This window comes from Taudactylus pleione, unplaced genomic scaffold (assembly GCF_031769625.1).
Source record: "Taudactylus pleione unplaced genomic scaffold, aTauple2 ptg001412l, whole genome shotgun sequence".
In the NCBI taxonomy this organism is placed as follows: domain Eukaryota; kingdom Metazoa; phylum Chordata; class Amphibia; order Anura; family Myobatrachidae; genus Taudactylus; species Taudactylus pleione.
The window spans coordinates 121,787-410,144 of record NW_028285812.1 but is presented as its reverse complement, the minus strand read 5'-3'; the positions used below and the strand labels follow the sequence as shown (position 1 = coordinate 410,144).

The following is a 288,358-nucleotide window of genomic DNA, read 5'->3' as shown; positions in this document are numbered from 1 at the left end:
CAGCTCACGTCATAAATAAAGTCCAGTTCTCGCTATTCAGCTCACGTCATAAATAAAGTCCAGTTCCCACTATTCAGCTCACATCATAAATAAAGTCCAGTTCCCGCTATTCAGCTCACGTCATAACTAAAGTCCAGTTCCCGCTATTCAGCTCACATCATAAATAAAGTCCAGTTCTCACTATTCAGCTCTGACCATAAATAAAGTCCAGTTCCCACTATTCAGCTCACGTCATAAATAAAGTCCAGTTCTCACTATTCAGCTCTGACCATAAATAAAGTCCTGTTCCCGCTATTCAGCTCAGATCCTAAATAAAGTCCAGTTCTCACTATTCAGCTCACGTCATATATAAAGTCCAGTTCTCACTATTCAGCTCACGTCATAAAGTCCAGTTCCCGCTATTCAGCTCACGTCATAAATAAAGTCCAGTTCTCACTATTCAGCTCACACCATAAATAAAGTCCAGTTCCCGCTATTTAGCTCACGTCATAAATAAAGTCCTGTTCCCGCTATTCAGCTCACGTCATAAATAAAGTCCAGTTCCCACTATTCAGCTCACGTCATAAATAAAGTCCAGTTCCCACTATTCAGCTCATGTCATAAATAAAGTCCAGTTCCCGCTATTCAGCTCACATCATAAATAAAGTCCAGTTCCCACTATTCAGCTCACGTCATAAATAAAGTCCAGTTCCCGCTATTCAGCTCACGTCATAAATAAAGTCCAGTTCTCACTATTCAGCTCACGTCATAAATAAAGTCCAGTTCCCGCTATTCAGCTCACACAGAAATAAAGTCCAGTTCCCGCTATGCAGCTCACGTCATAAATAAAGTCCAGTTCCCACTATTCAGCTCACATCATAAATAAAGTCCAGTTCCCACTATTCAGCTCACATCATAAATAATGTCCAGTTCCCGCTATTCAGCTCACGTCATAAATAAAGTCCTGTTCCCGCTATTCAGCTCACACAGAAATAAAGTCCAGTTCCCGCTATTCAGCTCACGTCATAAATAAAGTCCAGGTCCCACTATTCAGCTCACATCATAAATAAAGTCTAGTTCCCACTATTCAGCTCACATCATGAATAAAGTCCAGTTCCCACTAATCAGCTCACTTCATAAATAATGTCCAGTTCCCACTATTCAGCTCACGTCATAAATAAAGTCCAGTTCCCACTAATCAGCTCACTTCATAAATAATGTCCAGTTCCCACTATTCAGCTCACATCATAAATAAAGTCCAGTTCCCACTATTCTGCTCACATCATAAATAAAGTCCAGTTCCCGCTATTCAGCTCTGACCATAAATAAAGTCCAGTTCCCGCTATTCAGCTCACGTCATAAATAAAGTCCAGTTCTCACTATTCAGCTCTGACCATAAATAAAGTCCAGTTCCCACTATTCAGCTCACGCCATAAAGTCCAGTTCTCACTATTCAGCTCATGTCATAAATAAAGTCCAGTTCCCGCTATTCAGCTCACATCATGAATAAAGTCCAGTTCCCGCTATTCAGCTCACATCATAAATAAAGTCCAGTTCCCGCTATTCAGCTCACGTCATAAATAAAGTCCAGTTCCCGCTATTGAGCTCACGTCATCAATAAAATCCAGTTCCCACTATTCAGCTCACGTCATAAATAAAGTCCAGTTCCCACTATTCAGCTCACGTCATAAATAAAGTCCAGTTCCCGTTATTCAGCTCACGTCATAAAGTCCAGTTCCCACTATTCAGCTCACATCATAAATAAAGTCCAGTTCCCACTATTCAGCTCACACCTTAAATAAAGTCCAGTTCTCACTATTCAGCTCACGCAGAAATAAAGTCCAGTTCCCACTATTCAGCTCACGTCATAAATAAAGTCCAGTTCTCACTATTCAGCTCACGTCATAAATAAAGACCATTTCCCGCTATTCAGCTCACATCATAAATAAAGTCCAGTTCTCACTATTCAGCTCACGTCATAAATAAAGTCCAGTTCCCGCTATTCAGCTCAGATCCTAAAAAAAGTCCAGTTCTCACTATTCAGCTCACGTCATAAATAAAGTCCTGTTCCCGCTATTCAGCTCACGTCATATATAAAGTCCAGTTCTCACTATTCAGCTCACGTCATAAATAAAGTCCAGTTCCCGCTATTCAGCTCACGTCATAAATAAAGTCCAGTTCTCACTATTCAGCTCACGTCATAAATAAAGTCCAGTTCCCGCTATTCAGCTCACGTCATAAATAAAGTCCAGTTCCCGCTATTCAGCTCACATCCTAAATAAAGTCCAGTTCCCACTATTCAGCTCATGTCATAACTAAAGTCCAGTTCCCGCTATTCAGCTCACATCATAAATAAAGTCCAGTTCTCACTATTCAGCTCACACCATAAATAAAGTCCAGTTCCCGCTATTTAGCTCACGTCATAAATAAAGTCCAGTTCCCACTATTCAGCTCTGACCATAAATAATGTCCAGTTCACACTATTCAGCTCACGCCATAAATAAAGTCCAGTTCTCACTATTCAGCTCTGACCATAAATAAAGTCCAGTTCCCGCTATTCAGCTCACGTCATAAATAAAGTCCAGTTCTCACTATTCAGCTCACGTCATAAATAAAGTCCAATTCCCGCTATTCAGCTCACATCATAAATAAAGTCCAGTTCTCACTATTCAGCTCACGTCATAAATAAAGTCCAGTTCCCGCTATTCAGCTCAGATCCTAAATAAAGTCCAGTTCTCACTATTCAGCTCACGTCTAAATAAAGTCCTGTTCCCGCTATTCAGCTCACGTCATATATAAAGTCCAGTTCTCACTATTCAGCTCACGTCATAAATAAAGTCCAGTTCCCGCTATTCAGCTCACGTCATAAATAAAGTCCAGTTCTCACTATTCAGCTCACGTCATAAATAAAGTCCAGTTCCCGCTATTCAGCTCACGTCATAAATAAAGTCCAGTTCCCGCTATTCAGCTCACATCCTAAATAAAGTCCAGTTCCCACTATTCAGCTCACGTCAAACTAAAGTCCAGTTCCCGCTATTCAGCTCACATCATAAATAAAGTCCAGTTCTCACTATTCAGCTCACGTCATAAATAAAGTCCAGTTCCCACTATTCAGCTCACGTCAAACTAAAGTCCAGTTCCCGCTATTCAGCTCACATCATAAATAAAGTCCAGTTCTCACTATTCAGCTCACGTCATAAATAAAGTCCAGTTCCCGCTATTTAGCTCACGTCATAAATAAAGTCCAGTTCCCACTATTCAGCTCTGACCATAAATAAAGTCCAGTTCCCGCTATTCAGCTCACATCCTAAATAAAGTCCAGATCCCACTATTCAGCTCACGTCATAAATAAAGTCCAGGTCCCACTATTCAGCTCACATCATAAATAAAGTCCAGGTCCCACTATTCAGCTCACATCATAAATAAAGTCCAGTTCCCACTATTCAGCTCACGTCAGAAATAAAGTCCAGTTCCCACTATTCAGCTCACATCCTAAATAAAGTCTTGTTCCCGCTATTCAGCTCACGTCATAAATAAAGTCCAGTTCCCACTATTCAGCTCACATCATAAATAAAGTCCAGGTCCCACTATTCAGCTCACATCATAAATAAAGTCCAGTTCCCACTATTCAGCTCACGTCAGAAATAAAGTCCAGTTCCCACTATTCAGCTCACATCCTAAATAAAGTCTTGTTCCCGCTATTCAGCTCACGTCATAAATAAAGTCCAGTTCCCACTATTCAGCTCACGTCATAAATAAAGTCCAGTTCTCGCTATTCAGCTCACGTCATAAATAAAGTCCAGTTCCCACTATTCAGCTCACATCATAAATAAAGTCCAGTTCCCACTATTCAGCTCACGTCATAACTAAAGTCCAGTTCTCACTATTCAGCTCTGACCATAAATAAAGTCCAGTTCCCGCTATTCAGCTCACGTCATAAATAAAGTCCAGTTCTCACTATTCAGCTCACGTCATAAATAAAGTCCAGTTCTCGCTATTCAGCTCACATCATAAATAAAGTCCAGTTCCCACTATTCAGCTCACATCATAAATAAAGTCCAGTTCCCGCTATTCAGCTCACGTCATAACTAAAGTCCAGTTCCCGCTATTCAGCTCACATCATAAATAAAGTCCAGTTCCCACTATTCAGCTCACATCATAAATAAAGTCCAGTTCTCACTATTCAGCTCTGACCATAAATAAAGTCCAGTTCCCACTATTCAGCTCACGTCATAAATAAAGTCCAGTTCTCACTATTCAGCTCTGACCATAAATAAAGTCCAGTTCCCGCTATTCAGCTCAGATCCTAAATAAAGTCCAGTTCTCACTATTCAGCTCACGTCATATATAAAGTCCAGTTCTCACTATTCAGCTCACGTCATAAAGTCCAGTTCCCGCTATTCAGCTCACGTCATAAATATAGTCCAGTTCTCACTATTCAGCTCACGTCATAAATAAAGTCCCGTTCCCGCTATTCAGCTCACGTCATAAATAAAGTCGAGTTCCCGCTATTCAGCTCACATCCTAAATAAAGTCCAGTTCCCACTATTCAGCTCACGTCATAACTAAAGTCCAGTTCCCGCTATTCAGCTTACGTCATAAATAAAGTCCAGTTCCCGCTATTCAGCTCACATCCTAAATAAAGTCCAGGTCCCACTATTCAGCTCACGTCATAAATAAAGTCCAGTTCCCGCTATTCAGCTCACTTCCTAAATAAAGTCCAGGTCCCACTATTCAGCTCACATCATAAATAAAGTCCAGTTCCCACTATTCAGCTCTGACCATAAATAAAGTCCAGCTCCCACTATTCAGCTCTGACCATAAATAAAGTCCTGATCCTGCTATTCAGCTCACGCCATAAATAAAGTCCAGGTCCCACTATTCAGCTCACATCATAAATAAAGTCCAGTTCCCACTATTCAGCTCACGTCATAAATAAAGTCCAGTTCCCACTATTCAGCTCATGTCATAAATAAAGTCCAGTTCTCACTATTCAGCTCACGTCATGAATAAAGTCCAGTTCCCGCTAATCAGCTCACGTCATAAATAAAGTCCAGTTCCCACTATTCAGCTCACATCTTAAATAAAGTCCAGTTCCCGCTATTCAGCTCACGTCATAAATAAAGTCCAGTTCCCACTATTCAGCTCACGTCATAAATAAAGTCCAGTTCCCACTATTCAGCTCACATCTTAAATAAAGTCCAGTTCCCGCTATTCAGCTCACGCCATAAATAAAGTCCAGGTCCCACTATTCAGCTCACATCATAAATAAAGTCCAGTTCCCACTATTCAGCTCACGTCATAAATAAAGTCCAGTTCCCACTATTCAGCTCATGTCATAAATAAAGTCCAGTTCTCACTATTCAGCTCACGTCATGAATAAAGTCCAGTTCCCGCTAATCAGCTCACGTCATAAATAAAGTCCAGTTCCCACTTTTCAGCTCACATCTTAAATAAAGTCCAGTTCCCGCTATTCAGCTCACGTCATAAATAAAGTCCAGTTCCCACTATTCAGCTCACGTCATAAATAAAGTCCAGTTCTCACTATTCAGCTCACGTCATAAATAAAGTCCAGTTCCCACTATTCAGCTCATGTCATAAATAAAGTCCAGTTCCCGCTATTCAGCTCACATCATAAATAAAGTCCAGTTCCCACTATTCAGCTCACGTCATAAATAAAGTCCAGTTCCCGCTATTCAGCTCACGTCATAAATAAAGTCCAGTTCTCACTATTCAGCTCACGTCATAAATAAAGTCCAGTTCCCGCTATTCAGCTCACACAGAAATAAAGTCCAGTTCCCGCTATTCAGCTCACGTCATAAATAAAGTCCAGTTCCCACTATTCAGCTCACATCATAAATAAAGTCCAGTTCCCACTATTCAGCTCACATCATAAATAAAGTCCAGTTCCCACTATTCAGCTCACATCATAAATAAAGTCCAGTTCCCACTATTCAGCTCACATCATAAATAATGTCCAGTTCCCGCTATTCAGCTCACATCATAAATAAAGTCCAGTTCCCACTATTCAGCTCACGTCATAAATAAAGTCCAGTTCCCACTATTCAGCTCACGTCATAAATAAAGTCCAGTTCCCGCTATTCAGCTCACGTCATAAATAAAGTCCAGTTCTCACTATTCAGCTCACGTCATAAATAAAGTCCAGTTCCCGCTATTCAGCTCACACAGAAATAAAGTCCAGTTCCCGCTATTCAGCTCACGTCATAAATAAAGTCCAGTTCCCACTATTCAGCTCACATCATAAATAAAGTCTAGTTCCCACTATTCAGCTCACATCATGAATAAAGTCCAGTTCCCACTAATCAGCTCACTTCATAAATAATGTCCAGTTCCCACTATTCAGCTCACGTCATAAATAAAGTCCAGTTCCCACTAATCAGCTCACTTCATAAATAATGTCCAGTTCCCACTATTCAGCTCACATCATAAATAAAGTCCAGTTCCCACTATTCTGCTCACATCATAAATAAAGTCCAGTTCCCGCTATTCAGCTCTGACCATAAATAAAGTCCAGTTCCCGCTATTCAGCTCACGTCATAAATAAAGTCCAGTTCTCACTATTCAGCTCTGACCATAAATAAAGTCCAGTTCCCGCTATTCAGCTCACATCATGAATAAAGTCCAGTTCCCGCTATTCAGCTCACATCATGAATAAAGTCCAGTTCTCACTATTCAGCTCACACCATAAATAAAGTCCAGTTCCCGCTATTGAGCTCACGTCATAAATAAAATCCAGTTCTCACTATTCAGCTCACGCCATGAATAAAGTCCAGTTCCCTCTATTCAGCTCACATCATAAATAAAGTCCAGTTCCCGCTATTCAGCTCACGTCATAAATAAAGTCCAGTTCCCGCTATTGAGCTCACGTCATAAATAAAATCCAGTTCTCACTATTCAGCTCACGCCATGAATAAAGTCCAGTTCCCGCTATTCAGCTCACATCATAAATAAAGTCCAGTTCCCGCTATTCAGCTCACATCATAAATAAAGTCCAGTTCTCACTATTCAGCTCACGCCATGAATAAAGTCCAGTTCCCGCTATTCAGCTCACATCATAAATAAAGTCCAGTTCCCACTATTCAGCTCACATCTTAAATAAAGTCCAGTTCTCACTATTCAGCTCACGCAGAAATAAAGTCCAGTTCCCACTATTCAGCTCACGTCATAAATAAAGTCCAGTTCTCACTATTCAGCTCACGTCATAAATAAAGTCCAATTCCCGCTATTCAGCTCACATCATAAATAAAGTCCAGTTCTCACTATTCAGCTCACGTCATAAATAAAGTCCAGTTCCCGCTATTCAGCTCAGATACTAAATAAAGTCCAGTTCTCACTATTCAGCTCACGTCATAAATAAAGTCCTGTTCCCGCTATTCAGCTCACCTCATATATAAAGTCCAGTTCTCACTATTCAGCTCACGTCATAAATAAAGCCCGCTATTCAGCTCACGTCATAAATAAAGTCCAGTTCTCACTATTCAGCTCACGTCATAAATAAAGTCCAGTTCCCGCTATTCAGCTCACGTCATAAATAAAGTCCAGTTCCCGCTATTCAGCTCACATCCTAAATAAAGTCCAGTTCCCACTATTCAGCTCACGTCATAACTAATGTCCAGTTCCCGCTATTCAGCTCACATCATAAATAAAGTCCAGTTCTCACTATTCAGCTCACACCATAAATAAAGTCCAGTTCCCGCTATTTAGCTCACGTCATAAATAAAGTCCAGTTCCCACTATTCAGCTCTGACCATAAATAATGTCCAGTTCCCACAATTCAGCTCACGCCATAAATAAAGTCCAGTTCTCACTATTCAGCTCTGACCATCAATAAAGTCCAGTTCCCGCTATTCAGCTCACATCCTAAATAAAGTCCAGGTCCCACTATTCAGCTCACGTCATAAATAAAGTCCAGTTCCCGCTATTCAGCTCACATCCTAAATAAAGTCCAGGTCCCACTATTCAGCTCACATCATAAATAAAGTCCAGTTCCCACTATTCAGCTCACGTCATAAATAAAGTCCAGTTCCCACTATTCAGCTCTGACCATAAATAAAGTCCAGTTCCCACTATTCAGCTCACGCCATAAATAAAGTCCTGTTCCCACTATTCAGCTCACATCATAATTAAAGTCCAGTTCCCACTATTCAGCTCACGTCATAAATAAAGTCCAGTTCCCACTATTCTGCTCACGTCATAAATAAAGTCCAGTTCCCACTATTCAGCTCATGTCATAAATAAAGTCCAGTTCTCACTATTCAGCTCACGTCATGAATAAAGTCCAGTTCCCGCTAATCAGCTCACGTCATGAATAAAGTCCAGTTCCCACTATTCAGCTCACATCATAAATAAAGTCCAGTTCCCGCTATTCAGCTCACGTCATAAATAAAGTCCAGTTCCCACTATTCAGCTCACGTCATAAATAAAGTCCAGTTCCCACTATTCAGCTCATGTCATAAATAAAGTCCAGTTCCCGCTATTCAGCTCACGTCATAAATAAAGTCCAGTTCCCACTATTCAGCTCACGTCATAAATAAAGTCCAGTTCCCGCTATTCAGCTCACGTCATAAATAAAGTCCAGTTCTCACTATTCAGCTCACGTCATAAATAAAGTCCAGTTCCCGCTATTCAGCTCACACAGAAATAAAGTCCAGTTCCCGCTATTCAGCTCACGTCATAAATAAAGTCCAGTTCCCACTATTCAGCTCACATCATAAATAAAGTCCAGTTCCCACTATTCAGCTCACATCATAAATAAAGTCCAGTTCCCGCTATTCAGCTCACGTCATCAATAAAGTCCAGTTCTCACTATTCAGCTCTGACCATAAATAAAGTCCAGTTCCCGCTATTCAGCTCACATCATGAATAAAGTCCAGTTCCCGCTATTCAGCTCACATCATTAATAAAGTCCAGTTCCCGCTATTCAGCTCACGTCATAAAGTCCAGTTCCCGCTATTGAGCTCACGTCATAAATAAAATCCAGTTCCCACTATTCAGCTCACGCCATGAATAAAGTCCAGTTCCCGCTATTCAGCTCACATCATCAATAAAGTCCAGTTCTCAATATTCAGCTCACATCATCAATAAAGTCCAGTTCCCACTATTCAGCTCACATCATAAATAGAGTCCAGTTCCCACTATTCAGCTCACATCATAAATAAAGTCCAGTTCCCACTATTCAGCTCACATCATAAATAAAGTCCAGTTCCCGCTATTCAGCTCACGTCTTAAATAAAGTCCAGTTCTCACTATTCAGCTCACGCAGAAATAAAGTCCAGTTCCCACTATTCAGCTCACATCATAAATAAAGTCCAGTTCCCACTATTCAGTTAACGTCATAAATAAAGTCCAGTTCCCGCTATTCAGCTCACGTCATAAATAAAGTCCAGTTCCCACTATTCAGCTCACGTCATAAATAAAGTCCAGTTCCCACTATTCAGCTCACGTCATAAATAAAGTCCAGTTCCCACTATTCAGCTCACATCATAAATAAAGTCCAGTTCCCGCTATTCAGCTCACACCATAAATAAAGTCCAGTTCCCGCTATTCAGCTCACATCATAAATAAAGTCCAGTTCCCGCTATTCAGCTCACACCATAAATAAAGTCCAGTTCCCACTATTCAGCTCACATCATAAATAGCTTCCAGTTCCCACTATTCAGCTCACATCATAAATAAAGTCCAGTTCCCACTATTCAGCTCTGACCATAAATAATGTCCAGTTCCCGCTATTCAGCTCTGACCATAAATAATGTCCAGTTCCCGCTATTCAGCTCACGTCATAAATAAAGTCCAGTTCCCACTATTCAGCTCTGACCATAAATAAAGTCCAGTTCTCACTATTCAGCTCACATCATAAATAAAGTCCAGTTCCCGCTATTCAGCTCACACCATAAATAAAGTCCAGTTCCCGCTATTCAGCTCACATCATAAATAAAGTCCAGTTCCCGCTATTCAGCTCACACCATAAATAAAGTCCAGTTCCCACTATTCAGCTCACATCATAAATAGCTTCCAGTTCCCACTATTCAGCTCACATCATAAATAAAGTCCAGTTCCCACTATTCAGCTCTGACCATAAATAATATCCAGTTCCCGCTATTCAGCTCTGACCATAAATAATGTCCAGTTCCCGCTATTCAGCTCATGTCATAAATATAGTCCAGTTCCCATTATTCAGCTCTGACCATAAATAAATTCCAGGTCCCACTGTTCAGCTCACATCATAAATAAAGTCCAGTTCTCACTATTCAGCTCATGCCATTAATAAAGTCCAGTTCCCGCTATTCAGCTCATGTCATAAATAAAGTCCAGTTCCCGCTATTCAGCTCACATCATAAATAAAGTCCAGTTCCCACTATTCAGCTCACGTCATAAATATAGTCCAGTTCCCATTATTCAGCTCTGACCATAAATAAATTCCAGGTCCCACTATTCAGCTCACATCATAAATAAAGTCCAGTTCTCACTATTCAGCTCACATCATAAATAAAGTCCAGTTCCCACTATTCAGCTCACGTCATAAATAAAGTCCAGTTCCCATTACTCAGCTCTGACCATAAATAAATTCCAGGTCCCACTATTCAGCTCACATCACAAATAATGTCCAGTTCCCGCTATTCAGCTCACGTCATAAATAAAGTCCAGTTCCCACTATTCAGCTCACACAGAAATAAAGTCCAGTTCTCACTATTCAGCTCACGTCATAAATAAAGTCCAGTTCCCACTATTCAGCTCACGTCATAAATAAAGTCCAGTTCCCGCTATTCAGCTCACGTCATAAATAAAGTCCAGTTCTCGCTATTCAGCTCATGTCACAAATAAAGTCCAGTTCCCACTATTCAGCTCACATCATAAATAAAGTCCAGTTCCCGCTATTCAGCTCACGTCATAAATAAAGTCCAGTTCCCGCTATTCAGCTCACGTCATAAATAAAGTCCAGTTCCCGCTATTCAGCTCACGTCATGAATAAAGTCCAGTTCTCACTATTCAGCTCATGTCATAAATAAAGTCCAGTTCCCACTATTCAGCTCACGTCATAAATAAAGTCCAGTTCTCACTATTCAGCTCACATCATAAATAAAGTCCAGTTCACGCTATTCAGCTCACGTCATAAATAAAGTCCAGTTCCCACTATTCAGCTCACGTCATAAATAATGTCCAGTTCCCACTATTCAGCTCACGTCATCAATAAAGTCCAGTTTCCACTATTCAGCTCACATCATAAATAAATTCCAGTTCCCGCTATTCAGCTCACATCATAAATAAAGTCCAGTTCCCACTATTCAGCTCACATCATAAATAAAGTCCAGTTCTCACTATTCAGCTCACATCATAAATAAAGTCCAGTTCCCGCTATTCAGCTCACATCATAAATAAAGTCCAGTTCCCACTATTCAGCTCACTCCATAAATAATGTCCAGTTCCCACTATTCAGCTCACGTCATCAATAAAGTCCAGTTTCCACTATTCAGCTCACATCATAAATAAAGTCCAGTTCCCACTATTCAGCTCACATCATAAATAAAGTCCAGTTCTCGCTATTCAGCTCACGTCATAAATAAAGTCCAGTTCCCCCTATTCAGCTCACGTCATAAATAAAGTCCAGTTCCCACTATTCAGCTGACATCATCAATAAATTCCAGTTCCCGCTATTCAGCTCACATCATAAATAAATTCCAGTTCTCACTATTCAGCTCACGTCATAAATAAAGTCCAGTTCCCACTATTCAGCTCACATCATAAATAAATTCCAGTTCACGCTATTCAGCTCACATCATAAATAAATTCCAGTTCACGCTATTCAGCTCACATCATCAATAAATTCCAGTTCCCGCTATTCAGCTCACATCATAAATAAAGTCCAGTTCCCGCTATTCAGATCACATCATAAATAAAGTCCAGTTCTCGCTATTCAGCTCACTCCATAAATAAAGTCCAGTTCCCACTATTCAGCACACGTCATAAATAAAGTCCAGTTCCCGCTATTCAGCTCACGTCTTAAATAAAGTCCAGTTCCCGCTATTCAGCACACGTCATAAAGTCCAGTTCCCACTATTCAGCTCACGTCATAAATAAAGTCCAGTTCTCACTATTCAGCTCACATCATAAATAAAGTCCAGTTCCCGCTATTCAGCTCACGTCTTAAATAAAGTCCAGTTCCCGCTATTCAGCTCACGTCTTAAATAAAGTCCAGTTCTCACTATTCAGCTCACATCATAAATAAAGTCCAGTTCTCACTATTCAGCTCACATCATAAATAAAGTCCAGTTCCCGCTATTCAGCTCACATCATAAATAAATTCCAGTTCCCGCTATTCATCTCACATCATAAATAAAGTCCAGTTCTCACTATTCAGTTCACGTAATAAAAAAAGTCCAGTTCCCGCTATTCAGCTCACGTCATAAATAAAGTCCAGTTCTCACTATTCAGCTCACATCATAAAAAAATTCCAGTTCCCACTATTCAGCTCACGTCATAAATAAATTCCAGTTCCCACTATTCAGCTCACGTCATAAAGTCCAGTTCCCACTATTCAGCTCACACCTTAAATAAATTCCAGTTCCCACTATTCAGCTCACGTCATAAAGTCCAGTTCTCACTATTCAGCTCACGTCATAAATAAATTCCAGTTCCCACTATTCAGCTCACGTCATAAAGTCTAGTTCCCGCTATTCAGCTCACGTCATAATGTCCAGTTCCCACTATTCTGCTTATGTCATAAATAAAGTGCAGTTCCCACTATTCAGCTCACGTCATAAAGTCCAGTTCTCACTATTCAGCTCACGTTATAAATAAAGTGCAGTTCCCACTATTCAGCTCACGTCATAAAGTCCAGTTGTCACTATTCAGCTCACGTTATAAATAAAGTGCAGTTCCCACTATTCAGCTCACATCATAAAAAAAGTCCAGTTCCCACTATTCAGCTCACATCATAAATAAAGTCCAGTTCCCGCTATTCAGCTCACGACATAAATAAAGCCCAGTTCCCGCTATTCAGCTCACATCATAAATAAAGTCCAGTTCCCACTATTCAGCTCACGTCATAAATAAAGTCCAGTTCCCGCTATTCAGCTCACGTCATAAATAACGTCTAGTTCCCGCTATTCAGCTCACGTCATAATGTCCAGTTCCCTCTATTCCGCTTACGTCATAAATAAAGTCCAGTTCCCGCTATTCTGCTCACGTCATAAATAAAGTCCAGTTCTCACTATTCAGCTCACGTCATAAATAAAGTCCAGTTCCCGCTATTCAGCTCACGTCATAAATAGAGTCCATTTCCCACTATTCAGCTCACGTCATAAATAAAGTCCAGTTCCCACTATTCAGCTCACGTCATAAATAAAGTCCAGTTCCCACTATTCAGCTCACGTCATAAATAAAGTCCAGTTCCCACTATTCAGCTCACGTCATATATAAAGTCCAGTTCCCACTATTCAGCTCACGGCATAAATACAGTCCAGTTCCCACTATTCAGCTCACGTCATAAATAAATTCCAGTTCCCACTATTCAGCTCACGTCATAAAGTCCAGTTCCCACTATTCAGCTCACGTCATAAATAACGTCTAGTTCCCGCTATTCAGCTCACGTCATAAAGTCCAGTTCTCACTATTCAGCTCACGTTATAAATAAAGTCCAGTTCCCTCTATTCAGCTCACATCATAAATAAAGTCCAGTTCCCGCTATTCAGCTCACGTCATAAATAAGTCCAGTTCCCGCTATTCAGCTCATGCCATAAATAAAGTCCAGTACTCGCTATTCAGCTCACGCCATAAATAAAGTCCAGTTCCCGCTATTCAGCTCACGCCATAAATAAAGTCCAGTTCCCGCTATTCAGCTCATGTCATAAATAAAGTCCAGTTCTCACTATTCAGCTCACGTCATAAATAATGTTCAGTTCTCACTATTCAGCTCACACCATAAATAAAGTCCAGTTCCCACTATTCCGCTCACGTCATAAATAAAGTCCAGTTCTCACTATTCAGCTCACGTCATAAATAAAGTCCAGTTCCCGCTATTCAGCTCACGTCATAAATAAAGTCCAGTTCCCACTATTCAGCTCACATCATAAATAAAGTCCAGTTCCCACTATTCAGCTCACGTCATAAATAAAGTCCAGTTCCCACTATTCAGCTCACATCATAAATAAATTCCAGTTCCCGCTATTCAGCTCACATCATAAATAAAGTCCAGTTCTCGTTATTCAGCTGACGTCATAAGTAAAGTCCAGTTCTCACTATTCAGCTCACGTCATAAATAAAGTCCAGTTCTCACTATTCAGCTCACGTCATAAATAATGTTCAGTTCTCACTATTCAGCTCACACCATAAATAAAGTCCAGTTCTCACTATTCAGCTCACGTCATAAATAAAGTCCAGTTCTCACTATTCAGCTCACGTCATAAATAATGTTCAGTTCTCACTATTCCGCTCACGTCATAAATAAAATCCAGTTCTCACTATTCAGCTCACACCATAAATAAAGTCCAGTTCTCACTATTCAGCTCACGTCATAAATAAAGTCCAGTTCTCACTATTCAGCTCACGTCATAAATAAAGTCCAGTTCCCGCTATTCAGCTCACGTCATAAATAAAGTCCAGTTCCCACTATTCAGCTCACGTCATAAATAAAGTCCAGTTCCCACTATTCAGCTCACATCATAAATAAAGTCCAGTTCCCACTATTCAGCTCACATCATAAATAAATTCCAGTTCCCGCTATTCAGCTCACATCATAAATAAAGTCCAGTTCTCGCTATTCAGCTCACTCGATAAATAAAGTCCAGTTCCCACTATTCAGCACACGTCATAAATAAAGTCCAGTTCCCGCTATTCAGCTCACGTCATAAATAAAGTCCAGTTCCCACTTTTCAGCTCACATCATAAATAAAGTCCAGTTCTCACTATTCAGCTCACATCATAAATAAAGTACAGTTCTCACTATTCAGCTCACATCATAAAAAAAGTCCAGTTCCCGCTATTCAGTTCACATCATAAATAAAGTCCAGTTCTCACTATTCAGCTCACGTCATAAATAAAGTCCAGTTCCCGCTATTCAGCTCACGTCATAAATAAAGTCCAGTTCCCACTATTCAGCTCACGTCATAAATAAAGTCCAGTTCTCACTATTCAGCTCACGTCATAAATAAAGTCCAGTTCCCGTTATTCAGCTCACATCATAAATAAAGTCCAGTTCCCACTATTCAGCTCACGTCATAAATATAGTCCAGTTCCCGCTATTCAGCTCACATCATAAATAAATTCCAGTTCCCGCTATTCAGCTCACATCATAAATAAAGTCCAGTTCTCGCTATTCAGCTCACTCGATAAATAAAGTCCAGTTCCCACTATTCAGCACACGTCATAAATAAAGTCCAGTTCCCGCTATTCAGCTCACGTCATAAATAAAGTCCAGTTCCCACTTTTCAGCTCACGTCATAAATAAAGTCCAGTTCCCACTTTTCAGCTCACATCATAAATAAAGTCCAGTTCTCACTATTCAGCTCACATCATAAATAAAGTCCAGTTCCCACTATTCAGCTCACGTCATAAATAAAGTCCAGTTCTCACTATTCAGCTCACGTCATAAATAAAGTCCAGTTCCCACTATTCAGCTCACATCATAAATAAAGTCCAGTTCCCACTATTCAGCTCACATCATAAATAAAGTCCAGTTCTCACTATTCAGCTCACATCATAAATAAAGTCCAGTTCCCACTATTCAGCTCACGTCATAAATAAAGTCCAGTTCTCACTATTCAGCTCACGTCATAAATAAAGTCCAGTTCCCACTATTCAGCTCACATCATAAATAAGTCCAGTTCCCACTATTCAGCTCACGCCATAAATAAAGTCCAGTTCCCACTATTCAGCTCACATCATAAAAAAAGTCCAGTTCTCACTATTCAGCTCACGTCATAAATAAAGTCCAGTTCCCACTTTTCAGCTCACGTCATAAATAAAGTCCAGTTCCCACTTTTCAGCTCACATCATAAATAAAGTCCAGTTCTCACTATTCAGCTCACATCATAAATAAAGTCCAGTTCCCACTATTCAGCTCACGTCATAAATAAAGTCCAGTTCCCACTATTCAGCTCACGTCATAAATAACGTCCAGTTCCCACTATTCAGCTCACGCCATCAATAAAGTCCAGTTCCCACTATTCAGCTCACACCATAAATACAGTCCAGTTCCCACTATTCAGCTCACGTCATAAATATATTCCAGTTCCCACTATTCAGCTCACGTCATAAAGTCCAGTTCCCACTATTCAGCTCACGTCATAAATAAAGTCCAGTTCCCACTATTCAGCTCACGCCATCAATAAAGTCCAGTTCCCGCTATTCAGCTCACATCATAAATAAATTCCAGTTCCCACTATTCAGCTCACGTCATAAATAAAGTCCAGTTCCCACTATTCATCTCACGTCATAATTAAAGTCCTGATCCTGCTATTCAGCTCACGTCATAAATAAAGTCCAGTTCCCACTATTCAGCTCACGTCATAAATAAAGTCCAGTTCCCACTATTCAGCTCACGTCATAAATAAAGTCCAGTTCTCACTATCCAGCTCACGCCAAAAATAAAGTCCAGTTCCCGCTATTCAGCTCACATCATAAATAAATTCCAGTTCCCACTATTCAGCTCACGTCATAAATAAAGTCCAGTTCCCGCTATTCAGCTCACGTCATAAATAAATTCCAGTTCCCACTATTCAGCTCACGTCATAAATAATGTCCAGTTCTCACTATTCAGTTCACGTCATAAATAAAGTCCAGTTCCCACTATTCAGCTCACGTCATAAAAAAAGTCCAGTTCTCACTATTCAGCTCACGCCATAAATAAAGTCCAGTTCTCACTATTCAGTTCACGTCATAACTAAAGTCGAGTTCCCACTATTCAGCTCACGTCATAAAGTCCAGTTCCCACTATTCAGCTCGCATCATAAATAAAGTCCAGTTCCCGCTATTCTGCTCACGTCATAAATAAAGTCCAGTTCCCGCTATTCAGCTCACGTCATAAATAATGTCCAGTTCTCACTATTCAGCTCACATCATAAATAAATTCCAGTTCCCACTATTCAGCTCACGTCATAAATAAAGTCCAGTTCCCACTATTCAGCTCACATCATAAATAAATTCCAGTTCCCATTATTCAGCTCACGTCATAAATAAAGTCCAGTTCCCGCTATTCAGCTCACGTCATAAATAATGTCCAGTTCTCACTATTCAGTTCACGTCATAAATAAAGTCCAGTTCCCACTATTCAGCTCACGTCATAAAAAAAGTCCAGTTCTCACTATTCAGCTCACGCCATAAATAATGTCCAGTTCTCACTATTCAGTTCACGTCATAACTAAAGTCCAGTTCCTACTATTCAGCTCACGTCATAAAGTCCAGTTCCCACTATTCAGCTCACATCATAAATAAAAGTCCAGTTCCCACTATTCAGCTCACGTCATAAGTAAATTCCAGTTCCCGCTATTCAGCTCACGTCATAAATAATGTCCAGTTCTCACTATTCAGTTCACGTCATAACTAAAGTCCAGTTCACGCTATTCTGCTCACGTCAAAAAGTCCAGTTCCCGCTATTCAGCTCACATCATAAATAAAGTCCAGTTCCCACTATTCAGCTCACATCATAAATAAAGTCCAGTTTTCACTATTCAGCTCACGTCATCAATAAAGTCCAGTTCCCACTATTCAGCTCACGTCATAAATAAAGTCCAGTTCCCACTATTCAGCTCACGTCATAAATAAAGTCCAGTTCCCGCTATTCAGCTCACGTCATAAATAAAGTCCAGTTCCCACTATTCAGCTCACGTCATAAATAAAGTCCAGTTCCCGCTATTCAGCTCACGTCATAAATAAAGTCCAGTTCCCACTATTCAGCTCACGCCATGAATAGAGTCCAGTTCCCACTATTCAGCTCACGCCATAAATAAAGTCCAGTTCCCGCTATTCAGCTCACATCATGAACAAATTCCAGTTCCCACTATTCAGCTCACGTCATAAATAAAGTCCAGTTCCCGCTATTCAGCTCACGTCATAAATAAAGTCCAGTTCCCACTATTCAGCTCACGTCATAAAGTCCAGTTCCCACTATTCAGCTCACGTCATAAATAAAGTCCAGTTCCCACTATTCAGCTCACATCATAAATAAAGTCCAGTTCCCACTATTCAGCTCACATCATAAATAAAGTCCAGTTCTCACTATTCAGCTCACGTCATAAATAAAGTCCAGTTCTCACTATTCAGCTCACATCATAAATAAAGTCCAGTTCCCACTATTCAGTTCACGTCATAAATAAAGTCTAGTTCCCGCTATTCAGCTCACGTCATAAATAAAGTCCAGTTCCCACTATTCAGCTCACATCATAAATAAAGTCCAGTTCCCACTATTCAGCTCACGTCATAAATAAAGTCCAGTTCCCACTATTCAGCTCACATCATAAATAAATTCCAGTTCCCGCTATTCAGCTCACATCATAAATAAAGTCCAGTTCTCGCTATTCAGCTGACGTCATAAGTAAAGTCCAGTTCTCACTATTCAGCTCACGTCATAAATAAAGTCCAGTTCTCACTATTCAGCTCACGTCATAAATAATGTTCAGTTCTCACTATTCAGCTCACACCATAAATAAAGTCCAGTTCTCACTATTCAGCTCACGTCATAAATAAAGTCCAGTTCTCACTATTCAGCTCACGTCATAAATAATGTTCAGTTCTCACTATTCCGCTCACGTCATAAATAAAATCCAGTTCTCACTATTCAGCTCACACCATAAATAAAGTCCAGTTCTCACTATTCAGCTCACGTCATAAATAAAGTCCAGTTCTCACTATTCAGCTCACGTCATAAATAAAGTCCAGTTCCCGCTATTCAGCTCACGTCATAAATAAAGTCCAGTTCCCACTATTCAGCTCACGTCATAAATAAAGTCCAGTTCCCACTATTCAGCTCACATCATAAATAAAGTCCAGTTCCCACTATTCAGCTCACATCATAAATAAATTCCAGTTCCCGCTATTCAGCTCACATCATAAATAAAGTCCAGTTCTCGCTATTCAGCTCACTCGATAAATAAAGTCCAGTTCCCACTATTCAGCACACGTCATAAATAAAGTCCAGTTCCCGCTATTCAGCTCACGTCATAAATAAAGTCCAGTTCCCACTTTTCAGCTCACATCATAAATAAAGTCCAGTTCTCACTATTCAGCTCACATCATAAATAAAGTACAGTTCTCACTATTCAGCTCACATCATAAAAAAAGTCCAGTTCCCGCTATTCAGTTCACATCATAAATAAAGTCCAGTTCTCACTATTCAGCTCACGTCATAAATAAAGTCCAGTTCCCGCTATTCAGCTCACGTCATAAATAAAGTCCAGTTCCCACTATTCAGCTCACGTCATAAATAAAGTCCAGTTCTCACTATTCAGCTCACGTCATAAATAAAGTCCAGTTCCCGTTATTCAGCTCACATCATAAATAAAGTCCAGTTCCCACTATTCAGCTCACGTCATAAATATAGTCCAGTTCCCGCTATTCAGCTCACATCATAAATAAATTCCAGTTCCCGCTATTCAGCTCACATCATAAATAAAGTCCAGTTCTCGCTATTCAGCTCACTCGATAAATAAAGTCCAGTTCCCACTATTCAGCACACGTCATAAATAAAGTCCAGTTCCCGCTATTCAGCTCACGTCATAAATAAAGTCCAGTTCCCACTTTTCAGCTCACGTCATAAATAAAGTCCAGTTCCCACTTTTCAGCTCACATCATAAATAAAGTCCAGTTCTCACTATTCAGCTCACATCATAAATAAAGTCCAGTTCCCACTATTCAGCTCACGTCATAAATAAAGTCCAGTTCTCACTATTCAGCTCACGTCATAAATAAAGTCCAGTTCCCACTATTCAGCTCACATCATAAATAAAGTCCAGTTCCCACTATTCAGCTCACATCATAAATAAAGTCCAGTTCTCACTATTCAGCTCACATCATAAATAAAGTCCAGTTCCCACTATTCAGCTCACGTCATAAATAAAGTCCAGTTCTCACTATTCAGCTCACGTCATAAATAAAGTCCAGTTCCCACTATTCAGCTCACATCATAAATAAGTCCAGTTCCCACTATTCAGCTCACGCCATAAATAAAGTCCAGTTCCCACTATTCAGCTCACATCATAAAAAAAGTCCAGTTCTCACTATTCAGCTCACGTCATAAATAAAGTCCAGTTCCCACTTTTCAGCTCACGTCATAAATAAAGTCCAGTTCCCACTTTTCAGCTCACATCATAAATAAAGTCCAGTTCTCACTATTCAGCTCACATCATAAATAAAGTCCAGTTCCCACTATTCAGCTCACGTCATAAATAAAGTCCAGTTCCCACTATTCAGCTCACGTCATAAATAACGTCCAGTTCCCACTATTCAGCTCACGCCATCAATAAAGTCCAGTTCCCACTATTCAGCTCACACCATAAATACAGTCCAGTTCCCACTATTCAGCTCACGTCATAAATATATTCCAGTTCCCACTATTCAGCTCACGTCATAAAGTCCAGTTCCCACTATTCAGCTCACGTCATAAATAAAGTCCAGTTCCCACTATTCAGCTCACGCCATCAATAAAGTCCAGTTCCCGCTATTCAGCTCACATCATAAATAAATTCCAGTTCCCACTATTCAGCTCACGTCATAAATAAAGTCCAGTTCCCACTATTCATCTCACGTCATAATTAAAGTCCTGATCCTGCTATTCAGCTCACGTCATAAATAAAGTCCAGTTCCCACTATTCAGCTCACGTCATAAATAAAGTCCAGTTCCCACTATTCAGCTCACGTCATAAATAAAGTCCAGTTCTCACTATCCAGCTCACGCCAAAAATAAAGTCCAGTTCCCGCTATTCAGCTCACATCATAAATAAATTCCAGTTCCCACTATTCAGCTCACGTCATAAATAAAGTCCAGTTCCCGCTATTCAGCTCACGTCATAAATAAATTCCAGTTCCCACTATTCAGCTCACGTCATAAATAATGTCCAGTTCTCACTATTCAGTTCACGTCATAAATAAAGTCCAGTTCCCACTATTCAGCTCACGTCATAAAAAAAGTCCAGTTCTCACTATTCAGCTCACGCCATAAATAAAGTCCAGTTCTCACTATTCAGTTCACGTCATAACTAAAGTCGAGTTCCCACTATTCAGCTCACGTCATAAAGTCCAGTTCCCACTATTCAGCTCGCATCATAAATAAAGTCCAGTTCCCGCTATTCTGCTCACGTCATAAATAAAGTCCAGTTCCCGCTATTCAGCTCACGTCATAAATAATGTCCAGTTCTCACTATTCAGCTCACATCATAAATAAATTCCAGTTCCCACTATTCAGCTCACGTCATAAATAAAGTCCAGTTCCCACTATTCAGCTCACATCATAAATAAATTCCAGTTCCCATTATTCAGCTCACGTCATAAATAAAGTCCAGTTCCCGCTATTCAGCTCACGTCATAAATAATGTCCAGTTCTCACTATTCAGTTCACGTCATAAATAAAGTCCAGTTCCCACTATTCAGCTCACGTCATAAAAAAAGTCCAGTTCTCACTATTCAGCTCACGCCATAAATAATGTCCAGTTCTCACTATTCAGTTCACGTCATAACTAAAGTCCAGTTCCTACTATTCAGCTCACGTCATAAAGTCCAGTTCCCACTATTCAGCTCACATCATAAATAAAGTCCAGTTCCCACTATTCAGCTCACGTCATAAGTAAATTCCAGTTCCCGCTATTCAGCTCACGTCATAAATAATGTCCAGTTCTCACTATTCAGTTCACGTCATAACTAAAGTCCAGTTCACGCTATTCTGCTCACGTCAAAAAGTCCAGTTCCCGCTATTCAGCTCACATCATAAATAAAGTCCAGTTCCCACTATTCAGCTCACATCATAAATAAAGTCCAGTTTTCACTATTCAGCTCACGTCATCAATAAAGTCCAGTTCCCACTATTCAGCTCACGTCATAAATAAAGTCCAGTTCCCACTATTCAGCTCACGTCATAAATAAAGTCCAGTTCCCGCTATTCAGCTCACGTCATAAATAAAGTCCAGTTCCCACTATTCAGCTCACGTCATAAATAAAGTCCAGTTCCCGCTATTCAGCTCACGTCATAAATAAAGTCCAGTTCCCACTATTCAGCTCACGCCATGAATAGAGTCCAGTTCCCACTATTCAGCTCACGCCATAAATAAAGTCCAGTTCCCGCTATTCAGCTCACATCATGAACAAATTCCAGTTCCCACTATTCAGCTCACGTCATAAATAAAGTCCAGTTCCCGCTATTCAGCTCACGTCATAAATAAAGTCCAGTTCCCACTATTCAGCTCACGTCATAAAGTCCAGTTCCCACTATTCAGCTCACGTCATAAATAAAGTCCAGTTCCCACTATTCAGCTCACATCATAAATAAAGTCCAGTTCCCACTATTCAGCTCACATCATAAATAAAGTCCAGTTCTCACTATTCAGCTCACGTCATAAATAAAGTCCAGTTCTCACTATTCAGCTCACATCATAAATAAAGTCCAGTTCCCACTATTCAGTTCACGTCATAAATAAAGTCTAGTTCCCGCTATTCAGCTCACGTCATAAAGTCCAGTTCCCACTATTCAGCTCACGTCATAAATAAAGTCCAGTTCTCACTATTCAGCTCACATCATAAATAAAGTCCAGTTCACGCTATTCAGCTCACGTCATAAATAAAGTCCAGTTCCCACTATTCAGCTCACGTCATAAATAATGTCCAGTTCCCACTATTCAGCTCACGTCATCAATAAAGTCCAGTTTCCACTATTCAGCTCACATCATAAATAAATTCCAGTTCCCGCTATTCAGCTCACATCATAAATAAAGTCCAGTTCCCACTATTCAGCTCACATCATAAATAAAGTCCAGTTCTCACTATTCAGCTCACATCATAAATAAAGTCCAGTTCCCGCTATTCAGCTCACATCATAAATAAAGTCCAGTTCCCACTATTCAGCTCACTCCATAAATAATGTCCAGTTCCCACTATTCAGCTCACGTCATCAATAAAGTCCAGTTTCCACTATTCAGCTCACATCATAAATAAAGTCCAGTTCCCACTATTCAGCTCACATCATAAATAAAGTCCAGTTCTCGCTATTCAGCTCACGTCATAAATAAAGTCCAGTTCCCCCTATTCAGCTCACGTCATAAATAAAGTCCAGTTCCCACTATTCAGCTGACATCATCAATAAATTCCAGTTCCCGCTATTCAGCTCACATCATAAATAAATTCCAGTTCTCACTATTCAGCTCACGTCATAAATAAAGTCCAGTTCCCACTATTCAGCTCACATCATAAATAAATTCCAGTTCACGCTATTCAGCTCACATCATAAATAAATTCCAGTTCACGCTATTCAGCTCACATCATCAATAAATTCCAGTTCCCGCTATTCAGCTCACATCATAAATAAAGTCCAGTTCCCGCTATTCAGATCACATCATAAATAAAGTCCAGTTCTCGCTATTCAGCTCACTCCATAAATAAAGTCCAGTTCCCACTATTCAGCACACGTCATAAATAAAGTCCAGTTCCCGCTATTCAGCTCACGTCTTAAATAAAGTCCAGTTCCCGCTATTCAGCACACGTCATAAAGTCCAGTTCCCACTATTCAGCTCACGTCATAAATAAAGTCCAGTTCTCACTATTCAGCTCACATCATAAATAAAGTCCAGTTCCCGCTATTCAGCTCACGTCTTAAATAAAGTCCAGTTCCCGCTATTCAGCTCACGTCTTAAATAAAGTCCAGTTCTCACTATTCAGCTCACATCATAAATAAAGTCCAGTTCTCACTATTCAGCTCACATCATAAATAAAGTCCAGTTCCCGCTATTCAGCTCACATCATAAATAAATTCCAGTTCCCGCTATTCATCTCACATCATAAATAAAGTCCAGTTCTCACTATTCAGTTCACGTAATAAAAAAAGTCCAGTTCCCGCTATTCAGCTCACGTCATAAATAAAGTCCAGTTCTCACTATTCAGCTCACATCATAAAAAAATTCCAGTTCCCACTATTCAGCTCACGTCATAAATAAATTCCAGTTCCCACTATTCAGCTCACGTCATAAAGTCCAGTTCCCACTATTCAGCTCACACCTTAAATAAATTCCAGTTCCCACTATTCAGCTCACGTCATAAAGTCCAGTTCTCACTATTCAGCTCACGTCATAAATAAATTCCAGTTCCCACTATTCAGCTCACGTCATAAAGTCTAGTTCCCGCTATTCAGCTCACGTCATAATGTCCAGTTCCCACTATTCTGCTTATGTCATAAATAAAGTGCAGTTCCCACTATTCAGCTCACGTCATAAAGTCCAGTTCTCACTATTCAGCTCACGTTATAAATAAAGTGCAGTTCCCACTATTCAGCTCACGTCATAAAGTCCAGTTGTCACTATTCAGCTCACGTTATAAATAAAGTGCAGTTCCCACTATTCAGCTCACATCATAAAAAAAGTCCAGTTCCCACTATTCAGCTCACATCATAAATAAAGTCCAGTTCCCGCTATTCAGCTCACGACATAAATAAAGCCCAGTTCCCGCTATTCAGCTCACATCATAAATAAAGTCCAGTTCCCACTATTCAGCTCACGTCATAAATAAAGTCCAGTTCCCGCTATTCAGCTCACGTCATAAATAACGTCTAGTTCCCGCTATTCAGCTCACGTCATAATGTCCAGTTCCCTCTATTCCGCTTACGTCATAAATAAAGTCCAGTTCCCGCTATTCTGCTCACGTCATAAATAAAGTCCAGTTCTCACTATTCAGCTCACGTCATAAATAAAGTCCAGTTCCCGCTATTCAGCTCACGTCATAAATAGAGTCCATTTCCCACTATTCAGCTCACGTCATAAATAAAGTCCAGTTCCCACTATTCAGCTCACGTCATAAATAAAGTCCAGTTCCCACTATTCAGCTCACGTCATAAATAAAGTCCAGTTCCCACTATTCAGCTCACGTCATATATAAAGTCCAGTTCCCACTATTCAGCTCACGGCATAAATACAGTCCAGTTCCCACTATTCAGCTCACGTCATAAATAAATTCCAGTTCCCACTATTCAGCTCACGTCATAAAGTCCAGTTCCCACTATTCAGCTCACGTCATAAATAACGTCTAGTTCCCGCTATTCAGCTCACGTCATAAAGTCCAGTTCTCACTATTCAGCTCACGTTATAAATAAAGTCCAGTTCCCTCTATTCAGCTCACATCATAAATAAAGTCCAGTTCCCGCTATTCAGCTCACGTCATAAATAAGTCCAGTTCCCGCTATTCAGCTCATGCCATAAATAAAGTCCAGTACTCGCTATTCAGCTCACGCCATAAATAAAGTCCAGTTCCCGCTATTCAGCTCACGCCATAAATAAAGTCCAGTTCCCGCTATTCAGCTCATGTCATAAATAAAGTCCAGTTCTCACTATTCAGCTCACGTCATAAATAATGTTCAGTTCTCACTATTCAGCTCACACCATAAATAAAGTCCAGTTCCCACTATTCCGCTCACGTCATAAATAAAGTCCAGTTCTCACTATTCAGCTCACGTCATAAATAAAGTCCAGTTCCCGCTATTCAGCTCACGTCATAAATAAAGTCCAGTTCCCACTATTCAGCTCACATCATAAATAAAGTCCAGTTCCCACTATTCAGCTCACGTCATAAATAAAGTCCAGTTCCCACTATTCAGCTCACATCATAAATAAATTCCAGTTCCCGCTATTCAGCTCACATCATAAATAAAGTCCAGTTCTCGCTATTCAGCTGACGTCATAAGTAAAGTCCAGTTCTCACTATTCAGCTCACGTCATAAATAAAGTCCAGTTCTCACTATTCAGCTCACGTCATAAATAATGTTCAGTTCTCACTATTCAGCTCACACCATAAATAAAGTCCAGTTCTCACTATTCAGCTCACGTCATAAATAAAGTCCAGTTCTCACTATTCAGCTCACGTCATAAATAATGTTCAGTTCTCACTATTCCGCTCACGTCATAAATAAAATCCAGTTCTCACTATTCAGCTCACACCATAAATAAAGTCCAGTTCTCACTATTCAGCTCACGTCATAAATAAAGTCCAGTTCTCACTATTCAGCTCACGTCATAAATAAAGTCCAGTTCCCGCTATTCAGCTCACGTCATAAATAAAGTCCAGTTCCCACTATTCAGCTCACGTCATAAATAAAGTCCAGTTCCCACTATTCAGCTCACATCATAAATAAAGTCCAGTTCCCACTATTCAGCTCACATCATAAATAAATTCCAGTTCCCGCTATTCAGCTCACATCATAAATAAAGTCCAGTTCTCGCTATTCAGCTCACTCGATAAATAAAGTCCAGTTCCCACTATTCAGCACACGTCATAAATAAAGTCCAGTTCCCGCTATTCAGCTCACGTCATAAATAAAGTCCAGTTCCCACTTTTCAGCTCACATCATAAATAAAGTCCAGTTCTCACTATTCAGCTCACATCATAAATAAAGTACAGTTCTCACTATTCAGCTCACATCATAAAAAAAGTCCAGTTCCCGCTATTCAGTTCACATCATAAATAAAGTCCAGTTCTCACTATTCAGCTCACGTCATAAATAAAGTCCAGTTCCCGCTATTCAGCTCACGTCATAAATAAAGTCCAGTTCCCACTATTCAGCTCACGTCATAAATAAAGTCCAGTTCTCACTATTCAGCTCACGTCATAAATAAAGTCCAGTTCCCGTTATTCAGCTCACATCATAAATAAAGTCCAGTTCCCACTATTCAGCTCACGTCATAAATATAGTCCAGTTCCCGCTATTCAGCTCACATCATAAATAAATTCCAGTTCCCGCTATTCAGCTCACATCATAAATAAAGTCCAGTTCTCGCTATTCAGCTCACTCGATAAATAAAGTCCAGTTCCCACTATTCAGCACACGTCATAAATAAAGTCCAGTTCCCGCTATTCAGCTCACGTCATAAATAAAGTCCAGTTCCCACTTTTCAGCTCACGTCATAAATAAAGTCCAGTTCCCACTTTTCAGCTCACATCATAAATAAAGTCCAGTTCTCACTATTCAGCTCACATCATAAATAAAGTCCAGTTCCCACTATTCAGCTCACGTCATAAATAAAGTCCAGTTCTCACTATTCAGCTCACGTCATAAATAAAGTCCAGTTCCCACTATTCAGCTCACATCATAAATAAAGTCCAGTTCCCACTATTCAGCTCACATCATAAATAAAGTCCAGTTCTCACTATTCAGCTCACATCATAAATAAAGTCCAGTTCCCACTATTCAGCTCACGTCATAAATAAAGTCCAGTTCTCACTATTCAGCTCACGTCAAAAAGTCCAGTTCCCGCTATTCAGCTCACATCATAAATAAAGTCCAGTTCCCACTATTCAGCTCACATCATAAATAAAGTCCAGTTTTCACTATTCAGCTCACGTCATCAATAAAGTCCAGTTCCCACTATTCAGCTCACGTCATAAATAAAGTCCAGTTCCCACTATTCAGCTCACGTCATAAATAAAGTCCAGTTCCCGCTATTCAGCTCACGTCATAAATAAAGTCCAGTTCCCACTATTCAGCTCACGTCATAAATAAAGTCCAGTTCCCGCTATTCAGCTCACGTCATAAATAAAGTCCAGTTCCCACTATTCAGCTCACGCCATGAATAGAGTCCAGTTCCCACTATTCAGCTCACGCCATAAATAAAGTCCAGTTCCCGCTATTCAGCTCACATCATGAACAAATTCCAGTTCCCACTATTCAGCTCACGTCATAAATAAAGTCCAGTTCCCGCTATTCAGCTCACGTCATAAATAAAGTCCAGTTCCCACTATTCAGCTCACGTCATAAAGTCCAGTTCCCACTATTCAGCTCACGTCATAAATAAAGTCCAGTTCCCACTATTCAGCTCACATCATAAATAAAGTCCAGTTCCCACTATTCAGCTCACATCATAAATAAAGTCCAGTTCTCACTATTCAGCTCACGTCATAAATAAAGTCCAGTTCTCACTATTCAGCTCACATCATAAATAAAGTCCAGTTCCCACTATTCAGTTCACGTCATAAATAAAGTCTAGTTCCCGCTATTCAGCTCACGTCATAAAGTCCAGTTCCCACTATTCAGCTCACACATAAATTAGTCCAGTTCCCGCTATTCAGCTCACATCATAAATAAAGTCCAGTTCTCACTATTCAGCTCACGTCATAAATAAAGTCCAGTTCCCATTATTCAGCTCACATCATAAATAAAGTCCAGTTCTCACTATTCAGCTCACGTCATAAATAATGTTCAGTTCTCACTATTCAGCTCACGTCATAAATAAAATCCAGTTCTCACTATTCAGCTCACGTCATAAATAAAGTCCAGTTCCCGCTATTCAGCTCACGTCATAAATAAAGTCCAGTTCCCACTATTCAGCTCACATCATAAATAAATTCCAGTTCCCGCTATTCAGCTCACATCATAAATAAAGTCCAGTTCTCGCTATTCAGCTCACTCCATAAATAAAGTCCAGTTCCCACTATTCAGCACACGTCATCAATAAAGTCCAGTTCCCGCTATTCAGCTCACGTCATAAATAAAGTCCAGTTCCCACTTTTCAGCTCACATCATAAATAAAGTCCAGTTCTCACTATTCAGCTCACGTCATAAATAAAGTACAGTTCTCACTATTCAGCTCACATCATAAAAAAGTCCAGTTCCCGCTATTCAGCTCACATCATAAATAAAGTCCAGTTCTCACTATTCAGTTCACATCATAAATAAAGTCCAGTTCTCACTATTCAGCTCACGTCATAAATAAAGTCCAGTTCCCACTATTCAGCTCACGTCATAAATTAAGTCCAATTCCCGCTATTCAGCTCACATCATAAATAAAGTCCAGTTCCCACTATTCAGCTCACGTCATAAATTAAGTCCAATTCCCGCTATTCAGCTCACATCATAAATAAAGTCCAGTTCCCATTATTCAGCTCACATCATAAATAAAGTCCAGTTCTCACTATTCAGCTCACGTCATAAATAAAGTCCAGTTCCCACTATTCAGCTCACGTCATAAATAAAGTCCAGTTCCCACTATTCAGCTCACATCATAAATAAAGTCCAGTTCCCACTATTCAGCTCACGCCATAAATAAATTCCAGTTCCCGCTATTCAGCTCACATCATAAATAAATTCCACTTCCCACTATTCAGCTCACGTCATAAATAAAGTCCAGTTCCCGCTATTCAGCTCACGTCATAAATACAGTCCAGTTCCCACTATTCAGCTCACATCATAAATAAAGTCCAGTTCTCACTATTCAGCTCACATCATAAAAAAAGTCCAGTTCTCACTATTCAGCTCACACCATAAATACAGTCCAGTTCCCACTATTCAGCTCACGTCATAAATATATTCCAGTTCCCACTATTCAGCTCACGTCATAAAGTCCAGTTCCCACTATTCAGCTCACGTCATAAATAAAGTCCAGTTCCCACTATTCAGCTCACGCCATCAATAAAGTCCAGTTCCCGCTATTCAGCTCACATCATGAATAAATTCCAGTTCCCACTATTCAGCTCACGTCATAAATAAAGTCCAGTTCCCACTATTCATCTCACGTCATAATTAAAGTCCTGATCCTGCTATTCAGCTCACGTCATAAATTAAGTCCAGTTCCCACTATTCAGCTCACGTCATAAATAAAGTCCAGTTCCCACTATTCACCTCACGTCATAAATAAAGTCCAGTTCTCACTATTCAGCTCACGTCATAAAAAAAGTCCAGTTCTCACTATTCAGCTCACGCCATAAATAAAGTTCAGTTCCCGCTATTCAGCTCACATCATAAATAAATTCCAGTTCCCACTATTCAGCTCACGTCATAAATAAAGTCCAGTTCCCGCTATTCAGCTCACGTCATAAATAAATTCCAGTTCCCACTATTCAGCTCACGTCATAAATAATGTCCAGTTCTCACTATTCAGCTCACATCATAAATAAATTCCAATTCCCACTATTCAGCTCACGTCATAAATAAAGTCCAGTTCCCACTATTCAGCTCACATCATAAATAAATTCCAGTTCCCATTATTCAGCTCACGTCATAAATAAAGTCCAGTTCCCGCTATTCAGCTCACGTCATAAATAATGTCCAGTTCTCACTATTCAGTTCACGTCATAAATAAAGTCCAGTTCCCACTATTCAGCTCACGTCATAAAAAAAGTCCAGTTCTCACTATTCAGCTCACGCCATAAATAATGTCCAGTTCTCACTATTCAGTTCACGTCATAACTAAAGTCCAGTTCCTACTATTCAGCTCACATCATAAATAAAGTCCAGTTCCCACTATTCAGCTCACGTCATAAGTAAATTCCAGTTCCCGCTATTCAGCTCACGTCATAAATAATGTCCAGTTCTCACTATTCAGTTCACGTCATAACTAAAGTCCAGTTCACGCTATTCTGCTCACGTCAAAAAGTCCAGTTCCCGCTATTCAGCTCACATCATAAATAAAGTCCAGTTCCCACTATTCAGCTCACATCATAAATAAAGTCCAGTTCTCACTATTCAGCTCACGTCATCAATAAAGTCCAGTTCCCACTATTCAGCTCACGTCATAAATAAAGTCCAGTTCCCACTATTCACCTCACGTCATAAATAAAGTCCAGTTCCCGCTATTCAGCTCACGTCATAAATAAAGTCCAGTTCCCACTATTCAGCTCACGTCATAAATAAAGTCCAGTTCCCGCTATTCAGCTCACGTCATAAATAAAGTCCAGTTCCCACTATTCAGCTCACGCCATGAATAGAGTCCAGTTCCCACTATTCAGCTCACGCCATAAATAAAGTCCAGTTCCCGCTATTCAGCTCACATCATGAACAAATTCCAGTTCCCACTATTCAGCTCACGTCATAAATAAAGTCCAGTTCCCGCTATTCAGCTCACGTCATAAATAAAGTCCAGTTCCCACTATTCAGCTCACGTCATAAAGTCCAGTTCCCACTATTCAGCTCACGTCATAAATAAAGTCCAGTTCCCACTATTCAGCTCACATCATAAATAAAGTCCAGTTCCCACTATTCAGCTCACATCATAAATAAAGTCCAGTTCCCACTATTCAGCTCACATCATAAATAAAGTCCAGTTCCCACTATTCAGTTCACGTCATAAAGTCCAGTTCCCACTATTCAGCTCACGTCATAAAGTCCAGTTCCCACTATTCAGCTCACACATAAATTAGTCCAGTTCCCGCTATTCAGCACACGTCATAAATAAAGTCCAGTTCCCTCTATTCAGCTCACGTCATAAAGTCCTGTTCTCACTATTCAGCTCACGTTATAAATAAAGTCCAGTTCCCACTATTCAGCTCACGTCATAAATAAAGTCCAGTTCCCACTATTCAGCTCACGTCATAAAGTCCAGTTCCCACTATTCAGCTCACATCATAAATAAAGTCCAGTTCCCACTATTCAGCTCACACATAAATTAGTCCAGTTCCGGCTATTCAGCTCACGTCATAAATAAAGTCCAGTTCCCACTATTCAGCTCACGTCATAAATTAAGTCCAATTCCCGCTATTCAGCTCATATCATAAATAAAGTCCAGTTCCCACTATTCAGCTCACATCATAAATAAAGTCCAGTTCTCACTATTCAGCTCACATCATAAATAAAGTCAAGTTCCCACTATTCAGCTCACGTCATAAATAAAGTCCAGTTCCCACTATTCAGCTCACGTCATCAATAAAGTCCAGTTCCCGCTATTCAGCTCACGTCATAAATAAAGTCCAGTTCCCGCTATTCAGCTCACGTCATAAATAAAGTCAAGTTCCCACTATTCAGCTCACGCCATAAATAAAGTCCAGTTCCCGCTATTCAGCTCACATCATAAATAAATTCCACTTCCCACTATTCAGCTCACGTCATAAATAAAGTCCAGTTCCCGCTATTCAGCTCACATCATAAATAAAGTCCAGTTCCCACTATTCAGCTCACATCATAAATAAAGTCCAGTTCTCACTATTCAGCTCACATCATAAAAAAGTCCAGTTCCCGCTATTCAGCTCACGTCATAAATACAGTCCAGTTCCCACTATTCAGCTCACGTCATAAATAAATTCCAGTTCCCACTATTCAGCTCACGTCATAAAGTCCAGTTCCCACTATTCAGCTCACATCATAAATAAAGTCCAGTTCCCACTATTCAGCTCACGCCATCAATAAAGTCTAGTTCCCACTATTCAGCTCACACCATAAATACAGTCCAGTTCCCACTATTCAGCTCACGTCATAAATATATTCCAGTTCCCACTATTCAGCTCACGTCATAAAGTCCAGTTCCCACTATTCAGCTCACGTCATAAATAAAGTCCAGTTCCCACTATTCAGCTCACGCCATCAATAAAGTCCAGTTCCCGCTATTCAGCTCACATCATAAATAAATTCCAGTTCCCACTATTCAGCTCACGTCATAAATAAAGTCCAGTTCCCACTATTCATCTCACGTCATAATTAAAGTCCTGATCCTGCTATTCAGCTCACGTCATAAATAAAGTCCAGTTCCCACTATTCAGCTCACGTCATAAATAAAGTCCAGTTCCCACTATTCAGCTCACGTCATCAATAAAGTCCAGTTCTCACTATTCAGCTCACGCCAAAAATAAAGTCCAGTTCCCGCTAATCAGCTCACATCATAAATAAATTCCAGTTCCCACTATTCAGCTCACGTCATAAAAAAGTCCAGTTCTCACTATTCAGCTCACGCCATAAATAAAGTCCAGTTCCCGCTATTCAGCTCACATCATAAATAAATTCCAGTTCCCACTATTCAGCTCACGTCATAAATAAAGTCCAGTTCCCGCTATTCAGCTCACGTCATAAATAAATTCCAGTTCCCACTATTCAGCTCACGTCATCAATAATGTCCAGTTCTCACTATTCAGTTCACGTCATAAATAAAGTCCAGTTCCCACTATTAAGCTCACGTCATAAAAAAAGTCCAGTTCTCACTATTCAGCTCACGCCATAAATAAAGTCCAGTTCTCACTATTCAATTCACGTCATAACTAAAGTCCAGTTCCCACTATTCAGCTCACGTCATAAATAAAGTCCAGTTCCCACTATTCTGCTCACGTCATAAATAAAGTCCAGTTCCCGCTATTCAGCTCACGTCATAAATAATGTCCAGTTCTCACTATTCAGCTCACATCATAAATAAATTCCAGTTCCCACTATTCAGCTCACGTCATAAATAAAGTCCAGTTCCCACTATTCACCTCACATCATAAATAAATTCCAGTTCCCACTATTCAGCTCACGTCATAAATAAAGTCCAGTTCCCGCTATTCAGCTCACGTCATAAATAATGTCCAGTTCTCACTATTCAGTTCACGTCATAAATAAAGTCCAGTTCCCACTATTCAGCTCACGTCATAAAAAAAGTCCAGTTCTCACTATTCAGCTCACGCCATAAATAATGTCCAGTTCTCACTATTCAGTTCACGTCATAACTAAAGTCCAGTTCCCACTATTCAGCTCACGTCATAAAGTCCAGTTCCCACTATTCAGCTCACATCATAAATAAAGTCCAGTTCCCACTATTCAGCTCACGTCATAAGTAAATTCCAGTTCCCGCTATTCAGCTCACGTCATAAATAATGTCCAGTTCTCACTATTCAGCTCACATCATAACTAATGTCCAGTTCTCACTATTCAGTTCACGTCATAAATAAAGTCCAGTTCTCACTATTCAGTTCACGTCATAACTAATGTCCAGTTCTCACTATTCAGTTCACGTCATAAATAAAGTCCAGTTCTCACTATTCTGCTCACGTCAAAAAGTCCAGTTCCCGCTATTCAGCTCACATCATAATTAAAGTCCAGTTCCCACTATTCAGCTCACATCATAAATAAAGTCCAGTTCTCACTATTCAGCTCACGTCATCAATAAAGTCCAGTTCCCACTATTCAGCTCACATCATAAATAAATTCCAGTTCCCATTATTCAGCTCACGTCATAAATAAAGTCCAGTTCCCGCTATTCAGCTCACGTCATAAATAATGTCCAGTTCTCACTATTCAGTTCACGTCATAAATAAAGTCCAGTTCCCACTATTCAGCTCACGTCATAAAAAAAGTCCAGTTCTCACTATTCAGCTCACGCCATAAATAATGTCCAGTTCTCACTATTCAGTTCACGTCATAACTAAAGTCCAGTTCCTACTATTCAGCTCACGTCATAAAGTCCAGTTCCCACTATTCAGCTCACATCATAAATAAAGTCCAGTTCCCACTATTCAGCTCACGTCATAGGTAAATTCCAGTTCCCGCTATTCAGCTCACGTCATAAATAATGTCCAGTTCTCACTATTCAGTTCACGTCATAACTAAAGTCCAGTTCACGCTATTCTGCTCACGTCAAAAAGTCCAGTTCCCGCTATTCAGCTCACATCATAAATAAAGTCCAGTTCCCACTATTCAGCTCACATCATAAATAAAGTCCAGTTCTCACTATTCAGCTCACGTCATAAATAAAGTCCAGTTCCCACTATTCAGCTCACGTCATAAATAAAGTCCAGTTCCCGCTATTCAGCTCACGTCATAAATAAAGTCCAGTTCCCACTATTCAGCTCACGTCATAAATAAAGTCCAGTTCCCGCTATTCAGCTCACGTCATAAATAAAGTCCAGTTCCCACTATTCAGCTCACGCCATGAATAGAGTCCAGTTCCCACTATTCAGCTCACGCCATAAATAAAGTCCAGTTCCCGCTGTTCAGCTCACATCATGAACAAATTCCAGTTCCCACTATTCAGCTCACGTCATAAATAAAGTCCAGTTCCCGCTATTCAGCTCACGTCATAAATAAAGTCCAGTTCCCACTATTCAGCTCACGTCATAAAGTCCAGTTCCCACTATTCAGCTCACGTCATAAATAAAGTCCAGTTCCCACTATTCAGCTCACATCATAAATAAAGTCCAGTTCTCACTATTCAGCTCACATCATAAATAAAGTCCAGTTCTTACTATTCAGCTCACATCATAAATAAAGTCCAGTTCCCACTATTCAGTTCACGTCATAAATAAAGTCTAGTTCCCGCTATTCAGCTCACGTCATAAAGTCCAGTTCCCACTATTCAGCTCACACATAAATTAGTCCAGTTCCCGCTATTCAGCACACGTCATAAATAAAGTCCAGTTCCCTTTATTCAGCTCACGTCATAAAGTCCTGTTCTCACTATTCAGCTCACGTTATAAATAAAGTCCAGTTCCCACTATTCAGCTCACGTCATAAATAAAGTCCAGTTCCCACTATTCAGCTCACGTCATAAAGTCCAGTTCCCACTATTCAGCTCACATCATAAATAAAGTCCAGTTCCCACTATTCAGCTCACACATAAATTAGTCCAGTTCCCGCTATTCAGCTCACGTCATAAATACAGTCCAGTTCCCACTATTCAGCTCACGTCATAAATTAAGTCCAATTCCCGCTATTCAGCTCACATCATAAATAAAGTCCAGTTCCCATTATTCAGCTCACATCATAAATAAAGTCCAGTTCTCACTATTCAGCTCACGTCATAAATAAAGTCAAGTTCCCACTATTCAGCTCACGTCATAAATAAAGTCCAGTTCCCACTATTCAGCTCACGTCATAAATAAAGTCCAGTTCCCGCTATTCAGCTCACATCATAAATAAAGTCAAGTTCCCACTATTGAGCTCACGCCATAAATAAAGTCCAGTTCCCGCTATTCAGCTCACATCATAAATAAAGTCCAGTTCCCACTATTCAGCTCACATCATAAATAAAGTCCAGTTCTCACTATTCAGCTCACATCATAAAAAAAGTCCAGTTCCCGCTATTCAGCTCACGTCATAAATACAGTCCAGTTCCCACTATTCAGCTCACGTCATATATAACGTCCAGTTCCCACTATTCAGCTCACGCCATCAATAAAGTCCAGTTCCCACTATTCAGCTCACACCATAAATACAGTCCAGTTCCCACTATTCAGCTCACGTCATAAATATATTCCAGTTCCCACTATTCAGCTCACGTCATAAAGTCCAGTTCCCACTATTCAGCTCACATCATAAATAAAGTCCAGTTCCCACTATTCAGCTCACGCCATCAATAAAGTCCAGTTCCCGCTATTCAGCTCACATCATAAATAAATTCCAGTTCCCACTATTCAGCTCACGTCATAAATAAAGTCCAGTTCCCACTATTCATCTCACGTCATAATTAAAGTCCTGATCCTGCTATTCAGCTCACGTCATAAATTAAGTCCAGTTCCCACTATTCAGCTCACGTCATAAATAAAGTCCAATTCCCACTATTCAGCTCACGTCATAAATAAAGTCCAGTTCTCACTATCCAGCTCACGCCAAAAATAAAGTCCAGTTCCCGCTATTCAGCTCACATCATAAATAAATTCCAGTTCCCACTATTCAGCTCACGTCATAAAAAAAGTCCAGTTCTCACTATTCAGCTCACGCCATAAATAAAGTCCAGTTCCCGCTATTCAGCTCACATCATAAATAAATTCCAGTTCCCACTATTCAGCTCACGTCATAAATAAAGTCCAGTTCCCGCTATTCAGCTCACGTCATAAATAAATTCCAGTTCCCACTATTCAGCTCACGTCATAAATAATGTCCAGTTCTCACTATTCAGCTCACATCATAAATAAATTCCAGTTCCCACTATTCAGCTCACGTCATAAATAAAGTCCAGTTCCCACTATTCAGCTCACATCATAAATAAACTCCAGTTCCCATTATTTAGCTCACGTCATAAATAAAGTCCAGTTCCCGCTATTCAGCTCACGTCATAAATAATGTCCAGTTCTCACTATTCAGTTCACGTCATAAATAAAGTCCAGTTCCCACTATTCAGCTCACGTCATAAAAAAAGTCCAGTTCTCACTATTCAGCTCACGCCATAAATAATGTCCAGTTCTCACTATTCAGTTCACGTCATAACTAAAGTCCAGTTCCCGCTATTCAGCTCACATCATAAAGTCCAGTTCCCACTATTCAGCTCACATCATAAATAAAGTCCAGTTCCCACTATTCAGCTCACGTCATAAGTAAATTCCAGTTCCCGCTATTCAGCTCACGTCATAAATAATGTCCAGTTCTCACTATTCAGTTCACGTCATAACTAAAGTCCAGTTCACGCTATTCTGCTCACGTCAAAAAGTCCAGTTCCCGCTATTCAGCTCACATCATAAATAAAGTCCAGTTCCCACTATTCAGCTCACATCATAAATAAAGTCCAGTTCTCACTATTCAGCTCACGTCATCAATAAAGTCCAGTTCCCACTATTCAGCTCACGTCATAAATAAAGTCCAGTTCCCACTATTCAGCTCACGTCATAAATAAAGTCCAGTTCCCGCTATTCAGCTCACGTCATAAATAAAGTCCAGTTCCCACTATTCAGCTCACGTCATAAATAAAGTCCAGTTCCCGCTATTCAGATCACGTCATAAATAAAGTCCAGTTCCCACTATTCAGCTCACGCCATGAATAGAGTCCAGTTCCCACTATTCAGCTCACGCCATAAATAAAGTCCAGTTCCCGCTATTCAGCTCACATCATGAACAAATTCCAGTTCCCACTATTCAGCTCACGTCATAAATAAAGTCCAGTTCCCGCTATTCAGCTCACGTCATAAATAAAGTCCAGTTCCCACTATTCAGCTCACGTCATAAAGTCCAGTTCCCACTATTCAGCTCACGTCATAAATAAAGTCCAGTTCCCACTATTCAGCTCACATCATAAATAAAGTCCAGTTCTCACTATTCAGCTCACATCATAAATAAAGTCCAGTTCCCACTATTCAGCTCACATCATAAATAAAGTCCAGTTCCCACTATTCAGCTCACGTCATAAATAAAGTCTAGTTCCCGCTATTCAGCTCACGTCATAAAGTCCAGTTCCCACTATTCAGCTCACACATAAATTAGTCCAGTTCCCGCTATTCAGCTCACATCATAAATAAAGTCCAGTTCCCTCTATTCAGCTCACGTCATAAAGTCCTGTTCTCACTATTCAGCTCACGTTATAAATAAAGTCCAGTTCCCACTATTCAGCTCACGTCATAAATAAAGTCCAGTTCCCACTATTCAGCTCACGTCATAAAGTCCAGTTCCCACTATTCAGCTCACATCATAAATAAAGTCCAGTTCCCACTATTCAGCTCACGTCATAAATAAAGTCCAGTTCCCACTATTCAGCTCATATCATAAATAAAGTCCAGTTCTCACTATTCAGCTCACGTCATAAATAAAGTCCAGTTCCCACTATTCAGCTCATATCATAAATAAAGTCCAGTTCCCACTATTCAGCTCACGTCATAAATAAAGTCCAGTTCCCACTATTCAGCTCACATCATAAATAAAGTCAAGTTCCCACTATTCAGCTCACGTCATAAATAAAGTCCAGTTCCCACTATTCAGCTCACGTCATCAATAAAGTCCAGTTCCCACTATTCAGCTCACGTCATAAATAAAGTCAAGTTCCCACTTTTCAGCTCACATCATAAATAAATTCCACTTCCCACTATTCAGCTCACGTCATAAATAAAGTCCAGTTCCCGCTATTCAGCTCACATCATAAATAAAGTCCAGTTCCCACTATTCAGCTCACATCATAAAAAAAGTCCAGTTCCCGCTATTCAGCTCACGTCATAAATACAGTCCAGTTCCCACTATTCAGCTCACGTCATAAATAAATTCCAGTTCCCACTATTCAGCTCACGTCATAAAGTCCAGTTCCCACTATTCAGCTCACGTCATAAATAAAGTCCAGTTCTCACTATTCAGCTCACGTCATAGGTAAATTCCAGTTCCCACTATTCAGCTCACACCATAAATACAGTCCAGTTCCCACTATTCAGCTCACGTCATAAATATATTCCAGTTCCCACTATTCAGCTCACGTCATAAAGTCCAGTTCCCACTATTCAGCTCACGTCATAAATAAAGTCCAGTTCCCACTATTCAGCTCACGCCATCAATAAAGTCCAGTTCCCGCTATTCAGCTCACATCATAAATAAATTCCAGTTCCCACTATTCAGCTCACGTCATAAATAAAGTCCAGTTCCCACTATTCATCTCACGTCATAATTAAAGTCCTGATCCTGCTATTCAGCTCACGTCATAAATAAAGTCCAGTTCCCACTATTCAGCTCACGTCATAAATAAAGTCCAGTTCCCACTATTCAGCTCACGTCATAAATAAAGTCCAGTTCTCACTATTCAGCTCACGCCAAAAATAAAGTCCAGTTCCCGCTAATCAGCTCACATCATAAATAAATTCCAGTTCCCACTATTCAGCTCACGTCATAAAAAAAGTCCAGTTCTCACTATTCAGCTCACGCCATAAATAAAGTCCAGTTCCCGCTATTCAGCTCACATCATAAATAAATTCCAGTTCCCACTATTCAGCTCACGTCATAAATAAAGTCCAGTTCCCGCTATTCAGCTCACGTCATAAATAAATTCCAGTTCCCACTATTCAGCTCACGTCATAAATAATGTCCAGTTCTCACTATTCAGTTCACGTCATAAATAAAGTCCAGTTCCCACTATTAAGCTCACGTCATAAAAAAAGTCCAGTTCTCACTATTCAGCTCACGCCATAAATAAAGTCCAGTTCTCACTATTCAGTTCACGTCATAACTAAAGTCCAGTTCCCACTATTCAGCTCACGTCATAAATAAAGTCCAGTTCCCGCTATTCTGCTCACGTCATAAATAAAGTCCAGTTCCCGCTATTCAGCTCACGTCATAAATAATGTCCAGTTCTCACTATTCAGCTCACATCATAAATAAATTCCAGTTCCCACTATTCAGCTCACGTCATAAATAAAGTCCAGTTCCCGCTATTCACCTCACATCATAAATAAATTCCAGTTCCCACTATTCAGCTCACGTCATAAATAAAGTCCAGTTCCCGCTATTCAGCTCACGTCATAAATAATGTCCAGTTCTCACTATTCAGTTCACGTCATAAATAAAGTCCAGTTCCCACTATTCAGCTCACGTCATAAAAAAAGTCCAGTTCTCACTATTCAGTTCACGTCATAAATAAAGTCCAGTTCCCGCTATTCAGCTCACGTCATAAAAAAAGTCCAGTTCTCACTATTCAGCTCACGTCATAAAAAAAGTCCAGTTCTCACTATTCAGCTCACATCATAAATAAAGTCCAGTTCCCACTATTCAGCTCACGTCATAAGTAAATTCCAGTTCCCGCTATTCAGCTCACGTCATAAATAATGTCCAGTTCTCACTATTCAGTTCACGTCATAACTAATGTCCAGTTCTCACTATTCAGTTCACGTCATAAATAAAGTCCAGTTCTCACTATTCTGCTCACGTCAAAAAGTCCAGTTCCCGCTATTCAGCTCACATCATAATTAAAGTCCAGTTCCCACTATTCAGCTCACATCATAAATAAAGTCCAGTTCTCACTATTCAGCTCACGTCATCAATAAAGTCCAGTTCCCACTATTCAGCTCACATCATAAATAAATTCCAGTTCCCATTATTCAGCTCACGTCATAAATAAAGTCCAGTTCCCGCTATTCAGCTCACGTCATAAATAATGTCCAGTTCTCACTATTCAGTTCACGTCATAAATAAAGTCCAGTTCCCACTATTCAGCTCACGTCATAAAAAAGTCCAGTTCTCACTATTCAGCTCACGCCATAAATAATGTCCAGTTCTCACTATTCAGTTCACGTCATAACTAAAGTCCAGTTCCTACTATTCAGCTCACGTCATAAAGTCCAGTTCCCACTATTCAGCTCACGTCATAGGTAAATTCCAGTTCCCGCTATTCAGATCACGTCATAAATAATGTCCAGTTCTCACTATTCAGTTCACGTCATAACTAAAGTCCAGTTCACGCTATTCTGCTCACGTCAAAAAGTCCAGTTCCCGCTATTCAGCTCACATCATAAATAAAGTCCAGTTCCCACTATTCAGCTCACATCATAAATAAAGTCCAGTTCTCACTATTCAGCTCACGTCATAAATAAAGTCCAGTACCCACTATTCAGCTCACGTCATAAATAAAGTCCAGTTCCCGCTATTCAGCTCACGTCATAAATAAAGTCCAGTTCCCACTATTCAGCTCACGTCATAAATAAAGTCCAGTTCCCGCTATTCAGCTCACGTCATAAATAAAGTCCAGTTCCCACTATTCAGCTCACGCCATGAATAGAGTCCAGTTCCCACTATTCAGCTCACGCCATAAATAAAGTCCAGTTCCCGCTATTCAGCTCACATCATGAACAAATTCCAGTTCCCACTATTCAGCTCACGTCATAAATAAAGTCCAGTTCCCGCTATTCAGCTCACGTCATAAATAAAGTCCAGTTCCCACTATTCAGCTCACGTCATAAAGTCCAGTTCCCACTATTCAGCTCACGTCATAAATAAAGTCCAGTTCTCACTATTCAGCTCACATCATAAATAAAGTCCAGTTCTCACTATTCAGCTCACATCATAAATAAAGTCCAGTTCTCACTATTCAGCTCACATCATAAATAAAGTCCAGTTCCCACTATTCAGTTCACGTCATAAATAAAGTCTAGTTCCCGCTATTCAGCTCACGTCATAAAGTCCAGTTCCCACTATTCAGCTCACACATAAATTAGTCCAGTTCCCGCTATTCAGCTCACGTCATAAATAAAGTCCAGTTCCCACTATTCAGCTCACGTCATAAATTAAGTCCAATTCCCGCTATTCAGCTCATGTCATAAATAGAGTCCAGTTCCCACTATTCAGCTCACGTCATAAATAAAGTCCAGTTCCCACTATTCAGCTCACATCATCAATAAAGTCCAGTTCTCACTATTCAGCTCACATCATAAATAAAGTCAAGTTCCCACTATTCAGCTCACGTCATAAATAAAGTCAAGTTCCCACTATTCAGCTCACGTCATAAATAAAGTCCAGTTCCCGCTATTCAGCTCACGTCATAAATAAAGTCCAGTTCCCGCTATTCAGCTCACGTCATAAATAAAGTCAAGTTCCCACTATTCAGCTCACGTCATAAATAAAGTCAAGTTCCCACTATTCAGCTCACGTCATAAATAAAGTCCAGTTCCCGCTATTCAGCTCACGTCATAAATAAAGTCCAGTTCCCGCTATTCAGCTCACGCCATAAATAAAGTCCAGTTCCCGCTATTCAGCTCACATCATAAATAAATTCCACTTCCCACTATTCAGCTCACGTCATAAATAAAGTCCAGTTCCCGCTATTCAGCTCACATCATAAATAAAGTCCAGTTCCCACTATTCAGCTCACATCATAAATAAAGTCCAGTTCTCACTATTCAGCTCACATCATAAAAAAAGTCCAGTTCCCGCTATTCAGCTCACATCATAAATAAAGTCCAGTTCTCACTATTCAGCTCACGTCATAAATAAATTCCAGTTCCCGCTATTCAGCTCACATCATAAATAAAGTCCAGTTCCCGCTATTCAGCTCACGTCATAAAGTCCAGTTCCCACTATTCAGCTCACGCCATCAATAAAGTCCAGTTCCCACTATTCAGCTCACACCATAAATACAGTCCAGTTCCCACTATTCAGCTCACGTCATAAATATATTCCAGTTCCCACTATTCAGCTCACGTCATAAAGTCCAGTTCCCACTATTCAGCTCACGTCATAAATAAAGTCCAGTTCCCACTATTCAGCTCACGCCATCAATAAAGTCCAGTTCCCGCTATTCAGCTCACATCATAAATAAATTCCAGTTCCCACTATTCAGCTCACGTCATAAATAAAGTCCAGTTCCCACTATTCATCTCACGTCATAATTAAAGTCCTGATCCTGCTATTCAGCTCATGTCATAAATAAAGTCCAGTTCCAACTATTCAGCTCACGTCATAAATAAAGTCCAGTTCCCACTATTCAGCTCACGTCATAAATAAAGTCCAGTTCTCACTATTCAGCTCACACCAAAAATAAAGTCCAGTTCCCGCTAATCAGCTCACATCATAAATAAATTCCAGTTCCCACTATTCAGCTCACGTCATAAAAAAAGTCCAGTTCTCACTATTCAGCTCACGCCATAAATAAAGTCCAGTTCCCGCTATTCAGCTCACATCATAAATAAATTCCAGTTCCCACTATTCAGCTCACGTCCTAAATAAAGTCCAGTTCCCGCTATTCAGCTCACGTCATAAATAAATTCCAGTTCCCACTATTCAGCTCACGTCATAAATAATGTCCAGTTCTCACTATTCAGTTCACGTCATAAATAAAGTCCAGTTCCCACTATTAAGCTCACGTCATAAAAAAAGTCCAGTTCTCACTATTCAGCTCACGCCATAAATAAAGTCCAGTTCTCACTATTCAGTTCACGTCATAACTAAAGTCCAGTTCCCACTATTCAGCTCACGTCATAAATAAAGTCCAGTTCCCACTATTCTGCTCACGTCATAAATAAAGTCCAGTTCCCGCTATTCAGCTCACGTCATAAATAATGTCCAGTTCTCACTATTCAGCTCACATCATAAATAAATTCCAGTTCCCACTATTCAGCTCACGTCATAAATAAAGTCCAGTTCCCACTATTCACCTCACATCATAAATAAATTCCAGTTCCCACTATTCAGCTCACGTCATAAATAAAGTCCAGTTCCCGCTATTCAGCTCACGTCATAAATAATGTCCAGTTCTCACTATTCAGTTCACGTCATAAATAAAGTCCAGTTCCCACTATTCAGCTCACGTCATAAAAAAAGTCCAGTTCTCACTATTCAGCTCACGCCATAAATAATGTCCAGTTCTCACTATTCAGTTCACGTCATAACTAAAGTCCAGTTCCCACTATTCAGCTCACGTCATAAAGTCCAGTTCCCACTATTCAGCTCACATCATAAATAAAGTCCAGTTCCCACTATTCAGCTCACGTCATAAGTAAATTCCAGTTCCCGCTATTCAGCTCACGTCATAAATAATGTCCAGTTCTCACTATTCAGTTCACGTCATAACTAATGTCCAGTTCTCACTATTCAGTTCACGTCATAAATAAAGTCCAGTTCTCACTATTCTGCTCACGTCAAAAAGTCCAGTTCCCGCTATTCAGCTCACATCATAATTAAAGTCCAGTTCCCACTATTCAGCTCACATCATAAATAAAGTCCAGTTCTCACTATTCAGCTCATGTCATCAATAAAGTCCAGTTCCCACTATTCAGCTCACGTCATAAATAAAGTCCAGTTCCCACTATTCAGCTCACGTCATTAATAATGTCCAGTTCCCGCTATTCAGCTCACGTCATAAATAAAGTCCAGTTCCCACTATTCAGCTCACGTCATAAATAAAGTCCAGTTCCCGCTATTCAGCTCACGTCATAAATAAAGTCCAGTTCCCACTATTCAGCTCACGCCATAAATAGAGTCCAGTTCCCACTATTCAGCTCACGTCATAAATAAAGTCCAGTTCCCGCTATTCTGCTCACGTCATAAATAAAGTCCAGTTCCCGCTATTCAGCTCACATCATAAATAATGTCCAGTTCTCACTATTCAGCTCACATCATAAATAAATTCCAGTTCCCACTATTCAGCTCACGTCATAAATAATGTCCAGTTCCCACTATTCACCTCACATCATAAATAATTTCCAGTTCCCACTATTCAGCTCACGTCATAAATAAAGTCCAGTTCCCGCTATTCAGCTCACGTCATAAATAATGTCCAGTTCTCACTATTCAGTTCACGTCATAAATAAAGTCCAGTTCCCACTATTCAGCTCACGTCATAAAAAAAGTCCAGTTCTCACTATTCAGCTCACGCCATAAATAATGTCCAGTTCTCACTATTCAGTTCACGTCATAACTAAAGTCCAGTTCCCACTATTCAGCTCACGTCATAAAGTCCAGTTCCCACTATTCAGCTCACATCATAAATAAAGTCCAGTTCCCACTATTCAGCTCACGTCATAAGTAAATTCCAGATCCCGCTATTCAGCTCACGTCATAAATAATGTCCAGTTCTCACTATTCAGTTCACGTCATAACTAATGTCCAGTTCTCACTATTCAGTTCACGTCATAAATAAAGTCCAGTTCTCACTATTCTGCTCACGTCAAAAAGTCCAGTTCCCGCTATTCAGCTCACATCATAATTAAAGTCCAGTTCCCACTATTCAGCTCACATCATAAATAAAGTCCAGTTCTCACTATTCAGCTCACGTCATCAATAAAGTCCAGTTCCCACTATTCAGCTCACATCATAAATAAATTCCAGTTCCCATTATTCAGCTCACGTCATAAATAAAGTCCAGTTCCCGCTATTCAGCTCACGTCATAAATAATGTCCAGTTCTCACTATTCAGTTCACGTCATCAATAAAGTCCAGTTCCCACTATTCAGCTCACGTCATAAAAAAAGTCCAGTTCTCACTATTCAGCTCACGCCATAAATAATGTCCAGTTCTCACTATTCAGTTCACGTCATAACTAAAGTCCAGTTCCTACTATTCAGCTCACGTCATAAAGTCCAGTTCCCACTATTCAGCTCACATCATAAATAAAGTCCAGTTCCCACTATTCAGCTCACGTCATAGGTAAATTCCAGTTCCCGCTATTCAGCTCACGTCATAAATAATGTCCAGTTCTCACTATTCAGTTCAAGTCATAACTAAAGTCCAGTTCACGCTATTCTGCTCACGTCAAAAAGTCCAGTTCCCGCTATTCAGCTCACATCATAAATAAAGTCCAGTTCCCACTATTCAGCTCACATCATAAATAAAGTCCAGTTCTCACTATTCAGCTCACGTCATAAATAAAGTCCAGTTCCCACTATTCAGCTCACGTCATAAATAAAGTCCAGTTCCCGCTATTCAGCTCACGTCATAAATAAAGTCCAGTTCCCACTATTCAGCTCACGTCATAAATAAAGTCCAGTTCCCGCTATTCAGCTCACGTCATAAATAAAGTCCAGTTCCCACTATTCAGCTCACGCCATGAATAGAGTCCAGTTCCCACTATTCAGCTCACGCCATAAATAAAGTCCAGTTCCCGCTATTCAGCTCACATCATGAACAAATTCCAGTTCCCACTATTCAGCTCACGTCATAAATAAAGTCCAGTTCCCGCTATTCAGCTCACGTCATAAATAAAGTCCAGTTCCCACTATTCAGCTCACGTCATAAAGTCCAGTTCCCACTATTCAGCTCACGTCATAAATAAAGTCCAGTTCCCACTATTCAGCTCACATCATAAATAAAGTCCAGTTCCCACTATTCAGCTCACATCATAAATAAAGTCCAGTTCCCACTATTCAGCTCACGTCATAAATAAAGTCTAGTTCCCGCTATTCAGCTCACGTCATAAAGTCCAGTTCCCACTATTCAGCTCACACATAAATTAGTCCAGTTCCCGCTATTCAGCACACGTCATAAATAAAGTCCAGTTCCCTCTATTCAGCTCACGTCATAAAGTCCTGTTCTCACTATTCAGCTCACGTTATAAATAAAGTCCAGTTCCCACTATTCAGCTCACGTCATAAATAAAGTCCAGTTCCCACTATTCAGCTCACGTCATAAAGTCCAGTTCCCACTATTCAGCTCACATCATAAATAAAGTCCAGTTCCCACTATTCAGCTCACACATAAATTAGTCCAGTTCCGCTATTCAGCTCACGTCATAAAGTCCAGTTCCCACTATTCAGCTCATATCATAAATAAAGTCCAGTTCCCACTATTCAGCTCACGTCATAAATAAAGTCCAGTTCTCACTATTCAGCTCACATCATAAATAAAGTCCAGTTCCCACTATTCAGCTCACATCATAAATAAAGTCCAGTTCCCACTATTCAGCTCACATTATAAATAAAGTCCAGTTCCCGCTATTCAGCTAACGCCATAAATAAAGTCCAGTTCCCACTATTCAGCTCACGTCATAAATAAAGTCCAGTTCCCACTATTCAGCTCACGTCATAAATAAAGTCCAGTTCCCGCTATTCAGCTCACGTCACAAATAAAGTCAAGTTCCCACTATTCAGCTCACGCCATAAATAAAGTCCAGTTCCCGCTATTCAGCTCACATCATAAATAAATTCCACTTCCCACTATTCAGCTCACGTCATAAATAAAGTCCAGTTCCCGCTATTCAGCTCACATCATAAATAAAGTCCAGTTCCCACTATTCAGCTCACATCATAAAAAAAGTCCAGTTCCCGCTATTCAGCTCACGTCATAAATACAGTCCAGTTCCCACTATTCAGCTCACGTCATAAATAAATTCCAGTTCCCACTATTCAGCTCACGTCATAAAGTCCAGTTCCCACTATTCAGCTCACGTCATAAATAAAGTCCAGTTCCCACTATTCAGCTCACACCATCAATAAAGTCCAGTTCCCACTATTCAGCTCACGTCATAAATATATTCCAGTTCCCACTATTCAGCTCACGTCATAAAGTCCAGTTCCCACTATTCAGCTCACGTCATAAATAAAGTCCAGTTCCCACTATTCAGCTCACGCCATCAATAAAGTCCAGTTCCCGCTATTCAGCTCACATCATAAATAAATTCCAGTTCCCACTATTCAGCTCACGTCATAAATAAAGTCCAGTTCCCACTATTCATCTCACGTCATAATTAAAGTCCTGATCCTGCTATTCAGCTCATGTCATAAATAAAGTCCAGTTCCAACTATTCAGCTCACGTCATAAATAAAGTCCAGTTCCCACTATTCAGCTCACGTCATAAATAAAGTCCAGTTCTCACTATTCAGCTCACACCAAAAATAAAGTCCAGTTCCCGCTAATCAGCTCACATCATAAATAAATTCCAGTTCCCACTATTCAGCTCACGCCATAAATAAAGTCCAGTTCCCGCTATTCAGCTCACATCATAAATAAATTCCAGTTCCCACTATTCAGCTCACGTCATAAATAAATTCCAGTTCCCACTATTCAGCTCACGTCATAAATAAAGTCCAGTTCCCACTATTCAGTTCACGTCATAAATAAAGTCCAGTTCCCACTATTAAGCTCACGTCATAAAAAAAGTCCAGTTCTCACTATTCAGCTCACGCCATAAATAAAGTCCAGTTCTCACTATTCAGTTCACGTCATAACTAAAGTCCAGTTCCCACTATTCAGCTCACGTCATAAATAAAGTCCAGTTCCCGCTATTCTGCTCACGTCATAAATAAAGTCCAGTTCCCGCTATTCAGCTCACGTCATAAATAATGTCCAGTTCTCACTATTCAGCTCACATCATAAATAAATTCCAGTTCCCACTATTCAGCTCACGTCATAAATAAAGTCCAGTTCCCACTATTCACCTCACATCATAAATAAATTCCAGTTCCCACTATTCAGCTCACGTCATAAATAAAGTCCAGTTCCCGCTATTCAGCTCACGTCATAAATAATGTCCAGTTCTCACTATTCAGTTCACGTCATAAATAAAGTCCAGTTCCCACTATTCAGCTCACGTCATAAAAAAAGTCCAGTTCTCACTATTCAGCTCACGCCATAAATAATGTCCAGTTCTCACTATTCAGTTCACGTCATAACTAAAGTCCAGTTCCCACTATTCAGCTCATGTCATAAATAAAGTCCAGTTCCCACTATTCAGCTCACGTCATAAAGTCCAGTTCCCACTATTCAGCTCACATCATAAATAAAGTCCAGTTCCCACTATTCAGCTCACGTCATAAGTAAATTCCAGTTCCCGCTATTCAGCTCACGTCATAAATAATGTCCAGTTCTCACTATTCAGTTCACGTCATAACTAATGTCCAGTTCTCACTATTCAGTTCACGTCATAAATAAAGTCCAGTTCTCACTATTCTGCTCACGTCAAAAAGTCCAGTTCCCGCTATTCAGCTCACATCATAATTAAAGTCCAGTTCCCACTATTCAGCTCACATCATAAATAAAGTCCAGTTCTCACTATTCAGCTCACGTCATCAATAAAGTCCAGTTCCCACTATTCAGCTCACGTCATAAATAAAGTCCAGTTCCCACTATTCAGCTCACGTCATTAATAATGTCCAGTTCCCGCTATTCAGCTCACGTCATAAATAAAGTCCAGTTCCCGCTATTCAGCTCACGTCATAAATAAAGTCCAGTTCCCACTATTCAGCTCACGCCATGAATAGAGTCCAGTTCCCACTATTCAGCTCACGCCATAAATAGAGTCCAGTTCCCACTATTCAGCTCACGCCATAAATAAAGTCCAGTTCCCACTATTCAGCTCACATCATAAACAAATTCCAGTTCCCACTATTCAGCTCACGTCATAAATAAAGTCCAGTTCCCGCTATTCAGCTCACGTCATAAATAAAGTCCAGTTCCCACTATTCAGCTCACGTCATAAAGTCCAGTTCCCACTATTCAGCTCATGTCATAAATAAAGTCCAGTTCCCACTATTCAGCTCACGTCATAAAGTCCAGTTCCCACTATTCAGCTCATGTCATAAATAAAGTACAGTTCTCACTATTCAGCTCACATCATAAATAAAGTCCAGTTCCCACTATTCAGCTCACATCATAAATAAAGTCCAGTTCTCACTATTCAGCTCACATCATAAATAAAGTCCAGTTCCCACTATTCAGTTCACGTCATAAATAAAGTCTAGTTCCCGCTATTCAGCTCACGTCATAAAGTCCAGTTCCCTCTATTCAGCTCACGTCATAAAGTCCTGTTCTCACTATTCAGCTCACGTTATAAATAAAGTCCAGTTCCCACTATTCTGCTCACACATAAATTAGTCCAGTTCCCGCTATTCAGCTCACGTCATAAATAAAGTCCAGTTCCCACTATTTAGCTCACGCCATAAATAAAGTCCAGTTCCCGCTATTCAGCTCACGCCATAAACAAAGTCCAGTTCCCGCTATTCAGCTCACGTCATAAATAATTTCCAGTTCCCTCTATTCAGCTCATGTCATAAATAAAGTCCAGTTCCCATTATTCAGCTCACGTCATAAATAAAGTCCAGTTCTCACTATTCAGCTCACGTCATAAATAATGTTCAGTTCTCACTATTCAGCTCACACCATAAATAAAGTCCAGTTCTCACTATTCAGCTCACGTCATCAATAATGTTCAGTTCTCACTATTCAGCTCACACCATAAATAAAGTCCAGTTCCCACTATTCAGCTCACGTCATAAATAAAGTCCAGTTCTCACTATTCAGCTCACGTCATAAATAAAGTCCAGTTCCCGATATTCAGCCCACGTCATAAATAAAGTCCAGTTCGCACTATTCAGCTCACGTCATAAATAATGTCCAGTTCCCCCTATTCAGCTCACATCATAAATAAAGTCCAGTTCTCGCTATTCAGCTCACGTCATAAATAAAGTCCAGTTCTCACTATTCAGCTCACGTCATAAATAAAGTCAAGTTCCCACTATTCAGCTCACGTCATAAATAAAGTCCAGTTCCCACTATTCAGCTCACGTCATAAATAAAGTCCAGTTCCCGCTATTCAGCTCACATCATAAATAAAGTCAAGTTCCCACTATTCAGCTCACGCCATAAATAAAGTCCAGTTCCCGCTATTCAGCTCACTTCATAAATAAAGTCCAGTTCCCACTATTCAGCTCACATCATAAATAAAGTCCAGTTCTCACTATTCAGCTCACATCATAAAAAAAGTCCAGTTCCCGCTATTCAGCTCACGTCATAAATACAGTCCAGTTCCCACTATTCAGCTCACGTCATAAATAAATTCCAGTTCCCTCTATTCAGCTCACGTCATAAAGTCCAGTTCCCACTATTCAGCTCACGTCATAAATACAGTCCAGTTCCCACTATTCAGCTCACGCCATCAATAAAGTCCAGTTCCCACTATTCAGCTCACACCATAAATACAGTCCAGTTCCCACTATTCAGCTCACGTCATAAATATATTCCAGTTCCCACTATTCAGCTCACGTCATAAAGTCCAGTTCCCACTATTCAGCTCACGTCATAAATAAAGTCCAGTTCCCACTATTCAGCTCACGTCATAAGTAAATTCCAGTTCCCACTATTCAGCTCACGTCATAAATAAAGTCCAGTTCCCACTATTCAGCTCACGCCATCAATAAAGTCCAGTTCCCGCTATTCAGCTCACATCATAAATAAATTCCAGTTCCCACTATTCAGCTCACGTCATAAATAAAGTCCAGTTCCCGCTATTCAGCTCACGTCATAAATAAATTCCAGTTCCCACTATTCAGCTCACGTCATAAATAATGTCCAGTTCTCACTATTCAGTTCACGTCATAAATAAAGTCCAGTTCCCACTATTCAGCTCACGTCATAAAAAAAGTCCAGTTCTCACTATTCAGCTCACGTCATAACTAAAGTCCAGTTCCCACTATTCAGCTCACGTCATAAATAAAGTCCAGTTCCCGCTATTCTGCTCACGTCATAAATAAAGTCCAGTTCCCACTATTCAGCTCACGTCATAAATAAAGTCCAGTTCTCACTATTCAGCTCACGTCATAAATAAAGTCCAGTTCCCGCTATTCAGCTCACGTCATAAATAATGTCCAGTTCTCACTATTCAGCTCACATCATAAATAAATTCCAGTTCCCACTATTCAGCTCACGTCATAAATAAAGTCCAGTTCCCACTATTCAGCTCACATCATAAATAAATTCCAGTTCCCACTATTCAGCTCACGTCATAAATAAAGTCCAGTTCCCGCTATTCAGCTCACGCCATAAATAATGTCCAGTTCTCACTATTCAGTTCACGTCATAACTAAAGTCCAGTTCCCACTATTCAGCTCACGTCATAAAGTCCAGTTCCCACTATTCAGCTCACATCATAAATAAAGTCCAGTTCCCACTATTCAGCTCACGTCATAAGTAAATTCCAGTTCCCGCTATTCAGCTCACGTCATAAATAATGTCCAGTTCTCACTATTCAGTTCACGTCATAACTAAAGTCCAGTTCCCGCTATTCTGCTCACGTCATAAATAAAGTCCAGTTCTCACTATTCTGCTCACGTCAAAAAGTCCAGTTCCCGCTATTCAGCTCACATCATAAATAAAGTCCAGTTCCCACTATTCAGCTCACGTCATCAATAAAGTTCAGTTCCCACTATTCAGCTCACGTCATAAATAAAGTCCAGTTCCCACTATTCAGCTCACGTCATAAATAAAGTCCAGTTCCCGCTATTCAGCTCACGTCATAAATAAAGTCCAGTTCCCACTATTCAGCTCACGTCATAAATAAAGTCCAGTTCCCGCTATTCAGCTCACGTCATAAATAAAGTCCAGTTCCCACTATTCAGCTCACGCCATAAATAGAGTCCAGTTCCCACTCTTCAGCTCACGCCATAAATAGAGTCCAGTTCCCACTATTCAGCTCACGCCATAAATAAAGTCCAGTTCCCACTATTCAGCTCACATCATAAACAAATTCCAGTTCCCACTATTCAGCTCACGTCATAAATAAAGTCCAGTTCCCGCTATTCAGCTCACGTCATAAATAAAGTCCAGTTCCCACTATTCTGCTCACGTCATAAAGTCCAGTTCCCACTATTCAGCTCACATCATAAATAAAGTCCAGTTCCCACTATTCAGTTCACATCATAAATAAAGTCCAGTTCCCACTATTCAGCTCACATCATAAATAAAGTCCAGTTCTCACTATTCAGCTCACATCATAAATAAAGTCCAGTTCCCACTATTCAGTTCACGTCATAAATAAAGTCCAGTTCTCACTATTCAGCTCATGTCATAAATAAAGTCCAGTTCTCACTATTCAGCTCACATCATAAATAAAGTCCAGTTCTCACTATTCAGCTCACGTCATAAATAAAGTCCAGTTCTCACTATTCAGCTCACATCATAAATAAAGTCCAGTTCCCACTATTCAGTTCACGTCATAAATAATGTCCAGTTCCCACTATTCAGTTCACATCATAAATAAAGTCCAGTTCTCACTATTCAGCTCACGTCATAAATAAAGTCCAGTTCCCACTATTCAGCTCTCACATAAATTAGTCCAGTTCCCACTATTTAGCTCACGCCATAAATAAAGTCCAGTTCCCGCTATTCAGCTCACGCCATAAATAAAGTCCAGTTCCCGCTATTCAGCTCACGCCATAAACAAAGTCCAGTTCCCGCTATTCAGCTCACATCATAAATAAAGTCCAGTTCCCGCTATTCAGCTCATGTCATAAATAAAGTCCAGTTCCCATTATTCAGCTCACGTCATAAATAAAGTCCAGTTCTCACTATTCAGCTCACACCATAAATAAAGTCCAGTTCTCACTATTCAGCTCACACCATAAATAAAGTCCAGTTCCCACTATTCAGCTCACGTCATAAATAAAGTCCAGTTCTCACTATTCAGCTCACGTCATAAATAAAGTCCAGTTCCCCCTATTCAGCTCAAGTCATAAATAAAGTCCAGTTCCCACTATTCAGCTCACGTCATAAATAAAGTTTTTTAGGCAGAGGACACTCACGGGTCCCCAGAGATCCTCCCCTATCAAACAGATTTCAACCTCTCATGACTCCAAAAAGACGAAGAATATCTCGTTCCGTGGAAAGAGAGAAGGGCGAAATAGAAATAAGAGAAAACAGAGAATTTTACAAATGAATATTCCAAAGAATTCACAGATTAGAGCCACGGGATACGATAGAGGCATCTATAACCTGTCAGATAAAGAATTAACTATAAACCAATTAACATTACTCAAAAAGGGTTTAAAATTCTCCCCCTCATCCAAACCCAATATGTTTGAACTATATGTGGATCTAAATAGGTTTATCCGCAATTTATGCAGACAACGCTATTTTGCAACCAAAAAGAAAACTACTAGTGGGACAAATAATTTACCGATTGTTCTAGACAATGGGGACACTTATGCCCTACCGATCCTTAAGGAATTACTAGATGATAATTGTGATACCTCTAATGCAATTAAATTATTTGACATAAATGAAAATAAAAATGAGCACATCTTTAAAATTTTAAGTCTGAATTCTTTCCTATAAGAAATAAAAGTGCAAATATCGAATGCTTTTATAAATCCACTTTACAAAGTTTTAAATCTATTTGTTCACAAACTAAAAATAATAATTCTAATTTAACAAAATGGGAAAAGATAGCCCTTCATGAACTAACTAAAGATCAGACATTGGTTATAAATGAAGCGGATAAGGGTGGAGGAACTGTAGTGATGAACAGACAAGACTACATTCAGGAGGCTCTCCGTCAATTACACGATACCACTTTTTATCGTGTACTAGACAGAGACCCATCGACTAAATACACTATGGAATATTCTACCCTCATAAATACAGCATTTTCCACCAGTGTTATCTCGAAAGATGTACACAGGTTTCTGTCAGTCTCTTTTCCGGTCACCCCCATATTTTACCATCTACCCAAAATCCACAAAAGCCTCACTTCACCCCCAGGGAGACCTATCATTTCTGGTCTCAATTCTCTTACCTCCAATCTTTCTTATTATGTTGATCATTTTCTTCAACCCCATGTTGCTCGATTAAGGTCTCATCTTAAGGATACAACCCACTTTCTCAATCAAATACGAGAAGTGGAGTGGAAAGAAACGTATGCATTTCTCACGCTTGATGTGAAAGCGTTATACACACATATCCCCCACGAGTTGGGGATAAATGCGGTTGAAAAATATCTCCTTAGAGATGAGTCCCTAACAGACAAACATCGAGATTTTCTACTTCACAGCATCCGATTTATTCTCACTCACAATTATTTTCTTTTTACTGACACATTTTACTTACAGGTTGTTGGAACGGCCATGGGGACCAGATTCGCTCCGAGCTTCGCCAACCTATACATGGGGGACTTCGAATCCTCCCGTATGTTGAACGGGGGGCTCGGGGAGTCTCTGGTACTCTATGGCCATTACATTGACGATCTTTTTATTATTTGGGATGGGGATCTTGATAGTGCACAGTCATTTGTCATGTCTTTAAATTCTAATTCTCACAACCTTTCCTTTACATACACTTATGACAGAAACCAGATACACTTTCTAGATCTCACTCTATCAATTCAAAATAATAAAATAACTACTAAAAACTATTACAAAGATACTGCTAGCAATAATTATTTACACTTCAAAAGTTCACATTATTTACCGTGGAAAACAAACATTCCGAAAGGTCAGTTGATGCGTATCAGACGCAACTGCTCGGATCTGGAATCTTTCCAGATACAGGCAAGATCTCTATGTGACAACTTTCTAGAAAAGGGCTATCCAGAGAAGTTATTGAAAAAAGCTTTCGTTGAAGTAGAACAGATGGATAGAGAAAACCTTCTAGTATCAAAACAAGCGTCAGTACCAACTAGTGAGAGAGATACATTGATGTGTAGTAAATATAAAAATAACTGTGCCTTTATTTCCACTTATAATAAATCATCTTTTCAAATAAAAAGTGCTATAGAGAGAAATTATTCTATTTTGAAACATGATACAATTCTAAAGGATATTTTACCTGAAAAACCAATCTTTATTTACAGAAAAAATAAATCCCTTAAGAATATTATTGCTCCCAGTTGTCTTAAATCTATTAAAGACTCTGATGAGATGGAACATAGAACTCGGCTACCAGAAAAACCAAAAGGCTGCTTTAAATGCGGAAGAACTAGATGTACAACATGTAAATATATTCTACATAACACGAAAGAAATAACAACAGCTTATAACGGTAAAAACATAACAATAAAACACTTTATAAACTGTGACACTAGTTTTGTCATATATATGTTGTCATGTAGTTGTGAAAACATGAAATACGTAGGCCGTACCACCAGAAAACTAAAAGAACGCTTCTTGGAGCATAGAAGAAACATCTTAAAAGGAAATATGCTCCATAGTGTTTCAAGACACTATGTTAATGTACATAATACAAATGATCATTCACTTAAGATTGTAGGGTTAGAATATATCCCCCCAACCATCAGAAAAGGTGATAGATTCAGATCTTTATGCCGTCAGGAGCTATTTTGGATTTTCCAAATGAATAGCTTATATCCTGACGGGTTAAATGAACAAATAGAATTAAACTCTATGTTCTGAGTCCTTTGTCCTTCTTTCATGTTTTATACAATTAATTTTCAGTTTATCTGCATGTTATATACAACTTAATTTATTTCAGTTTACTTTAGTAGTATTTATATACATACTACTAGGGTTTATTATACATATAATTATAGATCTATTAATTAAGGTACTATAATGTATATATGTATATTCTGTGTGGTTTTACTATGTGCAATATATTTCAGTGCCTTATCTATCTCTCACTTTCATCCAATTCCTATCCCCCCCTTTTTCTCTACGCTAAAACTAATGTTATCTGTATGCAACATGTGTCTAAATAGATTAAAAATAAAAAGAAGAATGTTTTTAACATATCGATTATCAATTGTACAAACCTCTATGTTTAGCTTGTTAAGATTAACCCCTACTACTGCTATCCATTATTGGGTAATCAATTTATATCTCAGTAATGATTGACCACCTCCTAGTTCAAGTGATATATTTAAAGTTTGCTATATATAAATGAGTCTGTATGTTTTATTTCCATTTTTAGTAATCTAAATGTTCAGCTGTATAATATGCTTCTCACAATCTGATTATATTAATTGACTGACAAGGTTAATTTTTATCATATGTTTTGAATCAACCAATCAATTATTCTAAGTGAGCTTGCAGTGCTATAAATTCGAACCAAAGGCAGCTCACTTACACCTTGACAAAGACGCCTGAGGAGCGTCGAAACGCGTAGGTGCTATTACTTGAACTACCCCTGGATCCTCACTGTGCTATCCTGATACCTGTCCTGCTTGGCTATTACCATCAACGCTGCCAGATTCTTCCACGCATGCCCCGAACCACCTGGCTACCACAGAGCATGGAGACTCTCATTGACTGAGACTACACAGGTTTTCAAGTTCCCCGCACTCAGGTTGAGCTGAGCCGCTGCAAGTCATCTTAGCACCTGTACAGCCCGGTCCCTCTGCCGGGGAAGGTCAGCAAACATCAGCTGTGCCTCCGGCGCTTCACCCTGTAAGCTGTTCGCGGGGACTGAATCCCTTCACTACGGGAGTTACTGCCGCTACAAACAGAGCCGTCATACGGAGATCCAAGCTCCCTAGACAACAGGTGAGAGCTTTCCATCGTGACACCGTATCATAGACCACTCACCTATTCACAGGCAATATTGGGCTACTTAAATATTTCTCCTGCCACTTAAAGGATACTTTACAATACGGTGGTGATAAGTGTATCAATTTGCATCCTCATTTTTTTGGATATTATCCTACACAGCCAGCGGGCCCGCAGCCATTCAATTTGGACATTGGTATTTCTACAGAAAGATCACTAATGTGATATTATGCACAGTCTTTTTTAAACAGATCATCCAGGGTTATATGTTTATTCATCTATTATATCATTTTAATTGTTAATAAATTTGTTTATTTTAACATACGAACCTTGTCCTATATTACCTATACCCCCTGACACACCGGCTGCTTTTTCTATATAACACGTCATAAATAAGTCCAGTTCTCACTATTCAGCTCACGTCATAAATAAAGTCCAGTTCCCACTATTCAGCTCACGTCATAAATAAGTCCAGTTCTCACTATTCAGCTCACGTCATAAATAAAGTCCAGTTCCCACTATTCAGCTCACGTCATAAATAATGTCCAGTTCCCACTATTCAGCTCACGTCATAAATAAAGTCCATTTCCCGCTATTCAGCTCTGACCATAAATAAAGTCCTGTTCCCGCTATTCAGCTCTGACCATAAATAATGTCCAGTTCCCGCTATTCAGCTCACACCATAAATAAAGTCCATTTCCCGCTATTTAGCTTGTGCACACACGGGGCCTGATTTAGACTGCTCGCAAGCGCTATGCGATTTCAAGCAGGTCAATTGTTAGGCAGTGCACACACGCGTCCCCGGAACGAGCGTCCTCGCATCCAAAAGGGGCGGCTGTCGATGTTGATCGACAGCTTGCCCCGTTTGGAAGGCGGGGCGGAGGGGTGGCTGGGCAAATGGAGGCGTTATTGTAGGAATGCCTGCCGTTTGTGGGCAGCCCTACTGACATCACCAGTTATGTCAGTAGGTGGACTTCCTGCTCTATTAGAGCAGGACGTCCGCTGGGGTTTGCCGCCACGAGACCCTACCACAAGGGTCTCGTCACAAGCCCGATGGTCGCTATGGTCTTGACCATTGCGACCATCACCTGGCTGCTCGCATAAGCTGTGGATGGTAACCCACAGCTATGCGAGCGGCCAAGAGGCCGCGACTAAAAAAAACAACGCCCGCCCTGATTCAGAGCGAGCGCTCGCTTTTTGCGAGCGCCTCTGAATCAGGGCCACAGCCCGAAGCAGCAAGTAGCAGAAATGGCGATATTTCTTTGTCATTCTCTTCCTAATACAATGATACAATGATGTATAGAAAACTGAATAAATGTCAGACATAGAAACACACAGAAATGACAGAGCGGTAAGTAAGAGAGCAATGATATTTATTGGGGTTCTGTGTGCCTGGCACTCATACACACAGTGCATTATTATTATACACAGTATTTGTTACATAGCTGAACAACCCTCTCCAAGCACTTAAATACCATTATCTACAACACGTTCAAACTGAAATCTGATTATGTCATAGTTTGTATTATCACACAACTGCAATTTCTATGTTTCATGAGAGCAGCAGACCCCTCCCCTCCCCCCCAGACTTAGCCCCCGGTTATATATCTGGCCGCCTGTAATCCGCCCCCCTCAGGGCTGAGCCTGGGAGTGACGTTAGACTGGCCCTGCTGCTTTTATGAACAGACAAGACACAAAGAAAAGCTATATAACCAAATTCACAAAGCAGTCCAATAATGACACTATAAATAGGAGTTTGGCTGAGGTGTGAGGCGTCACGTCGGCCTTGTGTGTAATGGCTGCATAGTGTACAGTATAGCGTCTATAACACCGACCGTTACATTGTCCTCGCTGTGTATTTAAGCAAGAGAATTACAATTGTAAGTACTAATGGATGTGAGTGTGTGCTCAGAGGATGTGAGTGTATGTTCAGAAGATGTGAGTGTGTGTGCTCAGAGGATGTGAGTGTATGTTCAGAAGATGTGAGTGTGTGCTCAGTGGATGTGAGTGTATGTTCAGAAGATGTGAGTGTGTGTGCTCAGTGGATGTGAGTGTGTGCTCAGAGGATGTGAGTGTATGTTCAGAAAATGTGAGTGTGTGTGCTCAGTGGATGTGAGTGTGTGCTCAGAGGATGTGAGTGTATGTTCAGAAGATGTGAGTGTGTGTGCTCAGTGGATGTGAGTGTGTGCTCAGTGGATGTGAGTGTGTGCTCAGAGGATGTGAGTGTATGTTCAGAAGATGTGTGTGTGCTCAGTGGATGTGAGTGTATGTTCAGAAGATGTGAGTGTGTGCTCAGTGGATGTGAGTGTATGTTCAGAAGATGTGAGTGTGTGCTCAGTGGATGTGAGTGTATGTTCAGAAGATGTGAGTGTGTGTGCTCAGTGGATGTGAGTGTGTGCTCAGAGGATGTGAGTGTATGTTCAGAAGATGTGAGTGTGTGTGCTCAGTGGATGTGAGTGTGTGCTCAGAGGATGTGAGTGTATGTTCAGAAGATGTGAGTGTGTGTGCTCAGTGGATGTGAGTGTGTGCTCAGAGGATGTGAGTGTATGTTCAGAAGATGTGAGTGTGTGTGCTCAGTGGATGTGAGTGTGTGCTCAGAGGATGTGAGTGTATGTTCAGAAGATGTGAGTGTGTGTGCTCAGTGGATGTGAGTGTGTGCTCGGTGGATGTGAGTGTGTGCTCAGTGGATGTGAGTGTATGTTCAGAAGATGTGAGTGTGTTCTCAGTGAATGTGAATGTGTGCGCTCAGAAGAAGTGAGTGTGTGCACAGAGGAAGTGAGTGTGTGCTCAGTGGATGTGAGTGTGTGCGCTCAGAAGAAGTGAGTGTGTGCACAGAGGAAGTGAGTGTGTGCGCTCAGAAGTGAGTGTATGCTCAGAGGAAGTGAGTGTGTGCTCAGTGGATGTGAGTGTGTGCTCAGAAGAAGTGAGTGAGTGCACAGAGGAAGTGAGTGTGTGCTCAGTGGATGTGAGTGTGCACTCAGAAGATGTGAGTGAGTGCACAGAGGAAGTGAGTGTGAGGAGCACCCTTTTCATGAAAACTATAGCTTAAAAAAAAGTTAACCCTATGCAAAGTTTATATTTTTCCATTGATAAATACATATGTCTGAGTCTCGATACATAAAGTAATTGGCATTACATGTGATCTTCCTAACGAACTGAGTCCAAGTAAATTTCCTTTGTACTGTAATGGGGAGCTTTAGGTCGGACATCAGGAAGCATGGTGAGCGATTGTACCCATTACAGAACACGCTGTATAATATCTAGTTCTGGCAAATTCTTTTTACATGTGTGTACAGTATATTACAAATTACACTTTAACCGATATCTCAGCTACAAATGTCCTTTAAAAATATATATATATTTTGCTGATACAAAACTGATCTATGACCTCACAGATTCAGGAGCCGGGTGTTGCGGTGAAATGCGTGAACCACACATACACTTACCTGAACCCTTCAACCAAAGCCAACATTAATCTATCACAGCAGCTGGTTCACTCCTTCATGTTATTATTACACAGCACTGATTGTAATAACTAACCAATCTATAGACGGGGGCTCGGTATTATCTGATGAAAGTCATATTACACATTACCTCAGACATTTCATCTATGTGCAACATTATTAACAGTATTCTGAAAGTAATTAAAGATAAATAGATTCACAGGGGTCAATATAAATTAGGATCGAGGGGGGCGAATTGTCATTGGAACGATATAGAAATGGCGGCATCAGCACAGTGATTTGCCCCCCACCTGCCTGATCTCATCCCGGACTCGCACATTTATGCTCACAGCCCTGTGGGGCCGCGAACAGAAATGTGCGGGTCTGGAGGTACCGTAAGTACGGCATACAGCCCCACGCACTTGGGGGTGCGAGAAACTCGCACCTAATTCGGATTGACCCCATAGAGGAGTTGGCTTTTAATTTTTTGATGAGTAGACCCCCCCTCCCTTTCCCCTTTTCAGTCAATGCGCCCACAAAGGGATATTTTTATAATATTTAGGATAGGATTAATCGGATTTTGCCGTGTCCCCCCAGATGGTGACAGTGAGGTCTGTGCACTATGAAGTGTAACAATAGGTAGGATAGGATTAATCGGATTTTGCCGTGTCTCTCCAGATGGTGAAGGTGAGGTCTCTGCACTATGAAGTCTAATAATAGGTAGGATAGGATTAATCAGATTTTGCCGTGTACCCCCAGATGGTGAAGGTGAGGTCTCTGCACTATGAAGTCTAACAATAGGTAGGATAGGATTAATCGGATTTTGCCATGTCCCCCCAGATGGTGAAGGTGAGGTCTCTGCACTATGAAGTATAATAGTAGGTAGGATAGGATTAATTGGATTTTGCCGTGTCTCCCCAGAAGGTGACAATGAGGTCTCTGCACTATGAAGTGCAATAATAGGTAGGATAGGATTGATCAGATTTTGCCGTGTCCCCGCAGATGGGTGACAGTGAGGTCTGTGCACTATGAAGTGTAATAATAGGTAGGATAGGATTAATCAGATTTTGCTGTGTCTCCCCAGATGGTGAAGGTGAGGTCTCTGCACTATGAAGTCTTATAATAGGTAGGATAGGATTAATCAGATTTTGCCGTGTCCCCCTAGATGGTGAAGGTGAGGTCTCTGCACTATGAAGTGTAATAATAGGTAGGATAGGATTAATCAGATTTTGCCGTGTCTCCCCAGATGGTGAAGGTGAGGTCTCTGCACTATGAAGTGTAATAGTAGGTAGGATAGGATTAATCGGATTTTGCCGTGTCCCCCCAAATGGTGAGTCTCTGCACTATGAAGTGTAATAATAGGTAGGATAGGATTAATCAGATTTTGCCGTGTCCCCCCAGATGGTGAAGGTGAGGTCTCTGCACTATGAAGTATAATAATAGGATAGGATCAATTGGATTTTGCCGTGTCCCCCCAGATGGTGAAGGTGAGGTCTCTGCACTATGAAGTATAATAATAGGTAGGATAGGATTAATCAGATTTTGCCGTGTCCCTCCAGATGGTGAAGGTGAGGTGTCTGCATTATGAAGTGTAATAATAGGTAGGATAGGATTAATCAGATTTTGCCGTGTCCCCCCAGATGGTGAAGGTGAGGTCTCTGCACTATGAAGTCTTATAATAGGTAGGATAGGATTAATCGGATTTTGCCGTGTCCCCCAAGATGGTGACGGTGAGGTCTCTGCGCTATGATGTGTAATAATAGGTAGGATAGGATTAATCAGATTTTGCCGTGTCCCCCCAGATGGTGAAGGTGAGGTCTCTGCACTATGAAGTCTTATAATAGGTAGGATAGGATTAATCGGATTTTGCCGTGTCTCCCCAGATGGTGAAGGTGAGGTCTCTGCACTATGAAGTCTTATAATAGGTAGGATAGGATTAATCGGATTTTGCCGTGTCTCCCCAGATGGTGACGATGAGGTCTGTCCACTATGAAGTGTAATAATAGATAGGATTGGATTAATCAGATTTTGCCGTGTCCCCCCAGATGGTGAAAGTGAGGTCTCTGCACTATGAAGTGTAATAATAGGTAGGATAGGATTAATCAGATTTTGCCGTGTCTCCCCAGATGGTGAAGGTGAGGTCTGTGCACTATGAAGTGTAATAATAGGTAGGATAGGATTAATCAGATTTTGCCGTGTCTCCCCAGATGGTGAAAGTGAGGTCTCTGCACTATGAAGTGTAATAATAGGTAGGATAGGATTAATCAGATTTTGCCGTGTCCCCCCAGATGGTGAAGGTGAGGTCTCTGCACTATGAAGTGTAATAATAGGTAGGATAGGATTGATCGGATTTTGCCGTGTCCCCCTAGATGGTGAAGGTGAGGTCTCTGCACTATGAAGTGTAATAATAGGTAGGATAGGGAACTGTTGGCTTGTTTCAGATGTGGACGCAAATTCCATCACAGCTGCGATATCTCACGGATTCGCAATTGTGGAAATATGCTAATGACTCGCCATCCAGTACTGAGAGACACCCAGTGACATCATCTGATGTCCGCCACTCGCACCAAAACCGTAAATACCGGAAACATTGAACACCGTTCAGGCGGCCATCAGCCTTTAGAGTAAATCTAAGCTGCCACAGACACAGTGGTCTCCAGGCGCGCAGAGGGCTCTCCTGCTGCCAGCCAGGACACGGTGGTTAGTTAATGACGCTAAGAAAACAGTAATTGGAATTAATTTGCTGTGCATGTGCAGTGCGGCTTACACGCATCCGCAACGGCTAACGCTCAATCTGCATAAATATCGGCATTGCGCTCACTTCTGAATAAGGCCCAGGCGCAGCCTTATTTCAGATATTTTCAGAACTGTGCTGCAGAATATTTGGCTGAGGAATTTCGCCCTTTTCCAAATGGAATTTGGCCGTAACAATTCTGCAAGAACTTCTCCCTATTATTTTTGTACACCGCAGAGCAGAATGAATGGACCGCCATTTTCCCACCCTCATTTGCAGACTACAAAAATGTAAATGTAAATTTACAAATACAGGGCGGTGAAATGGGCACTTCGTGGGTTAGCAAAGAACTGAAAGATTGTACCACCGGCCGGCACCACCATAAAATGTATTTCACGTGAAATTACCCTGTAACATGTTCACCTATTCTTGTACAAATGGAAACTCTTCTATCATAAGACCAGTCATATAAAGCATTATCACACAAACATAGTGCATACTCAGTCCTGACTTATACCACAGACCTGGCTACAATGTTTGACTAGAAGGGAGCTGGGATTGGATCTGGAGGCCAGTTTGCTTTAGGAAATGTTTTTCGTTCAGTTTTTTTTTTTTCCATTTAATTTTTCGGGATTAAAACCAAAGGTCGGGCCTTGTACCCCATCTGCCAAGTTGCTTTCAACAGAACTTCCCCTAAAAATACTATTTTCTGTTAAAGGCAAACTGAACCATGATGGAAGACAAGCTGAAGGCACTCAAACATGGCAAAGAGTCTGAGATGGTTTTCCTCGATCCTCCTGTGTTGCTTTGTATTTCCTCCTCTGAGCAGCGCGTGTAAACTTTGATACAACTCCAAGTTACACAGGGATGGCTGGTGTCACCCCGCTGTAGAGAGAATGGTCATGGAGGTTACATATATATGGCTTGTAGATCTGTATATAGGAGGATCTCTGTGACAGGCAGCGACGGTTGTATTGTTTCCACCAATGGGACGATGAGAAGTAACGGGCTCGCTCAGTATTGCTCCAAAGGGTACAAAGACATTCCAGCTTCACATCCAACTCACAACTTTTTTTTTTGTCAATTTAACGACTTCTTAAAGAGAATTTGAAAAACAAGTTAAACAGGGATTTTATCCTCATACTCTAGTGATCATTTCTTGACAGAACTCCTTATTGGCGTGTGCGTGCGTAATGTTAGCTATTCTCTCAACCTGGTGGTGACATTTCCTTCTAGAGCAGAAGCATCGGGTAACCCGAGTCTAGCTCTGGCCAAACCTTTCCTACACACTTTACACTTCACTTCCCATGAACAGTTCAAAGGAGTATCCGCGGAGTTCCCAGCAGCCACCCTGCCACGTGGAGTCACAAATATAACACCACCTTTTGGGAACAAGGCTCATATATACTGTAGACACAGCCAACGGAAGTCTTGTACAACGTTTCTCAACACTGTCCACAACGTGCGAGCTCAGATACCACAGCAATCACCACCTGGTCATACCAGCAACATTGAGGGTCCCGTTCACGGCCGCTCCAAAGGACAGCATTTAGCAAAGCCTTATACTCACAGCTCCTAGATTTTCTGGTTCAAAAGACTTTGATAAATGATCCCACTGGGCTGCAAACCCCTCCAAGCTGTGACTTCGGGTTACATATACAGGATTTCATCAAGTCAAGCAAGGAGGGTTCTATGAGTGGCAATTTATGCTGAAAAAATACATCCATGTTATTTGCATTGTATATCTGCTACATGATTGTCCCAGGAGATGACAGCGAGGGTCAGGTCTCCACGTACTTGTGGCTAATTTAAGGCACTGAGGTTTCTACTGTCCAAGCAATGAAGACCCAAAACGCTCTTTAAACCATGTGCAAAGACATTTGTGATGATGACCCGGGGACAGCGCCATACTGTCTGCTGTCACAGGCATTTGCTGCCTGCTGATTGGCTGATGGGCTACCAATCATGTGCATTGCTTCCATGCCAGAGGACAGGTACTGCCTGTCGCTAAAAGCAACATTGGATGGAGAGGAGCAGAGTAAAGTGCCTTGGGGTGCAGTCAGTTTCTCGGGGCTTGCTGCCAGGCGGGTAGAGCCGGGGAAGTTGTATCCATAGAGGTTGTAGGGGTTGTGAATGGAGAAGGCATTGTAAGAACCTTGTTGCATGTGACTGCTTCCAAACATGTGTGAGGAGGAGGAGCTGGAGGACGGGTTTCCCGCCTGCATCATATACTGAAACTGGGAGGTTGGGTAGGAGCCCAGCTGCCCGCTGTAGGCATCCATCTTGCTGTTGCTTGGCAAAGATGAAGGGGTTGGCATCCCAGAAATTAAGGATGAAGTCCTCTGGGGCATAAAGGTATCGGATGGCTGGGTACCACCGGAGTTTGCACCTTGAAGCCTGTTGTATCCGTTATCGCTCAGACCTGGATAGTTCTGGAGTGCGGACATGTTGCTCCTGGCGCAGGCGGGGTACTCCGACAAATTGAGGTTGCACAGCTGATTTTCCCGGCAGCCAACGTTAAAAGAGTTGGGTGCCAGGTGGAAGGTAGGGGGAGAGCAAGATGGCGAGAGCAGGTGGGACGAAGCCGAGGGCGATGGGGTCCCGGTGCTGGAGGTCGTAGGCGATGTCCCCGTGCTGCCACCTGGAAAAATAAGACAGAGAAGAAGTTTAGGACTCTATCATCGGAAAACAGGACGGGATTCTACGGGTCCCAGGAGCAACATTGAACATACAGGTATAAGAAAGCACAATAATCAGCGCTAACATATTATTGTAAAACAGGCATCTACAAAGGGGCAAATAGTTCTCCCCGCCTCCTCCCAACAGCTCAGGGTACACCCTCCTCCCCTGTAGTCCTGCCTACTGGCTGACAGGGACTGTCCTGGGAGGAACCGCAGGTCATGAAGTGCACAGGAGGACTGGGAGAAGCACAGAACTTCTTATCCCCTATTCAGCATGCAGACGGCAGGGTCTCTGCTGCTCTCAGTGACCCAGTTATACTGTGTAGGTTATACAGTACCCTCCGATATATTACGTGTTAGTGCAGCTGAGGTTTTCTGTTCAGGATAGTAAATAGCTTTAGCTGTAACGTAATTAATAAATGTTATTAATGTGATATATTGTACAGTAGCCCATGTTACTGCAGTCTGGAGTTGCGATAACACAGGCACAATTCCCTGATTCTGGCACTCGTGTCTGTAGATTTCTAGAGCAATGCGCACCCTGCCCGTATCCTGGTGTAACTCTCCACACACGGTATAATATAAAGGTGTCCCGAAGTGTATGGGATCTATGACAGAAAGAAGCAGCAGAGTTTACTGTTATTCATACAAGTTTATTAGATTGTAAGCTCCTAGGAGAAGGGTCTTTTGTACTATTTGTGCCAACATATACTGTATATGTGACTTTTATATTAGTTTATTTCACTCTTTCTGATTTCCTTACTTAGGTAACAGTTTATTAATGAGTAATGCTGTAGTTACATAAATATATATATACATATACATACATTTATTTCATACTAGCCTAATTTTGAAAAAAGCATTTCAGAGAGATTGTGAAAGAAACACCTATGAGCGTGGCGGTAAAGTGGGCGTGTCCTGCTACATCTGAGAGGCGTGTCATACATGTGATCGGTGTGTACTCTTACATATGAGGGGTGTCATACATGTTATAGGCGTGTCCTGCTACATCTGAGAGGCATGTCATACATGTGATAGGCGTGTCCTGCTACATCTGAGGGGTGTGTCATACATGTGATGGGTGTGAACTGCTACATCTGACAGGTGTGTCATACATGTGATAGGTGTGTACTGCTACATCTGAGAGGTGTGTCATACATCTGAGGGGCGTGTACTGCTACATCAGAGAGGCGTGTCATACATCTGAGGGGCGTGTACTGCTACATCTGAGAGGCGGGTCATACATCTGAGGGGCGTGTACTGCTACATCTGAGAGGCGTGTCATACATCTGAGGGGCGTGTACTGCTACATCTGAGAGGCGTGTCATACATCTGAGGGGCGTGTACTGCTACATCTGAGAGGCGTGTCATACATCTGAGGGGCGTGTACTGCTACATCTGAGAGGCGTGTCATACATCTGAGGGGCGTGTACTGCTACATCTGAGAGGCGTGTCATACATCTGAGGGGCGTGTCATACTTCTGAGGGGCGTGTACTGCTACATCTGAGAGGCGTGTCATACATCTGAGGGGCGTGTACTGCTACATCTGAGAGGCGTGTCATACATCTGAGGGGCGTGTCATACATCTGAGGGGCGTGTACTGCTACATTCTAGCCAGGCTGATCCTGGATACAGTCAGGGAAAAGTATCTATTTCCCGAAAAGCTGTCATTGCAAAAATGTCAGCTTTTCAGAATAGATAGTTATAGGGAGGAGGAATGATGGCTTCCTCTGGTAATTAGGTAGAACTCCATGCCAGTTCTAAGCCTAATTACCTCCATCAAAGTTTTAGTTATGATGAATAGGCCCCTGATACATTTCAGAAAATACATGTAGCCATAGGGATCACTGTGCCTTATACCCAATGCAGGGAAATATACTAATGATCCCATTTGAATGTATATAATTCTCTATTTCTTTTAATATAACCGCTACATAATGGGGGTAAGGTGCAATCAGGGAGATTTCTGCTATTTCAGGGAGAGTTGGCAAGTATGATTTATTTCTACATGCAAGTCACCAGCTGTGCCCGATGCTGTGTCGGCTCCTGGCCAGAGACTGATGCCAGGTCGGCAGGTGTGTGCCCATGTGATACTCAGTCGCTTCCTTTCTCAGATATTACATCTATTTAACATCTTCTGAGCACTGAATTCATGTCCTGACGCCCATCTGACCAGACAGGTCAGCAGCTCCTCTATTCCGCACGGCGGGTACATGGAGGGGGCCTGATGAGCAGCTTCTTAATCTTATCCCCTCCAGGACGAAGCATAAAATGCACTTTCCTTATATAAAATAGCTAATAACATTATTGCATAGACACACACACACACACTCACGCTCAAACTCACACACGCACACACTCACGCTCAAACTCACACATGCACACACACACTCACGCACACACACACTCACACATACACACACTAACTCACGCACACTCACACATGCACACACTCACGCACACACACTCACACATACACACACTAACTCATGCACACACTCACGCACACACTCACACTCCAACTCACACATGCACACACTCACGCACACACAAACTCACACATACACACACTAACTCACGCACACACTCACACACACACTCACACTCCAACTCACACATGCACACACTCACGCACACACACACTCACACATACACACACTAACTCATGCACACACTCACGCTCAAACTCACACATGCACACACTCACGCACACACACTCACACATACACACACTAACTCACGCACACACTCACACACACACTCACGCTCAAACTCACACATGCACACACTTACGCACACACACACTCACTCACGCACACACTCACACATACACACACTAACTCACGCACACACTCACACATACACTCACTCATGCACACACTCACACATACACTCACTCACGCACACACTCACTCAAGCACACACACACACTCACCCACACACACATACACACACTAACTCACACACACACTCACTCACGCACACACTCACTCAAGCACACACACGCACACACTCACTCACAAACTCACGCATACACATTCACTGAATCACACACTCACGCACACTCACAGACACACACACTCACTCATGCAAACACACTCACTCAAGCACACACACACGCACCCTCACGCACACACACACTCACTGAAGCACACACTCACTCACAGACAGTCAGACACACACACTCACTCAAGCACACAAATACGCACACAGTCACTCAAGCACACATTCACAAACACACACACTATCTCAAGCACACATTCACAAACACACTCACACATACACACTCACTCAAACGCACATTCACACTCATTTACACACACATACTGGATAAAAGTTCTTATACTTTGATAGGGTTACAGACTTGTGACACTGTGGGGCTCATGTATAGTATGACACATGGCTATTTTCTTACTGCACCTGTGTGCACAACAACACACAGATACTGCCGGATGCAGATAGGCAGAGGAATTTTACACAATTAACACTCACAAATTGTTACGACTGGAGAACAGGAGTGGGAAGGGACGAGCGCGTGCAGGCCGGGTGTACAATAGGGTGATATGCCAGTTTTAACCTATGGCTTGCCGAGCAGGAAGCAGGAAGCGCGCACCCATGGTCACACTGGTGAGAGAGAGGAATTCTACTATTATTAATTGTTTTTATTTATGTTGTGTGAGCATCTGGCTCTGGCAGCTTTGGGTATGCTGGCACTTGCAGTACTACTAAGCTTGGCAGTCATGATGCTAGCCGGACCCCGCAGTGCAAGTTTCCCTACTATACTGCCACCGGCCTGGCATGTCATAGACTAGTACTGGCAGCGGCGTTTACAGGTGAACCCGCGCTTTCCGACCCCCTCCCAACGTTGCTGTTACCTTCCTGGACTATGGGGTGCGTTTACTAAAGTGAGAGTTTTAGAAGTGGAGACGTTGCCCATAGCAACCAATCAGATTCTACTTAACATTTATCTAGCACCTTCTAGAAGATAATAGCTAGAAGCAGATTGGTTGCTATGGGAAACATCTCCACTTCTAAAACTGAAACTTTAGTAAAGTTATCCTTCTGAGCGCTAATGGTAGTACTTGTGGATGAGGTAACGTGCTTTTTAACGCCATTTCTGCCTGCGTCTTTTTACGTAAATTGCGTCCAACAATACATCAGCCCCTTAACGTGCCGCGCGTATAACGGCACAGAGGAGTTTTTGTGCTCCCCTGAGCTGTGACGGATTTCTGCCCATTCTGTTCCCTGTTTCTGATGATGATCTCCAGCCGGGAACTATCACAGGCAGAAAAGCCCTTTTCATCGCCTGCGCGGCTCGTTCCTCCGCCTGGTTTATTTCTTCTGTAAGTGAAACCAATGGTCAGAGACCTCAGCTGCTCAACAGATGGGAACTCTCCCAATAAGTGTAATTATTAGTATCTGGATAGGGCTGAACTCACCTTGTTGCTTCTGCATGGTTGTAAAATCTTCAAAGGTAAGAGTGCGGACCGGTGGTCTCCAGAACGCGTACGTCTCCATGATGGCCTCCAGGCCCGTGCTGTGAACGAAAGGAAGATTAGGTAAATGGAAGACAGGATCCATTTATATAACACTCAATAAAAGCGCACAGCAGGTCTCCCCCTGACAGACTGTGAATGAGACCCGCGGTATTCCCAGGAGCGCAGACTTATACGCTGCGTCTGCCCATCTCTGACCAGAACATGCCCTATGTAAGCAGAGTTGGTCTATGTGACAGGCTAAAGTGTTTATATACACTTACTAAATATAAAAGTTGTATTTAGGCATTACCGTAGCTTGCTATTATAACTAGAGATGTACACGGACCCCCCTGTGTTTTAGGGGTCTAGTTACTAAGCAGTGTTAGGAGACAGAGTGAAAAGTGATAAGGTACCAGCCAATCAGCTCCCAAATGTCATCTCACAGGCTGTGTTTTAAAAGTGGCAGTTGGGAGCTGATTGGCTGGCACCTTATCACTTTCTTATCACTTTTCACTCTGTCTCCTAACACTGGTTAGTAACTAGACCCCTTAGTTTGGATGTTGACAAAACCACCCTCAAATGTTTTGGTTCTGTTTTAGTTTTCGATTTAAAATGATTAAAACAGCTAAAATCATGTAACTTGGACCCGTTTTGTTCCTATATTACTAGTTTATTACCATGAATAACATTCATTTCCAGTCATCTCCAGTCAATTTTGATCACCTGGCAGCACCCGAAATCACGAGGGAGCGATTTAAATCCGTCTTTTAGATCCGACTTCTGTTTAACTCAGAACCCAAAAGTTCGGGTGTGTCCGGTTTTCAGCAAAACTGAGCTGCTCATCTGTAATTCAGACTTGCCTACCTTTAGGCTGTCCCTTCCGGGAGAGGACAGCCTGGACGACACTCCTCTCACAGCAGGTGGGCGGAGCGATGGGGCGTGACGGCTCAACACGTCATCGTGGCCCCGCCCCCCACTGTTCAGAGCCCGTAATACAGGCACTGTACTGCGGGGGGCGGGGCTTCGATGACGCGATTTAACGCGAATCGCGTCATCTGATCTCCCGGGCTGCATATTAAGTGGCTGGCAATGGGGGGTGTGGGATGGCTGCAGCTGGTTCCGGGAGACTTGCCTTGCCTTCCGTGTGGTCGGGAGCGGCACCCGATTTTCGGGAGGCTCCCGACCAAATCGGGAGGGTAGGCAAGTATGTTGTAATTATAACTAGTGGTGGAACCACCATCACTGTACAGGGTGCAGCCGCTACTGGCCGGGAGGTGAGGGGTGTCTGGCAGTTTTAGGTTATTTTCAGACACCCGTTCTGCTCTGAAATTGCTGTGAAGACTATAAAGTGCATTCACAGAACTCACGAATGGGGGCCTGGGAGGCTATAGCACTATTGCAGGGCCCTACATTTTGCTATGGGCCAAACAGTGCAATGATCTGCCCCAGGCTATCAAACTAGTGATTAGTTTATATATAAAATCCTGTAATACGTATCTGCACAAACAGTGTGATGTGATGTCGTCATTTAAAATTAGCGATCATCAATTCAGTGCAATTAAATCTTGAGAATGATAATGAATACTCTATTTGCAGAGGGACTCTTTCACCTTTATTAGAGCTCATCAGATAAGCCCAGATATTAGAGCAATGTACAGTTTGTAGCCAAACACTCCTATACTATATACTTAGCATTATCTGATACATATCATGGCTTTGTGTAGTAACAATGGTTACCACAACACAAGCGCTAGTCCTGTAGCAGGTCCGGTAGTAAGGATATACCAGCTTGAGCCATGTGGTACATTGCTCACTGTCATTGCTGTGATTAATCTGCGTAACTGATTCCATACCTTACTGAGCAATGTACAGAGTAACACCACCAATGGTATTTTTAATTTTAATTTAATTATTATTTTGTGTGGGGCAAGTATTTTTGAAATAGCCTGAACTTGCCGCCCCCCTCTGTTCTTGCCCCCTGCAACGTACGATTTCTCTTTGACATGGTGAGCGCTGTGAACAGTGCGTCTGGATGTGCTGCCGCCGATTTACATTTCCATTGGGTGTACTGCGTCGGCGATCTGGCATAGGGGACACTGCCGACTCACCGTGGTAGAGATTGCAGGAGGCAGTGGTGGGGAGGGCAAGTACAATATGTACAATATGGGGGTATATACTATTGAAAGGATCAGTCATTTATTCGTATTTCTTGCGCAATGTGAGTTCTCAGCCAAATAATGATTTCCAGAACAATTAGGAATATACTGACTTCAGGGCCTGATTCAGACCCAGTCGGTCTGAATCAGGGCCGAGCTTTTTTTTTTTTTGGAGCGGCCTCTTGGCCGCTCGCATAGCTGTGGGTGACCACCCACAGCTATAGCGAGCGGCCATGCTGATGGTCGCGATGGTCAAGACCATCGCGACCATCCAGCTTGCGACGAGACCCTTGTGGTAGGGTCTCGTTCATCACAAGCCCCAGAGAGCCGGAAACTCTCCACTGACATCACTTGTGATGTCAGTGGGGCCGCCCCCAAACGGCAGGCGTTCTCATGGGAACGCCTCCGTTTGGCAGCCACCCCCGCGGCCCGCCCACCAAAGTGGGCAAGCTGTCACTCAACATCGACAGCACGCCCCCTTTGGTGCGAGACCCGGAGCGCTGGATTGCCCGTTGCTAGCCGGGTCTCACGCATGCGCACGACGGAGCCGGCTCTGTCGTGCGCATGCGCTGTGGGCCACCATCGACCCGGTTGCGAGCGCTCAGCGCTTGCGACCGGGTCTGAATCAGGCACTCAGTACGTATCTGATACTTGACATATAAGGGGCCTCCAGCAAAAGCCAGTCATCTGTCATCCGATTCACTGGACCATCCCCTAGTACAGCATGATATTCTATAGAAAAACATACCGGCTACCAGTGACGTGCGGTGAGGTGAATGGCCAGGGAGGCACACATGGAGATGGGTCTGAGTGCTGGGAGCCTGTATCACCCTCTACTCACTGTAACTCTCCCCTCACTACACTAAGCTTCCGTTCCATTGATTCTCCTACCTACATAACTGTGTCTTCTCTTGCTGCTGCTGACAGCTCCGATCTCTAAACACTGCAGTACACTTCCTGGTCACACGACACATCCAAGGTGTCCATCGGTGCTTAAGGCACACACCCCCATACTCAGAGGCATGCCTCTATTGGCTCTCTTTCTGTTCAGCTTACTGCCCATGGTATGGCCCCGCCCCGAGCTCTGTGTCTGACTATACAGAAGCGAGGCTGACCTGTTGCTGCCTCATCGCTCGTCTCCCTGCAGTCCCAGGGAGCTCCACAAAGCTGGTGAGTGTTATCTATAAAAATTATTACAATGAACAAAGAAGATGTTTATATGTTATAAATATCTTCTTTGTATTATTCTAATAATTTTTCTCTCAAATGTCAGGTGTATGACGGGAGGCTTTGCCGATCCTGCCTCCCCTGACAGCAGGTCCCTGCCGGCTACAATAAAAGACCCAAAATAACCTAAACATCCGCTTTCATGGATGCAGCACGGGGCTGACAGATGAGATATTCAGGATTAATTTGAGGGATGTGAGTGGAGGCGTGTTACAGCAGATGCAGACTGTGCCGTCCTGGGCGTGTTACAGCAGATGCAGACTGCGCCATCCTGGGCGTGTTACAGCAGATGCAGACTGCGCCATCCTGGGCGTGTTACAGCAGATGCAGACTGCGCCATCCTGGGCGTGTTACAGCAGATGCAGACTGTGCCGTCCTGGGCGTGTTACAGCAGATGCAGACTGTGCCATCCTGGGCGTCTTACAGCAGACGCAGACTGCGCCGTCCTGAGCGTGTTACAGCAGATGCAGACTGTGCTGTCCTGGGCGTGTTATAGCAGATGCAGACTGTGCCGCACTGGGCGTGTTACAGCAGACGCAGACTGTGCCGTCCTGGGCGTGTTACAGCAGAAGCAGACTGTGCCGTCCTGGGCGAGTTACAGCAGACGCAGACTGTGCTGTCCTGGGCGTGTTACAGCAGATGCAGACTGCGCCGTCCTGGGCGTGTTACAGCAGATGCAGACTGCGCGGTCCTGGGCGTGTTACAGCAGACGCAGACTGTGCCGTCCTGGGCGTGTTACTGCAGACGCAGACTGTGCCGTCCCGTCCTGGGCGTGGTACAGCAGATGCAGACTGTGTCGTCCTGGGCGTGTTACAGCAGACGCAGACTGTGCCGTCCTGGGCGTGTTACAGCAGATGCAGACTGTGCCGTCCTGGGCGTGTTACTGCAGACGCAGACTGTGCCGTCCTGGGCGTGTTACAGCAGACGCAGACTGTGCCATCCTGGGCGTGTTACAGCAGATGCAGACTGTGCCGTCCTGGGCGTGTTACTGCAGACGCAGACTGTGCCGTCCCGTCCTGGGCGTGTTACAGCAGAAGCAGACTGTGCCATCCTGGGCGTGTTACAGCAGATGCAGACTGTACCGTCCTGGGCGTGTTACTGCAGATGCAGACTGTGCCATCCTAGGCGTCTTACAGCAGATGCAGACTGTGCCGTCCTGGGCGTGTTACTGCAGACGCAGACTGTGCCATCCTAGGCGTCTTACAGCAGACGCATACTGTGCCGTCCTGGGCGTGTTACTGCAGACGCAGACTGTGCCATCCTAGGCGTCTTACAGCAGATGCAGACTGTGCCGTCCTGGGCGTGTTAAGCAGACGCAGACTGCGCCATCCTGGGCGTGTTACAGCAGATGCAGACTGCGCCATCCTGGGCGTGTTACAGCAGATGCAGACTGTGCCGTCCTGGGCGTCTTACAGCAGATGCAGACTGTGCCGTCCTGGGCGTCTTACAGCAGATGCAGACTGTGCCTTCCTGGGCGTGTTACAGCAGATGCAGACTGTGCCGTCCTGGGCGTGTTACAGCAGACGCAGACTGCGCCATCCTGGGCGTGTTACAGCAGATGCAGACTGCGCCATCCTGGGCGTGTTACAGCAGATGCAGACTGTGCCGTCCTGGGCGTCTTACAGCAGATGCAGACTGTGCCATCCTGGGCGTGTTACAGCAGATGCAGACTGTGCCATCCTGGGCGTGTTACAGCAGACGCAGACTGTGCCGTCCTGGGCGTGTTACTGCAGACGCAGACTGTGCCATCCTAGGCGTCTTACAGCAGATGCAGACTGTGCCGTCCTGGGCGTGTTACTGCAGACGCAGACTGTGCCATCCTAGGCGTCTTACAGCAGATGCAGACTGTGCCGTCCTGGGCGTGTTACAGCAGACGCAGACTGTGCCATCCTGGGCGTGTTACAGCAGATGCAGACTGCACCATCCTGGGCGTGTTACAGCAGATGCAGACTGTGCCGTCCTGGGCGTCTTACAGCAGATGCAGACTGTGCCGTCCTGGGCGTCTTACAGCAGATGCAGACTGTGCCTTCCTGGGCGTGTTACAGCAGATGCAGACTGTGCCGTCCTGGGCGTGTTACAGCAGACGCAGACTGCGCCATCCTGGGCGTGTTACAGCAGATGCAGACTGCGCCATCCTGGGCGTGTTACAGCAGATGCAGACTGTGCCGTCCTGGGCGTCTTACAGCAGATGCAGACTGTGCCATCCTGGGCGTGTTACAGCAGATGCAGACTGTGCCATCCTGGGCGTGTTACAGCAGATGCAGACTGTGCCATCCTGGGCGTGTTACAGCAGATGCAGACTGTGCCATCCTGGGCGTGTTACTGCAGACGCAGACTGTGCCATCCTGGGCGTGTTACAGCAGACGCAGACTGTGCCGTCCTGGGCGTGTTACAGCAGACGCAGACAGTGCCGTCCTGGGCGTGTTACAGCAGATGCAGACTGTGCCATCCTGGGCGTGTTACAGCAGATGCAGACTGTGCCGTCCTGGGCGTGTTACAGCAGATGCAGACTGTGCCGTCCTGGGCGTGTTACAGCAGACGCAGACTGTGCCGTCCTGGGCGGGTTACAGAAGATGCAGACTGCGCCGTCCTGGGCGTGTTACAGCAGAAAGCAGACTGCGCCGTCCTGGGCGTGTTACAGCAGACGCAGACAGTGCCGTCCTGGGCGTGTTACAGCAGACGCAGACTGTGCCGTCCTGGGCGTGTTACAGCAGACGCAGACTGTGCCATCCTGGGCGTGTAACAGCAGACGCAGACTGTGCCGTCCTGGGCGTGTTACAGCAGACGCAGACAGTGCCGTCCTGGGCGTCTTACAGCAGATGCAGACTGTGCCGTCCTGGGCGTGTTACCGCAGACGCAGACTGTGCCATCCTGGGCGTGTTACAGCAGACGCAGACTGTGCCGTCCTGGGCGTGTTACAGCAGACGCAGACTGTGCCGTCCTGGGCGTGTTACAGCAGACGCAGACTGTGCCGTCCTGAGCGTGTTACTGCAGACGCAGACTGTGCCGTCCTGGGCGTCTTACAGCAGATGCAGACTGTGCCGTCCTGGGCGTGTTACTGCAGATGCAGACTGTGCCGTCCTAGGCGTCTTACAGCAGATGCAGACTGTGCCGTCCTGGGTGTGTTACAGCAGATGCAGACTGTGCCGTCCTGGGCGTGTTACAGCAGATGCAGACTGTGCCGTCCTGGGCGTGTTACAGCAGATGCAGACTGTGCCGTCCTGGGCGTGTTACAGCAGATGCAGACTGTGCCGTCCTGGGCTTGTTACAGCAGATGCAGACTGTGCCGTCCTGGGCGTGTTACAGCAGACGCAGACTGTGCCGTCCTGGGCGTGTTACAGCAGATGCAGACTGTGCCGTCCTGGGCGTGTTACAGCAGACGCAGACTGTGCCGTCCTGGGCGTGTTACAGCAGACGCAGACTGCGCCATCCTGGGCGTGTTACAGCAGAAGCAGACTGCGCCATCCTGGGCGTGTTACAGCAGATGCAGACTGCGCCATCCTGGGCGTGTTACAGCAGATGCAGACTGTGCCGTCCTGGGCGTCTTACAGCAGATGCAGACTGTGCCATCCTGGGCGTGTTACAGCAGATGCAGACTGTGCCATCCTGGGCGTGTTACAGCAGATGCAGACTGTGCCGTCCTGGGCGTGTTACTGCAGACGCAGACTGTGCCGTCCTGGGCGTGTTACAGCAGATGCAGACTGTGCCGTCATGGGCGTGTTACTGCAGACGCAGACTGTGCCATCCTAGGCGTCTTACAGCAGATGCAGACTGTGCCGTCCTGGGCGTGTTACTGCAGACGCAGACTGTGCCATCCTAGGCGTGTTACAGCAGATGCAGACTGTGCCATCCTGGGCGTGTTACAGCAGATGCAGACTGTGCCATCCTGGACGTGTTACTGCAGATGCAGACTATGCCATCCTGGGAGTGTTACAGCAGATGCAGACTGTGCCGTCCTGGGCGTGTTACAGCAGACGCAGACAGTGCCGTCCTGGGCGTGTTACAGCAGATGCAGACTGTGCCATCCTGGGCGTGTTACAGCAGATGCAGACTGTGCCATCCTGGGCGTGTTACAGCAGACGCAGACTGTGCCGTCCTGGGCGTGTTACAGCAGATGCAGACTGTGCCGTCATGGGCGTGTTACTGCAGACGCAGACTGTGCCATCCTAGGCGTCTTACAGCAGATGCAGACTGTGCCGTCCTGGGCGTGTTACTGCAGACGCAGACTGTGCCATCCTAGGCGTGTTACAGCAGATGCAGACTGTGCCATCCTGGGCGTGTTACAGCAGATGCAGACTGTGCCATCCTGGACGTGTTACTGCAGATGCAGACTGTGCCATCCTGGGCGTGTTACAGCAGATGCAGACTGTGCCGTCCTGGGCGTGTTACAGCAGACGCAGACAGTGCCATCCTGGGCGTGTTACAGCAGATGCAGACTGTGCCATCCTGGGCGTGTTACAGCAGATGCAGACTGTGCCATCCTGGGCGTGTTACAGCAGACGCAGACTGTGCCATCCTGGGCGTAAGTGAAGATCTGCACTTTAGAAGGCTTATTTTTGGATCTAGTGTGATTACTCACTGATGAGGACGGCGTGTAGCTAGCCAGGCGCATATGCTACAGACGCAGATGGCGAATACACGCGCTTGTTCTGTGTACGTTACTTTTGAGCAATGAATGTCCAGTTTATTTCCAGCTCAGCATCGTCCCCATAATTTGGATCCGTAATTTTTATACTTCATTCTAAAAGGAGTGTAAAGTGGATGAATGAAGCGCAGCACGAGCCATAGGTCAGCTGTTGGACCCCCAGCACCTGCGATGGCCAGAGACCCCTCTCAGCAGAGCAAGGACCTGACATCGCTGCATGTGTGCTGAACACAAGTAAGAACCATATCACAGGCCGCGGAGCGCTCTACATTTGGATCTGTTTAAACAAAGTTTTGTACTTTTAATAGGTATGAAAAATCTGATGTATCTTTTCATCTTTCTCTCCCCTGTCTTAGGGCTCCACATTTTTAATATCGGGCAATAAATCAAACTGCTGCATTATATGGAAAATGGAACAAGATGTTCTGCATATCTGTATAATGGGATCCACATGGTCTCAGCACTGTCAGATATGTCACCATCGCAGGGCGCAGCGAGAGGTAGGAGGCATCTCAGGGGAGATGAGTGACATCTGGGCAAAGAGCTGGCTCAGATCTGTTCCATAGGTGAGGGACAGTTGGGACACAAGGCATCGGGGCAATTAGGAGTAGATAGGAGGCAAATATGAGCAGGACATAGAGAAGAATGTTTAACAGTAGAAGGGAAGGGAGGAAGGAGATCTTCAGGACAATTACATCTCAGAATAGACACCAGGGGTAAGTGATGGACAGATGTAGGGGTAAGTGATGGATATAAGAGTAGGTGATGGACAGATGTAGGGGTAAGTGATGGACAGATGTAGGGGTAAGTGATGTATATAAGAGTAGGTGATAGACAGATGTAGGGTAAGTGATAGATATAAGAGAAGGTGATAGACAGATGTAGGGGTAAGTGATAGATATAAGAGTAGCTGATAGATGTAGGGGTAAGTGATAGATATAAGAGTAGGTGATAGACAGATGTAGGGGTAAGTGATGGATATAAGAGTAGGTGATAGACAGATGTAGGGGTAAGTGATAGATATGAGAGTAGGTGATAGACAGATGTAGGGTAAGAGATAGATATGAAAGTAGGTGATAGACAGATGTAGGGGTAAGTGATAGATATAAGAGTAGGTGATAGACAGATGTAGGGGTAAGAGATAGATATAAGAGTAGGTGATAGACAGATGTAGGGGCAAGTGATAGATATAAGAGTAGGTGATAGACAGATGTAGGGTAAGTGAGAGATATAAGAGTAGGTGATAGACAGATGTAGGGTAAGTGATAGATATGAGAGTAGGTGATAGACAGATGTAGGGTAAGTGAGAGATATAAGAGTAGGTGATAGATGTAGGGGTAAGTGATGGATATAAGAGTAGGTGATAGACAGATGTAGGGGTAAGTGATAGATATAAGAGTAGGTGATAGACAGATGTAGGGGTAAGTGATAGATATAAGAGTAGGTGATAGACAGATGTAGGGGTAAGTGATAGATATAAGAGTAGGTGATAGACAGATGTAGGGGTAAGTGATAGATATAAGAGTAGGTGATAGACAGATGTAGGGGTAAGTGATAGATATAAGAGTAGGTGATAGAGAGATGTAGGGGTAAGTGAGAGATATAAGAGTAGGTGATAGATGTAGGGGTAAGTGATGGATATAAGAGTAGGTGATAGACAGATGTAGGGGTAAGTGATAGATATAAAAGTAGGTGATAGACAGATGTAGGGGTAAGTGATAGATATAAGAGTAGGTGATAGACAGATGTAGGGGTAAGTGATAGATATAAGAGTAGGTGATAGACAGATGTAGGGGTAAGTGATAGATATAAGAGTAGGTGATAGACAGATGTAGGGGTAAGTGATAGATATAAGAGTAGGTGATAGACAGATGTAGGGGCAAGTGATAGATATAAGAGTAGGTGATAGAGAGATGTAGGGGTAAGTGAGAGATATAAGAGTAGGTGATAGATGTAGGGGTAAGTGATAGATATAAGAGTAGGTGATAGACAGATGTAGGGGTAAGTGATAGATATAAGAGTAGGTGATAGACAGATGTAGGGGTAAGTGATAGATATAAGAGTAGGTGATAGAGAGATGTAGGGGTAAGTGAGAGATATAAGAGTAGGTGATAGATGTAGGGGTAAGTGATGGATATAAGAGTAGGTGATAGACAGATGTAGGGGTAAGTGATAGATATAAGAGTAGGTGATAGACAGATGTAGAGGTAAGTGATAGATATAAGAGTAGGTGATAGATGTAGGGGTAAGTGATAGATATAAGAGTAGGTGATAGACAGATGTAGGGTAAGTGAGAGATATAAGAGTAGGTGATAGATGTAGGGGTAAGTGATGGATATAAGAGTAGGTGATAGACAGATGTAGGGGTAAGTGATAGATATAAGAGTAGGTGATAGACAGATGTAGGGGTAAGTGATAGATATAAGAGTAGGTGATAGACAGATGTAGGGGTAAGTGATAGATATAATAGTAGGTGATAGACAGATGTAGGGGTAAGTGATAGATATAAGAGTAGGTGATAGACAGATGTAGGGGTAAGTGATAGATATAAGAGTAGGTGATAGACAGATGTAGGGTAAGTGAGAGATATAAGAGTAGGTGATAGACAGATGTAGGGTAAGTGATAGATATAAGAGTAGGTGATAGACAGATGTAGGGGTAAGTGATAGATATAAGAGTAGGCGATAGATGTAGGGGTAAGTGATAGATATAAGAGTAAGTGATAGACAGATATAGGGGTAAGTGATAGATATAAGAGTAAGTGATAGACAGATATAGGGGTAAGTGATGGATATAAGAGTAGGTGATAGACAGATGTAGGGGTAAGTAATAGATATAAGAGTAGGTGATAGACAGATGTAGGGTAAGTGATAGATATAAGAGTAGGTGATAGACAGATGTAGGGGTAAGTGATAGATATAAGAGTAGGCGATAGATGTAGGGGTAGTGATAGATATAAGAGTAGGTGATAGACAGATGTAGGGGTAAGTGATAGATATAAGAGTAGGTGATAGTCAGATGTAGGGGTAAGTGATGGATATAAGAGTAGGTGATAGACAGATGTAGGGGTAAGTGATAGATATAAGAGTAGGTGATAGACAGATGTAGCGGTAAGTGATAGATATAAGAGTAGGTGATAGACAGAAGTAGGGTAAGTGATAGATATAAGAGTAGGTGATAGACAGATGTAGGGGTAAGTGACAGATATAAGAGTAGGTGATAGACAGATGTAGGGGTAAGTGATGGATATATGAGTAGGTGATAGACAGATGTAGGGGTAAGTGATAGATATGAGAGTAGGTGATAGACAGATGTAGGGTAAGTGATAGATATAAGAGTAGGTGATAGATGTAGGGGTAAGTGATGGATATAAGAGTAGGTGATAGACAGATGTAGGGGTAAGTGATAGATATAAGAGTAGGTGATAGACATATGTAGGGGTAAGTGATAGATATAAGAGTAGGTGATAGACAGATGTAGGGGTAAGTGATAGATATAATAGTAGGTGATAGACAGATGTAGGGGTAAGTGATGGGTATAAGAGTAGGTGATAGACAGATGTAGGGGTAAGTGATAGATAGATATAAGAGTAGGTGATAGACAGATGTAGGGGTAAGTGATAGATATGAGAGTAGGTGACAGACAGATGTAGGGGTAAGTGATAGATATAAGAGTAGGTGACAGATGTAGGGGTAAGTGATAGATATAAGAGTAGGTGATAGACAGATGTAGGGGTAAGTGATAGATATAAGAGTAGGTGATAGACAGATGTAGGGTAAGTAATAGATATACGAGTAGGTGATAGACATATGTAGGGTAAGTGATAGATATAAGAGTAGGTGATAGACAGATGTAGGGTAAGTGATAGATATAAGAGTAGGTGATAGACATATGTAGGGTAACTGATAGATATAAGAGTAGGTGATAGACAGATGTAGGGGTAAGTGATAAATATAAGAGTAGGTGATAGAAAGATGTAAAAGATGTAGGGGTAAGTGATGGATATAAGAGTAGGTGACAGATGTAGGGGTAAGTGATAGATATAAGAGTAGGTGATAGATAGATGTAGGGGTAAGTGATAGATATAAGAGTAGGTGGTAGACAGATGTAGGGTAAGTGATAGATATAAGAGTAGGTGGTAGACAGATGTAGGGTAAGTGAGAGATATAAGAGTAGGTGATAGACAGATGTAGGGTAAGTGATAGATATAAGAGTAGGTGATAGACAGATGTAGGGGTAAGTGATAGATATAAGAGTAGGCGATAGATGTAGGGGTAAGTGATAGATATAAGAGTAAGTGATAGACAGATATAGGGGTAAGTGATAGATATAAGAGTAAGTGATAGACAGATATAGGGGTAAGTGATGGATATAAGAGTAGGTGATAGACAGATGTAGGGGTAAGTAATAGATATAAGAGTAGGTGATAGACAGATGTAGGGTAAGTGATAGATATAAGAGTAGGTGATAGACAGATGTAGGGGTAAGTGATAGATATAAGAGTAGGTGATAGACAGATGTAGGGGTAAGTGATAGATATAAGAGTAGGTGATAGACAGATGTAGGGGTAAGTGATAGATATAAGAGTAGGTGATAGACAGATGTAGGGGTAAGTGATAGATATAAGAGTAGGTGATAGAGAGATGTAGGGGTAAGTGAGAGATATAAGAGTAGGTGATAGATGTAGGGGTAAGTGATGGATATAAGAGTAGGTGATAGACAGATGTAGGGGTAAGTGATAGATATAAAAGTAGGTGATAGACAGATGTAGGGGTAAGTGATAGATATAAGAGTAGGTGATAGACAGATGTAGGGGTAAGTGATAGATATAAGAGTAGGTGATAGACAGATGTAGGGGTAAGTGATAGATATAAGAGTAGGTGATAGACAGATGTAGGGGTAAGTGATAGATATAAGAGTAGGTGATAGACAGATGTAGGGGCAAGTGATAGATATAAGAGTAGGTGATAGAGAGATGTAGGGGTAAGTGAGAGATATAAGAGTAGGTGATAGATGTAGGGGTAAGTGATAGATATAAGAGTAGGTGATAGACAGATGTAGGGGTAAGTGATAGATATAAGAGTAGGTGATAGACAGATGTAGGGGTAAGTGATAGATATAAGAGTAGGTGATAGAGAGATGTAGGGGTAAGTGAGAGATATAAGAGTAGGTGATAGATGTAGGGGTAAGTGATGGATATAAGAGTAGGTGATAGACAGATGTAGGGGTAAGTGATAGATATAAGAGTAGGTGATAGACAGATGTAGAGGTAAGTGATAGATATAAGAGTAGGTGATAGATGTAGGGGTAAGTGATAGATATAAGAGTAGGTGATAGACAGATGTAGGGTAAGTGAGAGATATAAGAGTAGGTGATAGATGTAGGGGTAAGTGATGGATATAAGAGTAGGTGATAGACAGATGTAGGGGTAAGTGATAGATATAAGAGTAGGTGATAGACAGATGTAGGGGTAAGTGATAGATATAAGAGTAGGTGATAGACAGATGTAGGGGTAAGTGATAGATATAAGAGTAGGTGATAGACAGATGTAGGGGTAAGTGATAGATATAAGAGTAGGTGATAGACAGATGTAGGGGTAAGTTATAGATATAAGAGTAGGTGATAGACAGATGTAGGGTAAGTGAGAGATATAAGAGTAGGTGATAGACAGATGTAGGGTAAGTGATAGATATAAGAGTAGGTGATAGACAGATGTAGGGGTAAGTGATAGATATAAGAGTAGGCGATAGATGTAGGGGTAAGTGATAGATATAAGAGTAAGTGATAGACAGATATAGGGGTAAGTGATAGATATAAGAGTAAGTGATAGACAGATATAGGGGTAAGTGATGGATATAAGAGTAGGTGATAGACAGATGTAGGGGTAAGTAATAGATATAAGAGTAGGTGATAGACAGATGTAGGGTAAGTGATAGATATAAGAGTAGATGATAGACAGATGTAGGGGTAAGTGATAGATATAAGAGTAGGCGATAGATGTAGGGGTAGTGATAGATATAAGAGTAGGTGATAGACAGATGTAGGGGTAAGTGATAGATATAAGAGTAGGTGATAGTCAGATGTAGGGGTAAGTGATGGATATAAGAGTAGGTGATAGACAGATGTAGGGGTAAGTGATAGATATAAGAGTAGGTGATAGACAGATGTAGCGGTAAGTGATAGATATAAGAGTAGGTGATAGACAGAAGTAGGGTAAGTGATAGATATAAGAGTAGGTGATAGACAGATGTAGGGGTAAGTGATAGATATAAGAGTAGGTGATAGACAGATGTAGGGGTAAGTGATGGATATAAGAGTAGGTGATAGACAGATGTAGGGGTAAGTGATAGATATGAGAGTAGGTGATAGACAGATGTAGGGTAAGTGATAGATATAAGAGTAGGTGATAGATGTAGGGGTAAGTGATGGATATAAGAGTAGGTGATAGACAGATGTAGGGGTAAGTGATAGATATAAGAGTAGGTGATAGACAGATGTAGGGGTAAGTGATAGATATAAGAGTAGGTGATAGAGAGATGTAGGGGTAAGTGAGAGATATAAGAGTAGGTGATAGATGTAGGGGTAAGTGATGGATATAAGAGTAGGTGATAGACAGATGTAGGGGTAAGTGATAGATATAAAAGTAGGTGATAGACAGATGTAGGGGTAAGTGATAGATATAAGAGTAGGTGATAGACAGATGTAGGGGTAAGTGATAGATATAAGAGTAGGTGATAGACAGATGTAGGGGTAAGTGATAGATATAAGAGTAGGTGATAGACAGATGTAGGGGTAAGTGATAGATATAAGAGTAGGTGATAGACAGATGTAGGGGCAAGTGATAGATATAAGAGTAGGTGATAGAGAGATGTAGGGGTAAGTGAGAGATATAAGAGTAGGTGATAGATGTAGGGGTAAGTGATAGATATAAGAGTAGGTGATAGACAGATGTAGGGGTAAGTGATAGATATAAGAGTAGGTGATAGACAGATGTAGGGGTAAGTGATAGATATAAGAGTAGGTGATAGAGAGATGTAGGGGTAAGTGAGAGATATAAGAGTAGGTGATAGATGTAGGGGTAAGTGATGGATATAAGAGTAGGTGATAGACAGATGTAGGGGTAAGTGATAGATATAAGAGTAGGTGATAGACAGATGTAGAGGTAAGTGATAGATATAAGAGTAGGTGATAGATGTAGGGGTAAGTGATAGATATAAGAGTAGGTGATAGACAGATGTAGGGTAAGTGAGAGATATAAGAGTAGGTGATAGATGTAGGGGTAAGTGATGGATATAAGAGTAGGTGATAGACAGATGTAGGGGTAAGTGATAGATATAAGAGTAGGTGATAGACAGATGTAGGGGTAAGTGATAGATATAAGAGTAGGTGATAGACAGATGTAGGGGTAAGTGATAGATATAAGAGTAGGTGATAGACAGATGTAGGGGTAAGTGATAGATATAAGAGTAGGTGATAGACAGATGTAGGGGTAAGTGATAGATATAAGAGTAGGTGATAGACAGATGTAGGGTAAGTGAGAGATATAAGAGTAGGTGATAGACAGATGTAGGGTAAGTGATAGATATAAGAGTAGGTGATAGACAGATGTAGGGGTAAGTGATAGATATAAGAGTAGGCGATAGATGTAGGGGTAAGTGATAGATATAAGAGTAAGTGATAGACAGATATAGGGGTAAGTGATAGATATAAGAGTAAGTGATAGACAGATATAGGGGTAAGTGATGGATATAAGAGTAGGTGATAGACAGATGTAGGGGTAAGTAATAGATATAAGAGTAGGTGATAGACAGATGTAGGGTAAGTGATAGATATAAGAGTAGGTGATAGACAGATGTAGGGGTAAGTGATAGATATAAGAGTAGGCGATAGATGTAGGGGTAGTGATAGATATAAGAGTAGGTGATAGACAGATGTAGGGGTAAGTGATAGATATAAGAGTAGGTGATAGTCAGATGTAGGGGTAAGTGATGGATATAAGAGTAGGTGATAGACAGATGTAGGGGTAAGTGATAGATATAAGAGTAGGTGATAGACAGATGTAGCGGTAAGTGATAGATATAAGAGTAGGTGATAGACAGAAGTAGGGTAAGTGATAGATATAAGAGTAGGTGATAGACAGATGTAGGGGTAAGTGATAGATATAAGAGTAGGTGATAGACAGATGTAGGGGTAAGTGATGGATATAAGAGTAGGTGATAGACAGATGTAGGGGTAAGTGATAGATATGAGAGTAGGTGATAGACAGATGTAGGGTAAGTGATAGATATAAGAGTAGGTGATAGATGTAGGGGTAAGTGATGGATATAAGAGTAGGTGATAGACAGATGTAGGGGTAAGTGATAGATATAAGAGTAGGTGATAGACATATGTAGGGGTAAGTGATAGATATAAGAGTAGGTGATAGACAGATGTAGGGGTAAGTGATAGATATAAGAGTAGGTGATAGACAGATGTAGGGGTAAGTGATGGATATAAGAGTAGGTGATAGACAGATGTAGGGGTAAGTGATAGATAGATATAAGAGTAGGTGATAGACAGATGTAGGGGTAAGTGATAGATATGAGAGTAGGTGACAGACAGATGTAGGGGTAAGTGATAGATATAAGAGTAGGTGACAGATGTAGGGGTAAGTGATAGATATAAGAGTAGGTGATAGACAGATGTAGGGTAAATAATAGATATACGAGTAGGTGATAGACATATGTAGGGTAAGTGATAGATATAAGAGTAGGTGATAGACAGATGTAGGGTAAGTGATAGATATAAGAGTAGGTGAAAGACATATGTAGGGTAACTGATAGATATAAGAGTAGGTGATAGACAGATGTAGGGGTAAGTGATAGATATAAGAGTAGGTGATAGAAAGATGTAAAAGATGTAGGGGTAAGTGATGGATATAAGAGTAGGTGACAGATGTAGGGGTAAGTGATAGATATAAGAGTAGGTGATAGATAGATGTAGGGGTAAGTGATAGATATAAGAGTAGGTGGTAGACAGATGTAGGGTAAGTGATAGATATAAGAGTAGGTGGTAGACAGATGTAGGGTAAGTGAGAGATATAAGAGTAGGTGATAGACAGATGTAGGGTAAGTGATAGATATAAGAGTAGGTGATAGACAGATGTAGGGGTAAGTGATAGATATAAGAGTAGGCGATAGATGTAGGGGTAAGTGATAGATATAAGAGTAAGTGATAGACAGATATAGGGGTAAGTGATAGATATAAGAGTAAGTGATAGACAGATATAGGGGTAAGTGATGGATATAAGAGTAGGTGATAGACAGATGTAGGGGTAAGTAATAGATATAAGAGTAGGTGATAGACAGATGTAGGGTAAGTGATAGATATAAGAGTAGGTGATAGACAGATGTAGGGGTAAGTGATAGATATAAGAGTAGGTGATAGACAGATGTAGGGTAAGTGATAGATATAAGAGTAGGTGATAGACAGATGTAGGGGTAAGTGATAGATATAAGAGTAAGTGATAGACAGATATAGGGGTAAGTGATGGATATAAGAGTAGGTGATAGACAGATGTAGGGGTAAGTGATAGATATAAGAGTAGGTGATAGACAGATGTAGGGTAAGTAATAGATATAAGAGTAGGTGATAGACAGATGTAGGGGTAAGTGATAGATATAAGAGTAGGTGATAGACAGATGTAGGGGTAAGTGATGGATATAAGAGTAGGTGATAGACAGATGTAGGGGTAAGTGATAGATATAAGAGTAGGTGATAGACAGATGTAGGGGTAAGTGATAGCTATAAGAGTAGGTGACACATATAGGGGTAAGTGATAGATATAAGAGTAGGTGATAGACAGATGTAGGGGTAAGTGATAGATATAAGAGTAGGTGACAGATGTAGGGGTAAGTGATAGATATAAGAGTAGGTGATAGACATATGTAGGGGTAAGTGATAGATATAAGAGTAGGTGATAGACAGATGTAGGGGTAAGTGATAGATATAAGAGTAGGTGATAGACAGATGTAGGAGTAAGTGACAGACAGACATAAGAGTAGGTGATAGACAGATGTAGGGGTAAGTGACAGACAGACGTAAGAGTAGGTGATAGACAGGAATGATGGACAGACATTGGGCCTGATTCAGACCCACTCGCAAGCGGCTGTCCGCTCGCAAGTGGGTCGATGTTGTGCACTGCGCATGCGCACGACCGCGGGAGCTCCGTCGTGCGCATGCGCCAGACGCGACGAGCGAAGGACTTTCCTTCGCTCGTTGTGTCTGATCAAAGGGGGCGTGCTGTCGATGTTGATTGACAGCACGCCCCCTTTGGTGGGCGTGCCGGGGGCGTGCCTCCCAGACGGGGGCGTTCCCAAGGGAACGCCTACCGTCAGAAGCCGGCCCACTGACATCACTAGTGATGTCAGTGGGAGTGATTTTGACTCTGATAGAGCCAAAATCACTCCGGGCCTTGCAGTTGAAAACCTCAACCGCAGGCTCCGGCTCGCAGTGGCGATGGTCGCGATGGTCAAGACCATCGCGGCCATCAAACTGTACGCTCGTATAGGCTGTGGGTGGTGACCCACAGCTATACGAGCGTCCAGGAGGACGCTCCATAATTATGGAGGGCGGCCCTCATTCAGAGCGTGCGCTCTGCTCAGAGCGTACGGCTCTGAATGAGGGCCATAAGGTGTAAGGTAATATAAGATTTAGGAGTAGATGACAGACAGATATATGAGTAGGTGATAAAAGATTTAGGTGTAATCACAAACAAATATACATACCTCCCAACTGTCCTGCTTCTAGTGGGACAGTCCCATTTTTCTGGGACTGTGCCGCTGTCCTGCCCATGGGCCGCAGGGTCCCGCGGTGGGGGGGAAGTTGGGGAAAGCACAAACCGCTGCCCTGCATAGCAGAGCAGAGGGTGTGCAGGAGGAGAACAGATGCCATGCGCTTACGCACGGCATCTGTTCTCTTGTGTACAGAGAGCCTGGGGGCTGCCCAGCGTCTCGGAGAGTGCTGGGCACGCCCCAGTGACGTAAACGGGGGAAGCCGTGAGGCTCCGCCCAGTTTTCCATAAGTTCAGCCCCTTTTTCCTTAAGCCGCGCCCCCTTTTTGGCCGCGCGCGTCTTCGGCGCGCGACCTGTCACTACTTTACAACTTCAAATGTTGGGAGATATGAATATAAGAGTAGGTGATGGACAGATATAAGAGAAGGTGATATAAGATTTAGATTTAGATGACACAGATATAAGAGTAGGTGATATAAGAATTATGTATAATGACAGACAGATATAAGAGTAGGTGACGGACAGATATGAGAGTAGGTGATATAAGATTTATCAGTTAATGATGGACAGATTTAGGAGCAGGTGAATAAGATTAGATTTACGTTTAGATGATAGACAAAAGAGATAATAGCCAGAAAAAAAAAACAGATTTAGGATTTAGATTCAGAAGTAGATGATAGACAGATTTACAATCAGACGATGTATAGATCGAGGAGCAGATGATAGACAGATTTACAATCAGACGATGTATAGATTGAGGAGCAGATGATAGACAGATTTACAATCAGACGATGTATAGATTGAGGAGCAGATGATAGACAGATTTACAATCAGACGATGTATAGATTGAGGAGCAGATGATAGACAGATTTACAATCAGACGATGGATAGATTGAGGAGCAGATGATAGACAGATTTACAATCAGACGATGTATAGACTCAGGAGCAGGTGATAGACAGATTTACAATCAGACGATGGATAGATTGAGGAGCAGATGATAGACAGATTTATGATCAGATGATGTATAGATTGAGGAGCAGATGACAGACAGATTTACAATCAGACGATGTATAGATTGAGGAGCAGATGATAGACAGATTTACGATCAGACGATGTATAGATTGAGGAGCAGATGATAGACAGATTTACGATCAGACGATGGATAGATTTAGGAGCAGATGATAGACAGATTTACGATCAGACGATGTATAGATTGAGGAGCAGATGATAGACAGATTTATGATCAGATGATGTATAGATTGAGGAGCAGATGATAGACAGATTTACGATGAGACGATGTATAGATTGAGGAGCAGATGATAGACAGATTTACGATCAGACGATATATAGATTGAGGAGCAGATGATAGACAGATTTACAATCAGACGATGTATAGATTGAGGAGCAGATGATAGACAGATTTACGATCAGACTATGGATAGATTGAGGAGCAGATGATAGACAGATTTATGATCAGATGTTGTATAGATTGAGGAGCAGATGATAGACAGATTTACGATCAGACGATGTATAGATTGAGGAGCAGATGATAGACAGATTTATGATCAGGCAATGGATAGATTGAGGAGCAGATGATAGACAGATTTACGATCAGACGATGTATAGATTGAGGAGCAGATGATAGACAGATTTACGATCAGATGATGTATAGATTGAGGAACAGATGATAGACATATTTACGATCAGACGATGTATAGACAGAGGAGCAGATGATAGACATATTTACGATCAGGCCATGGATAGATTGAGGAACAGATGATAGACAGATTTATGATGAGACGATGTATAGATTGAGGAGCAGATGATAGACAGATTTACAATCAGACGATGTATAGATTGAGGAGCAGATGATAGACAGATTTACGATCAGACAATGTATAGATTGAGGAGCAGATGATAGACAGATTTACGATCAGACGATGTATAGATTGAGGAGCAGATGATAGACAGATTTACGATCAGACGATGTATAGATTGAGGAGCAGATGATAGACAGATTTACGATTAGATGATGTATAGATTGAGGAGCAGATGATAGACAGATATACGATCAGACGATGTATAGATTGAGGGGTAGATGATAGACAGATTTACGATCAGACGATGTATAGATTGAGGAGCAGATGATAGACAGATTTACAATCAGATGATGTATAGATTGAGTGGTAGATGATAGACAGATTTACAATCAGATGATGTATAGATTGAGTGGTAGATGATAGACAGATTTACGATCAGACGATGGATAGATTGAGGAGCAGATGATGGACAGATTTACAATCAGACGATGTATAGATTGAGGAGCAGATGATAGACAGATTTACGATGAGACGATGTATAGATTGAGGAGCAGATGATAGACAGATTTACGATGAGACGATGTATAGATTGAGGAGCAGATGATAGACAGATTTACGATGAGACGATGTATACATTGAGGAGCAGATGATAGACAGATTTACAGTCAGATGATGTATAGATTGAGGAGCAGATGATAGACAGATTTACAATCAGACGATGTATAGATTGAGTAGCAGATGATAGACAGATTTACAATCAGACGATGTATAGATTGAGGAGCAGATGATAGACAGATTTACGATCAGACAATGTATAGACTGAGGAGCAGATGATAGACAGATATACGATCAGACGATGTATAGATTGAGGAGCAGATGATAGACAGATTTACGATCAGACGATGGATAGATTGAGGAGCAGATGATAGACAGATTTACCATCAGACGATGTATAGATCGAAGAGTAGATGATAGATAGATTTACGATCAGGCCATGGATAGATTGAGGAGCAGATGATAGACAGATTTACGATCAGACGATGTATAGATTGAGGAGTAGATGATAGACAGATTTACGATCAGACGATGTATAGATTGAGGAGCAGATGATAAACAGATTTACGATCAGACGATGTATATATTGAGGAGCAGATGATAGACAGATTTAAGATCAGAAGATGTATAGATTGAGGAGCAGATGATAAACAGATTTACGATCAGACGATGTATATATTGAGGAGCAGATGATAGACAGATTTACGATCAGAAGATGTATAGATTGAGGAGCAGATGATAAACAGATTTACGATCAGACGATGGATAGATTGAGGAGCAGATGATAGACAGATTTACGATCAGACGATGTATAGATTGAGAAGCAGATGATAAACAGATTTACGATCAGACGATGTATAGATTGAGGAGCAGATGATAGACAGATTTACAATCAGACAATGTATATATTGAGGGGTAGTTGATAGACAGATTTATGATCAGGCCATGGATATATTGAGGAGCAGATGATAGACAGATTTACAATCAGACAATGTATATATTGAGGGGTAGTTGATAGATTTACGATCAGGCCATGGATAGGTTTAGGGGTAGATGATAGACAGATTTACGATCAGGCCATGGATAGCCTGAGGAGCAGATGAAAGACAGATTTAGAGGCAGATAATAAACACATTTAGGGTTATCTGATACTAGAGGCATACAGTACACGTAGCTGTCAGTCGTTATTAGTGCCGAATATGGAAGAAAGTTGTCCGCAATGTTGGGCTTCTAGAATATCTCCACAATAAACCAGTGAGTTGGGGCTACAGTAAGTGAAGGTGATGGTGCAGAATTGTTTGCCAGATAAAGGGGCGCAGAGGGCACATTCTACAGGACATTCATTGTGCCCCAGCTCAGAGCTGGTGGAGATCAGTTATTGTCTTCTCCCATGATACACTTACCAGATACAGTCCGATCAATGTGATAAAACACTTCACACACACAAAATTGCCACATATAATAAAGACATTCTCAGTATAATGATAACTGAGGCAAAACAAGCTATATTTTAGTGCAAAACCAAGATGTTTTGTCATTCATATGCTGCCAGCTATAGGTATTTAATCCCCCTTCATCTAACTATGCATCCACAAATTCTGGATTAATAGCATAACTTCAGTCACATATGTAGAGTTCCACCTCCAACAACTGAGAGGGGCACATAGGGAAGAGAAGGGACTCCAGTGGATATAAGTGAGGCACAGCTAGAAGCAGACCATTGGGGAACCAGTGTCATTAGCAGACAGGACTGGCTAGCAATGGGTAGATGATGGCCTATTAAGAGAAAAGCATATGGACAGATATTTGGATTAGGGACAGTTAGAATAAAAGCAGACTAGGGGCATTTATGATAAATGCAATGAGAGGGAGTCTGTAGTAGATTAGAAGCCAAGCAAAGAAAAATAAGTCACGTCTAGCAAGTGAGAAGAGCCAAAAGCTGAATAGACATAGCTACAGCCAGCAGAGACCAGTAAATAAATTCATTAAATGAAGAAACACTGGAAGTACTGCAGACTCATCAAAACTTTACATTCTGATTCAAAGGACTAGAGCCAAGGGACGAACTACAGCCAAGGGAAGGACTACAGCCAAGGGAAGGACTACAGCCAGAAGAAAGTAATTTGGGTCTAGATCCAAATGACACTCAGGTAGGAAAGGAGCCGGATGACAGTCATTTAGAAAGGGAGCCGGATGATGATCATCTAGGAATGGAGCTATATGACGGTCAGTTAGGAATGGAGCCGGATGACAGTCACTTAGAATATCAGGATAGTGGTCACTTAGGAGTAGATCAGGATGGTGGTCTCTTAGAAGATCAGGATGGTGGTCAGTTAGGAGCTTAAGTTGGTGGTCAGTTAGGAGATCAGGATGGTGGTCAGTTAGGAGATCAGGATGGTGGTCAGTTTTGAGATCAGGATGGTGGTCAGTTTTGAGATCAGGATGGTGGTCAGTTTTGAGATCAGGATGGTGGTCAGTTTGGAGATCAGGATGTGGTCAGTTAGGAGATCAGGATGGTGGTCAGGAGATCAGGATGGTGGTCAGATAGGAGTAGATCATGGTGGTGGTCAGTTAGGTGAGCAGGATGGTTGTCATTTAGGAGTAGATCAGGATGGTGGTCACTTAGGAGATCAGGATGGTGGTCAGTTAAGAAATCAGGAAGGTGGTCAGTTAGGAGTAGATAAAGATGGTGGTCACTTAGTAGATCAGGATGGTGGTCACAGGAGTAGATCAGGATGGTGGTCAGTTAGGAGTAGATCAGGATGGTGGTCAGTTAGGAGTAAATCAGGATGGTGGTCAGGAATAGATCAGGATGGTGGTCAGGAGTAGATCAGGATGGTGGTCAATTAGGAGTAGATCAGTATGGTGGTCAGTTAGGAGAAGATCAGGATGGTGGTCAGTTAGGAGTAGATCAGGATGGTGGTCAGTTAGGAGTAGATCAGGATGGTGGTCTGATACTGTGAAAGCTTTTCCTGAACCCAACCTGGTTCTTTGTGAAGCTGTCACCACGGCATGGAACGAGATCACCATCAAATTTGTGTTCGTAGAAAAAAACATCCTGATCATGAGTTTAAAAGTCAGCATTGAATGGTTGTTAGAATGACAAAGCTACGTTTTTTGGCTAATCTTTTTAAAAAAAAACTGTTTTCAGAAAGTTGACTTTAAAAAAAAATAATTCTAAGTGATTTATTTTATTAGTGAATATAAAAGTCAATTGGTTATTTAGAAGATAATTTTAAACCATAAAATTAAATTTTTGTGACTTGTACCCTATATGTCCACAAATAAGACGTTACCGGAGTACATGGCCAGACCGTTTGTTCATCTTGTCTAAGCCTCAATATGTTTCACACCAATTCTATTGGCCATCTTGCATTTACCAAATACATTGTCTTGTATATCAGGTCTCCGTATCGCAGCCTCAGACCAGTTACTAGGCTATATGGCCAGCACATGTGATCTCACACCCTCAGCACATTTACTGTACATTATGGCAGGTCCATGTTTTCCTAATCTCCATCATTAAGACATACAGTATATGGTAGAACTGGCCAATCTATCAAAATAAAAAAAACATGTGAATGTTTCCGATTTATTAGCATCCGTCTCACCCAGCAATCTTGTGCATTGTGCCGTGCATTTATATACCAGGCGACGCTTCCAGTACAGATACTTTGAGTTATTTTGAGAGCGCTGCATGCAATTAAAGAGGTATTTTTATAGAGTGTCCGTCCTGGGCCGTGTACTCTGGATCCCATCTACTACGAGAAGGAGAAATTTAACATGACAAGTTCTCTTTAACCTTTTGTTATCCCCATGTATTTATGAAACCAGATGAGTGGGGGGTCGGGCTGCTACATTAAACAGAAACGGGTCCGAAAAAGAACATAAGAATGAATAATTATGTGGTTTAGTGTCAGAAAGTAATTTTACAGAGCAGGCAACTCTCTCTGTAGACTATAGTAGGGTGTGAAGTACAAGGAGACATTCTCAGTAGACTATAGTAGGGTGTGAAGTACAGGGAGACGTTCTCAGTAGACTATAAGTAGGGTGTGAAGTACAGGGAGACGTTCTCTGTGGACTATAGTAGGGTGTGAAGTACAGAGAGACGTTCTCTGTAGACTATGGTAGGGTGTGAAGTACAGGGAGACATTCTCTGTAGACTATAGTAGGGTGTGAAGTACAGGGAGACGTTCTCTGTGGACTATAGTAGGGTGTGAAGTAAAGGGAGACGTTCTCTGTGGACTATAGTAGGGTGTGAGGTACAGGGAGACGTTCTCTGTGGACTATAGTAGGGTGTGAAGTACAGGGAGATGTTCTCTGTAGACTATAGTAGAGTGTGAAGTACAGGGAGACGTTCTCTGTGGACTATAGTAGGGTGTGAAGTACAGGGAGACATTCTCTGTAGACTATAGTTGGGTGTGAAGTACAGGGAGACATTGTCTGTAGACTATAGTAGGGCGTGAAGTACAGGGAGACGTTCTCTGTAGACTATAGTAGGGTGTGAAGTACAGGGAGACGTTCTCTGTAGACTATAGTAGGGTGTGAAGTACAGGGAGACGTTCTCTGTGGACTATAGTAGGGTGTGAAGTACGGGGAGACGTTCTCTGTGGACTATAGTAGGGTGTGAAGTACGGGGAGACGTTCTCTGTGGACTATAGTAGGGTGTGAAGTACGGGGAGACGTTCTCTGTGGACTATAGTAGGGTGTGAAGTACGGGGAGATGTTCTCTGTGGACTATAGTAGGGTGTGAAGTACAGGGAGACGTTCTCTGTGGACTATAGTAGGGTGTGAAATACAGGGAGACATTCTCTGTGGACTATAGTAGGGTGTGAAGTACTGGGAGACGTTCTCTGTGGACTATAGTACGGTGTGAAGTACAGGGAGAAGTTCTCTGTGGACTATAGTAGGGTGTGAAGTACAGGGAGACGTTCTCTGTGGACTATAGTAGGGTGTGAAGTACAGGGAGACGTTCTCTGTGGACTATAGTAGGGTGTGAAGTACAGGGAGACGTTCTCTGTGGACTATAGTAGGGTGTGAAGTACTGGGAGACGTTCTCTGTGGACTATAGTAGGGTGTGAAGTACTGGGAGACGTTCTCTGTGGACTATAGTAGGGTGTGAAGTACAGGGAGACGTTCTCTGTGGACTATAGTAGGGTGTGAAGTACTGGGAGACGTTCTCTGTGGACTATAGTAGGGTGTGAAGTACTGGGAGACGTTCTCTGTGGACTATAGTAGGGTGTGAAGTACAGGGAGACGTTCTCTGTGGACTATAGTAGGGTGTGAAGTACAGGGAGACGTTCTCTGTGGACTATAGTAGGGTGTGAAGTACTGGGAGACGTTCTCTGTGGACTATAGTAGGGTGTGAAGTACAGGGAGACGTTCTCTGTGGACTATAGTAGGGTGTGAAGTACTGGGAGACGTTCTCTGTGGACTATAGTAGGGTGTGAAGTACTGGGAGACGTTCTCTGTGGACTATAGTAGGGTGTGAAGTACAGGGAGACGTTCTCTGTGGACTATAGTAGGGTGTGAAGTACAGGGAGACGTTCTCTGTGGACTATAGTAGGGTGTGAAGTACGGGGAGACGTTCTCTGTGGACTATAGTAGGGTGTGAAGTACGGGGAGACGTTCTCTGTGGACTATAGTAGGGTGTGAAGTACGGGGAGACGTTCTCTGTGGACTATAGTAGGGTGTGAAGTACGGGGAGATGTTCTCTGTGGACTATAGTAGGGTGTGAAGTACAGGGAGACGTTCTCTGTGGACTATAGTAGGGTGTGAAATACAGGGAGACATTCTCTGTGGACTATAGTAGGGTGTGAAGTACTGGGAGACGTTCTCTGTGGACTATAGTAGGGTGTGAAGTACAGGGAGAAGTTCTCTGTGGACTATAGTAGGGTGTGAAGTACAGGGAGACGTTCTCTGTGGACTATAGTAGGGTGTGAAGTACAGGGAGACGTTCTCTGTGGACTATAGTAGGGTGTGAAGTACAGGGAGACGTTCTCTGTGGACTATAGTAGGGTGTGAAGTACTGGGAGACGTTCTCTGTGGACTATAGTAGGATGTGAAGTACTGGGAGACGTTCTCTGTGGACTATAGTAGGGTGTGAAGTACAGGGAGACGTTCTCTGTGGACTATAGTAGGGTGTGAAGTACTGGGAGACGTTCTCTGTGGACTATAGTAGGGTGTGAAGTACTGGGAGACGTTCTCTGTGGACTATAGTAGGGTGTGAAGTACTGGGAGACGTTCTCTGTGGACTATAGTAGGGTGTGAAATACTGGGAGACGTTCTCTGTGGACTATAGTAGGGTGTGAAGTACTGGGAGACGTTCTCTGTGGACTATAGTAGGGTGTGAAGTACAGGGAGACGTTCTCTGTGGACTATAGTAGGGTGTGAAGTACAGGGAGACGTTCTCTGTGGAGTATAGTAGGGTGTGAAGTACAGGGAGACGTTCTCTGTGGACTATAGTAGGGTGTGAAGTACAGGGAGACGTTCTCTGTGGACTATAGTATGGTGTGAAGTACAGGGAGACGTTCTCTGTAGACTACAGTAGGGTGTGAAGTACAGGGAGACATTCTCTGTTGACTATAGTAGGGTGTGAAGTACAGGGAGACGTTCTCTGTGCACTTGAACTATTATGTTTTGGATGCAGAATTTTTAATCTAATAACAAAATCATTAGTGTAATAGAGGCCAGAGGAATCTGTTTATAATTCACCACTTCTGATGCTTTCATATTGGTGTTTATTGGGAAAACTTGTGTATTATAATGATTAATGCACCCCCTGCTGCAGATCATTACGTATATATTAGAAGTGACCAGGAATTGGAGGGTAAAAGCCCTCAGCCTATAGCCCTGTGACATTATATGGGGGCCCATTTATAAAAAAAAAAACGAATACAATATGATCTGGGTGCTATATTAGTGCCAGAATGTACTGAATTTTACATGCATAAAATGCACTCAGAGAAGAAATTTGTCCCCTCGCGGGTTCGCTTTGCTCGCCACGCGTTGGGCTCGGTGGATCGCTACGCAAGCCACAAGATTATATTCCCCCCTCCATGTCTACGTGGATGGTAGAGACTGACGTTGGACAGTAGCTGATGATGTCAGGGTCAACTCCGCAAAGGGAATCTAGACACTACCGAGGCGCGATCACATCCCGGCCGCAGCTGTAAGTAGTGCTTCGCATGCGCTGGCTTTACGAATGTAACAGCGCATTTGCAGAACGGATTCATGCTGCGGTAAGTTAGTGTAGATAGAGATAACTATCTATTTCCCGAAAAGCTGTCATCGCAAAAATGACAACTATTCTAAATAGATAGTTATGGGGAGGAGGAATGATGAGTTCCTCCGGTAATTAGGTAGAACTCCATGAGTTCTAAACCTAATTACCTCCAGAGAGTTTTAAGGTATGACGAATAGGCCCCATGGTGACTAAGATAAATAAATAATGCATGCTAATACATGGGAAGCACCTAATTCACTTATACAATCTGCCCATGTGTATAGGTAATAATGACCTTATATTGCACACTGATGGCCGCACTGTGCTTAGAAGACACATGGGTCTCTGGTCTCTTATTAATAGGAGATGCGCCCATGTTATTATTACACCGCTGAAGTGTCCTGAATAATTATCCCGCGATGTGTAAATACTGTATGTGAGCCACCTAATACAGATATACAGGTAGCCCATATCAGCGGCTAATTCATTTCTACTCTATGGTGAGCGCACATTATCAGTAACGCAGCATGTAGGGGAGATACGGGATATGGAGGGCTGGAATTAGAGCTCCTAACAGGAAGTCCTCATCCAATGACTGATGTATTATTATCCCCACGCTTTATAACTAGATATGGGCGGTCCAGATGCTGAGAAAATGGAACACACCCGAACTTTGGGGGTCCCGAGTCACACCGAGTCCTGACAATTCGGAACTTGGATTTCAAGAACGGCATCTGGCGTGTTTCTGAATTGCATCTGATTTCAGGTGCTGTGAGGTGGTCTGTGCTCACCCTTAGTTCCGGGCCTGATGGTAGGACGTGATGTATAAGCTGCGATTTCATTAGAAAACCCACCACAGCCAATATATTCCTGTCACAAACAACATTATTATTATTACATATTATTACATACGTGTATTTCTAAGATAATTATATACAGAAAATACAGACAGGTCCACACAAGATTAGGATTTTGCCTTTGCACAGTCTGTATTTTCAGAATTTCCTCCTTTACTTGTTTTATTTTGCTGCTTTTTAATGTATTTTTCCACCAGTGAAGAGCGATTATTAACAAGGAAGAAATAAAAGTTACGTTTTATGTGTTCAGATAACTAGATAAATGGGCACCCCAATAAAAGGCTACTTTGTTACTTGTTTCCTCTTCGTGTCTGCAGAATGCACCGCTGGGGAGGTAGACGGTATGATAGGACAACATCCATGGAACCTCATATTAGAGATATTTTGTGATCCATCAGTACAATGAAAACCTGGTGAGATCCCCAACTTTGTAGATACTGGTATATGCCAAGTATGTCATCGTGACCATTGGTGACAAATTACACAGACGCCATATATCAGCGATACTTGTGTATTGTATGACTTCCTAGCACAGACTACACGGCGAACGGCCCAATAATACATAGCTGTACTGTTACAGCTCTAGTGTAAACCTGCGGAGTTACTGGCTCCCCGACTGCCACCGAATCGGTATGAATTACCGCTGGCAGCATGGTTCAAATCCCGACAGCGGCTGCCCGGCAGGGGTGAAAATCCAACTGTCCAAGGTAAATATTTGCTAACCCTATTCTACCCCCTAACCCTCCCTTAGGGGTGCCTAACCCTAACCTCTCCCCCAAGTGCCTAACCCTAATCCCCCCTCTAAGTGCCTAAACCTAACACCCTCTTCCCCGCCGCCTAAACCTAAGTCCCCCAGGGGGGGTGCCTAACCCTAACCTCCCCCCAGGGGTGCCTAACCCTAACCCCCCTTCCCCTAGCCTAACCCTTACCTCCCGGGGGGGTGCCTAAGCCTAAGTCCCCCTTGGGAGCCCCTATCCTAACCCTCCCCCCCGCGGCTGTCCGCGCCCGGCTTACCTTTGATCGGTAAGCCAGGTATCGGTCTCCTGGCGTAGGTCTAATGATAGGCGTCGGGATTTCTACGCCTGTCATTAGACACTTGCCGGGATTAGACAGTCGGGAAGCCAGCGGTCGGGATTCCGCCTGTCGGCTTCCCGACTGCCACCCCTGCAGTGGACAAAGAACGCCGCTGGTCATTAAAGACGCAATAACATAACATTTAGCACATAACAGTCAGAGATGCTGATGAAAGCCATTAATATGTATTTTGCCTATTTAGTAGGCGGATATTTGTGTGAGAATAATGACTATTGTAATATTCCAGAAATCAAGCATAGCGCATTCTAATGTCTCGGCTGACTGATCAATATCCTCAGTATATTTCTCCAACACAGACCTGACACCCTAAATGTCACCCTCGCTATTACCTGTGTAATACCTCATACTTCATACTGCGAACTTCACTAGCGAAACTATTTCTTTTATACAGGTGGGATTATGTCATTTTACATTTCTAAAATATGTTCATTATCCCCGGTTATTTAGAGCAATGATCGGCAGTTAGCCCCTCATTTTCTGAGACCCCCCATTTTCTCATATGAGTGACGGGCGACCACAGCTTGGCAGACTGATATTTATTTGCACCCGACCAATTTTCAGACCATGGAAATCGTTGCGTTGTTCAGAACATGAACGTAGATCATTCATTGTCCTTATCTGCTATACAATGTATGGGCCAAATTGTTGCAGGAAGACTTTTAGGGGTCTATGTACTAAGCCTTGGATGGAGATAATGTGCCATTCAACCAGCTCCTAACTGTCATTTTTCAAACACAGCCTGTGACATTGCAGTCAGGAGCTGATTGGCTGGTACTTTATATCCGTTCACTTTATTCTCCATCCAAGGCTTAGTAAATAAACCTCTTTATCTCTCTCCAGAGCTTAATACATAGAACCCGCAGAGCCAAAACAAATAGCAAACGTGGACTGCGATCTCATTGTCACACGTACCGGTTTCTCCCCGAGTCTCGGAATCCTTTGGCAAAGGGGTTTCGGTCAATCTTTAGCCTTGTAATCTGTAAGGAAACATGCGCTCAGTCATACAGGAGTCCCCATGGAGTAACACAACGATACGTCTCATCGGAGATCTACCGAGAGGGCCTGGTCCTCACCTGCTGGTTCTGATAGGCCGTCACGGTTGTGAAAACCGTTTCTGGGAAGTTGAAGGTCTTCACGCCATCTCCTGCTGGGACCGGCTTGGTGGGGGATAGCTCGCTGCTGAAGTCCTTCCGTATGACGTGGACACGGGGCTGGTACTTGTGCATGGAGTGTAGGATTATCTGTAACCACATAGACGGGTCATAGTATTATTCCCCGCATCCAAACACAGAGCAGTGGGGGAATAGGAGTCATGCAGAGTGGTGTATAGTACAATATGCTAACCGCATAGTAAGTACTGTATGTGCCTGTTGTGTCCATCATTCTATGTATGTTATCAGTATAAATCCCATGTTAGGGTGGACGGAGCTGTCACAGATCTATAAAGTAGATAATATGGTATAAATATATACTGCGGGCCTGAGCCCATGAGCGGACGTATCTTGCAGATCTCTCCAACCGTGAAATGTGAGTTTCTGGGCGGTAACTACTGTAGAGATGACCATTATCCATCGATGTTTCCAAAACATCAATGGCAGTCAACCAATGTCAACTAGTTTTGAAATAGATGACAGAGAACCGATGTTTTTTTTCCCCCTTGTAAGGACAAAGCTTAAGCCCGCCTCCCGATGTCCACTAAGCCCCACCCCCATTTTTGATTGGTCGGTAGCCCACCATTATCACTTAAGGACTTGGGACCTTATTCAGAGTTGGTCACAAGCGCCGATGCGCTCGTAACCGACTCAATGGTTAGTCCTGCACACGTGCAGCAGCCGCACTGCGCGTGCGCAAGCCCCAGAGCGACAGAGAAACTCTGTCGCTCCGGAGCCCATTACCAAAGGGGCGGCTGTCGATGTTGATTGAAAGCTTGCCCCGTTTGGTAGGTGGGCCTTAACGAACGCCTACCGTTTTGTGGGCGGCAGCACTGACATCATCAGTGATGTCAGTGGGGAGCTGCCTGCTCCATCAGAGCAGAAAGCTCCCTGGGGCTTACGAGTGCCCAGACCAAACCTTAGGGTCTGGTCGTAAGCCCCGATGGTCGCGATGGTGATCACCATCGAGACCATCAACCTGGTCGGTCGTTAAGCTGTGGGTGATAACCCACAGCTTAGTGATCGACAAGGAGGCGGCCGTTTATGATGCAAGCGGCCGCTCTGATTCAGTGCGACCGCTTGCAACTAATGACCGCCTCTGAATGAGGTCCTTAATGCTAGCGTCTGCATGTTTTTAAGTAATGCACCCATTCATTATTAGGGGCTATTATTGGGCCACATAGTAATCAGCAGACTATGAACATTGAAAGTTTGCAGAGTTTGCGAGAACCAGCTCCATCTCCAGATAACGCTGGTTCCCAGAGTCCGGATCCTTCCTATAGAGATCTGGGATTACAAAGATGGATCCGAGCCGATCCTTCCCCTTCCTCAGAGAACGACCTTTGGCTGTGCGCATGCAGGACCTCAGGTCATGCTTGCGCAGTCGGCCAGACGGGGACCGGTGTTACTGATTGCGGGGACCACTGCTTTCCGAAGCAGCTGTCACAGCACCAAAGCAATATTGAATTAGTTCGGTACTTAAGTATCCGCTGCCGCAAATAGTGACAAGTTGGATGCTTAATTATTGAGGTCCACATAGCCCCGAAAATTAATAGGCCCTGTAGACTTATCACAATAAGAAATTAAAACAATAAAATAGAACAAAAATGAAGAAAAAAATCAATAATAATTTCCCTATGTGGTGGCCAAAATCAGCGCGTTTCATAGGTCTCAGGCCACTTCCTCAGGCCACTTCCCCAGGCCACTTCCTCAGGCCACTTCCCCAGGCCACTTCCCCAGGCCACTTCCTCAGGCCACTTCCCCAGGCCACTTCCTCAGGCAACTTCCCCAGGCCACTTCCCCAGGCCACTTCCTCAGGCCACTTCCTCAGGCCACTTCCCCAGGCCACTTCCTCAGGCCACTTCCTCAGGCCACTTCCTCAGGCCACTTCCCCAGGCCACTTCCTCAGGCCACTTCCTCAGGCCACTTCCTCAGGCAACAGTATATAGCTTATGATATTAGGCCTATTTATCACAATTCACATCTCAGAAGCAGATGGGCCCAGGGCAAATGTACTAAGGCCCTGATTCAGAGCCGGACATTCTTTGTGAGCGCTCGCTCTGAGTCTGGGCGACCTGTTTTTTTTTTTAAAACCAGCCTCCTGGCCGCTCGCTAAGCTGTGGGCGACCACCCACAGCTTTTGCGAGCGGCCAGGTGATGGTCACGATGGTCTTGACCATCGCAACCATCGGGCTTGCGACAAGACCCTTGTGGTAGGGTCTCGTTCCCGCAAGCCCCAGTGAGCTTCCTGCTCTAATAGAGCAGGAAACTCACTACTGACATCACTCGTGATGTCAGTAGGGCCGCCCCCAAATGACAGGCGTTCCTTTGGGAACACCTCCGTTTGGCCAGCCACCCCCCCTCCCCGCCTACAAAACGGGGCGAGCTGTCGATCAACATCGACAGCCGCCCCGTCTTGTAGTGAGTCCTGCAGCGAGTGATTTCTCACTCGCGCACAGCCCGGCCATCGACCCGCTTGCGAGCGTATGGCGCTTGCGAGCGGGTCTGAATCAGGCCCTAAGCTCTGGAAAGTCATAAATTGTTGAGTGATAAATGACCAGCCAATCAGCTCCTAACTGTCATTTATCAAACAGCTTGTAATATGACAGTTAGGAGCTGAGTGGCTGGTCGTTTATCACTCTCCAATTTATCACTTCTCAGAGCTTAGAACATCTCCCCCAGGATGTGATAAATTCACCGAAAATCGAACTGTGATATTTGAATACATCACAAGGATGTATCACATATCACATGCAGGGACAGAGCTGGCGGGAAGCTCTGTCCCTGCGAATCTCTCCCCCGTACGTCTCAAGGTGTTTGTTTTAAAAAAAAATAAATACCCGGAGAGTAAGAGCGCGCATGCACCGTCTTCGCCCGTAAGTGAGTTACATGATGTTCCGGAGTTAGGTTAGAGATTTGCCATTTATTGGATAATGTTTTTTGCATATTCCCTCAGGAGTTATTTCAGGAGCTCCTTCTGTTCCCCAAGACTATAGTGTTATTGACCCACATGTACCCTTAAGGTGCCAGCCATATATCCTATTACTATTATATACATATATCCTATTACTATTATATACATATAGCCTATTACTATTATATGCATATATCCTATTACTATTATATACATATAGCCTATTACTATTATATACATATATCCTATTACTATTATATACATATAGCCTATTACTATTATATACATATATCCTATTACTATTATATACATATAGCCTATTACTATTATATACATATATCCTATTACTATTATATACATATAGCCTATTACTATTATATACATATATCCTATTACTATTATATACATATAGCCTATTACTATTATATACATATATCGTATTACTATTATATACATATATCCTATTACTATTATATACATATATCCTATTACTATTATATACATATAGCCTATTACTATTATATACATATAGCCTATTACTATTATATACATATATCCTATTACTATTATATACATATAGCCTATTACTATTATATACATATATCCTATTACTATTATATACATATAGCCTATTACTATTATATACATATAGCCTATTACTATTATATACATATATCCTATTACTATTATATACATATAATATAGCCTATTACTATTATATACATATATCCTATTACTATTATATACATATATCCTATTACTATTATATACATATATCCTATTACTATTATATACATATAGCCTATTACTATTATATACATATAGCCTATTACTATTATATACATATATCCTATTACTATTATATACATATATCCTATTACTATTATATACATATATCCTATTACTATTATATACATATATCCTATTACTATTATATACATATATCCTATTACTATTATATACATATAGCCTATTACTATTATATACATATATCCTATTACTATTATATACATATAGCCTATTACTATTATATACATATAGCCTATTACTATTATATACATATATCCTATTACTATTATATACATATAGCCTATTACTATTATATACATATAGCCTATTACTATTATATACATATATCCTATTACTATTATATACATATAGCCTATTACTATTATATGCATATATCCTATTACTATTATATGCATAAATCCTATTACTATTATATACATATATCCTATTACTATTATATACATATAGCCTATTACTATTATATACATATAGCCTATTACTATTATATACATATATCCTATTACTATTATATACATATGTCCTATTACTATTATATACATATAGCCTATTACTATTATATGCATATATCCTATTACTATTATATGCATAAATCCTATTACTATTATATACATATATCCTATTACTATTATATACATATAGCCTATTACTATTATATACATATAGCCTATTACTATTATATACATATAGCCTATTACTATTATATACATATATCCTATTACTATTATATACATATAGCCTATTACTATTATATACATATAGCCTATTACTATTATATACATATAGCCTATTACTATTATATACATATAGCCTATTACTATTATATACATATATCCTATTACTATTATATACATATAACCTATTACTATTATATACATATATCCTATTACTATTATATACATATAGCCTATTACTATTATATACATATAGCCTATTACTATTATATACATATAGCCTATTACTATTATATACATATATCCTATTACTATTATATGCATATAGCCTATTACTATTATATACATATATCCTATTACTATTATATGCATATAGCCTATTACTATTATATACATATAGCCTATTACTATTATATACATATATCCTATTACTATTATATACATATAGCCTATTACTATTATATACATATATCCTATTACTATTATATACATATATCCTATTACTATTATATACATATATCCTATTACTATTATATACATATATCCTATTACTATTATATACATATAGCCTATTACTATTATATACATATATCCTATTACTATTATATACATATAGCCTATTACTATTATATGCATATAGCCTATTACTATTATATGCATATAGCCTATTACTATTATATGCATATAGCCTATTACTATTATATACATATATCCTATTACTATTATATACATATATCCTATTACTATTATATACATATATCCTATTACTATTATATACATATAGCCTATTACTATTATATACATATATCCTATTACTATTATATACATATATCCTATTACTATTATATACATATAGCCTATTACTATTATATACATATATCCTATTACTATTATATACATATATCCTATTACTATTATATACATATAGCCTATTACTATTATATACATATAGCCTATTACTATTATATACATATATCCTATTACTATTATATACATATATCCTATTACTATTATATACATATAGCCTATTACTATTATATACATATAGCCTATTATTATTATATACATATGTCCTATTACTATTATATACATATATCCTATTACTATTATATACATATAGCCTATTACTATTATATACATATAGCCTATTACTATTATATACATATATCCTATTACTATTATATACATATATCCTATTACTATTATATACATATATCCTATTACTATTATATACATATAGCCTATTACTATTATATACATATAGCCTATTACTATTATATACATATATCCTATTACTATTATATACATATATCCTATTACTATTATATACATATAGCCTATTACTATTATATACATATATCCTATTACTATTATATACATATAGCCTATTACTATTATATACATATAGCCTATTACTATTATATACATATATCCTATTACTATTATATGCATATATCCTATTACTATTATATACATCCTATTACTATTATATGCATATAGCCTATTAGCATAAGGGAGTAAGTCTGGCTGTGGCCTGCGTTCCGCACTTGTATATGTAAAATGTGATTTATAAAGCGTCAGTCTCTAACTTGCTTTTAATTTCAGCACCCAGCCAGTCACCACTCCAAGCAGGACTTACATGTCCCTGGTCGTCCAGCTCATTGTTGGTGAGTTTGAGTTTGTCAAAACTGACCACCTGCCTCATCCAGGTGTCCCCAGAAGCCAGAGAGTCTGGATGGACGTAGACTCGTGGAGGGACTGGGGAATCCGCGTTTCCGGCCACCATCCATTTGGAGCTGTGGTAGACATACCTAGGAAAGAGGAGACGTCTTGTAACGCTGAGATCTTCCCACGGGCGACTTGTAACACACAACATAGTGATGATGGTTTGACAGCGTGACTTATGGCCACGATGGGCATCTTCAGTGCAGCCATTGCTCAGTAGTCTGAGCCCCAAGTCATGCCCCAGCTCAGTCGGATCCCCAGCTCCCTGATCTGTGGAATCTCATTCTCTCCCTCCACGTGTGTGGCTGCACCGGATCACCAGATCCGCCTGTACCGTGGCAGCTGTGGCCATTGTTAAAGGGTTTATTGTATTTATCAAGAACACATAACAATGCAATACCAATATCCAGTCTATGTAATATCACTGATATATCTGCGGGACAATGAATGTATGGACAACACCGTCTCGGGAATCTCAACAATAGCAGGTTAGGTAAAGATGGAGCGCAGTCATTGTCTTCTTCCTATTGCGCTGTTATTATTGGTAATATTATAACATACACTTAGGATCATCTAGTAGTTACAGTATATGACATCTATGGTCCAGGTCAGAGTCTGCGTAAATTCACATTGATGAAATTAAGATAATTATTTTAAATATTTAGCTGATTTTTAGTCAAACATTTAGGTCTTAAATGGCTAAAATGCACAAACAAACGTCACAAAAAGGAATCGGTGTATACAGGGCCGGTGCAAAGTTTCTTTGTACCCTAGGCAAACTGCCCACTGAACCACCACCCACCACCAATTCCCACTTTCTAGCCCATCAGGTGATAGTGAGAAAGCGTCATCTTGGTTTCAGAGCCGCCACCTGAATTTAGTACAATAAGAATGTTTCTCTCAGAGACGTCCTTAAAATTGTGATGAGCAGACTCTGTGGTGTCCCCCCCCCCAGATCCCAGAGCCCCTAGGCAGCTGCCTAATGGTAGAGCCAGCCCTGGGTGTATTCTGCACGCGTTGTCCGGTCTTCCATGTCTACAACTCTCTCTCCATACTGTATAAGGTGGTTCCTTACCTGTATCTCTTATTGTCCACAGGTACGATGTCCATTGCGATATAATATTGCTGGTGAGGGTCCAACCCGGAGATCTTGACTCGCATAGCCGGGAACATTCGCCTAGAACCGACACGAGGCGTGAGGTAAGCTTACATGTCAGGCTGTATGGGAGCGGGGGATACATGGTTACAGTATACGGCAGCATTATATAACAAGGCAGTTAGTAAGACGCACTATGCTATTAGTAACTGGCGCTGGCTAGATCTCATGAGAACGGTCTAAGCTGTGTAAGTAAAGAAACAATGATGTCATGGGCAGGTGGCCAATCATTAGCATGTCCCAGGAAGCCCCCAGAATGGCGGCATGGATTTATAAATGTACTTATTACCAGTGAATTATATAGCGCACACATATTCCTCAGCACTGTACAGAGACTATTTGGCCACTCACATCAGTCCCCGCCCCAGCGGAGCTTACACTCTATACATACACAGACACACTATGGTTCATTTTTATTGGAAGCCAATTAACCTATCACTATAATGTTAGAGTGTGGGAGGAAACTGGAGCACCCAGAGGAAACCCACGCAGGCACAGGGAGAACGTACAAACTCCTCACAGTTAGGACCATGGTGGGAATCAAACTCAAGACCACAGCAGTAAGGCAGTTATGCTAGCCATTACACCAACGGTGCTGCCCAATATATGGGTGTACACATGCCTAAAAGTGGTGGTGGCAAAGGTGTGAGGTCTGCAATAAAAAAAGTCGACACTAATGTGGCCCACGCCAAAAGGTCGACATGGAAAGAGGTCAACATGACTAAAGTTAGACAGCACAGAAGGTCGACAGGTTAAAAAAAAAAAGGCCGGCAAGGATATGGTCGACACAGAATTGGTCAACACTTTTTTTTCTAATTGTAATCTTCACCCTAACCCTCCACTTGGTGCCTAACCCTAACCGTCAGGGTAAGTGGCTAACCCTAACCGTCCCGCCTCATCCACCGGTAAGTGCCTAAACCTAACCCTTTAAAAAAACAAAACATGTCAACCATTTCTGTGTTGACCATTTCCATGTCGACCTTCTGTACGGTCGACATTTTGTCATGTCGACCTTCTGGTGTTGAGCAAATCATGATCGCCCTTTTCATTGTTGACCTTTTGTATGGAACTCTGTGCCAGTAAAGGGATCCGGCATAAGCTGGGTCACCTGAGTCTGCCCCTGGCTCCGTCCCACCCCCTGCTCTGTCCTGCCTGTCACCCTTTCCCCATCCTATCCCCCCCTCCCATGAGCCTAGGCTGGGGTCCATCCCGACTCCCTGCCAGTGGGAGCCATTAATGCACGGATGGCATTAGCTCTGGATCCTAGTGTACAAGCATGTTGGAGATAGAACAGACCGTACAGAATTATTATATAGATAATAATTGCTTTCATGGAATTGGCCAAGCTAATTAAGTTTTCTCCCAATCAGTCACATGACGGATGTGACAGGTTGACTGGTTGGGAGATCTTGCTGATTGTCCACAGGTAAGGAGCGTGTAGAATAAAGTAATATTAGTAATTTAGTTCCAATTACAGGCAGGCGGTTACTGTACAGTACTTGACCTCCGTTCACCTGCTGTTTCCCTCCCATGCTCCAACTCTCTATGTATATAGATATAATTATTCTCAACTATGGTGTATATGCCAGGTACAGAAATGGGTATTTCATTCCAAAAAATGGGCTTCCATCCCACTCTATACAAAGCTGTAGTTGCTTATTTTTGCAGGGATCCGAGGTGCAATCACCAAAGAGAGGTAACAAATAGCTAAATGCCAGAGTGCACAAACCCTATGCAACCAAAACAGCGGACACCCCTTACCTAGGATAAGCAGAATACTAAATGGCAACTGTAATAAAAGTCTTGCACAAGTCCACAACAGTGGTCTGTAGCTCATAATGATGAGTTCATCACACGTTCTCGAATAGTGTAATGGGTCCTCGTGTTATTTGGAAGAAAATAAAAGAGAGAAGAATAATGTATTGTAGTGTATTACCCAAATGAGGAGCTAGAACACCTCCAAAAGTGCTCACACCTCATCACATGATAAAAAGAACCAGCAGGGTCGAAACCCGTCAGCTTGGAGGTGCTTGCTGTTTGGTTTCCCATGTGCTATCTAGATGGTGTAGAAGAAGTCGGTGCCTCATGCCTCAGAGGGTGACAGGTGTGAGCATGTTTGGAGGTGTTCTAACATCCAGTCTGGTTAATACACTACTCTATTTTATTTTGCTCTATATACCAGGAAGACCCATTATACTATCCAAGGACGTGTGAGGAACTCGTCATTATGTCATCCCCGCTAATGTGTGAATGTTTTGGTGACATCAGGGTTCTCCTGTTCTAGGCGCATTCCCTGTGTCACCCACACACCGATATAACACACATGCAGCCATCTTCCTGGGCAGCGCTCGGTAAATGCACCTAATTTGAATGTATCTTGTTTCCCGGTTAGCCGTACATTTCCACCAGCGTTGGCCTTGGAGCCAGCGGGTCTGGGGGTCTGATCTCGGCGTTGCACACATCACATCCAGACTAAGTTAACGTAGTTAAACAAACATTGTTTTATTTTCTCTCTTGTTTCATGACCTGTGACCCAGACAGATCGTTAAGCAGCCAGGCACCAAATGTGGCCTAATTGGTCTTTTCTTCCAGACATGCAGATTATCACCTCTCTGCAATTTGCTGAGAGTATCCCCTTTACCGGTTCCCCTTCCGACCTCAGTGACAGCCGGGGACATTTATACAGCTTCACGTAAATCAGTGTGTGCATTTTATACACTATTACCGATCCATAAATGTAGAACACAGGAGCTGTGTCTGAATTACTATGGGCCTAATGCTGAGCTTCAACGCTTCCAAAATGTAGATGTAAAATGGGTCTAAATAAAAAGATGCATATGCTGTATATATTCTCAGTTACATATATGACCAGATATGTGAACTACAAGTACCAGCATACCCGTGGCTGCCAGATCATGCTGACACTTCTTGGGGCCTGTCTGTGGGGTCCGGAGGTGAAGGTAGCTTGGTAGTGCCAGTGCCCACAATGGCTGCACAACTCCTTGCCACCAGGATGTGCTGCTGGCAGGGTGTTTGGGTATATAATGATGGCGGATGTCCCGTTTATCTGTCCCCATGTGGCTGCTTCTACTCCAGGGAATGGGACAAGGACTCATCTTGGCAATGTGGGCGTGGCCCATCCCATGAGGGGAGGAGCCTGTCACAACTATTACTAAACATGTTACATGTTGCTGCAAGCTTAATAATGTATATTCTCTGTATCAGAGTGTTTCCCTGCACATACTCCTTATAATAAGTTATCGGTTATTGCGACATACTGTATGTCTTACAGATATAATAGACAAAGCCATCTCTATACAGAGGCAGCAGACCTTAGTGCATCCTCATCTGTATGTCTTACAAATATAATATACAGAGTCTCCTATATACAGAGGCAGCAGACCTTGGTGTATCCTCAGCTGTATGTCTTACAGATAGAACAGACAAAGCCATCTCTATACAGAGGCAGCAGACCTTGGCGTATCCTCAGCTGTATGTCTTACAGGTATAATATACAGAGCCTCCTATATACAGAGGCAGCAGACCTTAGTGTATCCTCAGCTGTATGTCTTACAGGTATAATAGACAAAGCCACCTATATACAGAGACAGCAGACCTTGGTGTATCCTCAGCTGTATGTCTTACAGGTATAATATACAGAGCCTCCTATATACAGAGGCAGCAGACCTTGGTGTATCCTCAGCTGTATGTCTTACAGGTATAATATACAGAGCCTCCTATATACAGAGGCAGCAGACCTTGGTGTATCCTCAGCTCTATGTCTTACAGGTATAATAGACAAAGCCTCCTATATACAGAGGCAGCAGACTTTGGTGTATCCTCAGCTGTATGCCTTACAGATATAATAGACAAAGCCACCTCTATAGATAGGGAGCAGACCTTGGTGTATCCTCAGATGTATGTCTTACAGGTACTATACTATACAGAGCCTCCTATATACAGAGGCAGCAGACCTTGGTGTATCCTCGGCTGAATGCCTTACAGGTATACTATACAGAGCCTCCTATATACAGAGGCAGCAGACCTTGGTGTATCCTCAGCTGTATGCCTTACAGGTATAATAGACAAAGCCTCCTATATACAGAAGCAGCAGACCTTGGTGTATCCTCAGCTGTGACTATTTCTGTACTTTTATATGCGGCTCAGTAGACCAGCGTTTAGGGTAAGCGAGTCCAGCATACTGGAGGACGGGGAAACACATGAGCCTCCTTCCTCCAATATTTTGAGCAGTGCTCCTCCTATGTGATATTGTACTGTAAGTATGCCCTTGACAAGAAAAGAAGCCGTTCCATGGAAGCAGGATAATGGAACAACACATTACATCTCATTCATGTATGGCAGAAAACTCAGCTCTTCCTCATGCGGAAATAAATTAGTTGAGATTGCGGATCCCAAGGCTGAACAGTTTTAGGTTTCAATTTGTATTGGTAAGATGGTGACAGAACAGGGATTGCGACAATACAACTAACGGTACTATATGTCTTTTAGTCCTTAGGCACAGACGGTTTCAGTGCCAAGTTATAGGAGGCATTGGGGTCTATGTACTCAGCCTTGGAGAGAGATAAAGTGGATAGGGATAAAATACCAACCAATCAGCTCCTAACTGTCACTTTTCAAACACAGGGCCTGATTCAGAGCCGGACACTCTGACCAGAGCGCTCGCTCTGAATCAGGGCCCTCCTACCTCAACTTGGAGCGGCCTTATGGACGCTCGCATAGCTGTGGGTTACCACACACAGCTTATGCGAGCGTCCATGATGATGGTCGCGATGGTCAAGACCATCACGACCATCGGGCTTGCGATGGAGACCCTGCGGTAGGATCTCGCTGCCGCAAGCCCTGGAGTGATTTTGGCTCTATCAGATCACTCCCACTGACATCACTAGTGATGTCAGTGGGGCCGGACCCAGACGGTAGGCGTTCCCATGGAAACGCCTCCATCTGGAAGCCACGCCCCCGGCACGCCCACCAAAGGGGGCGTGCTGTTAATCAACATCGACAGCACGCCCCCTTTGGTGCGAGTCCCGGAGCGACGGCTACCCCGTCGCTAGCCGGGTCTCACGCATGCGCACGACAGAGCTCCCTCCATCGTGCACATGCGCATTTGGGTACCATCGACCCGCTTGCGAGCGTCCTGCGCTCGCGAGCGGGTCTGAATGAGACCCACAGCCTTTAACATGGCAGTTAACTGATTGGTTGGTACTTTATCTCTCACCAAGCCTTATACATACTGTAGACCACTTAGTTTGTCATTGAAAAATATAATCTTTAACTATAAAAACTTAGTATTTTCTTTGAATAATTAGTTTTGTTTTAGGTGAAGTAAATGACTTTTGGGGTCCAATGCCCTTCCCCTGGCCTAGACCTGCGGGAATCAACATATTTACTATGTGTGGCCTTTAAATCCCTTCACCATCTCTGAGTCAGTTATAGTTCATGGTTGAGTGGACCACGGAATATTTTAGATTATTGTTGGATAGTAAATATGGATCCTGTACAATTTGCCTGTCAACCTGGCATTATTTACAATTGTAAGTATGATGGTCACAATTAGAATCACCAAAGTCTGCTACATCTGTTGCCCCCATTCTGCTTACCTGCCTGCCTTGGTGATGATCATCTCTGTTCCAATGTCATGGAATCTCTTCCAGAGGTCCGCACACTGCAGTTCCACTTGGATCTCATCCATAGAAGACACAGATAAAGGCTGAGGGTCAGGGACTCGAGAGGGAGCCAAGTCCGGGCATGATTCATAGGAGCAGGAGGTTCTCTCAGCCAAGACCTCTGTGTCTGAGCTTGTGCTGTGTTCAGAGTCTGCAGGGACAGGAGGATACAGAAGAAGGTGAGATACAGGAGTATACAGGAGAAGGAGAGGTACAGGATTATACAGGAGAAGGTGAGGTACAGGAGTATACAGTAGAAGGTGAGGTACAGGAGGATATAGAAGAAGGTGAGATACTGGAGGATACAGGACGCAGTGAGGTACAGGAGGATACAGAATAAGCTGAGGTACAGGAGGATACAGGAGAAGGTGAGATACAGGAGTATACAGGACGCAGTGAGGTACAGGAGGATACAGAAGAAGCTGAGGTACAGGAGGATACGGGAGAAGGTGAGATACAGGAGACGGAGAGGTACAGGAGTATACTGGAGAAGATGAGGTACAGGAGTATACAGGAAAAGGTGAGGTACAGAAGAAGGTGAGATACAGGAGGATACAGGAGAAGGTGAGATACAGGAGTATACAGGAGAAGGTGAGATACAGGAGGATACAGGAGAAGGAGAGGTACAGGAGTATACAGGAGAAGGTGAGATACAGGAGGATACAGGAGAAGGAGAGGTACAGGAGTATACAGGAGAAAGTGAGATACAGGAGGATACAGGAGAAGGTGAGGTACAGAAGAAGGTGAGATACAGGAGGATACAGGAGAAGGTGAGATACAGGAGGATACAGGAGAAGGTGAGATACAGGAGTATACAGGAAAAGATGAGATACAGGAGGATACAGGAGAAGGTGAGATACAGGAGGATACAGGAGAAGGTGAGATACAGGAGGATACAGGAGAAGGTGAGGTACAGGAGTATACAGGAGAAGGTGAGATACAGGAGTATACAGGAGAGGGTGAGGTACAGGAGTATACAGAAGAAGGTGAGATACAGGAGGTGAGGTACAGGAGGATACAGGAGAAGGTGAGATACAGGAGGATACAGGAGAAGGTGAGATACAGGAGGATACAGGAGAAGGAGAGGTACAGGAGTATACAGGAGAAGGTGAGATACAGGAGGATACAGGAGAAGGTGAGGTACAGGAGTATACAGGAGAAGGTGAGATACAGGAGTATACAGGAGAAGGTGAGATACAGGAGTATACAGGAGAGGGTGAGGTACAGGAGTATACAGAAGAAGGTGAGATACAGGAGGTGAGGTACAGGAGGATACAGGAGAAGGAGAGGTACAGGAGGATTCAGGAGAGGGTGAGGTACAGGAGGATACAGGAGAAGGTGAGATACAGGAGGGTACAGGAGAAGGTGAGGTACAGGAGGATACAGGAGAAGGTGAGATACAGGAGGAGAGGTACAGGAGTATACAGGAGAAGGTGAGGTACAGGAGGATACAGGAGAAGGTGAGATACAGTAGAAGGTGAGATACAGGAGGATACAGGAGAAGGAGAGGTACAGGAGTATACAGGAGAAGGTGAGATACAGGAGGAGAGGTACAGGAAGATACAGGAGAAGGTGAGATACAGGAGAATGTGAGGTACAGGAGTATACAGGAGAAGGTGAGGTGCAGGAGGATACAGGAGAAGGTGAGGTACAGGAGAAGGGGAGATACAGGAGAAGGTGAGATACAGGAGAATGTGAGGTACAGGAGGATACAGGAGAAGGTGAGATACAGGAGTATACAGGAGAAGGTGAGGTGCAGGAGGATACAGGAGAAGGTGAGATACAGGAGGAGATAGATACTACAATGAAGTACACTCAAAGATTACTACATTCACTGCTCACACCTCTTTTAATCCTGGTTTTTGCACTCATCATCATTCAGGCCTAACTAGGCCATGCCCTTAATCACACCCCAATCCGGCACTGCTGGTCCCAGATAACTGAATTTAGGGATGGCCATTCGAAGGGTGCCATGTATTACATGAGCACTCGTCAGGGGAACACACACCAAATAGATATATGTGATGGCGGAAAGATGGAGGAGAATGAAAATCCACCCCGCTTTTATGTAGTAGAATCCACTCAGAGTTTCCCTTACAACTGCCACATTTACAGCAAGTGGTAACCTACACCAGCGCAGTACAGTATATACAGTATATTAGCTCAGTTACTCAGGTACCAGCACAGTACAGTATATTAGCTCAGTTACTCAGGTACCAGCACAGTACAGTATATTAGCTCAGTTACTCAGGTACCAGCACAGTACAGTATATTAGCTCAGTTACTCAGGTACCAGCACAGTACAGTATATTAGCTCAGTTACTCAGGTACCAGCACAGTACAGTATATTAGCTCAGTTACTCAGGTATCAGTACAGTACAGTATATTAGCTCAGTTACTCAGGTACCAGCACAGTACAGTATATTAGCTCAGTTACTCAGGTACCAGCACAGTACAGGATATTAGCTCAGTTACTCAGGTACCAGCACAGTACAGTATATTAGCTCAGTTACTCAGGTACCAGCACAGTACAGTATATTAGCTCAGTTACTCAGGTACCAGCACAGTACAGTATATTAACTCAGTTGCTCAGGTACCAGCACAGTACAGTATATTAGCTCAGTTACTCAGGTACCAGCACAGTACAGTATATTAGCTCAGTTACTCAGGTACCAGCACAGTACTGTATATTAGCTCAGTTACTCAGGTACCAGCACAGTACAGTATATTAGCTCAGTTACTCAGGTACCAGCACAGTACAGTATATTAGCTCAGTTACTCAGGTACCAGCACAGTACAGTATATTAGCTCAGTTACTCAGGTACCAGCACAGTACAGGATATTAGCTCAGTTACTCAGGTACCAGCACAGTACAGTATATTAGCTCAGTTACTCAGGTACCAGCACAGTACAGTATATTAGCTCAGTTACTCAGGTACCAGCACAGTACAGTATATTAGCTCAGTTACTCAGGTACCAGCACAGTACTGTATATTAGCTCAGTTACTCAGGTACCAGCACAGTACAGTATATTAGCTCAGTTACTCAGGTACCAGCACAGTACAGTATATTAGCTCAGTTACTCAGGTACCAGCACACTACAGTATATTAGCTCAGTTACTCAGGTACCAGCACAGTACAGTATATTAGCTCAGTTACTCAGGTACCAGCACAGTACAGTATATTAGCTCAGTTACTCAGGTACCAGCACAGTACAGTATATTAGCTCAGTTACTCAGGTACCAGCACAGTACAGTATTTTAGCTCAGTTACTCAGGTACCAGCACAGTACAGTATATTAGCTCAGTTACTCAGGTACCAGCACAGTACAGTATATTAGCTCAGTTACTCAGCTGTTACACTAAAGCAACTCCTTATAGCTGTAGTCAATATGTAACACACACACACACACACACACACACATATATAAATATATATATATATATATATATATATATGTGTGTGTGTGTGTGTGTGTGTTACATAGTGACGGCAGATGTAAGGAGTTGCTTTAGTGTAACATACTGTGCTGGTACCTTACATCAGTCCCCAGGGCTGTGGCTGTGCGATATTTGTATTTGGCTGCTAATTGCTACACACGCTGTTGGCCTGAGAAAGGTCCGGATGTGACCAAAACGTCCCTATGATTTTGGCATGTTCCTGGGTAAATAAACCATTTTTGGCTACTTCTCACTGGTGAGTGCCCCCATTTACACTGATATTAATGCCTGCTATCTGGATATTAGAGTGCACACCCATGCTGACTAAAAGTATGGATGTGAGTGCTGGATATATAGAAGTATATATATATATATATATATATATATGTATATATATATATATATGTATATATATATATATATATATATATACACACAATTCATCTACAATATTATAACTACTGACTGATGAAATTAATAACATAGATTATCTCGTTACAATGACACCTGACAAGAGCTGGGATATGTTAGGCAGCCGGTGATCATTCAGTTCTTGAAGTTGATGTTGGAAGCAGGTAATATGGGCAGTGTAATCTGAGCGACTCTGACAAGGACCAAATTGTGATGGCTAGACGACTGGGTCAGAGCATCTCCAAACCGGCCGGTCTTGTCGGGTATTCCCGGTATGCAGTGGTTAGTAGTAGGTTATTAGTGGTTAGTAGCTGCCAAAAGTGGTCCAAGGAAGGACAACCAGTGAACTGGCACATTGATGTGCTTGGCGAGCGAAGGCTGGTCCTATCCCACAGCAGGGCACACACAGTGCCGCGTATGGGGATGTGTAGCCATAGACCACTGCCGAAAAAGCCTACAATGGGCACATGAGCGTCAGAACTGGATCATGGAGCAATGGAAGAAGATGGTCTGGTCTGATGAATCACGTTTCCTTTTACATCATGTGGACAGGCGCGCGTGTGTGTGTGTGTGTGTGTGTTTTCTTTCTGAGGAAGAGATGGCACCAGGATGCACTATGGGTAGAAGACAAGCCGGTGCAGGCAGCGTGATGCTCTGGGCAATGTCCTGCTGGGAAATCATGATGATTGTTTTGTATTTTCAAGGCAAATATAAAGCACTATTGGGGGAAAAGTGCTATATAAATAATATTGTTATTATTATTACTATTATTACATTTAGTCATTGCCATATCTGCTATGCATGATTTACTGCTGTACCAATTAGCATTTAACTCTGTTTTCTTAAATGGAGATCTAGTTGAGGAAAAGAAGAAAGTTCCTTATCAAAGCGCTGAGGAAATTTAATGTATGAAAGTAATGGGACCCGTCCAGACATCACACATGCTGTGAGCCGGGTGAGACCATTTGCTATTAATCCTGGGAAACAACGCTGAACTGCAGTTAGAAGAATCTTGAGATACTTAAAGGGTATTTGTTGCTCAACAGTAATAAAAATTCCAGAAGAAATCGTTGTTTGTACTAAAATAATTATTCAAAAGAAAAATAAATGTGTTTTTCAAAAGTAAGTAAAGTCCGATTTCCATTAAATCTGCATATTGAATACATTACATTATACTAATATTTCACTTGTAGGTAGACAGTCAATATATATATATATATATATATATATATATATGTATACAATATATATATATATATATGTAAATATATATATATATATATATATATATATATAAATAGCACTCATCCACTCCTGGAGCTCAGCTAGACAGTCATTTAGTTACTGGGTTCTCAGGACCTCATTCAGAGTCAGTCGCTGCGGCCGCACGGTCGTAAGGTAAAAGGGGCCGCATATGCAAATGAAGCGCTCGCAAGTTGCGTCGTTAAGATGGGATTGTTAGCTCGACGAGCGAGGGGAGGATGCGGCCGTAAGACTAAAAAAAGCCCCCTTCTCGTTCCCATTACACGTCATCTCCGGGCATATAAGGATTAATCGAGACCGTCGGGAACCATCGGAACTGGTCGTAGAGCTTAAGGTTGACCATACCCTCTCTTAACCACTACGATCAAGTCAGTGTAAAAACCTCCCATGTCACATGTGCCATGACACTGTTTAGTTAATTATGCACTCCCATAAAACGCCGGCGTACGACCGTGCGGCCGCAACGACCGACTCTGAATGAGGTCCTCAGTGCCCAGAGCAAAGGACAGGTATGGTTGTGTATCATCTGCATAGCAGTGGTAGACCAGGCCGTGATGTCTGATTATTTCACCCAGTGGTAGCATGTATACTGCATAAAGCATGGGAGATAGTATAGAACCCTGTGGGATGCTACATGGAAGTGGTACTGGTGATGAAGAGTTTACTCCAGAAGAAACTCTGTGACCTGCTGGTCTTGCAACAGGCAAGAAGATTTTCCCGTAGTCAATCCTGGATTTTTGTGTATATCCTTTAGCGATAAGGCAGGCTTTGTAATGAGCAATAGTTCCGTCAGCATTTAGCTTTACACAAAAAAAACCTCTTGTGGTGACTCGGCCTGGCATCATCCAAAGATGTCAGCTCTTTATCTATTGCTGATTTCCATTCCTCCCAGTCGTTGCTTGACTTTGCCTCTTTTTTATAGTCCACAGAAAGCGCTATTTGCGAACTGCTCATAACATCTCCTGGGGGGAAGCAATCGGGAAGCCGACTGCCTAAATACTGGCAGCCGGCTTCCCGACTGTCATATCCCGGCAAGGGTGAAATGCTGGGCGTCTAGATGTAGACGCCCGCATTTCCCCGACGCCGGGAGACTGGTGCCCGGCATCCCGATCGTAGTGATGCCGGGCGCCGCGAGCGGAAAGCCGCGGGGGGGAGGGTTAGGTTTAGGGCTCCCGGGGGGGACTTAGGGTTAGGCACCCCCCGGGTTAATGTGGATATCCACATTAACAGTCTCAAACTCAGGGCCTTATTCAGAGATTTATACGTAAACCCAGTATTTGCAGCATGCTATATTTTTTGTTCTGTGCGTGCTCAGAAGTCGCACTGCAGATGTGCAGATCCAAGGCAGCAATGTCGCTCGCAGTGCCCCATGTTTGACCTGCTGCTGACATTTGGGGATTGCGACAGGCGTCAGTAGGCAGTGTTAAGGAACATGGTTGTGTGTTGATCCTGTTTTCTGGGCATGCTCAAGCCAAAGTAACCTGGGGGTTACTCAGATGACTAATGGTCACGCAGATTATATGATGCTGCCATCCTAAGATGCAACAGTAAGTCAGAGAAGCTGGAAGGAGGTGTCTATTTACACAAGACACCTCCTACGGCTATTTCATACTATTGCACAGCTGCTGTGTACAAATGTTCAGCAGGTGTGTGATCTGTGTCCATATCTGGATCAGGCCATTAGACTTGTTTCTAGTTGGTGGTATATCCAGCGTAATAAACTTGTTCTGAGGTTCTTATTCCAACTTCACATTAGGTGGTGCTGTTTCATGGAACACCACTTCCCTAGATTTTATAAGCTTTTTAGTTGTAATGTCCCATAGTCTGTACCCTTTACTTACTTGGCAGTATCCAAGCATGATACACTGACTTGGGATCCAGTTTATGTCTCCTATCCTTAGGAAAGTGTGCATATGCTCTGCAGCCAAAGACTCAGAGTTGATTGATGCTTGACTTTCTTACAGACCACTCCTCTAGCTGTGTTCAACCTTTAACAGCTAATGTTGGCCCATGGGTTTTCAAATATACTGCGGTGGACACTAATTCTGCCCAAAAACTGTTTTCTAGGCCTGTGTCACTCAGCATAGTCTGTGCTCTCTCTACAGTTGTGTGGTTGGCCTGCTCGCTGACACCATTCTGTTATGGCATGTATGCGATGGATAGCTGGTGATCTTACTATATTTCTTAAGAAAATAGCTAGGACTTGCTGTCATATTGCCCACCACTATCAGATCTGCTGATTTTCATTTTTTGACCCGTTTCAGTACAGTATATTGTGATGTCAATTACCTACCTCCATCAGACCACACACATCTGTATGCACCAATGCCAACAATGCTTCAGCTCTGGTTGCTGACTTTGGAAAGAGACAATGAGTTTCCTTACCCTTTTTACAGCTCTCACATGCCGGTCTCTCTGGATTGTTCACAGCTATTCCTGTCACCATACAAGGAGTTTCTGGACATTATCATACCCCAGGTGTCCTAGTCACATATCCACAGCACCATAGACTGGCTTGAATCAGATGCCATAATTGCACAACACTCCTTTTGTTTTGCACAACACGCTTTCCCTCTGTGGACTTGACCTTTAATCCATTGTCTCCTAGGACACTTATGGCGATAAGGTTGGTTTCCACATCTGGTATGAATAATATATCCTGGATGTCTGTGACAATGGTTTCACCTTTAATTCTTAGTCATACCATGATTGCCAAGACTTTTGTGACTGTAAGGACATTTTTCTCCAATCCCTCTAGCTCAGTGGTTCTCAAACTCGGTTCTCAGGACCCCACACAGTATTCTAGGTCACCTGACAGGTTCACAGGTATATTCATTACTCACTGACACATTTTAAAAGATCCACAGTTGAAGCTAATTATTTCACTAGTGATTATGTGAGAAGGGGTTCCCAACCACGGTCCTCAAGGCACACTAACAGTGCAGGTTTTATAGCCATAATTGAGCACAAGTGACTTAATTAGTACCTCAGTTATTTTGATTTAACCATCTGTGCACAATCATGGATATAACTAAAACCAGGACTGTTAGTGTGCCTTGAGGACCGAGGTTGGGAATCACTGATGTAAGCCATTCTCAATTGCAGCTGAAGTGCCTTGTGGATCCCAAGTCCATGTACCAGCAGTCTTTCTTGTGACATTTAAAGCCGACTCATGTCTTTTATCTCACTTATGTTGCACACCACTTGAGTGTCTCAATCTGCATTTGGAGGCCTTATTTTCCATTTTGTGACATATAAAACACCTGCACTTATGCAATTTGGGCTCATTGTTCTTTGTGAGCAAAGCAGAGCCCTCAGCATTTGTCTCAACTGGTATGCATTCTTGAAACTGCAGCAGGTTGGCCCCTATAATCTCCATTGATTACTTAATAGCACAGGACTCCAAAGTCACCAGTACAAAATTAAATTCAAGCATCAGATTTTGCAATGTCAACATTGTAATCTCCTCCTCTATATGGACTCCTACAGATGTCAATTGCTGAGATATGGATAACATCTTGTCAATGTACTCTACATGCACTCAGTTTGGTACCAGTGCACACCTCGGGTTTATCCACCTTTATCATCATACACTGTCTGCAGGGCTATCCACATTTCAGTTGCTGACACCTTCCTGTGAATTACGGAATACACATGCTGTTGCACAGCTAGGCCAATGGTTCCCATGGCTTTATCCATTTCATCAGGATTTGGGTTGTCCCCTGGATCGTTTGTGATTTTCCACAACTTTTCCTCCTTGTATATTTTTTTTTTACTTAATCCAAATAAAGAACATTTCTGAGTTCTTCACACTTTGCTGTGAGATATGTGCTGTATACCTATACAGGACTGTGACAGTCAAACAGTGATGCCAACTGAGTTTGCGCATGTGCATTAACGCATGGCAACATCACCTTGGCAGTGCACCTGCCGGGTGAAGATGGCGTCAGTTTCCACAATCTCTGAAAACTTTCCATTTTCAAAGCTTGACTAATATGCAGCGGCCACTAGTGATGAATTGGCCTGTTACTTAATAAACAGCCCCCCCATAGCACCTGATAGGTTCAACATAGACATCAATTTATGTGCTTTCTTGGCCTCAATATTGGATGCAACTAACCAACAGACATTTCTAACATGTTTATTTTAGCATTTTATTGTCTATTTATATTTATTTATTATTCAACTTTTATTTTTTTAAATTACATTTTTATTTTCTTTATATACTTTGCATGTTGTCTCCTACCAAAATATAAAACATTTGTGCTATACGGCTTCCAGATGGTTTCTTTTAACAGTGAAAGTGATTATGTGTAATTTTAGTAGCTGCAATTAATGGCTAAATCCATTCTCATATGGTGAATAACGATTTTATATGAGGGAACCAATCTGGAGACCAGTCCGGTTTTATACGAACCCCACCCACAAAGCGTGGTTATCCGTCCATCTCATCTAACTAGTGGTCAATCTTCTCTATTCCATTGCTCCGTACCGGAGCAGGAGGCAAGCAAGGAAGACAGACAATAATCCTGACATTCCGTACGTCATGGAACGTGGCAGGACAGACTGAGGTAAGATTGCAACGTACTATCCATTCAATCCTAAGACCTATTGTTCCTGTGCTATAACCTGTGGCTACATTGTCTACATAACTAGTTTCTAATTACATTTTGGACTTATTATATATATATATATATATATATATATATATATATATATATATATTGGCAAATCCTAAAGTAGATATAATTGCCAACAGTGTGTGATGGAGATAACTAGGTTTTAGGTTTATTAACCAGGCAGGACAGGTTTACAGGATGACACAAGGTTAATGCAGCAGGTATGTATAACAGGTACACAATGCTCATATAATGTATGTACCAGATCCAGCCAGATACATAAAAAAGAGGATCGCAGGTGGTGTGTGACAGGTGGGACTATACACCTGCGTCTGTACATACATATAGGGGATCGCAGGTGGTGTGTGACAGCTGGGAGAGCACACCTGCGTCTGTACATACATATAGGGGATCGCAGGTGGTGTGTTACAGGTGAGACTATACACCTGCGTCTGTACATACATATAGGGGATCGCAGGTGGTGTGTGACAGGTGGGAGAGCACACCTGCGTCTGTACATACATATAGGGGATCGCAGGTGGTGTGTGACAGGTGGGACTATACACCTGCGTCTGTACATACATATAGGGGATCGCAGGTGGTGTGTGACAGGTGGGACTATACACCTGTGTCTGTACATACATATAGGGGATCGCAGGTGGTGTGTGACAGGTGGGGGTACACACCTGTGTCTGTACATACATATAGGGGATCGCAGGTGGTGTGTGACAGGTGGGAGTACACACCTGTGTCTGTACATACATATAGGGGATCGCAGGTGGTGTGTGACAGGTGTGGGTACACACCTGTGTCTGTACATACATATAGGGGATCGCAGGTGGTGTGTGACAGGTGGGAGAGCACACCTGTGTCTGTACATACATATAGGGGATCGCAGGTGGTGTGTGACAGGTGGGGGTACACACCTGTGTCTCTACATACATATAGGGGATCGCAGGTAGTGTGTGACAGGTGGGGGTACACATCTGTGTCTGTACATACATATAGGGGATCGCAGGTGGTGTGTGACAGGTGGGAGTACACACCTGTGTCTGTACATACATATAGGGGATCGCAGGTAGTGTGTGACAGGTGGGGGTGCACACCTGTGTCTGTACATACATATAGGGGATCGCAGGTGGTGTGTGACAGGTGGGACTATACACCTGCATCTGTACATACATATAGGGGATCGCAGGTGGTGTGTGACATGTGGGGGTACACACCTGCGTCTGTACATACATATAGGGGATCGCAGGTGGTGTGTGACAGGTGGGAGAGCACACCTGCGTCTGTACATACATATAGGGGATCGCAGGTGGTGTGTGACAGGTGGGAGAGCACACCTGTGTCTGTACATACATATAGGGGATCACAGGTGGTGTGTGACAGGTGGGAGAGCACACCTGTGTCTGTACATACATATAGGGGATCGCAGGTGGTGTGTGACAGGTGGGGGTACACACCTGTGTCTGTACATACATATAGGGGATCGCAGGTGGTGTGTGACAGGTGGGAGAGCACACCTGTGTCTGTACATACATATAGGGGATCGCAGGTGGTGTGTGACAGGTGGGAGAGCACACCTGTGTCTGTACATACATATAGGGGATCGCAGGTGGTGTGTGACAGGTGGGACTATACACCTGCGTCTGTACATACATATAGGGGATCGCAGGTGGTGTGTGACAGGTGGGAGAGCACACCTGTGTCTGTACATACATGTAGGGGATTGCAGGTAGTGTGTGACAGGTGGGGGTACACTCCTGCGTCTGTTCATACATATAGGGGATCGCAGGTGGTGTGTGACAAGTGGGGGTACACACCTGCGTCTGTACATACATATAGGGGATCGCAGGTGGTGTGTGACAGGTGGGACTATACACCTGCGTCTGTACATACATATAGGGGATCGCAGGTGGTGTGTGACAGGTGGGAGAGCACACCTGTGTCTGTACATACATATAGGGGATTGTAGGTGGTGTGTGACAGGTGGGGGTACACACCTGTGTCTGTACATACATATAGGGGATCGCAGGTGGTGTGTAACAGGTGGGAGTACACACCTGTGTCTGTACATACATATAGGGGATCGCAGGTGGTGTGTAACAGGTGGGAGTACACACCTGTGTCTGTACATACATATAGGGGATCGCAGGTGGTGTGTGACAGGTGGGAGAGCACACCTGTGTCTGTACATACATATAGGGGATCGCAGGTGGTGTGTGACAGGTGGGGGTACACACCTGCGTCTGTACATACATATAGGGGATCGCAGGTGGTGTGTGACAGGTGGGAGAGCACACCTGTGTCTGTACGTACATATAGGGGATCGCAGGTGGTGTGTGACAGGTGGGGGTACACACCTGTGTCTGTACATACATATAGGGGATCGCAGGTGGTGTGTGACAGGTGGGGGTACACACCTGCGTCTGTACATACATATAGGGGATCGCAGGTGGTGTGTGACAGGTGGGGGTACACACCTGTGTCTGTACATACATATAGGGGATCGCAGGTGGTGTGTGACAGGTGGGAGAGCGCACCTGTGTCTGTACATACATATAGGGGATCACAGGTGGTGTGTGACAGGTGGGGGTACACACCTGCATCTGTACGTACATATAGGGGATCGCAGGTGGTGTGTGACAGGTGGGAGAGCACACCTGTGTCTGTACATACATATAGGGGATCGCAGGTGGTGTGTGACAGGTGGGACTATACACCTGTGTCTGTACATACATATAGGGGATCGCAGGTGGTGTGTGACAGGTGGGAGAGCACACCTGCGTCTGTACATACATATAGGGGATCGCAGGTGGTGTGTGACAGGTGGGACTATACACCTGCGTCTGTACATACATATAGGGGATCGCAGGTGGTGTGTGACAGGTGGGACTATACACCTGTGTCTGTACATACATATAGGGGATCGCAGGTGGTGTGTGACAGGTGGGGGTACACACCTGTGTCTGTACATACATATAGGGGATCGCAGGTGGTGTGTGACAGGTGGGAGTACACACCTGTGTCTGTACATACATATAGGGGATCGCAGGTGGTGTGTGACAGGTGTGGGTACACACCTGTGTCTCTACATACATATAGGGGATCGCAGGTGGTGTGTGACAGGTGGGACTATACACCTGCGTCTGTACATACATATAGGGGATCGCAGGTGGTGTGTGACAGGTGGGACTATACACCTGTGTCTGTACATACATATAGGGGATCGCAGGTGGTGTGTGACAGGTGGGAGTACACACCTGTGTCTGTACATACATATAGGGGATCGCAGGTAGTGTGTGACAGGTGGGGGTACACACCTGTGTCTGTACATACATATAGGTGATCGCAGGTGGGGTGTGACAGGTGGGACTATACACCTGCATCTGTACATACATATAGGGGATCGCAGGTGGTGTGTGACAGGTGGGGGTACACACCTGCGTCTGTACATACATATAGGGGATCGCAGGTGGTGTGTGACAGGTGGGAGAGCACACCTGCGTCTGTACATACATATAGGGGATCGCAGGTGGTGTGTGACAGGTGGGAGAGCACACCTGTGTCTGTACATACATATAGGGGATCACAGGTGGTGTGTGACAGGTGGGAGAGCACACCTGTGTCTGTACATACATATAGGGGATCGCAGGTGGTGTGTGACAGGTGGGGGTACACACCTGTGTCTGTACATACATATAGGGGATCGCAGGTGGTGTGTGACAGGTGGGAGAGCACACCTGTGTCTGTACATACATATAGGGGATCGCAGGTGGTGTGTGACAGGTGGGAGAGCACACCTGTGTCTGTACATACATATAGGGGATCGCAGGTGGTGTGTGACAGGTGGGACTATACACCTGCGTCTGTACATACATATAGGGGATCGCAGGTGGTGTGTGACAGGTGGGAGAGCACACCTGTGTCTGTACATACATGTAGGGGATTGCAGGTAGTGTGTGACAGGTGGGGGTACACTCCTGCGTCTGTTCATACATATAGGGGATCGCAGGTGGTGTGTGACAAGTGGGGGTACACACCTGCGTCTGTACATACATATAGGGGATCGCAGGTGGTGTGTGACAGGTGGGACTATACACCTGCGTCTGTACATACATATAGGGGATCGCAGGTGGTGTGTGACAGGTGGGAGAGCACACCTGTGTCTGTACATACATATAGGGGATCGTAGGTGGTGTGTGACAGGTGGGGGTACACACCTGTGTCTGTACATACATATAGGGGATCGCAGGTGGTGTGTAACAGGTGGGAGTACACACCTGTGTCTGTACATACATATAGGGGATCGCAGGTGGTGTGTAACAGGTGGGAGTATACACCTGTGTCTGTACATACATATAGGGGATCGCAGGTGGTGTGTGACAGGTGGGAGAGCACACCTGTGTCTGTACATACATATAGGGGATCGCAGGTGGTGTGTGACAGGTGGGGGTACACACCTGCGTCTGTACATACATATAGGGGATCGCAGGTGGTGTGTGACAGGTGGGAGAGCACACCTGTGTCTGTACGTACATATAGGGGATCGCAGGTGGTGTGTGACAGGTGGGGGTACACACCTGTGTCTGTACATACATATAGGGGATCGCAGGTGGTGTGTGACAGGTGGGGGTACACACCTGCGTCTGTACATACATATAGGGGATCGCAGGTGGTGTGTGACAGGTGGGGGTACACACCTGTGTCTGTACATACATATAGGGGATCGCAGGTGGTGTGTGACAGGTGGGAGAGCGCACCTGTGTCTGTACATACATATAGGGGATCACAGGTGGTGTGTGACAGGTGGGGGTACACACCTGCATCTGTACGTACATATAGGGGATCGCAGGTGGTGTGTGACAGGTGGGAGAGCACACCTGTGTCTGTACATACATATAGGGGATCGCAGGTGGTGTGTGACAGGTGGGACTATACACCTGTGTCTGTACATACATATAGGGGATCACAGGTAGTATGTGACAGGTGGGGGTACACAACTGCGTCTGTACATACATATAGAGGATTGCAGGTAGTGTGTTACAGGTGGGGGTACACACCTGCGTCTGTACATACATATAGGGGATCGCAGGTGGTGTGTGACAGGTGGGGGTACACACCTGCGTCTGTACATACAGTAGTGGCACTTTGGATATGCCGCAGTACAGCGGGTGTGGGGCAGTACAAATAGCCTCGCCATCTCTATATGTCTATAACACTGGAGACTCTCAGGGGCACGTCCTTCTAGCATGGAGGATGGAGCTGAAGACGCAAGATATGGCCGCACATGTACAGTAAAACACAAGGCCAGAGGTCACGTCTCCGGCAGTTCATGGTCCTAGTGCCGGGCAGAGATAGAGAATGTGGCTTTCTTCTAACACTATATGAATTTTTGCTGTACAGTATGTATGTTACACATTATTTTTTCAACGTTAGCCAGTCAATATATCAATATAGAAGTTTATGTATTATATTTTAACTTACATTTGAGACTTGTTATACTTAATGCTACATCACATTGCTGGCACCATTTAAGGCGCTTCCAACCCCAGTTTTATATATATTGAATTTAAATCTGAAACAGAGAGAAAATAGTAAGGCTGTCCCCGCTGCTTTCTGTATCAGGGACGGTAATCATGGATGAAGTTTGTGATTTATGGTCCCGGGAACTCTTTCTCCCACAGACATGGTGTAACCGCGCACAGGACAGCCCTTCCCTAGAATTCTTTTTGTAAGAGAAACAATTAACTTACTAACTTACTAATCTTATTCAAAGCTATAAACAACATATTTCTGTGTATCTGACATCTGGAAGCGTTCACAGACGCTGCTCGTTCACTGCTGGCGAGGTGCGCTTCACCCTGCAAACAATTACACTGACGAGAGTAGATAGATATTCAGGCGCTAAGCCTCAGCGAGCCGCCGCAGTGTATGGATATCACAGACATCTAGGACATGCCTGATGGTCACACTCCTGTACAGGTGCATTAGGGCCGCAGTATTCATCATTGTAACACAATAAGGGGCCCTTTTATCAAACTATTTGCAGCATATTCCCCAAAAACACACATAACTGCAAATAATTAATATCCCCGAGATGTATTATGGAAGGACTGTAGCAGGTTCCGGAGTTTGATCCCCGCATCTGAAGATGACGATGTACAATTGTGGCCTATGGGCTACAAATCGCAAAAATTACAAAGCACATCGCAAGGATGGCCGTGTCCCTGTGTGTGCTCCTTAGTACATTTGGCTGATATGATCACTAATACTGTTTCCAAATCGCATTGTGCATGTGAGCATTGATGAATGGGCCCCTAAAGGTGGAGAGAAAAATGCTACAGAGCAGCTATATCGTTGCTATAACATTGTTATATGCAGAGACAAGTAGAGTGTTATACGTAGAGATATGTATAGTGTTATATGCAGAGACAGGTAGAGTGTTATACGTAGAGATATGTAGAGTGTTATACGTAGAGATATGTAGAGTGTTATACGTAGAGACATGTAGAGTGTTATACGTAGAGATATGTAGAGTGTTATACGTAGAGACATGTAGAGTGTTATATGTAGAGATATGTATAGTGTTATACGTAGAGATATGTAGAGTGTTATACGTAGAGACATGTAGAGTGTTATATGTAGAGATATGTATAGTGTTATACGTAGAGACATGTAGAGTGTTATATGTAGAGATATGTATAGTGTTATACGTAGAGACATGTATAGTGTTATACGTAGAGACATGTAGAGTGTTATATGTAGAGATATGTATAGTGTTATACGTAGAGATATGTAGAGTGTTATACGTAGAGATATGTAGAGTGTTATACGTAGAGATATGTAGAGTGTCATACGTAGAGATATGTAGAGTGTCATACGTAGAGATATGTAGAGTGTCATACGTAGAGATATGTAGAGTGTTATACGTAGAGATATGTAGAGTGTCATACGTAGAGATATGTAGAGTGTCATACGTAGAGATATGTAGAGTGTTATACGTAGATATATATAGAGTGTTATACGTAGAGACATGTAGAGTGTCATACGTAGAGATATGTAGAGTGTTATACGTAGAGACATGTATAGTGTTATACGTAGAGATATGTAGAGTGTTATACGTAGAGATATGTAGAGTGTTATACGTAGATATATATAGAGTGTTATACGTAGAGATATGTAGAGTGTCATACGTAGAGATATGTAGAGTGTCATACGTAGATATATGTAGAGTGTCACACGTAGATATATGTAGAGTGTTATACGTAGAGATATGTAGAGTGTTATACGTAGATATATATAGAGTGTTATACGTAGAGATATGTAGAGTGTTATACGTAGATATATGTAGAGTGTTATACGTAGAGATATGTAGAGTGTCATACGTAGAGATATGTAGAGTGTCATACGTAGAGATATGTAGAGTGTTATACGTAGAGATATGTAGAGTGTTATACGTAGAGATATGTAGAGTGTTATACGTAGAGATATGTAGAGTGTTATACGTAGAGATATGTAGAGTGTTATACGTAGAGACATGTAGAGTGTTATACGTAGAGACATGTAGAGTGTTATACGTAGAGATATGTAGAGTGTTATACGTAGAGATATGTAGAGTGTTATACGTAGAGATATGTAGAGTGTTATACGTAGAGATATGTAGAGTGTTATACGTAGAGATATGTAGAGTGTTATACGTAGAGATATGTAGAGTGTTATACGTAGAGATATGTAGAGTGTTATACGTAGAGACATGTAGAGTGTTATACGTAGAGATATGTAGAGTGTTATACGTAGAGATATGTAGAGTGTTATACGTAGAGATATGTAGAGTGTTATACGTAGAGATATGTAGAGTGTTATACGTAGAGATATGTAGAGTGTTATACGTAGAGATATGTAGAGTGTTATACGTAGAGACATGTAGAGTGTTATATGTAGAGATATGTATAGTGTTATACGTAGAGACATGTAGAGTGTTATACGTAGAGATATGTATAGTGTTATACGTAGAGACATGTAGAGTGTTATACGTAGAGACATGTAGAGTGTTATATGTAGAGATATGTATAGTGTTATACGTAGAGATATGTAGAGTGTTATACGTAGAGATATGTATAGTGTTATACGTAGAGACATGTATAGTGTTATACGTAGAGACATGTAGAGTGTTATATGTAGAGATATGTATAGTGTTATACGTAGAGATATGTAGAGTGTCATACGTAGAGATATGTATAGTGTCATACGTAGAGATATGTAGAGTGTTATACGTAGAGATATGTAGAGTGTCATACGTAGAGATATGTAGAGTGTTATACGTAGAGATATGTAGAGTGTCATACGTAGAGATATGTAGAGTGTTATTCGTAGAGATATGTAGAGTGTTATTCGTAGAGATATGTAGAGTGTTATTCGTAGAGATATGTAGAGTGTTATACGTAGATATATATAGAGTGTTATACGTAGAGACATGTAGAGTGTCATACGTAGAGATATGTAGAGTGTTATACGTAGAGACATGTATAGTGTTATACGTAGAGATATGTAGAGTGTTATACGTAGAGATATGTAGAGTGTTATACGTAGATATATATAGAGTGTTATACGTAGAGATATGTAGAGTGTCATACGTAGAGATATGTAGAGTGTCATACATAGATATATGTAGAGTGTCACACGTAGATATATGTAGAGTGTTATACGTAGAGATATGTAGAGTGTTATACGTAGATATATATAGAGTGTTATACGTAGAGATATGTAGAGTGTTATACGTAGATATATATAGAGTGTAATACGTAGAGATATGTAGAGTGTCATACGTAGAGATATGTAGAGTGTCATACGTAGAGATATGTAGAGTGTTATACGTAGAGATATGTAGAGTGTTATACGTAGAGATATGTAGACTGTTATACGTAGAGATATGTAGAGTGTTATACGTAGAGATATGTAGAGTGTTATACGTAGAGACATGTAGAGTGTTATACGTAGAGATATGTAGAGTGTTATACGTAGAGATATGTAGAGTGTTATACGTAGAGATATGTAGAGTGTTATACGTAGAGATATGTAGAGTGTTATACGTAGAGATATGTAGAGTGTTATACGTAGAGATATGTAGAGTGTTATACGTAGAGATATGTAGAGTGTTATACGTAGAGACATGTAGAGTGTTATACGTAGAGATATGTAGAGTGTTATACGTAGAGATATGTAGAGTGTTATATGTAGAGATATGTAGAGTGTTATACGTAGAGATATGAAGAGTGTTATACGTAGAGATATGTAGAGTGTTATACGTAGAGATATGTAGAGTGTTATACGTAGAGATATGTAGAGTGTTATACGTAGAGATATGTAGAGTGTTATACGTAGAGATATGTAGAGTGTTATATTTAGAGATATGTAGAGTGTTATACGTAGAGACATGTAGAGTGTTATACGTAGATATATGTAGAGTGTTATACGTAGAGATATGTAGAGTGTTATACGAAGAGATATGTAGACTGTTATACGTAGAGATATGTAGAGTGTTATACGTAGAGATATGTAGAGTGTTATATGTAGATATATATAGAGTGTTATATGTAGAGATATGTATAGTGTTATATGCAGAGATATGTAGAGTGTTATATGTAGATATATATAGAGTGTTATATGTAGAGATATGTAGAGTGTTATACGTAGAGACATGTAGAGTGTTATACGTAGAGACATGTAGAGTGTTATATGAAGATATATGTAGAGTGTTATACGTAGAGATATGTAGAGTGTTATACGTAGAGATATGTAGAGTGTTATACGTAGAGATATGTAGAGTGTTATACGTAGAGATATGTAGAGTGTTATACGTAGAGATATGTAGAGTGTTATACGTAGAGATATGTAGAGTGTTATATGTAGAGATATGTAGAGTGTTATACGTAGAGATATGTAGAGTGTCATACGTAGAGATATGTAGAGTGTTATACGTAGAGATATGTAGAGTGTTATACGTAGAGATATGTAGAGTGTTATACGTAGAGATATGTAGAGTGTTATACGTAGAGATATGTAGAGTGTTATATGTAGAGATATGTAGAGTGTTATACGTAGAGATATGTAGAGTGTTATACGTAGAGACATGTAGAGTGTTATACGTAGAGATATGTAGAGTGTTATACGTAGAGATATGTAAAGTGTTATACGTAGAGATATGTAGAGTGTTATACGTAGAGATATGTAGAGTGTTATACGTAGAGATATGTAAAGTGTTATACGTAGAGATATGTAAAGTGTTATACGTAGAGATATGTAGAGTGTTATACGTAGAGATATGTAGAGTGTTATACGTAGAGATATGTAGAGTGTTATACGTAGAGATATGTAGAGTGTTATACGTAGAGATATGTAGAGTGTTATACGTAGAGATATGTAGAGTGTTATATGTAGAGATATGTAGAGTGTTATACGTAGAGACATGTAGAGTGTTATACGTAGAGATATGTAGAGTGTCATACGTAGAGATATGTAGAGTGTTATACGTAGAGATATGTAGAGTGTTATACGTAGAGATATGTAGAGTGTTATACGTAGAGACATGTAGAGTGTTATACGTAGAGATATGTAGAGTGTTATACGTAGAGATATGTAGAGTGTTATATGTAGAGATATGTAGAGTGTTATACGTAGAGATATGTAGAGTGTTATACGTAGAGATATGTAGAGTGTTATACGTAGAGATATGTAGAGTGTTATACGTAGAGACATGTAGAGTGTTATATGTAGAGATATGTATAGTGTTATACGTAGAGACATGTAGAGTGTTATATGTAGAGATATGTATAGTGTTATACGTAGAGATATGTAGAGTGTTATACGTAGAGACATGTAGAGTGTTATATGTAGAGATATGTATAGTGTTATACGTAGAGATATGTAGAGTGTTATATGTAGAGATATGTATAGTGTTATACGTAGAGACATGTATAGTGTTATACGTAGAGACATGTAGAGTGTTATATGTAGAGATATGTATAGTGTTATACGTAGAGATATGTAGAGTGTTATACGTAGAGATATGTAGAGTGTTATACAAATCTATATGTAGAGTGTCACACGTAGAGCTATGTAGAGTGTCACACGTAGAGATATGTAGAGTGTCATACGTAGATATATGTAGAGTGTTATACGTAGAGACATGTAGAGTGGTTATACATAGAGATATGTAGAGTGTCATACGTAGAGATATGTAGAGTGTCATACGTAGAGATATGTAGATTGTTATACATAGCTATATGTAGAGTGTCACACGTAGAGCTATGTAGAGTGTCATACGTAGAGCTATGTAGAGTGTCAAACGTAGAGACATGTAGAGTGTTATATGTAGAGATATGTAGAGTGTCATACGTAGAGATATGTAGAGTGTTATACATAGAGCTATGTAGAGTGTCATACGTAGAGACATGTAGAGTGTCATACGTAGAGATATGTAGAGTGTTATACGTAGAGACATGTAGAGTGGTTATACGTAGAGATATGTAGAGTGTTATACATAGCTATATGTAGAGTGTCACACGTAGAGCTATGTAGAGTGTCATACGTAGAGCTATGTAGAGTGTCACATGTAGAGATATGTAGAGTGTTATACGTAGAGATATGTAGAGTGCCACACGTAGAGATATGTAGAGTGTCACACGTAGATATATGTAGAGTGTCACACGTAGAGATATGTAGAGTGTCATACGTAGAGATATGTAGAGTGTGATACGTAGATATATGTAGAGTGTCATACGTAAAGATATGTAGAGTGTTATACGTAGAAATATGTAGAGTGTCATACGTGGAGACATGTAGAGTGTTATATGTAGAGATATGTAGAGTGTCATACGTAGAGATATGTAGAGTGTTATACGTAGAGATATGTAGAGTGTCAGACGTAGAGACATGTAGAGTGTTAAACGTAGAGATATGTAAAGTGTCATACATAGAGAAAGGTAGAGTGTCATACATAGAGACAGGTAGAGTGTTATACGTAGAGATATGTAGAGTGTCATACATAGAGACAGGTAGAGTGTCATACGTAGAGACATGTAGAGAATTATATGTAGAGATATGTAGTATCATACATAGATATATGTGCATATATATAGATATATGTACAATATGTAGAGCGTCTTACGTAGATATATGTAGAGTGTCATATGTAGAGATATGTAGAGTGTCATACGCAGAGATATGTAGATATATTCTTATACGTAGAGATATGTAAAGTGTTATATGTAGATATATGTAGTGTTATAAGTAGATACTGTATATGTAGTGCTATATGTAGATATATGTAGAGTGTTATACATAGAGATATGTAGAGTGTCACACGTAGAGATATGTAGAGTGTCATACGTAGAGATATGTAGAGTGTTATACGTAGAGATATGTAGAGTGTCATACATAGAGACAGGTAGAGTGTTATATGTAGAGATATGTAGAGTGTCATACATAGGGACAGGTAGAGTGTTATATGTAGAGATATGTAGAGTGTCATACATAGAGACAGGTAGAGTGTCATACGTAGAGATATGTAGAGAATTATATATAGATATATGTACAATATGTAGAGCGTCTTACGTAGATATATGTAGAGTGTCATATGTAGAGATATGTAGAGTGTCATACGCAGAGATATGTAGATATATTCTTATATGTAGAGATATGTAAAGTGTTATATGTAGATATATGTAGTGTTATAAGTAGATACTGTATATGTAGTGCTACTGTATATGTAGATATATGTAGAGTGTTATACATAGAGATATGTAGAGTGTCACACGTAGAGATATGTAGAGTGTCATACGTAGAGATATGTAGAGTGTTATACGTAGATATATGTAGAGTGTTATAAGTAGATATATGTAGAGTGTCATACGTAGAGATATGTAGATTGTTATACATAGCTATATGTAGAGTGTCATACGTAGAGATATGTAGAGTGTCATACATAGGGACAGGTAGAGTGTTATACGTAGAGATATGTAGAGTGTCATACATAGAGACAGGTAGAGTGTTATACGTAGAGATATGTAGAGTGTCAAACATAGGGACAGGTAGATTGTCATACGTAGAGACATGTAGAGAATTATATGTGGAGATATATAGATATATGTACGATATGTAGAGTGTCTTACGTAGATATATGTAGAGTCTCATATGTAGAGATATGTAGAGTGTCATATGCAGAGATATGTAGATATATTCTTATACATAGAGATATGTAAAGTGTTATACGTAGATATATGTAGTGTTATAAGTAGATACTGTATATGTAGTGTCATATGTAGAGATATGTAGAGTCTCATATGTAGAGATATGTAGAGTGTCATACGCAGAAATATGTAGATATATTCTTATACATAGAGATATGTAAAGTGTTATACGTAGATATATGTAGTGTTATAAGTAGATACTGTATATGTAGTGTCATATGTAGAGATATGTAGAGTGTCATACGCAGAGATATGTAGATATATTCTTATACGTAGAGATATGTAAAGTGTTATACGTAGATATATGTAGTGTTATAAGTAGATACTGTATATGTAGTGTCATATGTAGAGATATGTAGAGTGTCATACGCAGAGATATGTAGATATATTCTTATACGTAGATATATGTAGAGTGTTATACGTAGATATATGTAGGATCATACGTAGAGATATGTAGAGTGTCATACGTAGATATATGTAGAGTGTTACAAGTAGATATATGTAGAGTTTTATACGTAGAGACATGTACAGGGGTATTCAATTTGGAGCGAAAATTTCAGAATCGGCGATAAATTATCGCTGATGATTTCATTTTCGCCAATTTCAATTATCTCCGTATTCAATTTCAAAGACTTTTCACAGGTTCGAAAAGTCTTTGAAAAAAAATGGGGATAACTTTTCACCACTGAAAAGGTGGCGAAAAAAAGTGCAGAATTGGGGTTTAGTGGTGCAGGCTTAAAAAAAATAGTCTGCACCCCTGGGAATGACATTTTAAAAATAACTGTTTCAAAAAAGTTTTTTTTTTTAAAATAATGACACCCCAAAAAATTTATTTAAAAATTGGGGTGAAAAAAAAAAAAGGGAAAAAGTGTTTAAAAATAGGGAAATAGGTTCAGGGCTATTCTGCAAATATGCGGCAGGTGTATTCTAGAATAGATTATTAGCGGCAGGTGTATTCTAGAATAGATTATTAGCGGCAGGTGTTTTCTAGAATAGATTATTAGCGACAGGTGTATTCTAGAATAGGCTATTAGCGGCAGGTGTATTCTAGAATAGATTATTAGCGGCAGGTGTATTCTAGAATAGATTATTAGCGGCAGGTGTATTTTAGAATAGGCTATTAGCGGCAGGTGTATTCTAGAATAGATTATTAGCGGCAGGTGTATTCTAGAATAGATTATTAGCAGCAGGTGTATTCTAGAATAGATTAATAGCGGCAGGTGTTTTCTAGAATAGGCTATTAGCGGCAGGTGTTTTCTAGAATAGATTATTAGCGGCAGGTGTATTCTAGAATAGATTATTAGTGGCAGGTGTATTCTAGAATAGATTATTAGCGGCAGGTGTTTTCTAGAATAGATTATTAGCGACAGGTGTATTCTAGAATAGATTATTAGAGGCAGGTGTATTCTAGAATAGATTAATAGCGGCAGGTGTATTCTAGAATAGATTATTAGCGGCAGGTGTATTCTAGAATAGATTATTAGCGGCAGGTGTTTTCTAGAATAGGCTATTAGCGGCAGGTGTATTCTAGAATAGATTATTAGCGGCAGGTGTATTCTAGAATAGATTAATAGCGGCAGGTGTATTCTAGAATAGATTATTAGCGGCAGTTGTTTTCTAGAATAGGCTATTAGCGGCAGGTGTATTCTAGAATAGATTATTAGCGACAGGTGTATTCTAGAATAGATTATTAGCGACAGGTGTATTCTAGAATAGATTATTAGCGACAGGTGTATTCTAGAATAGATTATTAGCAGCAGGTGTATTCTAGTATAGATGATTAGTGGCAGGTGTATTCTAGAATAGATTATTAGCGGCAGGTGTATTCTAGAATAGATTATTAGAGGCAGGTGTTTTCTAGAATAGATTATTAGCGGCAGGTGTATTATAGAATAGATGATTAGCGGCAGGTGTATTCTAGAATAGATTATTAGCAGCAGGTGTATTCTAGTATAGATGATTAGTGGCAGGTGTATTCTAGAATAGATTATTAGCGGCAGGTGTATTATAGAATAGATGATTAGCGGCAGGTGTATTCTAGAATAGATGATTAGCGGCAGGTGTATTCTAGAATAGATTATTAGAGGCAGGTGTATTCTAGAATAGATTATTAGCGGCAGGTGTATTATAGAATAGATGATTAGCGGCAGGTGTATTCTAGAATAGATTATTAGAGGCAGGTGTTTTCTAGAATAGATTATTAGCAGCAGGTGTATTCTAGTATAGATGATTAGTGGCAGGTGTATTATAGAATAGATGATTAGCGGCAGGTGTATTCTAGAATAGATTATTAGAGGCAGGTGTTTTCTAGAATAGATTATTAGCGGCAGGTGTATTATAGAATAGATGATTAGCGGCAGGTGTATTCTAGAATAGATTATTAGCAGCAGGTGTATTCTAGTATAGATGATTAGTGGCAGGTGTATTCTAGAATAGATTATTAGCGGCAGGTGTATTATAGAATAGATGATTAGCGGCAGGTGTATTCTAGAATAGATTATTAGAGGCAGGTGTATTCTAGAATAGATTATTAGCGGCAGGTGTATTATAGAATAGATGATTAGCGGCAGGTGTATTCTAGAATAGATTATTAGAGGCAGGTGTTTTCTAGAATAGATTATTAGCAGCTGGTGTTTTCTAGTATAGATGATTAGCGGCAGGTGTATTCTAGAATAGATTATTAGCGGCAGGTGTATTATAGAATAGATGATTAGCGGCAGGTGTATTCTAGAATAGATTATTAGAGGCAGGTGTTTTCTAGAATAGGCTATTAGCGGCAGGTGTATTCTAGAATAGGCTATTAGCGGCAGGTGTATTCTAGAATAGATTATTAGCGGCAGGTGTATTCTAGAATAGATTATTAGTGGCAGGTGTATTCTAGAATAGGCTATTAGCGGCAGGTGTATTCTAGAATAGATTATTAGCGGCAGGTGTATTCTAGAATAGATGATTAGCGGCAGGTGTATTCTAGAATAGGCTATTAGCGGCAGGTGTATTCTAGAATAGATTATTAGCGGCAGGTGTATTCTAGAATAGATTATTAGCGGCAGGTGTATTCTAGAATAGATTATTAGCGGCAGGTGTATTCTAGAATAGATTATTAGCGGCAGGTGTATTCTAGAATAGATTATTAGCGGCAGGTGTTTTCTAGAATAGGCTATTAGCGGCAGGTGTATTCTAGAATAGATTATTAGCGGCAGGTGTTTTCTAGAATAGGCTATTAGCGGCAGGTGTATTCTAGAATAGATTATTAGCGGCAGGTGTTTTCTAGAATAGATTATTAGCGGCAGGTGTTTTCTAGAATAGATTATTAGCGGCAGGTGTTTTCTAGAATAGATTATTAGCGGCAGGTGTATTCTAGAATAGATTATTAGCGGCAGGTGTTTTCTAGAATAGATTATTTGCGGCAGGTGTTTTCTAGAATAGATTATTAGCGGCAGGTGTATTCTAGAATAGATTATTAGTGGCAGGTGTATTCTAGAATAGGCTATTAGCGGCAGGTGTATTCTAGAATAGATTATTAGCGGCAGGAGTATTCTAGAATAGATTATTAGCGGCAGGAGTATTCTAGAATAGATTATTAGCGGCAGGTGTATTCTAGAATAGATTATTAGCGGCAGGTGTATTATAGAATAGATTATTAGCGGCAGGTGTATTCTAGAATAGATTATTAGCGGCAGGTGTATTCTAGAATAGATTATTAGCGGCAGGTGTTTTCTAGAATAGATTATTTGCGGCAGGTGTTTTCTAGAATAGATTATTAGCGGCAGGTGTATTCTAGAATAGATTATTAGTGGCAGGTGTATTCTAGAATAGGCTATTAGCGGCAGGTGTATTCTAGAATAGATTATTAGCGGCAGGAGTATTCTAGAATAGATTATTAGCGGCAGGAGTATTCTAGAATAGATTATTAGCGGCAGGTGTATTCTAGAATAGATTATTAGCGGCAGGTGTATTATAGAATAGATTATTAGCGGCAGGTGTATTCTAGAATAGATTATTAGCGGCAGGTGTATTCTAGAATATATTATTAGCGGCAGGTATATTCTAGAATAGATTTATAGCGGCAGGTGTATTCTAGAATAGATTATTAGCGGCAGGTGTATTCTAGAATAGATTATTAGTGGCAGGTGTATTCTAGAATAGATTATTAGCGGCAGGTGTTTTCTAGAATAGATTATTAGCGGCAGGTGCATTTTTGCAGAATTTTAAAAAAATTACTTTAGGCACATAAATATATGCTAGTACCCATTTTCATGTACCCCAAATTTGATGGGACCACTTAAAAAAATGAAAAAAAATAACCTAAGTGATCTTCTGCATCACTTCTTCAATGTCGGGAAAAAAAACACCTGCAGCCGCTATTTAAAACCCTGACTTTCATTTGCAGGCTAAAACGGGGGTACCCATAGTGATCCCCCATGTTTTGACAGCTTTAGGGGGGTCCTACAATTTATTCCAGATAAATCTCGTTTTTTTTCGCTGATCCTATTTCGCCGGCTCCCGTTTTCGTAGCTTTTTAATTGAATACGGGGATATAGCGGGCGCGCGCCCGATACTTTATCCCAGGAAAGCTCCGATGTGGAGCGAAAAGTCCAGCATGGACTTTTCGCTCCCATATTGAATACCCCTCGCAGAGTGTTATACGTAGAGATATGTAGTGTTATATATAGAGATATGTAGAGTGTTATACGTAGAGATATGTAGTGTTATATATAGAGATATGTAGAGTGTTATACGTAGAGATATGTAGTGTTATATATAGAGATATGTAGAGTGTTATACGTAGAGATATGTAGTGTTATATATAGAGATATGTAGAGTGTTATACGTAGAGATATGTAGAGTGTTATACGTAGAGATATGTAGAGTGTTATATATAGAGATATGTAAAGTGTTAAATGTAGAAATGTGTAGAGTGTTATATGTAGAGACATGTGGAGTGTTCAATGTAGAGATATGTAAAGTGTTATATGTAGATATATGTAGAGTGTTATATGTAGAGTGTTATATGTAGAAAGAAACGTGGAGTGTTATATGTAGAGATATGTAAAGTGCTATATGTAGAAATATCTAGTGTTATATGTAGAGACTTATAGAGTGTTATATGTATAAAAGTACAGTGCATCTATTAATGTTTATAGTCACAGTCTACGTGAGTACTTCTCTTAGCTCTTAGTAGTCTGCCTTGTAACATACTAACCACAGTAACCTATTCTGCCCTGTGGCATACATGCCAGCTCTCCCTGATTGTCAGGGAGACTCCCTGAAATAGCAGCAATCTCCCTGTCTCCCTGAAGAGTCCAACAATCTCCCCCATTCCACCTTACCCCCATTATGTAGCTGTTATTTACATGGAAAAAAATGAATCACAGATATATACATACAAATGGAATCAGCAGTACCATTTCCCTGCATTGGTTATAGGGCACAATGGGGGAGATGTATTATAGCGGCACATATCGTGCCTCTATACCGAGGCGAGGCAGGAAGCACTAACGATGAGATGTAAGAACATCTCATCTGCTGGAGTGGGGGAGTGAAAATCCCCCCTCCGGGGATCCCCGCCAGAGCACACTGCGCACTGGCGCGACTGAGACGTTCAGAGAGAAGTAACGTACCATATCTGTTTATATGCACGCAGCGCAGTTGCTAATATCAGCGGTGATATGTAAATGTGCGCATTCCCATTGCGATCGCAGCCTGACATAAGGACGCCCATTTCCCCTTACTCACATTCGTACACTAGGGCAACATAGCGAAACCATCAGTAACATCGGACCCTCACGCACAGTTTAGGAAGCCCTGACCTCACTCAGGAATTGCTAACTTCAGCGCACGCTATGAGTCCTCAGGCGGTGTCTGGTAACGCAGTGGCTAAATTATGCATGCCCATGCAATGGCGTTGAAACGCACTGGCACGCCTGCATTCGCACGCCAGCCCCCTCCATCACCACCCACAAACAGCACATCCTGTCAATCACTCTGTCATAAGTCTGCGTAGCCTCTGAGTATGCAGTTCTGCCCGCAGCGTCTGGCTTGCGCACGTGCACTGCGACGCATACGCAGTGCGAGTTAATCGACCGATTGTGTGCGTATTAGCAACTGCGTTCCTTGCTGAATCAGCCCCACAGTGCACTACAGATGCCGGGCTGCGACTTTGACCCACAGGAATTAGCTTTAAACATCTACAAAGTCGTATTTATGAAGCGTAATGGAACTTGGCGTGAGAAAAAGCCGCAGTTGCTGCATCATAACCCTCCATACACAGACTCAGTCTCCGTCACGCACAGATGTACAAGCGTCGCACATCAAACTGATCAGAGCAATCTAGCACAGTAGTTCTGTCACCGCCTGAGACCTGACGCGCCGAGAGGGCTGTTTGTCACAACCTGAGTAACATTGTATGAGGACACATCTGTGTGTTTAGAAGTTATTCTGTTTTGTACTGTTTTCCCTGCTCTGTATTTTCGATGTGCGCGGCGCTGCGGTTTTTGCAACGCCTCATGAATAATGAATAATAATGATAACATTGGCCCTCATTCAGAGCCACTCGCTAGCGGCAGTACGCTCGTTCCGAGCGATGTTCGCACATCTGCGCATGCGTACGGTTTTTAGTACGCATGCGCGAACCAGTCAGTGCGGCCGAAAATCGTTGGTACGCAATATAGCGAGGGCCTGCTATTTTGAGTGACAGAATGAGGCGTATGTGGGTGGTAACAGGGGAAGGTGCTTGAAAACGGGGAGTGGAGATCTGAACGCAGGCGTGCTTAAAGGTCAAAACGGGCGTTTTAAGGGTGTGCATAATTAATACAGCAGCGTCATTGACCACGTCACTTGGTTTTTTTTAACTCAGAACTGCTCGCAAAATAGCGGTTGAAAACACCAACCACAAGAATAGCGAGCAGTTCATACGCTGTACGATGTACTCGATTAATCTAATAAATAGCGGACATGACGTATGGTGCGTGCGGCCAGGGGGCGTTTTTATCAAAAAAACGAACGTATGTTTTGCTCGCTCGTTCAGACTTAGAGGTGGGAACAGACTGCAATTTGCGAACGGATCATTTGAATAGCCACCCCTTGTTTTTGAACGAACGACCACAAATAGCGAACGGCTCTGAATCAGGCCCATTGTTCTGTGAGATCACTTACACGCTGCTCGTGCCCTGAGCCCACTCTCTTGTTCTCCCTCGGAGGGTATATTACCTATCAGGCGGTGATAATTTCTCTGGTCAGCCCTGAAACTTGCTGAATTACTAAATAAATCTTCACATCTGATTCACATTAAAGTCTCATTTGCTTCAACTCAAGTTCAGAATTTACATTTAAAGGAAATTCTTCATTATTTTCTGCTTCTCATTTAAAATAAAATTTATGTGAAAAAAAAAAAAACTTAAACGTTAAATGTGGTTTCCAAAGAGATACTAAGGGCGAAATGTACTAAGCGGTGGGTTCTAAACCCCGGAGGTTTAGTGGTGGTTTTACTATCCGCAGATTTACTAAGGCCAAAACAGCTGCAAAACCGCTGTCAAAACAAATTTTAGAATAGAAGAGAACAGGGCTGCCATTTAGAACCACCGCCAAACCGCCACTAAACCCCGGGGTTTAGAACCCGCCATCAAACTGCCACCAAACAGGCGGGGTTTAGCACCCGACGCTTAGTAAATTTTGCCCTAAGTTATTTCCTTGTAAAAGGCTAACCAGGAAGGATTCTCTACACCCCAGTGCTCCATATTACTTCTGTCATACATACACTGACATTAGCCAGGAAGTATTCTCTACACCCCAGTGCTCCATATTACTTCTGTCATACATACACTGACACCAGCCAGGAAGTGTTCTCTACACCCCAGTGCTCCATATTACATCTGTCATACATACACTGACACCAGCCAGGAAGTATTCTCTACATCCCAGTGCTCCATATTACTTCTGTCATACATACACTGACACCAGCCAGGAAGTGTTCTCTACACCCCAGCGCTCCATATTACTTCTGTCATACATACACTGACACCAGCCAGGAAGTATTCTCTACACTCCAGCGCTCCATATTACTTCTGTCATACATACACTGACACCAGCCAGGAAGTATTCTCTACACTCCAGCGCTCCATATTACTTCTGTCATACATACACTGACACCAGCCAGGAAGTATTCTCTACATCCCATGGCTCCATATTACTTCTGTCATACATACACTGACACCAGCCAGGAAGTATTCTCTACACCCCAGCGCTCCATATTACTTCTGTCATACATACACTGACACCAGCCAGGAAGTATTCTCTACACTGCAGCGCTCCATATTACTTCTGTCATACATACACTGACACCAGCCAGGAAGTGTTCTCTACCCTCCAGTGCTCCATATTACTTCTGTCATACATACACTGACACCAGCCAGGAAGTGTTCTCTACATCCCAGTGCTCCATATTACTTCTGTCATACATACACTGACACCAGCCAGGAAGTGTTCTCTACACCCCAGTGCTCCATATTACTTCTGTCATACATACACTGACACCAGCCAGGAAGTGATCTCTACACTCCAGTGCTCCATATTACTTCTGTCATACATACACTGACACCAGCCAGGAAGTGATCTCTACACCCCAGTGCTCCATATTACTTCTGTCATACATACACTGACACCAGCCAGGAAGTGATCTCTACATCCCAGTGCTCCATATTACTTCTGTCATACATACACTGACACCAGCCAGGAAGTGTTCTTCTATTTTTGCACAGCAGCTGTGTACACTCATCTGCATTGCATTTGAATTAGGCCCAAATTTGGTAATTTATACCGCTTTTACACTAAAGTCCCAGGTCTGACACGATATTTGGAACATGGTTCCAAACTGGGACACGCCCGGGACATACCCTTTTTAGACCGCAGCACCTCTCACAGTGTACATGGGTGCAGATAAACTGGTCTGTAGAGATGACATAATCTCCAAGCACTGTAAAATCCACAACTATCTATCCTGTGAACGGGATCTGGATAACACGTTCACACTGCAGGGTTACACGGGTCATTGCCATGTCAAACCCTGAAAACTGCTTAGCTTCAATAGCTGGGTCACTCGACCTGAGAATCCCACCCTATTACATTGCGCATACTCAGGTCACCCTCCCCCATTACATTGCACATACTCACGTCACCCTCCCCCATTACATTGCGCACACTCAGATCACCCTCCCCCATTACATTGCGCACACTCAGATCACCCTCCCCCATTACATTGCGCACACTCAGGTCACCCTCCCCCATTATATTACACATACTCATTTCACCCTCCCCCATTACATTGCGCATACTCAGGTCACCCTCCCCCATTATATTGTGTATACTCATGTCACCCTCCCCCATTACATTGGACATACTCAGGTCACCCTCCCCATTACATTGCACATACTCAGGTCACCCTCCCCCATTACATTGCGCATACTCAGGTCACCCTCCCCCATTACATTGCACATACTCAGATCACCCTCCCCCATTACATTGCGTATACTCAGGTCACCCTCCCCCATTACATTGCACATACTCAGGTCACCCTCCCCCATTACATTGCGCATACTCAGGTCACCCTCCCCCATTACATTGCGCATACTCAGGTCACCCTCCCCCATTACATTGCACATACTCAGGTCACCCTCCCCCATTTCATTGCACATACTCATTTCACCCTCCCCCATTACATTACACATACTAAGGTCACCCTCCCCCATTACATTACACATACTCAGGTCACCCTCCCCCATTACATTGCGCATACTCAGGTCACCCTCCCCCATTACATTGCACATACTCAGGTCACCCTCCCCCATTACATTGCACATACTCAGGTCACCCTCCCCCATTACATTGCGCATACTCAGGTCCCCCTTCCCCATTACATTGCGCATAATCAGGTTACCCTCCCCCATTACATTGCGCATACTCAGGTCACCCTCCCCCATTACATTGCGCATACTCAGGTCACCCTCTCCCATTACATTGCGCATACTCAGGTCACCCTCCCCCATTACATTGCGCATACTCAGGTCACCCTCCCCTATTACATTGCACATACTCAGGTCACCCTCCCCCATTACATTGCACATACTCAGGTCACCATCCCCCATTACATTGCACAAACTCAGGTCACCCTCCCCCGTTACATTGCACATACTCAGGTCACCCTCCCCCGTTACATTGCACATACTCAGGTCACCCTCCCTCATTACATTGCGCATACTCAGGTCACCCTCCCCCATTACATTGCGTCTACTCAGGTCACCCTCCCCCATTACATTGCGTATGCTCAGGTCACCCTCCCCCATTACATTGCGCATACTCAGGTCACCCTCCCCCATTACATTGCGCATACTCAGGTCAACCTCCCCCATTACATTGCACAAACTCAGGTCACCCTCCCCCATTACATTGCACATTCTCAGGTCACCCTCCCCCATTACATTGCGCATACTCAGGTCACCCTCCCCCATTACATTGCGCATACTCAGGTCACCCTCCCCCATTACATTGCGCATACTCTGGTCACCCTCCCCCATTACATCGCGCACACTCAGGTCACCCTCCCCCATTACATCGCGCACACTCAGGTCACCCTCCCCCATTACATTGTGTATACTCATGTCACCCTCCCCCATTACATTGCACATACTCAGGTCACCCTCCCCATTACATTGCGCATACTCAGGTCACCCTCCCCCATTACATTGCGCATACTCAGGTCACCCTCCCCCATTACATTGCACATACTCAGATCACCCTCCCCCATTACATTGCGTATACTCAGGTCACCCTCCCCCATTACATTGCACATACTCAGGTCACCCTCCCCCATTACATTGCGCATACTCAGGTCACCCTCCCCCATTACATTGCGCATACTCAGGTCACCCTCCCCCATTACATTGCACATACTCAGGTCACCCTCCCCCATTACATTGCACATACTCATTTCACCCTCCCCCATTACATTACACATACTAAGGTCACCCTCCCCCATTACATTACACATACTAAGGTCACCCTCCCCCATTACATTGCACATACTCAGGTCACCCTCCCCCATTACATTGCGCATACTCAGGTCACCCTCCCCCATTACATTGCGCATACTCAGGTCACCCTCCCCCATTATATTGCGTATACTCATGTCACCCTCCCCATTACATTGCACATACTCAGGTCACCCTCCCCCATTACATTGCACAAACTCAGGTCACCCTCCCCCGTTACATTGCACATACTCAGGTCACCCTCCCCCGTTACATTGCACATACTCAGGTCACCCTCCCTCGTTACATTGCGCATACTCAGGTCACCCTCCCCCATTACATTGCGTCTACTCAGGTCACCCTCCCCCATTACATTGCGTATGCTCAGGTCACCCTCCCCCATTACATTGCGCATACTCAGGTCAACCTCCCCCATTACATTGCGCATACTCAGGTCACCCTCCCCCATTACATTGCACATTCTCAGGTCACCCTCCCCCATTACATTGCGCATACTCAGGTCACCCTCCCCCATTACATTGCGCATACTCAGGTCACCCTCCCCCATTACATTGCGCACACTCTGGTCACCCTCCCCCATTACATCGCGCACACTCAGGTCACCCTCCCCCATTACATTGCGCATACTCAGGTCACCCTCTCCCATTACATTGCGCATACTCAGGTCACCCTCCCCCATTACATTGCGCATACTCAGGTCACCCTCCCCTATTACATTGCACATACTCAGGTCACCCTCCCCCATTACATTGCACATACTCAGGTCACCATCCCCCATTACATTGCACAAACTCAGGTCACCCTCCCCCGTTACATTGCACATACTCAGGTCACCCTCCCCCGTTACATTGCACATACTCAGGTCACCCTCCCTCATTACATTGCGCATACTCAGGTCACCCTCCCCCATTACATTGCGTCTACTCAGGTCACCCTCCCCCATTACATTGCGTATGCTCAGGTCACCCTCCCCCATTACATTGCGCATACTCAGGTCACCCTCCCCCATTACATTGCGCATACTCAGGTCAACCTCCCCCATTACATTGCACAAACTCAGGTCACCCTCCCCCATTACATTGCACATTCTCAGGTCACCCTCCCCCATTACATTGCGCATACTCAGGTCACCCTCCCCCATTACATTGCGCATACTCAGGTCACCCTCCCCCATTACATTGCGCATACTCTGGTCACCCTCCCCCATTACATCGCGCACACTCAGGTCACCCTCCCCCATTACATCGCGCACACTCAGGTCACCCTCCCCCATTACATTGTGTATACTCATGTCACCCTCCCCCATTACATTGCACATACTCAGGTCACCCTCCCCATTACATTGAGCATACTCAGGTCACCCTCCCCCATTACATTGCGCATACTCAGGTCACCCTCCCCCATTACATTGCACATACTCAGATCACCCTCCCCCATTACATTGCGTATACTCAGGTCACCCTCCCCCATTACATTGCACATACTCAGGTCACCCTCCCCCATTACATTGCGCATACTCAGGTCACCCTCCCCCATTACATTGCGCATACTCAGGTCACCCTCCCCCATTACATTGCACATACTCAGGTCACCCTCCCCCATTACATTGCACATACTCATTTCACCCTCCCCCATTACATTACACATACTAAGGTCACCCTCCCCCATTACATTACACATACTAAGGTCACCCTCCCCCATTACATTGCACATACTCAGGTCACCCTCCCCCATTACATTGCGCATACTCAGGTCACCCTCCCCCATTACATTGCGCATACTCAGGTCACCCTCCCCCATTATATTGCGTATACTCATGTCACCCTCCCCATTACATTGCACATACTCAGGTCACCCTCCCCCATTACATTGCACAAACTCAGGTCACCCTCCCCCGTTACATTGCACATACTCAGGTCACCCTCCCCCGTTACATTGCACATACTCAGGTCACCCTCCCTCGTTACATTGCGCATACTCAGGTCACCCTCCCCCATTACATTGCGTCTACTCAGGTCACCCTCCCCCATTACATTGCGTATGCTCAGGTCACCCTCCCCCATTACATTGCGCATACTCAGGTCAACCTCCCCCATTACATTGCGCATACTCAGGTCACCCTCCCCCATTACATTGCACATTCTCAGGTCACCCTCCCCCATTACATTGCGCATACTCAGGTCACCCTCCCCCATTACATTGCGCATACTCAGGTCACCCTCCCCCATTACATTGCGCACACTCTGGTCACCCTCCCCCATTACATCGCGCACACTCAGGTCACCCTCCCCCATTACATCGCGCACACTCAGGTCACCCTCCCCCATTACATTGCGCATACTCAGGTCACCCTCCCCCATTACATTGCGCATACTCAGGTCACCCTCCCCCATTACATTGCACATTCTTAGGTCACCCTCCCCCATTACATTGCACATTCTCAGGTCACCCTCCCCCATTACATTGCGCATACTCAGGTCACCCTCCCCCTTTACATTGCGCATACTCAGGTCACCCTCCCCCATTACATTGCGCATACTCAGGTCACCCTCCCCCATTACATTGCGCATCCTCAGGTCACCCTCCCCCATTACATTGTGCATACTCAGGTCACCCTCCCCCATTACATTGCACATACTCAGGTCACCCTCCCCCATTACATTGCACATACTCAGGTCACCCTCCCCCATTACATTGCACATGCTCAGGTCACCCTCCCCCATTACAGTGCGTATACTCACGTCACCCTCCCCTCCCCCATTACATTGCACACACTCAGGTCACCCTCCCCCATTACATTGCACACACTCATGTCACCCTCCCCTATTACATTGCACACACTCAGGTCACCCTCCCCCATTACATTGCACATACTCAGGTCACCCTCCCCCATTACATTGCACATACTCAGATCACCCTCCCCCATTACATTGCGTATAATCAGGTCACCCTCCCCCATTACATTGCACATACTCAAGTCACCCTCCCCCATTACATTGCGCATACTCAGGTCACCCTCCCCCATTACACTGCGCATACTCAGGTCACCGTCCCCCATTACATTGCACATACTCAGGTCACCCTCCCCATTACATTGCACATACTCACGTCACCCTCACCCATTACATTGCACATACTCAGGTCACCCTCCCCCATTACATTGCACCCACTCATGTCACCCTCCCCCATTACATTGCACACACTCAGGTCACCCTCCCCCATTACATTGCACATACTCAGGTCACCCTCCCCCATTACATTGCACATACTCAGATCACCCTCCCCCATTACATTGCGTATACTCAGGTCACCCTCCCCCATTACATTGCACATACTCAGGTCACCCTCCCCCATTACATTGCGCATACTCAGGTCACCCTCCCCCATTACATTGCGCATACTCAGGTCACCCTCCCCCTTTACATTGCGCATACTCAGGTCACCCTCCCCCATTACATTGCGCATACTCAGGTCACCCTCCCCCATTACATTGCGCATCCTCAGGTCACCCTCCCCCATTACATTGCGCATACTCAGGTCACCCTCCCCCATTACATTGCACATACTCAGGTCACCCTCCCCCATTACATTGCACATACTCAGGTCACCCTCCCCCATTACATTGCACATACTCAGGTCACCCTCCCCCATTACATTACACATGCTCAGGTCACCCTCCCCCATTACAGTGCGTATACTCACGTCACCCTCCCCTCCCCCATTACATTGCACACACTCAGGTCACCCTCCCCCATTACATTGCACACACTCATGTCACCCTCCCCCATTACATTGCACACACTCAGGTCACCCTCCCCCATTACATTGCACATACTCAGGTCACCCTCCCCCATTACATTGCACATACTCAGATCACCCTCCGCCATTACATTGCGTATACTCAGGTCACCCTCCCCCATTACATTGCACATACTCAGGTCATCCTCCCCCATTACATTGCGCATACTCAGGTCACCCTCCCCCATTACATTGCACATACTCAGGTCACCCTCCCCCATTACATTACACATACTCAGGTCACCCTCCCCCATTACATTGCACATACTCAGGTCACCCTCCCCCTTTCCATTGCACATACTCAGATCACCCTCCCCCATTACATTGCGTATACTCAGGTCACCCTCCCCCATTACATTGCACATACTCAGGTCACCCTCCCCCTTTCCATTGCACATACTCAGATCACCCTCCCCCATTACATTGCGTATACTCAGGTCACCCTCCCCCATTACATTGCACATACTCAGGTCACCCTCCCCCATTACATTGCACATACTCAGGTCACCCTCCCCCATTACATTGCACATACTCACGTCACCCTCCCCCATTACATTGCACATACTCAGGTCACCCTCCCCCATTACATTGCACACACTCATGTCACCCTCCCCCATTACATTGCACACACTCAGGTCACCCTCCCCCATTACATTGCACATACTCAGGTCACCCTCCCCCATTACATTGCACATACTCAGATCACCCTCCACCATTACATTGCGTATACTCAGGTCACCCTCCCCTATTACATTGCACATACACAGGTCACCCTCCCCCATTACATTGCGCATACTCAGGTCACCCTCCCCCATTACATTGCACATACTCAGGTCACCCTCCCCCATTACATTACACATACTCAGGTCACCCTCCCCCATTACATTGCACATACTCAGGTCACCCTCCCCCTTTCCATTGCACATACTCAGATCACCCTCCCCCATTACATTGCGTATACTCAGGTCACCCTCCCCCATTACATTGCACATACTCAGGTCACCCTCCCCCATTACATTGCACACACTCATGTCACCCTCCCCCATTACACTGCACACACTCAGGTCACCCTCCCCCATTACATTGCACATACTGAGGTCACCCTCCCCCATTACATTGCACATACTCAGATCACCCTCCGCCATTACGTTGCATATACTCAGGTCACCCTCCCCCATTACATTGCACATACTCAGGTCACCCTCCCCCATTACATTGCGCATACTCAGGTCACCCTCCCCCATTACATTGCGCATACTCGGGTCACCCTCCCCCATTACATTGCGCATTCTCAGGTCACCCTCCCCCATTACATTACACATACTCAAGTCACCCTCCCCCATTACATTGCACACACTCAGGTCACCCTCCCCCATTACATTGCACACACTCATGTCACCCTCCCCCATTACATTGCACACACTCAGGTCACCCTCCCCCATTACATTGCACATACTCAGGTCACCCTCCCCCATTACATTGCACATACTCAGATCACCCTCCCCCATTACATTGCGTATACTCAGGTCACCCTCCCCCATTACATTGCACATACTCAAGTCACCCTCCCCCATTACATTGCGCATACTCAGGTCACCCTCCCCCATTACACTGCGCATACTCAGGTCACCCTCCCCCATTACATTGCACATACTCAGGTCACCCTCCCCCATTACATTGCACACACTCACGTCACCCTCCCCCATTACATTGCACACACTCAGGTCACCCTCCCCCATTACATTGCACACACTCATGTCACCCTCCCCCATTACATTGCACACACTCAGGTCACCCTCCCCCATTACATTGCACATACTCAGGTCACCCTCCCCCATTACATTGCACATACTCAGATCACCCTCCCCCATTACATTGCGTATACTCAGGTCACCCTCCCCCATTACATTGCACATACTCAGGTCACCCTCCCCCATTACATTGCGCATACTCAGGTCACCCTCCCCCATTACATTGCACATACTCAGGTCACCCTCCCCCATTACATTACACATACTCAGGTCACCCTCCCCCATTACATTGCACATACTCAGGTCACCCTCCCCCTTTACATTGCACATACTCAGATCACCCTCCCCCATTACATTGCGTATACTCAGGTCACCCTCCCCCATTACATTGCACATACTCAGGTCACCCTCCCCCATTACATTGCACATACTCAGGTCACCCTCCCCCATTACATTGCGCATACTCAGGTCACCCTCTGCCATTACATTGCATATACTCAGGTCACCCTCCTCCATTACATTGCGCATACTCAGGTCACCCTCTCCCATTACATTGCACATACTCAGGTCACCCTCCCCCATTACATAGCATATACTCAGGTCACCCTCCCCCATCACATTGCACACACTCAGGTCACCCTCCCCCATTACATTGCGCATTCTCAGGTCACCCTCCCCCATTACATTGCGCATACTCGGGTCACCCTCCCCCATTACATTGCGCATTCTCAGGTCACCCTCCCCCATTACATTGCACATACTCAGCTCACCCTCCCCCATTACATTGCGCATACTCAGGTCACCCTCCCCCATTACATTGCTCATACTCAGGTCACCCTCCCCATTACATTGCACATACTCAGGTCACCCTCCCCCATTACATTGCACATACTCAGGTCACGCTCCCCCATTACATTGCACATACTCACGTCACCCTCCCCCATTACATTGCGCATACTCAGGTCACCCTCCCCCATTACATTGCGCATACTCAGGTCACGCTCCCCCATTACATTGCACATACTCACGTCACCCTCCCCCATTACATTGCGCATACTCAGGTCACCCTCCCCCATTACATTGCACATACTCAGGTCACGCTCCCCCATTACATTGCACATACTCACGTCACCCTCCCCCATTACATTGCGCATACTCAGGTCACCCTCCCCCATTACATTGCACATACTCATGTCACCCTCCCCCATTACATTGCGCATACTCAGGTCACCCTCCCCCATTACATTGCGCATACTCAGGTCATGCTCCCCCATTACATTGCACATACTCAGGTCACCCTCCCCCATTACATTGCGTATACTCAGGTCACCCTCCCCCATTACATTGCACATACTCAGGTCACCCTCCCCCATTACATTGCACATACTCAGGTCACCCTCCCCCATTACATTGCACATACTCAGGTCACCCTCCCCCATTACATTGCGCATACTCAGGTCACCCTCCCCCATTACATTGCGCACATTCAGGTCACCCTCCCCCATTACATTGCACATACTGAGGTCACCCTCCCCCATTACATTGCATATACTCAGGTCACCCTCCTCCATTACATTGCGCATACTCAGGTCACCCTCCCCCATTACATTGCACATACTCAGGTCACCCTCCCCCATTACATTGCACATACTCAGGTCACCCTCCCCCATTACATTGCACATACTCAGGTCACCCTCCCCCATTACATTGCACATACTCAGGTCACCCTCCCCCATTACATTGCACATACTCACGTCACCCTCCCCCATTACATTGCACATACTCAGGTCACGCTCCCCCATTACATTGCACATACTCACGTCACCCTCCCCCATTACATTGCGTATACTCAGGTCACCCTCCCCTATTACATTGCACATACTCAGGTCACCCTCCCCCATTACATTGCACATACTCAGGTCACCCTCCCCCATTACATTGGGCATACTCAGGTCACCCTCCCCCATTACATTGCACACACTCAGGTCACCCTCCCCCATTACATTGCACATACTCAGGTCACCCTCCCCCATTACATTGCACACACTCAGGTCACCCTCCCCCATTACATTGCACATACTCAGGTCACCCTCCCCCATTACATTGCACATACTCAGGTCATCCTCCCCCATTACATTGCACATACTCAGGTCATCCTCCCCCATTACATTGCACATACTCAGGTCATCCTCCCCCATTACATTGCACATACTCAGGTCATCCTCCCCCATTACATTGCGCATACTCAGGTCACCCTCCCCCATTACATTGTGTATACTCAGGTTATCCTCCCCCATTACATTGTGTATACTCAGGTCACCCTCCCCCATTACATTGTGTATACTCAGGTCATCCTCCCCCATTACATTGCACATACTCAGGTCACCCTCCCCCACAGTCTCCTCCATTATGTTCCCTGAGCCCAGATGTAGAGATCAGAGCCGGGAAGAGGTTTCAGGAAATATGAAGGAAGTGTCACTTTTTCTAATAGAGTTTAAGGACAAAATTTACTAAGCGGTGGGTTCTAAAGCGCGGCGGTTTGATGGCGGTTTCTATTCTGTTCTAAACCGCAGCGGTTTGGTGGTGGTTTTGCAGCCCTATTCTATTTTATTCTAAAATGTGTTTTGACTGCGATCTGGCGGCGGTTTTGCTATCTGCAGATTTACTAAGGCCAAAACCGCTCCAAAGCCGCCGTCAAAACACATCTTACAATAGAATAGTACCAGCACCAGGTAAATATACCTCTGGGTGTAGAGTGTACAGTGTGGGGACTAAAGGGACCAAGGGGTCTGTGTGCACCTGACACCATGCACCCATTGTAAATACGTCTATGCCCGGAATTGGCACTATGTACGCTGGTAGCATACGGCAGTAAGGCGTCCGCGGCTGCCAGCATCTACCGACACTCTGTGTGCGAATCAGAAGTGTTACATGATCAGAGTTGCTGTAATGGGATGTAGTTATGAGACCGACGGGCGCGATGCCGCTAGTCTCAATACCGACAAGGAAATCCCGACAAGGGACTTAATCCCGGACTCCAGCCCGAACGAGGTAAGTCCAGGGCGTCCTTAGGGTTAGCCGCAGGGGGGGGGGGAGGGTTGGGTTTAGTGAGCGTAGTGGGGTTAGGGTCAGGTTTGGGTGAGGGGAGATTAGGTACCCCTAGGGGGAGGTTTAGAGTTAGGCACCCCGAGGGGGGAGGCTAGGGTTAGGCACCCGCCCGGAGGGTTAGGTTTAGGGTGTAGTAATGGGGGGGTTAGGGTTAGGCACTAGGGGGGATGTTAGGGATAGGTGGGGAGAGGGGTAGGGTTAGGGTACTTATCTGCCCTGTCGGGATATTCATGCCCATTCTGCTATAAATACTAGGCTTATAATACATTGTAGCTGTTCTTGTCTCTCCCGGTTACATGGTAACAATTTGTATAATGACCTAGTAACTGGGCTGCAATTCTGATCCCTGGAGAGTTATTCAGGACCCTCTGAATTATTTATTTTCTGGTATTTAAGTGTTATTTTTCTGTACTTAGCGATCCTAATGTACATCTATAATGTAAGTAACCGGCCACAATTGCCTCCTTGGAAAGTTCTGTAATGACAATATCTGCAATGTGAATGGACAACACACAGGAACGCACAGGGCCCAGGGTGTCTGGAGGCCTAAATGGCCCTTTCATCTGTAATTGAAAATATCCTCCCCATAAATCACTTCTGTTGCCCTGTATGTAGAGAGGTCAAATCCATTAAAGATACCAATGATAGCGGTAATGACCCTCAGTTCTATTTATACAGTACAGCCTGGGGACCCTCCTCACTCAGTGCCCTGTTACACTGACTTACTGACAGTAAATGTTCTATTAAAGTGATGATGTCACAATAGGAATACTCAGAATGTCAAACTCCTCTTGCAAGAAGCAGTTATTACAAAGCTGATCCAGGCACATACACTACTGTTCTCTCCTGGTGTAACCCAGGCACATACATTACTGTCCTCTCCTGGTGTAACCCAGGCACATACATTACTGTCCTCTCCTGGTGTAACCCAGGCACATATACTACTGTTCTCTCCTGGTGTAACCCAGGCACATATACTACTGTTCTCTCCTGGTGTAACCCAGGCACATACACTACTGTTCTCTCCTGGTGTAACCCAGGCACATACATTACTGTCCTCTCCTGGTGTAACCCAGGCACATATACTACTGTTCTCTCCTGGTGTAACCCAGGCACATATACTACTGTTCTCTCCTGGTGTAACCCAGGTGCATATACTACTGTTCTCTCCTGGTGTAATCCAGGCACATATACTACTGTTCTCTCCTGGTGTAACCCAGGCACATATACTACTGTTCTCTCCTGGTGTAACCCAGGTGCATATACTACTGTTCTCTCCTGGTGTAACCCAGGCACATATACTACTGTTCTCTCCTGGTGTAACCCAGGTGCATATACTACTGCTCTCTCCTGGTGTAACCCAGGCGCATACACTACTGTTCTCTCCTGGTGTAACCCAGGCACATATACTACTGTTCTCTCCTGGTGTAACCCAGGCACATATATACTACTGTTCTCTCCTGGTGTAACCCAGGCGCATATACTACTGCTCTCTCCTGGTGTAACCCAGGTGCATATACTACTGTTCTCTCCTGGTGTAACCCAGGCACATATACTACTGTTCTCTCCTGGTATAACCCAGACACATATACTACTGTTCTCTCCTGGTGTAACCCAGGCACATATACTACTGTTCTCTCCTGGTGTAACCCAGGCACATATACTACTGTTCTCTCCAAGTGTAACCCAGGCACATATACTACTGTTCTCTCCTGGTGTAACTCAGGCACATACACTACTGTTCTCTCCTGGTATAACCCAGACACATATACTACTGTTCTCTCCTGGTGTAACCCAGGCACATATACTACTGTTCTCTCCAAGTGTAACCCAGGCACATATACTACTGTTCTCTCCTGGTATAACCCAGGCACATACACTACTGTTCTCTCCTGGTGTAACTCAGGCACATATAATACTGTTCTCTCCTGGTGTAACCCAGGCACATATACTACTGTTCTCTCCTGATGTAACCCAGGCACAGGCACATACACTACTGTTCTCTTCTGGTGTAACCCAGGCACATATACTACTGTTCTCTCCTGGTGTAACCCAGGCACATATACTACTGTTCTCTCCTGGTGTAACCCAGGCGCATACACTACTGTTCTCTCCCGGTGTAACCCAGGCGCATATACTACTGTACTCTCCTGGTGTAACCCAGGCGCATATACTACTGTTCTCTCCTGGTGTAACCCAGGCACATACACTAATGTCCTCTCCTGGTGTAACCCAGGCACATACACTAATGTCCTCTCCTGGTGTAACCCAGGCACATACACTAATGTCCTCTCCTGGTGTAACCCAGACACATATACTACTGTTCTCTCGTGGTGTAACCCAGGTGCATATACTACTGTTCTCTCCTGGTGTAACCCAGACACATATACTACTGTTCTCTCCTGGTGTAACCCAGGCACATATACTACTGTTCTCTCCAAGTGTAACCCAGGCGCATAAACTACTGTTCTCTCCTGGTGTAACCCAGCCACATATACTACTGCTCTCTCCTGGTGTAACCCAGGCACATATACTACTGTTCTCTCCTGGTGTAACCCAGCCACATATACTACTTCTCTCTCCTGGTGTAACCCAGGCGCATATACTACTGTTCTCTCCTAGTGTAACCCAGGCACATACACTACTGTCCTCTCCTGGTGTAACCCAGACACATGTACTACTGTTCTCTCCTGGTGTAACCCAGGTGCATATACTACTGTTCTCTCCTGATGTAACCCAGGCACATATACTACTGTTCTCTCCTGGTGTAACCCAGGCACATATACTACTGTTCTCTCCAGGTGTAACCCAGGCACATATACTACTGTTGTCTCCTGGTGTAACCCAGGCGCATATACTACTGTTCTCTCCAGGTGAAACCCAGGCGCATATACTACTGTTCTCTCCTGGTGTAACCCAGGCACATATACTACTGTTCTCTCCTGGTGTAACCCAGACACATATACTACTGTCCTCTCCAGGTGTAACCCAGGCACATATACTACTGTTCTCTCCTGGTGTAACCCAGGCACATATACTACTGTTCTCTCCTGGTGTAACCCAGGCGCATATACTACTGTTCTCTCCTGGTGTAACCCAGGCGCATATACTACTGTTCCCTCCTGGTGTAACCAAGGCGCATATACTACTGTTCTCTCCTGGTGTAACCCAGGCGCATATACTACTGTTCTCTCCTGGTGTAACCCAGGCGCATATACTACTGTTCTCTCCTGGTGTAACCCAGGCGCATATACTACTGTTCTCTCCTGGTGTAACCCAGGCGCATATACTACTGTTCTCTCCTGGTGTAACCCAGGCGCATACACTACTGTTCTCTCCTGGTGTAACCAAGGCGCATCTACTACTGTTCTATCCTGGTGTAACCCAGGCTCATATACTACTGTTCTCTCCTGGTGTAACCCAGGCACATATACTACTGTTCTCTCCTGGTGTAACCCAGGTACATATACTACTGCTCTCTCCTGGTGTAACCCAGGCACATACACTACTGTTCTCTCCTGGTGTAACCCAGGCACATATACTACTGCTCTCTCCCGGTGTAACCCAGGCACATATACTACTGTTCTCTCCCGGTGTAACCCAGGCACATATACTACTGTTCTCTCCTGGTGTAACCCAGGCACATATACTACTGTTCTCTCCTGGTATAACCCAGGCACATATACTACTGCTCTCTCCCGGTGTAACCCAGGCACATATACTACTGTTCTCTCCCGGTGTAACCCAGGCACCTATACTACTGTTCTCTCCTGGTGTAACCCAGGCACATATACTACTGTTCTCTCCTGGTGTAACCCAGGCACATATACTACTGTTCTATCTTGGTGTAACCCAGACACATATATTACTGTTCTCTCCTGGTGTAACCCAGGCACATATACTACTGTTCTCTCCTGGTGTAACCAAGGCACATACACTACTGTTCTCTCCTGGTGTAACCCAGGCACATACACTACTGTTCTCTCCTGGTGTAACCCAGGCACATATACTACTGTTCTCTCCTGGTGTAACCCAGGCGCATATACTACTGTTCTCTCCTGGTGTAACCCAGGCGCATATACTACTGTTCTCTCCTGGTGTAACCCAGGCGCATATACTACTGTTCTCTCCTGGTGTAACCCAGGTACATACACTACTTTTCTCTCCTGGTGTAACCCAGGCACATACACTACTGTTCTCTCCTGGTGTAACCCAGACACATAAGCACATATACTACTGCTCTCTCCTGGTGTAACCCAGACACATATACTACTGTTCTGTCCTGGTGTAACCCAGGCGCATATACTACTGTTCTCTCCTGGTGTAACACAGACACATATACTACTGTTCTCTCCTGGTGTAACACAGACACATATACTACTGTTCTCTCCTGGTGTAACCCAGGCACATATACTATTGTTCTCTCCTGGTGTAACCCAGGCACATATACTACTGCTCTCTCCTGGTGTAACCCAGGCACATATACTACTGTTCTCTCCTGGTGTAACCAAGGCACATACACTACTGTTCTCTCCTGGTGTAACCCAGGCACATATACTACTGTTCTGTCCTGGTGTAACCCAGGCACATATACTACTGTTCTCTCCAGGTGTAACCAAGGCACATATACTACTGTTCTCTCCTGGTGTAACCCAGGCACATATACACTACTGTTCTCTCCTGGTGTAACCCAGGCACATATACTACAGGCTTGCCTACCCTCCCGATTTGGCCAGGAGCCTCCCAATTTTCGCGTGCCGCTCCCGGCCCCCCGGAAAGGCAGGCAAGCCTACCGGCAGCCGGTAACCCTCTCGACCACCCCCCAGAATAAACTAAAAAATCCCGCAGCGGGGGGGCGGTGACGCGATTCGCGCTGAATCGCGTCATCGTGGCCCCGCCCCCACCTCCACAATGCCAAAAATAATGGCATTGTGAAGAGGGGGCGGGGCTACGATGATGCGATCACGCAGCTCCACCCCAGGCTCCGCCGCAAATGTGACATCATGGCCGGGCACGCCCCCGCTGTTAGCCGCCAATCAGCTCCCTCCCGGAAGGAGGGAACTGATTGTCGGCAAGTATGATATACTACTGTTCTCTCCTGGTGTAACCCAGGCGCATATACTACTGTTCTCTCCTAGTGTAACCCAGGCGCATATACTACTGTTCTCTCTCATGGTGTAACCCAGGCGCATATACTACTGTTCTCTCCTGGTGTAACTCAGGCACATATACTACTGTTCTCTCCTGGTGTAACCCAGGCGCATATACTACTGTTCTCTCCTGGTGTAACCCAGGCACATATACTACTGTTCTCTCCTGGTGTAACCCAGGCGCATATACTACTGTTCTCTCCTGGTGTAACCCAGGCACATCTACTACTGTTCTATCCTGGTGTAACCCAGGCTCATATACTACTGTTCTCTCCTGGTGTAACCCAGGCACATATACTACTGTTCTCTCCTGGTGTAACCCAGGTACATATACTACTGCTCTCTCCTGGTGTAACCCAGGCACATACACTACTGTTCTCTCCTGGTGTAACCCAGGCACATATACTACTGCTCTCTCCTGGTGTAACCCAGGCACATATACTACTGTTCTCTCCCGGTGTAACCCAGGCACATATACTACTGTTCTCTCCTGGTGTAACCCAGGCACATATACTACTGTTCTCTCCTGGTATAACCCAGGCACATATACTACTGTTCTCTCCTGGTGTAACCCAGGCACATATACTACTGTTCTATCTTGGTGTAACCCAGACACATATATTACTGCTCTCTCCTGGTGTAACCCAGGCACATATACTACTCTTCTCTCCTGGTGTAACCCAGACACATATATTACTGTTCTCTCCTGGTGTAACCCAGGCACATATACTACTGTTCTCTCCTGGTGTAACCCAGACACATACACTACTGTTCTCTCCTGGTGTAACCCAGGCACATATACTACTGTTCTCTCCTGGTGTAACCCAGGCACATATACTACTGTTCTCTCCTGGTGTAACCCAGACACATACACTACTGTTCTCTCCTGGTGTAACCCAGGTACATACATTACTGTTCTGTCCTGGTATAACCCAGGCACATATACTACTGTTCTCTCCTGGTGTAACCCAGACACATATACTACTGTTCTCTCCTGGTGTAACCCAGACACATATACTACTGTTCTCTCCTGGTATACATACAGTAGATATACATCATCTATATTTTACACTCTATAGTAATCACTGTTACTGCATCCTGTATACACATCATCCATATATCACACTGTATAGCAATGACTATTACTGCATCCTGTATATACATCATCCATATATCACACTGTACAGTAATCACTGTTACTGCATCCTGTATATACATCATCTATATATCACACTGTATAGTAATCACTGTTACTGCATCCTGTATATACACCATCCATAAATCACACTATATAGTACTGCATCTTATATATACATCATCCATATATTACACTCTATACTAATCACTGTTACTTCATCCTGTATACACATCCATATATCACACTGTATAGTAATCACTGTTACTGCATCCTGTATATACATCATCTATATATCATCTATATATCACACTGTATAGTAATCACTTTTACTGCATCCTGTATATACATCATCCATATATCACACTGTATAGTAATCACTGTTACTGCATCCTGTATATACATCATCTATATATCACACTGTATAGTAATTCCTGTTACTGCATCCTGTATATACATCATCTATATATCACACTATATAGTAATCACTGTTACTGCATCCTGTATACACATCATCCATATATCACACTGTATAGTAATCACTGTTACTGCATCCTGTATATACATCATCTATATATCACACTGTATAGTAATCACTGTTACTGCATCCTGTATATACATCATCTATATATCACACTGTATAGTAATCACTGTTACTGCATCCTGTATATACATCATCTATATATCATCTATATATCACACTGTATAGTAATCACTTTTACTGCATCCTGTATATACATCATCCATATATCACACTGTATAGTAATCACTGTTACTGCATCCTGTATATACATAATCTGTATATCACACTGTATAGTAATCACTGTTACTGCATCCTGTATATACATCATCTATATATCACACTTTATAGTAATCACTGTTACTGCATCCTGTATATACATCATCTATATATCACACAGTATAGTAATCACTGTTACTGCATCCTGTATATACATCATCTATATATCACACTGTATAGTAATCACTGTTACTGCATCCTGTAAATATATCATCTATATATCACACTGTATAGTAATCACTGTTACTGCATCCTGTATATACATCATCTGTATATCACACTTTATAGTAATCACTGTTACTGCATCCTGTATATACATCATCTATATATCACACAGTATAGTAATTACTGTTACTGCATCCTGTATATACATCATCCATATATCACACTGTATAGTAATCCCTTTTACTGCATCCTGTATATACATCATCCATATATCACACTGTATAGTAATCACTGTTACTGCATCCTATATATACATCATCTATATATCACACTGTATAGTAATCACTGTTACTGCATCCTGTATATACATCATCTATATATCACACTGTATAGTAATAACTGTTACTGCATCCTGTATATACATCATCAATATATCACACTGTATACTAATCACTGTTACTGCATCCTGTATATACATCATCCATATATCACACTGTATAGTAATAACTGTTACTGCATCCTGTATATACATCATCTATATATCACACTGTATAGTAATCACTGTTACTGCATCCTGTATATACATCATCTATATATCACACTGTATAGTAATCACTGTTACTGCATCCTGTATATACATCATCTATATATCACACTGTATAGTAATCACTGTTACTGCATCCTGTATATACATCATCCATATATCACACTGTATAGTAATCACTGTTACTGCATCCTGTATATACATCATCCATATATCACACTGTATAGTAATCACTGTTACTGCATCCTGTATATACATCATCCATATATCACACTGTATAGTAATCACTGTTACTGCATCCTGTATATACATCATCCATATATCTCACTGTATAGCAATTACTATTACTGTATCCTGTATAAACATCATCCATATATCACACTGCATAGTAATCACTGTTACTGCATCCTGTATATACATCATCTTTATATTACACTGTATAGTAATCACTGTTACTGCATCCTGTATATACATCATCTATATATCACACTGTATAGGAATCGCTGTTACTACATCCTGTATAATCGAGGTGCACATAATACATGAGTAGACAATACGGTGAGTGATTCTGGTGGTAACACTGCAGGAACATTTGTTGTGCCAATCTGTTGACGTTCCCTTGTTTCTTTATGCCGTGAAGTTCTGGTGTCACCATATTATAGATAGTGATAAGTTACAGGTCATGTGGAAGCAATGGGAGACATGTCAGATTTCCAATGTGGGAGATAGTTTGCACGTGAATAGCTGGAGTATCTGTGACAAACATACTATATCCAGAACAACTGGTTCCAACGTTATGTAACAGCACAAAAAGATCATGTGAGGATGCCACCAGCTGAGAGGAACAGCAGCTGAAACCAAAAGTAAGCGAACGACAGGGCCAAGCATCATGGAGGATTGTGTGTGAAGATTATAAAACTAATGTAGCCAATAGGACAGCAGATCTCTATGTTCATCTTGAAGACCCAATTTCCACAAAACAGTCCATGGGGAGCTTCACAAATCCAATATCCCTGGCAGAGCCGCAATTGCCAAATCCATGATTACTGACAATAACTCTAAAAAGCAAGAAAAAAATAAACCCTGGACATCTGATGCTTGTAAAGATGTAATCTAGTCCGATAAGTAATCCATCGTGTGATCCCTACATCAAGTCGGGGAGCCAGTAATCGGAACGTTGATTCCAGCTCTGCAACATACAACTGGATCTGTGATGGCTGGGCAGCAATGTCTTGGTAGTCTGTTGGTCCTACGATTACTGGCCAGAACCCAGTTACTGCCAGTGGCTACACAGATGTTTTAGGCACCAGGTGCTTCCCATGGTCCAGACTTTGTGATGACAGTCCCCCATACACACTGCCACGAGAGCTCAGTCCTGGTCTGAGGAGCACGAAGATGACCTTCAGCGCCTTCCCTGGCAGCGCAATGACCATATTAACGCACCATCGATCCAACATGGTCAGTGTTACAGAGTATCGGGAGAAGCAAATTCCCATCAATATCTCTAAAGTAACTTACAGATATTATTCATAAAAGGTACTAGAGTATTCCACTAGGTGCCATGCAGAGTTTATAGGAGTCTGTTCCAAGAAGGAAATAAGCTGTATTACAGGCTAATGGCTGCACAATGCAATATTTACTGTATATAGATGTCTGTATCTTCCCAACTGTCTTATTATTTTACCTATTCCCTGTGTGTCATCTATATATCACTGTATAGTAATCACTGTTACTGCATCCTCTAAATACATCTATATATCACACTGTATAGTAATCACTGTTATTGCATCCTGATTATACATCATCTATATATCACACTGTATAGTAATCACTGTTACTGCATCCTGTATATACATATCTATATATCAAAATGTACAGTAATCACTGTTACTGCATCCTGTATATACATCATCCATATATCACACTGTATAGTAATCACTGTTACTGCATCCTGTATATACATCATCCATATATCACACTGTATAGCAATGCACTGTTACTGCATCCTGTATATACATCATCTATATATCACACTGTATAGCAATGCACTATTACTGCATCCTGTATATACATCATCCATATATCACACTGTATAGTAATCACTGTTACTGCATCCTGTATATACATCATCTATATATCACACCGTATAGTAATCACTGTTACTGCATCCTGTATATACATCATCCATATATCACACTGTATAGTAATCACTGTTACTGCATCCTGTACATACATCATCTATATATCACACTGTATAGTAATCACTGTTACTGCATCCTGTATATACATCATCTATATATCACACTGTATAGTAATCACTGTTACTGCATCCTGTATATATATCATCCATATATCACACTGTATAGTAATCACTGTTACTGCATCCTGTATATATATCATCCATATATCACACTGTATAGTAATCACTGTTACTGCATCCTGTATATACATCATCCATATATCACACTGTATAGTAATCACTGTTACTGCATCCTGTATATACATCATCTATATATCACACTGTATAGTAATCACTGTTACTGCATCCTGTATATACATCATCCATATATCACACTGTATAGTAATCACTGTTACTGCATCCTCTATATACATCATCTATATATCACACAGTATAGTAATCACTGTTACTGCATCCTGTATATACATCATCCATATATCACACTGTATAGTAATCACTGTTACTGCATCCTGTATATATATCATCCATATATCACACTGTATAGTAATCACTGTTACTGCATCCTGTATATACATCATCCATATATCACACAGTATAGTAATCACTGTTACTGCATCCTGTATATACATCATCCATATATCACACTGTATAGTAATCACTGTTACTGCATCCTGTATATACATCCACTATATATCGCACAGTATAGTAATCACTGTTACTGCATCCTGTATATACATCATCCAAATATCACACTGTATAGTAAATACTGTTACTGCATCCTGTATATACATCATCCATATATCACACTGTATAGTAATCACTGTTACTGCATCCTGTATATACATCATCCAAATATCACACTGTATAGTAATCACTGTTACTGCATCCTGTATATACATCATCTATATATCACACAGTATAGTAATCACTGTTACTGCATCCTGTATATACATCATCCAAATATCACACTGTATAGTAAATACTGTTACTGCATCCTGTATATACATCATCCATATATCACACAGTATAGTAATCACTGTTACTGCATCCTGTATATACATCATCCATATATCACACAGTATAGTAATCACTGTTACTGCATCCTGTATATACATCATCAATATATCACACTGTATAGTAATCACTGTTACTGCATCCTGTATATACATCATCCAAATATCACACTGTATAGTAATCACTGTTACTGCATCCTGTATATACATCATCTATATATCACACAGTATAGTAATCACTGTTACTGCATCCTGTATATACATCATCCAAATATCACACTGTATAGTAATCACTGTTACTGCATCCTGTATATACATCATCTATATATCACACTGTATAGTAATCACTGTTACTGCATCCTGTATATACATCATCCAAATATCACACTGTATAGTAATCACTGTTACTGCATCCTGTATATACATCATCCAAATATCACACTGTATAGTAATCACTGTTACTGCATCCTGTATATACATCATCTATATATCGCACAGTATAGTAATCACTGTTACTGCATCCTGTATATACATCATCCAAATATCACACTGTATAGTAATCACTGTTACTGCATCCTGTATATACATCATCCATATATCGCACTGTATAGTAATCACTGTTACTGCATCCTGTATATACATCATCTATATATCACACTGTATAGTAATCACTGTTACTGCATCCTGTATATACATCATCTATATATCACACTGTATAGCAATGCACTGTTACTGCATCCTGTATATACATCATCTATATATCACACTGTATAGTAATAACTGTTACTGCATCCTGTATATACATCATCCATATATCACACAGTATAGTAAATACTGTTACTGCATCCTGTATATACATCATCCATATATCACACAGTATAGTAATCACTGTTACTGCATCCTGTATATACATCATCCATATATCACACTGTATAGTAATCACTGTTACTGCATCCTGTATATACATCATCCATATATCACACTGTATAGTAATCACTGTTACTGCATCCTGTATATACATCATCCATATATCACACAGTATAGTAAATACTGTCACTGCATCCTGTATATACATCATCCAAATATCACACTGTATAGTAATCACTGTTACTGCATCCTGTATATACATCATCTATATATCACACAGTATAGTAATCACTGTTACTGCATCCTGTATATACATCATCTATATATCACACAGTATAGTAAATACTGTCACTGCATCCTGTATATACATCATCCATATATCACACTGTATAGTAATCACTGTTACTGCATCCTGTATATACATCATCTATATATCACACTGTATAGCAATGCACTGTTACTGCATCCTGTATATACATCATCTATATATCACACTGTATAGTAATAACTGTTACTGCATCCTGTATATACATCATCTATATATCACACTGTATAGTAATCACTGTTACTGCATCCTGTATATACATCGTCCATATATCACACAGTATAGTAAATACTGTTACTGCATCCTGTATATACATCATCCATATATCACACAGTATAGTAATCACTGTTACTGCATCCTGTATATACATCATCCATATATCACACTGTATAGTAATCACTGTTACTGCATCCTGTATATACATCATCAATATATCACACTGTATAGTAATCACTGTTACTGCATCCTGTATATACATCATCCATATATCACACTGTATAGTAATCACTGTTACAGCATCCTGTATATACATCATCCAAATATCACACTGTATAGTAATCACTGTTACTGCATCCTGTATATACATCATCCAAATATCACACTGTATAGTAATCACTGTTACTGCATCCTGTATATACATCATCTATATATCACACTGTATAGTAATCACTGTTACTGCATCCTGTATATACATCATCTATATATCACACAGTATAGTAATCACTGTTACTGCATCCTGTATATACATCATCCAAATATCACACTGTATAGTAATCACTGTTACTGCATCCTGTATATACATCATCTATATATCACACTGTATAGTAATCACTGTTACTGCATCCTGTATATACATCATCCAAATGTCACACTGTATAGGAATTACTGTTACTGCATCCTGTATATACATCATCTATATATCGCATTGTATAGGATTCACTGTTACTGCATCCTGTATATACATCATCTATATATCACACTGTATAGGAATCACTGTTACTGCATCCTGTATGTACATCATCTATATATTACACTGTATAGGAATCACTGTTACTGCATCCTGTATATACATCATCCATATATCACATTGTATAGTAATCACTGTTACTGCATCCTGTATATACATCATCTATATATCACACTGTATAGTAATCACTGTTACTGCATCCTGTATATACATCATCCATATATCACACTGTATAGTAATCACTGTTACTGCATCCTGTATATACATCATCCATATATCACACTGTATAGTAATCACTGTTACTGCATCCTGTATATACATCATCTATATATCACACTGTATAGTAATCACTGTTACTGCATCCTGTATATACATCATCCATATATCACACTGTACAGTAATCACTGTTACTGCATCCTGTATACACATCATCCATATATCACACTGTATAGTAATCACTGTTACTGCATCCTGTATATACATCATCCATATATCACACAGTATAGTAATCACTGTTACTGCATCCTGTATATACATCATCCATATATCACACTGTATAGTAATCACTGTTACTGCATCCTGTATATACATCATCTATATATCACACAGTATAGTAATCACTGTTACTGCATCCTGTATATACATCATCAATATATCACACTGTATAGTAATCACTGTTACTGCATCCTGTATATACATCATCCAAATATCACACTGTATAGTAATCACTGTTACTGCATCCTGTATATACATCATCCATATATCACACAGTATAGTAATCACTGTTACTGCATCCTGTATATACATCATCTATATATCACACAGTATAGTAATCACTGTTACTGCATCCTGTATATACATCATCTATATATCACACAGTATAGTAATCACTGTTACTGCATCCTGTATATACATCATCCATATATCACACTGTATAGTAATCACTGTTACTGCATCCTGTATATACATCATCTATATATCACACAGTATAGTAATCACTGTTACTGCATCCTGTATATACATCATCTATATATCACACAGTATAGTAATCACTGTTACTGCATCCTGTATATACATCATCTATATATCACACAGTATAGTAATCACTGTTACTGCATCCTGTATATACATCATCTATATATCACACTGTATAGGAATCATTGTTATTGTATCCTGTATATACATCATATATCACACAGTATAGTAATCACTGTTACTGCATCCTGTATATATATCATCCATATATCACACTGTATAGTAATTCCTGTTACTGCATCCTGTATATACATCATCCATATATCACACTGTATAGTAATCACTGTTACTGCATCCTGTATATACATCATCCATATATCACAATGTATAGTAATCACTGTTACTGCATCCTGTATATACATCATCAATATATCACACTGTATAGTAATCACTGTTACTGCATCCTGTATATACATCATCCATATATCACACTGTATAGTAATCACTGTTACTGCATCCTGTATATACATCATCTATAAATCACACAGTATAGTAATCACTGTTACTGCATCCTGTATATACATCATCCATATATCACACTGTATAGTAGTCACTGTTACTGCATCCTGTATATACATCATCCATATATCACACTGTATAGTAATCACTGTTACTGCATCCTGTATATATATCATCCATATATCACACTGTATAGTAATCACTGTTACTGCATCCTGTATATACATCATCCATATATCTCACTGTATAGTAATCACTGTTACTGCATCCTGTATATACATCATCCATATATCACACTGTATAGTAATCACTGTTACTGCATCCTGTATATACATCATCTATATATCACACTGTATAGTAATAACTGTTACTGCATCCTGTATATACATCATCCATATATCACACTGTATAGTAATCACTGTTACTGCATCCTGTATATACATCATCTATATATCACACTGTATAGTAATAACTGTTACTGCATCCTGTATATACATCATCCATATATCACACTGTATAGTAATCACTGTTACTGCATCCTGTATATACATCATCTATATATCACACTGTATAGTAATCACTGTTACTGCATCCTGTATATACATCATCCATATATCACACTGTATAGTAATCACTGTTACTGCATCCTGTATATACATCATCTATATATCACACAGTATAGTAATCACTGTTACTGCATCCTGTATATACATCATCCATATATCACACTGTACAGTAATCACTGTTACTGCATCCTGTATATACATCATCCATATATCACACTGTATAGTAATCACTGTTACTGCATCCTGTATATACATCATCCATATATCACACTGTATAGTAATCACTGTTACTGCATCCTGTATATACATCATCTATATATCACACAGTATAGTAATCACTGTTACTGCATCCTGTATATACATCATCCATATATCACACTGTATAGTAATCACTGTTACTGCATCCTGTATATACATCATCTATATATCACACTGTATAGTAATCACTGTTACTGCATCCTGTACATACATCATCCATATATCACACTGTATAGTAATCACTGTTACTGCATCCTGTATATACATCATCCATATATCACACTGTATAGTAATCACTGTTACTGCATCCTGTATACACATCATCTATATATCGCATTGTATAGGAATCACTGTTACTGCATCCTGTATACACATCATCTATATATCACACTGTATAGTAATCACTGTTACTGCATCCTGTATATACATCATCTATATATCACACAGTATAGTAATCACTGTTACTGCATCCTGTATATACATCATCCATATATCACACTGTATAGTAATCACTGTTACTGCATCCTGTATATACATCATCCATATATCACACTGTATAGTAATCACTGTTACTGCATCCTGTATATACATCATCCATATATCACACTGTATAGTAATCACTGTTACTGCATCCTGTATATACATCATCTATATATCACACTATATAGTAATCACTGTTACTGCATCCTGTATATACATCATCTATATATCACACTGTATAGTAATCACTGTTACTGCATCCTGTATATACATCATCCATATATCACACAGTATAGTAATCACTGTTATTGCATCCTGTATACACATCATCCATATATCACACTGTATAGTAATCACTGTTACTGCATCCTGTATACACATCATCCATATATCAAACTGTATAGTAATCACTGTTACTGCATCCTGTATACACATCATCTATATATCGCATTGTATAGGAATCACTGTTACTGCATCCTGTATATACATCCATCCACAGCAGTAAATTGTTGATGAATGACGTAACTGTGATAGCAGTGTCGCTAGCGAGCAGTACAGTGTTAATGAATGACGTAACTGATAGCGATGTCGCTAGCGAGCAGTACATTGTTAATGAATGACGTAACTGTGATAGCGATGTCGCTAGCGAGCAGTACATTGTTGATGAATGACGTAACTGTGATAGCGATGTCGCTAGCGAGCAGTACATTGTTAATGAATGACGTAACTGTGATAGCGATATCGCTGGCAAGCAGTACATTGTTAACGAATGACGTAACTATGGTAGCGATATCGCTAGCGAGCCGTACATTGTTAATGAATGACGTAACTGTGATAGCGATATTGCTAGCGAGCAGTACATTGTTAATGAATGACGTAACTGTGATAGCGATATCGCTAGCGAGCAGTACATTGTTAATGAATGACGTAACTGTGATAGCGATATCGCTGGCGAGCAGTACATTGTTAATGAATGACATAACTGTGATAGCGATGTCGGTAGCGAGCAGTATATTGTTAATGAATGACGTAACTGTGGTAGCGATATCGCTAGCGAGCAGTACATTGTTAATGAGTGACGTGACTTAAATAGTGATGTCGCTAGCGAGCAGTACATTGTTAATGAATGACATAACTATTAGCGATATCGCTAGCGAGCAGTACATTGTTAATGAATGACATAACTGTGACCGTTACTTTTTTCTTTCCAGTCGTCCAGTGCGGACGCACAATCACTGGTGGCGGGCATTCGTTCTGATGTCGGAAATAATGCTCGTCCCTCCAGTGTGTACCCAGCTTTACTCCGACTCTTCCACGGTGTCAGATTCGCCTCCTGTATCGCCAGCATCAGGGGCAGGAGAGTGTCTCAGATGTATCATTTCAAAATGTAGCTCCTGGGGCAAGAATAAATTAGACCCCGCCCCCCCTTTCTTTGCCACATAGTTTAGCCAACTTAAAATAAAATACATTTTACTGCATCCCTCTTAAACTTTGCCCCCTCGTACACAGACCTAGTTATAGCCCCGGGGTGAGTAGATTCACTGGGTGTCCCTATTTGGCAGACTGTGTCATCACCCTCTGTGTGCTTTATCCATAGTAATAATAATACGCTATGTTAGACAAACAGTAATAGCTTGTTCCTAATGTACAAGCATTTCACAGTACAGCTGTCGTATCCCTATATCAGGAGTCATATTGCAGAGCTGAGAGGGTTAATTCTTCTGCAGTTCTGCAGTTACTCAGTGTCTCCTGCTGATTCCATGTGAGATCCTCGCCCTCTGCTGGTCACTGTGAGGTACTGCATGTATCCTCTATATCAGAGGCTCTCAAACTTGGCCCTCAGGACCCCACACAGGTCAAGTTTTCCAGGTCACCCAGCAGGTGCGCAGGTGTGTTCATTACTCACTGACACATTTTAAAAGATCCACAGGGGGAGCTAATTATTTCCCTCTTTCATTCTGTGAGGAGACCTGGAAAACATGCACTGTTTGGGGTCCTGAGGACAGAGTTTTAGAGCCTGTGCTCTATATGGTGCAGTATATGTCAGTACATGTAACAGATATAATGCAGGCACTACACACAGCCGTACTGGTAATGAGTGATAGAAATAGAATATACATAATAGGTAATAGCCAGTAACAGGAGTATCCTGCAGTGCTGCATTATGTGTAGGGGATGTATAGATCCAGTGACCATGAAATACATGTATCTGGCGTCATCTCATCGGTGAAGTATGAGAACAGCACTGCGCACATTTACACATCTGCTTACACGCAGAGTACGCCCACGCCTGTCGGCACAACATGAGACAGCAATCGCCGACATATCCCAGCTATGATGGTGGAGATTTCCCTATTTGTCTGTATTGGCCAACATTTATGATTATTACCATTTATATAATGCCACCATATTCCCTGCGCTTTACAATGAGGAACGTAACAAACAGGCAAATGTACACTTCTCTCCGTATGTCCGTCCCACGAAGGGTCAGACGGAACCTGGCAGAATGTGTCTTTCCAAAAAAAATTTCGTTTCGGGATGGCAGCAATGTGAATGCACGGCACAGCCCTGTCTTGTGGCAGTGTCATGTGTGTGTTCTGTCTGTGTCATGTGTGTGTCCTGTCTGTGTCATGTGTGTGGCATGCATAAATGCCTACTCTCCTGGAACAGCCAGGAGGCTCCTGAAAATCGGGTTGGCACTTCCGGCAGCCCAAAAGAGTGGGCAAGCCTCCTGGCCGGGTTTCTGCATGGACACACATGAGCCCCCACTTTCGACCTACGGCATGAGGTAGTAATCAGGCTTCCTCGGCTGCCCGCAGCTACAGCAACTTTTAGTGCGACTAAGAATCAGCCCCATCGTGGGCTCCTAATCTCACAGTAACAGTCGTGATCTTATCATAGGTGACGGTAATAACTGCAGTGTGTTATACTGTGTGGGCAGAGCAGGCATAGGGCAGTATAGGGGCAGTGTGTTATACTGTGTGGGCAGAGCAGGCATAGGGCAGTATAGGGGCAGTGTGTTATACTGTGCGGGCAGAGCAGGCATAGGGCAGTATAGGGGCAGTGTGTTATACTGTGCGGGTAGAGCAGGCATAGGGCAGTATAGGGGCAGTGTTTTATACTGTGTGGGCAGAGTAGACATAGGGCAGTGTAGGGGCAGTGTGTTATACTGTGCGGGCAGAGCATAGGGCAGTATAGGGGCAGTGTGTTATACTGTGTGGGCAGAGCAGACATAGGGCAGTGTAGGGGCAGTGTGTTATACTGTGCGGGCAGAGCATAGGGCAGTATAGGGGCAGTGTGTTATACTGTGCGGGTAGAGCAGGCATAGGGCAGTATAGGGGCAGTGTGTTATACTGTGCGGGCCGAGCAGACATAGGGCAGTATAGGGGCAGTGTTTTATACTGTGTGGGCAGAGCAGACATAGGGCAGTGTAGGGGCAGTGTGTTATACTGTGCGGGCAGAGCATAGGGCAGTATAGGGGCAGTGTGTTATACTGTGTGGGCAGAGCAGGCATAGGGAGGTATAAGGGCAGTTACGGGATCTCATCTCCTGCACATGAGTGATGCCGGCAGCTGGCAGAGTGGCCCCTCCTGGCACCCTGGGGTGTCCTGGCTGAAAAGATGACTTGTTCTGTAGGATGCCACCTGCTAATGACCAGCCTGGCCCTGTTACCTCAGACAATAAGTTATTTATCTGCAGAGAACAATCCTGTAACTACGTGGAAATATATCCATACAGCGGGCAGCATTTCTGGCCAGGAGGAACGTGTGACCAGGGCGGGAATTGTGGGGACACTCTTAGTTGTATTTTGTCATTGTTACTTATATGTGACTATTGTAAAGTAATTCTCAGCATTTAAAAGGAATAGTAGAAAGTGATGTAGTTACATGGGACTAACCATTACACATGTTGCTGTAGTTACATGGGACTGACCATTACATACATAGCTGTAGTTACACGGGACTGACCATTACATACGTTGCTGTAGTTACACGGGACTGACCATTACATACGTTGCTGTAGTTAAACGTGACTGACCATTACACACGTTGCTATAGTTACACGGGACTGACCATTACACACGTTGCTGTAGTTACATGGGACTGACCATTACACACGTTGCTGTAGTTACATGGGACTGACCATTACACACGTTGCTGTAGTTAAATGGGACTGACATTTGCACACGTTGCTGTAGTTACACAGGACTAACCATTACACAGGTTGCTGTAGTTATACGGGACTGACCATTACACATGTTGTTGTAGTTAAATGGGACTGACCACTGCAAACGTGGCTGTAGTTACACAGGACTAACCATTACACAGGTTGCTGTAGATAAACGGGAATAACCATTACACATGTTGCTGTAGTTACACAGGACTAACCATTACATATGTTGCTGTAGTTACACGGGACTGACCATTACACACGTTGCTGTAGTTACACGGGACTAACCATTATACAGGTTGCTGTAGATACACGGGACTAACCATTACCTAGGTTGCTGTAGTTACACGGGACTGACCTTACACACGTTGTTGTAGTTACACGGGACTGACCATTACACACGTTGCTGTAGTTACATGGGACTGAGCATTACATAGGTTGCTGTAGTTACATGGAATTTACCACTACATACATTGCTCTAGTTATACGAGACTGACCATTACATACGTAGCTGAAGTTACACGGGACTGACCATTACATACATAGCTGTAGATAAACGGAACTAACCATTACACAAGTTGATGTAGTTACACAGGACTGACCATTACACATGTTTCTGTAATTACACGGGACTGACCATTACACACATTGCTGCAGTTACACGGGACGCCATTACACACCTTGCTGTAGTTACATGGGACCGACCATTACACACATTGCTGTAGTTGTATAGGACTGACCATTATACACATTGCTGTAGTTACATGGGACTGACCATTACCGATGTTGCTGTAGTTACACAGGACTGACCATTACTCACGTTGCTGTAGTTACACGGGACTGACCATTACACACGTTGCTGTAGTTACACGGGACTGGGCATTACACACGTTGCTGTAGTTACAGGAGACTGACCATTACACATGTGGCTGTAGTTACATGGGACTAATCATTACACATTGCTGTAGTTACACAGGACTGACCATTACATGCGATGTCATAGTTACACGGGACTGACCATTACATATTGCTGTAGTTACATGGGACTGACCATTACATACATTGCTGTGGTTACATGGGACTGACAAATACACACATTGCTGTAGTTACATGGGACTGGTCATTAAACACACTGCTGCAGTTACACGGGACGCCATTACACACCTTGCTGCAGTTACATGGGACTGACCATTACATACATTGCTGTGGTTACATGGGACTGACAAATACACACATTGCTGTAGTTACATGGGACTGGTCATTAAACACACTGCTGCAGTTACACGGGACGCCATTACACACCTTGCTGTAGTTACATGGGACCGACCATTACACACATTGCTGTAGTTGTATAGGACTGACCATTATACACATTGCTGTAGTTACATGGGACTGACCATTACAGACGTTGCTGTAGTTACACAGGACTGACCATTACACACGTTGCTGTAGTTACACGGGACTGACCAATACACACGTTGCTGTAGTTACACGGGACTGGACATTACACACGTTGCTGTAGTTACAGGAGACTGACCATTACACATGTGACTGTAGTTACATGGGACTAATCATTACACATTGCTGTAGTTACACAGGACTGACCATTACATGCGATGTCATAGTTACACGGGACTGACCATTACATATTGCTGTAGTTACATGGGACTGACCATTACATACATTGCTGTGGTTACATGGGACTGACCATTACAGACGTTGCTGTAGTTACACAGGACTGACCATTACACACGTTGCTGTAGTTACACGGGACTGACCAATACACATGTTGCTGTAGTTACATGGGACTGGACATTACACACGTTGCTGTAGTTACAGGAGACTGACCATTACACATGTGGCTGATGTTACATGGGACTAATCATTACACATTGCTGTAGTTACACAGGACTGACCATTACATGCGATGTCATAGTTACACGGGACTGACCATTACACATTGCTGTAGTTACATGGGACTGGTCATTAAGCACACTGCTGTAGTTACATGGGGCTGACCATTACAGACGTTGCCATTGTTACATGGGGCTTACCATTACACACATTGCTGTAGTTACACAGGACTGGCCATTACACACATTGCCGTTGTTACATGGGAATGATTATTACACAAGTTGCTGTGGATACATGGGACTGTCCATGACACATGCTGGCATAGTTACATGGGACTGACTGAACTGTATTACATGGGACTGACCACTACACAGATGTTGCCATAATTACATAGGACTGATCAATACACATATTGCTGTAGTTACACGGGACTGACCATTATACACGCTGCCGTAGTTACCAGGGACTGACCGTTGCACATATTGCTGTAGTTACACAGGACTGACCATTACATACGTTGCTGCAGTTACAAGGGACTAACCATTACATACATATATGTGGTTACACGGGACTGACCTTTGCAAACTTTGCTGTAGTAACATGGGAGTGACCATTACACACGTTGCTGTAGTTACACGGGGCTGACCTTTACACAAGTTGGTGTAGTTACACGGGACTGACCATGACATACGTTGCTGTAGTTACCAGGGACTGACCGTTTCACACGCAGCTATAGTTACACGGGTCTGACCATTACACACGCTGCCGTAGTTACCAGGGACCTCACCGTTGCACATATTGCTGTAGTTACAAAGGACTGACCATTACATATGTTGCTATAGTTACACGGGACTGACCAGTACACACATTGCCGTAGTTACATGGGACTGACCATTACACACGTTACTGTAATTACACGGGGCTGACCATTACACAAGTTGGTGTAGTTACACGGGACTGACCTTGACATACGTTGCTGTAGTTACACGGGACTGACCCATTATGTACGTTGCTGTAGTTACATGGGACTGACCATTACACACTTTGCTGTAGTTACACCGTTGCTGTAGTTACACTGGACTGACAATTACACATATTGCTGTACTTACACGGGACTGACCATAACACACGTTGCTGTACTTACACTGGACTGACCATTACACACGTTGCTGTAGTTACATGGGACTGACCATTACACACGTTGCTGTACTTACACTGGACTGACCATTACACATATTGCTGTACTTACACGTGACTGACCGTAACACACGTTGCTGTACTTACATGGGAATGACCATTACACACGTTGCTGTAGTTACACGGTACTGACCACTACATACGTTGCTGTAGTTACATGAGACTGAGCATTACATAGGTTGCTGTAGTTACATGGAATTTACCACTATATACATTGCTCTAGTTATACGGGACTGACCATTACATACATAGCTGATTTTACATGGGACTGACCCTTACATACATAGCTGTAGTTACACGGAACTAACCATTACATACATAGCTGTAGTTACACAGGAGTGACCATTACATACATTGCTGTAGTGACACAGGACTGACCAACTGACCATTCTACACGTTGCTGTAGTTACACCAGACTGACCATTAACACACGTTGCTGTAGTTACACGGGACTGACCATTACACACGTTGCTGTACTTACACGGGATTGACCATTACACACGTTGCTGTAGTTACGCAGGACTGACCATTTCACACGTTGCTGTAGTTACATGGGACTGACCATTACACACCTTACAGTAGTTACACAGGACTGGCCACTACATACGTTGCTGTTGTTACATGGGACTGACAATTACACACATTGCTGTAGGTTCACGGGACTGACCATTACAGACACTGCTGTAGTTACACGGGACTGACCATTACCCACGTTGCTGTAGTTACATGGGACTGACCTTTACCCACGTTGCTGTAGTTACACGGGACTGACCATTACATACATTGATGTAGTTACACGGGACTGACCACTACACTCTTAGCTGTAGTTACCCGGGACTGACCATTACATACATTGCTGTAGTTACACGGGACTGACTATTACACACGTTGCTGTAGTTACACGGGACTGACCATTACAAACGTTGCTGTAGTTACATGGGACTAACCATTACACACATTACTTTAGTTACACGGGACTGACCATTACATATGTTTCTGTAGTTACATGGGACTGACCATTCCATACATTGCTGTAGTTACACGGGACTGACCATTACATACATAGCTGTAGTTACTGACTATTGGAGTCAGTAACTACTGTAGGGACTGACTATTACACATGTTGTGTAGTTAAATGGGACTGACCATTTCACACGTTGCTGTTGTTACACGGGACTGACTGTTACAGACGTTGCTGTACTTACACGGGACTAACCATTACACAGGTTGCTGTAGATACGTGGGAATAACCATTACATAGGTTGCTGTAGTTACACAGAAATTACCATTATATACGTTGCTGTAGTTACACGGGACTAACCATACATACGTTGCTGTAGTTACACGGGACTGACCATTACACACGTTGCTATAGTTACACGGGACTAGCCATTATACAGGTTGCTGTAGATACATGGGACCAACCATTACCTAGGTTGCTGTAGTTACACGGGAATGACCATTACACACGTTGCTGTAGTTACACAGGACTGACCATTACATAGGTTGCTGTAGTTAAATGGGATTTATCACTACATACATTGCTCTAGTTACACAGGACTGACCATTACATACATAGCTGTAATTACACGGGACTGACCATTACATACATAGATGTAGTTACATGGAAGTGACCATTACACAAGTTGCTGTAGTTACACGGGACTGACCATTACATACATAAGCTGTAGTTACATGGGACTGACCATTACATACATAAGCTGTAGTTACACAGGACTGACCATTGCACACTTTGCTGTAGTTACACAGGATTGACCATTGCATACGTTGCTGTAGTTACACGGGACTGCCCATTACACAGATTGCTGTAGTTACATGGGGCTGACCTTTACCCATGTTGCTGTAGTTAAACGGGACTGACCATTACACACTCTGCTGTAGTTACACGGGACTGACCATTACACACTCTGCTGTAGTTACACAGGACTGACCATTACACAAGTTGCTGTAGTTACATGCGACTGACCATTACACACGTTGCTGTATTTACATGCGACTGACCATTACACACACTGCTGTAGTTACACAGGACTGACCATTACACACATTGCTCTAGTTACACGGGACTGACTATTACACCCGGTGCTGTAGTTACACGGGACTGACCATTACACACTTTGCTGTAGTTACACGGGACTGACCATTAACACACATTGCTGTAGTTACATGGGACTGACCATTACACACATTGCTGTAGTTACACAGGACTGACTATTACACACGTTGCTGTAGTTACATGCGACTGACCATTACACACACTGCTGTAGTTACACAGGACTGACCATTACACAAGTTGCTATAGTTACACGGGACTGACTATTACTCACAGTGCTGTAGTTACACGGGACTGACCATTACACACATTGCTGTAGTTACATGGGACTGACCATTACACACATTTCTGTAGTTACATGGGACTGACCATTACACACGTTGTGTAGTTAGACAGGACTGACCATAACACACATTGCTGTAGTTACACGGGACTGACTATCACACACGTTGCTGTAGTTACATGGTACTGACCATTACACACATTGCTGTAGTTACACGGGACTGACCACTACACACATTACCATAGTTACATGGGATTGGCTGACGTGTATTACATGGGACTGACCATTACACACATTGCCATAGTTACACGGGACTGACCATTACACACATTTCCATAGATACATGGGATTGGCCAGTACACACATTGCTCTAGTTACACAGGACTGGCCATTACACACATTGCTCTAGTTACACGGGACTGACTATTACTCACAGTGCTGTAGTTACACGGGACTGACCATTACACACATTGCTGTAGTTACATGGGACTGACCATTACACACGTTGCTGTAGTTAGACAGGACTGACCATAACACACATTGCTGTAGTTACACGGGACTGACTATCACACACGTTGCTGTAGTTACATGGGACTGACTATTACACACGTTGCTGTAGTTACTTGGTACTGACCATTACACACATTGCTGTAGTTACACGGGACTGACTATCACACACGTTGCTGTAGTTACATGGTACTGACCATTACACACATTGCTGTGGTTACACGGGACTGACCATTACACACATTACCATAGTTACATGGGATTGGCTGACGTGTATTACATGGGACTGACCATTACACTCATTGCCATAGTTACACGGGACTGACCATTACACACATTTCCATAGTTACATGGGATTGGCCATTACACACATTGCTGTAGTTACCAGGGACTGACCATTACACACGCTGCTGTATTTACACGAGACTGACCATTACATATGTTGCTGTAGTTACATGGACTGACCATTACACACATTGCTGTAGTAACATGGGACTGACCATTACACATGTTGCTGTAGTTACATGGGACTGACCATTACACACACTGCTGTAGTTACACTGGACTGACCATTACACACATTGCTGTAGTTACATGGGACTGACCATTACACACATTGCTGTAGTTACATGGGCTGACCATTACACACATTGCTGTAGTTACATGGGACTGACCATTACACACATTGCTGTAGTTACATGGGACTGACCATTACACATGTTGCTGTAGTTACATGGGACTGACCATTACACACACTGCTGTAGTTACACTGGACTGACCATTACACACATTGCTGTAGTAACATGGGACTGACCATTACACATGTTGCTGTAGTTACATGGGACTGACCATTACACACACTGCTGTAGTTACACTGGACTGACCATTACACACATTGCTGTAGTTACATGGGACTGACCATTACACACATTGCTGTAGTTACATGGGCTGACCATTACACACATTGCTGTAGTTACATGGGACTGACCATTACACACATTGCTGTAGTTACATGGGACTGACTCTTTGAGTCTTGACACATCTCCCCCTACGAGAGATACTGAACATGCAGGATTGGGGGAGCTGTAGGTACAAGGGTCCAACTACTTTTCTTGTCTTAAGAAATCCATTTGGCAAATTTGACATAAGTGTCATATAACAGCCATATCACTGTAATGTCATTGTTAAACATTAGCTACACTCAAAAAGAATTTCTCCTAATTAAAATCAATATTTTGGCTACTACGGCCTTCAAGAATAACTCCTGATACTGCCTAAAATCACCTGCTAAAGCCACAGAAATGCACAGTTCCAGTTATTTTTCAAATAGGTTGTGAATAGAATAGAAACGTGTAGTCACAAACAGTCAGTGCAATCTATGGTGTGTTTCCAACATTATGTAGGTTAGTTATTCAAAACCTACTCGTCAAATGGCAGCTACAGTGTGTTTCTGAGTTTCTAAAAGACGATTTCAGTCACACACCCCATTTCATGTATCACAATTATAACTAAGTTGTGGTACCTATAAGACTAGAGTAATAACTTTTGATTCAAAACCCTTTAATAATGATTTATTTATTAATTAGCAGATGCAAATTAGAAATAATTGGGAGGTTTAGAGATGCTTTTCCAGGTTAGGTGACTGAGGAACTGATTCAGACCCGGTCGCTAGATGCGTTCGCTCGCACCCAGTGTATGCAAATCCGGCACACACCAAGCAAGGCAGGCGATCACACAGCAAGGCATAAGAACGCCCACTATGTCTTGGCGTGCGTTCGCTTTGTGTATGTAGACACCCACCAACCTGTCTTTAGACGCCCACTTGCACACGTCATCTCCAGGAAGTGTATGTAACCATTGTTACATCGGGTACCATCGGAAGCGATCGCAGCGCTTGAGGTTGACTATACCCTACCACAAGCACTGCGATCACTTCAGTGTGAAATACAACCAGGTGATGTACTATGACGCTGCCTCTTAATTATACACGCCTCTGCAACGGCATTAAGACGCTCAGGCACGCCTGCGTTCACACCTCCACCCCCGTTTCTAGTGGCCAGCCCCCGTTACCACCCACAAACGGCCTGTCCTGTCACTCACTCTGCTGGGCTGTCTATGTTCGGCGAGCGAACGCGTCCAGATCTTTCACACTGGTTTGCAAACGCGCAGAATGTGAAAATCGGCCAGGTACGAGTGAACGCTTCTTAGCGACCGGGTCTGAATCAGGTCCTGAGAGCTAAGAAGAGATCTATACTACATGAGTGCCATGCTGTCTTTCACCTATATATTTGACATGTTTGCATTGTCACATTTTTGTCGAGTGCTGTTGAACTACATATTTGCTCTGTGGACTGTTGTATAATATTCATATTTATACCGTAAGAAGACATCAGTCATTAATTTTATCTCCAACAGCGAGGAGCACTGAATAAATGGCCAGCTTGTACACAGAGCTTACATTCACTTCTGCTGAATGTACAGGTAACGTACAGTAATATCTATTCTTATGCTGCCCATACACTAGAAGACAGGCAAAAGACTGCACGATTATAGACATTGTAATGGTGCAGCAGTTTGTCTGTCTATTATGTGATGTGCCTACGAGCAGTCATTCAATGTAAGAACATCAGTCATCTGCTAACATGCTGTCGTCAGGTTGACCAGCCCGTCAGCACGATGCTAGATGGTGTAAAACGACCAGCTGGCACGCGCGTCGCTGGTCGTTTTAGACATTTTAGTGAACGATCTTCAAACGATTAATGAACGATTGAACGATAACGATGTCGTTGTCATCGTTTAATCACTCAATTTAATCGCCTAGTGGATGGGCACCTTCACGCTCTGTTTAAATAATGTTTTCAAATATCAAAAATGTCTTTGAAAATCTGTTTCATGCAAACTGTGAACAACATAAATCTCCAAGTCACAAGTAGATTGGGTGTACTGTATATAGAAAAAAAAATAGCATTTGGTTATTTTTCTATCTTTCTTTTCCTGTTACGTTTACAGAGCAATCGCATTACGTCAGCGCACCTCCCTGGGAGGCGAGACGAGCGCTGAGACATCTATATTGTTTTCCTAAAAACGTCCCTTCATGAGACACAAAACGTCATTTCCTGTACACAGAGACGCCATGCTGTAAATCACAGGAACATTTTGAATACAGGAATCAGACACTATGGAGAAGCAATAAATTGCGTCAGTCGCATGGACGCAGAGAATCCGCCATTTTGTGCGCATGACCAATATTCATAAGAATGGTGTACATTATGTTAGTAACTGTGAGGGTATATATGTATATACAGTATATGTATATATATATATATATATATATATATATATATTCAAGAAACCTCAATAACTGGTGCTAATCAGGTACAAGAAGTTGTGGAACCGCAATATGTGACATATATTTAATTAATGCTGTAATTGTTACACGGTACTGACAGTCCCTCCAGGTGGATTAATGGTCCCATCAGCAGGACGGGGAGAGTTGGTCCCTGGCGAGGCCGGTTGCTGGCTCACAGCGGCCTGGAATCTGCTAGTCATTAGGGGAACAGGCCAAATATATAAACACGTGCATATGAGGGCTGATTTTATCGGACCTATTGGTGTAATGTTATCCTAAGGCGTGTGTATATTTTTCTAGCAGTTATTTTTCTGGAATTAGCCACGTGTAATAAGTATGTGAGCGGAACCCATGATCAAATATTCCAGATAGAATAATCCTCCGTGAGGTCAATCCAGAAAGGCAAATAAAAAATCCCAACGTTTTTTAGGAACCCGAGGTATAAATGTTCCCTGGGCAGATTAACCCCACCGGCGCCGGAATGGGGAATGACACCACAATGCCCCCAGTTACACAGAAGAGCGCACATGCGAGCCGCCGGGCAGAACGGCTTATGGTGTAACATCTGCTCCTGGAATGCAACCAGGGAAAAGGGACACGTGCGACTCCGCAGTGCCCTCATTCTCTGCCCCTCCTTGGGGTCTATTCACTAAGCCCTGGGGAGAGATAAAGTACCAACCAATCAGCTCCTAACTGTCATTTGTCAAACCCAGCCTGTAACATGACAGTTAGGAGCTGATTGGGTGGAACTTTATCTCTCTCCAAGGCTTAGGCCCCCATTTATTAATGATCCCTATTGCAGTGCGATCTGGGCATGACACTAGCGCCCATGATCGCATCATGTGATCATAGCGCCTGGAGGTAATCATGTGGGACATGCAGGGACACGGGCTGCGGCGATGTGCCCGGTGAGCTACCGGTGCTGCGGTGCATACTGACTGCACCCGCACAGCCGCCATAGCCGGCGAGGGTTCCAGAGGAAGACATTCCGGATGTTGGTAAATTTGGCAGCAGAATTGTTGGTAAATGAGGTTTCTATGGGGGATGCGGCTGCCTGCGGGAAAGGAGGGATCACAGCAGGTATCGGAGGGAATGGAGGGATCACAGCAGGTATCAGAGGGAATGGAGGGATCACAGCAGGTATCGGAGGGAAAGGAGGGATCACAGCAGGTATCGGAGGGAATGGAGGGATCACAGCAGGTATCGGAGGGAATGGAGGGATCACAGCAGGTATCGGAGGGAATGGAGGGATCACAGCAGGTATCGGAGGGAATGGAGGGATCACAGCAGGTATCGGAGGGAATGGAGGGATCACTGCAGGTATCGGAGGGAATGGAGGGATCACAGCAGGTATCGGAGGGAATGGAGGGATCACAGCAGGTATCGGAGGGAAAGGAGGGATCACAGCAGGTATCGGAGGGAATGGAGGGATCACAGCAGGTATCGGAGGGAATGGAGGGATCACAGCAGGTATCGGAGGGAATGGAGGGATCACAGCAGGTATCGGAGGGAATGGAGGGATCACAGCAGGTATCGGAGGGAATGGAGGGATCACAGCAGGTATCGGAGAGAATGGAGGGATCACAGCAGGTATCGGAGGGAATGGAGGGATCACAGCAGGTATCGGAGGGAATGGAGGGATCACAGCAGGTATCGGAGGGAATGGAGGGATCACAGCAGGTATCGGAGGGAATGGAGGGATCACAGCAGGTATCGGAGGGAATGGAGGGATCACAGCAGGTATCGGAGGGAATGGAGGGATCACAAGCAGGTATCGGAGGGAAAGGAGGGATCACAGCAGGTATCGGAGGGAATGGAGGGATCACAGCAGGTATCGGAGGGAATGGAGGGATCACAGCAGGTATCGGAGGGAATGGAGGGATCACAGCAGGTATCGGAGGGAATGGAGGGATCACAGCAGGTATCGGAGGGAATGGAGGGATCACAGCAGGTATCGGAGGGAATGGAGGGATCACATCAGGTATCGGAGGGAATGGAGGGATCACAGCAGGTATCGGAGGGAATGGAGGGATCACAGCAGGTATCGGAGGGAATGGAGGGATCACAGCAGGTATCGGAGGGAATGGAGGGATCACAGCAGGTATCTGAGGGAATGGAGGGATCACAGCAGGTATCGGAGGGAATGGAGGGATCACAAGCAGGTATCGGAGGGAATGGAGGGATCACAGCAGGTATCGGAGACCAGCTGCCGTCCCTCCTTAATACACTCAGGGGAAAATTCATATTTGAGGTTAACCCCTGAAAAGGGGTATTTTCAGGGATTATACCTCCAATATCCAATGATAAATGGGCCCCATGGTGAATAGACCCCCCACCACCACCACCTTTATGTTTTCTGCAAAGTTCTGAACAACTTTATGTCACTTTTTTTATATGAATTTTGGAGCTCTCTGTGTTATATTATCAAAGTAATCCTGATGGGAGAGCAGCACAGGGTACACACCGCTGGCACAGGGGGCACTGAGCTGGCTCTGCAGGGTCCCAACAGCCTCAAACCCACAGCACGAGGTGAACAGGTGGACATTTGCCAAACCGAGCTACGTAATTAGGACCTGCCGAGCATGGAGCTGGTTCACAGCTTCTACTGATCATCGTATCCCATCAGAGCACCTCGGCCATTATCCATTTACATAATATAGGGTTCCCTGACACGTACCAGCCATTGTCCTACTGCTGTATAGGGACCCCGCACAGCTTCTACTGATCATCGTATCCCATCAGAGCACCTCGGCCATTATCCATTTACATAATATAGGGTTCCCTGACACGTACCAGCCATTGTCCTACTGCTGTATAGGGACCCCGCACAGCTTCTACTGATCATCGTATCCCATCAGAGCACCTCGGCCATTATCCATTTACATAATATAGGGTTCCCTGACACGTACCAGCCATTGTCCTACTGCTGTATAGGGACCCCGCACAGCTTCTACTGATCATCGTTTCCCATCAGAGCACCTCGGCCATTATCCATTTACATAATATAGGGTTCCCTAACACGTACCAGCCATTGTCCTACTGCTGTATAGGGACCCCGCACAGCTTCTACTGATCATCGTTTCCCATCAGAGCACCTCGGCCATTATCCATTTACATAATATAGGGTTCCCTAACACGTACCAGCCATTGTCCTACTGCTGTATAGGGACCCCGCACAGCTTCTACTGATCATCGTATCCCATCAGAGCACCTCGGCCATTATCCATTTACATAATATAGGGTTCCCTGACACGTACCAGCCATTGTCCTACTGCTGTATAGGGACCCCGCACAGCTTCTACTGATCATCGTATCCCATCAGAGCACCTCGGCCATTATCCATTTACATAATATAGGGTTCCCTAACACGTACCAGCCATTGTCCTACTGCTGTATAGGGACTCCGCACCAGCTTATTTTATAGTTTTTAATGTAAACCTGTTATAAATGTTATAACATCACTGTAGAAATAAGGTACTCGCATAGAATAATGTCACGTTTTGCAAGACGCAATCACCCTAACCACCCTAAACACTATTATTTGGGGTTCTAGCGCACAGGTTAAAGGCCCCTCAGTTACGCCCTTGAGTGTAATCAGTTTGTGTCCTGAAATTTGCTGCATGAGAGTCACAGACCACACTGCAGATGAAGGGGATACTTTATATCTGTGTATAAAGCAATGTACTATTGTGTAATACACAGCTTACTAAGTACAGCTGCAATCATCATGGAGCAATAAAACACATGATAATATGTAGGGAGGGACCTGAAAATAAATTCAGGAGGAGCCGGACAGACAGTTCTGGTGGCCCGATCTAGACATTAGGTCTAACATTGGGCCTGGAGGAAGGTAAAGCTGGGTACACACGATGCCATCCATTGCACGGATCTGAGAGATATACTGTGTGGATGGCGTAGTGTGTACGTCTGATCAGGCGTGCCCGCAGGTCGTTCATCGCTGTGCAGCACAGCATGTGAGACGATGGAATGACCGACATCATGCAACTAAATGCAGCATGAAAAGCTGTGCATCACGCCATCGTACACTGCAGCGTGTACGGACAGCGCAATGTATCCTGCCATCACTGGGTACACACATTGTGTAGTGTGTAGCCGGCTTGAGGGTCACCAGAGCCTGATTAAGCCCCCAAGGGGCTCTAGGCAAGATACTGGTTTGTGCCCCCTCGGCCCTTGTTACCCCCCTAATAGACAGCAATGTTATTCCCTAACTGTCCAGCAATGTTGAGGCATCTCGCCAGCGCTGCGCTATCATGAAGGGAAATATTTAGCAATCGCTGGGAGAGTGCCGGCCCTATATTTATGATCATAGAACCGACCTCTGCTGTACACGGGATACATGTGGGACAAAGATGTGCGTGTGTGTGAATTACACATTATATATATATGTCTGAGAGCCGGGGCCGAGCTCGGCAGCGTACGGCACCAGATTTGTCGCTGCTTTTGGAGGATGAATCCGGTGCTGCTGTCATTGCGCAGTGTCTCTGAGGCCCCCACAACTGTCAGCGCCAACTGTTAGCGTAACCCTGCCTGAGCGAGTGCAAGGAGGGTTAAGCCCATCGTGGTTCAAAATAGCCCGGAAAGAGGGGACACCATTTTCCGCCCCCCTCCCCCACCTGACAGCTGGCAGAGGGGGTCTTGTGGGGGAATTTCAGAGTCCTGGAGATATAAATTACATGCAGCCGCTGGTTGTGGCAACAGCATGGAAACACACACATAACAACAACGTCTGCGGACACTTGTGGGGGCTCCGGGGAGAGAAACCAGCCCCCCGCCTTCCACCAATCCCCCAGGTCTAGCTGTTCCCCCATCACTGGACAATAAGGACACACATCTTCCCCTACCAGCCATCACATGGCATTAAATGATATTACTTAGAAAGAAGAAGGAGCACAGATAACACAGGAATAATCGCCATATCATTCCAGGCCTCATATAAATAACAGTAATCGCCAGAGTACGGCATAAAGTGTTATTATGAGACATATACGTACAGCGCTGCGTCATAGGAAGGCGCCATATATATATATTGTAAATGATAAACAATAAGAATAAATGTTTATTAGGACATCACATTTCCTCTGGAACCATTAAGGAACACTAAGGGGTATATTTGTATATTTACTGTGGTGAGAGTTTATAGAAGTGGAGATGTTGCCCATAGCAACCAATCAGAGTCCAGCTATTATCTTTTAGAAGGTGCTAGATAAATGTTAAGTAGAATCTGATTGGTTGCTATGGGCAACATCTCCACTTCTAAACACTCTCACTTTAGGAAATATATATCGCAATATGAACTTAGCCCACAGCCCAGACCCGAGCACACAGCGTTATACATGTTATATATAGTTTAGTGTTACATATAATACTTCCTGATGAGGAAGAAGAATCAGTCACCACCACCCCCCCCCCCCCCCAATTAGGCCACAACGTTCATTGTCACAATTAATCTAAACCTCATCATCTAAATTATTATTATAATGTCGGACACAATGGGAGGAAGTCTGGGGATGATGCACTGTAGCACGACAAGCACTTCTACCTCATGTCACCTTTCCACCATCTTTAGAGTGTAAGCTCTGGTGGTCAGGATCCCTCACCTACATTGCTGGTTACCGTATTTGCTACACAAATGTGATACTTTGCAATAGAAAAAAAAAAAAACGATTTATTCATACAATATGTTTATAAAGAGGCTGAGATCATATGGACAAATAAAATACAACAGGTTCATCTACTGCTAAATACTGATGGATACAAATTATAGAAGAATTAGGGGTCTAGTTACTAAGCAGTGTTAGGAGACAGAGTTAAAAGTGATAAGGTACCAGCCAATCAGCTCCCAACTGTCATTTTTCAAACACAGCCTGTGAGATGACAGTCAGGAGCTGATTGGCTGGTACCTTATCACTGTCTTATCACTTTTCACTCTGTCTCCTAACACTGCTTAGTAAATAGAGCCCTATGGCTGGTCAGAGAGCCGGTGCTACAGCTCAGGACAGAATCGCAGCCCTACACCCCATCCCCCTACCATTTGTACAGCGCTGCTGGATATGTCGGTGCTATATATAATATATGTATATAATGTATGTGCAGAGGACTGAGGGAATTTCTTGTCTGACTTTCCTTGTCTAGATTAACACCCCCCTTACACACAGCTGTAATATAAATTGATTAGTATATATATATATATATATATATATATATATATATAAAAATACAGATGCATTCATTCATACACACAAAGTACATATGCACACATACCGGCTCTGACACGTGACACGTGAATGATTTTCTGCACACACACATGACTCACATGCCCCGTGTCACAGCAGTCACTGAGCCGTCGGATAATGACATGTCCTACATGGCATTAGGAAGACCCGCTTGTCTGTTACATAACCCCAGGGACAGTGTCAGTATTCCATAGAGCGACCACACTCTGCATTCTGTAACCACTATCCCATAGCACACAGCGTTTTACCTCTATTGCCCCGCTGAGCCTGGGAGCACTACAACTCCCATCATATCCTGTTTGCAGAAGTTGATTGTAAAGCACTGCCTGCAGTAAGAGCCTGTCATACGAGTGGCATGTAACACGCAGAATGGGAGGTGATTGTGCATTGTGTCGATACTGGAAAACAGGGAATGTTAAAGGGGACAAAACATTAAGGGCTGGGTCTGTTCCTGAGAAGGGGCGTATTCACATATCAGCACTGGCTGCGCGGGGAGTGCGTGTAATTAATGCTGCCAATGCTGTAATTACTTATTACACTAATTACATCTCTGGGCCCCAGAGCAGACGCATGAATACATATGTACACCCCAGTAAGGCAGGAACCTGGCATAGGGGGATATTCATCTTCACATAACACTATAGTATCACAGCGCAGTCATCGAATGCTAGTCTGGTGCCAATACCCCCCTCTTCCCTCTTAAATCACAGCAGCCCAGCAGTCTCCTATGCCTGTGGGGGGGGTAAACGATCACAGCGCCCCCCTCGCCAGCGCACAAATTTTTTTATATTTTTTTTAAAAATCCTAAGGGGGCGTGGCCACGCCTCCCACGATTAGGTCACACCCCCTTCACCCGGGCCCGGCCGGCCTCTCTACGCCCCTGCTGATCTTATGTGCAGCATGTAAGATCAGGCAATGCGGCTTATGATCCCATGACGCGCTATGCGGGGGGCCGGCATATCGGGCAGATGGGCACCAGATCACTCAGTGTGTACGGACTGCCCGATATGTCTGGGATCGGCAGCAGCATCGCTGGATACATACATCATTTAGAATGTACCCAGCTTTAGGGAGTGACTCCCCATGACCTGTTCTTCCTTTCTGTGACATACTGATATTCATATGACCTATATAACCTGTATCTCCTATATCTCCTGTATCACTTATTATTATTATTATTATTATTATTATTATTATTATTATTATTATTATTATTACTATTATTATTACTATTATTATTATTACTATTATTATTATTATTATTATTATTATTATTACTATTAATATTATTATTATTATTACTATTATTACTATTCTCATCATCATCATCATCATTATTATTATTATTATTATTATTATTATTATCATTATCATTACTATTATTATTATTATTACTATTATTATTATTACTATTATTATTATTATTATTATTATTATTACTATTAATATTATTATTATTATTATTACTATTATTACTATTCTCATCATCATCATCATCATTATTATTATTATTATCATCATTATCATTACTATTATTATTATTATTATTATTATTATTATTATTATTATTACTATTAATATTATTATTATTATTATTATTATTATTATTATTACTATTCTCATCATTAATTATTATTATTATTATTATTACTATTAATTTATTTATAAGGCACCATAAGGGGCCCATAGCACAGTACAAGGGGCTAAAACTGACAACAGGATACATAAGTACAGACACATACAGACAGTATATAAAGACACACAGATACATCATTACAGTGAGCAGAGCATAACTATGTAATGGAGACAAAGGGGAGATGGAACTGTTCACATGAGCTAACAATCTATAGGGGATAAGGGAGGGCACAATGGTGAGAGGAGGGCAGTGACTGCAGAGTTAGGAGGAGGGAGGATACGCTAGAACAAAAAAATTGTTTTAAGGTCACCTACATTATATTTCTTTATCACCTATATATCCTGTACATCTATATCTACTATATCACTTGTATCTCCTTTATCACCTATATCTCCTATATATCCTGTACACCTATATCTACTATATCACATGTATCTCCTTTATCACCTATATCTCCTATACACCCTGTACACCTATATCTACTATATCACATGTATCTTCTTTATCACCCGTATCTCCTATACACCCTGTACACCTATATATCCTGTACACCTATATCTACTATATCACATGTATCTCCTTTATCACCTATATCTCCTATATATCCTGTACACCTATATCTACTATATCACATGTATCTTCTTTATCACCCGTATCTCCTATACACCCTGTACACCTATATCTACTATATCACATGTATCTCCTTTATCACCTATATCTCCTATACACCCTGTACACCTATATCTACTATATCACATGTATCTTCTTTATCACCCGTATCTCCTATACACCCTGTACACCTATATCTACTATATCACATGTATCTTCTTTATCACCCGTATCTCCTATACACCCTGTACACCTATATCTACTATATCACATGTATCTCCTTTATCACCTATATCTCCTGTATCACCTATATATCATGTATACCTATATCTTCTATATCACATGTATCTCCTTTATCACCTATATCTCTTATACACCCTGTACACCTATATCTACTATATCACATGTATCTCCTTTATCACCTATATCTCTTATATACCCTGTACACCTATATCTACTATATCACATGTACCTCCTTTATCACCTATATCTCCTGTATCACCTATATATCATGTATACCTATATCTTCTATATCACATGTACCGCCTTTATCACCTATATCTCTTATACACCCTGTACACCTATATCTACTATCTCACATGTATCTCCTTTAATACCTATATATCTTATACACCCTGTACACCTATATCTACTGTATCACATGTATCTCTTTTATCACCTATATCTCCTATACACCCTGTACACCTATATCTACTATATCACATGTATCTCCTTTATCACCTATATCTCTTATACACCCTGTACACCTATATCTACTATATCACATGTACCTCCTTTATCACCTATATCTCTTATACACCCTGTACACCTATATCTACTATATCACATGTACCTCCTTTATCACCTATATCTCCTGTATCACCTATATATCATGTATACCTATATCTTCTATATCACATGTACCTCCTTTATCACCTATATCTCTTATACACCCTATACACCTATATCTACTATATCACATGTATCTCCTTTAATACCTATATCTCTTATACACCCTGTACACCTATATCTACTATATCACATGTATCTCCTTTATCACCTATATCTCTTATACACCCTGTACACCTATATCTACTATATCACATGTATCTCCTTTAATACCTATATCTCTTATACACCCTGTACACCTATATCTACTATATCACATGTATCTCCTTTATCACCTATATCTCCTATACACCCTGTACACCTATATCTACTATATCACATGTATCTCCTTTATCACCTATATCTCTTATACACCCTGTACACCTATATCTACTATATCACATGTATCTCCTTTATCACCTATATCTCTTATACACCCTGTACACCTATTTCTACTATCTCACATGTATCTCCTTTATCACCTATATCTCCTATACACCCTGTACACCTATATCTACTATATCACATGAATCTCCTTTATCACCTATATCTCTTATACACCCTGTACACCTATTTCTACTATCTCACATGTATCTCCTTTATCACCTATATCTCTTATACACCCTGTACACCTATATCTATTATATCACATTAACCTCCATTATCACCTATACACCCTGTACACCTATATCTAGTATTATCTACTATATCACATGTATCTCCTTTATCACCTATATCACCTATATATCCTGTACACCTATATCTACTATATCACATGTATCTCCTTTATCACCTATATCACCTCTATATCCTGTACACCTATATCTACTATATCACATGTATCTCCTTTATCACCTATATCTCCTATATCACCTATATATCCTGTACACCTATATCTACTATATCACATGTATCTCCTTTATCACCTACATCTCCTATATCACCTATATATCCTGTACACCTATATCTACTATATCACATGTATCTCCTTTAATACCTATATCTCCTATACACCCGGTACACCTACAGCTACTATATCACATGTATCTCCTTTATCACCTATATCTCTTATACACCCTGTACACCTATATCTACTATATCACATGCATCTCATTTATCACCTATATCTCCTATATATCCTGTACACCTATATCTACTATATCACATGTACCTCCTGTATCACCTATAGCTTCTATACACCCTGTACACCTATATCTACTATATCACATGAATCTCCTTTATCACCTATATCTCCTATACACCTATATCTACTATATCACATGAATCTCCTTTATCACCTATATCTCCTATACACCTATATCTACTATATCACATGTATCTCCTTTATTATTATTATTATTATTATTATTATTAGCATTTATTTATATGGCACCACAAGTGTTCCGCAGCGCCTTACAAAGTACAAAAACAAATTGTATACAAGTGACTTACAGAACAATACAATACAGGACATGGATAATATATATTGTTACATTAGCGACCATATCACCCAGATAAGCAACAGAGCAGCCAAGTATTAGGTGCCCTAGTGGTGAGTGAGAAGTAAATGACACTACAGTAAGGAGAAGCACAAGAGGGTAGATGGCCCTGATCGTGAGAGCTTACGATCACCTATATCTCCTGTACATCCTGTAAACCTATATCTACTATATCACATGTATCTCCTTTATCACCTATATCTCCTATACACCCTGTACACCTATATCTACTATATCACATGTATCTCCATTATCACCTATATCTCCTATACACCTTCTACACCTATATCTACTATATCACATGTATCTCCTTTATCACCTATATCTCCTATGCACCTTCTACACCTATATCTACTATATCACATGTATCTCCTTTATCACCTATATCTCCTATGCACCTTCTACACCTATATCTACTATATCACATGTATCTCCTTTATCACCTATATCTCTTATACACCCAGTACACCTATATCTACTATATCACATGTATCTCCTTTATCACCTATATCTGCTATATCACCTATATGTCCTATACACCTATATCTACTATATCACATGTATCTCCTTTATCACCTATATCTGCTATATCACCTATATGTCCTATACACCTATATCTACTATATCACATGTATCTCCTTTATCATCTATATCTCCTATATCACCTATATATCCTGTACCCCTATACCTACTATATCACATGTATCTCCTTTATCACCTATATATCCTATATACCTATATATTCTGTATACCTATATCTACTATATCACATGTATCTCCTTTAAAACCTATATTTCCTATACACGCTGTACACCTATATTTACTATATAACATGTATCTCCTTTATCACCTAGATCACCTATATATCTGTCACCTGTATCTACTATATCACATGTATCTCCGTTATCACATATAACTCCTATACACCCTGTACACCTATATTTACTATATAACATGTATCTCCTTTATCACCTATATCTCCTATACACCTTCTACACCTATATCTACTATATCACATGTATCTCCTTTATCACCTATATCTCCTATGCACCTTCTACACCTATATCTACTATATCACATGTATCTCCTTTATCACCTATATCTCCTATGCACCTTCTACACCTATATCTACTATATCACATGTATCTCCTTTATCACCTATATCTCTTATACACCCAGTACACCTATATCTACTATATCACATGTATCTCCTTTATCACCTATATCTGCTATATCACCTATATGTCCTATACACCTATATCTACTATATCACATGTATCTCCTTTATCACCTATATCTGCTATATCACCTATATGTCCTATACACCTATATCTACTATATCACATGTATCTCCTTTATCACCTATATCTCCTATATCACCTATATATCCTGTACACCTATACCTACTATATCACATGTATCTCCTTTATCACCTATATATCCTATATACCTATATATTCTGTATACCTATATCTACTATATCACATGTATCTCCTTTATCACCTATATTTATTATACACCCTGTACACCTATATTTACTATATAACATGTATCTCCTTTATCACCTAGATGACCTATATATCTGTCACCTATATCTACTATATCACATGATTCTCCGTTATCACATATAACTCCTATACACCCTGTACACCTATATTTACTATATAACATGTATCTCCTTTATCACCTATATCTCCTATACATCCTGTAAACCTATATCTACTATATCACATGTATCTCCTTTATCACCTATATCTCTTATACACCCTGTACACCTATATCTACTACATCACATGTATCTCCTTTATCACCTATATCTCCTATGCACCTTCTACACCTATATCTACTATATCACATGTATCTCCTTTATCACCTATATCTCTTATACACCCTGTACACCTATATCTACTATATCACATGTATCTCCTTTATCACCTATATCTGCTATATCACCTATATGTCCTATACACCTATATCTACTATATCACATGTATCTCCTTTATCACCTACATCTCCTATATCACCTATATATCCTGTACACCTATACCTACTATATCACATGTATCTCCTTTATCACCTATATCTCCTATATATATCCTGTACACCTATATCTACTATATCATATGTATCTCCTTTATCACCTATATCTCTTATACACCCTGTACACCTATATCTACTATATCACATGTATCTTCTTTATCACCTATATCTCCTATACACCCTGTACACCTATATCTACTATATCACATGTATCTTCTTTATCACCCGTATCTCCTATACACCCTGTACACCTATATCTACTATATCACATGTACCTCCTTTATCACCTATATCACCTATATATCCTGTACACCTATATCTACTATACCACATGTATCTCCTGTATCACCTATATATCCTATATCACCTATATATTCTGTACACCTATATCTCCTTTATCACCTATATAGTATGTACAACTATATCTTATTTGTCACCTATATATTCTGTACACCTATATCTCCTTTATTGCCTATATATTATGTACACGTATATCTCCTTTATTACCTATATATTCTGTACAACTATATCAACTTTATCAACTATATGTTCTGTACACCTATATCTCCTTTATCACCTATATATTCTGTACACCTACTGTATATCTACTATATCACATGTATCTCCTTTATCACCGAAATATCCTGTACACCGATATCTACTATATCACATGTATATCCTCTATCACCTATATATCCTGTACACCTATATCTACTATATCACATGTATCTCCTTTATCACCTATATCTTATAAATATCCTGTACGCCTATATCTCCGTTATCACCTATATAGTCTGTACACCTATATCTCCTTTATCACCTATATAGTCTGTACACCAATATCTCCTTTATCACCTATATATTCTGTACACATATATATCTCTTTTGTCACCAATATATTCTGTACACCTATATCTCCATTATCACCTATATATTCTGTACACCTATATCTCCTTTATCACCTATATATTCTGTACAACTATATCAACTTTGTCACCTATATATTCTGTACACCTATATCTCCATTTTTGCCTACATATTCTGTACAACTATATCTCCTTTATTAACTATATATCATGTGCACCTATATCTACTAAATCACATGTATCTCTTATATCAACAATATATTCTGTACACCTATATCACATGTATATCCTTTATCACCTATATATCCTGTACACCTATATCTACTATATCACCTATATACTATGTACACCTATATCTCCTTTATCACCTATATATTCTGTACACCTATATCTCCTTTATCACCTATATATTCTGTACACCTATATCTCCTATATATTATGTACAACAATATCTCCTTTGTCACCTATATATTCTGTACGCCTATATCTCATTTATCACCTATATCTCCTATATCACCTATATATCCTGTACACCTATATCTACTATATCACATGTATCTCCTTTATCACTTATATTTCCTGTATCACCCTGTACACCTATATCTACTATATCACAAGTATCTCCTTTATCACCTATATCTCCTATATAACCTATGTATCCTGTACACCTATATCTACTATATCACCTATATCTCCTATACACCCTGTACACCTATATCTCCTATATCACAAGTATCTCTTTATCACGTATATATCCTGTATCTCCTATATATCCTGTACACCTATATTTACTATATCACATGTATCTCCTGTATCACCTATATCTCCTATACACCCTGTACACTTATATCTACTATATCACATGTATCTCCTGTATCACCTATATCTCCTATACACCCTGTACACCTATATCTACTATATCACATGTATCTCCTTTATCACCTATATCTCCTATACACCCTGTACACCTATATCTACTATATCACATGTATCTCCTTTATCACCTCTATCTCCTATACACCCTGTACACCTATATCTACTATATCACATGTATCTCCTTTATCACCTATATCTCCTATACATCCTGTACACCTATATCTACTATATCACATGTATCTCCTTTATCACCTCTATCTCCTATACACCCTGTACACCTATATCTACTATATCACATGTATCTCCTTTATCACCTCTATCTCCTATACACCCTGTACACCTATATCTACTATATCACATGTATCTCATGTATCACCTATATCTCCAGTATCACCTATATCTACTATACACCCTGTATACCTATATCTACTATATCACATGTATCTCCTTTATCACCTATATCTCCAATACATCCTGTACACCTATATCTACTATATCACATGTATCTCCTTTATCACCTATATCTCCTATACACCCTGTACATCTATATCTACTATATCACATGTATCTCCTTTATCACTTATATTTCCAGTATCACCCTGTACACCTATATCTACTATATCACATGTATCTCCTTTATCACCTATATCTCCTATATCACCTATGTATCCTGTACACCTATATCTACTATATCACCTATATCTCCTGTATCACCTATATATCCTGTACACTTATATCTACTATATCACATGTATCTCCTGTATCACCTATATCTCCTATACACCCTGTACACTTATATCTACTATATCACATGTATCTCCTGTATCACCTATATCTCCAGTATCACCTATATCTACTATACACCCTGTATACCTATATCTACTATATCACATGTATCTCCTTTATCACCTATATCTCCAATACATCCTGTACATCTATATCTACTATATCACATGTATCTCCTTTATCACCTATATCTCCTATATCACCTATGTATCCTGTACACCTATATCTACTATATCACATGTATCTCCTTTTATTACCTATATCTCCTTTATCCATTATATATAATCTATACAATATATCCTGTATTCTCATTCTACACATTAATGTCTCATACTGCACAGCAACGGTCTCATTATACACATTAATGTCTCTTACTACACAGCAACAGTCTCATTCTACACATTAATGTCTCTTACTACACAGCAACGGTCTCATTCTACACATTAATGTCTCATACTGCACAGCAACGGTCTCATTCTACACATTAATGTCTCTTACTGCACAGCAACGGTCTCATTCTACACATTAATGTCTGATACTGCACAGCAACGGTCTCATTCTACACATTAATGTCTCATACTGCACAGCAACGGTCTCATTCTACACATTAATGTCTCTTACTGCACAGCAACGGTCTCATTCTAAACATTAATGTCTGATACTGCACAGTAACGGTCTCATTCTACACATTAATGTCTCTTACTGCACAGTAACGGTCTCATTATACACATTAATGTATCATACTACACAGCAACGGTCTCATTCTACACATTAATGTCTCATATTGCTCAGAAACGGTCTCATTCTACACATTAATGTCTCTTACTGCACAGCAACAGTCTCATTCTACACATTAATGTCTCTTACTGCACAGCAACGGTCTCATTCTACACATTAATGTCTCTTAATGCACAGTAACGGTCTCATTCTACACATTAATGTCTCATTTTGCTCAGAAACGGTCTCATTATACACATTAATGTCTCTTACTGCACAGCAACGGTCTCATTCTACACATTAATGTCTCTTAATGCACAGTAACTGTCTCATTCTACACATTAATGTCTCATTTTGCTCAGGAACGGTCTCATTATACACATTAATGTCTCATACTGCACAGCAACGGTCTCATTCTACACATTAATGTCTCATACTGCACAGCAACTGTCTCATTATACACATTAATGTCTCATACTGCACAGCAACGGTCTCATTCTACACATTAATGTCTCTTACTGCACAGCAACGGTCTCATTATACACATTAATGTTTCTTACTGCACAGCAACGGTCTCATTCTACACATTAATGTCTCTTACTGCACAGCAACGGTCTCATTATACACATTAATGTTTCTTACTGCACAGCAACAGTCTCATTCTACACATTAATGTCTCTTACTGCACAGCAACGGTCTCATTATACACATTAATGTTTCTTACTGCACAGCAACGGTCTCATTCTACACATTAATGTCTCATACTGCACAGTAACGGTCTCATTATACACATTAATGTCTCTTACTGCACAGCAACGGTCTCATTCTACACATTAATGTCTCATACTGCACAGCAACGCTCTCATTCTACACATTAATATCTCATACTGCACAGCAACGGTCTCATTATACACATTAATGTCTCTTACTGCACAGCAACGGTCTCATTCTACACATTAATGTCTCTTACTACACAGCAACGCTCTCATTCTACACATTAATGTCTCATACTGCACAGCAACGCTCTCATTCTACACATTAATGTCTCATACTGCACAGCAACGGTCTCATTCTACACATTAATGTCTCACACTGCACAGTAACGGTCTCATTCTACACATTAATGTCTCATACTGCACAGCAACGGTCTCATTCTACACATTAATGTCTCATACTGCACAGCAACGGTCTCATTCTACACATTAATGTCTCATACTGCACAGCAACGGTCTCATTCTACACATTAATGTCTCCCACTGCACAGTAACGCTCTCATTCTACACATTAATGTCTCATACTGCACAGTATCGCTCTCATTCTACACATTAATGTCTCATACTGCACAGCAACGGTCTCATTCTACACATTAATGTCTCATACTGCACAGTATCGCTCTCATTCTACACATTAATGTCTCATACTGCACAGCAACGGTCTCATTCTACACATTATGTCTCATACTGCACAGCAACGGTCTCATTCTACACATTAATGTCTCTTACTGCACAGTAACGGTCTCATTCTACACATTAATGTCTCATACTGCACAGCAACGGTCTCATTCTACACATTAATGTCTCACACTGCACAGTAACGGTCTCATTCTACACATTAATGTCTCATACTGCACAGCAACGGTCTCATTCTACACATTAATGTCTCTTACTGCACAGCAACAGTCTCAATCTACACATTAATGTCTCTTACTGCACAGCAACGGTCTCATTCTACACATTAATGTCTCATACTGCACAGTAACGGTCTCATTCTACACATTAATATCTCATACTACACAGCAACGCTCTCATTCTACACATTAATGTCTCTTACTGCACAGCAACGGTCTCATTATACACATTAATGTCTCATACTGCATAGCAACGGTCTCATTATACACATTAATGTCTCTTACTGCTCAGCAACGCTCTCATTCTACACATTAATGTCTCTTACTGCTCAGTAACGCTCTCATTCTACACATTAATGTCTCATACTGCACAGCAACAGTCTCATTCTACACATTAATGTCTCTTACTGCACAGCAACGGTCTCATTATACACATTAATGTCTCATACTGCACAGTAACGCTCTCATTCTACACATTAATGTCTCTTACTGCACAGCAACGGTCTCATTATGCACATTAATGTCTCATACTGCACAGCAACGGTCTCATTCTACACATTAATGTCTCATACTGCACAGTAACGGTCTCATTCTACACATTAATGTCTCATACTGCACAGTAACGGTCTCATTATACACATTAATGTCTCATACTGCACAGCAACGCTCTCATTATACACATTAATGTCTCTTACTGCACAGCAACGGTCTCATTATACACATTAATGTCTCATACTGCACAGCAACAGTCTCATTCTACACATTACTGTCTCTTACTGCACAGCAACGGTCTCATTATACACATTAATGTCTCACACTGCACAGTAACGGTCTCATTCTACACATTAATGTCTAATACTGCACAGTAACGCTCTCATTATACACATTAATGTCTCATACTGCACAGCAACGCTCTCATTCTACATATTAATGTCTCATACTGCACAGTAACGGTCTCATTATACACATTAATGTCTCATACTGCACAGCAACGCTCTCATTCTACACATTAATGTCTCATACTGCACAGCAACGGTCTCATTCTACACACTAATGTCTCATACTGCACAGCAACGGTCTCATTATACACATTAATGTCTCATACTGTACAGCAACGGTCTAATTCTACACATTAAAGTCTCATACTGCACAGCAACAGTCTCATCCTACACATTACTGTCTCTTACTGCACAGCAACGGTCTCATTATACACATTAATGTCTCACACTGCACAGTAACGGTCTCATTCTACACATTAATGTCTAATACTGCACAGTAACGCTCTCATTATACACATTAATGTCTCATACTGCACAGCAACGGTCTCATTCTACACATTAATGTCTCATACTGCACAGCAACGGTCTCATTATACACATTAATGTCTCATACTGCACAGCAACGGTCTCATTATACACATTAATGTCTCTTACTGCACAGCAACGGTCTCATTCTACACATTAATGTCTCTTACTGCACAGCAACGGTCTCATTCTACACATTAATGTCTAATACTGCACAGTAACGCTCTCATTCTACACATTAATGTCTCTTACTGCACAGCAACACTCTCATTCTACACATTAATGTCTCATACTGCACAGTAACGGTCTCATTATACACATTAATGTCTCATACTGCACAGCAACGGTCTAATTCTACACTTTAGTGTCTCACACTGCACAGCAACGGTCTCATTCTACACATTAATGTCTCATACTGCTCAGCAACGCTCTCATTATACACATTAATGTCTCTTACTGCACAGCAACGGTCTCATTCTACACATTAATGTCTCTTACTGCACAGCAACGGTCTCATTCTACACATTAATGTCTCATACTGCACAGTAAAGCTCTCATTCTACACATTAATGTCTCATACTGCACAGTAACGCTCTCATTATACACATTAATGTCTCATACTGCACAGCAACGGTCTCATTCTACACATTAATGTCTCTTACTGCACAGCAATGGTCTCATTATACACATTAATGTCTCAAACTTCACAGCAACGGTCTCATTATACACATTAATGTCTCATACTGCACAGCAACGCTCTCATTCTACACATTAATGTCTCATACTGCACAGCAACGGTCTCATTCTGCACATTAATGTCTCATACTGCACAGCAACGGTCTCATTCTACACATTAATGTCTCATACTGCACAGCAACAGTCTCATTCTACACATTAATGTCTCATACTGCACAGTAACGCTCTCATTCTACACATTAATGTCTCATACTGCACAGTAACGCTCTCATTATACACATTAATGTCTCATACTGCACAGCAACGGTCTCATTCTACACATTAATGTCTCATACTGCACAGTAATGCTCTCATTCTACACATTACTGTCTTTACTGCACAGCAACGGTCTCATTATACACATTAATGTCTCATACTGCACAGCAACGGTCTCATTATACACATTAATGTCTCATACTGCACAGGAACGGTCTCATTCTACACATTAATGTCTCATACTGCACAGCAACGGTCTCATTCTACACATTAATGTCTCTTACTGCACAGTAACGGTCTCATTATACACATTAATGTCTCATACTGCACAGCAACGGTCTCATTCTACACATTAATGTCTCTTACTGCACAGCAACGGTCTCATTATACACATTAATGTCTCATACTGCACAGCAATGGTCTCATTATACACATTAATGTCTCATACTGCACTGCAACGCTCTCATTCTACACATTAATGTCTCATACTGCACAGCAACGGTCTCATTCTACACATTAATGTCTCATACTGCACAGCAACGGTCACATTATACACATTAATGTCTCATACTGCACAGCAACGGTCTCATTCTACACACTAATGTCTCATACTGCACAGCAACGGTCTCATTATACACATTAATGTCTCATACTGTACAGCAACGGTCTAATTCTACACATTAAAGTCTCATACTGCACAGCAACAGTCTCATCCTACACATTACTGTCTCTTACTGCACAGCAACGGTCTCATTATACACATTAATGTCTCACACTGCACAGTAACGGTCTCATTCTACACATTAATGTCTAATACTGCACAGTAACGCTCTCATTATACACATTAATGTCTCATACTGCACAGCAACGGTCTCATTCTACACATTAATGTCTCATACTGCACAGCAACGGTCTCATTATACACATTAATGTCTCATACTGCACAGCAACGGTCTCATTATACACATTAATGTCTCTTACTGCACAGCAACGGTCTCATTCTACACATTAATGTCTCTTACTGCACAGCAACGGTCTCATTCTACACATTAATGTCTAATACTGCACAGTAACGCTCTCATTATACACATTAATATCTCATACTGCACAGCAACGGTCTCATTCTACACATTAATGTCTCACACTGCACAGCAACGGTCTCATTCTACACATTAATGTCTCATACTGCACAGCAACGGTCTCATTCTACACATTAATGTCTCATACTGCACAGCAACGGTCTCATTCTACACATTAATGTCTCATACTGCACAGCAACGGTCTCATTATACACATTAATGTCTCATACTGCACAGCAACGCTCTCATTCTACACATTATTGTCTCTTACTGCACAGCAACGGTCTCATTCTACACATTAATGTCTCATACTGCACAGCAACGCTCTCATTCTACACATTAATGTCTCTTACTGCACAGAAACGCTCTCATTCTACACATTAATGTCTCATACTGCACAGCAACGGTCTAATTCTACACTTTAGTGTCTCACACTGCACAGCAACGGTCTCATTCTACACATTAATGTCTCATACTGCACAGTAACGGTCTCATTCTACACATTAATGTCTCATACTGCACAGCAACGGTCTCATTCTACACATTAATGTCTCATACTGCTCAGCAACGCTCTCATTATACACATTAATGTCTCTTACTGCACAGCAATGGTCTCATTCTACACATTAATGTCTCTTACTGCACAGCAACACTCTCATTCTACACATTAATGTCTCATACTGCACAGTAACGGTCTCATTATACACATTAATGTCTCATACTGCACAGCAACGGTCTAATTCTACACTTTAGTGTCTCACACTGCACAGCAACGGTCTCATTCTACACATTAATGTCTCATACTGCTCAGCAACGCTCTCATTATACACATTAATGTCTCTTACTGCACAGCAACGGTCTCATTCTACACATTAATGTCTCTTACTGCACAGCAACGGTCTCATTCTACACATTAATGTCTCATACTGCACAGTAAAGCTCTCATTCTACACATTAATGTCTCATACTGCACAGTAACGCTCTCATTATACACATTAATGTCTCATACTGCACAGCAACGGTCTCATTCTACACATTAATGTCTCTTACTGCACAGCAATGGTCTCATTATACACATTAATGTCTCAAACTTCACAGCAACGGTCTCATTATACACATTAATGTCTCATACTGCACAGCAACGCTCTCATTCTACACATTAATGTCTCATACTGCACAGCAACGGTCTCATTCTGCACATTAATGTCTCATACTGCACAGCAACGGTCTCATTCTACACATTAATGTCTCATACTGCACAGCAACAGTCTCATTCTACACATTAATGTCTCATACTGCACAGTAACGCTCTCATTCTACACATTAATGTCTCATACTGCACAGTAACGCTCTCATTATACACATTAATGTCTCATACTGCACAGCAACGGTCTCATTCTACACATTAATGTCTCATACTGCACAGTAATGCTCTCATTCTACACATTACTGTCTTTACTGCACAGCAACGGTCTCATTATACACATTAATGTCTCATACTGCACAGCAACGGTCTCATTATACACATTAATGTCTCATACTGCACAGGAACGGTCTCATTCTACACATTAATGTCTCATACTGCACAGCAACGGTCTCATTCTACACATTAATGTCTCTTACTGCACAGTAACGGTCTCATTATACACATTAATGTCTCATACTGCACAGCAACGGTCTCATTCTACACATTAATGTCTCTTACTGCACAGCAACGGTCTCATTATACACATTAATGTCTCATACTGCACAGCAATGGTCTCATTATACACATTAATGTCTCATACTGCACTGCAACGCTCTCATTCTACACATTAATGTCTCATACTGCACAGCAACGGTCTCATTCTACACATTAATGTCTCATACTGCACAGCAACGGTCTCATTATACACATTAATGTCTCATACTGCACAGCAACGGTCTCATTATACACATTAATGTCTCATACTGCACAGCAACGGTCTCATTATACACATTAATGTCTCATACTGCACAGCAACGCTCTCATTCTACACATTAATGTCTCATACTGCACAGCAACGGTCTCATTCTACACATTAATGTCTCATACTGCACAGCAACGGTCTCATTATACACATTAATGTCTCATACTGCACAGCAACGGTCTCATTCTACACATTAATGTCTCATACTGCACAGCAACGCTCTCATTCTACACATTAATGTCTCATACTGCACAGCAACGCTCTCATTCTACACATTAATGTCTCATACTGCACAGCAACGGTCTCATTCTACACATTAATGTCTCATACTGCACAGCAACGGTCTCATTCTACACATTAATGTCTCATACTGCACAGCAACGCTCTCATTCTACACATTAATGTCTCATACTGCACAGTAACGCTCTCATTATACACATTGATGTCTCATACTGCACAGCAACGGTCTCATTCTACACATTAATGTCTCATACTACACAGTAACGGTCTCATTCTACACATTAATGTCTCATACTGCACAGTAACGGTCTCATTCTACACATTAATGTCTCTTACTGCACAGCAACGCTCTAATTCTACACATTAATGTCTCATACTGCACAGCAACGGTCTCATTCTACACATTAATGTCTCTTACTGCACAGCAACAGTCTCATTCTACACATTAATGTCTCTTACTGCACAGCAATACTCTCATTCTACACATTAATGTCTCTTACTGCACAGTAACGGTCTCATTCTACACATTAATGTCTCTTACTGCACATTAACGGTCTCATTCTACACATTAATGTCTCTTACTGCACAGCAACAGTCTCATTCTACACAATAATGTCTCTTACTGCACAGCAACGGTCTCATTCTACACATTAATGTCTCTCACTGCACAGCAACAGTCTCATTCTACACAATAATGTCTCTTACTGCACAGCAACGGTCTCATTCTACACATTAATGTCTCAAACTTCACAGCAACGGTCTCATTATACACATTAATGTCTCATACTGCACAGCAACGCTCTCATTCTACAGATTAATGTCTCTTACTGCACAGCAACGCTCTCATTCTACACATTAATGTCTCATACTGCACAGCAACGGTCTCATTATACACATTAATGTCTCTTACTGCACAGCAACGGTCTCATTATACACATTAATGTCTCATACTGCACAGCAACGGTCTCATTATACACATTAATGTCTCATACTGCACAGCAACGGTCTCATTCTACACATTAATGTCTCATACTGCACAGCAACGGTCTCGTTCTACACATTAATGTCTCTTACTGCACAGCAGCGCTCTCATTCTACACATTAATGTCTCTTACTGCACAGCAACGCTCTCATTCTACACATTAATGTCTCTTACTGCACAGCAACGGTCTCATTCTACACATTAATGTCTCACACTGCACAGTAACGGTCTCATTCTACACATTAATGTCTCTTACTGCACAGCAACGCTCTCATTCTACACATTAATGTCTCATACTGCACAGCAACGCTCTCATTCTACACATTAATGTCTCATACTGCACAGCAACGCTCTCATTCTACACATTAATGTCTCATACTGCACAGCAACGGTCTCATTCTACACATTAATGTCTCATACTGCACAGCAACGGTCTCATTCTACACATTAATGTCTCATACTGCACAGCAACGCTCTCATTCTACACATTAATGTCTCAACTGCACAGTAACGCTCTCATTATACACATTGATGTCTCATACTGCACAGCAACGGTCTCATTCTACACATTAATGTCTCATACTACACAGTAACGGTCTCATTCTACACATTAATGTCTCATACTGCACAGTAACGGTCTCATTCTACACATTAATGTCTCTTACTGCACAGCAACGCTCTAATTCTACACATTAATGTCTCATACTGCACAGCAACGGTCTCATTCTACACATTAATGTCTCTTACTGCACAGCAACAGTCTCATTCTACACATTAATGTCTCTTACTGCACAGCAATACTCTCATTCTACACATTAATGTCTCTTACTGCACAGTAACGGTCTCATTCTACACATTAATGTCTCTTACTGCACATTAACGGTCTCATTCTACACATTAATGTCTCTTACTGCACAGCAACAGTCTCATTCTACACAATAATGTCTCTTACTGCACAGCAACGGTCTCATTCTACACATTAATGTCTCTCACTGCACAGCAACAGTCTAATTCTACACAATAATGTCTCTTACTGCACAGCAACGGTCTCATTCTACACATTAATGTCTCAAACTTCACAGCAACGGTCTCATTATACACATTAATGTCTCATACTGCACAGCAACGCTCTCATTCTACAGATTAATGTCTCTTACTGCACAGCAACGCTCTCATTCTACACATTAATGTCTCATACTGCACAGCAACGGTCTCATTATACACATTAATGTCTCTTACTGCACAGCAACGGTCTCATTATACACATTAATGTCTCATACTGCACAGCAACGGTCTCATTATACACATTAATGTCTCATACTGCACAGCAACGGTCTCATTCTACACATTAATGTCTCATACTGCACAGCAACGGTCTCATTCTACACATTAATGTCTCTTACTGCACAGCAGCGCTCTCATTCTACACATTAATGTCTCTTACTGCACAGCAACGCTCTCATTCTACACATTAATGTCTCTTACTGCACAGCAACGGTCTCATTCTACACATTAATGTCTCACACTGCACAGTAACGGTCTCATTCTACACATTAATGTCTCTTACTGCACAGCAACGCTCTCATTCTACACATTAATGTCTCATACTGCACAGCAACGGTCTCATTCTACACATTAATGTCTCTTACTGCACAGCAACAGTCTCATTCTACACATTAATGTCTCTTACTGCACAGCAATACTCTCATTCTACACATTAATGTCTCTTTCTGCACAGTAACGGTCTCATTCTACACATTAATGTCTCATACTGCACAGCAACGCTCTCATTCTACAGATTAATGTCTCTTACTGCACAGCAACGCTCTCATTCTACACATTAATGTCTCATACTGCACAGCAACGGTCTCATTATACACATTAATGTCTCATACTACACAGCAACGCTCTCATTCTACAGATTAATGTCTCTTACTGCACAGCAACGCTCTCATTCTACACATTAATGTCTCATACTGCACAGCAACGGTCTCATTATACACATTAATGTCTCATACTACACAGCAACGGTCTCATTCTACACATTAATGTCTCTTACTGCACAGCAACGCTCTCATTCTACACATTAATGTCTCATACTGCACAGCAACGCTCTCATTCTACACAATAATGTCTCTTACTGCACAGCAACGGTCTCATTCTACACATTAATGTCTCAAACTTCACAGCAACGGTCTCATTATACACATTAATGTCTCATACTGCACAGCAACGCTCTCATTCTACAGATTAATGTCTCTTACTGCACAGCAACGCTCTCATTCTACACATTAATGTCTCATACTGCACAGCAACGGTCTCATTATACACATTAATGTCTCATACTACACAGCAACGGTCTCATTCTACACATTAATGTCTCTTACTGCACAGCAACGCTCTCATTCTACACATTAATGTCTCATACTGCACAGCAACGCTCTCATTCTACACATTAATGTCTCATACTGCACAGCAACGCTCTCATTCTACACATTAATGTCTCATACTGCACAGCAACGGTCTCATTCTACACATTAATGTCTCATACTGCACAGCAACGGTCTCATTCTACACATTAATGTCTCATACTGCACAGCAACGCTCTCATTCTACACATTAATGTCTCATACTGCACAGTAACGCTCTCATTATACACATTGATGTCTCATACTGCACAGCAACGGTCTCATTCTACACATTAATGTCTCATACTACACAGTAACGGTCTCATTCTACACATTAATGTCTCATACTGCACAGTAACGGTCTCATTCTACACATTAATGTCTCTTACTGCACAGCAACGCTCTAATTCTACACATTAATGTCTCATACTGCACAGCAACGGTCTCATTCTACACATTAATGTCTCTTACTGCACAGCAACAGTCTCATTCTACACATTAATGTCTCTTACTGCACAGCAATACTCTCATTCTACACATTAATGTCTCTTACTGCACAGTAACGGTCTCATTCTACACATTAATGTCTCTTACTGCACATTAACGGTCTCATTCTACACATTAATGTCTCTTACTGCACAGCAACAGTCTCATTCTACACAATAATGTCTCTTACTGCACAGCAACGGTCTCATTCTACACATTAATGTCTCTCACTGCACAGCAACAGTCTAATTCTACACAATAATGTCTCTTACTGCACAGCAACGGTCTCATTCTACACATTAATGTCTCAAACTTCACAGCAACGGTCTCATTATACACATTAATGTCTCATACTGCACAGCAACGCTCTCATTCTACAGATTAATGTCTCTTACTGCACAGCAACGCTCTCATTCTACACATTAATGTCTCATACTGCACAGCAACGGTCTCATTATACACATTAATGTCTCTTACTGCACAGCAACGGTCTCATTATACACATTAATGTCTCATACTGCACAGCAACGGTCTCATTATACACATTAATGTCTCATACTGCACAGCAACGGTCTCATTCTACACATTAATGTCTCATACTGCACAGCAACGGTCTCATTCTACACATTAATGTCTCTTACTGCACAGCAGCGCTCTCATTCTACACATTAATGTCTCTTACTGCACAGCAACGCTCTCATTCTACACATTAATGTCTCTTACTGCACAGCAACGGTCTCATTCTACACATTAATGTCTCTCACTGCACAGCAACAGTCTAATTCTACACAATAATGTCTCTTACTGCACAGCAACGGTCTCATTCTACACATTAATGTCTCAAACTTCACAGCAACGGTCTCATTATACACATTAATGTCTCATACTGCACAGCAACGCTCTCATTCTACAGATTAATGTCTCTTACTGCACAGCAACGCTCTCATTCTACACATTAATGTCTCATACTGCACAGCAACGGTCTCATTATACACATTAATGTCTCTTACTGCACAGCAACGGTCTCATTATACACATTAATGTCTCATACTGCACAGCAACGGTCTCATTATACACATTAATGTCTCATACTGCACAGCAACGGTCTCATTCTACACATTAATGTCTCATACTGCACAGCAACGGTCTCATTCTACACATTAATGTCTCTTACTGCACAGCAGCGCTCTCATTCTACACATTAATGTCTCTTACTGCACAGCAACGCTCTCATTCTACACATTAATGTCTCTTACTGCACAGCAACGGTCTCATTCTACACATTAATGTCTCACACTGCACAGTAACGGTCTCATTCTACACATTAATGTCTCTTACTGCACAGCAACGCTCTCATTCTACACATTAATGTCTCATACTGCACAGCAACGGTCTCATTCTACACATTAATGTCTCTTACTGCACAGCAACAGTCTCATTCTACACATTAATGTCTCTTACTGCACAGCAATACTCTCATTCTACACATTAATGTCTCTTTCTGCACAGTAACGGTCTCATTCTACACATTAATGTCTCTTACTGCACAGCAAGCAACAGTCTCATTCTACACAATAATGTCTCTTACTGCACAGCAACGGTCTCATTCTACACATTAATGTCTCTCACTGCATAGCAACAGTCTCATTCTACACAATAATGTCTCTTACTGCACAGCAACGGTCTCATTCTACACATTAATGTCTCAAACTTCACAGCAACGGTCTCATTATACACATTAATGTCTCATACTGCACAGCAACGCTCTCATTCTACAGATTAATGTCTCTTACTGCACAGCAACGCTCTCATTCTACACATTAATGTCTCATACTGCACAGCAACGGTCTCATTATACACATTAATGTCTCATACTACACAGCAACGGTCTCATTCTACACATTAATGTCTCTTACTGCACAGCAACGCTCTCATTCTACACATTAATGTCTCATACTGCACAGCAACGCTCTCATTCTACACATTAATGTCTCATACTGCACAGCAACGCTCTCATTCTACACATTAATGTCTCATACTGCACAGCAACGGTCTCATTCTACACATTAATGTCTCATACTGCACAGCAACGGTCTCATTCTACACATTAATGTCTCATACTGCACAGCAACGCTCTCATTCTACACATTAATGTCTCATACTGCACAGTAACGCTCTCATTATACACATTGATGTCTCATACTGCACAGCAACGGTCTCATTCTACACATTAATGTCTCATACTACACAGTAACGGTCTCATTCTACACATTAATGTCTCATACTGCACAGTAACGGTCTCATTCTACACATTAATGTCTCTTACTGCACAGCAACGCTCTAATTCTACACATTAATGTCTCATACTGCACAGCAACGGTCTCATTCTACACATTAATGTCTCTTACTGCACAGCAACAGTCTCATTCTACACATTAATGTCTCTTACTGCACAGCAATACTCTCATTCTACACATTAATGTCTCTTACTGCACAGTAACGGTCTCATTCTACACATTAATGTCTCTTACTGCACATTAACGGTCTCATTCTACACATTAATGTCTCTTACTGCACAGCAACAGTCTCATTCTACACAATAATGTCTCTTACTGCACAGCAACGGTCTCATTCTACACATTAATGTCTCTCACTGCACAGCAACAGTCTAATTCTACACAATAATGTCTCTTACTGCACAGCAACGGTCTCATTCTACACATTAATGTCTCAAACTTCACAGCAACGGTCTCATTATACACATTAATGTCTCATACTGCACAGCAACGCTCTCATTCTACAGATTAATGTCTCTTACTGCACAGCAACGCTCTCATTCTACACATTAATGTCTCATACTGCACAGCAACGGTCTCATTATACACATTAATGTCTCTTACTGCACAGCAACGGTCTCATTATACACATTAATGTCTCATACTGCACAGCAACGGTCTCATTATACACATTAATGTCTCATACTGCACAGCAACGGTCTCATTCTACACATTAATGTCTCATACTGCACAGCAACGGTCTCATTCTACACATTAATGTCTCTTACTGCACAGCAGCGCTCTCATTCTACACATTAATGTCTCTTACTGCACAGCAACGCTCTCATTCTACACATTAATGTCTCTTACTGCACAGCAACGGTCTCATTCTACACATTAATGTCTCACACTGCACAGTAACGGTCTCATTCTACACATTAATGTCTCTTACTGCACAGCAACGCTCTCATTCTACACATTAATGTCTCATACTGCACAGCAACGGTCTCATTCTACACATTAATGTCTCTTACTGCACAGCAACAGTCTCATTCTACACATTAATGTCTCTTACTGCACAGCAATACTCTCATTCTACACATTAATGTCTCTTTCTGCACAGTAACGGTCTCATTCTACACATTAATGTCTCTTACTGCACAGCAAGCAACAGTCTCATTCTACACAATAATGTCTCTTACTGCACAGCAACGGTCTCATTCTACACATTAATGTCTCTCACTGCATAGCAACAGTCTCATTCTACACAATAATGTCTCTTACTGCACAGCAACGGTCTCATTCTACACATTAATGTCTCAAACTTCACAGCAACGGTCTCATTATACACATTAATGTCTCATACTGCACAGCAACGCTCTCATTCTACAGATTAATGTCTCTTACTGCACAGCAACGCTCTCATTCTACACATTAATGTCTCATACTGCACAGCAACGGTCTCATTATACACATTAATGTCTCATACTACACAGCAACGGTCTCATTCTACACATTAATGTCTCATACTGCACAGCAACGGTCTCATTCTACACATTAATGTCTCTTACTGCACAGCAACGGTCTCATTCTACACATTAATGTCTCTTACTGCACAGCAACGCTCTCATTCTACACATTAATGTCTCTTACTGCACAGCAACGCTCTCATTCTACACATTAGTGTCTCATACTGCTCAGCAATGCTCTCATTCTACACATTAATGTCTCTTACTGCACAGCAACGGTCTCATTCTACACATTAATGTCTCTTACTGCACAGCAACGGTCTCATTCTACACATTAATGTCTCATACTGCACAGCAACGGTCTCATTCTTCACATTAATGTCTCTTACTGCACAGCAACGGTCTCATTCTACACATTAATGTCTCTTACTGCACAGCAACGGTCTCATTCTACACATTAATGTCTCATACTGCACAGCAACGGTCTCATTCTACACATTAATGTCTCATACTGCACAGCAACGGTCTCATTCTACACAATAATGTCTCTTACTGCACAGCAACGGTCTCATTCTACACATTAATGTCTCAAACTTCACAGCAACGGTCTCATTATACACATTAATGTCTCATACTGCACAGCAACGCTCTCATTCTACAGATTAATGTCTCTTACTGCACAGCAACGCTCTCATTCTACACATTAATGTCTCATACTGCACAGCAACGGTCTCATTATACACATTAATGTCTCATACTGCACAGCAACGGTCTCATTCTACACATTAATGTCTCATACTGCACAGCAACGGTCTCATTCTACACATTAATGTCTCTTACTGCACAGCAACGCTCTCATTCTACACATTAATGTCTCTTACTGCACAGCAACGGTCTCATTCTACACATTAATGTCTCTTACTGCACAGCAACGCTCTCATTCTACACATTAATGTCTCATACTGCTCAGCAATGCTCTCATTCTACACATTAATGTCTCTTACTGCACAGCAACGATCTCATTCTACACATTAATGTCTCATACTGCACAGCAACGGTCTCATTCTACACATTAATGTCTCTTACTGCACAGCAACGGTCTCATTCTACACATTAATGTCTCTTACTGCACAGCAACGGTCTCATTCTACACATTAATGTCTCATACTGCACAGCAACGGTCTCATTCTACACATTAATGTCTCATACTGCACAGCAACGGTCTCATTCTACACATTAATGTCTCTTACTGCACAGCAACGGTCTCATTCTACACATTAATGTCTCATACTGCACAGCAACGGTCTCATTCTACACATTAATGTCTCATAATGTAAATTATTACCTGCTGTCTCATCTCATACTGTACAACAACTTCCTCCTACACGTGTACGGTCTCATACTGTACAGTAGCAGTCTCACATTGTATATTACTTGTCTAATACTATAAAAGAACTGATACATTCTATACATTGTCGGTCTCTCCTTTACTGCTACTGTCTCATTGTAGACCTTAACTGTCTCACACTGTACAACAACTGTCTCCTACACATTGAATATCTCATATTATAAAATGGTTTCATTTAACACATGTGCTGTCACATACTGTCTTTCTTGTTCTACACATAACTGTCTAATACTGTAGAGCCAGTGTCTCTGGATACACATTAAGAGTCTCAATCTGGACAACTGTCTCATTATACACTTTACTGTACAACTGTCTCATTATACACGTTACTGTACAACTGTCTCATACAGGTTACTGGACAACTGTCTCATTATACATGTTACTGTACAACTGTCTCATTATACAGTTTTCTGGACAGCTGTCTCATTATACACGTTACTGGACAACTGTCTCATTATACAGTTTTCTGGACAGCTGTCTCATTATACACGTTACTGGACAACTGTCTCATTATACATGTTAATTGTCTCATACTACATATTAACGGCCTCATACTGTAAAGTAACAGTCTCATACTATATATCACCTCTCTCATTCTTATAAAACTACTGTCTCATTCTACAAATTAGCTGTCTCATACTATGCAATTGTTTTCTTCTACATATTAACTGTCTAATACGGTACAACTGTCTAATACAATAACTGTTTCATATTGTTCTGTACCTCAACCATCTTATGCTATGCATTATCTCATACTGTACAACTGTCCCATATTGTATAACTGTTTCATACTGTATAACTGTCCCATACTGTATAACTGTCTTATACTGTATAACTGTCCCATACTGTATAACTGTCTTATACTGTATAACTGTCCCATACTGTATAACTGTCTTATACTGTATAACTGTCCCATAATGTATAACTGTCTTATACTGTATAACTGTTTCATAATGTATAACTGTCTCATACTGTATAACTGTCTTATACTGTATAACTGTCTCATAATGTATAACGGTCCCATATCGTATAACGGTCTTATAGTGTATAACTGTCCCATACTGTATAACTGTCTTATACTGTATAACTGTCCCATACTGTATAACTGTCTCATAATGTATAACTGTCTCATGCTACAAATTAAGGGGCCTATTTATTATACGATAAATGGCCCGGGAACCATGGAAATGCTAGTTTCTGCATATTTAGGTTTCTGGGCCATTCATCATCAGGGGTCTGAATAGGATCAACTGAAAGTTTTTGGAGTTTGCCTGCGAGAACAAGCGCCATCTTCAGGTAACGCTTGTTCTTGTAGCCTCGCTACTTCCTATGGGAAGGAGTTCCAGGGATGCGGAGAGGAATCCAAAATGGATCCCTCCACCGCCTCCTCACTGACTCCCAGACGCAGAGGGTGAGGTCACACATGCGCAGAAGCTGGCCGTGGGGACAGGTAAGTAACGTAACTACTTTTGTAGCTGTGCTACTAATTGTGGGGAAAGCTGATTTTCAGAGCATCTGACCCGGAACCAGCGTAATGGTGAATTGCTCCGGTGATAAGTATCCCCCGTCGCGAGGTGAATACTTAATTATCGGGGGCCAGTCGGCCCCTGATGATGAATGAGCCCCTACTTGAGTTTGTACAACAATGGTCTCACTTTAGATTATATTTCTCACCCTGCAAAACTACTGTCTATTTCTACACAAACTGTCTCATACAACACAGCTGCTGTCTTTTTCTACTCATTAACTGTCTCATCTCATGTAAAAGCTGTTCCCTACACATTAGCTGTCTCATTCTGTAGAACATTCTACACGTTAAGGGTCTGATTCCGAGCCGCACTGTAGCGTCTGTTCCCGTAGTCGCGCCTGCGACGTTATGCTAATGCTAGTGTCAGCCCTTCTCCTGGTGCGCACGAGTATGCAAGGAATGAGACGCCGACTGTAGACGCCACCATCGGTCGCAGCAAAGAAAGTTTCCCCAGCCCTACGGTAGGTGCAGAGTACAACCTCCATTGCGACCGATTAGGCGTCTGTGCACCAGCGATGCGCCCACAATGCTAGCGTAACACGCCCGAAAGGCGGACTATCTCTGTGCGTCTCTTTCAGCCTCCCAGTCCCCACCCAGGAACGCCCAGCGCTTCTCCAGTACATTACTCATACCGCGCGCCTCTATGCGCACACACTGCGTAACGTACGCACCATAGGAGGTCTTAGGGATTTACGCGAATCCAAATCAGCCCTAACTGTCTCATTCTACATATTCTGTGCAACTGTCTCACACTGTGCAGTGATCTCATTCTACACATTGACTGTCTCATTCTGTACAGAAACTGTCTCATTCTGCACATTACCTGTCTCATTCTTTATATTATACATTGTCTGATTATATACATTGTTATGCCTTATCCCTCATTTGTAGATTATACATTAATAGTCTCACTCTACACCAACATCTGTACATTAATGGTGAAGTAGCCGACATCTGTCCCTAATTTCCGCCGACACTCCAACGTTTTAAAGTTTTTTTCTCTGGATTTTTGTTTGTCCCTGTTTTTCAGTATTGCCCAGTATCCAGTCCCTATTTTTCTGCCTTGCAGATGTGATTCTCACTATCCATTAGAAGCTCATTGGGAAGCAGTATTGTAAGATTCAGACAAGTTCACTATGTTCACATTCCATAAAAAAGGGGCATGCTGGGTATTGTAGTGCTCCAATCGCCATTGATGTCCCTGGTTCCTGGTGATTAATGGGCTGTGGGCCTGATTCAGACCTGAGCCTCGATAATCTCCACATTCCTCTTATAATATAATATAATATATATTGTCTGTAAGTCAGGAGGCTGCAGTATTGTGTGTTCTCAGCAATGGGCAGCCCTACTGATCCCTACATATTTTATTCACAAATCCCTGAGATGTGACAAGATGAATAATGAACCCTCTGTGCAGCGACACCTACATTCCCTGGCACAGCCCCTGGTACAGCTGGCTCACCTGCTTGCCAGTGTACAGTGTGGTGTCTGGGCAGCAATGACCCTGTGTAGCCATAAGGGCAGATTCAATGAGGCAGGGAGTTGCCGTCGACGTTGCGCATTTTTCTGCCTGTTACGGTAGGCAGATTCTGCGTGCACTTCCATTGGCTGCTGTCTTGCAATAATGCGCGGAAAGCGCCAGGCCCCGTTGCAGCAGGTTCCGCAAATAAATTTAATCCGCCTCAGGCTGCCACCAAGGCACGGGCACATCCATGTAGGCACATCACCCCCAGACCTCAGGCTGCCACCAGGGCACGGGGGCATCCATGTAGGCACATCACCCCCAGACCTCAGGCTGCCACCAGGGCACGGGGGCATCCATGTAGGCACATTACCCCCAGACCTCAGGCTGCCACCAGGGCACGGGGGCATCCATGTAGGCACATCACCCCCAGACCTCAGGCTGCCACCAAGGCACGGGGGCAATTATGTAGGCACATCACCCCCAGACCTCAGGCTGCCATCAGGGCACGGGGGCATCCATGTAGGCACATCACCCCCAGACCTCAGGCTGCCACAAAGGCACGGGGGCATCCATGTAGGCACATCACCCCCAGACCTCAGGCTGCCACCAAGGCACGGGGGCATCCATGTAGGCACATCACCCCCAGACCTCAGGCTACCACCAAGGTATGGGGGCATCCATGTAGGCACATCACCCCCAGACCTCAGGCTGCCACAAAGGCACGGGGGCATCCATGTAGGCACATCACCCCCAAGCCTCAGGCTGCCACTAAGGCACGGGGGCATCCATGTAGGCACATCACCCCCAGAACTCAGGCTACCACCAAGGCATGGGGGCATCCATGTAGGCACATCACCCCCAGACCTCAGGCTACCACCAAGGCATGGAGGCATCCATGTAGGCACATCACCCCCAGACCTCAGGCTACCACCAAGGCATGGGGGCATCCATGTAGGCACATCACCCCCAGACCTCAGGCTACCACTAAGGCACGGGGGCATCCATGTAGGCACATCACCCCCAGACCTCAGGCTGCCACCAAGGCACGGGCATCCATGTATGCACATCACCCCCAGACTTATGTGCCACAGATAATCCCTTACTCTAGGTCAGTGGACTCACTCACCTGAATAAAGAAATCCTGGAAACATGACCTGTTGGTGGTACATGAGGACCCCTGGTCTAGAGGTTGTTCTAACCATTTTTACATTATTCATTTATTACTCTAGAGATCTCCTGTAAAAATGACAGTTAGGAGCTGATTGGTAGGTACTTTATTACTCCCCACTTTATCAGTTTTCAAGGCTTAGTACATCTCCCCCACATAGTGATATATTTTGCAGATTATGACATCATTGACTTCTCTAGAGATCTGCAGAACATTGCTCTGTTCCATCTACACTTGCCAGATACATTGGGAGCCATGTATCATTGTATATCTGAGGTAAAATCCGGGGGTTACCCTCACATATTAAGTTTCCCCCAGATGTATGAAGCAGGGACGGCAGCATATATCTCCGATACCTTCTGTGATGCCTCCATTCCCGCAGGCAGCCGCTTCCCCTATAGGTTTCTATGGAGGATGCGATACTGGCAATGTGTGATGCATCCCGGATATTGTCCCCCTCACCTAACACCATCTAAAGATGGCATAAGTAGCCAGCCTGGCAATGCCCGCCACACATGTGCAGTCACTGCAGCATACAGCACCTGTCCCTGCATATAAACCCGTGTCCCTGCATATAACCCCGTGTCCCTGCATATAGCCCCTGTCCCTGCATAAAGCCCCGGGTACCTGCATATAACCCTGTGTCCCTGCATATAGCTCCTGTCCCTGCATATAGCCCCGTGTCCCTGCATATAGCCCCTGTCCCTGCATAAAGCCCCGGGTCCCTGCATATAACCCCGTGTCCCTGCATATAGCTCCTGTCCCTGCATATAGCCCCGTGTCCATGCACATAGCTCCGTGTCCCTGCATACAGCCCCTGTCCCTGCATATAGCCCCTGTCCCTTCATGTAGCCCCTGTCCCTTCATGTAGCCCCGTGTCCCTGCATATAGCCCCTGTCCCTGCATATAGCCCCTGTCCCTGCATATAGCCCCGTGTCCATGCATATAGCCCCTGTCCCTGAATATAGCCCCATGTCCCTGCATATAGCCCCTGTCCCTGCATATAACCCCTGTCCCTGCATATAGCCCCTGTCCCTGCATATAACCCCTGTCCCTGCATGTAGCCTCTGTCCCTGCATATAGCCCCTGTCCCTGCATATAGCCCGTGTTCCTGCATGTAGCCCTGTGTCCCTGCATATAGCCCCGTCCCTGCATATAGCCCCTGTCCCTACATGTAGCCCCGTGTCCCTGCATGTAGCCTCTGTCCCTGCATATAACCCCTGTCCCTGCATATAGCCCCTTTTCCTGCATATAGCCCCTGTCCCTGCATATAACCCCTGTCCCTGCATATAGCCCCTGTCCCTGCATATAGCCCCGTGTCCCTGCATATAGCCCCTGTCCCTGCATATAGCCCCTGTCCCTGCATATAACCCTGCATATAGCCCCATGTCCCTGCTATAGCCCCTGTCCCTGCATATAGCCCCTGTCCCTGCATATAGCCCTTGTCCCTGCATATAGCTCCTGTCCCTGCATATAGCCCCTGTCCCTGCATATAGCCCCATGTCCCTGCATATAGCCCCTGTCCCTGCATATAACCCCTGTTCCTGCATATATCCCCTGTCCCTGCATGTAGCCTCTGTCCCTGCATGTAGCCCCTGTCCCTGCATATAGCCCCGTGTCCCTGCATATAGCCCCTGTCCCTGCATATAGCCCCGTGTCCCTGCATATAGCCCCTGTCCCTGCATATAGCCTCATGTCCCTGCTATAGCCCCTGTCCCTGCACATAGCCCCTGTCCCTGCATATAGCCCTTGTCCCTGCATATAGCTCCTGTCCCTGCATATAGCCCCTGTCCCTGCATATAGCCCCGTGTCCCTGCATATAGCCCCTGTCCCTGCATATAGCCCCGTGTCCCTGCTATAGCCCCTGTCCCTGCATATAGGCCCGTGTCCCTGCATATAGCTTCTGTCCCTGCATATAGCCCCGTGTCCCTGCTATAGCCCCTGTTCCTGCATATAGCCCCTGTCCCTGCATATAGCTCCGTGTCCCTGCATATAGCCCCGTGTCCCTGCATATAGCCCCGTGTCCCTGCATATAGCCCCTGCCCCTACATATAGCCCCCTGTCCCTGCATATAGCCCCCTGTCCGTGTTCCTGCATATAACCCCTGTCCCTGCATATAGCCCCTGTCCCTGCATATAGCCTCTGTCCCTGCATATAACCCCGTGTCCCTGCATATAACCTCTGTCCCTGCATATAGCTCCTGTCCCTGCATATAGCCTCTGTCCCTGCATATAGCCCCGTGTCCCTGCATATAGCCCCTGTCCCTGCATATAGCTTCTGTCCCTGCATATAGCTCCTGTCCCTGCATATAGCCCCTGTCCCTGCATATAGCCTCTGTCCCTGCATATAGCTCCTGTCCCTGCATATAGCCTCTGTCCCTGCATATAGCCCCTGTCCCTGCATATAGCCTCTGTCCCTGCATATAGCCCCGTGTCCCTGCATATAGCCTCTGTCCCTGCATATAGCCCCTGTCCCTCCATATAGCCTCTGTCCCTGCATATAGCCCCGTGTCCCTGCATATAGCCTCTGTCCCTGCATATATCCCCTGTCCCTGCATGTAGCCTCTGTCCCTGCATGTAGCCCCTGTCCCTGCATATAGCCCCGTGTCCCTGCATATAGCCCCTGTCCCTGCATATAGGCCCGTGTCCCTGCATATAGCCCCTGTCCCTGCATATAGCCTCATGTCCCTGCTATAGCCCCTGTCCCTGCACATAGCCCCTGTCCCTGCATATAGCCCTTGTCCCTGCATATAGCTCCTGTCCCTGCATATAGCCCCTGTCCCTGCATATAGCCCCGTGTCCCTGCATATAGCCCCTGTCCCTGCATATAGCCCCGTGTCCCTGCTATAGCCCCTGTCCCTGCATATAGGCCCGTGTCCCTGCATATAGCTTCTGTCCCTGCATATAGCCCCGTGTCCCTGTTATAGCCCCTGTTCCTGCATATAGCCCCTGTCCCTGCATATAGCTCCGTGTCCCTGCATATAGCCCCTGCCCCTACATATAGCCCCCTGTCCCTGCATATAGCCCCGTGTCCCTGCATATAGCCCCGTGTTCCTGCATATAACCCCTGTCCCTGCATATAGCATATAGCCCCTGTCCCTGCATATAGCCTCTGTCCCTGCATATAACCCTGTGTCCCTGCATATAACCTCTGTCCCTGCATATAGCTCCTGTCCCTGCATATAGCCTCTGTCCCTGCATATAGCCCCGTGTCCCTGCATATAGCCCCTGTCCCTGCATATAGCTTCTGTCCCTGCATATAGCTCCTGTCCCTGCATATAGCCCCTGTCCCTGCATATAGCCCCTGTCCCTGCATATAGCCTCTGTCCCTGCATATAGCTCCTGTCCTTGCATATAGCCTCTGTCCCTGCATATAGCCCCTGTCCCTGCATATAGCCTCTGTCCCTGCATATAGCCCCGTGTCCCTGCATATAGCCTCTGTCCCTGCATATAGCCCCTGTCCCTCCATATAGCCCCTGTCCCTGCATATAGCCCCTGTCCCTGCATATAGCCTCTGTCCCTGCATATAGCTCCTGTCCCTGCATATAGCCTCTGTCCCTGCATATAACCCCGTGCCCCTGCATATAACCTCTGTCCCTGCATATAGCCCCTGTCCCTGCATATAGCCCCTGTCCCTGCATATAGCCTCTGTCCCTGCATATAGCCCCGTGTCCCTGCATATAGCCCCTGTCCCTGCATATAGCCCCTGTCCCTGCATATAGCCTCTGTCCCTGCATATAGCCCCATGTCCCTGCATATAGCTCCTGTCCCTGCATATAGCCCCGTGTCCCTGCATATAGCTCCTGTCCCTGCATATAACCTCTGTCCCTGCATATAGCTCCTGTCCCTGCATATAGCCTCTGTCCCTGCATATAGCCCCGTGTCCCTGCATATTGCCCCTGTCCCTGCATATAGCTCCTGTCCCTGCATAAAGCCTCTGTCCCTGCATATAGCCCCTGTCCCTGCATATAACCCCGTGTCCCTGCATATAGCTCCTGTCCCTGCATATAGCCCCATGTCCCTGCATATAGCTCCTGTCCCTGGATATAGCCCCTGTCCCAGCATATAGCCTCTGTCCCTGCTTATAGCCCCTGTCCCTGCATATAGCCTCTGTCCCTGCATATAGCCCCGTTTCCCTGCATATAGCTCCTGTCCCTGCATATAGCCCCGTGTCCCTGCTTATAGCTCCTGTCCCTGCATATAGCTCCTGTCCCTGCATATAGCCCCTGTCCCTGCATATAGCCCCTGTCCCTGCATGTAGCCCCGTGTCCCAGCATATAGCTCCTGTCCCTGCATATAACTCCTGTCCCTGCATATAGCCTCTGTCCCTGCATATATCTCCTGTCCCTGCATATAGCCTCTGTCCCTGCATACAGCTTCTTTCCCTGCATATAGCCTCTGTCCCTGCATATAGCCCCTGTCCCTGCATGTGTCGGATGATATATCCGTATGATATGATCGCATATTACAATGCGATTGAGCGCGGTAATGTCATGTTCTGATCGCATTGCAAGTGCAATCATTAATAAATGGGCCATAGTGATATAGCAGCAGACTATTACATTACTGTCCTCTCTAGTGATCTGCAGAACATTGCTCTGTGCCATCTACCTGACATAACTGCAGACTATTACATTACTGACCTCTCTAGTGATCTGCAGAACATTGCTCTGCCCCATCTACCCTGACATAGCTGCAGACTATTACATTACTGACCACTCTAATGATCTGCAGAACATTGCTCTGTCCCATGTACCCCTGACATAACTGCAGACTATTACATTACTGGCCTCTCTAATGACCTGCAGAATATTGCTCTGTCCCATGTACCCCTGACAGACACATAGAAATATATTACTGCTTGGTAATCTGGTGTCTATGTAACATTTCTCTCTCCTTGCTTTCAAAATATATTTTAAAACTATGGGCCTGATTCAGAGCCGCTCGTAAGCGACCGCTCGTTCGCTCCGAGCGATGTTTGCCCAACTGCTCATGCGTACGGATCGTTATACGCATGCGCGAACCAGTCAGTGCAGTCGAAATGCATGTGTTCGTAAAATAGCGAATGCCTGAAAATTTGAGTGACAGAAAGAGGCGTATGTGGGTGGTAACAGGGGAAGGTGCTTGAAAACGGGGAGTGGAGATCTGAACGCAGGCGTGCTTAAAGGTCAAAACGGGCGTTTTATGGGTGTGCATAATTAAAACAGCAGCGTCATTGACCACGTCACTTGGTTATTTTATAGCCAGAACTGCTCGCAAAATAGCGGTTGAAAAAACCAGCCACAAGAATAGCGAGCAGTTCATACGCTGTTCGATGTACTCGATTAATCTAATAAACAGCGGACATGACGTAGGATGCGAGCGGCCAGGGGGCGTATTTTTCAAAAAAACGACCGCAAGTTTTGTTCGCTCGTTCAGACCTAGAGGCGTGAACAGACCACAAAGAGCGAACGGTTCATTTGAATAGCCACCCCTATTTTCTGGACGAGCGAGCGCTAATTGCGTCCGGCTCTGAATCAGGCCCTATGTTCCTAAAAAAGAGAGAGAGAGAGAGAGAGAGAGAGAGAGAGAGAGAGAGACTGAGACTGCATGGCTTTGCCACTAACCAATGACATACAGTATATTCAGACCCCATTATGTTATATAATGTGCAGAACCCCATATATTATATATATAATCTACAGATTTCTATCTAATATCTATATAATGCAGAACCCTATATAATGTATTATATATACTATGCTTCCCTGTATAATATAAAGAATCTGCAGACCCCCTTATAGTATATTATTTGTAATCTCTATGCCCCGATGTAATATGTTTTATATTATATTCAAACCCCATTATGTTATATAATCTTCAGAACCCCATATATTATATATAATCTGCAGAACCCCATATAATATAGTATGTTTAGACCCCACGTTTAATACATATTTAATCTGCAGTCCTCGTATATTTTATATATATATATATATATATATATATTTATATATATATATAATACATAAACCACCCGCAAAATATATAACTGCAGACATTGTTTAATACACTACATATATAATGTGCAGACCCCAATTATATATGATATATACTGTACAACCTCCCGCATGATATATTATATAACTCCAGACATTGTATAATACATTACATATATAATGTGCAATGTATAATATATGATCTATACAGTACATAAAAGTGCAGACATCGCATAGTATGTGATATATAATCTGCAGGCATCCATTTAATGTGTTATATAATGTACAAAAAAAAAGAATAACAATATTCGCAGACCCCATATATGCTATATATATATGATATATATTACGAAGATCCCCGTACGATTTATTAAATGTATTATCGACACCTCCGTATTTTCTATGTACAGATCTGACATAAATAATTTTAATCTGTTGACGCCCCCCCCTTCCCCCTCCATATCGTCTATATTATGTGTAGACCCCATGTATAATCTGTACACCCCCGTATATTATATATAATGTTCAAACCCCGTAAATATAATATATATATATATATATATATATATATATATATATTGCACAGACCACGGTGCATTATATTATGTATGATTTGCAGACGCATAAATAATATATCTAATCTGCAGATCCCCGTAATATGTATTATATATAATACGCAAAACCTCGTATCTATATACAGTAGTTGCAGATCCCCGTATAATATATAATGTACAGAGCCCCGTATAATATATATATATATATTCTGCAGGCCACCGTATAATGTATATTTGCAGACTCCAATATAATATAGTATAGATTAGTAATGTATTATATGTAATCCGAAGACACCGAGTAATATATTGTATATAATTTCAGATCCCCATAAAATATGTAATGTACAGACCCCCGCGTATTATATAATATATGATTGCAGATTGCCATATAATATACTGTAGTATTATATAATGTATTATATATATAATCTGCAGTCCCCACTATTATAATGCTATAAACGACAGGGCTGAGGTGAAAATTACACTACATACCCTCGGGCTGTGAGATGGGGGGAGGGCATTGCGGGGTCCTATCTGGGAACATGGGGGGGGGGGCAGAAACGTAGGAAAAACGCTACTTATGTAACAGCGACGGCATATTGTACACATATGTTAGTTCAAGTGTTACATACATGTATAAGCATCATGATTTATTACACACTTATATAGAACTCAGTGTTACACACATGTATAAGTATCAGCATTGCACACATATGTGAGTCTCAGTGTTGCACACATGTACACAGCTCAGTGTTACACACATGTATAAGTATCAGCATTGTACACATATGTGAGTCTCAGTGTTGCACACATGTACACAGCTCAGTGTTACACACATGTATAAGTATCAGCATTGTACACATATGTGAGTCTCAGTGTTGCACACATGTACACAGCTCAGTGTTACACACATGTATAAGTATCAGCATTATACACATATGTGGATCTCAGTGTTGCACACATGTACACAGCTCAGTGTTACACACATGTATAAGTATCAGCATTGCACACATATGTGAGTCTCAGTGTTGCACACATGTACACAGCTCAGTGTTACACACATGTATAAGTATCAGCATTGTACACATATGTGAGTCTCAGTGTTGCACACATGTACACAGCTCAGTGTTACACACATGTATAAGTATCAGCATTGTACACATATGTGAGTCTCAGTGTTGCACACATGTACACAGCTCAGTGTTACACACATGTATAAGTATCAGCATTATACACATATGTGGATCTCAGTGTTGCACACATGTACACAGCTCAGTGTTACACACATGTATAAGTATCAGCGTTGTACACATATGTGGGCCTCAGTGTTACACACATGTACACAGCTCAGTGTTACACACATGTATAAGTATCAGTGATGTACACATATGTGGGATTCAGTGTTGCACACAGCTCAGTGTTACACACATGTATAAGTATCAGCATTGTACACATATGTGAGTCTCAGTGTTGCACACATGTACACAGCTCAGTGTTACACACATGTATAAGTATCAGCGTTGTACACATATGTGGGTCTCAGTGTTACACACATGTACACAGCTCAGTGTTACACACATGTATAAGTATCAGTGATGTACACATATGTGGGTCTCAGTGTTGCACACATATACACAGCTCAGTGTTACACACATGTATAAGTCTCAGCGTTGTACACATATGTGGGTCTCAGTGTTGTACACATGTACACAGCTCAGTGCTACACACATGTATAAGTATCAGCATTATACACATATGTGGATCTCAGTGTTGCACACATGTACACAAGTCAGTGCTACACACATGTATAAGTATCACCATTGTACATATATGTTGCACACATGTACACAGCTCAGTGCTACACACATGTATAAGTCTCAGCAGTTTACACATATGTGGATCTCACTATTGCACATATGTACACAGCTCAGTGCTACACACATGTATAAGTATCAGCATTGTACACATATGTGGGTCTCAGTGTTGCACACATGTACACAGCTCAGTGCTACACACATGTATAAGTATCAGCATTGTACACATATGTGGGCCTCAGTGTTGCACACATGTACAAAGCTCAGTGGTACACACATGTATAAGTATCAGCGTTGTACATATATGTGGGTCTCAGTGTTGCACACATGTACACAGCTCAGTGCTACACACATGTATAAGTATCAGTGATGTACACATATGTGGGTCTCAGTGTTGCACACACATACACAGCTCAGTGCAACACACATGTATAAGTATCAGCATTGTACACATATGTGGATCTCAGTGTTGCACACATGTACACAAGTCAGTGCTACACACATGTATAAGTATCACCATTGTACATATATGTTGCACACATGTACACAGCTCAGTGCTACACACATGTATACATATCAGCATTGCACACATATGTGGATCTCAGTGTTGCACACATGTACACAGCTCAGTGGTACACACAAGTATAAGTCTCAGCAGTTTACACATATGTGGATCTCAATGTTGCACATATGTACACAGCTCAGTGCTACACACAAGTATAAGTATCAGCATTGTCACATATGTGGGTCTCAGTGTTGCACACATGTACACAGCTCAGTGCTACATGCATGTATAAGTATCAACATTGTACACATATGTGGATCTCAGTGTTGCACACATGTACACAGCTCAGTGCTACACACATGTATAAGTATCAGCGATGTACACATATGTGGGTCTCAGTGTTGCACACATGTACACAGCTCAGTGTTACAAACATGTATAAGATTCAGCATTATACACATATGTGGATCTCAGTGTTGCACACATGTACAAAGCTCAGTGCTACACACATGTATAAGTATCAGCATTATACACATATGTAGGTATCAGTGTTGCACACATGTACACATCTCAGTGTTACACACATGTATAAGTATCAGTATTGAACACATATGTGGATCTCAGTGTTGCACACATGTACACAGTTCAGTGGTATACACATTTATGTATTTATTTATTACCAGTTATTTATATAGCGCACACATATTCCGCAGCGCTTTACAGAGAATATCTTACCATTCACATCAGTCCCTGCCCCAGTGGAGCTTACACTCTATATTCCCTATCACATGCTCACACACATACACACTAGGGTTAATTTTATGTTTTGGAGCCAATTAACCTACCAGTATATTTTTGGAGTGTGGGAGGAAACCGGAGTACCCGGAGGAAACCCACGCAAGCACAGGGAGAATATACAAACTCCACACAGTTAGGGCCGTGGTGGGAATCGAACCCACAACCTCAGTGCTGTGAGGCAGTAACGCTAACCATTACACCATCTGTGCTGCCTATAAGTCTCAGCAGTTTACACATATGTGGATCTCAGTGTTGATCATATGTACACAGCTCAGTGCTACACACATAAGTATCAGCATTGTACATATATGTGGGTCTCAGTGTTGCACATATGTACAAAGCTCAGTGCTACACACATGTATAACTATCAGAGTTGTACACATATATTGCACACATGTACACAGCTCAGTGGTACACACATGTATAAGTATCAGCGTTGTACATATATGTGGGTCTCAGTGTTGCACACATGTACACAGCTCACTGCTACACACATGTATAAGTATCAGCATTGTACACATATGTGGGTCTCAGTGTTGCACACATGTACACAGCTCAGTGCCACACACATGTATAAGTATCAGCATTGTACAGATGTAGGTCTCAGTGTTGCACACATGTACACAGCTCATTGTTACACACATGTATAAGTATCAGCATTGTACACATATGTGAGTCTCAGTGTTGCACACATGTACACAGCTCAGTGTTACACACATGTATAAGTATCAGCATTGTACACATATGTGGGTCTCAGTGTTGCACACATGTACAAAGCTCAGTGGTACACACATGTATAAGTATCAGCATTGTACACACATGTGAGTCTCAGTGTTGCACACATGTACACAGCTCAGTGTTACACACATGTATAACTATCAGCATTGTACACATATGTGGGTCTCAGTGTTGCACACATGTACAAAGCTCAGTGGTACACACATGTATAAGTATCAGCATTGTACATATATGTGGGTCTCAGTGTTGCACACATGTACACAAGTCAGTGCTACACACATGTATAAGTATCAGCATTGTACACATATATGGGTCTCAGTGTTGCACACATGTACAAAGCTCAGTGGTACACACATGTATAAGTATCAGCGTTGTACATATATGTGGGTCTCAGTGTTGCACACATGTACACAACTCAGTGCTACACACATGTACTAGTATCAGCATTGTACACATGTAGGTCTCAGTGTTGCACACATGTACAAAGCTCAGTGGTACACACATGTATAAGTATCAGCGTTGTACATATATGTGGGTCTCAGTGTTGCACACATGTACATAGCTCAGTGTTACACACATGTATAAGTATCAGCATTGCACACACATGTGAGTTTCAGTGTTCCACACATGTACATAGCTCAGTGTTACACACATGTATAAATTAAGTAGAGACATGTTTCAGTGCAGACACCAAGGCACAGACACACAGTATAACATTATAGGTAACACAGAATATAAACTATTTATTTTCCCAGAAAAACATTTAACTTCATATGAAAACGTTCTAACACACTATATATAGATCAATTTGCAAATATGTACAAGCACAATGCACTATCCTTATTCTCATGATAGTACAGTATACAAAATTCATGTACTGACTGAGACTATACACACACAGATAGATAGATAGATAGATAGATAGATAGATAGATAGATAGATATTAGATAGACAGATAGATAAATAGATAGATAGATAGATAGATAGATAGATAGATAGATAGATAGATAGATAGATATGAGAAAGATAGATAGATGGACAGATAGATAGATAGATAGATAGATAGATAGATAGATAGATATGAGATAGATATAAGATAGATAGATAGATAGATAGATAGATAGATAGATAGATAGATAGATAGATAGATAGATAGATAGATATGAGAGAGATAGCTAGATAGATAGATAGAAGATAGATAGATAGATAGATAGATAGATAGATAGATAGATAGATAGATAGATAGATAGACAGACAGACAGACAGACAGACAGACAGATTGCTACGAGATAGATAAATAGATAGATAAATATTCATTATATATATAACACGTGATTAAGTAGCACCTGATTTTTCACCACACAGTGATATTAGGCTGTATATAATGTTTATATGTGTGAGGAGTATAAATATACATTATATATAACACATAAACACAGACAGTGATGTTACAGTGTATATAATATTATATGTGTGAGGAGTATAAATATACATTATATATAACACATAAACACAGACAGTGATGTTACAGTGTATATAATATTATATGTGTGAGGAGTATAAATATACATTATATATAACACATAAACACAGACAGTGATGTTACATTGTATATATTATATGTATAAGGAGTATAATTATACATTATATATAACACGTATACACAGACAGTGATGTTACATTGTATATAATATTTACATGTATGAGGAGTATAAATATATATTTTCTATAACACATATACAAATACAGTGATGTTATATTGTATATAATATTTACATGTATGAGGAGTATAATAAATATACTATAAAACGTATACACAAACAGTGATGTTATATTTTATATATTATTATACAGTTTGTATGAGGAGTATAAATATACATTATACATACAACAAATATTCACAGACAGTGATGTTACATTGTATATAATATTTATATGTGTGAGGAGTATAATTATACATATAACACATATACACAGACAGTGATGTTACATTGTATATAATATTTATATGTATGAGGAGTATAATTATACATATAACACAAACACAGACAGTGATGTTACACTGTATATAATATTTATGTATGAAGAGTATAAATATACATTATATGTAACACGTATGCATAGACAGTGATGTTACATTGTATATAATATATGTGTGAGGAGTATAGATATACATTATATATAACACGTATACACATATAGTGATGTTACAGTGTATATTCTTCTTATTATTATTATATTAAATGTATGAGGAGTATAACTATACATTATATATAACACATATACACAGACAGTGATGTTACATTGTATATATTATATGTATAAGGAGTATAATTATACATTATACATATAACACATATACACAGACGGTGATGTTACATTGTATAGAATATTATATGTGTGAGGAGTACAAATATACATTATATATATATAACACATATACACAGACAGTGATGCTACAGTGTATATAATATTTATGTGTATGAGGAGTATAAATATACATTATATATAACACGTCTACACAGACAGTGATGTTACAGTGTATATAATATTATATGTATGAGGAGTATAAATATACATTATATATAACACATATACACAGACAGTGATGCTACAGTGTATATAATATTTATATGTGTGAGGAGTATAAATATACATTAAATGTAACACGTCTACACAGACAGTGATGTTACAGTGTATATAATATTTATATGTTTGAGGAGTATAAATATACATTATACATATACACATACACATAGACAGTGATGTTACAGTGCATATCATACTATATGTATTAGGAGTATAAATATACATTATACATATAACACATACACACAGACAGTGATGTTACAGTGTATACAATATTATATGTGTGAGGCATATAAATATACATTATATATAACATACACAGACAGTGATGTTACAGTGTATATATGTGTGAGGAGTATAAATATACCTTATATATAACACGTATACACAGACAGTGATGTTACAGTGTATATAATATTTATACATCTGAATAGTACCAATACAAATTATATTTAACACATATAAACAGACAGCGATGTTACATTGTATATAATATTTATATGTATGAGGAGTATAAATATACATTATACATATAACACGTATACACAGACATAGTATGATATGCACTGTAACATCACTGTCTGTGTATACGTGTTATATGTATAATGTATATTTATACTCCTAATACATATAGTATGATATGCACTGTAACATCACTATGTATTAGGAGTATAAATATACATTATACATATAACACATACACACAGACAGTGATGTTACAGTGTATATAATATTATATGTGTGAGGAGTATAAATATACCTTATATATAATACATATACACAGACAGTGATGTTACAGTGTATATAATATTTATATGTCTGAATAGTACAAATACACATTATATATAACATTTATACACAGACAGTGATGTTACAGTGAATATAAATTTTATTTGTATGAGTATAAATATATATTATATATAACACATTTACACAGACAGTGATGTTACAATGTATATAATATTATATGTATGAGGATTATAAATATGCATTATATGTAACACATACACAGATAGTGATGTTACAGTGTATATAATATTTATATGTATGAGGAGTATAAATATACATTATATATAACACATACACAGACAGTGATGTTACAGTGTATATAATATTTATATGTATGAGCAGTATAAATATACATTATATAAAACACATATACACAAACGGTGATGTTATATAGTATATATATATATATCTATATGAGGAGTATAAATATACATTATATGTAACACATACACGGATAGTGATGTTACAGTGTATATAATATTTATATGTATGAGGAGTATAAATATACATTATATATAACACATACACAGACAGTGATGTTACAGTGTATATAATATTTATATGTATGAGCAGTATAAATATACATTATATATAACACATATACACAAACGGTGATGTTATATATATATATATATATATATATATGAGGAGTATAAATATACATTATATGTAACACATATACACAGATAGTGATGTTACAGTGTATATAATATTATGTGTATGAGTATAAATATACATTATATATAACACAGACAGTGATGTTACATTGTATATAATATATGTATGAGGAGTATAAATATACTTTATATATAACACATATACATATACAGTGATGTTACATTGTATACAATATTATATGTGTGAGGAGTATAAATATACATTATATATATAACACATATACACAGACAGTGATGTTACAGTGTATATAATATTATGTGTATGAGGAGTATAAATATACATTATATATAACACATATACACCAGAGGTTCCCAACCACGGTCCTCAAGGCACACTACCAGTCCAGATTTTAAGGATAGCCACACTTAAACACAGGTGTCTAGTACCTCAGTTATTTTGATTTAACCATCTGTGCTCAAGCATGGATATCACTAAAACCTGAACTGTTAGTGTGCCTTGAGGACCGAGTTTGGGAAACCCTGGTATACACAGACTGTGTTGTTACATTGTATATAATATTTATTTGAATAAGGAGTATACATATACATTATATATAAAACGTTTACACAGTCAGTGATGTTACAGTGTATATAATATTATATGTATGAGGAGTATAAATATATATTATATATAACACAGACAGTGATGTTACAGTGTATATAATATATATATATATATATATATATATATATATATGAGGAGTATAAATATACCTTATATATAACACATATACACAGACAGTGATGTTATATTGTATATAAATATTTATATGTATGAGGAGTATAAATATACATTATATATACCACGTATACACAGACAGTGATGTTATATTGTATATAATATTTATATGTATGAGGAGTATAAATATTCATTATATATAACAAGTAAACACAGACAGTGATGTTATAGTATATATAATATTTATATGTATGAGGAGTAAAATAAACATTATATATATATATATATATATATATATAACACATAACACAGGCAGTGATGTTACAGTGTATATAATATTTATATTTATGAGGAGTATAAAAATACATTATATAAAACACATACACAGACAGTGATGTTACATTATATATAATATTAAATGTATGAGTAGTATAAATATACATTATATATAACACGTATACAAAGACAGTAATGTTACGGTGTATATAATATTTATATGTATGATGAGTATAAATATACATTATATATAACATGTATACACAGACGGTGATGTTAAAGTGTATATAATATTTATATGTATGAAGAGTATAAATATATATTATATATAACACGTATACACAGACAGTGATGTTGCATTGTATATAATATTATATGTGTGAGTAGTATAAATATACATTATATATTATATGTATACACAGACAGTGATGTTAAAGTGTATATAATATTTATATCTATGAGGAGTATAAATATACATTATATATAACACGTATACACAGACAGTGATGTTACATTATATATAATATTACATGTATGAGGACTATAAATATACATTATATATATATAACACGTATACACAGACAGTGATGTTACATTGTATATATTATTATATATGTAAGGAGTATAAATATACATTATATATATAACACGTATACACAGACAGGGATGTTACAGTGTATATAATATTTATATGTATGAGGAGTATAAATATACATTATATATAAAATATAACACATGCACAGACAGTGATGTTACATTGTATATAATATTTATATGTATGACGAGTATAAATATACATTATATATAACACGTATACACAGATGGTGATTTTAAAGTGTATATAATATTTATATGTATGAAGAGTATAAATATATATTATATATAACACGTATACACCGACAGTGATGTTACATTGTATATAATATTATATGTGTGAGGAGTATAAATATACATTATATATAACACATATACACAGACAGTGAAGTTACAGTGTATATAATATTTATATGTATGACGAGTATAAATATACATTATATATAATACGTATACACAGACAGTGATGTTACATTGTATATAATATTATATGTATGAGGAGTATAATTATACATTATATATAACACATAAACACAGACAGTGATGCTACAGTGTTTATAATATTTATATGTATGACGAGTATAAATATACATTATATATATAACACGTATACACAGACAGTGATGTTACATTGTATATAATATTATATGTATGAGGAGTATAATTATACATTATATATAACACATAAACACAGACAGTGATGCTACAGTGTTTATAATATTTATATGTATGACGAGTATAAATATACATTATATATATAACACGTATACACAGACAGTGATGTTACAGTGTATATAATATTATATGTATGAGGAGTATAATTATACATTATATATAACACATAAACACAGACAGTGATGCTACAGTGTTTATAATATTTATATGTATGAGGAGTATAAATATACATTATATATAACACGTATACACAGACGGTGATGTTAAAGTGTATATAATACTATATGTATGAGGAGTATAAATATACATTATATATAACACGTATACACAGACGGTGATGTTAAAGTGTATATAATACTATATGTATGAGGAGTATAAATATACATTATACATATACTGCGCCCATTATATTACTTTTAATTGATTTACTGTTATCTGTAAATAATGATTTCACCCTTTGAATTTCGAATCATAGAGAGAGTTATACTGAATAATATATCACAATAATACATGCTATAACGGGGCAGGTACTCAGACTCCCGTTAGATGGATAGTAGGGGAGATATATCATTATATAATAAGGTGTGTGATAAATAACGCAGTGACAGATTTTTCATCTCTATGTCCGAGATAGATAGATAGATAGATAGATAGATAGATAGATAGATAGATAGATAGATAGATAGATAGATAGATAGATAGATAGATAGACTGTCATAAAAGCGTGCGGGTCCTGAGAGACCGGTAAATAACAGCTGCTGTCAGTGTTTTATTAGATTGCGGCATATATATATATATATACACCATATAATATATATATGCATGTGTGTGCAAGAGGCACTATATATACTGTCACAGTAATCAACATAATCTGTAGTAGCTTCGCAGTGAAAGTTTAAAAGTTCATAATATATGTCTTCTATTATTGTATTTAAGTTGTTATTAATTCTAATATAATAATAACAATACTATTTATATTATATCATGTTATTGTAACATATAAATAGTATAATTGGAAAGGTGGTATTTTCACATAGAAGTAAAATATAGTTATATGAGTGTGATTATATAGCTGAGACTCGCAGTTTATGTGTACATGCATATATAAGTATGTGTGATTGTGTATATATATATATTATATGTATGTATGTATAGATAGATAGATAGATAGATAGATAGATAGATAGATAGATAGATAGATAGATACACATACTGTGGTGCATTTATTTTAAGTCCCTGAGTTGCGCTTGGAGTATATCGGTATATTTGCGTGTCCCTGAGAACATGAGTGCGGCGGGATACAGCATGTATGGACATGCAGTGGACGCCGGACTATGCATCGTGTTATAATATATATATATATATATATATATATATATGTATATATAATATATATATATATATATATATATATATATATATATGGGATAATATTAATGAGCAGATAGTTTTCTGACCCTAATTATATCATATGTAATAATATAGCAATCTCCACAGCCTGAACCCGCCCGTATTACACTGTCTGCCGGGCACCCGGTATTACAGGCCGCTTCCATACAGTCAGGATCTATATATACATCTATATTGTACCCCGCTGCTCTTTCTTTGAAGTACAAGGCTTTCGGGTCAACCCTGTACAGCACACAAGAAGAATGGTGCCAGCGGACGTGGCTATATGTGTGTGTGCATTATACACAATGTATGTATGTATATATATATATATATATATATATATATATATATATATATACGTGTGCACGTGTGAGGCTGTCTTGTCATATGTCTCTTGACCTGAGCCACCAGTCTCTCCCAGGACACATATATGGCATGTACTGATCACACATGTCCTGGTACCAGACAGGCACACACAGTGATCACACATGTCCTGGCATCAGTCACATAGAGTGAGCATACATGTGCTGGCACCAGAGGTCATACGTGTCCTGGCACCCGGCAGTCACATACAGTGATCACACATGTCCTGGCACCCAGCAGTCACATACAGTGATCATACATGCGCTGGCACCAGGGGTCATACATGTCCTGGCACCCGGCAGTCACATACAGAGATCATACATGTGCTGGCACCAGGGGTCCCGGGTTGGGGTACTCACCAGGGTTGAGGTCCAGGCAGGGTTCCGGCTCCTCTCCCTCCCCCAGATCCCCATGTGGGCTCAGGCCGTCCATAGACAAATCCAATCCCTTATCCGGCTGCCAGTCCCGGAGCTTTCTCTTCTTGTGCCCCCCGATCAGCGCCTCCACCGAGAAGGCATGTGCCCGGGAGCTGAGGGTGACTGCGGCTCTCCTCCGGTCACTCATCGTCCCCAGCTGGCACCGGCCGAGCCCTGCATGGGGCACACTCTGTGCTGCTGCCCCGCTGACTGATTCACACTGCTAAGCTGCTGTGTGACTGGGGGCCGGGCTGCCCACTGCCCACCCATAGGGGAGGGGTGTCCCTGACTGACTCTCACACCCACCCCACTACCCTGCCCACTGACCACCCATAGGGGAGAGGGGATACCAGACTGACACTCAGCCATCACAGCCACCCTAATACCTTGCCCACTGCCCACCCATAGGGGAGAGGGGCTTCCAGACTGACACTCAGCCATCACAGCCACCCTAATACCCTGCCCACTGCCCACCCATAGGAGAGAAGGGATACCAGACTGATACTCAGCCATCACAGCCACCCGAATACCCTTTCACACTTTCACACCCACCCCACTACCCTGCCCACTGCCCACCCATAGTTGAGGGGTGTCCCTGACTGACTCTCACACCCACCCAATACCCTGCCCACTGCCCACCCATAGGGGAGAGGGGGTTCCAGACTGACACTCAGCCATCACACCCACCCCACTACCCTGCCCACTGCCCACCCATAGGGGAGGGGTGTCCCTGACTGACTTTCACACCCACCCCACTACCCTGCCCACTGCCCACCCATAGGGTAGAGGGGGTTCCTGACTGACACTCAGCCATCACACCTACCCCCAATACCCTGCCCACTGCCCACCCATAGGGGAGAGGGGGTTCTAGACTGACACTCAGCCATCACACCTACCCCAATACCCTGCCCACTGCCCACCCATAGGGGAGAGGGGGTTCCAGACTGACACTCAGCCATCACACCTACCCCCAATATACTGCCCACTGCCCACCCATAGAAGAGGGTGTTCCCTGACTGATGCTCAGCATCATACCTTCCCCAATACCATACTCACCCATGGGGGAGGGGTCCAGACACACATCCTCACACCCACCCCAATACCATGCCCACTGCCCACCCATAGGAGGATGTTCCCTGACTGACACTCAGGGGTAAATTTACTAAAGTGAGAGTTTTTAGAAGTGAGTTTTAAAAGAGAAGTTGCCCATAGCAACCAATCAGATTCTACTTAACATTTATCTAGCACCTTCTAGAAGATAATAGCTAGAATCTGATTGGTTGCTATGGGCAACATCACTTCTAAAATTCACTTCTAAAAACTCTCACTTTAGTAAATTTACCCCTCAGCCTCACACCTACCCCAAAACTCTGCCCACCCATAGGGGAGGGTGTTGCCTGACTGACACAGCCTCACAGCTACTCCAATATACTGCCCACCCATAGGGGAGGGGTGTTTCAGACTGACACAGCCTCACACTTATCCCAATGCCTACCAATATCAGAGGGGGGTTCTTGACTGACACACCTAGTTCCAGACTGACACTCAGGCTTCCACCTATCCCAATACCCTGCCCACTGTCCACTCATAGGGGAGGGGAGGTTCCTGATGGACACTCAGCCCCACACTTACTCCAATACTCTGCCCACTGCACATTTATAGGGGACGGAGTTACTGACTGACTCTCGCACCCACCTCAAAACCCTGTCCACTGCCCACCCATAGAGGAGAGTGTTCCCTGACTGACACAACCGCACACCTACCCCAATAACCTGCCCATCCATAGAGGAGGGGGGGTCTCAGACTGTCTTTCGCACCTACCCATAGGAGAGGAGGTTCTCAAACTGGCACAGCCTCATACCTACCCCATTACCTTGCCCACCCACAGGGAGGAGTCACTGATTGACTCTCGCTCCCACCCCACTACCCTGCCCAATGCCCACCCATTGGGAAAAAAGGGTTCCAGACTGACACTCAGCCATCACACCTATCCTAAATATCCGGCTCACTCCCCACCCATAGGGGAGAGTGTTCCCTGACTGACACAACCTCACACCTACCCCTATAACCTGCCCAGTCATAGAGGAGGGGGGTGTCCGTCTGACTCTCACACCCACCCCAATACCCTGCCCACTGCCCACTCATAGGGGAGGGGAGGTTCCGATGGACACTTAGCCTCACTCTTACTCCAATACTCTGCCCACTGCACATTTATAGGGGACGGGGCTACTGACTGACTCTCATACCACCCCAATACCCTGCCCACTACCCACCCATAGGGGAGGGTGTTCCCTGACTAACACAACCTCACACCTACCCCAATAACCTGCCCATCCATAGAGGAAGAGGGTCTCAGACTGACTCTCGCACCCACCCCAATACCCTGCCCACTATCCACCCATAGGAGAGGAGGTTCTCAAACTGGCACAGCCTCTTACCTACCCCATTATCCTGCTCACCCACAGGGAGGGGTCTCTGACTCTCACTCCCACCCCACTACCCTGCCCACTAGCCACCCATAGGAGTGGGGGTCCCTGACTGACTCTCACACCCACCCCTCTATCCTGCCACTATCCTGTTCCCTGACTGACAGTCAACCTCACACTTACCCCAATACAGTGTCCACCCAAAGGAGAGGAGGTCCCTGACTGACTCTCACACCCACCACAATACCCTGCCCAATGCCCACCCATTGGGGAGAGGGGGTTCCAGACTGACACTCAGCCATCACATCTACCCGCAATATCCGGTCCACTGCCCATCTATAGGGGAGGGAGTTCCCTGATTGACATTCGGCCTCACACCTACCCCAAATACCCTGCTCACTGCCCACTCATAGGGGAGGGAAGTTCCAGACTGATACTGAGCCTCGCACCTACTGTACCCCAATACCCTGCCCATCCATAGGGGAGGGTGATTTTCAGGCTCTCTCAGCCTTATACCTAACCCAATACCCTGCCCTCTGCTTACCCATAGGTGAGAGGGTCCCTGTCTGACTCTCACACCTACCCAATATCCTGCCCGCCCATAGTGAAGGGGGCCCCTGACTGACTCTTGCACAGACCTCACTACCCTGCCCACTGTCCACCCATAGGGGAGAGTGGTCCCAGACTGACACAGAAAGGGGGTATTCAAACCTCACCTGTATACCCCTGCCCATTCTCATTCATCCACATATCCTACATACCCTCCAATATCCTACATATCCATGACCATCACCATATTCTACATACCCCCATATCATACATAACCCTGCCCACCATCTCCTAGCCCCAATATCTTATATAGCCCTGCTAACTCTCACCCCTTACCTTACATGGCCCTGCTAACTCTCACTCCATACCTTACCTAGCCCTGCTGACCCTCACCTCATATCCTATATATCCATGCCCACCCTCACCCCTTACCTTACATGGCCCTGCTAACTGTCACCCCATACCTTCCATAGCCCTGCTAACTCTCACCCCATACCTTACATAGCCCTGCTGACCCTCACCTCATATCCTATATGTTCCTGCCCACTCTCACCCCATATCTTTCATAGCCCTGCCCACCCTCAGCCCATATCCTATATATCCCTGTCCACCCTCAGCCCATATCCTACATAGCTCTGCCCACCCTCAGCCCATATCCTACATAGCTCTGCCCACCCTTACCCCATATACTACATAGCTCTGCCCACCCTCAGCCCATATCCTACATAGCTCTGCCCACCCTTACCCCATATACTACATAGCTCTGCCCACCCTTACCCCATATCCTACATAACCCTGCCCACCCTTACCCCATATCTTACATAGCCCTGCCACCTTCGCCCCATATCCTACATAGCTCAACGCACCCTCACCCCATTATCAACATTGCCCTGCCCACCTTCGTCCCATATCCTACATAGCCCAGCCACCTTTGCCCAATATCCTACTGTACATAGCTCTGCCCACCTTCGCCCCATATCCTACATAGCCCTGCCCACCCTCACCCCATGACCTATACAGCCTTGCCCACCCTATCCCCATATCCTACATAGCCCGTGTGTGTGTGTGTGTGTGTGTTATTGCATGAGTATTATAGTAGATTTATATATTGTGTGTGTGTTATCGAATGTGTATTATTATTTTGTGTATTATTACATGTATATTATTGTGAGTATTATTGTATGTGTTATTACATACTGTATGTGTATTAGTACATATATACTGTATTAGGGGATGCAGTCAGGAAGCCGACGGTCGAAATGCCGACCGCCGGCTTCCCGACTGTCAAATCCCCGCAAGGTACTAATGACAGGCGTCGAAATTCCGACGCCTGTCATTAGACCTACGCCGGGAGCCGGTGGTATTACATACCGATCCCTGTATTAGTGTGTGTGTGTGTATTATTACATGAGTATTACTGTATGTCTGTTATTACATGAATATTATTGTATGTTTATTACGAGTGTTATTGTGTTTACTATTTCAAAAGCATTGTAACATGAATGTTATAGTATGTGCATTACTAAAGCTAAATCCTATAAACGATGTGTTGTATATGTATACAAGTAAGCACCGCTAATTCATAATAATGCACAGAATGAATGCATCCGTCCCAGGCTCCTTATATGTATATGTATATACTATATATAATATAATATAAATAATATAATACAGTACTAAGGGAGGGGGAATGTGACGGGGCTTCTGTCACAGATAATATACTGTCTCAGCCACTGCATGTAGCGGCCGCCGGGGACCGGTGCTGCCCTCAGGAGCCAGCGAGCAGGGTGATATCTGTCCTCTCTCCTGTGTATAACATCTCTGTATAACTCGGAGTTACAGTATACAGTACAGAGGACGGTAGTGATCTGTCCGCTCCCCGCACTGCACATGCTGTTATAATATAATATATTATGTTATGTTATATTATATTATGTTATATTGTGTGTCCTCTCTCCTGTGTATAACATCTCTGTATAACTCGGAGCTACAGTATACAGTACAGAGGACGGTAGTGATCTGTCCGCTCCCCGCACTGCACATGCTGTTATATTATATTATATTATGTTATATTGTGTGTCCTCTCTCCTGTGTATAACATCTCTGTATAACTCGGAGCTACAGTATACAGTACAGAGGACGGTAGTGATCTGTCCGCTCCCCGCACTGCACATGCTGTTATAATATAATATATTATGTTATGTTATATTATATTATGTTATATTGTGTGTCCTCTCTCCTGTGTATAACATCTCTGTATAACTCGGAGCTACAGTATACAGTACAGAGGACGGTAGTGATCTGTCTGCTCCCCGCACTGCACATGCTGTTATAATATAATATATTATATTATGTTATGTTATATTATATTATGTTATATTGTGTGTCCTCTCTCCTGTGTATAACATCTCTGTATAACTCTGAGCTACAGTATACAGTACAGAGAACGGTAGTGATCTGTCCGCTCCCCGCACTGTACATGCTGTTATAATATAATATATTATATTATGTTATGTTATATTATGTTATATTGTGTGTCCTCTCTCCTGTGTATAACATCTCTGTATAACTCGGAGCTACAGTATACAGTACAGAGGACGGTAGTGATCTGTCCGCTCCCCGCACTGCACATGCTGTTATAATATAATATATTATATTATGTTATGTTATATTATATTATGTTATATTGTATGTCCTCTCTCCTGTGTATAACATCTCTGTATAACTCGGAGCTACAGTATACAGTACAGAGGACGGTAGTGATCTGTCCGCTCCCCGCACTGCACATGCTGTTATATTATATTATATTATGTTATGTTATATTATATTATGTTATATTGTGTGTCCTCTCTCCTGTGTATAACATCTCTGTATAGCTCGGAGCTACAGTATACAGTACAGAGGACGGTAGTGATCTGTCCGCTCTCCGCACTGCACATGCTGTTATATTATATTATATTATATTATGTTATATTGTGTGTCCTCTCTCCTGTGTATAACATCTCTGTATAACTCGGAGCTACAGTATACAGTACAGAGGACGGTAGTGATCTGTCCGCTCCCCGCACTGCACATGCTGTTATAATATAATATATTATGTTATGTTATATTATATTATGTTATATTGTGTGTCCTCTCTCCTGTGTATAACATCTCTGTATAACTCGGAGCTACAGTATACAGTACAGAGGACGGTAGTGATCTGTCTGCTCCCCGCACTGCACATGCTGTTATAATATAATATATTATATTATGTTATGTTATATTATATTATGTTATATTGTGTGTCCTCTCTCCTGTGTATAACATCTCTGTATAACTCTGAGCTACAGTATACAGTACAGAGAACGGTAGTGATCTGTCCGCTCCCCGCACTGTACATGCTGTTATAATATAATATATTATATTATGTTATGTTATATTATGTTATATTGTGTGTCCTCTCTCCTGTGTATAACATCTCTGTATAACTCGGAGCTACAGTATACAGTACAGAGGACGGTAGTGATCTGTCCGCTCCCCGCACTGCACATGCTGTTATAATATAATATATTATATTATGTTATGTTATATTATATTATGTTATATTGTATGTCCTCTCTCCTGTGTATAACATCTCTGTATAACTCGGAGCTACAGTATACAGTACAGAGGACGGTAGTGATCTGTCCGCTCCCCGCACTGCACATGCTGTTATAATATAATATATTATATTATATTATGTTATGTTATATTATATTATGTTATACTGTGTGTCCTCTCTCCTGTGTATAACATCTCTGTATAACTCGGAGCTACAGTATACAGTACAGAGGACGGTAGTGATCTGTCCTCTCCCCGCACTGCACATGCTGTTATAATATATTATATTATATTACATTATATTATATTATATTGTGTGTCCTCTCTGCGTATCTGTATGCGGGCACAGACTAATCGTGATTTATTAAGCTTTATACAGAGATACGGGACTGGGGGATTATAGTGTATATAATGTGCAATCTCCTCTCACTGCATTCACCCCGGCTATATTACACAGTATATAGTACACCAATAATCGTATACTTTATCTCTGCATCTAAGCAGCCTTGTATCTCTCACAGACTAATTCATTATATACATAACACCGTGTATTTCATTCACTTTACATATCCTATTGTATATTCTATATTCTACTACATGACATTGTATTGTACTCCTAGTATAGATCATATATATATTATTCATTTATATCACCGTATTTCATTCATAGCATATAGATATAAAACTACATATTTTTTTAATGACAATATTATATTGTTTACTTTTATTATTCAAATAATGTTGTATATATAATTTACAATAGATACCATTTTGTGGATTTTCTTAATGGTTCCAAAATGTATTTTTATTTAATTTATGATGTAGATAATAGTGTATTTTATTCATGCTATAGATACTATTGTGTATTTATTCATGTTAGATACAATATTGTTAATTTCATTTACGATACATATAATATTGTGTATATCATTCATAATGCAGATAATGAAACCCTGTATTCATGAAACAGGTAATATAGTGTAATACATTCATGATACATATAATATAGTGAATATAATTCTTAATAGTTATAATATAATGTATTTCAAACATGATACATATAACATAGCTTGTTTCATTCATTATAGATATAATATATAATATAGTACCTTTCATCCATGATACTGTGCATATAATAAAATGTATTACATTCCTAATACAGGTAATGTAGTGTATTACATACATGATACAGGTAATATAGTGTATTTCATTCATGATACATATAATATAGCTTGTTTCATTCATTATAGATATAATATATAATATAGTACCTTTCATCCATGATACTGTGCATATAATAAAATGTATTACATTCCTAATACAGGTAATGTAGTGTATTACATACATGATACAGGTAATATAGTGTATTTCATTCATGATACATATAATATAGTGTTTTACATTCCTAATACAGGTAATATAGTGTATTTCATTCATGATACATATAATATAGTGTTTTACATTCCTAATACAGGTAATATAGTGCATTACATCCACGATACAGGTAATATAGTGTATTTCATTCATGATTTCAAATACTGTATATTTTCTTCTTGAAATAGATAATGTAGTATATTTTATTCATACATATAATTTATTTAATTATAGATGTAGATAATATAGTGCATTTAATTTATGACAAAGATAACAGTGTATTTATTTATGATATGGATAATATAGTGTATTTAAATTATGACATAGATGATATAGTTTATTTAATTTATAACAAAGATAATATATTTTATTTATTTATTATACAGATAATATAGTGTATTTCATTGATGATATAGATAATATAGTGTATTTTATTTATGACAAAGGTAATATAGTGTATTTATTTATGGTATAGATAATATAGTGTATTTAATTTATGATATAGGTAATATAGTATATGAAATTTATGATTGAGTTAATACAGTGTATTTTCTTCATGAAAAATTTAATATCGTTTATTTCATTAATGAATCAGGTAATATAGTATATTTTGGTAATAATACAAGAACGTTTAGCATATTTTAAAAAATAATCAACATAATAAATGTAGTAATATTATGTGCTAAGAATCTGTATCACTGCTTACGCTGCAATACAGGTTTTGTTAGTGCCACCGTTTACCGAGAGCCTTTTGGAGCCCTGGCGAAAACCCTGCAACTCTGCGGCGAATGGTCACAGTGAAACGCGCCATGGTCCTGCGGAGATAAAGCAAATTCTTTCCACCAACCAGTGACCAAAATTAAAAGCTTTTAGAGGTTGATGTATCAAGTAGTGAAAAGAATGGAGACTGTATGTGACCAGTAGAGAAGTTGCCCATATAAACCAATCAGCACTGAGGTAGCATTAATCTAGTACACTCTATAAAATGATAGCAAGAACCTGATTGGTTGCTATGGGTAACTTCTCCACTGGTCACTTCTCCATTGTTGGTTGCTATGGGTAACTTCTCCACTGGTCACTTCTCCATTGTTGCCACCCGTTATTAAGCAATTGCATAAAACCACAGTCCCCAAAGAGATCTATAGGGTTAGAGGTAAGCAGCACTGAGTAGGTGACCTGGTTTCTCTATAGGGTTAGAGGTAAGCATCACTGAGTAGATGACCTGGTTTTTCTATATGGTTAGAGGTAAGCATCACTGAGTAGGTGACTTGGTTTCTCTTCAGGGTTAGAGGTAAGCAGCACTGAGTAGATGACCTGGTTTCTCTATAGGGTTAGAGGTAAGCAGCACTGAGTAGGTGACCTAGTTTCTCTACAGGGTTAGAGGTAAGCATCACTGAGTAGGTGACCTGGTTTCTCTATACGGTTAGTGGTAAGCATCACTGAGTAGGTGACCTGGTTTCTCTATAGGGTTAGAGGTGAGCAGAACTGAGTAAGTAACCTGGTCCTCTATAGGGTTAGAGGTAAGCAGCGCTGAGTAGGTGACCTGGTTTCTCTATAGGGTTAGAGGTAAGCTGCACTGATTAGATTCTCTGGTTCCTCTATAGGGTTAGAGGTAAGCAGCACTGAGTAGGTGACCTGGTTTCTCTAAAGGGTTAGAGGTAAGCATCACTGAGTAGGTGACCTGGCTTCTCTATAGGGTAAGAGGTAAGCAGCACTGTGTAGATGACCTGGTTTCTCTATAGGGTTAGAGGTAAGCAGCACTAAGTAGGTGACCTGGTTTCTCTATATGGTTAGAGGTAAGCATCACTGAGTAGGTGACCTGGTTTCTCTATAGGGTTAGAGGTAAGCAGAACTGAGTAAGTAACCTGGTCCTCTATAGGGTTAGAGGTAAGCAGCGCTGAGTAGGTGACCTGGTTTCTCTATAGGGTTAGAGGTAAGAATCACTGAGTAGGTGACCTGGTTTCTCTATAGGGTTAGAGGTACACAGTACTGAGTAGCTGACCTGGTTTCTCTATAGGATTAGAGGTAAGCATCACTGAGTAGGTGACCTGGTTTCTCTATAGGGTTAGAGGTACACAGTACTGAGTAGGTGATCTGGTTTCTCTATAGGGTTAGAGGTAAGCATCACTGAGTAGGTGACCTGGTTTCTCTATAGGGTTAGAGGTAAGCATCACTGAGTAGGTGACCTGGTTTCTCTATAGGGTTAGAGGTAAGCATCACTAAGTAGGTGACCTGGTTTCTCTATAGGGTTAGAGGTACACAGTACTGAGTAGGTGATCTGGTTTCTCTATAGGGTTAGAGGTAAGCATCACTGTGTAGGTGACCTGGTTTCTCTACAGGGTTAGAGGTAAGCAGCACTGAGAGGGTGACCTGGTTTCTCTATAGAGTTAGAGGTAAGCATTACTGAGTAGGTGACCTGGTTTCTCCGTAGGGTTAGAGGTAAGCAGAACTGAGTAAGTGACCTGGTCCTCTATAGGGCTAGAGGTAAGCAGCGCTGAGTAGGTGACCTGGTTTCTCTTTAGGGTTAGAGGTAAGCAGCACTGAGAGGGTGACCTGGTTTCTCTGTAGGGTAAGATCTAAGCAGCACTGTGCAGATGACCTGGTTTCTCTATAGGGTTAGAGGTAAGCAGCACTAAGTAGGTGAACTGGTTTCTCTATAGGGATAGAGGTAAGAATCACTGAGTAGGTGACCTGGCTTCCCTATAGGGTTAGAGGTAAGCAGTACTGAGTAGGTGACCTGGTTTCTCTATAGGGTTAGAGGTAAGCAGTACTGAGTAGGTGACCTGGTTTCTCTATAGGGTTAGAGGTAAGCAGCACTGAGAGGGTGACCTGGTTTCTCTGTAGGGTTAGAGGTAAGCAGCACTGTGTAGATGACCTGGTTTCTCTATAGGGTTAGAAGTAAGCAGCACTAAGTAGGTGACCTGGTTTCTCTATAGGGTTAGAGGTAAGCATCACTGAGTAGGTGACCTGGTTTCTCTATAGGATTAGAGGTAAGCATCACTGAGTAGGTGACCTGGTTTCTCTATAGGGTTAGAGGTACACAGTACTGAGTAGGTGACCTGGTTTCTCTATAGGGTTAGAGTTACACAGTACTGAGTAGGTGACCTGGTTTCTCTATAGGGTTAGAGGTAAGCATCACTGAGTAGGTGACCTGGTTTCTCTATAGGGTTAGAGGGAAGCATCACTAAGTAGGTGACCTGGTTTCTCTATAGGGTTAGAGGTACACAGTACTGAGTAGGTGACCTGGTTTCTCTGTAGGGTTAGAGGTACACAGTACTGAGTAGGTGACCTGGTTTCTCTACAGGGTTAGAGGTAAGCATCACTGAGTAGGTGACCTGGTTTCTCTATAGGGTTAGAGGTAAGTATCACTGAGTGGGTTGACCTGGTTTCTCTACAGGGTTAGAGGTAAGCAGCACTGAGAGGGTGACCTGGTTTCTCTACAGGGTTAGAGGTAAGCAGCACTGAGTAGGTGACCTGGTTTCTCTATAGCAGGCCTGGCCAACCTGTGGCTCTCCAGCTGTTGTGAAACTACATGTCCCAGCATGCCCTGCTACAGTTTTGTTATTACGGAATGATAAATCTGTTGCAGGGCATGCTGGGAGTTAATGATACAGAAAATTAAGTAATATAGTCATGCTACAGGTAATATAGTGTATTTCATTTAATAAGTGCTAAAGATAATATAGTGTATTTAATGTAATTCATTCTAGAGATAATATAATTCAGTGGTTCTCAAACAGTCTTCAAATACCACCAACACGCCATATTTTCTGGATTTCTTTAATCATGCACAGGTGAGTTAATCTATTTTGTTGGGTCAATAGTTATCCCACCTGAATACACAGACGGAAATCCTGGATTATGACCTGTTAGGCGTAACTGAGGCCTTCAGTTGACAACCTATGACCTAGTATATTACAGATAATACATTATATTACATTCATAACATGGATAACATTGTTTTACATGATACAGATATTATAGTATATAGCATAATACAGATAATATATTGTATTACATTTGTAACATGGATAATATATTGTGTTACATGTTACATATAATACAGTATATAGCATGGTACAGATAATATATTGTATTACATGATTCAGTTAATATAGTATATAACATGGTACAGATAATATAGTGTATTACATGACACGGGTAAAATTGTATTACATGATACAGATAATATAGTATATAGCATGATACAGATAATATAGTGTATAACATTCATGATATGAATAATATATTGTGTTACATATTAGAGATAATATAGTATATAACATAATACAGATAATGTAGTGTAATATATAATTCAGATAATGTACTGTATTATATGATATAGGTAATGTAGTGTATTATATGATACAGATAGTATGGTATATAACATGATACAGATTGCAGTGTATTATGATACAGATAATATAGTGTATTACATGATACAGATAATATAGTGTATTACATGATACAGATAATGTAGTGTATTACATGATAGATAATGTAGTGTATTACATGATAGATAATGTAGTGTATTATATTATATAGATAATGTAGTGTATTGCTTGATACAGATAATATAGTGTATTACATGATTCAGATAATGTAGTGTATTACATGGTACAGATAATATAGTGTATTACATTATACATATAATGTAGTGTATTGTATGATATAGACAATATAGTGTATATGATACAGATAATATAGTGTAGTATAATATATATATATATATATATATATATACACAATATATATATATATATATATATACACAATATATATATATATATATATATACACAATATATATATATATACACACAATATATATATATATATATATATATAGTAGTGTATTACATGATACAGATAATGATATAGATAATACAGTGTATTACATGATATAGATAATATAGTGTATTACATGATACAGATAATGTTGTGTATTACATGATACAGATAATATTGTGTATTACATGATACAGATAATGTTGTGTATTATATGATATAGATAATAGAGTATTATATGATATAGATAATATAGTATATTACATGATACAGATAATGTAGTATATTATATGATATAGATAATATAGAGTATTATATGATATAGATAATATAGTATATTACATGATACAGATAATGTAGTGTATTATATGATATAGATCATATAGAGTATTGTAGGATATAGAGAATATAGTATATTACATGATAAAGATAATATAGTGTATTACATGATACAGATAATGTAGTGTATTATATGATATAGATCACATAGAGTATTGAAGGATATAGATAATATTGTATATTACATGATACAGATAATGTAGTGTATTATATGATATAGATCATATAGAGTATTATATGATACAGATAATGTAGTGTATTATATGATATAGATAATATAGTATATTACATGATACAGATAATGTAGTGTATTATATGATATAGATCATATAGAGTATTATATGATATAGATAATATAGTATATTACATGATACAGATAATGAGGTGCATTATATGATATAGATAATATAGTATATTACATGATACAGATAATATAGTGTATTAAATGATATAGATAATATAGCACACTTTCTGAGCCTGTTTAGTAGGCGTGTTGGAATGAGAGGTAATTGCAGCCCCTCCATAGTTGCAGATGGTTGTAATAAAAGTCAGGTTTCTGCTTCTGGGAATTGAAATAAATTGTTACTAGATTAATGTTATAATTATTGCACATAAATGTATCTGCTTTACATCAGCTCTACATAGTATCGCTTTATTATATTCACAGACTGAAAGTGGCCATTATATTGTGCACTAATCCACCAACTAGTATTATTACTACACAATTATTATATTGTGCACTAATCCACCAACTAGTATTATTACTACACAATTATTATATTGTGCACTAATCCACCAACTAGTATTATTACTACACAATTATTATATTGTGCACTAATCCACCAACTAGTATTATTACTACACAATTATTATATTGTGCACTAATCCACCAACTAGTATTATTACTACACAATTATTATATTGTGCACTAATCCACCAACTAGTATTATTACTACACAATTATTATATTGTGCACTAATCCACCAACTAGTATTATTACTACACTATTATATTGTGCACTAATCCACCAACTAGTATTATTACTACACAATTATTATATTGTGCACTAATCCACCAACTAGTATTATTACTACACAATTATTATATTGTGCACTAATCCACCAACTAGTATTATTACTACACAATTATTATATTGTGCACTAATCCACCAACTAGTATTATTACTACACAATTATTATATTGTGCACTAATCCACCAACTAGTATTATTACTACACAATTATTATATTGTGCACTAATCCACCAACTAGTATTATTACTACACAATTATTATATTGTGCACTAATCCACCAACTAGTATTATTACTACACAATTATTATATTGTGCACTAATCCACCAACTAGTATTATTACTACACAATTATTATATTGTGCACTAATCCACCACACTGCCTCACCGACCAGTATTATTACTACACAGTTATTATATTGTGCACCAATCCACCACACTGCCGCACCGACTAGTATTATTACTACACAGTTATTATATTGTGCACCAATCCACCACACTGCCTCACCGACCAGTATTATTACTACACAGTTATTATATTTTGCACCAATCCACCACACTGCCTCACCGACTAGTATTATTACTACACAGTTATTATATTGTACACCAATCCACCACACTGCCGCACCGACTAGTATTATTACTACACAGTTATTATATTGTGCACCAATCCACCACACTGCCGCACCGACTAGTATTATTACTACACAGTTATTATATTGTGCACCAATCCACCACACTGCCTCACCGACCAGTATTATTACTACACAGTTATTATATTGTGCACCAATCCACCACACTGCCTCACCGACCAGTATTATTACTACACAGTTATTATATTGTGCACCAATCCACCACACTGCATCACCGACCAGTATTATTACTACACAGTTATTATATTGTGCACCAATCCACCACACTGCCTCACCGACTAGTATTATTACTACACAGTTATTATATTGTGCACCAATCCACCACACTGCCGCACCGACTAGTATTATTACTACACAGTTATTATATTGTGCACCAATCCACCACACTGCCGCACCGACTAGTATTATTACTACACAGTTATTATATTGTGCACCAATCCACCACACTGCCTCACCGACCAGTATTATTACTACACAGTTATTATATTGTGCACCAATCCACCACACTGCCTCACCGACTAGTATTATTACTACACAGTTATTATATTGTACACCAATCCACCACACTGCCTCACCGACTAGTATTATTACTACACAGTTATTATATTGTGCACCAATCCACCACACTGCTGCACCGACCAGTATTATTACTACACAGTTATTATATTGTGCACCAATCCACCACACTGCTGCACCGACCAGTATTATTACTACACAGTTATTATATTGTGCAGCAATCCACCACACTGCCTCACCGACTAGTATTATTACTACACAGTTATTATATTGTGCACCAATCCACCACACTGCTGCACCGACCAGTATTATTACTACACAGTTATTATATTGTGCACCAATCCACCACACTGCTTCACTGACTAGTATTATTACTACACAGTTATTACATTGTGCACCAATCCACCACACTGCTGCACCGACCAGTATTATTACTACACAGTTATTATATTGTGCACCAATCCACCACACTGCTGCACCGACTAGTATTATTACTACACAGTTATTATATTGTGCACCAATCCACCACACTGCCTCACCGACTAGTATTATTACTACACAGTTATTATATTGTGCACCAATCCACCACACTGCCTTACCGACCAGTATTATTACTACACAGTTATTATATTGTGCACCAATCCACCACACTGCCGCACCGACTAGTATTATTACTACAGTTATTATATTGTGCACCAATCCACCACACTGCCTCACCGACTAGTATTATTACTACACAGTTATTATATTGTGCACCAATCCACCACACTGCCTCACCGACTAGTATTATTACTACACAGTTATTATATTGTGCACCAATCCACCAAACTGCCTCACCGACTAGTATTATTACTACACAGTTATTATATTGTGCACCAATCCACCACACTGCCGCACCGACCAGTATTATTACTACAGAATTATTATATTGTGCACCAATCCACCACACTGCTTCACCGACCAGTATTATTACTACACAGTTATTATATTTTACACCAATCCACCACACTGCTGCACCGACCAGTATTATTACTACAGTTATTATATTGTGCACCAATCCACCACACTGCCGCACAGACCAGTATTATTACTACACAGTTATTATATTGTGCACCAATCCACCACACTGCTGCACCGACCAGTATTATTACTACACAGTTATTATATTGTGCACCAATCCACCACACTGCCTCACCGACTAGTATTATTACTACACAGTTATTATATTGTGCACCAATCCACCACACTGCTTCACTGACTAGTATTATTACTTCAGTTATTATACTGTGCACCAATCCACCACACTGCTTTACCGACTAGTATTATTACTACACAGTTATTATATTGTGCACCAATCCACCACACTGCCTTACCGACCAGTATTATTACTACACAGTTATTATATTGTGCAGCAATCCACCACACTGCCGCATCGACCAGTATTATTACTACACAGTTATTATATTGTGCAGCAATCCACCACACTGCCGCATCGACCAGTATTATTACTACACAGTTATTATATTGTGCAGCAATCCACCACACTGCCTCACCGACTAGTATTATTACTACACAGTTATTATATTGTGCACCAATCCACCACACTGCTGCACCGACCAGTATTATTACTACACAGTTATTATATTGTACACCAATCCACCACACTGCTTCACTGACTAGTATTATTACTTCAGTTATTATACTGTGCACCAATCCACCACACTGCTTTACCGACTAGTATTATTACTACACAGTTATTATATTGTGCACCAATCCACCACACTGCCTCACCGACCAGTATTATTACTACACAGTTATTATATTGTGCACCAATCCACCACACTGCCGCACCGACTAGTATTATTACTACGCAGTTATTATATTGTGCACCAATCCAGTACTCTGCCGCACCGACCAGTATTATTACTACGCAGTTATTATATTGTGCACCAATCCAGTACTCTGCCGCACCGACCAGTATTATTACTACGCAGTTATTATATTGTGCACCAATCCACCACACTGCGTCACGGACTAGTATTATTATTTCACAATTATTATATTGTGCACAAATCCACCACACTGCTGCACCGCCCAGTATTATTACTACACAGTTATTATATTGTGCACCAATCCACCACACTGCCGCACCGACCAGTATTATTATTTCACAATTATTATATTGTGCACCAATCCACCACACTGCCTCACCGACCAGTATTATTATTTCACAGTTATTATATTGTGCACCAATCCACCAAACTGCTTCACCGACCAGTATTACTACTACACAGTTATTATATTGTGCACCAATCCACCACACTGCCGCACCGACCAGTATTATTACTACACAGTTACTATATTGTGCACCAATCCACCACACTGCCTCACCAACTAGTATTATTACTTCAGTTATTATATTGTGCACCAATCCACCACACTGCCGCACCGACCAGTATTATTACTACACAGTTATTATATTGTTCACCAATCCACCTACTAGTATTATTACTTCACAGTTATTATATTGTGCACCAATCCACCAAACTGCCTCACCGACTAGTATTATTATTACACAGTTATTAAATTGTACACCAATACACCACACTGCCGCACCGACTAGTATTATTACTACACAGTTATTATATTGTGCACCAATCCACCACACTGCCGCACCGACCAGTATTATTACTACGCAGTTATTATATTGTGCACCAATACACCACACTGCCTCACCGACCAGTATTATTACTACACAGTTATTATATTGTGCACCAATCCACCAAACTGCCTCACCGACCAGTATTATTATTACACAGTTATTATATTGTGCACCAATCCACCACACTGCTTCACTGACTAGTATTATTACTACACAGTTATTATATTGTGCACCAATCCACCACACTGCCGCACCGACTAGTATTATTACTACACAGTTATTATATTGTGCACCAATCCACCACACTGCCGCACCGACCAGTATTATTACTACGCAGTTATTATATTGTGCACCAATACACCACACTGCCGCACCGACCAGTATTATTACTACGCAGTTATTATATTGTGCACCAATCCACCACACTGCCTCACCGACTAGTATTATTACTTCAAAGTTATTATATTGTGCACCAATACACTATGCTGATTCACCGACTAGTATTATTACTACACAGTTATTATATTGTGCACCAATCCACCACACTGCTTCACCGACTAGTATTATTACTACACAATTATTATACTGTGCACCAATCCACCACACTGCCGCACCGACTAGTATTATTACTTCAGTTATTATATTGTGCACCAATCCACCACACTGCTTCACCGACCAGTATTATTACTACGCAGTTATTATATTGTGCACCAATCCAGTACTCTGCCGCACCGTCCAGTATTATTACTACACAGTTATTATATTGTACACCAATCCACCACACTGCCACATCGACCAGTATTATTACTTGACAGTTATTATATTGTGCACCAATCCACCAAACTGCCGCACCGACTAGTATTAATACTTCAGTTATTATATTGTGCACCAATCCACCACACTGCCTCACCGACCAATATTATTACTACACAATTATTATATTGTGCACCAATCCACCACACTGCCTCACCGACCAGTATTATTACTACACAGTTATTATATTGTGCACCAATCCACCACACTGCCTCACCGACCAGTATTATTACTACACAGTTATTATATTGTGCACCAATCCACCACACTGCCTCACCGACTAGTATTATTACTTCAAAGTTATTATATTGTGCACCAATCCACCACACTGCTTCACCGACTAGTATTATTACTACACAGTTACTATATTGTGCACCAATCCACCACACTGCCTCACCGACTAGTATTATTACTACACAGTTATTATATTGTTCACCAATCCACCACACTGCTTCACCGACTAGTATTATTACTACACAGTTATTATATTGTGCACCAATCCACCACACTGCCTCACCGACTAGTATTATTACTATACAGTTACTATATTGTGCACCAATCCACCACACTGCTTCACCGACTAGTATTATTACTACACAGTTATTATATTGTGCACCAATCCACCACACAGCAGCACCGACTAGTATTATTACTACACAGTTATTATACTGCGCACCAATCCACCACACTGCCTCACCGACTAGTATTATTACTACACAGTTATTATATTGTGCACCAATCCACCACACTGCTTCACCGACTAGTATTATTACTACACAGTTATTATATTGTGCACCAATCCACCACACTGCCGCACCGACTAGTATTATTACTACACAGTTATTATACTGCGCACCAATCCACCACACTGCTGCACCGACTAGTATTATTACTACACAGTTATTATACTGCGCACCAATCCACCACACTGCTGCACCGACCAGTATTATTATTTCACAATTATTATATTGTTCACCAATCCACCAACTAGTATTATTACTTCACAGTTATTATATTGTGCACCAATCCACCACACTGCTTCACCGACTAGTATTATTACTACACAGTTATTATATTGTGCACCAATCCACCACACTGCTTCACCGACTAGTATTATTACTTCACAATTATTATATTGTGCACCAATCCACCACACTGCCGCACCGACCAGTATTATTACTACACAGTTATTATATTGTGCACCAATCCACCACACTGCCGCACCGACTAGTATTATTACTTCAGTTATTATATTGTGCACCAATCCAAAACACTGCTTCACCAACCAGTATTATTACTTCACAGTTACTATATTGTGCACCAATCCACCACACTGCTTCACCGACTATTATTATTACTACACAGTTATTATATTGTGCACCAATCCACCACACTGCTTCACCGACTAGTATTATTCACAGTTACTATATTGTGCACCAATCCACCACACTGCCTCACCGACTAGTATTATTCACAGTTACTATATTGTGCACCAATCCACCACACTGCTTCACCGACTAGTATTATTACTACACAGTTACTATATTGTGCACCAATCCACCACACTGCTACACCGACTAGTATTATTACTACACAGTTATTATATTGTGCACCAATCCACCACACTGCTTCACCGACTATTATTATTACTACACAGTTACTATATTGTGCACCAATCCACCACACTGCTTCACCGACTAGTATTATTACTACACAGTTATTATATTGTGCACCAATCCACCACACTGCTTCACCGACTAGTATTATTCACAGTTACTATATTGTGCACCAATCCACCACACTGCTTCACCGACTAGTATTATTACTACACAGTTACTATATTGTGCACCAATCCACCACACTGCTTCACCGACTAGTATTATTACTTCAGTTATTATATTGTGCACCAATCCACCAAACTGCCTCACCGACTAGTATTATTACTTCAGTTATTATATTGTGCACCAATCCACCACACTGCTTCACCAACCAGTATTATTACTTCACAGTTATTATATTGTGCACCAATCCACCAAACTGCTTCACCGACTAGTATTATTACTACACAATTATTATATTGTGCCCCAATCCACCAACTAGTATTATTACTTCAGTTATTATATTGTGCACCAATCCACCAAACTGCCTCACTGACTAGTATTATTACTTCACAGTTATTATATTGTGCACCAATCCACCACACTGCTTCACCAACCAGTATTATTACTTCACAGTTATTATATTGTGCACCAATCCACCAAACTGCTTCACCGACTAGTATTATTACTACAGTTATTATATTGTGCACCAATCCACCAAACTGCTTCACCAACCAGTATTATTACTTCACAGTTATTATATTGTGCACCAATCCACCAAACTGCTTCACCGACTAGTATTATTACTTCACAGTTATTATATTGTGCACCAATCCACCAAACTGCCTCACCGACTAGTATTATTACTACACAATTATTATATTGTGCACCAATCCACCAAACTGCCTCACCGACTAGTATTATTACTTCACAGTTATTATATTGTGCACCAATCCACCAAACTGACTCACTGACTAGTATTATTACTTCACAGTTATTATATTGTGCACCAATCCACCAAACTGCCTCACCGACTAGTATTATTACTACACAATTATTATATTGTGCACCAATCCACCAAACTGCCTCACCGACTAGTATTATTACTTCACAGTTATTATATTGTGCACCAATCCACCAAACTGCCTCACCGACTAGTATTATTACTTCACAGTTATTATATTGTGCACCAATCCACCAACTAGTATTATTACTTCAGTTATTATATTGTGCACCAATCCACCAAACTGCTTCACCGACTAGTATTATTACTACACAGTTATTATATTGTACACCAATCCACCAAACTGCTTCACCAACCAGTATTATTACTACACAGTTATTATATTGTGCACCAATCCACCACACTGCCGCACCGACTAGTATTATTACTACACAGTTATTATATTGTACACCAATCCACCAAACTGCTTCACCAACCAGTATTATTACTACACAGTTATTATATTGTGCACCAATCCACCAACTAGTATTATTACTTCAGTTATTATATTGTGCACCAATCCACCAAACTGCTTCACCGACTAGTATTATTACTTCACAGTTATTATATTGTGCACCAGTCCACCAAACTGCCTCACCAACCAGTATTATTACTACACAGTTATTATATTGTGCACCAATCCACCACACTGCTTCACCGACTAGTATTATTACTACACAGTTATTATATTGTGCACCAATCCACCAAACTGCTTCACCGACTAGTATTATTACTTCACAGTTATTATATTGTGCACCAATCCACCAAACTGCTGCACCGACCAGTATTATTACTACACAGTTATTATATTGTGCACCAATCCACCACACTGCTTCACCGACTAGTATTATTACTACACAGTTATTATATTGTGCACCAATCCACCAACTAGTATTATTACTTCAGTTATTATATTGTGCACCAATCCACCAAACTGCCTCACCGACTAGTATTAATACTTCAGTTATTATATTGTGCACCAATCCACCACACTGCTTCACCGACTAGTATTATTACTACACAATTATTATATTGTGCACCAATCCACCAACTAGTATTATTACTTCAGTTATTATATTGTGCACCAATCCACCAAACTGCCTCACCGACTAGTATTATTACTTCACAGTTATTATATTGTGCACCAGTCTACCAAACTGCCTCACCGACTAGTATTATTACTTCACAGTTATTATATTGTGCACCAATCCACCACACTGCTTCACCAACCAGTATTATTACTTCACAGTTATTATATTGTGCACCAATCCACCAAACTGCTTCACCGACTAGTATTATTACTACACAGTTATTATATTGTGCACCAATCCACCAAACTGCTTCACCAACCAGTATTATTACTTCACAGTTATTATATTGTGCACCAATCCACCAAACTGCTTCACCGACTAGTATTATTACTTCACAGTTATTATATTGTGCACCAATCCACCAAACTGCCTCAACGACTAGTATTATTACTACACAATTATTATATTGTGCACCAATCCACCAAACTGCCTCACCGACTAGTATTATTACTTCACAGTTATTATATTGTGCACCAATCCACCAAACTGCCTCACCGACTAGTATTATTACTACACAGTTATTATATTGTGCACCAATCCACCAAACTGCCTCACCGACTAGTATTATTACTACACAGTTATTATATTGTGCACCAATCCACCACACTGCTTCACCAACCATTATTATTACTTCAGTTATTATATTGTGCACCAATCCACCAAACTGCTTCACCAACCAGTATTATTACTTCACAGTTATTATATTGTGCACCAATCCACCGCACTGCTGCACCAACTAGTATTATTACTTCAGTTATTATATTGTGCACCAATCCACCACACTGCCTCACCGACTAGTATTATTACTACACAGTTATTATATTGTGCACCAATCCACCACACTGCCTCACCGACTAGTATTATTACTACACAGTTACTATATTGTGCACCAATCCACCAAACTGCTTCACCGACTAGTATTATTACTACACAGTTATTATATTGTACACCAATCCACCAAACTGCTTCACCAACCAGTATTATTACTACACAGTTATTATATTGTGCACCAATCCACCACACTGCCGCACCGACTAGTATTATCACTACACTGTTATTATATTGTACACCAATCCACCAAACTGCTTCACCAACCAATACTATTACTACACAGTTATTATATTGTGCACCAATCCACCACACTGCTTCACCGACTAGTATTATTACTACACAGTTATTATATTGTGCACCAATCCACCACACTGCCTTACAGACCAGTATTATTACTTCAGTTATTATATTGTTCAGCAATCCACCAAACTGCTTCACCGACTAGTATTATTACTACACAGTTATTATATTGTACACCAATCCACCAAACTGCTTCACCAACCAGTATTATTACTACACAGTTATTATATTGTGCACCAATCCACCACACTGCTTCACCGACTAGTATTATTACTACACAGTTATTATATTGTACACCAATCCACCAAACTGCTTCACCAACCAGTATTATTACTACACAGTTATTATATTGTGCACCAATCCACCAAACTGTCTCACCGACTAGTATTATTACTTCAGTTATTATATTGTGCACCAATCCACCAAACTGCTTCACCGACTAGTATTATTACTACACAGTTATTATATTGTGCACCAATCCACCAACCAGTATTATTACTTCAGTTATTATATTGTGCACCAATCCACCACACTGCCTCACCGACTAGTATTATTACTACACAGTTATTATATTGTGCACCAATCCACCACACTGCCTCACTGACCAGTATTATTACTACACAATTATTATATTGTGTACCAATCCACCACACTGCTTCACCAACCAGTATTATTACTACACAGTTATTATATTGTACACCAATCCACCACACTGCCTCTCCGACTAGTATTATTACTTCAGTTATTATATTGTGCACCAATCCACCACACTGCCTCACCGACTAGTATTATTACTACACAGTTACTATATTGTGCACCAATCCACCACACTGCTGCACCGACTAGTATTATTACTTCACAGTTATTATATTGTGCACCAATCCACCACACTGCCGCACCGACCAGTATTATTACTACAGTTATTATATTGTGCACCAATCCACCACACTGCTGCACCGACCAGTATTATTACTACACAATTATTATATTGTGCACCAATCCACCACACTGCCTCACTGACCAGTATTATTTCTACACAGTTATTATATTGTGCACCAATCCACCACACTGCCGCACCGACCAGTATTATTACTACACAGTTATTATATTGTGCACCAATCCACCACACTGCTTCACCGACTAGTATTATTACTACACAGTTATTATATTGTGCACCAATCCACTACACTGCTTCACCGACTAGTATTATTACTAAACAGTTATTATATTGTGCACCAATCCACCACACTGCCGCACCGACCAGTATTATTACTACACAGTTATTAAATTGTGCACCAATCCACTACACTGCCTCACCAACTAGTATTATTACTACACAGTTATTATATTGTGCACCAATCCACTACACTGCCGCACCGACCAGTATTATTACTACACAGTTATTATACTGTGCACCAATCCACCACACTGCTTTACCGACTAGTATTATTACTACACAGTTATTATATTGTGCACCAATCCACCACACTGCCGCACCGACTAGTATTATTACTTCAGTTATTATATTGTGCACCAATCCACCACACTGCCTCACCGACCAGTATTATTACTACGCAGTTATTATACTGTGCACCAATCCACCACACTGCTTTACCGACTAGTATTATTACTACACAGTTATTATATTGTGCACCAATCCACCACACTGCCGCACCGACTAGTATTATTACTACACAGTTATTATATTGTGCACCAATCCACCACACTGCCGCACCAACCAGTATTATTACTTCACAGTTATTATATTGTGCACTAATCCACCACACTGCTTCACCGACTATTATTATTACTACACAGTTATTATATTGTGCACCAATCCACCACACTGCTTCACCAACCAGTATTATTACTACACAATTATTATATTGTGCACCAATCCACCACACTGCTTCACCAACCAGTATTATTACTTAACAGTTATTATATTGTGCACCAATCCACCAAACTGCTTCACCAACCAGTATTATTACTACACTATTATTATATTGTGCACCAATCCACCACACTGCCGCACCGACTAGTATTATTACTACACAGTTATTATATTGTGCACCAATCCACCACACTGCCTCACCGACTAGTATTATTACTTCAGTTATTATATTGTGCACCAATCCACCACACTGCTTCACCAACCAGTATTATTACTTCACAGTTACTATATTGTGCACCAATCCACCACACTGCTTCACCGACTAGTATTATTACTACACAGTTATTATATTGTACACCAATCCACCACACTGCCTCACCGACTAGTATTATTCACAGTTACTATATTGTGCACCAATCCACCACACTGCTTCACCGACTATTATTATTACTACACAGTTACTATATTGTGCACCAATCCACCACACTGCTTCACCGACTAGTATTATTACTACACAGTTATTATATTGTGCACCAATCCACCACACTGCTTCACCGACTAGTATTATTCACAGTTACTATATTGTGCACCAATCCACCACACTGCCTCACCGACCAGTATTATTACTACACAGTTATTATATTGTACACCAATCCACCACACTGCCTCACCGACTAGTATTATTCACAGTTACTATATTGTGCACCAATCCACCACACTGCTTCACCGACTAGTATTATTACTACACAGTTACTATATTGTGCACCAATCCACCACACTGCTTCACCGACTAGTATTATTACTACACAGTTATTATATTGTGCACCAATCCACCACACTGCTTCACCGACTATTATTATTGCTACACAGTTACTATATTGTGCACCAATCCACCACACTGCTTCAACGACTAGTATTATTACTACACAGTTATTATATTGTGCACCAATCCACCACACTGCTTCACCGACTAGTATTATTCACAGTTACTATATTGTGCACCAATCCACCACACTGCTTCACCGACCAGTATTATTACTACACAGTTACTATATTGTGCACCAATCCACCACACTGCTTCACCGACTAGTATTATTACTACACAGTTATTATATTGTGCACCAATCCACCACACTGCCGCACCGACCAGTATTATTACTACACAATTATTATATTGTGCACCAATCCACCACACTGCCTCACCGACCAGTATTATTTCTACACAGTTATTATATTGTGCACCAATCCACCACACTGCCTCACCAACCAGTATTATTACTACACAGTTATTATATTGTACACCAATCCACCACACTGCTTCACCGACTAGTATTATTACTTCACAGTTATTATATTGTGCACCAGTCCACCAAACTTCCTCACCAACCAGTAGTATTACTACACAATTATTATATTGTGCACCAATCCACCAAACTGCCGCACCGACCAGTATTATTACTACACAGTTATTATATTGTGCACCAATCCACCAACTAGTATTATTACTTCAGTTATTATATTGTGCACCAATCCACCAAACTGCCTCACCGACTAGTATTATTACTTCAGTTATTATATTGTGCACCAATCCACCACACTGCTTCACCAACCAGTATTATTACTTCACAGTTATTATATTGTGCACCAATCCACCACACTGCTTCACCGACTAGTATTATTACTACACAGTTATTATATTGTGCACCAATCCACCAAACTGCTTCACCGACTAGTATTATTACTTCACATTTATTATATTGTGCACCAATCCACCAAACTGCCGCACCGACCAGTATTATTACTACACAGTTATTATATTGTGCACCAATCCACCAACTAGTATTATTACTTCAGTTATTATATTGTGCACCAATCCACCAAACTGCCTCACCGACTAGTATTATTACTTCAGTTATTATATTGTGCACCAATCCACCACACTGCTTCACCAACCAGTATTATTACTTCACAGTTATTATATTGTGCACCAATCCACCAAACTGCTTCACCGACTAGTATTATTACTACACAATTATTATATTGTGCCCCAATCCACCAACTAGTATTATTACTTCAGTTATTATATTGTGCACCAATCCACCAAACTGCCTCACTGACTAGTATTATTACTTCACAGTTATTATATTGTGCACCAATCCACCACACTGCTTCACCAACCAGTATTATTACTTCACAGTTATTATATTGTGCACCAATCCACCAAACTGCTTCACCGACTAGTATTATTACTACACAGTTATTATATTGTGCACCAATCCACCAAACTGATTCACCAACCAGTATTATTACTTCACAGTTATTATATTGTGCACCAATCCACCAAACTGCTTCACCGACTAGTATTATTACTTCACAGTTATTATATTGTGCACCAATCCACCAAACTGCCTCACCGACTAGTATTATTACTACACAATTATTATATTGTGCACCAATCCACCAAACTGCCTCACCGACTAGTATTATTACTTCACAGTTATTATATTGTGCACCAGTCTACCAAACTGCCTCACCGACTAGTATTATTACTTCACAGTTATTATATTGTGCACCAATCCACCACACTGCTTCACCAACCAGTATTATTACTTCACAGTTATTATATTGTGCACCAATCCACCAAACTGCTTCACCGACTAGTATTATTACTACACAGTTATTATATTGTGCACCAATCCACCAAACTGCTTCACCAACCAGTATTATTACTTCACAGTTATTATATTGTGCACCAATCCACCAAACTGCTTCACCGACTAGTATTATTACTTCACAGTTATTATATTGTGCACCAATCCACCAAACTGCCTCACCGACTAGTATTATTACTACACAATTATTATATTGTGCACCAATCCACCAAACTGCCTCACCGACTAGTATTATTACTTCACAGTTATTATATTGTGCACCAATCCACCAAACTGCCTCACCGACTAGTATTATTACTACACAGTTATTATATTGTGCACCAATCCACCAAACTGCCTCACCGACTAGTATTATTACTACACAGTTATTATATTGTGCACCAATCCACCACACTGCTTCACCAACCAGTATTATTACTTCAGTTATTATATTGTGCACCAATCCACCAAACTGCTTCACCAACCAGTATTATTACTTCACAGTTATTATATTGTGCACCAATCCACCGCACTGCTGCACCAACTAGTATTATTACTTCAGTTATTATATTGTGCACCAATCCACCACACTGCCTCACCGACTAGTATTATTACTACACAGTTATTATATTGTGCACCAATCCACCAACTAGTATTATTACTTCAGTTATTATATTGTGCACCAATCCACCAAACTGCTTCACCGACTAGTATTATTACTACACAGTTATTATATTGTACACCAATCCACCAAACTGCTTCACCAACCAGTATTATTACTACACAGTTATTATATTGTGCACCAATCCACCACACTGCCGCACCGACTAGTATTATTACTACACAGTTATTATATTGTACACCAATCCACCAAACTGCTTCACCAACCAGTATTATTACTACACAGTTATTATATTGTGCACCAATCCACCAACTAGTATTATTACTTCAGTTATTATATTGTGCACCAATCCACCAAACTGCTTCACCGACTAGTATTATTACTACACAGTTATTATATTGTGCACCAATCCACCACACTGCTTCACCGACTAGTATTATTCACAGTTACTATATTGTGCACCAATCCACCACACTGCTTCACCGACTAGTATTATTACTACACAGTTACTATATTGTGCACCAATCCACCACACTGCTTCACCGACTAGTATTATTACTACACAGTTACTATATTGTGCACCAATCCACCACACTGCTTCACCGACTAGTATTATTACTACACAGTTACTATATTGTGCACCAATCCACCACACTGCTTCACCGACTAGTATTATTACTACACAGTTATTATATTGTGCACCAATCCACCACACTGCCGCACCGACCAGTATTATTACTACACAATTATTATATTGTGCACCAATCCACCACACTGCCTCACCGACCAGTATTATTTCTACACAGTTATTATATTGTGCACCAATCCACCACACTGCCTCACCAACCAGTATTATTACTACACAGTTATTATATTGTACACCAATCCACCACACTGCTTCACCGACTAGTATTATTACTTCACAGTTATTATATTGTGCACCAGTCCACCAAACTTCCTCACCAACCAGTAGTATTACTACACAATTATTATATTGTGCACCAATCCACCAAACTGCCGCACCGACCAGTATTATTACTACACAGTTATTATATTGTGCACCAATCCACCAACTAGTATTATTACTTCAGTTATTATATTGTGCACCAATCCACCAAACTGCCTCACCGACTAGTATTATTACTTCAGTTATTATATTGTGCACCAATCCACCACACTGCTTCACCAACCAGTATTATTACTTCACAGTTATTATATTGTGCACCAATCCACCACACTGCTTCACCGACTAGTATTATTACTACACAGTTATTATATTGTGCACCAATCCACCAAACTGCTTCACCGACTAGTATTATTACTTCACATTTATTATATTGTGCACCAATCCACCAAACTGCCGCACCGACCAGTATTATTACTACACAGTTATTATATTGTGCACCAATCCACCAACTAGTATTATTACTTCAGTTATTATATTGTGCACCAATCCACCAAACTGCCTCACCGACTAGTATTATTACTTCAGTTATTATATTGTGCACCAATCCACCACACTGCTTCACCAACCAGTATTATTACTTCACAGTTATTATATTGTGCACCAATCCACCAAACTGCTTCACCGACTAGTATTATTACTACACAATTATTATATTGTGCCCCAATCCACCAACTAGTATTATTACTTCAGTTATTATATTGTGCACCAATCCACCAAACTGCCTCACTGACTAGTATTATTACTTCACAGTTATTATATTGTGCACCAATCCACCACACTGCTTCACCAACCAGTATTATTACTTCACAGTTATTATATTGTGCACCAATCCACCAAACTGCTTCACCGACTAGTATTATTACTACACAGTTATTATATTGTGCACCAATCCACCAAACTGCTTCACCAACCAGTATTATTACTTCACAGTTATTATATTGTGCACCAATCCACCAAACTGCTTCACCGACTAGTATTATTACTTCACAGTTATTATATTGTGCACCAATCCACCAAACTGCCTCACCGACTAGTATTATTACTACACAATTATTATATTGTGCACCAATCCACCAAACTGCCTCACCGACTAGTATTATTACTTCACAGTTATTATATTGTGCACCAGTCTACCAAACTGCCTCACCGACTAGTATTATTACTTCACAGTTATTATATTGTGCACCAATCCACCACACTGCTTCACCAACCAGTATTATTACTTCACAGTTATTATATTGTGCACCAATCCACCAAACTGCTTCACCGACTAGTATTATTACTACACAGTTATTATATTGTGCACCAATCCACCAAACTGCTTCACCAACCAGTATTATTACTTCACAGTTATTATATTGTGCACCAATCCACCAAACTGCTTCACCGACTAGTATTATTACTTCACAGTTATTATATTGTGCACCAATCCACCAAACTGCCTCACCGACTAGTATTATTACTACACAATTATTATATTGTGCACCAATCCACCAAACTGCCTCACCGACTAGTATTATTACTTCACAGTTATTATATTGTGCACCAATCCACCAAACTGCCTCACCGACTAGTATTATTACTACACAGTTATTATATTGTGCACCAATCCACCAAACTGCCTCACCGACTAGTATTATTACTACACAGTTATTATATTGTGCACCAATCCACCACACTGCTTCACCAACCAGTATTATTACTTCAGTTATTATATTGTGCACCAATCCACCAAACTGCTTCACCAACCAGTATTATTACTTCACAGTTATTATATTGTGCACCAATCCACCGCACTGCTGCACCAACTAGTATTATTACTTCAGTTATTATATTGTGCACCAATCCACCACACTGCCTCACCGACTAGTATTATTACTACACAGTTATTATATTGTGCACCAATCCACCAACTAGTATTATTACTTCAGTTATTATATTGTGCACCAATCCACCAAACTGCTTCACCGACTAGTATTATTACTACACAGTTATATTGTACACCAATCCACCAAACTGCTTCACCAACCAGTATTATTACTACACAGTTATTATATTGTGCACCAATCCACCACACTGCCGCACCGACTAGTATTATTACTACACAGTTATTATATTGTACACCAATCCACCAAACTGCTTCACCAACCAGTATTATTACTACACAGTTATTATATTGTGCACCAATCCACCAACTAGTATTATTACTTCAGTTATTATATTGTGCACCAATCCACCAAACTGCTTCACCGACTAGTATTATTACTTCACAGTTATTATATTGTGCACCAGTCCACCAAACTGCCTCACCAACCAGTATAATTACTACACAGTTATTATATTGTGCACCAATCCACCACACTGCTTCACCGACTAGTATTATTACTACACAGTTATTATATTGTGCACCAATCCACCAAACTGCTTCACCGACTAGTATTATTACTTCACAGTAATTATATTGTGCACCAATCCACCAAACTGCTGCACCGACCAGTATTATTACTACACAGTTATTATATTGTGCACCAATCCACCACACTGCTTCACCGACTAGTATTATTACTACACAGTTATTATATTGTGCACCAATCCACAAACTAGTATTATTACTTCAGTTATTATATTGTGCACCAATCCACCAAACTGCCTCACCGACTAGTATTAATACTTCAGTTATTATATTGTGCACCAATCCACCACACTGCTTCACCGACTAGTATTATTACTACACAATTATTATATTGTGCACCAATCCACCAACTAGTATTATTACTTCAGTTATTATATTGTGCACCAATCCACCAAACTGCCTCACCGACTAGTATTATTACTTCACAGTTATTATATTGTGCACCAATCCACCAAACTGCCTCACCGACTAGTATTATTACTTCACAGTTATTATATTGTGCACCAGTCTACCAAACTGCCTCACCGACTAGTATTATTACTTCACAGTTATTATATTGTGCACCAATCCACCACACTGCTTCACCAACCAGTATTATTACTTCACAGTTATTATATTGTGCACCAATCCACCAAACTGCTTCACCGACTAGTATTATTACTACACAGTTATTATATTGTGCACCAATCCACCAAACTGCCTCAACGACTAGTATTATTACTACACAATTATTATATTCTGCACCAATCCACCAAACTGCCTCACCGACTAGTATTATTACTTCACAGTTATTATATTGTGCACCAATCCACCAAACTGCCTCACCGACTAGTATTATTACTACACAGTTATTATATTGTGCACCAATCCACCAAACTGCCTCACCGACTAGTATTATTACTACACAGTTATTATATTGTGCACCAATCCACCACACTGCTTCACCAACCAGTATTATTACTTCAGTTATTATATTGTGCACCAATCCACCAAACTGCTTCACCAACCAGTATTATTACTTCACAGTTATTATATTGTGCACCAATCCACCGCACTGCTGCACCAACTAGTATTATTACTTCAGTTATTATATTGTGCACCAATCCACCACACTGCCTCACCGACTAGTATTATTACTACACAGTTATTATATTGTGCACCAATCCACCACACTGCCTCACCGACTAGTATTATTACTACACAGTTACTATATTGTGCACCAATCCACCAAACTGCTTCACCGACTAGTATTATTACTACACAGTTATTATATTGTACACCAATCCACCAAACTGCTTCACCAACCAGTATTATTACTACACAGTTATTATATTGTGCACCAATCCACCACACTGCCGCACCGACTAGTATTATCACTACACTGTTATTATATTGTACACCAATCCACCAAACTGCTTCACCAACCAATACTATTACTACACAGTTATTATATTGTGCACCAATCCACCACACTGCTTCACCGACTAGTATTATTACTACACAGTTATTATATTGTGCACCAATCCACCACACTGCCTTACAGACCAGTATTATTACTTCAGTTATTATATTGTTCAGCAATCCACCAAACTGCTTCACCGACTAGTATTATTACTACACAGTTATTATATTGTACACCAATCCACCAAACTGCTTCACCAACCAGTATTATTACTACACAGTTATTATATTGTGCACCAATCCACCACACTGCTTCACCGACTAGTATTATTACTACACAGTTATTATATTGTACACCAATCCACCAAACTGCTTCACCAACCAGTATTATTACTACACAGTTATTATATTGTGCACCAATCCACCAAACTGTCTCACCGACTAGTATTATTACTTCAGTTATTATATTGTGCACCAATCCACCAAACTGCTTCACCGACTAGTATTATTACTACACAGTTATTATATTGTGCACCAATCCACCAACCAGTATTATTACTTCAGTTATTATATTGTGCACCAATCCACCACACTGCCTCACCGACTAGTATTATTACTACACAGTTATTATATTGTGCACCAATCCACCACACTGCCTCACTGACCAGTATTATTACTACACAATTATTATATTGTGTACCAATCCACCACACTGCTTCACCAACCAGTATTATTACTACACAGTTATTATATTGTACACCAATCCACCACACTGCCTCTCCGACTAGTATTATTACTTCAGTTATTATATTGTGCACCAATCCACCACACTGCCTCACCGACTAGTATTATTACTACACAGTTACTATATTGTGCACCAATCCACCACACTGCTGCACCGACTAGTATTATTACTTCACAGTTATTATATTGTGCACCAATCCACCACACTGCCGCACCGACCAGTATTATTACTACAGTTATTATATTGTGCACCAATCCACCACACTGCTGCACCGACCAGTATTATTACTACACAATTATTATATTGTGCACCAATCCACCACACTGCCTCACTGACCAGTATTATTTCTACACAGTTATTATATTGTGCACCAATCCACCACACTGCCGCACCGACCAGTATTATTACTACACAGTTATTATATTGTGCACCAATCCACCACACTGCTTCACCGACTAGTATTATTACTACACAGTTATTATATTGTGCACCAATCCACTACACTGCTTCACCGACTAGTATTATTACTAAACAGTTATTATATTGTGCACCAATCCACCACACTGCCGCACCGACCAGTATTATTACTACACAGTTATTATATTGTGCACCAATCCACTACACTGCCTCACCAACTAGTATTATTACTACACAGTTATTATATTGTGCACCAATCCACTACACTGCCGCACCGACCAGTATTATTACTACACAGTTATTATACTGTGCACCAATCCACCACACTGCTTTACCGACTAGTATTATTACTACACAGTTATTATATTGTGCACCAATCCACCACACTGCCGCACCGACTAGTATTATTACTTCAGTTATTATATTGTGCACCAATCCACCACACTGCCTCACCGACCAGTATTATTACTACGCAGTTATTATACTGTGCACCAATCCACCACACTGCTTTACCGACTAGTATTATTACTACACAGTTATTATATTGTACACCAATCCACCACACTGCTTCACCGACTAGTATTATTACTTCACAGTTATTATATTGTGCACCAGTCCACCAAACTTCCTCACCAACCAGTAGTATTACTACACAATTATTATATTGTGCACCAATCCACCAAACTGCCGCACCGACCAGTATTATTACTACACAGTTATTATATTGTGCACCAATCCACCAACTAGTATTATTACTTCAGTTATTATATTGTGCACCAATCCACCAAACTGCCTCACCGACTAGTATTATTACTTCAGTTATTATATTGTGCACCAATCCACCACACTGCTTCACCAACCAGTATTATTACTTCACAGTTATTATATTGTGCACCAATCCACCACACTGCTTCACCGACTAGTATTATTACTACACAGTTATTATATTGTGCACCAATCCACCAAACTGCTTCACCGACTAGTATTATTACTTCACATTTATTATATTGTGCACCAATCCACCAAACTGCCGCACCGACCAGTATTATTACTACACAGTTATTATATTGTGCACCAATCCACCAACTAGTATTATTACTTCAGTTATTATATTGTGCACCAATCCACCAAACTGCCTCACCGACTAGTATTATTACTTCAGTTATTATATTGTGCACCAATCCACCACACTGCTTCACCAACCAGTATTATTACTTCACAGTTATTATATTGTGCACCAATCCACCAAACTGCTTCACCGACTAGTATTATTACTACACAATTATTATATTGTGCCCCAATCCACCAACTAGTATTATTACTTCAGTTATTATATTGTGCACCAATCCACCAAACTGCCTCACTGACTAGTATTATTACTTCACAGTTATTATATTGTGCACCAATCCACCACACTGCTTCACCAACCAGTATTATTACTTCACAGTTATTATATTGTGCACCAATCCACCAAACTGCTTCACCGACTAGTATTATTACTACACAGTTATTATATTGTGCACCAATCCACCAAACTGCTTCACCAACCAGTATTATTACTTCACAGTTATTATATTGTGCACCAATCCACCAAACTGCTTCACCGACTAGTATTATTACTTCACAGTTATTATATTGTGCACCAATCCACCAAACTGCCTCACCGACTAGTATTATTACTACACAATTATTATATTGTGCACCAATCCACCAAACTGCCTCACCGACTAGTATTATTACTTCACAGTTATTATATTGTGCACCAGTCTACCAAACTGCCTCACCGACTAGTATTATTACTTCACAGTTATTATATTGTGCACCAATCCACCACACTGCTTCACCAACCAGTATTATTACTTCACAGTTATTATATTGTGCACCAATCCACCAAACTGCTTCACCGACTAGTATTATTACTACACAGTTATTATATTGTGCACCAATCCACCAAACTGCTTCACCAACCAGTATTATTACTTCACAGTTATTATATTGTGCACCAATCCACCAAACTGCTTCACCGACTAGTATTATTACTTCACAGTTATTATATTGTGCACCAATCCACCAAACTGCCTCACCGACTAGTATTATTACTACACAATTATTATATTGTGCACCAATCCACCAAACTGCCTCACCGACTAGTATTATTACTTCACAGTTATTATATTGTGCACCAATCCACCAAACTGCCTCACCGACTAGTATTATTACTACACAGTTATTATATTGTGCACCAATCCACCAAACTGCCTCACCGACTAGTATTATTACTACACAGTTATTATATTGTGCACCAATCCACCACACTGCTTCACCAACCAGTATTATTACTTCAGTTATTATATTGTGCACCAATCCACCAAACTGCTTCACCAACCAGTATTATTACTTCACAGTTATTATATTGTGCACCAATCCACCGCACTGCTGCACCAACTAGTATTATTACTTCAGTTATTATATTGTGCACCAATCCACCACACTGCCTCACCGACTAGTATTATTACTACACAGTTATTATATTGTGCACCAATCCACCAACTAGTATTATTACTTCAGTTATTATATTGTGCACCAATCCACCAAACTGCTTCACCGACTAGTATTATTACTACACAGTTATATTGTACACCAATCCACCAAACTGCTTCACCAACCAGTATTATTACTACACAGTTATTATATTGTGCACCAATCCACCACACTGCCGCACCGACTAGTATTATTACTACACAGTTATTATATTGTACACCAATCCACCAAACTGCTTCACCAACCAGTATTATTACTACACAGTTATTATATTGTGCACCAATCCACCAACTAGTATTATTACTTCAGTTATTATATTGTGCACCAATCCACCAAACTGCTTCACCGACTAGTATTATTACTTCACAGTTATTATATTGTGCACCAGTCCACCAAACTGCCTCACCAACCAGTATAATTACTACACAGTTATTATATTGTGCACCAATCCACCACACTGCTTCACCGACTAGTATTATTACTACACAGTTATTATATTGTGCACCAATCCACCAAACTGCTTCACCGACTAGTATTATTACTTCACAGTAATTATATTGTGCACCAATCCACCAAACTGCTGCACCGACCAGTATTATTACTACACAGTTATTATATTGTGCACCAATCCACCACACTGCTTCACCGACTAGTATTATTACTACACAGTTATTATATTGTGCACCAATCCACAAACTAGTATTATTACTTCAGTTATTATATTGTGCACCAATCCACCAAACTGCCTCACCGACTAGTATTAATACTTCAGTTATTATATTGTGCACCAATCCACCACACTGCTTCACCGACTAGTATTATTACTACACAATTATTATATTGTGCACCAATCCACCAACTAGTATTATTACTTCAGTTATTATATTGTGCACCAATCCACCAAACTGCCTCACCGACTAGTATTATTACTTCACAGTTATTATATTGTGCACCAATCCACCAAACTGCCTCACCGACTAGTATTATTACTTCACAGTTATTATATTGTGCACCAGTCTACCAAACTGCCTCACCGACTAGTATTATTACTTCACAGTTATTATATTGTGCACCAATCCACCACACTGCTTCACCAACCAGTATTATTACTTCACAGTTATTATATTGTGCACCAATCCACCAAACTGCTTCACCGACTAGTATTATTACTACACAGTTATTATATTGTGCACCAATCCACCAAACTGCCTCAACGACTAGTATTATTACTACACAATTATTATATTCTGCACCAATCCACCAAACTGCCTCACCGACTAGTATTATTACTTCACAGTTATTATATTGTGCACCAATCCACCAAACTGCCTCACCGACTAGTATTATTACTACACAGTTATTATATTGTGCACCAATCCACCAAACTGCCTCACCGACTAGTATTATTACTACACAGTTATTATATTGTGCACCAATCCACCACACTGCTTCACCAACCAGTATTATTACTTCAGTTATTATATTGTGCACCAATCCACCAAACTGCTTCACCAACCAGTATTATTACTTCACAGTTATTATATTGTGCACCAATCCACCGCACTGCTGCACCAACTAGTATTATTACTTCAGTTATTATATTGTGCACCAATCCACCACACTGCCTCACCGACTAGTATTATTACTACACAGTTATTATATTGTGCACCAATCCACCACACTGCCTCACCGACTAGTATTATTACTACACAGTTACTATATTGTGCACCAATCCACCAAACTGCTTCACCGACTAGTATTATTACTACACAGTTATTATATTGTACACCAATCCACCAAACTGCTTCACCAACCAGTATTATTACTACACAGTTATTATATTGTGCACCAATCCACCACACTGCCGCACCGACTAGTATTATCACTACACTGTTATTATATTGTACACCAATCCACCAAACTGCTTCACCAACCAATACTATTACTACACAGTTATTATATTGTGCACCAATCCACCACACTGCTTCACCGACTAGTATTATTACTACACAGTTATTATATTGTGCACCAATCCACCACACTGCCTTACAGACCAGTATTATTACTTCAGTTATTATATTGTTCAGCAATCCACCAAACTGCTTCACCGACTAGTATTATTACTACACAGTTATTATATTGTACACCAATCCACCAAACTGCTTCACCAACCAGTATTATTACTACACAGTTATTATATTGTGCACCAATCCACCACACTGCTTCACCGACTAGTATTATTACTACACAGTTATTATATTGTACACCAATCCACCAAACTGCTTCACCAACCAGTATTATTACTACACAGTTATTATATTGTGCACCAATCCACCAAACTGTCTCACCGACTAGTATTATTACTTCAGTTATTATATTGTGCACCAATCCACCAAACTGCTTCACCGACTAGTATTATTACTACACAGTTATTATATTGTGCACCAATCCACCAACCAGTATTATTACTTCAGTTATTATATTGTGCACCAATCCACCACACTGCCTCACCGACTAGTATTATTACTACACAGTTATTATATTGTGCACCAATCCACCACACTGCCTCACTGACCAGTATTATTACTACACAATTATTATATTGTGTACCAATCCACCACACTGCTTCACCAACCAGTATTATTACTACACAGTTATTATATTGTACACCAATCCACCACACTGCCTCTCCGACTAGTATTATTACTTCAGTTATTATATTGTGCACCAATCCACCACACTGCCTCACCGACTAGTATTATTACTACACAGTTACTATATTGTGCACCAATCCACCACACTGCTGCACCGACTAGTATTATTACTTCACAGTTATTATATTGTGCACCAATCCACCACACTGCCGCACCGACCAGTATTATTACTACAGTTATTATATTGTGCACCAATCCACCACACTGCTGCACCGACCAGTATTATTACTACACAATTATTATATTGTGCACCAATCCACCACACTGCCTCACTGACCAGTATTATTTCTACACAGTTATTATATTGTGCACCAATCCACCACACTGCCGCACCGACCAGTATTATTACTACACAGTTATTATATTGTGCACCAATCCACCACACTGCTTCACCGACTAGTATTATTACTACACAGTTATTATATTGTGCACCAATCCACTACACTGCTTCACCGACTAGTATTATTACTAAACAGTTATTATATTGTGCACCAATCCACCACACTGCCGCACCGACCAGTATTATTACTACACAGTTATTATATTGTGCACCAATCCACTACACTGCCTCACCAACTAGTATTATTACTACACAGTTATTATATTGTGCACCAATCCACTACACTGCCGCACCGACCAGTATTATTACTACACAGTTATTATACTGTGCACCAATCCACCACACTGCTTTACCGACTAGTATTATTACTACACAGTTATTATATTGTGCACCAATCCACCACACTGCCGCACCGACTAGTATTATTACTTCAGTTATTATATTGTGCACCAATCCACCACACTGCCTCACCGACCAGTATTATTACTACGCAGTTATTATACTGTGCACCAATCCACCACACTGCTTTACCGACTAGTATTATTACTACACAGTTATTATATTGTGCACCAATCCACCACACTGCCGCACCGACTAGTATTATTACTACACAGTTATTATATTGTGCACCAATCCACCACACTGCCGCACCAACCAGTATTATTACTTCACAGTTATTATATTGTGCACTAATCCACCACACTGCTTCACCGACTATTATTATTACTACACAGTTATTATATTGTGCACCAATCCACCACACTGCTTCACCAACCAGTATTATTACTACACAATTATTATATTGTGCACCAATCCACCACACTGCTTCACCAACCAGTATTATTACTTAACAGTTATTATATTGTGCACCAATCCACCAAACTGCTTCACCAACCAGTATTATTACTACACTATTATTATATTGTGCACCAATCCACCACACTGCCGCACCGACTAGTATTATTACTACACAGTTATTATATTGTGCACCAATCCACCACACTGCCTCACCGACTAGTATTATTACTTCAGTTATTATATTGTGCACCAATCCACCACACTGCTTCACCAACCAGTATTATTACTTCACAGTTACTATATTGTGCACCAATCCACCACACTGCTTCACCGACTAGTATTATTACTACACAGTTATTATATTGTACACCAATCCACCACACTGCCTCACCGACTAGTATTATTCACAGTTACTATATTGTGCACCAATCCACCACACTGCTTCACCGACTATTATTATTACTACACAGTTACTATATTGTGCACCAATCCACCACACTGCTTCACCGACTAGTATTATTACTACACAGTTATTATATTGTGCACCAATCCACCACACTGCTTCACCGACTAGTATTATTCACAGTTACTATATTGTGCACCAATCCACCACACTGCCTCACCGACCAGTATTATTACTACACAGTTATTATATTGTACACCAATCCACCACACTGCCTCACCGACTAGTATTATTCACAGTTACTATATTGTGCACCAATCCACCACACTGCTTCACCGACTAGTATTATTACTACACAGTTACTATATTGTGCACCAATCCACCACACTGCTTCACCGACTAGTATTATTACTACACAGTTATTATATTGTGCACCAATCCACCACACTGCTTCACCGACTATTATTATTGCTACACAGTTACTATATTGTGCACCAATCCACCACACTGCTTCAACGACTAGTATTATTACTACACAGTTATTATATTGTGCACCAATCCACCACACTGCTTCACCGACTAGTATTATTCACAGTTACTATATTGTGCACCAATCCACCACACTGCTTCACCGACCAGTATTATTACTACACAGTTACTATATTGTGCACCAATCCACCACACTGCTTCACCGACTAGTATTATTACTACACAGTTATTATATTGTGCACCAATCCACCACACTGCCGCACCGACCAGTATTATTACTACACAATTATTATATTGTGCACCAATCCACCACACTGCCTCACCGACCAGTATTATTTCTACACAGTTATTATATTGTGCACCAATCCACCACACTGCCTCACCAACCAGTATTATTACTACACAGTTATTATATTGTACACCAATCCACCACACTGCTTCACCGACTAGTATTATTACTTCAGTTATTATATTGTGCACCAGTCCACCAAACTTCCTCACCAACCAGTAGTATTACTACACAATTATTATATTGTGCACCAATCCACCAAACTGCCGCACCGACCAGTATTATTACTACACAGTTATTATATTGTGCACCAATCCACCAACTAGTATTATTACTTCAGTTATTATATTGTGCACCAATCCACCAAACTGCCTCACCGACTAGTATTATTACTTCAGTTATTATATTGTGCACCAATCCACCACACTGCTTCACCAACCAGTATTATTACTTCACAGTTATTATATTGTGCACCAATCCACCACACTGCTTCACCGACTAGTATTATTACTACACAGTTATTATATTGTGCACCAATCCACCAAACTGCTTCACCGACTAGTATTATTACTTCACATTTATTATATTGTGCACCAATCCACCAAACTGCCGCACCGACCAGTATTATTACTACACAGTTATTATATTGTGCACCAATCCACCAACTAGTATTATTACTTCAGTTATTATATTGTGCACCAATCCACCAAACTGCCTCACCGACTAGTATTATTACTTCAGTTATTATATTGTGCACCAATCCACCACACTGCTTCACCAACCAGTATTATTACTTCACAGTTATTATATTGTGCACCAATCCACCAAACTGCTTCACCGACTAGTATTATTACTACACAATTATTATATTGTGCCCCAATCCACCAACTAGTATTATTACTTCAGTTATTCTATTGTGCACCAATCCACCAAACTGCCTCACTGACTAGTATTATTACTTCACAGTTATTATATTGTGCACCAATCCACCACACTGCTTCACCAACCAGTATTATTACTTCACAGTTATTATATTGTGCACCAATCCACCAAACTGCTTCACCGACTAGTATTATTACTACACAGTTATTATATTGTGCACCAATCCACCAAACTGCTTCACCAACCAGTATTATTACTTCACAGTTATTATATTGTGCACCAATCCACCAAACTGCTTCACCGACTAGTATTATTACTTCACAGTTATTATATTGTGCACCAATCCACCAAACTGCCTCACCAACTAGTATTATTACTACACAATTATTATATTGTGCACCAATCCACCAAACTGCCTCACCGACTAGTATTATTACTTCACAGTTATTATATTGTGCACCAATCCACCAAACTGCCTCACCGACTAGTATTATTACTACACAGTTATTATATTGTGCACCAATCCACCAAACTGCCTCACCGACTAGTATTATTACTACACAGTTATTATATTGTGCACCAATCCACCACACTGCTTCACCAACCAGTATTATTACTTCAGTTATTATATTGTGCACCAATCCACCAAACTGCTTCACCAACCAGTATTATTACTTCACAGTTATTATATTGTGCACCAATCCACCGCACTGCTGCACCAACTAGTATTATTACTTCAGTTATTATATTGTGCACCAATCCACCACACTGCCTCACCGACTAGTATTATTACTACACAGTTATTATATTGTGCACCAATCCACCAACTAGTATTATTACTTCAGTTATTATATTGTGCACCAATCCACCAAACTGCTTCACCGACTAGTATTATTACTACACAGTTATTATATTGTACACCAATCCACCAAACTGCTTCACCAACCAGTATTATTACTACACAGTTATTATATTGTGCACCAATCCACCACACTGCCGCACCGACTAGTATTATTACTACACAGTTATTATATTGTACACCAATCCACCAAACTGCTTCACCAACCAGTATTATTACTACACAGTTATTATATTGTGCACCAATCCACCAACTAGTATTATTACTTCAGTTATTATATTGTGCACCAATCCACCAAACTGCTTCACCAACTAGTATTATTACTACACAGTTATTATATTGTGCACCAATCCACCACACTGCTTCACCGACTAGTATTATTCACAGTTACTATATTGTGCACCAATCCACCACACTGCTTCACCGACTAGTATTATTACTACACAGTTACTATATTGTGCACCAATCCACCACACTGCTTCACCGACTAGTATTATTACTACACAGTTACTATATTGTGCACCAATCCACCACACTGCTTCACCGACTAGTATTATTACTACACAGTTACTATATTGTGCACCAATCCACCACACTGCTTCACCGACTAGTATTATTACTACACAGTTATTATATTGTGCACCAATCCACCACACTGCCGCACCGACCAGTATTATTACTACACAATTATTATATTGTGCACCAATCCACCACACTGCCTCACCGACCAGTATTATTTCTACACAGTTATTATATTGTGCACCAATCCACCACACTGCCTCACCAACCAGTATTATTACTACACAGTTATTATATTGTACACCAATCCACCACACTGCTTCACCGACTAGTATTATTACTTCACAGTTATTATATTGTGCACCAGTCCACCAAACTTCCTCACCAACCAGTAGTATTACTACACAATTATTATATTGTGCACCAATCCACCAAACTGCCGCACCGACCAGTATTATTACTACACAGTTATTATATTGTGCACCAATCCACCAACTAGTATTATTACTTCAGTTATTATATTGTGCACCAATCCACCAAACTGCCTCACCGACTAGTATTATTACTTCAGTTATTATATTGTGCACCAATCCACCACACTGCTTCACCAACCAGTATTATTACTTCACAGTTATTATATTGTGCACCAATCCACCACACTGCTTCACCGACTAGTATTATTACTACACAGTTATTATATTGTGCACCAATCCACCAAACTGCTTCACCGACTAGTATTATTACTTCACATTTATTATATTGTGCACCAATCCACCAAACTGCCGCACCGACCAGTATTATTACTACACAGTTATTATATTGTGCACCAATCCACCAACTAGTATTATTACTTCAGTTATTATATTGTGCACCAATCCACCAAACTGCCTCACCGACTAGTATTATTACTTCAGTTATTATATTGTGCACCAATCCACCACACTGCTTCACCAACCAGTATTATTACTTCACAGTTATTATATTGTGCACCAATCCACCAAACTGCTTCACCGACTAGTATTATTACTACACAATTATTATATTGTGCCCCAATCCACCAACTAGTATTATTACTTCAGTTATTATATTGTGCACCAATCCACCAAACTGCCTCACTGACTAGTATTATTACTTCACAGTTATTATATTGTGCACCAATCCACCACACTGCTTCACCAACCAGTATTATTACTTCACAGTTATTATATTGTGCACCAATCCACCAAACTGCTTCACCGACTAGTATTATTACTTCACAGTTATTATATTGTGCACCAATCCACCAAACTGCCTCACCGACTAGTATTATTACTACACAATTATTATATTGTGCACCAATCCACCAAACTGCCTCACCGACTAGTATTATTACTTCACAGTTATTATATTGTGCACCAGTCTACCAAACTGCCTC

General features: G+C 41.4%; 1 protein-coding gene across 1 annotated transcript; it reads right to left on the bottom strand.

Annotated features, from left to right (window-relative positions):
* Positions 1 to 65,250: 65,250 nt before the first annotated feature.
* Positions 65,251 to 242,675, bottom strand: TBX15 (T-box transcription factor 15). The gene is made up of 8 exons (XM_088463605.1): positions 242,391 to 242,675; positions 114,952 to 115,168; positions 109,253 to 109,354; positions 108,092 to 108,263; positions 101,980 to 102,147; positions 101,819 to 101,883; positions 70,515 to 70,612; positions 65,251 to 66,034 (listed from the first exon to the last, which is right to left on the bottom strand). The coding sequence occupies exons 1-8, from the start codon at positions 242,593 to 242,595 to the stop codon at positions 65,253 to 65,255; spliced, it is 1,809 nt and encodes a 602-aa protein (XP_088319731.1). The 5' UTR covers positions 242,596 to 242,675; the 3' UTR covers positions 65,251 to 65,252.
* Positions 242,676 to 288,358: the final 45,683 nt, after the last annotated feature.

Coding starts and splice junctions, on each gene's coding strand:
- TBX15 (XM_088463605.1), bottom strand. CDS start 242,595: ATGAGTGACCGGAGGAGAGCCGCAGTCACCCTCAGCTCCCGGGCACAT. Junction 102,148..108,091: donor AGCTGGACGACCAGGGACAT/GTAAGTCCTGCT, acceptor ATGTGGTTACAG/ATAATCCTACACTCCATGCA. Junction 101,884..101,979: donor CGGCCTATCAGAACCAGCAG/GTGAGGACCAGG, acceptor GTTTCCTTACAG/ATTACAAGGCTAAAGATTGA.